General features: G+C 43.1%; 7 protein-coding genes and 1 long non-coding RNA gene across 15 annotated transcripts; 5 read left to right on the top strand and 3 right to left on the bottom strand.

Moving 5' to 3' along the window:
* Positions 1–51,226: 51,226 nt before the first annotated feature.
* Positions 51,227–58,340, bottom strand: PRDM13 (PR/SET domain 13). Its single transcript, XM_075046375.1, has 4 exons — positions 58,200–58,340; positions 56,354–56,485; positions 56,135–56,255; positions 51,227–52,746 (listed from the first exon to the last, which is right to left on the bottom strand). Exons 1-4 carry the CDS (start codon positions 58,338–58,340, stop codon positions 51,227–51,229), a joined length of 1,914 nt encoding a protein of 637 aa, XP_074902476.1.
* Positions 58,341–76,940: 18,600 nt separating this feature from the next.
* On the top strand, positions 76,941–95,316 carry CCNC (cyclin C). The gene is made up of 12 exons (XM_075046669.1): positions 76,941–77,069; positions 77,805–77,911; positions 81,658–81,742; positions 81,986–82,055; positions 83,564–83,615; positions 86,465–86,520; positions 87,813–87,848; positions 89,620–89,711; positions 90,441–90,508; positions 90,784–90,863; positions 92,774–92,892; positions 93,558–95,316. Exons 1-12 carry the CDS (start codon positions 77,038–77,040, stop codon positions 93,610–93,612), a joined length of 852 nt encoding a protein of 283 aa, XP_074902770.1. The 5' UTR covers positions 76,941–77,037; the 3' UTR covers positions 93,613–95,316.
* Positions 95,317–98,340: 3,024 nt separating this feature from the next.
* On the bottom strand, positions 98,341–101,004 carry TSTD1 (thiosulfate sulfurtransferase like domain containing 1). Its single transcript, XM_075046670.1, has 4 exons — positions 100,876–101,004; positions 100,470–100,640; positions 100,090–100,249; positions 98,341–98,767 (listed from the first exon to the last, which is right to left on the bottom strand). The coding sequence occupies exons 1-4, from the start codon at positions 100,949–100,951 to the stop codon at positions 98,704–98,706; spliced, it is 471 nt and encodes a 156-aa protein (XP_074902771.1). The 5' UTR covers positions 100,952–101,004; the 3' UTR covers positions 98,341–98,703.
* A 3,144-nt stretch (positions 101,005–104,148) lies between these two features.
* Positions 104,149–159,583, top strand: USP45 (ubiquitin specific peptidase 45). 3 transcript variants are annotated; one of them, XM_075046660.1, is made up of 18 exons: positions 104,149–104,409; positions 112,890–112,996; positions 115,172–115,341; positions 116,920–117,023; positions 117,517–117,617; positions 125,941–126,086; positions 127,385–127,480; positions 129,606–129,736; positions 142,022–142,109; positions 145,742–145,823; positions 146,824–146,915; positions 148,982–149,038; positions 150,388–150,531; positions 153,317–153,986; positions 155,691–155,788; positions 156,178–156,264; positions 156,740–156,893; positions 158,111–159,583. In XM_075046660.1, the coding sequence occupies exons 2-18, from the start codon at positions 112,897–112,899 to the stop codon at positions 158,242–158,244; spliced, it is 2,454 nt and encodes an 817-aa protein (XP_074902761.1). In that variant the 5' UTR covers positions 104,149–104,409; positions 112,890–112,896; the 3' UTR covers positions 158,245–159,583. The 3 variants fall into 3 exon arrangements, with proteins under 3 accessions (XP_074902761.1, XP_074902762.1, XP_074902763.1); XM_075046661.1 differs by having other exon boundaries at positions 112,887–112,996; XM_075046662.1 differs by lacking the exon at positions 104,149–104,409 and adding an exon at positions 104,901–104,916 and having other exon boundaries at positions 112,887–112,996.
* A 6,570-nt stretch (positions 159,584–166,153) lies between these two features.
* Positions 166,154–194,236, top strand: PNISR (PNN interacting serine and arginine rich protein). Of its 3 annotated transcripts, none has more exons than XM_075046659.1 (12): positions 166,154–166,344; positions 179,168–179,286; positions 180,540–180,725; positions 183,737–183,960; positions 185,641–185,827; positions 186,080–186,270; positions 186,884–187,021; positions 188,085–188,184; positions 188,911–188,964; positions 190,246–190,416; positions 192,546–193,644; positions 193,891–194,236. In XM_075046659.1, the coding sequence occupies exons 2-12, from the start codon at positions 179,199–179,201 to the stop codon at positions 193,919–193,921; spliced, it is 2,469 nt and encodes an 822-aa protein (XP_074902760.1). In that variant the 5' UTR covers positions 166,154–166,344; positions 179,168–179,198; the 3' UTR covers positions 193,922–194,236. The 3 variants fall into 3 exon arrangements, with proteins under 3 accessions (XP_074902760.1, XP_074902757.1, XP_074902759.1); XM_075046656.1 differs by having other exon boundaries at positions 192,543–193,644; XM_075046658.1 differs by lacking the exon at positions 166,154–166,344 and adding an exon at positions 167,098–167,116 and having other exon boundaries at positions 192,543–193,644.
* Positions 194,237–196,598: 2,362 nt separating this feature from the next.
* On the top strand, positions 196,599–206,919 carry COQ3 (coenzyme Q3, methyltransferase). 4 transcript variants are annotated; one of them, XM_075046665.1, is made up of 7 exons: positions 196,599–198,329; positions 200,033–200,156; positions 200,532–200,684; positions 200,846–200,945; positions 202,507–202,749; positions 203,924–204,083; positions 205,537–206,919. In XM_075046665.1, exons 1-7 carry the CDS (start codon positions 198,284–198,286, stop codon positions 205,731–205,733), a joined length of 1,023 nt encoding a protein of 340 aa, XP_074902766.1. In that variant the 5' UTR covers positions 196,599–198,283; the 3' UTR covers positions 205,734–206,919. The 4 variants fall into 4 exon arrangements, with proteins under 4 accessions (XP_074902766.1, XP_074902765.1, XP_074902769.1 ...); XM_075046664.1 differs by lacking the exon at positions 196,599–198,329 and adding an exon at positions 198,667–198,858 and having other exon boundaries at positions 200,063–200,156; XM_075046668.1 differs by lacking the exon at positions 196,599–198,329 and adding an exon at positions 198,678–198,858 and having other exon boundaries at positions 205,537–206,918.
* Positions 206,920–209,951: 3,032 nt separating this feature from the next.
* Positions 209,952–219,323, bottom strand: LOC142039767 (uncharacterized). Its single transcript, XR_012653053.1, has 3 exons — positions 218,984–219,323; positions 212,712–212,976; positions 209,952–210,064 (listed from the first exon to the last, which is right to left on the bottom strand). It is a non-coding gene; the product is annotated as an uncharacterized LOC142039767 (long non-coding RNA).
* Positions 218,517–239,853, top strand: FAXC (failed axon connections homolog, metaxin like GST domain containing). The gene is made up of 6 exons (XM_075046663.1): positions 218,517–218,791; positions 219,315–219,450; positions 224,828–225,024; positions 231,880–232,097; positions 237,025–237,141; positions 238,726–239,853. Exons 1-6 carry the CDS (start codon positions 218,517–218,519, stop codon positions 239,007–239,009), a joined length of 1,227 nt encoding a protein of 408 aa, XP_074902764.1. The 3' UTR covers positions 239,010–239,853.
* The last annotated feature ends 46,625 nt before the right edge of the window (positions 239,854–286,478 follow it).

Genomic DNA, 286,478 nt, shown 5'->3' with positions numbered 1-286,478 from the left:
TAGAATTCTGTTTAGATACAAATGATCAGGGAAGTAGTGCCTGGAAACCCACATTAAAAAAAAAAAAAAAAAAAGAACTGAGAACAATTTTGCGCCCTCTCTGGGAAAGGAAATCAAATCAAGTCTATAAGCCTTTGTGCTACAATTCATCCTGATATAATTTGTAACAGCCAGGAAATTAACACTAAACAATGATGCTCATAATGAAAATATCATGACTGACAACATTAACATAATACAGAGAGAGCCTCACTGCCCGTCTACCAACAGCTAAGGTCTATCCCCCATACACAGCATGCTCAAGTAAGAAAAAAACAGGCCAGGTTTCTAGCTGCTAATCAGTGTTGATAGAAAAGCAGTGTGCAGCAGCAGAAGAAAAAGATGAGATTAAAGTGAATATTGCACTAATGAGCATGTTCTTCCTGATGAAAGATTTTAATGGAGACCGTAAATCCCTTTCTCTCTTTCACATGCTTATCACAAATGTCTCTATTTGGTAAACTTAACAGCAGAATTATATGGGTAGATGCCAATGGACATGTATTTAGGTCTGCACCTAGAAAGGATTGAGGTGTTTTGACTCCAAATCCTGACTCCAACTTCAAAGCACCTGACCCTGGAAGCAAATTCCCACCCCTGTGCTAGGTCTGTGGTCTTCTGTATGATACCAAGGTCTAGTTAGGCTGTGTCTGTGTTAGGAAGTACTGCAGCCCAGCAGGAGCCAACCTGTAGTGCAGAAGAGTTGGTGTTGGGAGCCCAGTCACTGCAGAATACGCATGTGGTGGGTTTATGTCACAGCATCCCAGTCTGGTCCCATGGACCAAATACTCCAGCATGGGAGTGTGCCAGGTGTCCTCCTGGAACACAGTTCCTGATTTCGTTTCTTGGAAGAGAAACCAGATTGAGCGCTGTGAGAGCACTCTGCCATGCAAAGCAAGTGCTGTGAATGGGGATGAGTGGGAGATCCAGTTCAAGAACACACTCCTGATCCAAATGAAAATGTTAATGCACATACTCTTTGCTGCCTCAAACCAAGCCATTCAAACAAGCTGCACCATGAGCAGAAAACTGCCAGGACAAGCTGAAATTATCAGCGTATGCTAAATCCATCCACCTTTGGAGCTGAAGTGTCATATTCATAAACAAGTTAGTGTTCCTCATCCAATTCATAGCCAGGAGCCTCTACAGAGCATGGGGCCTTCATTGTGATGAAGACTGTAGAGAAGCACCTCAACCTTTTTATTCACTTAGCGAATCCTTAAGGCAGAGACTCACAGCCCCTAGATGCCATCAGTGCAGTGACCGCTGCACACCTGTATCATCACACTCTCACTGACAAGCTGAAAAAGCTGCAGGACTTAACAGACCACCTGCAGCCCACTTCCCATGTTCTCTGAACCCACCACTGCCTGACATACTGTCTGAACAGGACCCGTGGAGTTCCCACCTGTACTGGGGGCAGGTCTGTGTTTTATCTCTGTCTGCAAGGAGTCACACTTCTAGGACCCAGCCAGGCAAGGAGGGGGAATGCTTTCTATTCCTCCTATGAAGTTATTCTGTTATACAGAAAAAGAGTTCAAAATTCACTGAGATAATAAAAAAAAAAAACCCATATCAAAGAAAAGTCTGTAGATCAGCAGCCTCTATATACTTTTCAGGAGAAGTGTGGCTAAGCAGGATTAGGCATAGCAGGAACAGACAGGACTGATAGGAAATCTAAGTCCTTGTAGTAGCTCTTCCTTGCCACAGTGAGTAGTCCTGCACTGCCCAGAGTGATCTCTAGACTACTGAATGATCAGCAGAAAAAAAAGAAGACATTGAACCTAGGTCCTCTCCGGTCTGCCTGCGCACTCTGCAGACTGGGCACCTCTGCTTGAGGAAGAACCATGACTTCTCTTTTGCTGTGCTTTAAAGGCAGACACTGCTGGCTTAGCGTAGAGCTCAGTATGTGGGTGGTGATGGCTGTGCCCTGGGAAAGCCCCATGGGCTCTAGATATTCGGGCTGTGGAGGTACTGGAGCATAGGTTTGCAGATCCCAAGAGGGCTTAGGAATAAAGTGAGATCCAAAATATAATCCTCTACAGACTGAAGTTCAATATAGAAAAAAGACCCAAGGAATCAAATAAGCTCCAAGAGACTTTAAGGGCTACTAATATTAGACATGCATATTCAAGAACACAAGACTGCAGCATCACTGAAGAGCTTTTAGAAGTTGATTTAGGTGTTCATTGTTTTTTTAAATTAAAGCACTCAGGTGTACCGTAACTCCAATTATTTGTGTGTTCAGAATGTAGTTTTAATATCTATATCCTGCTTATTTCTACCTTAATTGTGTTTTGCAATGACTTTACAAAGACTACTTGACATTCTGCATGCATGAATCTTATCCACAGCTTGTTGAGCAAACCTGAGATGCTCTTGGGGAGTCTAAGAAGCAAGAAGGGGGGAAAAAGGCACCAAAAAAGGCAGCAGCTATGTTCCTCTGTTTCTTACTACTCACTATGAGGGCAAAAGAAAGCAACTTTGAGCAGCAAGGAAGGTATTTGGTCCCATCACAATTTACAAGGAATGAAAAGTTGCCGTAATTCCCCAACATGGGCTCTGCTGACTAAGTAGCACTGGACTAATATCTCCAAGGAACATTTGCTAACTACCACTGGGGCAACAAAGGCACATAAGTAGTTGTTTCAGCTAGGTAACAACTAAGAACTGACATCCCAATCCCTGTTTGGCTCCAAGGGCCAGTTTTCAGAACTCTTGGACTCTCTTAGTATCAGACGGCATCTAACCCATTGCAGTTTTATCCGAATTAGAATGTATTGATGTAAAATTGGGTGAAACTTCACATTCCAAACTACAGAGCATATAGTAATACAATAGCAGCTGTTATTTTCTGGGTTATTTTATTAACTTTGAAGTAGAAATATTAAGCTCCTTTTCTACTCTATTTTTTACTTGTATAATCAATATTTCATAAAAGAACAACTTTAAACATCCTGTAATCATTTCAACTGCAAAATTATTTTGTTTACAGATCATTCAGTAATAAAGAGTGAGCTTCAGCCATGATAAAAATAGCAATTGATTGACTCTCATTTTGAGTCACATGGTAGCCTACGGATGAAATTATGTGTTTGTGTGACTGAAAATAATGAATAATACACAAAGGAATTCATGCAATTATATGTCTAGTGTCCTGTACAAAGAACCAGTGAAGCCACATCCTTGTGTTAGAAGAGCTACCTAAAATGCCATCTGCAGTTGCCAAATGCTGGGGAAAATACTACTGCAGCCAGAAAGGCCAAGAACAAACCTATTTATCTGAACTAGCCCTGAAGCATGAGTGCAAAAGTGAAACAAAACAGAGAGTCCTTGTTGGAAGCACATGTATTTTGGAGCAAAAAGTGGACCCAAGTGTCCACATTTGGGGAATGAAATTAAGAAAAATATGCTACATAAAGTACAAGGTAGGATAGGATATGTGAAGAAAGACCTTGTTCATCAGCATAAAATAATTCCTCCAGGGAATCAAGAAAATACCATGGAGGAAAAGAAAAATGGGGGTTTTTTTCTGTTTCAAAAGCCTTCAGTAAAATTCAGCAACAAGGGGCTAGTAAGGAACTGACTGTAATTTTAAGTTGCATAGTTTGGAGATTAGAATTAAAAATGACTGGGAGTATGAAAGAACAGCAACAGTGAGTTTTCTGCATAACAGGTGATAAAAAGACATAATTAAAGCAGTATTGCCTAATATAGAGAGGAGCCATGACAGCTGGCAAAGAAAAAAACAAAAACCTGGGGTCATAAAAGATGCAGAATGACATGAAAGCAGTTGGGCTGTGAACTCATGAGCACAGAGGCAAAGTTGAAGGTTTAAACCTTCAGCAAGGAGTGCTATAGCTGCTGTGTGCACATGTGCATGCTGTGCATTTGAAAGCGTGAGAATCCAGCAGGCTGTACCTCGAAAAACAGGCATGAGAAAATTGTCCTCTATTCACCCAGGGAACATTTCCCATGGTTTGGGAAGGGCTAGGCTGCTTTTAGAGTTTGAGCTGTGTCCTTCCATCTTTTTAAAAAGGTGGCTTCACACACCAGGCCCAGTTGATGCAGGTGCAATCGGACCCTGGGCAGCTGCTGAAATCCCTTGCAGAGTTAGCTGGATGCAGCTGGCTCAGGGAACTCACTGTAAGCAAGGACAGGTTGCGGAGCGACACAAAGTATGATTTGTGTGCCCTTCCCAACCACTGTGGTCAACAAACTCGTACAGCTGAGGAATGGCAGAGGTTCTTTCTCAATCCTCACAAAAGCCAGACCATTAAGTTGCGTTTGGAAGAATACAGAGTGTTATGGGTGTCGTGATAGACCACCAGAATGTCCTGAACTTGTGTTCATTGAGTTTAATCAGTTTGTTCCTCCTTCAAAAAATACACACAAAATATGTAACATTCAGGCAAACTGGGTGGTGCCCCCATCCTCCAGGAGCAAGGAGCTCATACGTGATTTCCAGAGCACACTGCGACTGTTCCCTGGTGTCACTGCCCCACAGCTGCAGCCAACCAAGCCCCATAAGCCAATGAGCCCCAAAGCGGGGATCACCAAGTACCAGGGCATGCGGTGGGACCCAGACCTGGATCACACATCGCCCATGTAAAGGGAGACAAAGGCAGGGTGCAGAAAGGTTGTCACAGGAGCATGTCCTGCCTGCTGGACCACTCTTAGGAGATGAGGCAATACCACATTTGCATTTAACACCTGTCTGTTAATGGATCAGCACTTGGATGAAACGACTCTTTCCCAACCCACATAACAAATTGAATATACACCAGCGGAAGAATATGAACTTCAGCTTCCCAGAAGTCGGACGAGCTCTGCTAACTGCTGGTATTAAGAATCGATCAACCTAGATTACTGGCTTTCATCCAACAGATAATTAGTTACAAAAGGAAACAGCTCTACTGGGAAAGACTTAGAGAGTCACCCTTTTCAGAAGGTGCTGTAGCAGAACTGTCAGTGTCCTGTCCTCAGCAGCTGGCCATGTTTACTGAACCTCCTAGTCCTCAACAAAAGTAAAATGTGTGTCTGCATCCAGTTCTGACATGAGGCCTCTTTGCTGTTTTAGTCCCACAGAAGATCCCATGGGAGAGTGTAACTCAAAAGCACATTTAGGGATGCTCCCTGGCATGGTTTAAGTTTCTCTTTTCCAGACCTGAAGAGAGATTTGGAAGATTTGTTTTCTTCAGATCAACCATGGATCCCTTTTTCTACCTAAAAAAATCCAGTTAGACAACTGCTTTTAAATCAGCAAGCAGGAAAACTCAAAGCAAATATTTTTGCTCTGAATCAAGTTTCTAAACAGTTTTCCTAAACCTCTGCCCCATTACCATCCTGTCCCTGCTAATGGCCATGTTAACAGCCCTTCATTTTTTATTTTTTTTCTCTTGGATCCAAACCCCTTCTTCCCATATTCCACCTAACCACACCACCTGCTTTCTATGTGGTAACACTTCCCAGATCTCCAAAAATACGGTTTGTAACAGCGTTCCCAGTTTACTCGCACCAGCAGGAGGTAATCTCAAGAGCCAGGCTCCCCCCCACTGAACGTCCTTCCCCAGCAGACCTCAAGGTGCTCCAGGTCCCTTCTCCCTGGACCTGCTCCTCTCCGGTTCCCCCACCACCACCTCCCCACTTACCACCCTCTCCACCATGTGGACTAAACTGTTTCTGAACTGGATCGGGTACATGATCTAGTCCCAAACAAAACAAAACAAAATCTTCCTCCTCGCGCGAGCGCTGGGAGGTTTTTAAAGAGCTCATTTGGCAGATCCAGCAGAGAGCAGGGCTGCAGAAACAATGGAGGAGCAGGGCTGAGGGGCGGCAGCAACCTCCCACGGAGGAGGGTGAGAACACACAGCTGGGAGAGGCGGAAAAAAGGTGGAAAACTCTTCAGCCCTGCCGAGGAAACGTAAGGGAGAATTGCAGGTGTATCTTACAGGCTGAGTGAAATAAGGTAAATTCTATTAGTGGGTAGGTCAAGTTAAATTAAGAGTGGAGTGCTAAAGAAAACAATGGAACAACAAGCGAATAGGGGCAAGTGTTTTCTTGGAGAAACTGTTCATATGCTACATTATTTTCTGGCAGGAAAACAGGAACGAGTTTTTTATTTCATACGTTTTCTGGTTTTGAGTAGCTGCGTGCCTGATACGGGTAAATAGGAAATAAAATGTATTTTTCTCTCTCTTTTTTGTTCTTTTTTCCAACTTCTTCCAGTAGTCTCTCCATCTTTTTTTAATTCCTATAAAACTAGGAAAAGGACAAAGAGGAAAACACATGTGCCTGTGTAAAAGTGGATGTTGACGATGACTAGCTGAATCTCAATATTTCTCACACAGGAAAAAAAATACAATCCAATTCCAAATTATATCAAAGAAGAATAAAATCTAATGTAATTTTGTATCACAATCTTAGTTTTTCTTTTTTAATTAGCACTTTTTAATTGCTTTGCAAATCCTCAGCACTGTGGTCTGCACTACTCAAGTAAAACAAGCACTGTATTAACAGAAAAGAAATCAACCTACAAAAAAACCCAGATTTTAAGCAAATGTAACACATAAAAATGTGATACATTTGACTGAAACTTCCAGTGAATTGCATGAGTGTAATCAAAGTTTCCTTGTATCAGAGATTCTATTATGCAAGGGCAGGAGAACTGTGCTAGTATTACATGGTTAGTACCCACAATTACTCACAGGCAAAATCAGTGTAAGGCAAAGAATACTTCTAAAAACAGTGAAAACACTATGTAGTGCGGGATTGCAGAGGCCCCTGAGGTTCAAAAGCAAATTGTGAAAGTAACTACAGAAGGTTTAGCCCAAAAACTTTTTCACTTGGCCAGTTAGTCTGTACTACCTATGAGGAAGAAGACTGAAAAACAAGGTGATAAAAGTCACAGCTGTCTGCTACCTGCAGAGTGGCCTGAAAACCCAGAACACACACACCTGTGGGTAACCAGAAGAGCTGCTTCCGACAAAATATTTACTTTGCCATTTGGCCAGAGTAGCTCTGTTGATCAAGCTGCAAAAGGTTTTGCAATGCATGCTATACTGTCTCTCCCAAAGGGAGAGGAGCTTGCTGCTGCTTGCCACTGGCACATAAAAAAGCAGCTCTAGCTCCGCCACTGAGCACAATTGGTCCAATAAACAAGCATTAATCATGCACATTATGCACAACATAATACATGTGAGCTTGTCAGCAGGCAAACAGCTTCATCTCTGAATAAGATCCCTTTCCAAATTAGGAGAACCAAATTACACAATCTGACAGCTGTTTGTTGACCTACCTAAAACAATTTGGTGGTCTCAGTCCAGTTCCTCGCGGGCAGGTGTCTGCTTCACAGAAAACATCAGCACCATTTGCATTAGTGACAGGCTGGCCTCGCCAAGCCATTTTTCCCCTGGCCCCAGGGCTGATCCCCCCAGGCAGGGAGGACAGACTGGGAATGCTTGGAATGGCAGTCAGCCCCCACCCAGAGGCGAAAAGGAGGGCGTGAATTTTCAGTCATCTCAGTCTAGCCCACAAACAGTCTGTTCCACAGAAAGCAACAGAAAGAGCCAGAGCTATGTTGGTTAACAAAATAAAAATCACTAAATATTGATGTATTTTTAGAAAGAAAATCTGGGATGTCACGGCTCTGTTTAGTAGGAACCTTGCTTTTATCCGGCTAGAAATCCCATCTCGGATTCAGCAATAATGGGCTTGATTCTCCACAGCTTATAATTTCCAGTATCTTCAGGCAAAGCATGAGTAAGAAATAAAGATCGTGGGCTTCTAAAAGTTTGCTTTTCACTCTCTGCTTGAGGTTTTCATTACGGTGTAGAGTAATTACCTGCACTGTTCTAGGGAATTAAGTCCACTGCTTTATACCCATTCTGCATACATGAAAACTCATGCAGAAAGAGTTTATGTATTTGGCAGAGACCAACTGCCTATCTCAGGTATAATTAGTCCAGGGACAGAACCAAGATATCCCAAGCGTAGCGCATACATTTAAGCCACCAATGTAAAAACTCAGTCATTTTTCCATACCAAACTTTAAGATGTCAGGCTTCAAAATCATCCAATTCTCCAATCCGTCTGAAAGGGCTTGCGTCGAGCATCTTTTTTTGCAATGAATTTCAGAAGTTTCACTTTTCCTTCCAGCTCAGGAGAGAGCAAACAAAAGAAAGACAACGGATATGTCTGGATTCTCTGCTCTTGGTCTGTTCGCTGCCTGAAAAGAGCATCAGGACCACTGACACTCCAAAATGGTACTTTGTCCTGACATCCAGTAACTAAGGAATCAGCTCTGCAGGCATTAATATAAAACCCAAGTTACTTGTTTGAATGCTGCCATGTGGGGTTAACTGGTGTCACTACCACCTTCACTTGTTCCAGAAACTCTGAATTTGAATGTCAGAAGCTTTTGTTACTCATGCATCTGTAAATAATTAGCATTTCTTTGTTGAACACTAATTGTGTCTGCCATGCAGCTGTGCCAGAGAAAGTCTCAAAATAGATGTCATATTCGGCAAAGGACCAAATTGTCTCCTTACTCCTGGCTGACTCCAGGACATCAGAGTTGTAAGTGAGAGCACGGCACGGCCTCAGGGGCCAAATTCACCTCTGGGTGAATCTCTGCTGTTCAGTTTTATGAGTCATGCATTTATTAATCAGCCTCACACAGTGAGAAGCTGCTGTTTGTCAGGAACAATCGTGATAGCTGGTAAACTCTTTATCTAGCCTTGGGTTTGCCATGTGACTTCCCAAGAAGGGGAGACCAGGGGGTGTGGGGTCATAAGCCACACAGCTTGCACCCACTCAGCAGCAGCATCGTTTTGAGTTTCTCTTCTAAAAAAGAGCACACCTGTGGATACCGCTGCAATGTTCTTTTCATTTGCGACACTCTGGATATTCACGATGCTGTACACGAATAGGTGCCTTCTACACCAGTTTGTAGCTCTTTACGTCTGAGAGAACATATCCCACCACCTGTGAGAGAACACTTGCTACTCCTATAACACCTCCTCTGCAACTATCTTACTCTCTCCACCTGTTTCCAAGATTTTCCAACCCCTCCAGCTGCCCTACCAATATCAGTTCTCAATCTTATTCTTATGCCCTTCTTCCTTCATCTGTCTTGCTATTGTTCCTCAATTATTCTCCAGTTTCCCAAAATATCAACAATATACATCTACGACACCAACATTTCACCTGTATTCCTCCTACATATAGCCACCACACACATAGCTGCACACATATAGCCACTATCTTTCTCCCTTCTCTGATTTCAGCTCCCTCTAATATGAAATCATGCTTTCAGATGAGATGGATTATTTTGGCTTCTGAACTAGGAAAAAAAGAGCAAGATCAACCTCCCCCTTCAGCTTCCTGAGACTATCTTCTTATATTCTTCCTGACAGCTGTCAGAGCATAAAGCATTCAAGAATTTCAAAGCAGTTTTTAATACGTTCTCAATACCTTCTTATGTTTCTTTTGGCAGAAATGACTATAAATTCATGAACATGTTAGTCATCCCATGACTTCATTTTTCAGTGAATAATAATCTGTGAAAGAAAAACATCTCTTTATCATCTAGTGTTCTTTTCTCTGGACACCTACACTCTCTCCTGAATTTACCAGCACTTTCGCATCCTCAACACCAGATTTCCCTCAAACTTTCAAACACATGCTCTCTTACTTCACCACATTACAGAGTAGCTGTTATTGGACCATCTCATCTGCTGGATCCCTTATTTCTCCCTCAATCCATGAGATTCCCCTCCAGGTTTTATTGATTTTTTTCTTTATTGTTTTCCACTTTTCTTCAGGAAATTATCACCATATGCTTGCTCTATTACAATTCTCTTTCCCCAAGTGGCATCTTCTTTTGGCCATTGTTACAGGCAATATACTTGGCTAGGTCTGACTCAGTATGGCCTTTCTTATGTTAATCCTAGTTGAAAGTACAGCCTCAATCTCTGCATCTGTCTTCTTCCAGCCAATACAATACCCTAGCCTGCCACTATGGCATTCTGTCCAAAATATTTAATCTTTGTCCTAAATTTAACAAACCAGAGCTGAATTCTTGGACTCGAGTTCTCAACCACAATATGACAATGCATAGATAAATGGTACTCGGGTTTTAAACCTCATTCAGGCTCTAATGATTTCACAGCACGGTCCTTGCAACTTTCTAATGTCTATACTAAATGACCTCAATTTGTGAAAAACTGCGACCGAGATTACTCCTGAGATTATCATTTTGACTGTCATTCCCATGTGTTAACTTGTTGCTGCTATTCCTTCTGCCACATGAAACTTCATACTTAGCCTTTCATTCTTGATTTCAAGGACCAAGATAATTTTACTTCTCTCAGCTTTGCCTCTTCATGCCTGTTTCCTTAATGACGCTGATGAAGACAGTCTGAGCGCAGTGGCTGTTTTCCCACTCTTTGTCCCATCCTGCTCATTGGTGGCAGAATGGTCCCGTCAATGATGTTGCCTCATTCTAACCCCTGCTCAGACTTAATTTATTTCATGACACTCAACAGTTTATTTTGTTCATATTAGAAGTATTGAAAGGAGAGGAGTGTTAGGAGGGACTCAAACACAATGGAAACATGATTGCAGGAGTGATGTGTTGCCGAACAGTGGATGAAGGTCAGGAAGTTAATATTGTTTAACCAGCGGCCAGGAAGGGGAGGCACCACAAATGAGCCCGTTGATGATTACTGAGCTGAAGCCAGATGTATCCCCTTCCCTCAATTCATATACATTTTTTCAGACTGTGTGCCCTTAAGAAGAGAGAGTGTGCTATACCCACAGGTAACTCCACAGCCATCAACCTGGCTGTAGTATTTATTCAGAAAAGATATACCCACATTGGCACATAAACAAAGAACGCTGTGCCATTAGGACTATCGTTAGGACTTTGTGATAGATACCCTGAAGTGGCCAATCTTCATACGGCCGCAGTAGCTGATTGCTGTCGTCCCTCCACTGCAGTGGACGCTGTGGAGTCTGCGAGCAGGAGCGCCCTGGAGCCCTGGCCTGCCTTTCCACCTCTGGGGTTCGAACCGTGCCCACTTACTGCCATGTGGCAGCTCCTGGAAACAAATCGGAATAAAGGCTCCTCCTGAGGAGAGGTAATGATGCAGCTCGGGAGGAGGCTCTCCATCAGCAGCAATGAGATGCTAACATAAGGCAGAGCAGTTTGCTGGGTTTTAATTCAAAAGGCTGTCTTTCTTTTAGTAGTAAAGTCAGGAGCTGGAGGGGGTAGGGAGCTACAGGAGTGATGAATAATAGTGCAATGCTAGCCAAAACAAAAAATTCTTTGTAGTGGGAACTTGAGGGCAACTAGCCTCTTCAACAGTTCACACAGCGTAGAATGGGCTAAAGAATTTACCAGTTTAGAAAGCAAGTACCACTGGAAAAGTTGATTTGCTGAACAATAGGTTGTATCTTCCACTGAGCCCAGCTGAACTAATTAAGAGGACCACAGTCCAAGAGCATCTTCCTGATCAGAATTAATATTCCCATTTTCTTTAATTTCACAGACCTTAAACAATCAGCAGCTCTTCATTATTTTTATTCCTTTTCCTATCTTTGCTGTCATCTTCAGATCTCTTCTCATTCCTGCAATACTGAACTACAAATTAGGTTGGGGTTTTTTTGAGATAGAAGTGCTCCTAAGCTGACAGTGCAAAAATCTGTGCCACAACATTATACATAAGAAAGGACAAATATCCCATGAAATGACTTAACATTTTGTATATCCAAAGGTAACTATAAATACTAATCCATGCTACTTCCTTTCCTAATCAGATTGTCTGCCAAACTCCTTCTGAATTCTTTGTTATATCCAAGCCAGGAGTCAGATCTTTAAGTGACTTGCACTTCACAACCTGTATCCAAATAACTAATGAATGACAGCATCCCTGAAAAAAATTTAAACCAGAATATTAATGCATGATGTTTCCTCCTTAAACTCTTCCCCTTATTTCCACTCCTGCTTTATCTTCTGCATCCACTATGGTAAGTGTATTTCTCATATTTCTATATTCATTCCTCCAAATAATTTTTTTCTTTCTTTTTTTTTTTTTTCAAATGGAAAGCTACCAGTTCAAACAGTCAGTATTAGCAATTTTTGTGATAAAATGTCTTTCAGCTGGGAACTGTGGGCATTTGAGCTCCTGCTCCCACCAACAAACAATTATTTTTAGAGTTCCAAAGCCTACATTGTGCAGCGACACTACTTTGGAAAATCAGCATATCAGATAAACCCAGCAACCCTGGGTTGGGTGGAAGGGCAAAGAACATCTGAAATGACTGTTCCTTCACTAAATATACATCACTAGATTTTCTTCTTTGGTGATATTTTCTAAATGCATTTATGAATTTCTTCTACACACACCCTTTTCTCAAGCCTCAGAAAAACAATAACCAACCCTAATCTTTCACTTTACTAACATGAGGTCCCAGCCACTATAACTTGCAGTCACAGATGCCTCCCTTCTCAGTTGCTCTGTTTGAGTCTCCTGCAAAGCAATCTTGCCAGAATCACCACTTACTTGAAAATTCTGAAACAAATCCCTAAGAAATACATCTGAACATCCCTAATTGCACATGGATGAGGCTCCAAAAGGAATACTTCAAAGTTGAAAAGTTTACAACCTAACATCAGCACTTTTCCAGCTGCAGCGTTTCAGTGATGTGATTCCCAGCTTTCAGGACTGAAAGCGAAAATGTTAGCAAGAAAAACTGAACAAGCCTGGAGCATATATTTCAGTCAGAAAAACTTCTGATGCATGGGCATGCAATTTCCACCCATTTAGATTTTGGCAAAATCCCATTAAGGCCCAGTGGCCACAGTATTTCAGCTGGACTTTACACATTCCTTCAAATCTTGCTTCTCAGTATTATCCTTGTGATTTTCGTTTAAAGCCATCCACATTGTCCTGAGTAGTTAGACCAGCTTCACACATTTTTGTTCCGCAGTCAAATAAATGTCAGTCTGCTTTACCAGCTGCAACCATATAATTACTTGATTGTGTTGGGTTGGATCTGTAACAATAAGTTAGCGTGTAACAGAACTGAATTTACAGAGCAGCTTTGGCTCCCAGACTTCTGCTGTAGCTGTGCCCACAGCAATCACGGCCCAGTTGCTTCTGTTGTTGCGACTTTTAACTAAGTACACATATCAAGGAGCTATTTTTCACAGCGCTGTCATTCAAAAAGCTGCATCACCAGCACTGTTAGTTCCAAGTCATGGCATTTACACAATGTAGGTACACAGTGCCATGTGGAAACAACACAAATGTACATACAAATGGTTGTTTACAGACATTTGTGCATACAATGCCCCACTTTGCACATATTATCACAGGAACTGTGCTTGCAAATAAGCTTCGTCCCTACTTCCCTGAAACATCAGTCCCTTAACAGGACTGACTACTGTATTTTAAAACCCTATTTAGACTAATAATGCAATCATTTGTGCATACATTTGTGTTGTTTCCACATGGCACTGTGTTTCTCAGTCAAAGGCAAATCTTACCAGCAAAGGCCAAGGCAAAGCAGGCACTGAGTAACTTAGGGACCTTCGCAATGTCCTTTGTCAACAGGTCCCCTGGTCCATTCAGCGGCGAGCCCGAATTTCCCCCAGTCGTCTTTCTGCTGCGATGTACTTGTAGAAGCCCTCCTTGTCCCTTGCCAGATTCAACTCCACATGGACTTGGCTCTCCTAACCTCATCCCTGCACGTTCAGACGGTGTCTGTATACTCCTTCCAAGTCACCTGTCCCTTCTTCCACCTCTTGTATATGTTCTCCTTACATTTAGCTTAGTCAGGAGCTCCTTGTTCATCTATGCAAGCCTCCTTGTTCGCGAAAATGGGGTCAAGCAAAGCATCTCCCTTCATTGGCTCCTTGATCATCTCTGTCAGGAATTTATCGTCCATGCACTCCAGAAACCCGCCGTAATGCTTGTCCCCTGCTGTGCTGTCCCTCCTGCAGGTCTCAGGGTGATTTAAGGCCCATGAGAACAGCAGGGCTTGCGAATGCGAGGCTCTCTGCAGTTGGCTGGAGGAGGCCTCATCTGCCTCTTCCTAATGGGGTGGCCTGCAGCAGCCTCGCACCACAACGTTGCCCACATCGGTATGCCTACACAGAGCAGCAGTCACATCCTCGGGTCACTAAGCCTCCCATAACTTTCTATAGCGGCATATATTTTATAAGGAAAGCTAACAGTAAAACCAGTACATCCGTGAGCGGCCAAAGAGCTAAGGGCAATTGTCTAAAGGTAGGAAGTACAAACAAAATCTTTAAAATCCGCAAAACACCTGTTATTATGAAGAAATTATTTTTTATGTTATTCTTGTATTAAGTAATCTGTGGCTTTTGAAGACTTATTCAGCCTAAGAAAGGAAAAAAAATCATTAGCTTTGCTGGTAAGTAAAGTACATACTCAGGGAAGAAATTTCTGCTAGCAAGTAGCTCCTTCATGGACCAGATCAAGGTGTAGTGGTTAGGAAGTGAAATAACACAACTCCGATCACAAGTAGGGGGGCAAATTTTCAAGAGTGAAAGACACCAAGCCCTGAAACAGCCATGGACATGGTGGCATTTCACCATTTGAAGCCCTCAAATTACAACAGTATTTCTTTTTGAGAAATACAGCATTGCTCAAGCAAGTGTTATAGGCTTAATTACAGATTACTGGATGGGGATCTTTGCATGTGGTACACAAGGTGCAAGACTACACTATCATTAATAGATATTGAGGACCACCAGGAACTCTGATGCTATTCATCTACACAGCTAAAGATGTAGAATGAGGACATTTCCTTGTAGTGGAAATTTCTCAACCATTTATATGTTGTGTATTTATACTTGCGTGTACCATAGAGTTGCTGGAACACCTTGTGATACTGCTGTGAAATCCTGGAGGAAAGGATGGCTGGGTTTGCTTGTTTTTTGAACAGATGGCAGAACACATAACAGAGCCATTGACTGCCACTGGATCATAGAAATGGACTTCCCCAAAAGATTCCAACACTGTCTTTCTCTCATTCTAAATTTAAAAAAAGACTATTATACTACATGCCAAAATGCATTTGTAGATCAGGTCCATACAGTATTGGCACACCTCTGCATACCGAGTAGCAGGAAAAACCACAAGCTGTATAATCAGTATTCTCTCATAGAAAGGGTCCTTAACTTATTTCCTTAACTGATATATTCATTTCTTCTTTCCATATTCATTATTTGAACTTCCCTGAGGAACGCACAGATTGATGTTTTCTATATGTAAATAATTCCATGATCACAGGAAAGTAGCAACTCTTTACTGGCACCAGCGTATAATGATGTTTGCACAAAAGACCAGACTCAACGTCGAGTGCTTCAGTTGCTGGACAAGGTCTCAGATCAATACGTGATATCTGTGGAACACATGCTGCCTTATTAGAGATGCAACTAATTCTTATTCATTCATGGGCATCATAACTCTGGGAACAAAAACAAAAAATAAGTAATGCCACTACGTAACAGATAGGACAAAATCCACCACACAATAAACAAAATAAACTAGAAAAATCCCACTGGATGCCATAAACATGGTCCAGTACGTGAGAACCGATAGCTCGCTGGGAACCCCAAATAGGGGCTGCAGGAGCAGAGGTTGGCTCTGCGCAGACCTCGAAGCAGGCCACTAAATTACAGCCTCTCTCCCACATGGCGCTCTAAATAATCCACGTGTTCACATAAATCCATCAGAACTGTAGCTCAGATAAACAAAAAAAAGTACTTCCTGATTGACCTATCCTGGTCAACATCTTTTTTAAATGCCCCATGTCCAAACAGAGTTATATGAAACTATCTGTGACTGTAACTAGAAGGGACTTATTTCTGGACACGCAGAAACGAATGCAATTTATTCCTCATATTTAAAATCATTTTTTTAAATTTATAAAATATTTCTCCCAAATAATGTTCCAAAGTAGAAGTAAAATAGCATTAAATCTGCTTGATAAGAGTTGATGTTAAGAAGCATTTTTTAAAATGTTTACCTGAGTGTGTACAGTTTTTGTTGGTTTTTCTAGGACTTGATTCTGAGAAACAGCAGCTTTAATCCTTCACAAACAAAACCCGAAAAAACCCTACTGATACCAACCATGGGGACGAATCCTCTATAACAACCTGTGGCTTGTCTGCAGACCTTAATTAGTTAGAGAGATCATGATATAGAGCCTCTTCAAAGAGGGTAAGAGTGGTAGTTCTCTATGGAGAAACAGAACAACCTTTTGTACCTGGTAATTTAAGGAGCAGCAACAGGCTAATCCGCCGCCAACGCGGGGCGTAGCATGTGGTGTGGTTCTCAGCAGAACAGCAGGCCCCTAATGAGGTCTAGGAGTGGATAGCAGCTGGTAAACTCGGTGCTCAAGTAGGAGGCTCAGAGAGCCTTTATTTGCTAACAAAAGGCTGCAAATTGCTCAAAGGCCTGAGTAGGCAATGAGAACATGTTCATATGGTCAGCCAATATATACATTTTCAAAACAAATATTACAATATATACATTTTCGTTGCAGGGGGAAGCGGTGGAGTTGCTGAGGGCTGGACGGTTCAGAAATCACTCCTGCACTGACTTATTGCTAAATTGAGCCCCCCCAGAAATTACACCAGCTCTTCTCTCTGTATTGCAGCAACTGCACTACACATATGCATCTAATGTATTTGCATGTGATTTTCAGGATAAAACAATTTCAGGTGAGCCATGTACAGAGTTAATAAATTAAAAAATATTTTACTCTATTCCACTGCCACTTGAGTCTGAGAACTTTATCGGCTTCTGAAGTGTAACATATGGGGAAAGATGAACTATAAATCAATCAAAGGGCTTTGACAAAGGATATCATAAACCATAAGTTCAAAGATCAAGTGTTTGAACAAGATCAGAAGCTGAGATTTACTCAGATTTTGTTACGCATCTGGCCTTATCCATTGTTTTCTTTATAGTATTAATATAATTCTGCTGGCACAAAATTTTGTTTAATTAGATGTTATAAGCATGTTTCAAAAGTAGTACATGGCTGACAAAAGATCAGTCGTTACTGTTTCCACAAAACTCCACAGGTCTCAGGCCCCACTGGAAGATCAAGATGACTTTCTGTTATCACAGCAAATACTAATGTAATTTGTTCATTTCTTCCTGAAAACTATGTAAACAGGAGATAGGATCAGCTTTTGATTAAAAAAAACCTAACAGTACATGTTCCTTATCATTGTAACAAAAGAATAGCACAATTATAGGCAAGCAACCTTAAAATAATTTCCAGTGAAGCTCTGGTAGTAGCAGAAACCCTACAGATAAATGCACTCGAGGAAATCTGGTCTCCCCATCTGGTTGAGGTTTTGGGTTAGAACCACAAAGGTGCAAAAGATGTCTCCAAGACTTTTTTAAATTAATAAGGATCAATAACATTAATCTGGGACAGAAAATATGGCATGCTTTTACCTAAAATTTGAGCTCATTTTTTTTTCCTGGCCTGTGAGATTGAAAATAACTTCAAATATAGACTCAGAGATTCTCTCGCATTATTCCCGTTAATTAAAATCTAAAAAGCACCATATTTCGCGGAACTTGGAGAATAAGGTGAAATAATTGTCAAGTAATACATCAAACACAATTACAGCAACCTTGTGAAATCGATTTCTCTATTAAATCACCGTACCGACTTTTCCCAGCCACGTGAGTTGGATTAAGAATTCTTTTTATTAACCTGGGGATAAGTAGAATATTCTTCTAAGCCTCCTTCCCGCAAACGATGAAAACGTGGGGTGCAGCACTGCTCATAAATGAGATACTCGAATCCTCGAAACCAGGAGTTCCCTAGCTCTGCTGCAGGTACGAGGACGGTTGAAAGACTGCCACGCAAAAGCAGCCAATAACCTCAGTCCCTGCACCAAACCTGAGCCGGCAGGGTGCTGAGCACCCCTGCCCTGGCCGGCGCTGCTGGGCTGCCCCGTGCCCTTGGCTTTCCGCGGGGATGGGCTCCCACCGGCCTCAGCAGGAGCGAAGGCTGCGAGCGTCCTTCCCTCTCTCTTGCCTCCTGGGAGGAATTCCTGGGAGAAATTCGCTGCAGTGGGGCTCCCGTGCTGGGGAGGGGGTTCCCCAGAGAGAAGGCAGGCTGCTGTCAGTCACTGTCTGGCCCTGCTCCTTTTAGGTCAGGAGATGCCTGCTCTCGACCGGTTTTGGCAGGTGCGATTTAGGAGGAACACATTAAAGGAATCGGTAGACACAAAACAGAAGTAGTTCCTTTCTCTCTAACAAAGATGGCCATTGGGTTGGTTTCTTTTAAGTAGAATCTGCCGGACAGAAATGCGGCATAATAGAGTATTTTACAATCGTACTGGTATAAGAAAAGGAACCCCAAGGCAGAACATAATTTAATTAACTCTATTGCAGGAAATTATGATTATCAGAACTCATTGAAGTTAGACCAGTCTGTAATCATCTACAGCTTTCAGAAAATATATATGCTATTTTAACTTTGATGAACTTGACTCAATAGCACACGGTCTGAATAGGTTCTCATTTTTGAGTATTCATTATGTATTCAAAGAGCTTTTGGTACAAAATAAATTCTAGGGCTGTAGATCCAGACCCCTGCTAGACTTTTAATAATGTTGTCACAAAGACAAGATGTTTGTCACGGTTTCCTCCTTATATCCATATTTTAAAGCACAGACTGGAAAGATTTTATACTGTCTTTAACAACAACAATGCCAAGCAATTGATAAATTGAAAAAACAAATGTTCAAGAATCTATAGATTAAAAAATATGCTCGTTTGGGCTGTGTTTTTTTGACTCAGTGGATTTCTAAGCCTAAGAGTAGGTTTCTAAAAAGGGAAAGAGAAGATTAAATTGCCAGATTACATTAACATCCATTCACAAATATGGGTAGCCCAATTTGAAATGAAAAGCTGACCCACAAAGCCCTTTTGGTAGACTCTTGTAAGGGTGTGTGTAAATATCCATACATGATTCTGCACCATGAGATAAATAAATACAGATTTTGCTGCAGATTACATTGGGGCCAAAATTAAGTCTTTAAAGACTGCATTATGTAGATTAATTGATAGAGATAAAACAGCTTAATTTTGTTTTGGTAAAACACTTATTAGCATCTATCGATTTGGTTACCTGAGATATAAAATGCCAAAAATGTATAGTAATATGGATGTTAATTTTTTTTTTTACAAAAGATCGATAAAAAAGCAGAAGTTAGTTTGAGTTTAATTGCTGAGACAATGGAAGCAGAATTTGACCCAAAAATCTGTGAGGGAAAGATGAGAAGAAAAATCAATTACTTTTTAAATTCATGTATATTTGTGACTGTTCTGTCAGTATGAATATAAAGTTCTGCAATTTCCTTCCTAATTACAACATGTAAGGAAACAAGTATGACAATTGTTATTAAAATACAGTAATTAATCTGGTATGGAAGATTATTGATATAAAAAGGCACTGTTTATGAATAAGTGTAGTGTAATTGCTCTATAGGTAAGAGTAACTCCATAAATGAATCGTGAGGTTTATTTTCATGATGTTGCACGTGAAAATAATTTCAACCACCTCACACTCAAAAGCTACCAAATGGCTACAGAAAATCTTCAAATATTGGGGGGGGGGGGGGGGGGGAGGAAGAAAAGTCCAAGATTATTTTAGTCTTTTAGCAACACATTTATCAACTTCATTGTTTCTTGTCGGTAGTCTGTCTAGTTCTAATAGACAGTCTGTAGCACTGTATGGGGATTGGGATGTAACGCAAAGAGAATGGCTCCCTGGAGGAAAGTTTGAGATGAGGCCAATTGCCAACAAGAGAGTCCAGGTCTGAATAAAAGGGGTGAAATCCTGGCCCTATTGACATTAATGGCATACTCCCAATTATTTTAATATGGTGAGATTTCAGCCCTGGGGAGAGGGAAAAATCACCATCCACGCAGGGAAAGATACACTTTACGGCTTGTTTTATCCCCTCATCATTTTAAAAAGAGAAAATATCATTCATTCCTTGTGAGGTCTCCTCAGCAGTGCTGCTTTTTGCTACAGTCTTGAAAACTAGGAACTCAAAAATAGGAAAAATATTGTGCACTTTCTGCAGTTATTTTCCTTTCCCAAAACCTTCCACCGAAGAGGCTACTGAGCCCCGAAGGACTGCAGCAGGCAACTGATGATCTCATATGCTTTTTTTTGCCTTTTCAATCGATAAACCGGTTTCAGATCATCCGATGTCGACGGTAAGCAGCTTTTTTTGTTTGGTTGGTTGGCTTTGCTGGAGGCTAGTCCTACGGACCTGGCTGTGTAACAGCCTCTCGCGCTCAGAAGGAGCCTCTCAGGCCTGTTGTGGCACCGGCATCTGCTTTGTGTGCGGGGATGTGCAGAGAAGCTTAAGTAAGTGTGGGAAAACAGCAACTGCAGATCAGGATTTGCCATAAGGCAAGACCTAACACATAGCTCTTTCTGGTTCACCACAAACAGATGGAAAAACATAATAGGCTCCAGCTAAAAGTCTTCTGTTCTATTCTCTTTCTTATGAATATACCACTGAGAAATTAGCAAAGTTTTTCAAGAACACAAGGACACTCACAGAGAAAGTAGCTACATCACTGCAAAGCCTTTTTCTATTCATTATTTTCTTACAGATACGGGAGACTTAATGATTAAAGGAGTATGTGTCCGGTGTAGTTCACAATGAACACATTAATTTTTACACACCACTAAATTTGAGCAACACGGTAATCTTTAACAGCACAAAGGAAAATTAGGCTGGTCACATTCACATCCCGAGACCTCATATGCAGAACGGGGGCAGGTCCTTCTGCAGAAAAGATCCCCCCTCTTGACTTTTTTTCCCCATGTGACCTTACAGGGTGGTGGGAAGAGAAACAAGTAGCAGGAAGAGAATATGTCTATAATTGTGGCTGCTCAGTGAGGCTCAGGTAAAACCCCTCCAGATATAGGGAATGATATATAAGCCTCTTCTTACCAGCTGGGGTTTTTCTTTGTGCCAAAATCAGCAGTTTCATTTGCTGAGATTGATAGCAGAAACTCTTGGAGTTAAAATCTCCCATGGATATTGCACACTGACAGGTTTGGGGGTTTTTGGGGGGGGGGGGGGGTAGGGGTGAGAACGAGCAGAGCTGTCCCTACTGTAAGTTGGGCAGGGTGGATAGGTTTGCTGGTTTGTTCCTCGTGTGGTCCCCTAGCACTTCCAGAACCTGAGGGCTGTCAGCTAAGAAATAGGTTCAGAGAGGCTGCAATGTAACTGGTGTACCCCAAAAACACTGATTATGCCTGCTGTATCACTAATATACATTCAAAACTGTGATCAGGTTAAAGCATTTCCCCTCATTTTTTCTTTCCTTGTTTGTCTGGAGAGATCAGACATGTATCAGTGCTTCCATATGGACAGATGAAGAGCCTCAACATCCCTCCTCATGAATCCACCTGCAGCCACAATAACTATTTTATTTCCAGTGGAGTTATTATCACTTCATACGAGTGGGAAAGGGGAGAGAATCCGGCCCATTATCACTTTCTCAGATCATTAGTGAAAAAAATTATCTTTCACAGGCAAGCTAGCCTCCAGTGGCAGTCATAGAGGAGCAGAGAAGATATCTGCCTGCCTGTCCTGCTCTCTAGCAAGAGAATACAGAGAAAAAAGTTAAAATAAAGATTGATGCCAAATGGCAACTGTTCTCTTACTCACGTACGTGCTTATTATACTGCACTGGAAGCTATTAAAGCAAACCTGTCATGGGAGTGCTGCAGTTGTGGCGTAACTCAGTGCCAAGCGGTGAAAGTAATGGTAATGGCTGAGCCATCTACTGCTGAGCTACAGAAAGAGCTGGGTTTGGCACGCTTTTGCCCAAGGAAAGGTCCAACAAGCAGATGGAGAGATGGGCTAAGGGTCTGACATGCTGTTAGGCAGCACGATGGCAGCAGCCTCATTCACTGTGGTGTCTAGCTGCTGGCAAGGGCTTTAGAAGTCACCCTACAGCTCAGCCAACGTTAAACAAGTTACCACCACAGGAGATAAGCTCCTATGGCTCTAGAACGTTAAAGAAGGAGGACAAGAAAGTAAAGCTGGGTATTTAACAGCAGGCAATGCCCAAGCAAAAAGGCCGGGTAGAAGTGAAAATACCAATTTCAAGGGCCTGACCCTAGAGGGGATTGAAAGGAACTCCATAAAACTTAGAGTTAAAAAGAGCCCTCATCCCAGTATCCCAGGGACAGGCAGCCCATGAGGCTAACAGGGGGAAAGAGTTGTGGTTCCAGCCACGTGTTGCCCTAGAGCACAGGCACAGCTGGCGGTATGGCCACAGCTGGCGGCACAGGCACAGCTGGTGGCACTGACACAGCTGGCCTCCCAGCCCAGAACAGCTGGCTGGCGAGTGCCGCCGTCCGGCCGAGTGGGAGGCTCACGCTCTGAGCTCTGGGAGCTGCACCCGCTGCCCTCCCACTAAGATAACCTTTTGTGTAAGCATCGGAGCTGGTGAGTCCCCTGCAGGTCAGTGTCCCATGGTTGGCATCTTTCAAAGATGCCAAGAGAGAAAAAAAAACCTTTCGCAGAAGCAGGCAGTGTGCTTTTTGCTATAGTGAGTTCTTCTTCAGAGGAAACAAAAATCTTGTGCGAGTACCTGCACCGTTTTACTACTTTGATGAAACATACGGCAATAATTCTGGATTCTGGCTGCTACTGGCATTACACCTGAATCCAAAGCCTTAATACATTTTGTTACTGGATGAAGAATATCCACAGACATGTTCTTAGGTATATTAATTTTTTTGTGTAATTGTACATCTCTAAGCAGTTTATCTGGTCTTGATCTTTAGATGTTAATTATATATTAGTGTAAAACAAATTAGCTTTTGGTTATTAATACATTAAATTAATTTGTGGGTTTTCAAATAATTACATGAAAAATATACAAGGCCATCTACAAGAAAAAGCTGTGCTATAGTATTGTGACCCATTTCTCTCTGGACCATGCAAGAGACTCATAATATGTTCTGATTTCTGATATTTCCTCTTAATGTTTTTTAAGATAATTATACGCAGTTACAAAGAGGGCACATAAAGAGAAACTGCTTGAAATAATATAAATTACAAGTCTAAAAATACAAGTCAGAAAAAAAACATTATGGCTGATCCTACAAGTGCTGAATTTCCTTAAACCCTTGTCTCCCAAGAGACTGATAGAGCCTAATGAAAATAAATTATATACTGCAGTGATTAAGCTGCAGTTATTAACTGAAATTCCATTTAGTAGAAAATAACCTAGCTTCTACTAAGCAGTTACACCTGTTTCAGCAGGTGATAAATGGATGGGATTCTAAGACATAACCTTCTTTCTGAGGTATTGCACATCTGTTATAGTAATTTCTAAATACAGCTTAAAGTTTGTATTTGCCCGCATGCTCATTTTGTCTGAATAGAAAATCAGAGAGGGATCTACCCTTCCTATTAATCCTTTTACTTTGGCCTGCACGGCAAATAAATGAAGAAAGGCCCTGAATTTGCCTGGCAAGCTTTCTAATGTGCAAGGTAGACCAAAGACCCATTGGTGCAGAGGTATGCATGGGAAAATTCTGCTCTATAGAGGCTCAAGATAATACTGTAAGTCTTTCATTTTCATTTTCCATTTAAATGTGCTATTAAAATTCATTTGTAAGTATGAGACAAGCCTTTCAGTAAGTATAAGAAGGAAAGTATAACTGAAACAATAAGTAACGTTGGTTGGTGGGCTCATCTCCCCGTTTGTCCCACAAAGTCAAGCACCAGCTTCTTTGAGCAATTTGCAGTTGAGCAGAAAACTGCCAGTGATGGCAAACTTTCCTGCACAAACACAGAGCTGCATGCAGGTCTGTGTAGAGCTACATTGCACAACATAATGTGTTGCAAATCTCTTATGACACAGCAAGAATGTAAATCTGCAGTATCTGGTCACTGAATTTCCAAGAACCAAGAACTCTGTGCTATCAGCAATACCACTTAAAAGTTTTATTTGTGTGACTGTAGAGCTGGTAATGTTTTACATGAGCATCAGACTCAATTCATTTTCAGTAACACCCTGTGACCACTAAAACCACACTAAGAATCAGTTAAGTCTTACTTTAAAACAGGTGAACCAGAAATATCATCCGTGAATTTAAATTCCCTGCAAGACTTTTTGCCTCTCTATGCAAAACTTTTCTAACATCATCTGCTCAGAAATGTCAGATGCTCCTTTGCAATTCATAACCTCTTTACTTATTCTACAACAGTTATTAAAAATCATTCTTCCTTTTGGTTGCATTGTGCCTTTCAGCTCCAGCTTCCACTTAGATTAATAAACTCACATTTTGAGGAAGCACTTTCTCACATTTTGTCATAATTAATCTGCTAGCATAATACTCCAGTGAAAAGGTAAAAAGTAATCTTTTACAGTCGTTTTCGGTTTTGTCGCATTTAGAGGTAGCATCTTGGAGCTACATCTTCACAAATGGTCTTATGAAGAGGGCAATTTGGTTGGAGTTGTATTCTTAAACTTGCAGCTCCCTGGCACAGCCATGGAATGCGTTCATTTTTGCCTATCAATAACGATTTCCCCTATTACAGGAAGACCAATCCAAAGATACAGGTGTGGGAAGATGCTGGCTTTGTGTTCAATGTTTCTGGCAGAAATCAATGGGGCTTTCCTATTTCCCTGTGGTCGTCAGAAAGGTTAGAAAATACCTTCTATTTCATTAGAAAGTAAGTTGGTGGAAATACTAATTTGGGACTTCTGTGCTCTCTGTCATGCTGTGTTTTGACATACGCAGCTGGACAACATTCAGGGTAGCGTTAGTTGTCCTCCTTCATTTCATCATCGTTGGCTTCTCTCACCAGGGCCACCTCTCTCACCGTTCACTGCCCTGGCAAACACTGGTGCCTCACCATCACCGAGAGGAGGTTGGGAGACTGGCCACCACCGACCTCCCCTGCAGAAGTGCACTGACCTCCCATGGTCATCTCAAATGAAGGGGCCGACAATTTCAGCAACTTGACACTACTGCAGCTATTTGCTATTTTCAGCTTAGAACAAAGCTTTTACATCTGTTTTACCTCATCTGCTTACAGACCTTCTGTGAAACACAACCAGTTTTCTCTAGTATTTAGGTACTAACCTTTGCCAATATTCCAGCAGCTGTCAGTATTTGTAACTCCATTACATCATTTTTGCTATTTTTAGAGGAACTAATATTAAATGCAAGTCTGTTGCACTAGAAATTAATGTTAATATTCTTTCCTGTAAAGCAAATATCTTTTTGCAGATCACATACAGGTCATAGCAATTGAAACTGATGCAATATAAAGATGATCCAGTGTGTATTTCTAAGATATATATAATAGAACTAAATAAATAATAGAAAAGCTATTCATTGAGTACTAACAGATGCAGATCTGAATGTGAATATGGACCTCTCTCTCTTGGATTTCCTTTTCAGTTTCATGATAGAAACATGTTTATTCTCACAGTAGTTCACCTGAGAGGTGTATGAGCTTCCCGGCTAGTTCTTTTCACTATTAGTTCATTTAATGTATTTTTATTTTCCTGAAGTACCTACAATAGGGGGGGAGGGGAGAAGAAACAAACAAACAAACAAATATATATATACAGTTACCAAAAGAATTACTTAGATCTGTATACAATGACGCTAAGTAGAAAATTATAATTTATATATAGCATGGCAACAAGAATTCATAGTGCCAAATGAACTTGATCAATATCTAACTTCTGCCTTCACCAAAAGTTTTTATATACAAATACAGCTTCACTGTAGAGTCAAATATATTTTAATCTGAGAAAACGGTAGGTCATGTTAAAATTTTGTTAAAAAGCTCAAAACTCCAGTGTCATAAACAGGTTTTTTAATGCTTCCTACAATGTTATGTTGATATTCTTATCAATACAGAATAGCTGAACATGAGTCCCTGCAAATCTGGCCAACGTTATAGAAATCATTGATGTAGGAATTTCTAAGAAACAGTGAAAGGCAAAATGCTTATTTTCTCTTTCAATAGCTTGTTTTGTCTCTCTAGCACTCCAGGACTCCTTTTAGTGGTTTTAATACAATCATGTTATTTTTCAATATTTATACCTCTTCAGCAAAACTAATTTGTTGAGTGCTTTTCTATCTTCCTTTGGGATGTGATTCTGAGAGCATAACATCGTTTGGAGTTCAGGGTGTGTTAAACCTCAGAAATCACCTTTCAGAGCATACATTTTTATGGGTGGCATCTTCATATGCTACAGCGAGCTGTGTAATAAAATGCCCTGAATACAATCAACAATTTTTAATATATCTTAGCAGCACAAGAACCTTTACTGCAATCTTTGTCTTAAAAAATACTGAGTTTCTCGAAAGCCTATTTTGGTTTTATTTTAGCCTTGCTATATATCAAAGTACAAGGATGAAGCTTTGTTCCTGCTGTCAAGACAACCACTGCCTCTTCAGCAGAAGGGAGAAAAAATCAAAGACTTGTAGAATGCCAGTTGAGTTTGAACCTGAAGGCCACAGTCTCTGAGCACACCTGGTACTCCCCACAAGAGCAGGATACTCAAGAAAATTGAGGCTTCAAATGAGCTTCCATATAACAACCTATAATTTCTTTTCAGGGAGTGGGGAAAATGTTAAAGGAAAATTCAACATGACAGTCCCTTTGCTAAAGCATGAGGAGGAGTTCAAGATGATCTTCACAATGCTGCAAGACAAAAGCCTCATTACACATAATAACTGCTTACCGGTACCCCAGATTCATAACAAGCTTCCTCTGCCAATTTTACTCTATCATTTTACGAAGAGGTGATTAAATTATTTGACAAATCAACTTTCCTGTGTAATATGGAGTTATTGACCTCAGGTGGAACAGAGCAAGGTTAGGTAATGAAGGAGGTTAAGCAGCATGGCAACTTTAAAATGGCAATATTTGTCCAAAACGTAGCTACAATATGCAGGAAATATTCAAGGTAACTAGTGAGTTATGTATTTGAAAATGAACAAACATGTGTTGTGACATTTCAGGGCATGCCAGCCTTCAGGCACCAGCTCGCACGTACTGCCTCCTTCTCCTTTGCAGGTAAAGGAACTCTCCCATACTTGACGGTCCCTGGTCTTCCCTGAGTCTCCACGGTGGCCCGGTGTGGCAGTGGCTGTCGGGGGCTGCTCAGACCGAGCGAGGCTGCTCGGGCAACTCACAGGGCTGCTCAGCATCAAACTTCTTTGCCCCTCTCTGGGTGTCTGGAACAAGAGAGCAGCCGTGCCACGGGACACACAGAAAATACAGCACAAATGGTTGCAACACAGCAGCTGGGCACGTACCCTGGTCCCGTTTGCTTTACTGGTGCAGACATAGCCAATCTTTTCCACTTTATCATTTCAAAAGACATTTCTCCTGTAATCAGGATGTTGTTATTCCCTCTTTGCCCATTTGCAGTCATTCTTTTGAGGGGCAAGAGGTCTATGCCAATTACCATTTTTTTCCTGCTGGAAGCCTGTGCAATCTCAAATCCTGCAACAGCAAAAATGTGACCAAGAGCAAAAGAGGTGTCTTGAGTGACACTAACTGAATTTTCTGTGCTGAAACATTCTTACTCAAGTGAATATGACTAAGGTTTATTCAGAGTTCAGACGCTGTGGAAGTGAAAATAAGGCCCCATGCAAAGGTCACTTCTGATAAGCAGCCCCACTCTTGGGGGAGTCAGCAGGTAGCACCAAACAGCCTGAACGTGAGCCCGCAGCTTAAATTGGATTAAGGTGGGTAAAAGAAAAGGTCAGGCTGATGTAGCAGTGCTCTGACAGTGTCCGGAACTAAGCTGCATAACCCCCTGGTACAGCTATATTCCAAATTAGCAAATAAGAGGTGTGGAAGAAGAATCCTCATCTGGAGACTGAGTGGGGCATTGCTCCCTCCACCTGCAAGTGAACGCACGACCCTGACCGTGACCGGAGCCGTCCTCTCCAGGCTCAGCAGATCGAACTGACCCTTCCTCATTCCCCTATGCAATGCACTCCCAGGCATCCCCAATAGCCTCTCCAAACTCTTCTGCTTCATCCCTCACCTTAGCTGGCGGGCTACCACCATCTCATTGAGCCAGGCTAAATAAAGGGATTCATAAGTTTTCTGACTCATTCGCAGGACCTCTTGGACAGCTGAAACAAAACTGCTATCCAAAGCAGGTGCTGGCAATAATTGGCTCTTTCTAAAAGTATGAGTGTGAAAATGGTACTACATATGCTAATTTCTCACTATAATATGTGCATGAACTATTATCTTCTAAATCCTTTATTTTGCCACATGAGTGCTTTGTTTTGAAAATCCCACACTGTGTGGTTTCACACAGGCTGTGCTGTGCTCTCCTCCATACTGTCATTCAGGGCTGGTGCCCCCCACCGCCCCTTCCGTGCATGGCCACCACCAGTCTATGGCTGTATATGTGCACATCATGAAAGTAGAACCTAGAAAGCCCAGTTCACTAGCAGTTTCTTAAAATATGTAGTTGAAATTGAAGGTCCTGCTTTCCTTATTGGTTTTTATCTCAACTTTTCATCTCTACTACCTAAAATACTAATTATTTTATTTACTTGGTCTAAAACATAGTTCAGCTATTAGGTGGGTTATATGGGATACTTTTTTTGTCTGTTTCCTCTTTCTGTTGTATAGTTATTTAAGAAGATTCCAGGAAAGAGTCGTGTTTTATAGAGCGTTTATAAGCTGCCTGACACTAATCTTTTGCAAGTGGCAAACGATCTACTTCCATGTCCATGAGACTGTCACACAGAGGCTGTCAAGTTCATTTTCTCTCCTCTTGATAACATCCCCACCCTGCTCTACAGGTAACAACTCCCATTGACTGTCTACTTGCCTAACTGGTTAAAAGGATTATGTTAAACTCAGACAAATTGTTCTCAAGCAGTCTTCGCTCTTTGTGTTTCTAGAATTACACGCACACCAACAGTCATCATTCTTTCCAGCTTTTTCATTCTTTCCAACTCTATAAGTTGCAATATAACTCATCCTATAATTCTTGTTTTTATCGTGTCTATGATGTCCAGAATCCAGCAGAAAAAAATACATATATTTTCCAGACTTGTGTTTTGAAGGAGTTGTATAGGTCTTCCTTGAAAAACAGGACTAAAATGTCAAAGATGCAATTGCTGTTTCATGAAAGTGTTCTCTCTGTAACTGGTTGTTTCTCAGCTTTCTGTATTAATTAATTCCTGTTTGTTGTGATCAATTTCTGTAAAAGTATTTGACATATTAGATGGGAATGTTATATGAGCAATACGCTCCTGGATCCTGGTGATTCCCTTGTGCGATACATTTACCATGGTAGTTACAGAAATCTTGTACACTTACTACTCCTTGTTTTGGATTGCATGGTTCTGCCATGGACAGATTCATTCAGTACTCATTCATTTACAAGAAGTTTGTTCCTGATTACAAGTTTGGTGAGATTAGGCGATGTGCCAAAGATGACAGAGGAGGTGATGCAATCAAGGTTTTCTTCTGAATTAAGCATGCCCTGATTCATCCAGAATGCTACACCTCAGGACACTACTAACAAGTATCTTCAAAGGACACTTTGAGCTTTAACCCAAACCATCAAGACTCTTTGGGACATGCTCATGTCTTCATCATTCAGGTGCTCTCAATGCAGTCAATAGTACAGTTCAGAAAAGCTAGCGATTGCTTTTACAGTCTTCTGTTGGAACCAGCCCTAAGCATCCAACCACTTGCAAAAATGACTGTAAAGCTGAGTTTCCTTGTTCTTTTTACCAACCTCTCACTTTATGTACTATTTAGGTTCTTTTGTTGCATTCAAATTTTTAACAAAATGATCCAGAGCCTTACTCTCCCACAGTGATGAGAGCAAACTTTTCCAGGTAAGAGCACAGTAGTTCAATACTGCATTTAGAATATGGGTCACAATTCTTTTTCTGATCTGTGAAAGCAGCATTAATAAGCTCTTGGCATTTAGAGAAACAATCTTTTCTCTTTCTTTCCTTTTCTTTTTTTTTTTTTGAGTGTGTGTGTGTGTTCATTTGAACTTTTTTCCCCCCAGCTTTCAATTTCTGTAAGAAAAAACCTTGGAAGAAAATTAAAACTTCTTTTTTAAACACACCACAATTTGTTGTTATTTTCAAGCTTTTCAGTATAACTGCATTCACAAGTTGAATGTGTGTGCTGTTTAATATCAAACAATTGTTTTAGTGCCATTTCAAGTGTCTGGCTGTGTTCATGCCTGCTAATTAAATGTTTTATAAAAAGAATACAGCCTAAATTGTGCAAAACTTCATCTACATCTGCTTCTCCTATGAAAAGATGTCCTTGGAACAACTCCAGTATATTAAATAGAACGTCATTTATTACAAATAAGATAGTCATTTACCTGTAAGCTTTAGCACGAGTTACTGTGTATTAAATTCACCATTCACTTGCTATTGACAGTCAATAATGCAAGTGTCTCTGTGGGATAAAAAGAAAGTATTATTTTAACCCTATTTAGATGTGTTATGTTCTGGTGTTTTCGGTGTTCGGCGATAACCAAATGTTTCTGTCCCATCTCCAAAGACTTCAGGGTGGAATAAAGAAGTCGTCGTGTTTCCTGCTCATATTCAGCACAGAGGGTCATTACAGGTTTCGGTGGCAACACCTGCAGGTTCCTTTGGGACAGGGCTCTCTCTTTCATCTGCAGCAGCATCGATATGAAGCCTTCGAGGGAGACGGTGAGACAACAGTCTGTTACAGTAGGCAGACAGCACATGCATTTACACATTATTACTTTTATATTGTGTGTTAACCACACCATTCTGCAGCTTTCTCGATACTTTGCAGGTAATTGAAAAGCAAAGTATATAAATATAAGCAAGATAGAGCTGACAGTGCTAAGAACAGAAAAGCATTATGGGGAGCCTGTCTTGTCCATCACAACAGTGTGATGCATCCACTAGGAAACTGGTGGGGTTTTGGACTCCTCAAGGCTATGAAAAACCAAACTGTGGTCAACCATTGCCTCCCAGACTGACCATTGCACGCTTTTAAGAAAGAAAATCTTCCTCATGCTATCCAAGATCCACCATAAGACCAAACCTAGCCTCACACATATAGCTTCTTCCTTCACAAAAAAATTTTTCTGTGTATTTTCTAAATATTTTCTAATATTTTCAGTATTTTCTAAATACTGAAAGCTTCAATTAAGAGCATGAAGCTTGTAGTGCCAGAGAAAGAACTCCTAGAACTCAGCACTGAAAAGACAAGAATAATACTTAAGTTTCTTTGGCTTTCTTCATTAGCTTTCTCTCATTAAGATTCTTCACAAAAATACACACATGTGCTTATTAACAAAAATGACCACAAGTCCTTTAAGGTAAACAAATTTTTCTGCAAAGGTACTGGAGAGAGGCTAAAAGAAAGCAAAAAAGAGTCACATATTTCTATTTTTAAGAAGTAGAGCTTACAGAGTCACTGAATAGATAACATGCTCGGTAATATACATAGAGATGTCATAGAAGTGTCGGATTTATCCAGACTGATTTTCCTGCCCCCGTTTTTACACATGTAATTTCTCAGTGTTGTCATAGCAAAGCATGATTACAGCAGGCATGGAAAAGCTTGTTCCACATATTGCAATATGCTGTAAATCTTCCTATAGATAATAATAAAAAAAAAAAACTTAAAGAAATTGATGCATGTTTCTGTGAGATAAGCTGCCATCAGTCTTATCTAAAGTGGGTGGAAAAAAACGAGATGAAATGCTGTATGTTTTCCCTTGAACACATAAAAGCCTTTGTCCACAGAGTTGGAAGATCACCATAGCACAACACATCTGGCAGTTCTCAGTGAAGAAAGTTCTCAGCTTTTCTCAAAAGAAAGTAAAAAATGTAACTCATCTTGGCATAATTACCCTTTAAGTTTGAACCATTACAACGTGATTGCTTCAAAAGCTTCTAAAACATTGCCAGATCTTTTCAAGAATGGGCTAGACACAATCGGGTTTACACTGAATTTTGAAACCAAGTAAATGAAAATGTTCAGGTTTTCCCAATTGAAGTTAAGTGGCATTTTTGCTGTCACAAGTTCAGTCATAACAAAGTATTGTTGCCTGAAACAATTATCTTTACATATTTATTAAGACAATAAATGTAGTTCATTTGGAAGGAGAAAATTCTGCTACTTGCTAGACAAATATACATTATCACTAGGAATCAGTTACATCTTGTAAATCCCCTGATCATTACATAGTCCACTTTCTTAAGCAATAATGGAATAAAACATGCGGATTGCTGAAAACAAGAGAGATTTTTAATATGAATATTAAATAATAATTTAGATATGAAGTAGGATTGTTAAAGATTTAGTGATTCTTATTATAATATCTGATATGGCAGGGCCATTTGCCCATACATTTTGATGAATAGGCTTTTAGCTCTAACCTGAACAAAGGCGATTTCGTTAGTAGCAGAACAAGCAACCCAGTACCATCAGCTGATGTACTTCCATGCCTTTCAAATTTGATCCTACATAAAATGCCGTTGCCCAGTACATGCCAGGCCCTTGCACTAACTTACGTTTCCTCACTGAACCCATTTCAGAGCTAAACGGAGCTGTCTGAAGGGGGGACTGCTTTCCCAGCAAAACGTAAATGTGGACCCATGGTTACGAGGAACCACCATTCCACTCACATGGTTACTGGCTTAAATTTCCCTCAAATGTTAGCTGGTTTTAGCAGCTGGAAAGACTCAGCTCCAGACTGAGAGACACAGATGGAGGTACGTGCCCATGGGTATGTATTTCTGCCCTGGCTCTCACTACCTTCAGCAGAGTTTTAGGGGACACCAGAGTGCGGCTCTGCTGCCCCGGGACAGGCACCGCTGCGTGGGCACCTTGCCTCTGCTGAAGGAAAGGCTTCGGTGCAAAGGGGCATCATAAAGAACTTTAGGGAATAAGAGTGAAAGTAAAGATACTGCAGGGGAATTGAGAGCACGGGGGTGTTCAGAGAAAGGAAGAGCATACAGACCCATGGGGAAGCAGACTCTTACCCATCATGCTGCTCACAAAACGTTTCATTCCACATTTCGGACCACAGTGTTTCAGATCTGGGGCTGGATTTAATCTTTTGGAAAAATCTATAAGTCCATACCTGTATGAAGACAGTTCAGGACCCAAAATCAGATGTGCAATATTACAACATTCAGAATTTATTGCTGCTTATGCAACTGAAATTCCACTTCCTTGCACCTCCTCATTTCACTTGTCCAGCCAGCCATACCACAAGAAGCCTGTGCTGACGAAGCACAGACCTGTCACTGTCCAGACTGCTTGCTGTTCCAGCAGCACATTGTACAAAACAAAGATTTTGATTCAAAGGGCAATTTTCAGAGCCCAAATCTAGGGAAATTTTCATGAGAGCAGCAGAAAAGCCAAGTCAAATTTCAGAATTATTCACTCACCCATGTTCCTAATTAAAAACATGAGTTATTTAATATTTGGAAAAAATAACACTGCAGCAAGACCTTTTTTTCCTCTTGGCCACCTTCTTGGGAATATTTCTGCCAAAACAGAATCAAACCTGTGATAGACACCGAAGCATAAAAAACATCTGTCCAGTTCCCTATTTTTTGGAGGAGAATACGGGGCATTCTTGACAGCGATGTTTCTTCATCTCCTTGTACTGAATTCTGCAGCCACTTTGTCTCAGTTGTCATTAGTTTCATGACAGGCTGACAGGTGCAGGTGTCTTTTTTGTACCAGTCATTCGCTGTACCTGTAATACCATGTCATCACAGAAGTGATGATAGACTGCTGTTTCTGAGCATTCTCACATGATATGGGTCAAGTATATAAAATTGCTGTAGGCTGTGAAGACTGCTGTTCAGGAACCCTCCTACCTGTCATTCAGGTTTAATCACCTAAGGATCTTCCACCTTGAGACTGTGTATCCAGGCTACTGTCAATCACCGGGTCTCATGTCTCCACAAGATTTACATCCAGCATTTTCTTCTGTCCCAGTAATTACAGTCTTGGTGCAGTCCATAACTGTATCATCTACAGCAACCACCTCTTTTCTACATTCTGCACCTCTAGCAATACTCCTCTAGTCCAAACAAAATACAAAAGCCAAAAGTATCATCCTCCCCTGTCAATTAACTGACTCACTTCTGTCAGAAAGGTGGCTGTGGTGTTACACAGGCAGTAAACTATTTCCTTGTGTCCAAAAAAACAAAAGTATCTTTCATTCTGATTACAAATTCTACCATGGCTAACGGTTAATAATCGTAACAACTGAGACAGCAAGAGTAGTCCTGTGTCTTTTTCTTTTAGAATTTTATATATACTTACACAAAAGGTGGTAGAGCATCAAATCTCCAGTGGAGCCCAAAGTAACTGGAAAAACAACGCATGTTGCTTTATGTTGTCTGCGTGTTTTCTATTGTATTACTCTTAAATCATAGCAGTTACCAGTAATTAATAATTGCTAGTTTCTATTAACATTAAAAAACAACATCAAGAACAGCTCCTTTTTAACAATGGCACATTTCAACTAGCTTGCCCAGGATTCTTGTTTCTATGGCCTGGGCTTGACAGACTAAGAATACACCCAGCTGGTTTTCAAACCAACACTTTCAATAGTCTGGGAAAGGGCTGTGTGACTTGCCATAAAAACAGCTGCCTCTGTCTCCCCAACCAGCCAGGAATAAGCTGAAGAGAACAAAACCTTGAATGAAAACACCTCGACTTTTCATGCAAGGACAAAAGGTGGTCATTATGCATACCAGGAAGGTTCTTTTATAGCTGGTAATTACATATAAATTGGAGAGTTATAATAAAAAAAAATCATTTCTCTCTTCATTTACCTAAAATGTGATTTCTACAGCCATTATATAATTACTGGTATTTTTCAGTAACATTATTAAGAACAAATGAGCTAGTGTTTCTGAAATAATCATAAAGATGCAAATACTGAAATTTCCTTATTAGAACTGGTTGTTCAGCATGAAGCAAGTGGCAGGAAAAAAATCTTTTCTTGAAAACCGCAAACTGAACATTTTTCAGTGTTGAAAAAGAATCAATTTCTATCTTTCTACTATCAAGAAATAAATTATCCTTATTATCTCTGACACATTATTTCAAGCTCTCCATTTTTCTCAGTTTCTCATTTGTTCAGAAAATGTCTACCAACTACTGACCTTCAGCAGCACACCTAAAATAAGATGTAGAAAGATCACAAAAATTCCTAAAAGAACAGGAACAGCTCCCTGCTGTCACTACTCTTCTTTTCCAGAAAATGTCAATCACCATGAAATAAATGTTATTCATGACACTTAGTCAAGCACTCATTCACATGTGCAAGTCTGAAATGTTTGAGTGTAAGCAACAGTAAGCAACATCTTAGTGAAAGAATATAAAAATAGATAACAGTCTCTTAGGAGATATTTATATCTCCATGAACTACAGCCTAGATAGCTTTTAGACAGCTGAGTTAGATGATATACCTCACCACAGGGAGCAATTTCAGATGTCTTGGAGGCTGAAAATCCATACTAAATATTATTAATACAGGGGAACAACAGGAGTGATACAGAGAACAAAGAGGAAGAAAAGACTTATCTGTATTTTGAGCAAGAAGGAGGATTGGAATTGGATGCATGAATATCATCATGTCATCACACAGTCCACCAGAAACTTCATTTGTCTTAAGGCAAATTATTTTTTATTACTGGTAGTATTCCTGTAAACAGATAAAAACAGTCAGACAGCACAAGGAATGCAGAAGTAAATATCCAGTCCTCCAGGACATTTTCTTTTGGCAGAAGGTGAAACAACTCACATCTCTGCAAGAGCCCTGGGGCTCTGATCTCAGCATTCCCAGTGGATTCCTGCTGTCCTGAGCTACCCTGGGCCACAACAGCAGCAGAAGGCTCCAAACAAAAAAATAGCATAACTCAAAATGCAGGCGAGCAGACAGAAACTCATTGCATGGGCCCAATGGCAGTCCATCAAACTCAGGTCTCCTCTCCCCCAGCCCATGCTTTGGCCCAGCAGATGCTTCTGCCTGCTGAGGGCTCCCTCCCAGGGGTGGAAGCCCTTTCTCTTCCAGAATGAAGCTACAGGTTAGGTCTGAGCTGATGATGAGAAATGAAGGCTTCACTACTGGGGTGAGGGGGTGAGTAAGACACCTAATTTTCAAGACAAGGTCTTTTTTACTTTTTTAAAAGAATAGGGGGGGGGGGCAATCATAGAAAATAAACTTTTTTGACATGTTATAATTCATCTGACTCCTTGAAAATGTTACACCTCCCACTTACCCCTCTGATGACGGGAAGCAGCTCTGTCCTTAACTGACTCAGGCTATTGAAGTGGCTTCTTCCTGGCTAATTGTTAAACATCCTGTTTTAGCATGATTTTGTTAACTTGCCCTTTCTCTTGGGATTATATGTAGTGTTTGAACACCTTCTGTGATACTGTCGCTTATTTGTAATGTCACCAAAAAGCTTGGAGTAAAATTATGTGCATCTTAGTGATTTATCAGAACAGTTTTAATCTCATATTTTAAAACTCATAGTAGCAGCTTAAATTTGCCTGTGACTACATCCCCGGTATTTGCTGTAGTGCACAGAAGTCAGTCTTAAGGATTTTCAGTCTGTTAGCAGGAAAAAAAATCACAACTTATTGATCAAATGTGATACACATACTAAATATTACAAATACATGAGTACCTGAAAAAGTATTCACAGGTTTGTATGAACCTCACGGGTTCTTCAGTAAGACCCTTTCACTGGGTTCACATCAAACACAACATTAATTTACAAATGAATGTCTTTTGCCTTGTTTGATCACAAAATGCACCTTATTTACAGATGTGGTTTTGCACTGAATTATTTACCAGTCTTCTTTAGGTGGTATAAGCAATACTTGGTACTTGCTATTTGACACAAAACACTTATCGACGAGTACAGCCAAGAGGGAGAGAGAGGGGGAAGTTTTATGGAAGTGGAGCCTGGGTACAATAAATAAGTCATAGAAAAAATGAAACATGAAAGGTGGCAAATCATAAACAAAATAATGCATATGTGAATATGAAGCATGAGGTTATAGCTGTCTTTGAAAAATGCTAATTCTTGCTCTTGAGCCTAACTGCCAGACTGCATTTTCTGATAAGTGTTCAGAGTGCATCTTTCCATGATGACTCCATTTTCTCATTCAGTTTGTGCCCATTGCTTCTTGTGCTGTCACTGGGCACCAGCGTGAAGAGCCTGACTCTGCCTGCTTTACTTACTCCCATTGGGCATATGTACACATTGATCAGACCCTCCTGAGCCTTTGCTTCTCCAGGCTGAACAACCCCAGCTCTTTTAGCCTCTACTTGTATGCCAGATGTTCCAGTTTCTTAATTGTCTTCATAGCCCTTCACTGGACTCACTCCAGTAAGTGCCTGTCTCTCTTGCACTGGGAGGCCAGACCTGGACCAGCACGCCAGGTGTGTCTCACCAGGGCTGAGTGAAGAGGAAGGATCACCTCCCTGCTGGTGATGCTCTGCCTAATCCAGCCCAGGAGACTGTTGGCCGTCTTTGCTGTGACGGCACGCTGCTGGGTCACATTCAATTTGTTGTCCACCAGGACTCCCAAGTCATTTCCTGTAAAACTGCCTCGGAAACAGCTGGTCCCCAGCAGGTACTGGTGCATGGAGTTATTCCTTCCCAGTGGCGGGACTTGGCATTTCATTTTGTTGAACTTCATGAGACACCTCTCAAGCGGTTTCTTGAGCCTGCCAAGGTCCTTCTGAACTGCAGCACAACCATCTGGTCTATAATCACTCTTCCCAGTTTTGCATCATCTGTAAACTTGCTGAGGGTGCACTCTACCCATCGTCCAGATCATTAATGAAGATGTTATGGATGAACATTATTTGGCCCCTGTATTGACACTGCGGCACACTGCTAGTGCCTCGCCTCCAGCTGGACTTCAAGTTGCTGATCACAACCTTTTGAGACCATCAGTTCAGAACGTTTTCCCTTTATCTAGTTCATTCTTCATCAGTTTGTCAATGAGAGTGTTGTAGGAGATGATGTCAGATGCTTTGCTAATGTCAGGCTAAACAACTGCACAAGATGTTCTGTTCTCATTCTTTTAACTATTATCAGCCACAGCTCCACTCCATTTACCAAGTCTGCCAAGCCCTGAGCAACCTGGCCTGAACAGCCCTGCACTCACCCTGCTGTGCGCAGGAGACTGGGCTGGATGGCCTCCTGAATCATCCCATGATTCGTTATAGCAAAACCAGCTGAATTGCTCCCCGCCAAGAACAGGACCCAGGGCTAGGCTCTTCCTACTGTGCAAAGAGCTGGGATGGGAGAGCCAGTGAACCACCATGAAGGATCAAGCTTGCTTCTCCTGTTGGACAGAAGGAGGACAGGAGCGATGAGCGCAGCGAATGCTGCTGCCAGGAGGGTCAGTTCCTACATTCGGCCCTGAGCTACTGCACCAGCCCACCTTCCCACAGCCCAGCACCCGCTACACCAAGGGTGGGAGCCCCTCATGTCAGCCCCGGCCATCTGCTGCTCTGGGTGAGCCCACCTGATCATTATGGGCTCTGGCCTACAGCACTCCTTTCTGACGAGCAAAGAACATTTCCTGGTTGCAGGAGTGAAGGTAAAGACGGAGGACTAAAGCTAAAAGAAAAAAGGCAGAAAGAGGTGAATAACAAGAAAAGAACAGCTGATCATGCAGACTTAGCAGTGTGCAAAGGGGGGGGTCTAATATATTTCTATTGTTTGCTCAGAGATGCTAGACTTTCAATAGCCTACGGTACACTGGGGAAAGAAAGTAGTTATTAGATTGTGCTAAAGAAACTCAAAGAATATGAGAACCTAGAAAAAAGATACTTCTGAAAGACACAATTTTATTTTTTTAAAAATCTCAAACTGGTGATTCCTTTTTATCATTTAACACGCCTGAGATTGTTGAGTCAGACATGCAGTATTGTGATGCCTGTGGCAACATTAACTCAAAATCCGCTTATAGTAAGGATTGGAAACACAAAATTGAAAAAGTAACTGTTAGATGATTCTCATCTAGATTTCTAAAGGTTGCAGAATCAGATTGTAAGTTTTAAAGGGAATATAAATAATGATACAGGGAATTGAAAGGCAAAGGCAGAGAAAAATTTACCCTGGGAGTCTGTAAATTGCAAAATTAGGTATCTGGTGAACAAATTAAGACAGTACCTGACATTAAGGTGAAAGTCTGTGTAAAGGTGACTAAGTTACATTGAACACAGACAGATAAAACTGAGATAATGGAGAATTCAAGAGATCACTACTTACTGTGGTAAGGTAAAATAAAATCTCAAGAAGATAACATTGGTAAGAGTTTTGGGAAATGCGCTTACTTGCAGGCTGAAAGTATACCAGACGTTAAATCCTGCTGGTCACTTTAATATTGTTATGAGGTTGTTAATTTGAGTTGTCCCTGTGAGCGCATCCAGGACTAAATCATCCTTCTCCATCCACACCGCATGGCACTTTTGGAGGCTCCCGGTCACGTCCATACTGCCCCAAACATGTCTCGCCTGTCCTGTGAGATCTTACTGCACACTTGGCAAGCCTCCTTCTCCTGTGCTCTCCATAGTCTGTGCTGCACCATGTGCATTCTTCACAGCCTTTATAACAGACGTGTCATTACTTTTTATTACAAACCAGGGGCTAGGAAAGAGGACCATTGGAAACAGGAGGGTTCAGTGGGTTATCAGCTTTTCTGTGCTCTTCTCATGCTTTGAATTATTGACAAGACATACAGAGCAGTGAACATCTGCTCTGTAGGACCGGCTCATCCCAATGCAGGAGGCTCCTGCAAGGATGCGGCACACTGTCACATCTCATGGTGTTCATTTGTCATCTCCCCAGCATGTGTCCTCAAGCCTAGGCTCCCTCTCCTCGGAGGCAGCCTGGGAGCCTGGCTCAGCATCAGTAGCGCTCACTGTTACCCAGGGACATGGCCAAGGCTGGTGGGGAATCAGGGGCCTTCTCTGATTAGTGTATGTTTGGTTGAATCCTGAAGCTAAGGTCCTTCCCCAGGGCACCGATTCAAGAGACAAGACACATGTCAACAAATAAGACCTATTTTATTTTTGCCAGAAACCTCCATTGCACTCTGATACCATAATTCCTACTCAAAGAGATCATAGGCAAAGAGCAGGCTCTCTTAACACCCCCTTAACACCCCATGATTATCTAACTAACTCATTTCATAGAGTGATCTGCCTCTTGGTTTCAAACACCCGCAAGTTGGCCACTTACAGACAGAGTCAGGCTTAATCCACTGAGCTGAGGGCAGGAGTCCCAGGGAAAGAGAGCAATCTCCAGAGATGTCTCTCAAAGGAAACAGACCCCTCAAAACCCAGATGTCTCCTTCTGAGCCATTAAAACGGAGGACTAATTGCCTAGGCAGCCAGGAAAAAAATAAAGAATTGGAATATACAAAACAAGTGTTGCACAATGGAATTAGTCACCACCTGCCAACCAATGCCCAATCAGTTCCCGAGCAGCAATCCCCCCCTGGTCAACTCCCCCCAGTTTATATACTGGGCATGACGTCCCATGGTATGGAATATACCCTTTTGGCCAGTTTGGGTCAGCTGCCCTGGCTGTGTCCCCTCCCAACTTCTTGTGCCCCTCCAGCTTTCTTGCTGGCTGGGCATGAGAAGCTGAAAAATCCTTGGCTTAGTCTAAACACTACTGAGCAACCACTGACAACATCAGTGTGTTATCAACATTATTCTCATATTGAACCCATAACACAACACTATACCAGCTACTAGAAAGAAAATTAACTCTATCCCAGCTGAAACCAGGACAAGCAGGAACGGGTGTAAAGCAAAGCTTGGAGCTGCAGAAGGGTGGAACTGAAAGTTAATCATACAAACATAAAATCTTCATTGTTGTGCACACTTAAGACATCTTCCTGAGTAGGCTAATTTTGAAGGCATCTGAGAAAACCAGAATTATGAACAAAAAAGTGGTTATTGCAGTCACATTTGCAGTGGAATTATTGTGGGTATATAACAGTTTTGTAGAAACAGTGTTAAAATTGTTTAAACAATGTTTAGAAAAGCTGGAGAGTCCAATATGGGTTCCTAACTGGTCCTATCCAAGGCCAGAGGAAAATGCTCGATGCTAATGTCATCAGACATTCTGGAATGTTTTGCAATGTAAAATGTAGAAAGAGATCACCTGGCATGAAAAAGCTGGTTTAAAAAGTGGTTTGGAAATAGACAAAAGGGGGCAAGTGCAAGCTGGCTTTGATTAAGAAGGTCTATCTGTGTATTAGCAATACAAAGGACCCAAATTAATATATCCTGCTCCTCAGGACTTAAAACTTGACCCAGTAACTCAAGTAAGGACTACAAACTGGCTTGGCTTCTTCGACAGACCTAACTCTACTAAAGAGCTAACTCAACTTAAACCCTACTAAAGAGCTAAAACTCAAGTTAAACTCTACTAAAGAACTAACTTAAGAAGAGCTAATTCTGCTAAAGAGTACTGAAGTAAGCTATCAGTGATTTCTATTTAAGAAATCTTTCATGTATGACATCCAGGGTCTAATAAAATGGTGCTGTAACTCCTCTACAACATCTCCACCAACTAGCTTTAGCTCAACATCATTACTGCTTACCGTTTTTCTCGTAAATTTTGTTTTCTTCTGCTTGATTCAGTTTCTGTGACACCTTCCCTGTTCCCAAAGGCCAAGCCCCTGACAAGGACTTGGTCTAGCAGCAGGTAAGATGCATTTCCATTATTAACAATATAATATGGTCCAACATGAGTATGTGGCACAATTGAGCATTTTTTATTTTACCAAGTAGAGATTCATTATTTACATACAGTTCATTTGGGCAAGGTCCATACGGAGTACACAGAACTGGCACATTATTTTTGTATGATTTCTTTCTTTTTACACTTTAATCTTCCCCACTAGGGAAACAAGATGCTTGTGATCCCAGAAGGCTTTTAACTAGCAACTTGCAAAATTAAAAGAAAAGAGGTTGCCAGAAAATAAATCAGAGGTAGGGAGTAGGAAAAGGGGAAAAGGGGGCAGCTTGAGCAAGGCAAGGCAGGCAAGAAATGGGCTAGAAGGTGGAAAAAGACAGACAGATGGGAGCTAATTTGCACAAGACTTTGAAGGAAAGAAGAAGGAGTCTGAACTGTGTGGAAAGCAAAAACACAAGAGATTTCTCCATAAACATTCACACTGAGGGAATGATATTTAAAAGCCTTAATACGATATGAATTTGGGTAACACTTTAATTGTCTTTCTGAGAGAATGATTCAGGTGATCCAAGACTCAGGACTGTTCTTCATATTGTTTTCCCCATTTGCAGAGTCATTAAATAATTATGCCATTATTGTGATCAAGGCCTCACTTCTGAGGAATTTCAGCAACACCTGCATATACTGACATTAACAGCGGTTCAGTGATTAAACTTCCTGCAGTTGCTTTAGTAACCACTTCTTTGATAAGATTAAACAATTCTGTCATGCTTTTGGAAACCCCACTAGTCTCCAGTTTACTAATCCACTAATTTAGTTTTTCATAGCTGCCAACACACTGACCACCAGAAAACAGCACTGATCGCCAGACGTGCCTCCTGGGGTGATATTTTAGAACGTCTTTGCAAGTAAATCCTAGTTTTCCTCAGTGTTTGAGCAGGCTTTTTTCTCTGTTGAATATCTAATCAGCACCTGACAAAGGATCCCAAAAGGGTATTTCTCCATTCCAGAAAAAGTTCCTGGAAAGGCTGCAATGACACTGCCTCTTCCATCCTCTAGGTCTTGGATAAGGCAAATGAGCTATAACTTTGCATCTCTCTTGATCTATGCCTTCCTAAAAGCAGAAGTTTCTTTCCAGGATCTAAGCTAACAGAGTCTAACAAAGGTTCTTACCATCAAGGGACAAATTTTTTGCTATTGCACCTGGAATTTTCAAAAGAGCCCCAAAAAGTTACGCACCAAATGTCCCTTGTAAATCCTCAAGAGTCAGACACCGAGCTTCTTGAGTAATGGTTCAGCCAACAAATTCGATTATGCTGAGGTACAGGTGACGTGAGTAGAGCTGACTGTACTCTAACAATGTCTCATGCTGGATGTGGGCAGGAGAGCCCAAGGGCAGGATAACGTTAGAAGCCGTGTGGCATCCTACGCTTCGATAGTTGTGTATGGTCACTTCTGCAGCTCTTTTACCTCCAGCAACTTTAGGTGCCAGGCTGCGAACAGGCACTTTAGGTGAGCCCAAGGACCTACGGAGGGGCAGTCTGAGTGCAAGTCTAAACATGCAGCCTTCTGTGGATGCCTAAATACCTCTTTTTCATGGAAATGCATCATACAGCCAGCGTATGACAGAAAAAACTCCCTCCAGAGTCCACTCTAGAAAGGGTCCTGTCACATGCCAAAAGGGTAGACAGGATTTGTGGGCAGGATTTGGAGTCTGGTTTGTCTTTTTAGTAGCATGGCTGTACCTGCCAACCCTAAGTCCAGCAGTGCTGGATCCACAGGCTTGGATCAGGAAAGTTACTGCTTTTGGGATGCTGTTTCTTATTACCTCTGCCATACATATTCTTTGGATAAAAGGTACCTTTTATAACCAACTGTAATTCTGTCACTCAGTTCCTTGTTAGTTTTGGCATCTTTCATAAGCACGATAGATAGAAGCAATTCTGAAAGTCTTGGAAGGGTGCAGAGGAGACATCAGGAAAAGCACGCACACCACAGAAGACTGTGCCAAAACAAATGAGTTTATAAAGATCACTTTGCTATGTAGTCTATTTGAACATTGTACATGCCATGTCTTTCACCGTATATTCTTCAGACTATAAATAAATCAAATTGACATATATTCACAATCTAGCCCCATCTGCTGCGTAAAAGAGGAAGGCATTTTAAAAGCAAAAAAAGGATCTGTTCCTTTTCTTACATGGTACATCTCAATCAGCGAAATGTATTCCTGTTTTTACAAATGTGTAGTTTGGCTTTAAACATAACGAACATTTGAAAAGAACCATCTGAGGAAACCCTTCTAACTATGGATTCTTGTTTACTATTAGTTTCTGTGCTGCATTAAAATTCATTTATTTCCAAAACACTAAGCTGAGAGCAAGAAGCAGGAAAGTCTTATTTGAAGTGTGGTGAATCAGACCTTTGTGGAAGAGATGCATATAATCAGAGATAAGGGTTGCGTTTTATGTATAAATTCTTCTAACTTAAGATAAACATTGGATTTAATAATTGAGAAAAATAAGTCTCTGCATCATTGTATAGTGTTTTAATTTGCTAATTATATTTTTCACCTGCTTTATATATACCCTTACAACAGGTCTTTTTTTCATTAGCTATGAAAAAAGCATCAGATATTGTTCCCAACAAATTTCATTCAGGAACAAAAATTATACAATTCTTTCCTGTGGGCCACAGGGTGCTGCGAGCCCCAACCAGAATCCTGCTGAACTCAGACCAGAGGCTGAAGATGCTCCCCAGAGTCCTTTGTTTCAATCAAGAAATGTCTACTTTGCTTATTTCTACAAGGAGGGACTCTCTCAACAGATAAAAAGCACAAACTGTAGGCCAACCATCAGTCACATAGCTATTTGGATGCAATTTTAAGTTGCTGCTTAGCTGCAAATGTGCATTCTCAACAGGATGCTTTTGCCCTGTGCTGTGGCTTGCAGGATCTTTGGTGAAGTACCTCTGAAAACTCCAGGGTATCTAGCCTCTTCGATTTTTTTTAAAAATATACTAAAAACAATACAGTGTCTGCTTTTTTGATCATTTCTTTTGGTGAGCTACTGCATAGTTTAGAGTACTGGAAAATGGAAAAGTGGAAGTTCTACTCAGATAAATAGGACTCAGAGCAGAAATGTATTTTTAGTACTCCAATTTTCTAAATAGAGAACTAAAAAAAAAAAAAATTGCTCATGGTATAAGAGCCAGTCATATGCTCTAAAGTTAAAGACAGCCTCCAGCTGCTCTGGCTCACCAGCAGGTTTTACAAACTACAAAGGAGTATAAAGGCTTCACCTCTGCCCATTCTTCCTAATGTTTTCCCCCTGCAACTGTTTATTCATTAGAACGAGGCTAAAGTGATACAAACAGCAAAAAAGCTATGAATTATTCCTTAGTGCTCTGAACCTTAGTTTATTGATGTTGTCTTTCTAAATCACATTTTTGCCATTTCAGATCAGGATTTCAAATTACCTGGTACTAAATCACTCTCCTCAGGAGCAAGCAGTCTACAATTTCTCAAAAAGAATATAAATACAAGCCCTTCCATTACCCTTGAAACAGGATAATTCATTCCAAAGCAGAACAGATAAAAAAATTATGAAACATTAAATATCAAAAAAACACACCCAGCTGCAAGTCTACAGAAAAACCTTGTGAACCTTGTTCATAGTTTTCCATAATATTTCAGAATTTCAGCTCTAAACATCTCTGAATATATACCTCAGACCTAGTGATCCATTTCTTCAGCTACATTTTTTCAGTTGCTAAGAAACTTCTTTCTCCTGTTTCATGTAAAATACAAGTTTATAACATCCCGCATCCTGTAGGGAATCATTCCTCATTGGATTGACTTTGAATATACCTGAAAGCATTTTGTTGCTCCGAGATTTTATCTGCTATGGTCCAATGAACTCCAGTGAGCTTGAACCTGACCTTGACATGTTGCTCTTTACCTCCAGGTGATAACTCAGAAAGTAACTGCTCACAGCCAAGTTTAAAATCATTCTTTTCAGACAGTTTTGAGGAAAACAAAAAAGATCAAAGACAATCCTTGACCTTCACCATTCTCTGACCTGAAGCCAAGTGCAGTTAGATTTTCTCCCATCCTCATGTCTCCTTGTCACTCAGGAAGTCTGAATCCAAGGCTTGCTGCTCACTTCATCAGGTGCAGGTCTGGGGATTTTATTTTTTTTTTATTGAAAATACAGCTTACAAATACAGCAACTATTTCAAAATGTATGTCCAAGCCCATAACTTCTAGTGAAAATAGGAAAACAGTTCCCTGAAAATATTTTCAGCATGAATGCACGCAAACGAATTCATAGGCTTTTCTGAATCAATATATCATTTTTTGCCACATCAAAGTTGTGGCCATAGAAGAGGGACCCTTAAGAACATGCATGTTTTCATACCTGTAGCTGAGCTTTCTGATCAGATCACATCTGTGCATGTATGAATTTAAAATATGAGCTTAATGCAAAAAACTTTGAAACTATATCCCTTTAAGCATATAGAGCCATTGCCTTGCTCAGAAGTGATCAAGTCCTCCCTGAGTATTGTACTAGCAAGCAGTCCAAAATCTAAACTCATTTGCATTTCAGCAGACTACATCTATCTCACCTGTGTGTCAAAGAACCTGGCAAATTTTAAATCAGTCCCACTAGCTTCACTGGGAAGAGCGGGTATTCAACACCTTTGCAAAATCAGGTAATTTGTTGGGTTGTTTAAAGCTGTAAACTCAAGTCTTGTGTTTAAACCCATTCAGCAAGTTTAGAGGAGTAAGACCTAGCCCCCCAGCCTGTAAGACCCTGCCCTACAGCTTGGTCATTCACAGTGCCATTGATCTCCCATGTGCATCCTTGGACTATCGACACAATACTTACTAGCATTAACTAGTAAGATACATGGCAGAGTTTCATACCGAAACCACGATCCATTGGAAATTAAAATTACCCCCAAGATCTGTAAAAGCTGCTGCTTGGCAATGCTCTGCACCTCCTGCCAGATGCACCGAGACTTCTTGATGCTGTTTGTATGAACAGGTTGGTATAGGGCCAGTCAAAAACCATCAAAAAACTGTTTCTCAAATTTAAAAAATGGGAGGTTACTCAAATCAATTGTTTTTACAAGAATACCTGAGGCTGAGCATGAATTTTTGGAAACTGAAAGACCAGTTTCCAGAATTTTTAGACTGGTTTCTAATAACGTCCAAAAGCCACCCCAGCGTACGTATTCTTCTTTGCTCTTGACTTTCAGCAAGCAAATAATGCTCTATTCTTCACTCGCAAACTGCAGCTTTTCATTATTCTGTGTTCAACTTTACTCAGAAGACCCGAGTCCTCCCATAGAAAATAAAATAGGAAAATCTTGTCATTTAAGCTCTATGGCCCTTGAGCAAACGAACCTCTCCATGAGTAATATTTAAAGGAGATAATTTTTCTTCAGCCTCACCACCATTCTTTCTGCCTATGCGTTCCACTTTGCAGGGATCAAAACAGTATGTTGTTCTCATCTAGAAAGCTCTTTTTTCCTGTAAATGGGGTTAGTTATTTCCTCTCTATTATAAAATGCGGAGGCCATACTTTACCACAGCTGCCAATAACGACAAATTCAGAAGCTAAAACCGGTTGTTGCTCTTTTTTATTATTTTTTTTTTAACCTAGTTGCAGATGGTGGTCACTATGGCAGCCAGCCAGCAGCAGTGGCAGACTGAGAGATGCTAAGAACGCACAACCCAGAGCACGCTGGGTGCCAAGGCCGGGTCTGCCAGCAGCTCCGCACCCGACCTCCGACCTGCAGGTGTCCCACCGCCCTTCAGACCCAAACTCGCCTCCGGGGAACCCGCAGGAACCGCCGTGGCCGGCATGTGGCTCGATGACCCCGCGAGCTGCAGCCCGCCAGGCCGCGGGCGAACCCGCCGAGCCCCCCCCGAGGACGCCCCTCGGCCTCCCGCCCGCCGCTGCCCCCGCGCCGCCCCCCGCACCGCCCCGGCCCCGCCGGCCCCTCGGGATCGCGGACTGACCAATAGGGGCGCGGGCCGCCGGCGAGCTCAGCCAATCGGGGCCCGTGCCGCCGGAGGGCGCGGGGGGCGGCCAGCGGCGCCCGGGACCCGCCGCCCGCCCGGGGCCCGCGGCCGGGCGAAGGGCGAGCGCTGAGCTCGCTGACCCGCGTCTGCTCGTCCCCCGAGCTGCTTCCTTCCCCGGCCCCGGCTGCGGCCCGGGCTGCCCAGATCACGGAGGTGTCGGGAGAACCTTCGGCCGTCGCCTCGTCGCCGGCCCGAGCGGGACGACGGAACAAAATGAAACGAAATTGAGCAAAACAAAATGAAGCAGAATGGAACAAAACAAAATAAAGCAGGATTGAACAAAATAAAATAAAATAAAATTGAACAAAACAAAGCAAAATTGAACCAAACAAAACAAAATAAAACAAAATCAATAAAATTTACCAAAATAATCTAAAAATAAAGCAAAATTGAATAAAATAAAATAAGTAAAACAATAAAACGAAAAAATACTTAAAACCAGAAGAAAATTTGAAAATGACAATAGTCAACCAGCTCTTGTGACGGGAGGGCTGTGACAGCGCAGCGCCCAGCCGACAGATCGGAAGCCGCCGCCGAGCGCGGTGGCCCCGCGCCGATCCCCGCCGTGCTCCCGCTGGGCCCCCCGGAGCCGCCCGGGGGGAGCGGCGGCGCGGCCGGCAGCGCTGGGGTGTGTCCCGCCGGGCCGGTGCGCACCCCGGGCGGGGGACCAGCGCTCGCCCCCTGCCCCCGCACACGCACCCGCCGGACTCCGCGCTGGAGCGCTCGAGGGACGTCGCAGGGATGGGGCCCCAAAATTGGAATCTGGTAGAACTTCTCCCTGCGTCCCCCCCCCCGTATTTTGTATTTCCCTGCGGCCGCTGCATAGCAGGTGTTCGGGGTTTTTGTTGGTTTGGGTCTTTTTTTTAAAAGCAAAACATATTTTGTTCTGATGTTTTGGTGGTTTGTTTTGTTCTCGACTTCGGTTGTTTTTACTCCGGCTTACCGTTGCTTCTTAACTCAAGAATACACTAATTTCTAGATATACAGACCGTTAATTGACAGGAATTGACTGTCCGGAGTACCTTTTTTTTGTAAAGGTAGCCCGAGCAGGACGATTCGATGGGACACTTCTATAAAACCCAGAAACTCCAGTGACATGGAAATAATTCCCGGATCACAGGTTTATTATTCCACCCTTCGCGCGACCTCATAGCGTGCATGACGCGTCTCTCCCCGGCAGCAGCTCCGTGGTGGGTGTCTTCCTTTGGGAAGGCGACAGATAAATATTGAAATAAAGAACTGGCCGGCTAAATTCCGGGTCCCGCTGCCGGTGCTGTAAAGGACCAGAGGACTTTCGACTCCACCGGCAGACGGAGAAGATCCCGCTCTCCGCTGCAGAGACCTTTTCCATTTACTTTCATGACAGAAACACAACTTGCGTCCTGGGATAAAAGCGAGTCCAGTAAGTGGGTATTTAGTGCACCAGCCCAGACAAAAAACAATGCTAAATCCTACAGCTTTTGAATCTAAATCAAACCTTTAAAGGAATTCCAAGCCTGGCATTTGAATTCCCCTTTCCTATTACTGTCAAGCGCGTTTAGCCTTAAGTGGGCAAACGGAGGATCGGGTTTGTATCCGAGCTTCTTTCAGCTTTGTAGCTGAGATTCTTTCAGATGCTGGAAGTAATTTGTTTGTATTTTACATTGCGTCACCTACAGCCTGGACTGAAATGGGGCCCGACCCTGGAAACTCACAGCCTTCTAACTCTCCGCATCCGTGGAAGAGACCTACCATCTGCTCCGGAGTTGTGAGCCACGCAAAATCCAAAAGTGGGGCTCCCTCCTGCCTCCTCCGCCTGCCCGAGTGCCACCTCACACGGAAAGCACCAGCTCGGAGCCGAGCGGGGAGACCCGCACAGCCGGCGGGTCGCTATCGGCAGCGTTGCATCGTTTCGCGTGGTGACCTGGAGGATTTTCCAGGGGAAACAGATATTTTTCTGACAGTCTTTTTTAAGTTGAATGCGTTTCAGTTTTTTCATACCAACAGTATAAGGAGATTTTTTTTTTCCCTCGGATAAAAGTAACAATGATTCTAAAGCAGAGTGTTTGCAAAGGGGGCAGATTTGACAGAGCACAAACAGATAAAGCAGACTAATCATGCCCATCCTTTAACATGCCTGCGCTGTCCTCGTGGAAAAAAAAAAAATGTTTTCCAAAAGTCGTAGGCACAGGGAAGAACGGATTGGATTTTATTTGGAGTTTGCTGGTTTGTTGTGCCGAGTGAGAGAAGGAAAACGCTCAGACGAAATATTCAGGGGCAAATTCTTTAGAGCTTGACCCAAAGACGCTGAATACAGCGGGATCTGGGCCGAGCTCCCGATCATCAGAAGCGTTATGGAGAATTCCTGCTGACAGCACTTCAGCGAACAGCTAGACAAACACTAGTTTGTCGGTAACTTTATTTTTTTTTTTTTAAAAATGGCATGACAAACTGGAACCAAGACCAAAATACTGTATCCACTGTACATCATTCATTAGAAAACAAACATACACCACATTTGTATTCTACCAAACAGAGAGTGTATTTCCTTTAAAAGTATATAGTGCGTGCTTTTAGATTCATGCTTTTCAATATTTATTTTACATTTGTTACTGAAATATTATCTGTTATAAATAATTGCAACTTGATCAAATGGTGCACCTGTTATCCTATGCGAACCTCTTCAGTGCTGCAAGTGTGGCTTTTTGCCGCCTTTTTTTTTTTTTTCCTCTCTTTCTTTCCAAAAAGCTGTTGGTATTGCTTTATTAGGACCCGAGAAAGCACATCTGAGGTGTCAAATAAAGTGTACAGATACCAGAGGCGCTTGCAGACCCGGGACTGCTGCTGAGCCCCACGGCTCGGACCGCTGGAACAAGTGACGGGAGAGCACATAGAAAAAAATCGTTTCCAAAAGGCACAATTTCCTCGACACAAAGGTACAATAAAAATATATGGCCACTGAAATACGGGCGCCTACGGGGAAGCGGTGCCTCTCCGCTGGGATCCCGGGCCCGCCAGGGTTTCGCCCCCCTTGTCCCGTTCCCCCCTTGTCCCCGTCCCCCCCCACCACCTTCTCCCGGCCCCGCGGCGGGAACGCGGGGACGCCCGCGACGATCGCGCAGTCCCGGCCGCCGGGTGGGTGCCTGCCAGCCGGCTCTCCCCCGCGACACGGGCTCCCGTGGGACCGCCCCGGGAGGCCGGGAGCTCAGAGTAAGGGGGGGGGGGGAGGCTGCATCGCGCCCCCCGCCGCCGCGCCCGCCTCCTGCATCACTGCTCGCGGGTCCTGCTGCCGCTCTCCGGGTCGCTCTGGTCGTCGGTGAAGCAGACGTCCACGTCGCTCTCGTTGTCAGTCTTTTGCTCCTGCTCGGGGTGCGCGTAGCCAGAGTCACTCTTGTCCTCGGCCGCCTTGCCGAGGCTCTGCCCCGGGTGCCGGGACTTGACGTGCCGCTCCAGGTCGCGGCGCCGCACCAGCACCTTGCCGCAGTACTCGCAGCGGTAGGGCGTGTTGCCCTCGGCGTGCAGGCGGATGTGCTTGTTGAGGTTGCTGGGGTCCCCGAAGGGCCGCAGGCAGACCTTGCACTTGAGCGGCTTGTAGCCCGTGTGAGTCCGCATGTGGATCTTCAGCCCGTACTTGCGGGAGTAGAGCTTCCCGCAGTAGAGGCAGAGGTGCCCGGTCTTGGGCTTCCCGCCGGCCGCCGCCGCCGCCCCCGCCGGCAGCGCCTCCAGCCGCCCGCGGCCCTTCTCGGCCGCCAGCTCGGAGAGCTGCTGCGTGTGCATGGCGATCTCCCGGTCGATGCCGGCCAGCGAGCCCAGCTCGGCGGGGTGCAGCCCGGCCGCCGGCCCCCCGAAGTACGACACCGACTCGGGGTACTTGAGGAGGCCGCCCAGGTGCAGCTTCAGCGGGTAGTAGGGCGCGGCGCCGTAGAGCAGCTCCCCGTTGTAGACGGTGAGCGGCATCACCGGCAGCCCGCACTCGCCCGCGTACGCCTTCAGCCCCTCGAAGGGCGGCAGCGCGAAGCGCTCCAGCGCGCCGCCGGGCAGCGGCGGGTAGCGGCTAGCGGGCGGCAGGGCGGCGGCGGGCAGCCCCCGCTCCACCTGCCGGAAGGCCGAGGCCTCCTCCAGGGGCGAGAGCAGCGGGAAGGCGCGCAGCCCGCCGCCGCACGCCAGCCCCGCCGCCGCCGCCGCCGCCGCCGCCGCCGCCGCAGCCGCCGCCGCCGCCGGAGGGGCGGCCTCGCCCGGCAGCGCCCCGCACTTGGGCGGCGCCTCGGCGGCGGCGCGCCCCGCCTTCAGCCCCCCCAGCAGCTTGGAGAAGCCGAGGGCGGCGGCGGCGCCCCGCGCCTCCTCCCGCAGCGGCCCGGCGGGGCGGAAGGCCGAGCGCGCCCCGGGGCAGAGCGCCAGCCCGTTGCCGCCCGCCGGCCCCAGCAGCGGGCCCGGCCCGCGGGCGGCCCCCACGCTCATGTCCAGGGCGCGCTCCTGCTCCTCCTTGCCCGCCGGCCGCTTGGGCAGCGCCGGCTTGGCGAGCGGCGGGGAGGCGGCGGCGGCGGCGGCGGCGGCCTCCCGCTTGACGGCCTCCCGCGGGCCGCAGCCGGGGGGCGGGTGGCCGCGCAGCGCGGCGGCCGGCGGGTCCTTGGGCGGGAGGCCGAAGGCGGCGGCGGCGGGCCGGCCGTGGTCGTGGTGGAGGAAGGGCCGGCCGTGGCTCAGCGCGCAGTGGAAGTGGACGTGGGCCTTGAGGCTGTTGGGGTACTTGAAGGTCCTCCAGCAGTACCAGCAGATGTACCGCTCCTCCCCTGCGGAGGCAAGCGGAGGGGCCCGTCAGCAGCGGCGGCCGCGCATCCCCGCGCCTCCCCGCGCCGCCACCCCGCGCCCCCGCCGCCCCGGCCCGCCCCCGCCGTGCCGCCGTGCGGTGCGGTGCGGTGCGGTGCGGTGCGCGGTCGGGGCTGCGCTGCCGCGGACGGGGCGCCGGGGGGGAGCAGCTGCCGCCGCGAGTCGTCTGTCGGGGGGCCCATCTGTTGGCGTTTGCAGGGGAGGTAGCGTATGTCAGGGAGTCGGCTGCACCGAACAAAGGCCAATCTAATGATCGTGAGCCCCTCATTACGCGGCGAGACAATATCCGATATGTATGGGCCATATGTAATCGTTCGCTTTCAGAGGACAATGCCCTTTGTGCCCCGTCCCCTAAACATTTCGGCTTCTCTCAAGCGGAACAGACCTCGGTGGCCGCGGCGCCGGAGACTGCCCGGCACCGCAGAGGCACAGCCTTCGCTTTTCCCCTCCTGGCCCTGCTTGCCAGGAGGAGCATCTCCCCAGCCCCGACGGTGAAACGCTGCCTCTGCGGCCAATCTGTCTGTCTGGGTATCTCTGGGTATCTTTTTCTTTATGCTTCTTTCTTTTCCCTTTTCTTTTCCTTTTTCTCTTTCTTTCTTTCTCTTACTCTTTCTCTTCCTCCCTTCCTCCCTTCCTTCTTTCATTCCTTCCTTCCTTCCTCCTTTCCTTCCTTCCTCCTTTCCTTCCTTCCTTCCTTCCTTCCTTCCTTCCTTCCTTTTCTTTCCTTTCTTTCTCTTCCCGCCCTTTCCCTTTCCCTTTCCCCTTTCATTTTCTCTTTCCCTTTCTCCTCTCCTCTCTTCCATCTCTTTTTCTGTCCGTACGTTTCCACCTCTCTCTCTCCCGTTCCTCCCGGTCACTACAACACACCGACAAGAGGTTTCAGAAGCCCCCGGAGTTCCCCCGAGCGGCTGCCCACCCTGCCCGTCCCCAGCCGATCCTCACTCCCGGGTTAATGCACCGAAACGCCGAAGGTGAGGCCAAGTGCCACACGGAAACCAGAGGCCGCTCCAGGCCTGGGGCCAGCTCCTCATGTTTCGGGGGGTCCCTTGGGGGGTGAGGTGGGGCACAAGCGAGCGGGGATGCTCTCCGCGGCAGCCGGGGCACCCGGGGAGGGGGCGGCGGGTCACCGGGGCGGACACGCTGGCCACGACCAGCCTCCCGGCAGGGCTTTTGAGGCAGCATTTGGGCCGGGGATCAGCCGGGTGCGGGTGGAACACGAAGGCTTCGCCCTCCGCGGGAAACTCGGGCGCGAACTCGCGTGCCAGGATCCAGCGCTGTCGCCTGCGTCTCGTCGCCTGTGTCCTCGCCGCGGTGCGCAGCCCTCCCTCCCTCGCAGCCATATGAAGTCGTCGGACGAGGTTTTTCGCCCCGTCGAGGAGGGAGGGAGGCGGGAGGGTGTCTGCCCGGGCGCGGAGTGGGGGGGAACCGCGGCCGCAGTCCCACCGACTTCGTTGGAAAACGGGCGAAGGAGCGGTACGGACCGAGGGGCGTGCGGCCACCCACCCCCGCGGGCTCCCTCCTCTTGCCTTCAGTTGCCTTTGCGGGTCTCTCCAGCGGGGCGGTTTGGCCCTCGTCGTCCTCGGCAAAAGCGTGGCGGGACCGGCGGGACCGGCCTCCTCCCGAGGGTCACCGAGCCCGGCCCGGCGCTTTCCCCGGCTCAGCTCCAGTCCGGCAACCATCGCTCGGGGATAAAAAGGGGGGAAAAAAAAAGGAAAGGAAAAAAAAAAAAGACTAAAACCATCCCTTTCTCATCACGGTAAACCCAAATAAATGGGGTCAAAGACAGATTGCCAAAGTTTTGTTTTGTTTTGCTTTTTAAAAAAAAGCTCTCTGAATTTCTTCCGCTCTGATTGTTTGTTGATTTATTTTTTTTCCAGCGTACTATCCTTTAAAAAGAGCGCTTCAGCATTTTGATACACTTATTCTGACTCCGTATTAATTAGTCTGGAAAGCGTGGGGCCGGAGACGCAGCAGATCGGCAGGGTCAGCCTGCAACTAAGCCTCGCTTCGTTGGGACGAGGAAGATGCCACACGCTGGGTGCCTCTCGCAGACCCGAGCTGCTTTCTTGCCCTTCTTTCCCCTGACCGGCACTGGCACCCGTCGACAGGCAAGGGCTGCTGGGTCGGAGGGGCAGAACCCAGCACCGTGTCCTCCTTCCTGCGGCCGAAACGTCGCCAGAGCCCGGGTTTTTCGAGGGGGTGACCCTCCGGAGTCCCAGTCCCTCACTGCCCTTGGGGGGGGGACAGAGACGTGACCAAGAGTTTCCTTTCCGGGGACAGTTTCAGCACTGGGAGGGATTTGGGCTCCTGCGCCATCGCACGAGTCGGATGGGACGTGAGCAGCCAGCGCCCGGCGTTTCGGCAAGCATCCCTCCGGGCCGGATCCTGATCACCCTGCGGAGTAGCCAGCCTTGAGGGGTGGGGAAGGCTCAGCCCCTCCCCGGATCGTGCCCTTGCTGCCTTCTCAGGGACAGCGCCAGGCTGAAGGGTCTTCTGCCTAGGGCGGGAGCGGGTGGGCTGCCCTCGCCGCCGGCGGAGCGGGCTTAGCCCGAGGGGAGCGAGTGCCCGCGGGTCCCACCGAGCCGCCGCCGCCCCGGGGAGCGCCGGGACCCGGCCGGGACCGGCGGGAGGGTGGGCCCGTCGCCGGAGCAGCCCGACGGGTGAACGCTGAGGGGTTTCGTCTTCTTTTCCCCTGTTTAAGGTGCTGCCACCTTATCATTTTTCTTAACATCGGTGTAATTCCAGCTGAGAATCAGCTTGCGGATTGAAACGAGCGGTCCCAGGCGGGTGTCTTCCCCTTCCTCGGATGTCCTTATCTGAGTGGAATTTGACGCCGACTTAATTTTTTACCTAATGCATCCTAATTTACAGGGACTGCCCAGTACCCGTTTTGACCTGACTACATGAACCTGCCCACAAGACAGCCTGAAGAGAGGCTCTGAAGCCCTAACCGAGGAACACCCAGGGTAACAGCGGTTTTTCGAAAACCTACGAAGCCACATTGCTGTCTCGCATAACCGCACTAGCGTTGTTTCAACAGAAATCCCATTTGCCTATCAAAAGATCATTAAATTGTGCCGATGATGGAACGACTCAAGGCACGGGGGCCTTTCCATACGCTACCGAGTTAATAGATCACCCTTTAAATATAAGCAGATGGAGTCTTAGTTTAAAGGGTGGCAGGTTAAAAGTCACTGCAGCTGTGCGGGCATTAATTTTTCTGAGGGCGCGGATTTGAAGGGCCCAAGTTTGCCTATGGCAGTCTGAGCTCCCAGCAAAGGTGTCAGTTAAAGAGGTTTTGGTTTGTTGCATTTAATTAGGTTGCTCTGAAACGAATGCCCGCGTCTGTACCTTTCTCGTCGTGCGTCGGGGTGGCCGTGACGGGGATGTCAAACCACTGCGCCAAGGGGTTGGAGTACCAGACGGTGAGCTCCTCTCCTGGCTGGACATCTCGCAACGCCCGGTAGAAAATCTGGGAGGGGGAGAAAGGAAACTTCTTCAGGAGGCTTGAGAGGGGAGGCATGTGGCGGAGAGCGGTGCCAGGCCGGCCCGGAGCCGCGAGTGGGGTACCTGTCCTCCTGGCAGATCCGCAATAGCCTCCAGTGTTTGCTCTTGGGAGTTTCGGGCAGCCCGGATTAACCCTATCCACTCCAGAGCTGAGCTCCCGGCTTCATCCACTAACTCCCCTCTCACCATCCGCACCTGGAAGACAGGCGGCACCGCTGTCACCTCCACGCGAGACGAAGCAGAAAGAAAGCAAAAAGCTTACCCGCCTCCCCCCCACCCCCCCCCTCGCCTGCCTGCCCACTCTGCCGTGCCTGCTCTCCCACACCGGGCCGGTGTCTCGCAGCGGCGAGAGCATCCCGTTTTGCCGCCTGTTTGACTCTTCCATCCTCACCCGCCGTTGGGTAGGACCTTCCTCGACTCGCAGGTGCCTCGGGAGAGCTGCGGCTGGCCTGGAGGGGGCTGCTGCTCTGCGGGGGTAAGGATGGAAGAGCCCGGGCCCGGCGGGGACCTGCAGCGTTGCGAGGGGAAATGGGATTTTTTTTTCCTTTGGGGCCGCACTGGCCCAAACGCACCTTGGTCGGTCGCAGCTGCTACGTTCAGCTTAACGCTGTATTAAATGTCCAGGTAAGGCGTTATTTTTTTGGAAGGGTCTGTGCAGCCTCTGAATCGGTGCAAAACAATTGCCACACACACGACTTGTCGGAAGACGGGGAGGGGGAAAGGGGAGAGGATTCCGCTTAGCTACAAAGTCTCTGTAGCCCCATACTTCATAATCTGTTTGCCCATACAAAGAGAAAATGAAGTGCCCGTTCCCTGAATGACCGTGCAATAAAAGTCATCGGAACAAAGCGGTCTAAAGCGAGAAACCAAGGGAGCCAGATGAGAAATAAATTTGAGTGGGCTGGCAGAGCGTTTAAAAACAATTAAAGGGCATTAAAAAACAGAGCGGAACGCGTGAGCCGCGGCTGCCCGGGGGGTGGAAGGAGGGCTCTCCTCCGCAGCCCCCTGAAGAGCCCGATGGACGGGGCGAGCACCCTTCACCGCCTCCTCCTCGCTCCCTCCCAGCTCGGACACCGACTGACCCCGGAGCCGGCAGCCGGCCGGCCGTCACCCCCTCCCGCTCCGGCGGTGAGGGCTGGTTTGCGGCTCCGGGGGTAGGAGCCGGCCCGAGGCTTGGCGAGGAGGCCGAGCTGCGCTGGGCTGCCCCGACACCTGCGACCCGCACCCCGCCGCCGCCCCCGGGGGAACCCCGGCCCGCTCGCCCCGCGCTCCCCTCCGGCCCCAGCCAGCGGATCCGCGGCCGAGGAGAGGGACGGGGGAGGCACGAACCCGAGCCGAAGGCAGAAATAAATCGGTGCGTCTGCCTCTCGCCCCCCTCCTTCCCCGGACGAAACCGGGGGGGGCCGTGAAAGCCGCGCACCCCCGCCTCGCCGGGGCTCCAGGGGCGCGGAGCCAGCCGTGGCACGTCCTGGCCCTGCCGGGGAAGGGGCAATGCCCGAGTGAGCGGAGCCCCGCGGGGCGGGGGGCGGGCGGCGGGACTAGCGCCCTCCGGCACCGGGCACCGGGCACCGGGCACCGGGCGGCGGCGGCGCTTTCGGCACGTCTGTGTCCAAGGCGGGGGCGCGTCCGCTCCTCCGGGAGAGCCCCCGGGTCCCCCGGCCGGGCTAGCGGGGCCCCGGCGCTGGGGAGGAGGGGGAGAGGGCACGGGCGGGCCGGCTTTCCTGGCAAAGCCGCGAGGAGACATCTCGGGACGCTCTGGGAACGCTTCCCTTCCCTTTCCCGGCTCGCTCCAAGAAGGGAGGATGGAGGCGAGAGGGGAGGGAAGAGCAGCCTCTTCTCCCGAGCCGGCTTCCCCCGCGTCAAGGAAAAAGCAAGGTCCAGCGGTGCAGGAGAGACGGTAGGAAAATACCTTTTTTTTGGGTCCTGGCTCCCTGCGGTCTGAGAGGTACTTGCCCAGTTTGAAGATGCCCGGCACAGGACCCAGGCGCAGCCCCGCCGGGATGCAGCTCTCCGCGCTCACGCTGATGGCCGGAGCCCTGCTGCTTTGCATCGCTGCCTCTGGGTGTGAGCGCTCGGGAACCCCAACTACTTAAGGGGGCCGGAGTGACAGCGGCGGGAGGACGAGCACAGGCGTATCTCCGCCCGCAGAGTGACGCGGCGGTGTGTGGACGCCGGCTTTTCAACGGGAGCAGGAGGGGTACCCCTTGGCAGGGGGATGCTCTGGGGCGCAGAGTTTGGTGAGAGAGTTTGGCTCCTCGAGCAGCTGCGGAGTCCCATCCAAGAGGGTCACATGGAGCCTTTCCCTAACCCTCCTGCATAATCAGGCGGAGTGAATGGCTGGCAGACAATGGGCCAGGCGACCTTCCCATTCCTAAAAATCCAATTTGTCAAGGGCAAAGAAAAGGCGCTGGTGAATCAAAGGTCTGGAGGGACCATTAATCCTCAGCATGGGGTATTGTCCCCGAGACAGTTACGATATTTTAAGTGACAAATCCACTGTATAATTTCTCCATAAATTTTACTTCCTTTTATTGTTCCTCGACAAACCAGTTTTGGAAAATAAGTGACTATTTTAAGTCTACTTGGCTGAGCCTTTTGAGGTTTAATATACTTCAAAGATTTTTAATTCTCTTCCCTTGGCTTTATTGTAAAGGAGATTAAACAAAGAGATGGGGAATGTTTTGAGGACTTGTTAACTTCTATTGATTCCCGGCGTGTGCCATACAGAAATTGGGCAGGTACTTGATGGGAAAACACCAGAAAATACCTACACTTTTTTTTTTTTTTTTTTAAAAGAACGACCATATTACCATTTCAGTGGGTTGGTTTCAGGCCAGTAATCTGTTCAGAAGAGCTTTGATCCTTAAGGAGGATGAATAGCACAAAATATGAGCCGCCGTAGCCCCCGTAAAACACAACCCGCTGCATCTGCGAGCGCTAGGGAAGCTGTGTCTGTAGATCGTGCGATTAAGAAATAGAGACAGGAGGAAATAGAGACATACAGCCACCAGGAAACAGAGAGGCACGGCCAGCAGATAACACAGATCTCTAGCGAACAGCGTGCAGCAGGATTCCTCGTTTAATACATCCACAGGTTCCTTTCCCGCACGCAAAATCGCTTGCACCGAGACCGCTTTCGGAGGTGGAACCTACAAAAAGCCACTATAAATAAAGCCAGAACGAAGCGATTGGAACAGACTGCGTCTATGTCCCTCCTCTTCGCATAAATATTTTAATTAAGATACAACGAGGCGCTAGGATTATGTCGGTTTATAAGTCGGGCTGGGTAAATGTCCCAAGATTTTTCCAGGAGGTGAAAAGGAAAGGTGTGCGACTTTTTTCTTATGCATGTGCGACAGTCCGGATGTGCCTGTCAGACCAAAGAGTACAGTTACACATTCGATTTTCCACTTTCGCTTTTATAGTCCTGTCTAATTCGTGCTAGCAGGTTTTCTCTGCTCCATACCTCGCTAACTCTCCAAAAAGAAGATTTCTGAACCTTTCTCCTGCGGAGAAGTTGCACAGGCAGATTTTATCCATTGCTTTCAGAAGCAATTGCAGATATGGGGCGCTTTTTTTCTTTTTTTTTTTTTTTTTCTTTTCCCTGCCCTTTTCCTAAGGGTCAGACCTAACAAATTTCAAAAGAAAACCCGGAAAGCTACGTTTGGAGGTGTATCTGCCGATAGGTGCCAGGTAACGGAGCGGGCTCTTCTCAAGAAGCCCCTCTTTCAGCAAGATAAACCCCGGCACGTCGCTTTCCATGTGACGGCCAGTGTGGGCTTTACTCTGGATTATGTCTGCCGCCGTCACGAGTGGGAGCAAGGGCCGCAGGGACGCGCGGGGCGGGGGCACACGGGAGGGATTTCGAAGCGGCGCGTCTCCCGAGTTGCCCGTCGCAAAGACGCTCGTTCCCCTCTCCCTGCCCGGCCCGGCAATTACGGCCCGGCCTCCCGGCCAGCTCCCGCCGCTGCCGCCATGACATTCGCCCACGCCGGTCGCTCCGGCTCCAGCCCTCCGCACGGCACCGGCCTCCGCCGGCAGGGCCGGGGCGAGCCCCCAAACCTCTGCGTCCCCGCGGAGGCCGGCGGGCAGCCCAGGGCTGGCCGCACCGACCCCTCCGTCCTCGGCGCTGCCCGCGGGCGCTGGGCGGGGAGCGCCCGGCTCCACCGGCCGGGCGGCACCGGCACCGGTACCGGCACCGGCAGGGGGACCGGCAACGGGACCGGGCGCTGCCGCCGCCCGCTCCGGGGACCGCTGGCCGGCACTGAGTCCGGGTGGGCCGCGGACGGATGGATGTATTTTTAGTAATGACACGTATTGGCGCGCACGCGAGATAAATGTCGCTCCTGCCCCCCCGCAGCATCAATGATCATCGATCGCATCTCGCCGGGGTGCAATGGCAGGGACCGTCCCGGGAGCGGGGCGGGGGGGGTTCTTTTTCCCTTCAGGGACGGGAAGGGGGCGGGGGGCCGGGGGGGGGGGGGAAGAGAGGATGTGGGGAACTGAAGATGACCCCTTTGATCAGCGGCCTGAATGGGGCAAAAAGGATAAACAAGAAGTTGAGGGCAATAAATTTAAGCCATGAACATGTCCCTGTAACCTCTGGCCTGGCCGCTTGAGGATGAGACCGGGTTGAAATTCCGAGAGCCGCAGAGGTAGAGAGGGGGCTTTTAAGGCGACCAAGGTACCCTACTGCTCCGCCTCGGGAGCCGCTCCCTCCCAGGCCTTAATGAGTCAAAAAGCGTGAACGACACGCGAACAATTTTATCAATAGGACCATGTAAAGGCCGACTGTGAGGAAAGTTATTTATTAATATAGCCGATTGTGGCTGGTTCCCATCCACTCAGAAAAGAAAAGCCCTTGCTCTGGAAGCATTCACACCAGTTCTCCAATTTTTATTCTGTCCTGTGGCTCAAAGTTGAAGTTCCCCAAGTGAAATAAATTGTCCACAAAAGAGGAAAGGAACCACATTTTCTTTTATTTTTCCTTCCCTAAAAAGGAAGGGTGAAACCGATCTAATGTGCCCACTGGAGCAAGATGCAGCATGAAAGGCCGGGTGTTAAAAGTAAAAGCAGCCTTTGGAGCAAATGGGATGGAAAATTAAATGAAATTAAATAGCTTGAACGACCGTATTGTCCCTTATTAAAAAGACACATTAATTACATGGTTTCAGCTTTATTCAAAGACAATGTTTAGACTCAATCAAAACATTCCACTATCGCTCTTTATATACTTAAACCGGGCTACTAGAGGCACCATTAATGCGAGATCACTTTTGCCCAGAGATGCGATGAAAGTTATTTTCCTCGGCGGCCCTTATTTATGCCCACCGCTGAACTGCCGGTGCCCCTGAGTAACACTTTGGCACACTGTTCTCCCTGATTTAACAGGTTGCCCCATAATGAGGCATGAATGTTAAGGAACAACAGTCATCCAAAGAGGCACAGTTGCAGAGAGCAATGTCCCACCAGGGAGCTCCATTCAAACCATCAAACCGCTCCGGCACAGAGAAGGTTCAACACCACATTCAGACCAGCATGAATGCCTGTATACAGGGCCCGGCTCATTATGCCGCGGAGCACCGCAGCGGAGGCTTGAACAAAATGCTGCAAGTTCATTCAGCAGGCCATACTCTGGCGGGGCAGCCCAGCCGGCGGCTCCCGGGGTGACCTTTTTCGCAAACGGCTTTGCCCCGCCGAGGCTGCCCTTCCACGGGCTGCGGGACGGCCCGGCCCCGGGGCTCCCGGCCCTGCTCTGCCCTGCCCCGGGGCTCCCCGCCCTGCCCGAGCCGGCCCCGGGGCTTCGGCCAGGGGCTCCTCCGCAAGGGGATGGGGACGGAGGGCGGGGGGGAGGCGTGCTGACACCCCGAAACACGGGAATCCCCTTTAAACCGAAGACACCCATACGGTCTGAACGGCTTTTCTCTTTTTCCTTCCTTTTTCCTTCTAATTTTCTTTTTACTTTTCTTCTCTCTTCTCTTCTCTTCTCTTCTCGTCTCTTCTCTTTTCTTTTCTCTCTTCTCTTGTCTTTCTCTTTCTCTCTCCTCTCCTCTCCTCTCCTCTCCTCTCCTCTCCTCTCCTCTCCTCTCCTCTCCTCTCCTCTCCTCTCCTCTCCTCTCCTCTCCTCTCCTCTCCTCTCCTCTCCTCTCCTCTCCTCTCTCCCTGCTTCCCTGCCTCCCTCTCTCTCCCTTTTGCAGTCCCTTTATCTCTCTTCCTCGACTTCGCTCACTTTCGCTCTTTCAGCCACCCTCTCTCAAAACCACTTCCCTGTACCACCTTCCCCTCCTTTCTTTTCTTTCCCACCGCTTTCCTCCCCCGGGACGCCGCCCGCCGCCGCCGCCGCCTCCCCGCCGCGGCGCTGCCGGTGCCCGGTGCTGCGGGCGGGCGGTGCCGATCGGCGGGGCCGGGCGGCTGCGGCCCGGGCCGGCGGCCCCCAACCAGCTGTGCGGTGCAGACGAGATGCGGGTGGGATATTAAAGCAGCTTTTGAATAGTAATTCAGGTTCTATGGGAACCCGGGCAGATGACAGGAGCTCGATTTGGTATTCGTATTGTTAATCGCGAGCGTCAGCCCAGATCGGATTCAAACACGTTTTGTGCTCGTTAAAAATTCCAGTGTAGGGGCCGAGATTTTTTTTTCTTCTTTTAGCCGAGCTTCAATTGGAGGCGAAACTTGCCGCATAAAGTATTCAAAGTCTGTCTAAAGTTGCCTTTTAACCGGATTCTCCCCCTCCCGCAGCCCCCACCGTATCTCTTGGTTCTTTCGGTTGACATGGTGCAAATAAAAGTCAGTAAACTTGTTGCTGAATTGCAATGTTTCGGTGTACCTTATAAATTCATACCTTTTCTCCCTCGATCGCCTCAGAATGAGCCCCTGCCTCAATTCGATTTTCCTTGCTGTTGGGCACATTTAGGAGAGAGTCTATTTGTGAAGTTCATTTCTAGGCAAATGTATTCAAGAGCTGATTGGGATGAATAGGACCGTGTGTCAGCCGCCCCTAATTGGGATTAAAGCACTTCGGACCATATGCAGAGAGTGACAGAAATTCTCAGGTTTCATTGTGCTCAGACTTCCACCCGCCTGGACACTCCTCCTGGAAAAGGGGGATTTATAAAGATTTCAGGGAGAAACTGAGGAAATAAAGGAGACGCAGAAAATGACCGGGCTAATGTCCCTCTGCGAGGCTGCCAGCGTGGCAACTGCCGGGGACAGCGGCGGGCAGCGGCGGGCGAGACCCGGCGAGACCCGGCGAGACCCGGCGAGGCGGCGGGGCCGGGGCTGGGGCCAGGCGCGGCGGGAGCGGACCTGGAGCCGGTTTTCCCTTCGGAGGGAGGGGAAGCAAGCCTCGGCTCTCTCACGCCCGGCTCGTGTTCGGGCTTGGAAACGTAAATGCAAAAACATAACCCCGGGGTTGGGGGTTATATGGGATGGGAATGAAAACCCCCACGCGGAAATTTCCCCGGGTGTTTCTAGCCTAAGGAACAGGCTCCCAGGGGATGAAGAAGGCAGGGAGGCAGGGAGGGAGGCAGGGGAGATGTGAGTCACAGGCAGACGCCACTCCCTGCCCAGCCCAGCACTGGTATCAGGGAAATTAGGGTTTTGGCAATGCGGGCCTGCCTGATGTAGTGAAAGATGCCCACGGCCAGGGGGTTGGACTAGTTGATCTTTAAAGGTCCCTTCCAACCCAAACCACCCTGGGAGTCCGTGAAGCTCTTAACCCAAAGCTGCTCCAAGTGCCTATCCATCCATTGCCCTGTCTGCCCGTCTATCCATCTGCATGCCAGCTGGGCACAAGCGGCCCTGGCAGGGTGAAGCATCATGCCGCCGAAGGCTCTGCCCTTGCTGGAGCCGTAGTGAGAGGCACATTCTAGAGCTCGGGCCTGGCCTTCACACTGCCACTAATCCGGGTGTGGGGTCGTCTGGATGCAGCAACTCAAAACGTACGTGGCAAGAAAAATGTTGCTTGGGTTAGTGATTTTTAAACTCTGTGGCCAGTTGTCAGAAAGGTGGTGTTTAATCCCATCGTAATCAGAGGGAGAAGAGCCCGCGGCGCTATCAGGGCCTTTGTTTGCAGAGGTGACTTTGTCCCAGCGAGGTGACCGAGAGCTGGCGACCGTCTGCTGCTCTCGTCCTCTCTACGCTCCTCTGCAAAGCACCCATCGCCCCGACGGGGCGGGTTTGCGCCGGTGTCCCCTGGCAAGCCCGTGTGCCGCGGGGTGCACAGCCCGTGTCCCGGCGGAGACGCCGTTCCCGGCCCTCGCCCCGCTGCCGTCCGGGACCCACAGCCCCGGCGGGGCCTCCGGGAGGGCACGGCAACCCCGGGGCGATACGGACACGGCTTTGCTCGGTGATACAGAGCCGGGTGTCCCCTCCGCAAGGGAACTGCCCCGGCGCTGCCTGCAGGCTGGTCCGTGGCGGTGGGAAGGGTCCTGCCCGCGCCCCAGAATTAGGCAGTAACGCCACTCGCCTGCGTGGGTCACCTCCCCTTACTCCCGTGGGGGAGAAGCAATGGGGCTGAGCAAAGCCGAGGCGTGCCCAGCGTCCCGGGCAGGGTGCCCTCTCTCCATCGCTGAAGGGGGCTCGGGATGCGCCACGCCAAATCCGGCTGGCCTGGGAAGAAGCAGAGGGACTTTTAACAGCAAATGTTGCTGAAGTCTCAGATCAAGGACTGAAGTCCGTTCTCTGGCGTGGGTTTGCCCCTGCAAGCCGTCCGCGGTAAGCAGAAGGTCTGGTTTAGAGGAGGCTGACAGAGCTGGAGTCCTCCGCCTCTCCTCCCGCACCGCCGGCTGCCCGACGTTCATACTCCCGCAAGACAAAGAGCGGGAGGAGCGGCGGGCACGGCCGTGCGGGGCCGTGTGCGGGGCTCGGCGGTGGCGCCGCTCAGCCCGGGAGAAGCCCCTGACAAAATTTCGCCGCAACCGCGCTGGTCACGGGCCGGGAGGAACGCACAGCCCTGACGTGCCTCCGTGGCCCCCTCGACGGCTGCGTGCCTCCGTCCCCCGTCCGTCCGTCCGTCCCTCCCCGCGACGGCTGCGATATTTAAATAAAAAAAAGGAAAGAGCACCCCCGCGCCAGCCCGGTAGCGCTGCCCCAGCTTTCCGGGGCAGGGCGGGGGGAATGCGGTGGGTTTGCCAGCGCAGCCCGAGCCCAGCCGGGGCGACCAAACCATGTTTCCCCCCCCCCCGCCGGGAGCCAAACCTCTGCCCCCGGCCCAGTCCGAGGGGAGAAGCGCGGCCCCGGGTCAGGGCGAGGGGACAGGCGCCTGGCCCCCGGCTGCCCCTCGCTCCCGGGATGCCCGGGGAAGGGATGCCCGGGAGGCCCCGCTGCCCGGAGGCTGCTCGTCGGGTTAAAGGCAGAGCTGCGCACAGCTGCCTGCAGCTACAGCATCCATACGTATCACGCGTATATCCACGGGCACCTCAGAGGCAGGAGGGACGCGGGTTTGCCTGTGTGTCCGTCCATACGCACCCGGGTATGTCTGGGCGTATACACGCACATACAGATTTATTTCTAAGTCGGTATGCTGGAGTCACTGGTGGTCCTTTTTTTCCATGGCTTTCGTGACTGGAGCACAGGGACGAAGGCCCTTCCTCTCCTTCACGGTCGTCCCTGAGAGACAGGGCAGTGACTTATGGCAAAGCATACTGGGCGTACCGAGCCAAAGGCTACCGAACATGTACCGGACCAACGCGCTAGGAAGCATCTGCAAAGGTCTGCGTGCACTGAGGAACCGATTTGTTCCTGTGCTCCAGAGAGCAGCAGGGTGAAGAAGCAGAGGGTGCTTCCCTCCCTCCCCGTCCTCCAGCGTCAAAAATATCCCCGGGAATCCAATTCATAGAGCTACATTCTGACCTGAGCTCCGTCTGAGTCGGGCTTTGTAAAGACAGCGGTTGTACCGCTTAAATCACATGGTCCTTCCACCTCTAGGCAGGCAAGCTAGCATTGACTTTTTGTTTCAGCTTGGGCTTTAATTGTTTGTTTGGGGTTTGTTTCTGTTTTTAAATACAGTGGGAGTCCCCTTCTGTGAGCATTTCCACAGACTGTCTCTCTCCGTCCTGACAGCTTGATAGATCCGAGCCCGACCCTGAATCTCTTCCAGGGATGAAATTGTGCAGCGACAGAGGAAGCCGAAGCAGGCGGGCAGAGCGCGCATCCTGCAGAGCTCCCCTCCTCCTCCTCCTCCTCCTCCTCCTCCGACCCCTCGGCCGTGCTCAGCTCGGCTCAAGGCGAAAAAAATTCCTTATGCACAGTGTAAATTTGTTGCGTTTTCAAGTGCTCACGGGGGGGGGCTCATCTCTTTTGAAATCAACCCTGCGTTTACAGAAGAGTTGCAGCTCTAAAACGAGGCACTTAATTTCTGTAAATCTTCTCCCCGAGGGGCAGCGTTATAGTACAGTAACAGCAACGACCTAGCTGGAGCTTGTGGAGGGGAGGGGTGGTTCCTAGGTAGATGAGAAGCAAGTGGCCGTTAGTGCCGGGATGGGAGCCGGGAGCCGGGGGCAGGGCGGAGGGAAGGCTGCCGATGCCCTCGGTGCGGGAGTCGGGAGGTGAAAACGATGGTGGTTTTGCCTGTTAGGCTCCCACTGAATCCAGCACTTGATCTGAGGAGAGGCAGGGAAATAAATCATTGGCACGGAAGAGAGAAAGGGATGAAAAAATGGTAGCTGCTGGAAGGAAGACCTCTCTCTGCAGTGGCACCAGAGAGCAGGGGCAGAGCTTTCTGGCTGGCTGGTAATAGTGTAAATGGAGAAAGAGATAGGTTTTGCCAGCAAGGAGAAAGGGCTGTAAGAGAGCTGACTTCCTAATGAGCGCATATAATGTTGTAAAGGGTTTCAGCGTTTTATGCTTTTCAAGATACGACTATCAGCAAGAAAAAAAAAAAGATTTTAGCAAAAATGCAGCCATCAGAAACTGTTCGTTACACTCTGGTAAACATCCCCTCATGGTGAAATTGTTGGTGGGGGCGGAAGGCAGGGCAAGAAAATGCATCTTCTTCTAGTATATGCAGCTCTCTAATTAATGAATCTGACAAACCGAAAGGTCTTCCTCTGGTTCCTGTGACTTGACTTCTTTTTTTTTTTTTTTTTTTTTTTTTTTAACCCAGTAAAGACATTCGAAACAAGAAAGCATTTGGTTTAGATATGCAGAATAACGGAGGTTAAACCCACGTTATCTAGAACTTATCTTAAAGTACACCACGAAGTACAGACCTTTTTCTTCTCTTCATTTCGGCATTGCATATTTTGATGCCGAAATATGCATCATTTTTGACAGCTTCGGAGTTATGAAACAAAAAAAAACTTGTAGGTGTCATCTGTCGGAAACAATTTTTCGTTACAGACTGTAGATTTAATGTTGTTATTTCTATTCATTGTTTGTGCTATTAAAATAAAATCTAAATAAAATTATTCGGTATTTTTGCCCGATCGCTTGTGGACCGCTGCCCTCAGCTTCCCCAGTGTCACCATCTTTCAGTCTAAATATTCAAATATGCGTTTAGAAGAAGAAGAAGACAGATTAACCTCAAAGTTTCTGTCTCACTCTATGTCTCTCACACTGAAAAATAAGGGCACACTTCGGGCACACACATACAGAAGGGTTAGCTCTTCCAAAACTAGGAGGAAAACCCTTATTTTTCTTTGAACATTTCTATCACGGCTTAGTATTCGGAAGGGACACGCCTCGTTAATAAACTGACCCCTTTAAATAATTTGCAGAATGAACCCGCCTTAAAATCGGGGTTGAATTAAGCTGCGCTCAAAATATCAGAGTCAAACTACCTCCTGTTTTTGAGTCACTGGTTTTAAAGTTAAATTATGATGCCCACCGTATAGGTATTTCTGCCCGAGAAAGGTGACTTGCGGCCACTGTGTTTAAACCCGTGTCCCGAGGTATTTGAAGAAAAAAATCAAGTGTGCACATTCAGCTACGGCTGAGAAGAGGTTTTCAACAGCCCCTGTCAGCCAGAGCAGTGCCCCGGGCTTTAGGGCTCACCCCCAGGTACAGAACCTGCTCTCGGGTGGGTGCGGGATCGGACCCTCTACAAACGTAACCCCATGTGGAGGGAATACCTGACTTTCCGACATCCCTCATGAGCCTTCCAGGCAGCATTTCCTCAGGAATTTGAGACCCAGGCCAGTCCCCGAGGTGCCCGCACCCCCCGGTCCTGGGCTCCCAACGCTGCACCAAGCTGCCCGCACCCGCTGCCCCCCGCCCGGCTTGCGGGTTGAGCGCCGCCGCCCTGCCCGCTCCCTAGCAAGACCCCGCAACCCCGGACGTCCCGTGGTCTGTGTGCCGAGATTTCCCACTAGCCTTTTACCTTGAAAAGAAAGAAAAAAAAAATAAATCGACCATGTTTTTGAAATTTCGAGAGATGAAAAACATGCCTGTCCCCTGGGCTGAGTTCCCAGGAGGGGAAACATCCGGATTTTCATCACGGCACACCTGAAGCTGTCACCCCGCCCCGCTGTGCCAGTGGTCACAGCCAGCCCCACTCTCCGTGACCCTCAATTCCTATAAATATCAACCTCACCGGCGCTCCCCCCCCCCCCCCCGCAGCCTGCCCGCTGGAGGAGAAGCCGGCCCAGACCCGCGGGGTCCGCAGCGCGGCCGCGCAGGTTTGCGCGGAGCGGCTGTGTGTGTGTGTGTGTGTGTGTGTGTGCTGTGGGGAGTCGGGTTGTGTTGGAGGCGGTTGAAACCTGGGGCGAGAAGACGGCAGTTTCTCAAACTCCCTTCGGGGAGCCCGCAAAACTGAGTGCAAAAGTACGCGCGTACACACGTGCACGTGTAATGCGCCTATGTGAAACCTGCCCGGGGGGGATAGAGACACGGAAATATATAACGCGGCAGTGATCTATTTTCTCTCCTCGGTTATACAGTTTTTCCTCACTTAGACAGTTTCAGAACCCCCCCTCTGAGCTTCTGGGTTGGAGAGAAACCCTTTGCTACCAGATAGAGCGAGGCAGCGAAGCCTCCCCTTGGAAAAGCGTCTCTCAAGCGTGATCCGGCGAAGATGCGACTAATTAACTCGCTTCTCTGTTTTCCGCTCATTTCTTTCCGGTAATGTCAGGGCCTTGCCGGGGAAGGGGGTGTTTCTCCTCGGGCCAGGCTCCGCCGTGCGTACCGGGGAGCCGCAGCCCCCCTCCCGCCTGCCGGGTTGCTTCAAGGTTACCCGATACCTTCGCGAAGTCGTGCAGAAAACCCGGCTCCCGAGGTCCCACGGGACAGAGTCAAGCAAGAAAATACGTGTTCCTAATTTTATTCGAGTTAATGAAAGCGACACAGCAGGTTTGCAAAGGCGGGCGGCTCGGGCTGAAGACGGAGGAGCTGCTAGGGAAACGCAGGTTTTTGAGTGAAAACCTGGAGGAATAGAGAGAAAGGAAGGAGGGGGCCTGGGGAGGTGGGGAAAGCCCCTGTGCAAAACTGGGGTGGCACCGGAGCGTCCCCAGTGTCCTGCGGGGGGGGGCCGCGGGTCGTTTCCATTTTACGGCAGCATCCTTTTCTCCGGAGGGGCCAAGAGCTCAGCGCAAAAACCTGCACCTTCGGGTCAGACTCGCTTTCTCCAGAAGGTGTTTAGGGTGCGGAGGGGTCCCCCGAGGCACCCAGAGGTGCGGGGCAGGTAGAGAGGGCTCCTGCTCTGGGCTGGGCTGCAGCCTTGGGCCGCCTCCTGACTTCTCAGGACGCCTTTCATCGCCCGCGACGGCTTAGTGTTTGTTTAACTGAACGTTTGCGAAGCCGTAAGAGAAAGGCACACTCTCCCCGCGAGGTGCAGGCTACCCCAGAGCCCTTCGGTCCCCTCCTCGTGTCCCGGCGGAGGTCCCCAGCGCGGCCACCCTCCCTTTGCAGCTCCAGCACAGGGAAAGGACAAGCCGCGACTCCGCTCAGCGCTAGGGTTTGGCGGGAGGGTGGGGGGACAAGGGGAGCAATCCGCAAAATAGCCTTTCAGGGGGGCTCCATTTCACCCCGGGGACTTGGTCTTCCCGGGAGAGAAAGCCCTCCCTGATGGGACACACGCCCCATGTGAGCGAAGGGCCCCCCGGTTGATGTACGCGGCCCCCGCCCGGGGCCCGCAGGGCGGTGTAACCCCCGTCTCGGCCTGGACCGGGAGTGCTGCTCAGGATCTGGCCCCACACACCGGGGCCGGGGCCACCCCTGCACGGAAACCTTGAGCCATCGGGCCGGAGGATGCACTTCCAGCTGACCAGAGGGAAAAAAAAAAAAAAATTAAAACCAACCTAACACTGATTTGATACTCCGTCCTGCATATGTTCCTGCTGTGTATGCGTTACTGAGAGGAGGTGGGGTTAAATGCCAGAGTGTCTGTGACCCAGAAAGGAAAACCCTTTCAAATAACAGGCTACTGTGTGGGAACGCTGGCGATTTTTTAAAATTATTTTAAGTGCAGGTTGGAAGGAGGTGGCTGAGCGCATCTTTCTGAACCAGCTACCCTCGCCAAGGAGTTCTCACAACAGAGCTGATGGTCTCTTGTTATTTATCCTCATGTTGTAAACTGAACTGTCATTATTCTAAACTCTTTCCCTCATCTAATGAAATTCTGAATGTCTCCTATGTAAAATATTAAATGGTTGTCTTTGCAAGAGTCTTTTTGTGTGTGTGTGCATTGGGGGGGGTGAGGGTGCTTCAAATAAAACATTCTGCAATATAAATCATTTGCCCCTAAAATTGTTGATCAAGAACAACAGGATCCTTATGTTCAGATACGTGCTACTGAGCAGATGAATTTTTATTTCATATGTATAAACATTATTTGTGGATACTTCCTACTGGTTTGACATGGGGTCACATCCAGAGTCACCACTCCTCTAATCCACCTCCCTCTTTGCAGAATACAGCCTAAAAGACCACCTTTATTGGGAAAAATATCAGACAACTGTCACATTACCTAACTTAGTGAAATCATAACAAAGGCTTCCATTAGAAGTGACATAACATAAGCTGGAAGGGGTTTTCAATTCCACTTACACTTCTTCTCCCCGTTCCTTCCCTGAAATGTCTCACATTCTCAGCATGTTTTGTGGAAGCTTGATTAAAGTCAGGAAATCTGGTTTTGTACCACTCATTCAGTTCCTGAGGGGATATTAAACAGAAGAGGGCAAACGGGAACGCTTATTGTCAGATTCGTGAGAAGATATGTACTGTTTTCAGTTATTAGATGAATATGTAAACATGTAAAAAACCTGAGACTATTAGTAAAGACTATTTTTTGTGTGCAACTAAAGGAGAGGGCTAAAGGAAATACTGTGTTTGGAACTGTGGAGGAGGACCCATGAACAAAAAAATGAACCCGCATCATTCTTCCATCATGTTAAATGCTATTTATAACATGTGGATTGGAAGAAGCATTTATTTTTTAAAAAAGAAGAATCTATCCAACCATCTTGTGTATATTTATATCTAGCGATAGACTAGTAAGTATATTCAATATGTTTGTGATGGTTTTTTTTAGGGGGGCAGAGGGTGAAGAGATCAGCGAGAGCTGACAGATAATTTCATCTCACAAATAAGACAAAGTATAATTTTACCTGCAGGTTCTTGGCTGCGATTTTTTCATTCTGTATCTGGATGTCCCTCAGAGCAGCAGCCAGGTCTGAGGCTGAGCAGGAGATATCGGCACACACAGCAGCACTGCACATCTGTTTCATGAAATCTTCGTTTGCCTGTTTTGACAGAAACACACAGAGAGGACATGGTAAATAAAGCGATCCTCCGCACAGCTCCTGGAAAAGAAAGGCTGCAAAGCAATGTCAAGGGGAAAAAGCTCTGCCTTGTCTGCCCCCCGCCATGCCCCTGCCCAGGAAAGCACCTCCCAGCTGGGCCTCCAGGGAGATGGAGCCACAGCGGCATCCACGTCCTCCGAGAAACACGGGAAACCGCACATGGCCATCAATCCCCCCTGCACTGTGTAATGTGGCCCCATGGCTCCGCTCCAGCCGCAGGACTCCTGGCCTGGCAACGGGCACCCCCAGCACGCCCCAGTCGAGAGGAGCTTTTGCCCCTTTGCTCAAGGGATGCTGCAGGGCTGGGAAGGGTCCCCCAAAGCACTGGGAGCCCCCGGGTACCACGCCACGGGGAGGATCCATGGCAGGATGTCCCTTTGTAGGGCACCAGGAGGGTTTACTCCTCCACAGCTCTGGTACTGGTGTGGTCTGCTGCTGCGCTGTGAAATGGGGTCATGCAATATGAGGCCTGTCCTGCCGAGAAAAAGACAGACCGGGAACGGGGCTGGCAAGACCCTGCCAGGCGCTCCCATTCCAGCAGCGTTACACAGCCCCTGCAGTGCCAGGTGCAGGGCAAGCAGAGCTGTCCCCTGTGCCCAGTGTGCAGTGGAGCAATGGTATTTATCATAGCTGTGGTAAGTCTGCTGTCCAGTCCCTACTAATTATTGCCTGCCACACTGCAGCATACAGAAACAGAAATCGCCAGCATGAGGTAACAAAACGCAGGTACCAAAGCAGAGCAAGAAAAAGGCAAGGGGGCAGGTAGAGAGGGATGGTGAAACAAAGAGGTGCCTGCTTGATGTGATAAGCAGCGGCATGAGGTCTGCTGCTATTTTGGTTGCTCTAGTATGTTCAGTGAGGCAGTGACAGGCTTCTCTGTTATACAGCAGCTTCTCTCTCTGCTGGCTCCTGGTGCTGTGCTAAGCTGGGTGCGATGCAGTTGTGGGTGGCTGTGATCCAAAGGCATGTGCTGGCAATCTGGTTCCCCTCTTTGTAGCTGTGACATTGAAATAGCGGAATAAGGACTTTCTCCTTTAAGTTTTCACATGCTCAGCAAGTTCTGCAAGGTCTAGATGGCTTTTTGGAGAAAGGTGTCAGGTCACAGAGCCTCCATAGAAATCCCACAGAACTCAACCTGTGGTCTCCATCATGTCTCCTTGCATTGAGAAGGGAGAAGTAAACACAGCCAGGGCATGCAAATTCTTTCTTCCCTACCTCACCCCTTGCTCTCACATTCTTACTTAAAAACAGGGTCTCAAACCTAGACTCCGTCATGTCAGGGAAGGTGTCTCATTCCGCCAGCAAAGCCATTTAGAAACACCACTGTCTCCATCTTATCCCATTGTCGTGGTTTAACCCCAGCCAGTAACTAAGCACTACGCAGCCACTCACTCAGTCCCCGCCCTCCCCCCAGCGGGATGGGGGAGAGAATCAGAAAAAAAAGGTAAAACTCATGGGTTGAGATAAGAACAGTTTAATAGGACAGAAAGGAAGAAACTAATTATGATAACAACAACAATAATAAAATGACAATAATAATAATAATAATAATAAAAGGATTGGAATATACAAAACAAGTGATGCACAATGCAATTGCTCACCACCCACCGACTGATGCCCAGTCAGTTCCCGAGCATCAATCCCTCCCAGCCCCACTCTCCCTAATTTATATACTGGGCATGACGTCCCATGGTATGGAATACCCCTTTGGCCAGTTTGGGTCAGCTGTCCTGGCTGTGTCCCCTCCCAACTTCTTGTTCCCCCCCACTCTTTGTGCTGGCTGGGCATGAGAAGCTGAAAAATCCTTGACTTAGTCTAAACATTACTTAGCAACAACTGAAAACATCAGTGTGTTATCAACATTATTCTCATACTGAACCCAAAACATAACACTATACCAGCTACTAGGAAGAAAATTAACTCTATCCCAACCAGGACACCAGTGCATCTTCGCTCTCTGCTTCATAGTTCCTCATGCATCCTCAGCATCTTGGCTACACCATCAGCAACAGATCACTGCAGACTCCTGTGGGACTGGGTCTGGAATGCCTTTCAGGAGTACTTGGTCAGTCTAAGAGCAACCATCGGGTGCTTCTCACTGCTCCTGCCACCCAGAAATTCTTAGTTTACTGCTTCAAGTCCCCAGCCCCTGCCAGTTTCAAGGCAAAGCCCAAACAAAACACCCCTTGTATGCTGCAGAGACAGGGAGGGACATTCACAGACCATTTCTGTCATGACAAAATCAAGATAGCATTCAGGTTCCTCTACACAAACATGTATATGTATATGTATACACACCTGCATACCTCTAGGCTCATCTTTGCCTAACACAATGCCAAATATATTCATAGATATATGAACATATGTTAAGTTTTGCTAAAGTTTCCTTGCTCGTTGGTGACAATGGTGTTGGCTGCCTTGCAGGATATTTACTTCTGGCTCTGCAGACAGCCTCTCAGTTCAGGCTGGTAAAGCTTAGGGAGGTGTTTGAAGTGGTGGACAGAGATGGAGAGAGTTTGCCTGCTGTGAGGACAACCCCTAGGAAGCAAGCTGGCTGCTCTTTGCACGGTATGCTGCATGCAGACAGACAAGGCATACTTAAATTTCAGAACAAATAGGTTTTGTCAGACCATGCAAAAAATAGTCCTCCTGTGCTCACAGGTCTTGCCAACCATTAGCACCAAGCACAACCTTCCCAGCGGGATAAACCAGGAGTTACTTCACCTCGCTGAGCATCTGTCCTGTGGGAGGAGTGCTTCTTGCTGCCATCACGATTGCTGACAGAAACTCTGCTGACTTTTGTGGGTGCAGGGATGGCTCTGAACCTCAGCCTGGGTTTGTAGTGGAATGGGGAGGCCATGAGGGCTGCAGCTTTCCCATAGCTGCTGCCAGCTGCTGTCTGTCTGGTGTCCAGGCACCATTCGCCTTCCTGCCCACATTCAGCCCTGAAAACTGGGCTTGCAGGAGGGATGAGTACACACACTCATCCAGGTGTAAGACCACACATGTATGTCTCTGGGTGGGGAAGGAAATAACCCCCCAATCTATGTTCTGCCACGGTAGAGTCCTCATTAGAGGTAACCGAGTCAGACTGCTGATCTTGCAGTAGAAGGTGTGGGAATGGGCAATGCACCCGGGACTGACTTACTCATTCCACTAATTTTATATATGGTGCATGTGCAGGATGGGGGAGAGGAAGAGATGAATGTAACTTCTGGCACCAGTGAACACGGGTAGAGCATGCCTTCAAGACCCCAAGAGTTTCACCTTTTTAACATGCTTGGTTAATTAGCAAATTAGGAAACCGTTCTGGAAAGCTGAGGCAGTCAAGTGCAAAACCTAACGATCCGGATAGCAGCTTTAATGCAAGCATGCTTGGGTGAAATATTAAATCTCATGAAACAAAGAGGTCCCTTCTACTGCATCCGTGCTGGCACATCATACACCAGCTCCACGTGCCAGGGCCCCGAAGGCACCCACAGCCCTGACTGTCCCTGCCCACCCCCTGGGGCTCCCCCCACCCTGCCCATGGCCCAGGACCCCACCTCAGCCCCCTTGGGGCTGTCAGGCACTGCTACCTGCTGCCAAACGGCATTAATGAGCCCCCTCTCCAAACGTGGAGCGGGGTTTTAGCCAGCGTGTGACAGGACGGCGGGTGCTTGGCCTGTGACAGCGTCAGTCCCAGCAGCCTTGCTCAGGGCGCCTCGTCGGTGGCCGCGCACTCCCAGCCCTGCCGAATGCCAGCAGGCTTGCTGGCCGGCGAGGTGACGGCTAGTATTCAGCTAGACTCCTGCAGACTTTTTAAAATACGTCCTTTTCTACTGATCTCGCTGCAAAACTGTGGCATACTTCCCGTAGCGACGCTGCTGCTTGAAGGAACGAAGGCACCATCCCTCCCTCCCTCCTGCCACGCTGGCCCTGTCGGGAGCGTCCCCGCAGCAGGGCAGGTATGGGGACCCACAGCTCCGGCCTCGATGCCCCCTTCCCAGCGGGACGTGGATCAATACGTCTCAGATCCCACTCAGAAGTGGAGAGCTGAGCGTTTTGTATGCCACCAGAGGGAAGAGCGGGAAAAGAAAGATGCAGAGGACTTGGGCCCAGGTTCTTCCTGTTAAACTGGAAAAAAAATTACTTCCAGAGGTTCTCTCCAGTGAGGAAAACCCCAGCACGGAGCAAGCTGCGCCCTGAGAATTGGGGAACGGGTGAGGTGAAGGGAAGCTGAGGTGAGGTGGAGATGGCGCAAGACAAGTAACTGGTCTTACTGGGACTGCTAGGCTGTGGCCGACTGGGACCTTACTGGGAGCAGACCGGTACCGAATTTAGACAGCAGTGGTTTTAGACTGAAGGAGGGCAGGTTCAGACTGGACGTGAGGAAGAAGTTCTTCCCTGTGAGGGCAGCGAGGCACTGAACAGGTTGCCCAGAGCGGCTGTGGATGCCCGCGCCCTGTCAGAGTTCGAGGCCAGGCCGGACGGGGCCTTGAGAGACCCGGTCTGGCGGAAGGTGTCCCTGCCCGCGGCGGGGGGTTGGACCGGACGGCCTCCGAAGGCCCCTTCCAGCCCAAACCGCCCCGCGTCCCTCCGAAGCGAGCAGCGCCCGGGGAAGCCCTGCGCGGCCGGCGGCGGGATCCCTCACGGCTCCCGGCAGCGCGGGAGCAGCCGCCCGCGCCCCGCGCTCGCCGTCTGTCGGCGGTGCCTTCGCCCCTCGCCGCCGCCGCGGCCGGCTGCGCGGCGGGAGCCGGCCGAGGGCCGTCGGGACGCGGCAGCCCCGCCGTGCCGGCGGGCGGCCGAGGGCCCTGCCGCGGCTCCGCCGGCGGCGGGCGGAACCCGCGCGCGGGGGAACGGTTGCCAGCGCCGCGTGTTGCCGGCCGGGGCCCCGCCGGCGGCGGGCGCGGGGCGGTGGCGGCCGCCGCCTCCTTCCTGCTGCCGGCGCGGGGGCGGCGGCGCTGGCGCGGCGCGGCCGGGACATCGCGGGCCCGGGCGCCTCCTCCCCTCTCCTCTCCTCTCCTCCCCATGGCCGGGAACTTCTGGCAGAGCTCGCACTAGTGGGTGCCGCGGCCGCGGGGCGGGAGGGGGCCGCGGGCGGCCGCCGCGCTTTGTCCATTCATTTGCCGGGCCGGGGCGGCGGGGCCGGGGGAGCGGGGGCGCGGCTGGGTCGGGAGGCCCGGCGGGGCCGAGGGGAGCGCCGCGGCGCTGGGCTGCGGCTCCCGGCGGCGGCGGGGCCTGGTCGCCGCGGAGCCCTGGCGGGAGCCGGGCTGGAGTACGAGAGAGGCCGGAGCCGCCGCCGGGCTGGCCGGCCTCGCTTCGCCGTGAGCTTCGAAGCGTTGGGGCTCCCCGGGAGAGAGGGGGGCCGCGTCCCCGCCCGCCCGGGCTTGGCCTCAGGCGATGGAGCGCGGGCGGCTGCGGGGCCGGGGCCGCGGTGGGTTTCTCCCCAGCGGTGGGGGCAGCCGGGGCCGAGCTGCCCTGAGACACCCCGTGCTGGGCGCCTGGGGGTTTCAGGGGGTGCCTGTGAGCTGCCGAAGGCCCGTAAACCCTGCTGGCGACGGGCAGTGCCTCGGAGCTGCGCAGCCCGTGTAGCTTGCTGTAGGGAACGCCGGGCTTAGTCCCTGCCAGGGCGTGTTTTTTCGGACGAGGGACTCGGAAGACCCAAGCGAGCCCTCGCTGGGGAAGCCTGCCCGTGGTGGTTAAAGGCCACGAGCCCTGCAGCCCGTGGCCTGCGCAGGAGTCGCTGGCGGTGACGTTGAGAAGCAGTTGCTGAAGTTAATTTTCCCTTCCTTTAGTTTACAATGGATTTTGGATAAACAAGATCTATTGAAGGAACGCCAGAAGGACTTGAAATTTCTGACCGAAGAAGAATATTGGAAACTACAGATATTTTTTACTAATGGTAAAGGTGTTTTATTTTTATTTCTGCCGTGAAAGCTGCACAGTATCTGCCATGTCTAAATGCGAGCTTGAATTGCTGCGAGAATGTAATGTTTTCGTGGCGATACTGCATATACTTCCACCACCTATTTTAACAAAGAACTGCAATCGCAATAACATTGTCATCTGTTAGTTGTATTAACACAATTTTAGGAGAACTTACAGGCAAATTAGCTGGATATATAACATTTTAACCTGCGATGGCACAAAATGTAGCACGTTTTCTTATTTTCAAGAGGTTGTTACCAAAAACGTAAAAGGAGGAGAAGCAAGCAGAAACTGCTGAGCTAGCACATTAAAGGCTCAATGTCAAGCATTAATAGTCAAACTGGGCTTTTGGTGGGCTCTTAGGCTGTGGTAAGTATTTAGCCGACCTGTGCAGTCCTATTAAACAACAAAGCTTGGAAACGTGTTATTTGTGTTCAGTTATGTTTTCTGAAACCTGCACCACAGCATGTGTCTTGCCTTGTGACTGATGCCTCAGCACTGAGTGGCTCTCAAATTGTCTACGGGTTTCTGAGAGCTGTTGGCAGGCAGCCTGTTCTCCCAAAGAGTTTGGGGCTTGTCTGTGAAGTTATCTAGGAGTTACTTGGTCCTGCAAAGTATTTAACCGTATGAACGGCCGCACTTATATGAACGGCCACACTAGAGCATATCAGGTTACACCGGCACTTAAACTCTTTTCTGTGCAATTGTTCAGCATTTAAAAAAAATCTCCCTAAGCAGAGGATATTGCTCAGTAGTAATTTATTTGCAGCTAGCTCTTTAAATATTTTTTCACAGCAGTCCCTTAAAGTACAAAATGCTTATTTTTTCAGCTATCTGGCCAGACTTGAGACAGAGAAGTGAAGTGACTTTCCTAAGGCCACTGGAAGATCTTATGTCAGTGCTGGAATGATATCTGTGAAAGATACTTATCCCAGCTTCTCTCTTAGCTTAGCTATTTTTATAATAATTGCGTATGCTGTGAATCTGATTACTGTGGATACATCTGTGTTGTCACTTAGATGGCACCAGGAAATCGAGCTAGCAATGTTTCACCTATTCGATCAATTCCTGAAATTCCTTGAGCTTAAAACAAAGTGGCATAGCTTCATAGTGCAAAAAGAGAAAACTGAGTACTGATATTTCTAAAACTGTATTTCTATGCTAATTTTCACTAGAATGAATTTGAATTATGAATATGCTTTTTTTCAATGTTTCACTTCAGTATTTTTCTTGAGCAAACAAAGATTTGCAAAGTAGACAGGCTGGTTTCAGTTTGTGGTTCTCAGGCTCCTTTCCCTTGGCACTCCTTGCCTCCTGTGAAGGTACGGTGTGTGACCTGCGGCAGCTGGAGAACAGCTCTGCCAGCATCTCCCTTGTGCATGTACGAACACAACCTACCTTGGAGGAGAGAGCGGTACTGGGCTTTCACCCCTTCTGTAGCAAAGAGAGGCACCTTCATGGGGAGGACAGTTAGGGGCTGCTCTGTACTGGTGGGAGCTCAGGCAGAGCTTGCCGTGTCAAGCCCTTGACGTGTGTTGTATCATCACCTGCCTCTGAATGGGGACCCTGTTTTGGGTTTATAGAGCCTGCCCCTCTTCTCTCCCACCTCCTGCATTACTTGGGTAGGGATTGAGTCTCAGCCACGCCTTGTCATATTCAGCATGTGTCTGCCCAGGAGATGGTTGTTCCCTAAAGCCATGAAAAAATTGCCTGGAGAGAGGCAGTTTCCTGCTGCCTCCTCATTGGAATACAAGTGCAATAGGTCACCAACTGATGTTATGGCCATGCACAGCTACTCAGAATATGAATACTGTAGAGAAGGAGAACTATCATCTTCTAAAATAGTTTTGAAAATGGAAATTGATGTTGATTTCTCTCTTTGGATCACCAAGGCTTAATAGAGTTTTTGGTTGAAAAGCGCATTAATGGATTTCCCTCTCTGGTCTAGAGCAGAAGCTGTAATGTTTGTGTTACAGGCTACTCAAGATATTCAGATTTAAAACAATTTTTATTTAAAAACCCCCACTGAAACTACTTATTTTGTAAACATAGGGGAATAAATAATCCAATAGTTTCTTTTAAAATATTAAAAAAATTAATTACAAGTGTTGGACTTTTTCCCGGCATATACAAGCTTCCATTTCATTAAGTCTCTCTAGGCTCATGTCCATTTTTTTCCCTAAACCACACTTGGTTTTTCTCTGACAGCAGATGGCCTAACCGTTCCTGAAAATCCCATGGGAGTGAGAAACATATTTGGAGAATTCTGTTTAGCTTAATATTTGAATTTTTCTGATGCCCTAGTAGTAGGACAGCTTTGTAGCCCCATGGTCAAATCAAAGGGAGAAATCCTTTCAAGCCTCCCAAGATACACTGATAAATATTTTAATATTTGTACAGACATGGCATGCCGGGTTTAACCTCCTTTCTGGCAGTATTGCTTGTCCTACTGTCACTGGCAAGTTAGTCTCAACTTGGCATTCTTCTCTTTAGGAAAAGAGTAATAGGACACAGACAGGGACTTAATGTTGCTTTGGGTAATCATAGTGACAAATTCGTTACCTTTTCCTGTGTGTGTGTGGGGGGGGAAGTTGCCAATCATCAGTGCTGTTCAGGGTGGTTTTTTCCTTTTCTCCTACGTTCAGCCCTTTTCTAGCCAGCAATGTCCTTGACATTTGTGTGTTTTAAAATGCTGTGATGCTCATTAAAAGCGAGAGTAGGGTATACCCTGACCATTCCCGAGGGATACAGGATAAGAGCATGGGGAAAAAAATCTGGACTTGGGTGCTTAAGTAGAGACTAAGAATTTAGCGATGACTGAGAACAGAATTGTTTGCTTTTCCCATCAGTGGTTGCAGTCTCGATCTTGCTGCACATATTTTAAATATATACTTCAGTATATTTTAAATTATTTTTTTGGACATTTCTGGTGAGGGAAGAAAAAAGGAAGAGGGAGGCTTAACACAGCCAAGCCTTGCTCTGAAGAATGGCTGCAAAGAAGTATGGGAAAAATAACAAGTAACAACCTTATGTTTCACTGTGCCATTCTCTATATCCAACCCCTGCTCTTAATCCCAGCTTGATGCATCTAATTTGCTTGGCACCTTTCCTTTGCCTGGGAGGCCAAACAAGAGCTACCTGCACAGATGACACCAGGGTTGTTTCTTGGCCAACTGGCAGAGGACCACTGTGATGGAGCAGCTGACTGCATCCTCTGGTCTCCCACCCCCTCTCCCTAGACTAAATATGTCATTTTTTTAACACCTGCTGCCTCTGCCAAATTGTTTGTCTTGGCAGCTTTAGTTGTTTGAAAAAAAACCCCATCCATTTTGCATGGCACCAAAATGCCATAGACTTATATTTTATGTGTTTGAATTTGGTTTTGCTCTAAGAAGGGTAAAGCTTGGGTATTCCATTTGAGATTTGTGTTGTCATCTTCTTAAAGGTCTTACTCACTTTGTATGCAATGAAGTCAAGTTACCTTTCCCTTTCTGAAGGTGTCCACAAGCTTCAGGATGCAGTGCTTCTTCTTCACTTGCAGGTCTGTAGGTTTACAGCAACATGTCTCACCAAAGCAACGTATCTGAACTGAGGGAGAAGACTGTGCTGCTGCTCCTTAGAATCCCCAGCACTAGTCATGTTTTGAGATCCTTTGCTATTTGGTGTCAAATTGTTGTAAAAACTCAACTCAAGCTTTTGTTCATTTTTTTTTTTTTTAAGTTATCCAGGCTTTAGGTGAACATCTTAAATTAAGACAACAAGTTATTGCCACTGCTACAGTCTACTTCAAGAGATTCTATGCCAGGTAGGACTGTTTACTATGATGGTACAAGAATAAAACATTTGCTAGGCACATTTTGGTAGCCCTTTTAAAATGCAGTTCTGTATTAAAAACAGTGCCACTTTTGTTTTCTGGATGGTGTAAAGCTTTTATGCTAATAAAGTTAACTTAAGCTTTGCTTTTTCAAAAGGAAGTGTGGTGCTCTTAATAGATTAATCGTTCTACGTGTATGAAACAACATATTATAATTTTGTTATAACATTTCAGATATTCCCTAAAAAGTATAGATCCAGTATTAATGGCTCCTACGTGTGTGTTTTTGGCATCCAAAGTAGAGGTATGAAGTATTACAATTTTTTAATGTAAAATTATGTGATGTATGAGAGAGAGAAAACGTTTAGGACTTTTAAATTTTTTGTCATTCTTCATGCTTTGGGGGTTGAAACCTTCTCTTTTTTTGTATAGATTTCTATAGCATTTAAGAAAAGGAGATGGAGAAGGCCTTCAAACATGTTATTTAGTATTTGATCTTTCACAATTTTGTCTGAATTACTAACCCTGAAGGGCCTCTGAAAATTGAAAAATGGCTGTTTCACTGTGATACAGTGTTTACATATTTACATGCACTATATCTTAAATTGTGCAGTGTCTCCTTTCTAGTGTGTTTTTCCTTATTTATGTTTACTCAAACTTTAAAACATCATTTGAATTTTTTTCCTAATTATCCTTTTCCCTTTCATATAGTGAGGGATCCTCAGAGTTTACCACACTTTCATTACTTGAATTAAAAGTATGTTGTAGCTCATATGCTGTCTTTTGAGAAATTATCATAAGGAACTGACCCATTAGGGATAGTGGTGAGAAGGCTCCATGCCTCCACCATTAGAAGTCCACTTTGAATGTGGCCAAGAGTTAGCATCAGCTGGGCGCTGCTCTTAGTCTTCTGTAATGCAAGAAGTTTTTCAGCTGTTTGAGAAGTGTCTGCGTAATGGAAAAAAAAAAAATCAAATTGGCCAGTCTGTGATATGTCAGTGCTAATGAATTTTACAGGAGGAATTCAAACGCCTAGTGGATGGTAGAAGCAGTCCTACTAAACCAGTGTCTACATGTGATACTGTTGTCTGTACAAGTACTGTGATACCTTTCAGTGTTTGGAAGAGATGAAGGAAAGGAGAAAGATGCAGAGTATTGGAGAGAGTATTTTTTTTATGAGTCTGTTAATTAAGCCTTTAAGAAAGTACAGACATAGAGTCTATATGTACAGATGTACCTTATATTTTAGAACAAATACTAGAAGTCTGTGCGGCCTTCCTTACACTAAGGCTTCTGCAACTTTAGAGGGCAGCTGTAGCAGTAATGATTCAGCTATGCACTTCTCTGAAGGAACACTGTATACAGAAAATTTTCAGATTGCTGACTGTCTCAGCAGAGGAGCTAAGACTTCGTGGAAACATAATAAAAAAAAAGTAGTTAATGACAGGTTTCTAAAGGCAGTTTTCTCTCCAAGTGGGTTAAGGAAAAACAACATACCTTCTTGAAGCCCTCTTGTCTAGTTTATATGTAGAGTGTTAGCCAACTGAGCTTTTGTGGCTTTAGTACCTTTCATAAACGTTTACTATTCCTCGCAACTCAAACAACAAAGTAACTAATCAATGAAAAAACTCTTTACCTAAGAGTTTACCCTGTTCACCTTAAGAAAAAAAAAAAAAAAAAGGGTGGGGGGAAAAAAAAGAAGTACTGCGTAAAGAAGCCCAGTTTAGTAAGAAGCTGTTATTTTAATTTGATAACAGTGTGAGTATATGGTATTTCAGGTGGTTCACTTCATTTACCATTCTTTTTCTTCAGGAATTTGGTGTTGTTTCAAATACAAGGTTGATTTCTGCTGCTACTTCTGTATGTAAGTATTGGTGATTTTCATTATGCTGTAGTTGGGTATCTCTATAGGGAGATCAGATATTTTCTTTGTGGTTTTTTTGTTTGCTTGTTTTTAAAAGGTAGCTTTTTATCAAGTCACGGGGGGGGCTTGCGTGTTGACTGCTAGGAGCCACTTAAAGCCATTTAGAATAAACAACTTCTGTTTCTAAATACAGAAACAGAAGGGTCCTTTCTGTATTAGTTTTGGTTGATTCTGGTTGGAACTTATGCCAAGCATAAATAAAACCAAATTAATAAAATTAAACTGCTGAGGTTTATAAACAGTCTTGAGTAGGAAATTGAATTCTGAACTACTCAAAGATAGAATTGGAAGCTTAGGACTTTACTTGTCTGTTTTATAAAAGGTATGGCTCCATGGAAGTACCTATTTTCAGAATTTTTGGTAGGCTGTATGCCTTCTAATTTTTTTTACCCCCCCCCGCAATAAAATTAGTCTTTGCACATGGTATTTATTTCTAAAAATACATTTTATAACCTGTATATTGTTCACAAACAAATGCAATAAAATCACACTGTAGTTACTTCATTCTCTCTTTCCCACTTGCCTTCTATTTCCCAATTCCTGTAACTTTAATCTCATCCATCAAGGTCTTAAAGTGATGGCTTCTTTAACTGAATGCTATAATTTGACCCAGAAGGTCCAGCTGCTCTCACTAGACAATTCCTGGCTATGCTTTTCAAAATGTAGGTCAGTGCTTTCAAAATCCCTTTTAGCCATTGAGGGAACAGGTGACTGGCTGCATCTGTAGCCTCCACATGCAGTAAGTATATCAGTCCATGGGGCTGGCCGTATGACAGTTCCACCACCAGGAACTGAAATGCATCTTCAGTGCCAGCATGACCAAGACCAGTACTAGATTTAGCAATAAGAGTTGCTATTTTTACATCAGTAGCATCTCAAAGCACAGATCTATGTGGCAGTTTTGATGTGTCAGTGAGAAAGTTAGATGGATTTTGGTAAATCTGCAGTAGTTGGTTTTACTTGGACTCCTAGTCCTGAGCTGTGCTGTTTCTGAAAATCCCAGGTCTCAGAATCCTGCAGAAGATTTGCCCCACAGTTCTTCCTTCAGACCTAGAAGGCCTGCCCGCCCCGATAAGTACTCTGCATTTCATGGAAGTGGGGACAAAAAGCAACAGGCTTTCTCCTAGTGTTTATGTCTTTTATTCTACCTGGTCTTCCTTTATCAGAGTTGCTTCAGTAGCACACAGCAATTTTTTTTAGGTCTTCATACAAAACATGAAAAAAGCTGAGGCAAGACAAGTAAAAGAAAGCTAACAGGAGGTGACTAGCCTAGCAGTGGTTGGTTGAAAAGGTTTGTTTGCTTTTAGTTAGATGGAAACATGAAGTTAGTAACACATGTTTCCTTTGTAAGGAAGATAATCTCAGATTGGTTTCTTCAACCTCTTCAAAAGCTTTTCGCTCTGTTTCCATAGCTTACTGAAAGGGCAGCTCCATATGGTTGTGTCTGCAGTTTGCTTTGTGGGAAAAATATTTTGTTTCCCTATCTTCCCCCTCAAAGTGGTTTATTTTTTTACTATGTATCTATTCGGTTTGCATGCTTCTTGAGAAACCTGTTTTATTCATTCTTACCTTTCTTGAAATAATTAAAATTTCCAACCAGTAGCCTAGTCTTACTGTCCTGCAGCAAATTTTCTAGCAAAGTCCACCATAGGTCTAAATGTTGAAGACTTTAGTCCAGAGGACTGACACTATCTTTTCATCAAAGTGAATGGCATACTGCTTTTCTGGAGGTAGTATCAATTCATAATATACTGTCTGTCATCAATATAAGGAATGTCGTCTACTTACAGGATGTTAAATGTTACCTGTTTTCCTTGGAGGACAGGGACTTTACGTAGATTTTAAGTGTTTCACTTGTACAAATCTCAAATCCACATCCTCAAGTGTACTTAAGTTTTGTTGGTTTTTTTTTTGCGCAGCATTCTCGTATGAGATCACTCTGGTTTTCAACTTATAATTCTTAACAGTGCACTGTTTGTACCTGTTCTCCTTGTAAAATGCATGAGGATAATTAGGTATCTAAATCAGGGATCATCATAAGCTAGAAAACTGAGGATATATTTGAACATTCTTGTGGAGGCAAGTGTCTTGAATCACATCATATGCCTAAGCGGATGCTTAGGTGTCTCTCTCAAGGAGAGAAACACCCTTGAAAAGTCTGATAATCCAGTGCCTAGGACATTTATCTGCAGTGTGGTGAATTGACATCTTGCTTTGAATTTGAGCCTGGTTTTTGCATATCCAAAATCTTTTCTTCATGGACATACAAGATCTCTTGGTTGAGCTCACTCACCCTGCCCTCAGTCTTGCTTTACTAAGACTTCATTACATGGTTTAAAATCTTCTATGTTGAAGGATCAAGCCTATGTAAAAAATCCTACGTGGAAGTTCCATCTGGATTTAGTGTTGGAAGTGAGATCCTGAAAAGATCACCAGATTTGGAGTGACATCAGTAGGTAGATAGCTCTGTGAATGGTAACTTGTGGAAAGTTAGGTGCCCATAAGCTAGTTGGTGGTTAAGCAGAAGATTTAGTAGTGCCCAATGCAGCAGACAAATGTCTGGCTGAGTACCTGTGCAAATCTGGGTTACAAGTCTACTTCTCTTTCCATTTCAGGATCTTAAATCTTCTAACTTAACTTTTCTCTTTCAAATACAAACGTTTTGTACTACAAGCAGTTGTGCTGCCAAATGGATTTGAAGGGCTATATACAGATGAATTAATAGAAAGGTAAAGCAGTAAAAATATTAATTACATAATTTTTAACATACTGATTTCTCTTTACTGTAGTGAAAACTAGGTTTTCGTATGCCTTTCCGAAGGAGTTTCCTTATAGGATGAACCATGTAAGTATGCTGTTTGAAATACAACTTGGTCAAATAAATTAAAAGACAAATAATTGTTAGCAGGAAATCCTGTCTTTCAAATTCTAAGAAAGAAATATTTTCATACTCGTATGTCAGGTTGCTCATAATTAGTTTTGGATAGATTATTGGGAAAGTTACTTTTAAAAGTAATAAATCTTACATAACCTCCTTTCCTTAAATTGTTGACAGGAATGCTATAAAGAGAAGTGATGTGACTCGGTGACTGAAATAGTAATTTTTATATAGTATGATGATAAAAGAGATTTAGGGTTTTTTTTAATGTTCTTGTTTACAAATACATTGCTCCAGGGAAGGTAAATAGCCCTTGCACCTGGGATGCTTCCAAGCTTGCACACAGGAACAGTTGGCTTACAGAAAGCAGTTTTATTTTTACCTGGAAAATGTAATGGCTTTTGAAAAATAATTTTTATTTATTATTTAAAATTTAGATTTGCTAGTAGTTTTCAAGGCATCCTCAGTCACAATACTGAGAAATTTTGTAGTTTTTCTTGAAACCAGTTTTGACCTGTGCTGTGGTATTTTGAAAGTTAAACGGATCTAATTATTTTTAGATCCACTGTGGGAAATGTTACTTTTTTTTGTTGGTTTGCTTTCCACCCAATTTAGAAAGCCATATGATATATCAGAATATAAAATATCTAAGATCTTGCAGTAAATGTGCTCTGCTATTTTACAGATAAAGGCAAATGGAAACATATTTCAGAGTACTGCTTTCCTATAGCCAAAGCAGTCCAATCTTTTGCTTGATATCACTAATAAGTTACTATCTCTATGGAAAATGAGAGCTGATTTAATTGCTACAATCGAACAGAATAATTCATATTAAATTAAATCTGAAAATACTCTAAAAGGCCATTTGGCATGTTAGTGGTCTGATGAAGAGGCTCTAATTCTACAAAAGGACTTCTCTATTGCTGTTAAGTGTTTATACACTGGGAACAATTTGCTGCTGCCAGGTATTGAAACAAATCAGACAAGTACTGTCAATGAAGTAGCTTTTCATAGTAAACTTGATCCAAAATGTTTAAATGCATTGTTATTATGACTGGAGTTAAGTTATGATGGTGGTAAGGCAATGGCTAATACTAGTTTGATTTTTTTTGTTTGGTTTTGTAGTTTCAGGTGAAATGTGTTTAGGACTGTTGGAAATGTGTTGAGAATTCCAGTGATGATTTTAAACTGGATGCCAGTTAATTCTTTCTGCTGTCTGAAACATGCTGCTGTTTAACTGTGATTTTACTTCTTTGCAGATACTAGAATGTGAATTCTATCTCTTAGAATTAATGGTAGGTTTGTTTTTTTTTTTTACTACTGTTGCCTCAGTTTACTTTTTACTGATGAAGACTATTTTGAGTTTTGTGCTATGAAATATGCATTATGCTGTCTTTTTTTTTTTTTTTTTTTCCCCACGCCAATTTTAGAATGATGTCCATGCAGGTCTAACATTTATGTTTTCAGCAGAATACCGTACTTACCGTGCTGTCATCTAGGCTGAGTGAGGGCATTCTCACCTCCTTGTGTTGAAGCTGGACTTCTCAACAGAAAGAGGGCAGATTGTGAGATCGGTGAGGACAGCAGGAGTGTGTATGGCTTTGCATCCTAGTGGTTAGAGCAGTTGGTTAGTGGTGTTGGAAGGCTAAAGCATAAGTTCTGTTTCCAGAACTGCTTGTTTTTAATAGAAAGGTAACTGTATATAAGTCCTGATGCAGAGACTAGGATGTCAGTGTCCTTATTTCCCCAGATGAATGGCCAGTCAGGAGCATAAAGAGTTGTATTCTTTCTACGCCCTCTTCTTGCCTGGAAGAATCTGCAGCTATATATGTATGTTCCAGCTTCAGTAGAAGGTGTGGGTAGTATCCCACTCAGGCTAGTGTATAACCTGATAATTAGAGTAATCTTCTAGGAAGTGAGATACAGGTTTGAATCCTATGAGGAAGAAACTGAATTCAGGGCCTTGCGTTTTCTGAGATAGTGCTGTAACTGTTGGATGAAAGAAGTACGATGTGCCATTTCATTCCAGGCACTTTCAAAGAAAGGATCTGTACCTGCTTTTTGTAAGGTTGCCATCCCATTGCTGTGTTTTCTAGGGCAACTGAAAGGATGCAGCCCAGGCTTCTTAGGGGGCTTAGGTAAAGTGGTGCCTAATTTCTGCATATTGGTTGGACTTGGATGGATTAGGCACCAAGGTCACTGTACTGGAGTGGTTCTGCTCAAGTGCAGAGAAAAGGAGAGAGAAACCAGGGAGGAGCCTAGTGAGTTAGGTAGCAACCGAGAAAATATGTTTTGGGAACAGGACACAGAGGAGGTCAGATCAAAGTTTTTTGTTCATGCCTACAGTTGTTATAACCCCGTTTTAGATAGCCTGTTTAGATTTAGTCCTTGGTACCTCTGCTATACATGGCAGTAACTCTTGAGTTTTGTATACAGGAGTTTTATCATAAGTAACTGCATTTACAAGAAGTTACATCTTAGGGATTGACTTACTTTTCCAGTATGCTATGCAATATATAGTATGTATAATAACTGTCTCATTTCAGTGTTCAGCACGTGTAACTTAATGGAGCTTTTCCCTATAGTATCCATACAGGTGACTGCTTTCAGTGAGAGGGTTATTCCTTCTTGCTTACACCAACCTGGGCCTGAAAAGAGTGGTTTTGAGAGCAGTGGATTTTTTTTCCTTTTCTTTCTTTCTTTCCAGAGCAGTGTCAATTATTTTGGCATGCTGTCCATGTATGGTATTTAGTGACAGACTGTTTTCTGGCAGTGGTTTGTATTTCCAAGTGGGAATTACGGGTTTGTAAGCAAATGAGGTTTCAGTGTGCTGCAGATGTGGCTTTCTCTGTCTCTTAGGGGAATGACATTGACAGACTGGCAACCATGCTATGTAATGGTATTCTAGAGAGAGCACTGCCCTCATTAGAGCAGGGTTAGGTGTCAGAATGCTACGTAAAAAAAAAATAAATCAGTAATTGACTTGTAAACCAAATGTTTTTAATGTGAACTGACAACACATTCTGCATTGTAATTTAACTTCTATCCTGTTGACATTTTTCCTAGGACTGCTGTTTGATAGTGTATCATCCTTATAGACCTTTGCTACAATATGTGCAAGATATGGGCCAAGAAGACATGCTGCTACCTCTTGCATGGTAATGAAGACAATGAGTAACAATAGTGCCTCCTTTCAGCAAGAAAGCATTTAACAGTTATGCTTCAAAGGTGGTTAAGCAAAAGCAGGCTTAGCCATATTTGAATACAAAGGGTGCCCTAGTTAACCTGTGCAGGTACATGTCCCTGATTTAGCTTATTCTGTCTTTAACCCTGTAATGATTTGACTTTGCAGTGGTCTAATTTTTATTTTTAGACTAGCTCTAATAGCACAGTTTTTTACACTACTGAATGGTGACTATGAGTAGAGGTAATCTTTTTCTACCAACTTATGCTTTCTGTTGTATCTTGTCATAGGAGGTATAAGCAGTATGTAGGGTTTTTTAGCTGTGTTAGCAGAACTCTTATTCTTGAACTGTTTCACAAATACAGAAAGGCAGTAAAAATACTACTTTTATGCTTGCCCTTATTTATTTGTGAAACAGGGATAAATATTTTATGGTATACGTCAACACCGTCTGCAGAAGGACTTTTATGGTATTATAATAGTGTTTCCAAATAAACTTCTGCAGTGATTACAAGAAAGAAAATGAAAGGCTTTAAGAGATTTTTACAAGGGGCGAGATTTCTTCCCTCGCTGTTTTGTCCTGCAGCCTCACTGCTTCTACCATCTGGGAAACGGACAAAATATTTATAAACTGACAGCAGTTTTTGAAGTCTTATAGTCTAAAGGTGAATAGGACAATACTTACAAGTTCTTTTTTGCACAGGAGGATAGTGAATGACACATATAGAACTGATCTTTGTCTGCTGTACCCTCCTTTCATGATAGCTCTAGGTAAGTAACACAAGTAATGTCTCTTGTCTTGTTTAAATGGATGTGTTCTGTGTGCTGTCCCATCAACAAGCATTCCTTAGAATAAGGTGCTTCAGTTTGAATTTCATGCAGTAGTGACAGTGTAGCTTTGCAACTTAAAAAGTCTTGGAGAAAAATCAGGTAATTAATCCCGTTTTTTTTCTGTTGACCTGTATAGTGTATATAAAAAATAGAATGTTTCTAACTGTATCAAGAGTGGCTCTTTGTTCAATATGCATGTCACCTGATCTTTGCAGCTTGCCTACACGTGGCCTGTGTTGTCCAGCAGAAGGATGCAAGGCAATGGTTTGCTGAGCTATCTGTTGATATGGAAAAGGTACTCTGTTTTTAATTCCTGCCACCTATTATGGACTGACCAGAAATGGTAGTCATGGTTATAAAACTACCATCTTACATGTCTGCAGTACTGATTTGAACTTCATTCAGTGATCGTATGTTAGGTGCTGTTGAAATTAGGTAGATCTCTCAGGGAGGAAGACAATGTCAGGTCATTCAGTCATCACACTGCTCTGACAGTCAAGACAGAACCATTGCATAATGAGCAAAGTGTTGCTGGTGTTGCCGTTTTTCAGATGGATACATAAAACCAATATACTTCGAATTTTTTGCCAGAAAAAGAATTCCCAGTGTTTTTTGTCATTCAAGATTGCCATCATGAGTTTGACTTTTATTCTAGTGCATGTGATTTTCTGTTCTCATTTTCTCTCTATAAGTGTACGTAATATAGCAGAGTGTAAAATATTCTTAGCACTTTCAGGATGACCAGGACCATGACTTCAGTCAGTGTTAAACAGGGGGATGCCAAGATCATTCAGTTGAGTTCCCTGCTGTTGCAAATTCTGTGTCAAATGTTCCCCTTCATAAATTTATCGGGTTCTGAGGCGCAGTTCTTCTCATACCAGTAACGTGCTTCATCTTCACTAGTTCCTTTTGCTTTTTAGATTGACTTCTTTAACCTTTGTTTAGCTCCAGCAAGCAAGCCAAACTAGTACTCGTACTCCTTATCACACTGTTTCACTCTGCACATATTATCTTTTTTGAAAATGAGCATCTGGAATTAAATAGCATATTATGGATGAGATGTACCATTGCCCTCTCTGCCCTCAGTATTGCCTTTTATCCTGGCATTGTATTTGTATTCCAGGATTTGTCTTCAAATTTAAGCACGGTGTGGATGCTATGCTGCATCAAGAGCCTTCTGAATTGTGCTGTCATGCATGTAAAAGCAGGGTGATAATAAATTGGCAGCAGAGGAGAACCAACCTATATTTGACAGATAAGGTTACCATAAGCTTGATACTGAACATGTTTGAATGTTTACATGTCTTGGTTCTCATGCCAGTGATACAATCTAAGCTTGATTTTTTTTACATTAAGACCATGGACCTCTTAGCTAACTATGACTTTTCTTTCAAGGATATATATTGTTCTAGCATTTTATCAAGGTCCATCTATTAAAAAGAATAAAGAAGTCTACTGTATTAATTTAGAGAATGATGAAACAAATTATGAACCAAACATTATGCACCTTTTATATAGAATATTGCACTAGAAATTTAATAGGAAATTAAGGTAGCTGAGGTGCAGTAGATAGGAAGTGTCCAAACTGATAGAGAATGCTTATGCTTCCAGAAGTGGAATATGAAAGTTCAACGATTCTTATTATATGTATATAAGAATATAGCAAGAATAATAATAAGAAGAATGTAATAAGTATTTAGATACTCCTTGGCTCTTTATTTCTTGGAAGGAAAGAATTCAGACCAATGTTTTGTGGTTTGGGGCTTTTTTTCCTACACTGTGCCTCTGATGTATATGAACATTGATAATCATCGGTTACTGTATTGGTAATCCGTGGTCATCTAGCTGCAGTCATGCTGTCAGGTGTCTGTATTTTCCCAGTAGCATAGTTATAAACTGTGGCAGTAGTTGCAAATAAATAAAAAGCTATTTAGCTTTCAGGGGAGGAGAAGTGGTATATACAGTTGAATGGAAGGGAAAGTATTCTGTTCAGGCTTCCATTCACAATTAAATCAAAAAACTAATTATAGAAATGGTTGATTGCCAGACCAGATTAAATGTGAGATAGCTCTGTTTATAATATGAAAATTGTGCTGCTTAATTTCAGTTTGGGGCATGTTTAATTAATTACACACTTAAACTGACTATGACAAAGATAAAATCACTATTGTGTCTGACCTTAGGATCTCTTTTCTTTCTAATCAGATTTTAGAGATAATCAGGGTTATTCTGAAGCTGTATGAGCAGTGGAAGAACTTTGATGAGAGGAAAGAGATGGCTACTATTCTTAGTAAAATGCCTAAACCAAAACCACCTCCAAACAGGTACTGTACTTCCTTAATACATCTTTCACATGGAAAAACTTGACTGCTATCTTAAGAATGAGTAAATGTTTAATTTGAGGTATAGCGTATATTTTTACAGTCCAGACTTTTCTATTACAAACAGCCAGTCTGATTGTTCAGGAGCTAGCGAGAAGCAGAACATTTATTGTTTTATGGAGAATGTTAATGTGATTAGAATGTGATCAATACAGCTTAGCAAATGTAAGGAACCACGGTGTGAGGCTCTGTGGTTGAGCCAGATTGATGAGAACTGGGCCTGCTTGATGTCATATTTAATTACCGTGATTAAATACCACTGTTGGGAATCTGCACATGCAAATTCCTGTGCACGTGCTTATGTACTATGAACTTTGAAATGTTGACGTCAGAAGTAGATTCAGCAGGCAGCTGCATGGGTATATATTGAAATTATTACTCAAATAAATACACTGAAGTTATTTATGCATGCTGAGATTAACCTTTGCATTTTTAATGAAATTTAGCACAATATCTTAACCTAGTTGTGTATATGTTGAAGTATTTTCCTTCAAAAGGTTTCTACTACTTTCAGAATACCGTATTTTTTTAAATAAATAAAGACAAAAATGTAATACGATGCTTCTTTTTCAAGACATGTGGTTTTGTGTTTTTTTTCTTCCAAACAGTGAAGGAGAACAGGGTCCAAATGGTAGCCAGAACTCTAGTTATAGCCAATCTTAAGACATTCCAAAGAATTTGTTTATGGACCACTTTGACTCAAGACATCCTGGGATCTTTCCTGTGTTCATGAAATGGACAGAAGGTTTTAGTAACATCTTTGACAAAGAACTTGAAGAATAAATAGCTTGTTTGTGTCAAGCATTTTGAAAGCTTTTTCTCTAAAACTGCATCATTTTCTCTGACGCTGGAGCAAATGTACTAAGATTTTTCAATATAAGGAATCAAATGTTAAACCAAGCTGCAAAAGATTAACACTATCCACTCAAAATAAATAGTTCATTATTGGTTTTGTTTGCTTTGAGAAAATTGTAACTTGCCATTGAAGTGAACTATTTTTAAAGCGACAGTAACCTGAAGCCTAAGTGTAACTGTATTAATGACTTGTGTTGTCTTCATTTTGTTTGTGACTGAAGGAAGGTAGCGCACTGTGTGTTAAATCTATTCATTACCTTGAGTTTTGTTGATTTTTTTGAAAATAAATATGGATTCTGTAACAAGTAACGCAGCAATCCTTCAGAAACAAAACCTAGAAGAGCCTGCAAAGAATATTGTTACAGTTTTAATGAAAGCTGCAGGAAAGAAATTCAGTTCCTTTTTTGGATTAGAAAAATGCTGTTTTACTTAGTAGATGTACTTGGATGTTTTTGCCACGAAGTGTAGTAGCCCAGCTTACCAGAGAAGTGCAATATGTATAGTGATTCTGCAGTTTTCTTAAACGTTTCAAGTGTTAGGAATTAAAAAAACCCAACATACTATGATTTTTTTTTGCAAGTAAACGTACTGTATAGTACAATTGGAATATTTCACAGTCAAGTACAAATCTGGATATGATTGCTGTTTTTTATGGTGGATTTTTTTTTTTTGTACAAAAGATATACACTGTTAGTCTGCCTTCACTGTTGGTGTGAATTTGTGTGGTTCATTAGGGAGTTTATTTAAGAGGATCAAGCTTTTGGTGAGTTTCATACTGGCTAATTTTAATTGTGATGTTAGGAGCAACTCTTTAGAATAACTGAAATGGGATTCCTTGGTTAACTATGTGCTGGAGAAAATGAGATTCCTTCAAACAGAAGGCCATATCCTGTGTTCCTTACTCAGGCAGATATCCCACTGAAGTCAGGAATTGGCCTAAATCGAATTTCTTGATTTTTAGATAACTTTGTTTCTAATTAAGTTCTGTACAACTTAATTTTGAATGATAATGCTGACTTGCCCAAGTATAAAAATTGAATGATAAAGTGCAGTAACATTGTTCTCCTTTTTTTTCTTCTGAAGCAACACATTTCCCTGGTCTGAAATATTGGAGGGAAATTCTTGAAAACCCTTGCTCTGTGATGCGTCTTGGTTTAAAAAACTGGCCCCTTAAAAAAACCCTGTTTTTTGCAAATACCTGTCTTTGTAATTGGCTGATCATTCAGTGAAATATAACTGAAGTGTGTTTGTATGTAGCCCATTAGGCTACTAGCATTTATTTCTGTTCAGGTTATTTTTGTAAAACATTAGGTAAACAAGCCCAAACCACTTTGGTGAGATAGAAAATATATACATTTTGGTCTTTGCTACTTTGTTTCCATTTGATCCATACCTTTTATAGACACTTGATTGATGAAGTGGAATTTGGCTGTTTGCCTTTGTTTCTTGAAGTCTAAAATGTGCTATTTGTAATGTGGACTTGGGGAGTAGAAATAAATCAATGCAACTTGACCATTGTGTGGAGTTCTTAAACAGGAACTGTCCTTTAGGTAAACATCAGTCTTCTCACATATACCACATACTCTGCTAAGAAAGCTAATGTTTTGAAATTAGGGGTTTCACACAATTAATGAAGAATTCTGGCTGGAGTGATTAAAAGTTGTCTTGCTGTTCAAGAGCCGTGGCAGACTTGACTTCATACCTAAACTACCTATGTGACCTAAACCTCAGAGCTAAACTATCAGGCACTTCTTGATGGTAAATAGAAGTATCTTAAGTCATTTCTCTACTGGGGAGGTGAGGATAGTTTTACCAGCTCTGGTTCCAGTGTAAACAGTGAAAGGCAATGAAGTCCAGTCAAAGGAACTGGATTCAGTGATGACAGTTATAAAAAGATGTAAATTGGAACAACAGGAAATACAACATAATCTGAATTCAACAGCTTTGCTACCAACCAGACAGAAAAAAAATCACCTTTACTGTGCTTAATTTCAAAGGAGAAAAATGCATAAAAATGAGGTGTATCATTAAAGGAGAGGTAGCTGAAAGTCTTCACAGATTATATGGTTACAGGTGACAGTGGAGTGTCAAAGCAAACACTGGTGATCTGTGCCAAAAAGACTAAAGGAAAAATCTAAAAGGAAGCAAACTGAACTGAATCAGACAACTCAAAAAGCATAATTTGAGAAGTTATATCCACATATGGAAGATACAGAGGAAGACACAGAAAGGATCATCAACTTCGACAAGCTACAAATAGTTTGAGAAACACCTTGCAAAAAACTAGCAAGACTAATAAACACTAGATCTACCAAGACTAATAAAAACTAATGAAAATAAAAAAGAGGTATACAGTGGCTTTCCTATTAAAAAAAAAGAAATCCACTACTCTTCAGCTCAGAAAAGACAGCAGAGGTCTAGAAAAATCATGAGTGGTGTGAAGACTGATGAGGTGACAACTGTTCATCTCTTCTGACAGAAGAAGCAGGAGCATCCGATGAAAACAATACATGGCAAGTTGAGAAGCAACAAAGGAAAAGACCTCTTCTCACAATGCATTGTTAAACCCAGTACAGCCTGCTGTGACTGCTGGGAGTTTGTGTTGAAAATTTACAAATACCCAAATATACCAAGACATTCAAAGCCTGAAGGAAGTATCAAAGCACTCCAAGTTGTAAATGAGAATAATAATAATAATCTGGGGGTTGTATCACTAGATACTTGTCTTGTTTTATGCTCTTCCTCAGATGTTTATTACTGGTTGCTGCCAAACAGAACATAATGGGCTAGACAGATCTTGGTGTGACCCAATATAACTGTTTTTCACTGTTTGTACCTATGTAGTTTTAGATGTTTGCAACAAACTTTAATGTCACTACAAAAGGAAGCATTTGCCACTTATGACTAAATCGTGACTAAGTTTAGTTGATTAGATCTCCTTGCTTTGTTCATCTGTATACTGAAGTTTGGTGGCTTGGTCAGTACAGCTAGGCATGATTAATAACACGTTTAGCTAAATATTTTCAGTGTGTCTCAAATTTTCTATACAATCTGACCTTAATGATCTAGATCAAAAGGCATCATTAGTCCTGGTGAGGCCTGGCACAACGCAACCAACAGTGGGCCTCAGTTGCCCCTTTGACTATGTGCCCACAGCATTGTGAAACTGTCTAGGTCATGTTAAACAGGCAAAATTAATAGATCATAGGATTTGGCTAAATCCAACAAAACTGTTGGCATCTGTTACACCTCCTGATCCAGTCTGAAAAACACCTTTCAAGAGTAAGATAGTGAGAATTGCAGAGTAATTGACCACAACAAGGTAGCACCCATCCTCATTCTGGCATTTTAATTTCATCTTACTCCCATTAATCTATCAGTTGTTAAACTAAACCAGTATTTTGGAAATTAGTCTAAATTCTGGTTCTTGTTTGGTTTTTTTTTTTACGAATTGGTAATAAAGTATAGCACTAAGACCGCTAAAAAGTCAATGATACTTTGAAGAAAAATGCACTCATTACTCACTATTATGACAGCTACACTACAGGGTCTCTAATTATTAGCAAAGACAGGAGAACGGAAACCGCTGTGAGGGCAGCACAGCTAACACAGCTGGCTGTGCTAACTGCAGGAGTTCTCCTCTAGAAACAAATTACTGCAGAGAGACTGTGGGACTTACTAGAAATAAAGTTCTAGTAAGACTAGTGACTTTTTCTTTTCTCTAAACTTGAGACGGTATTTTTTAGGTCCTCTTCTCACCATGCAGACCGGACAGTCAGAATGGAAGAGCTGTAGGGTAGGTGCACATTGCCTGCAATACTCATTAGAGCAGAACCAGAAGTTTTAATTTCTTCTTCCAGACATCCTGCAGAGTCCTGAATTTCTGTGCTACGACTTGAATTTTCTAGACGCCAAAGCAACTCACCTTTGCTGGTTCATCTGAACTGCTAACAGCATTAAAAAACAAAAAAATCCTTAAAATTATGACTATGCAAATTTATAGGTGGGGATGGGATGGATCGGTTTGTTTTTTGAAATTTAAGACACACAAGTTAACATACATAAAAGAAGGAAGGGTGTTTAGTAACTTCCTTCGACACCTCAAATTTTCCAGCCTAAAATGATTACATCTCTGTAATAGTAACTTCAAATATAGGCAAGTTCTCACTCGATACCGAGCTGCTGAGGGAACAGAAGTTGTTGACTGAATGCTATATACCATTTTGTGCTCAGAAGCAGATCTGCATATAAAAATGGATATATTTTTAAAATAAGGAATCACACAGTATTTTGAACAGCAAGTATTCTAGCATCAGGTCAGTTTCCTTTTGTATTTTCTGACCCGTAAAGTTTTGACTTTACAATCACATAGTACAAACCTAAAAATCTGTACTCTACTTGTACTCTTTGATAACACAGTAACTATTTTAAAACTCTAGCTACGCATGAAGTACAATAAATCTGTGCTTAGGGCAGCTACCCCAATTCCATTACAATATCTGCAGTTTAACTATTCTAAACAAACTATCCAACACATTTATTTGGGAAAGGGTCATTTTATTTGTCCCATCATCATCATTAGTTTAAACAGTCGTAAACTACATCATACAAAAATCTTAGTAAACATAATAAGCACTTAGGTTCTCCTCACATACTTGCACCAAAAAACATAGCCCAAAGTAAAGATGGAACAAATTTAATGTCCTCAGTTCATGTCATAGTCTTTAGCTATAATTTGAACCAAGCAGCTGATATGCATGGCTATTTGAAGGTGAATGTTCATTTACACAAGAAAGCAGGAGTGGGCTGTATTCTGGAAGTGGAGTGCACATCATTTGAATGCTAAAACCTACGAACCATCCTGAAGCCTTGACAGGGCAAGGGTTGGGGTAGTCATCTTCATTTTTTCTCTGGAGGTTCATGTTTTACCCAATCCTCAAAGCCACCAGCATATTGCTGAACTCTGAAAATATGCAGAAGATACTATGTTAAGAAGGACTCTTGAAAAAGGTATCTAAAAGAGCATGGCAAAAAAAAAACAACCAAAAGAAAATCAGAGAAAAAAAGCATAACAGAAATTCTCTGCAATCAAATACACTTGTACCTAGCTTCAATGAGCCAGATTGATACTCCCTGTACTCCAATACTGCCTGCTTCCATGCAGTGTGTCCTGTAACCCTTCCAAATGACACAATGCTGGAGGGCAAATATCAAGCAAGTAGTAGCAGCCGCACCAATGAAACAGTTTCCCGCTTCTTTTTTTAAAAAGAGAGAACAGACTTGCTGTGGTGAGAGATTTATTATGTCTAATACTTCAGATGTCATCAAAGAAATGCGGCACACTGATCTTTTACTTCCTTGCAAACCTACATGCTCTGTAGATCTGACATAAGCCTTTACAAAGCTAAACTCTGGAAAACAAAAACCCACCATGCAAAACAATATTGACTCCTTCAATTAGGCAGTATGAAAAACAGGTAACGGAGGATATTTTGCACTTACTAAAACAATATATTTATAAAACAAGAATGTGGTTCCATCTTTTGACTAGAACTAGCAGGGATATTCCAGTTCATGAATTGCAGTTCCATGAAAACACGAGCAAACCACCAATTTTTTAAATCGTATCTGTAGTCTTCAAGCCAGCAAGGCACCTTCTGGCATGGGTATAACAATTCTGCCAACCAAACACTGCTTTTGCTTTCACTTTATCAATCTCATTGTCTTTTTAGCTACTGCCTTCACTGCTTTAGTCCTGGGAAACGATCCAATGCTTTACTGAAAGTGAAGGCCTACTTTGTCAACAGTGAACTGTACAGGTAGAACTGCAATTTAACAAAGGGCGTGGTTTCATAAACTATTTAATCTAATTTAAGATTGTACTTCTACCAAAGTGAGCAGTTCTCCACCTTTCCAATCATCCTGTGGCTCAGGACTAGTGCTTATAAAGCCGTATAAGGAAGCAATGTCTTGGCGAGGGAGCCTTAAGAGGCAGAAGGCTCCTTCAGCGGCAGCACGGTCTTGCAGCAGACTGCATCACCTGCGACACACGCACAGAGCTGCTGAGGGGTTGTTTCACAGGGCGATACACCTTACTTTTCTGGAGCACTCAAGGGTGTCTTTCAAGGTTCAGTGGAGACAAGAGGAGGTGTCTAACTCAAATACCAGTCATTTTGTTCATATTCCACATTTAAATTTTTACCCTTGCCCGCAAGAAGCTGAGTCAGAGTTCTGCTTCATGGGGGTAGGCCACATTAATCCCATCCTTACACACATAAGTCTTACCTGCTGAAACCCAAGGACATGGCAAAACTCAGTGCTTGTTTACTTCTTGTTCCTGCCAAACATGAGAAAACCACAGGGTCCGACTTGGATGGCATCTTTTGATTGTACTGCTCCTTGAACTCCATTGGGTCCATTTGTAGAGCTTCCACTAATTCACCCACTAGGAAATACAGAAAAAAAGTCTCATTTATTCTCCATCCACAGACAGGCTGACACTGTCAGCCTTGTAATTCCTCTGGAGGAAAAGTTCAGCCTCACAACATACTAGCAGCTGTCTAGCACAGCCCCCCTTTGCTCAGTCACTGCCACTTGTCCACAGACTTGACCATCAAGCAAAGGGCAACACCCAATGTCCCCACGTCGCGGTGTCAGTAACTTACGTGGTATGTTGACGGACGCTGGGATTTTTCCGAATCTGTCGATCTCCCACCTCTCCCGCACGTCTATGTGGAGGACGTTGGTCTTCTTCAAGTCTTTGAGCTCTTGGTAGGAAAGGCTGGGTGTCCCACCGGCGCAGAGCCTGCGGCTGGCGGCACCCACCGCCCCGGGACCTGACGGAGAGGTGCCGCCCGTGAGCCCGGAGGAGACCCCCGCCGCCCCGGGACCTGACGGAGAGGTGCCGCCCGTGAGCCCGGAGGAGACCCCCGCCGCCCCGGCCTCCCGGGGAAGGCCATCGCCCCTAATAACGTTGAACCTCCCCACACGGCCCCCCGCCCCGACCAACCTCACCCCGCCGCCCGCCTTCCCACAGCCCCGGCCGCCGCTCCGCTCCGCCCCCCGCCTCACCGGGCGCCGCCGCCCGCCACCAGCCGCCGCTCGCCGCCCGCAGCGCCCGCCGCCAGCCCCAGCCCCCGACCGCCATCGGCCCGCCTCCCAAGATGGCGGCCGCCCGCGCCGCGCCGGCGGGGGAGGAGACGGCTCCCCGGGCCGCACCGCCTTCTCCCCGGGGGCGGCGGGGCAGCCGACACAGCTGGGCGAGGCAGCCGCTGCCTTCGGTTTCGGTACATCCAGCCACTGCCCCTTTGCCTGGACAGGGCAATTTCCACAACTGAGCCGAGCTGTTGAGAAGATCTAAAGTGCCAAAGGCCTGGAGACTGAGCAGGGATGAGGAATTTTGGTGCCAAATCCACTCAAAGCAATTCCGGAACCCCCCCTCGCTGTCACACCTGAGGAGAAAAGGTGATTTTAGCACTGGCCTGCGCCGCTTTCACCCGTGCCACTGCCCCCTTACAGCCACAGCAGCGGTGGTCCAAGGGTAATAACCGACCGCATCCCTAGTTTCGACACGCTTTGGTTTTGAAAGCTGTCAGTCTTCCAGCTCCAAGGACTGATGGCCAAGACACGTTTTAAGTGGAGAAATGAGGGTCCCTCTGTTCAACGCCTTTTAAATCAGTACTCCACATTTACTACATACCTTTGTAAATACCTTACGTACCGGCGGCTCCAGCCTTTAAAGGCAGGTGTGCTGGACCTTTTCATAAAAGACACATTTTGAGGAGCATGTTGTTGAATCTTTACTAATGAGAGTTTTCCTTTTCAAAATGAGAACAAAATATTTCTCGGTACTGTAAAGTGTGACAAATTGAACTTGGCACATATAACTGGTTCACTAGCTGCCCTTCTGCCAGCCTCTCCATATGGCCTCTTTGACAGGCATTTGCAAATTGTCTCTTTGAAGCAGTATATCTACATATGAGTTGAAGTTTTATGTGTTTCTCCTTTTCAACAAGGTATGGGTAGAATCCACTACTTCTAGAAATTCTCCTTTGAAGTATAATTTACTATGTATCTTATCTGTAGTAAAACAACAACCACAGTTACTCTCCATTTATTGCATATATCACTACAAGGACCATAAAGCATGCGATGTGGAGTGTTCAGGATACTTGTTGTATGAAATGCATATTCACATTAAGTTACCTTTTTATAAGTTAATGTATGGTTTTGACCCTGAATCATACATATATACACAGAAAGAGAGATCACACTAGCTTGCTTGCAGAAGTAGGAATGATACACTAGCCATCTTGTGAAAGACTTAAGAGTCTGAAGTCAGAGGAGATCAAGACAGGCAAACTCTGCCAGTTGGTGAAAGGGTGGCAAGCATCACATTCAATTCTCCTCTCGCCTTCATGGCACTGTCATCCAGCACCCACTCAACCCCTCCTCAGCAGCTTTCTTCATTTTGCCTCTTGGGACTCTCTCTCCATTTCTGCACAGCCTCCCACACTCATCCCCAGTGGCATCAGTTCCCAGCTAATTACCCAGCTGCATTTACCCATGCACATTCTTTATCTTCATCTTCTCATCTGACTGAAGCCTTCATTGATTGAAGAAATGGTTCACAGACCTAGGCTTTCATCAAGTCTTACTGCCTGTCTGATTTTTTTTGTTACTGCATCTTCTTTTTCTGACTGTTTTTGTTTTTTTTTCCCCACAAGCTCTTCAGCCTTCCCATAGTATTCTTCACCATGTTTTACTATTTACCTTTGGCCTTCCCTCTCTCCTTTCTCTTCTCTTTCTTTCATGCCTCTGATTGCTGATGCTCTTCATGTTTATTCTTTGCCCTTGACACTTTGTTTTCTCTCATTACCAAACTCCAGACATGATTCAATCTCAACATTGGCTTCCTTTGGCTCTACTTTTGCGTTGTTGAGTGCTTTTGGAGGAAAGCTGGGGACCTGGCTGATTTCTGTGACCAATCTGTCCTCCTAACATGCAACTCTAATTTATATCCCATTTTCCCCAACACAATGGGAACCTATGCATAAAGCCTGCTGCCCTCGCTCTCTGCACAGAATTCAAACCATTTCCTTTGGGAAACATTTTCTCACCTCATCTTCTCCACCCCCTTTGCTTGCCTTCCCCTTCTGCCAGTGCCCTGATGTTCTACCTCTTCCAGACATTTCTGTTCTCCTCTCCTGTGCTAAATGAACATATTCCCCTTCGCATCACACTATCCGCCTTTCACACATGTTCACTTTTCCTTCCTTCTCTTTAACCTTTTAATCTAGTTATTGCTCTTGCAGTGCAATAATTCTCTAATCTCTCCTGTGTGAAGGAGGAAGGACCCACCTCTCGATCCAATTTGTTTTGGATTATTGTACCATATTCTTTCTCCCTTTCACATGTAGACTCCACGAACACGGTGTTCACAACCCATGTCTGGGGCTCCTCCGTTACACAGTCTGCAGTCTGCCTGCAGATCTTTGTGCTCAGTTGTCAGCACTGTCAATGAAGTGCCTAAAGAATTCCTCCTACCTAAATCAAATCCCACTTAATCTGTCAACTTCTTTCAACAATACCCTTCTTGACGTCTTGTCTTTGCTTGGTCCAATGACTGCTACATCCTTCTCTAACCGCTCTTTCAGCCTGCTTGTCAGCAGACCCACTACAGGTTCTCCATTCTTGGTTTTTGAGGGGTGCCACTGCAACTTCACCCTTTCCCCCTTTTTCCTCCGTGCTTTATCACTGGATAGTCTTATTCCAGTAAAACTACTCTTTTTCAGTCTTTAATTCAGATTTGCCTTCTGTCCAAACAAAGTGCCCCTTGCTGTCTGGCCACACGCCGAGTTTAATCTCAATCCCGGTTTCTACTAGCTCCTCCCTCGTGTGCTGGACACCCGTTACCCTGCCTGTCCCTCACCTGGGACACGCACCTTGATTCCCATCTCCCTCCAGTCCCTCCCTCGGTGGCTACCTTGAAAATCTACGCAGGGCCCGGACCCTTCTGCATAACCTCCGGGTACGACGACCCACACCCCTGCTCCCCTGCTCCCCGCACGCACAAATCCAGGGCGGTATCTGCAGGCCTCTCCGCAAGACCCCGCCAAATTCGGACGCGAAGGCAACCCCGCCGCATCTCCCTTCCTTCGCGCCCCCTCCCCTTCTTCGCCTGGGGTTTCCAAGATTCCCGCAGCCAGCACTGCCGCCTCTCCGCGGGCCCAGGTACTCTCCGGCCCCGCCGGCGCCCGCGGGCAGCCCCGCGTCCCCACCGCCCTTCCCACCCGGCAGACGCATTTCGCCCTCCAACCGGCGCCCGCCCTCCACGCTGCCTCGCTCCCGGCCGCCCCCTCCCTGCCAGCTCGTACGGCGCCGGGGGCAGCTCGGCCGCCCCGGGCCCCCGCGGGGAGCCGTCCGGGCTGAGGCTGGGGCGGGGAGCGGCGCGGTGAGGCCGGGGGCGGGCCGCGCCGGGCGGAGCGGAGCGGCGCGGCGCGGAGCGGAGCGGCCTTGGCTGCGGCCCAGCTTCCTCCGACGCTTCCTGCCGCCGCCGCCGCGCTCGCCTGCCTGCCTGCCTGCCGGCCGGCCGGCCGCCGCTCCGTGAGTGCGGGGCGCTCGGGGCGGGGAGGGGGGCAGGCCGCCCGCCCAGCTCGGGGGGCGCCGTGGCCGTGGAAGCCCGGGGGGCCGCGGAGCCTCGGCGGCGGCCGCGGCCGGAGGTCCCGGGCCGGGCCGGGCCGGGCCGGGCCGATCCGCCCCGCCATGGCGGCCGGGCCGGGCCCGCGGCCTGCGGAGCCGCGTCCCCGGGGGTCGCCGCGCAGGTGCAGGCGGGCGGGGCGCGGGGAGGGGGCGCGACACTTGTGGCGGGCTGGCGGCGGCGCAGCCCCGCCGTGGCCCCGGGCCGGGCGGGCCGTCCTCCCCGCTGCCGGGGGCGCCCGGGGCAGCGCTGCCCGGCGCTTCCAGCGCGGTGTTCCGAGCTGGCGGCCGAGCGCGGCTGGCGTGGGCTCGTTCCGGGTGGGTGGCCGACCGTTCGCTGTCGCTGGCGGCCTAAACCAGGTTCACCCTACCGTGACGTGAAGCAGCAGCGCCGGGCCGCCTCCGCGGCCCGCAGTAAGTTTCTCGGTCTGCTAAGTGAGAGAGAGCCGGCAGCGTCGCCTTTGGCCGGGTTTGAGCGTGAGCTCCGTTCGCTTTGCGGGAGGCAGGTTAGCGAGCGCATGCAGTTACAGAACGGTCTGGCGGCCGCGTGTCGTGAGGCCGGCGTGATTCCCTCTGCCCCGCTCTGACAGCCTGGCACATGCCGCCCGGGCCGTGCCGCCGCCGGCCTGCTGCCGCTGCTGCCCGGCCCCGCGAACGCGGGCTGCGGGCTCCCCGCGCCCAGCGCCTCGGCCGGCGGTGCGTGCGGCCCCGGCGCTGCGCTCCGCTGCCCCGAGCCTGGTTTCCAGGGAATGCAGAGCGGGACGTGCCTGGTGATGAGGTGACAGCCTGGTGATGGTCCCCTCGATGGAGCGGAGACGTGGTACTTTAGACCCAGGGCTGCAACTCCCCACGTTGTATTTGAGTTAATGTTTTGATTCTCTCACGCCTGGGTTGGGTTTTAGAATTTCATTCAGTCTTTCGCTGTTGATGTCCTTTACTTTAGGACTTCATCCTGCTCTTGCTATAGATACGTTGCTACTCGCGTGGTTAAACAGGGTACGCATGACGGCATCTTAAACACAGATGCAGAAGAATAAGGTAAGACGTCAAGAGCGCAGCAGCAGATGGCAATAACTCCAGGTGTAGCGCTGTATTCTTGTTGCGTGTCATCTTTAGCTACAGGTATTTCCCAATTTCATTAAATAATCAGTCCTCTCATGCAAGCATAATAAAGCAGAGTTGTGTTTAAAGATTCTTTCCGCTCTTGTTGCCTAGCTTTTTAAATGGAAGCATAGTAGTGGCACGAGCGTGTGCCAGATTTATAGCAGAATATGCCTTTGTGAAATTGGTCTGCCGTTTACTACAGTTGTAAATATTTTGTCAGATCTCTTCATGAAATATTGAAGAACTGGTGCTCTGTAGTTTTGTTTCTGCGAGATTCACAGAAATGCAGCTGGCGTCTCGCAGGTTCTGCTGTGAGCATCAATCGTAGATCAAGGACAAGTTGTTCCACTTTAGACGTGTCATCAAAACAAACTGGGGCAGTTTGTGTGGAGGAAGAAAACGGAATGAATTTTTTGCTCTTGGTGGCAAGACTTTGACTTTCAAAGAGCTCAAACTAGTTTTCCGTAGTCCTTTATGGTTTTATCTGTTTTACCCCCATTAATTAGCTGACTCCCACAACACCTTTCCAGAGTAATTGGGAAGTTATATGCAGCCCTTGTCTTCCTTCATCTGCTCCGACTCAGCCCTTTAGGAAGGGGTACGGTGTGAGTCTCAGCTTAATGTAGTATCTTGGGTGGGCTTCAGCCTGGTATCTCTCACACTGTGCTGTGCTGCAACCACAGTTACTTTTTTTTTTTTTTGAGACTTCACAGAATTAGCATTTCTCTGAAGTTCATCCTTTGCTTGTATTGCCCTTCATGTTCTCTTTTGACATCTTGGACCACTTTTTCCCCAGTTTTTATCCACATGGTTATCCTGCCAAGATACTGTGAGTTCACTGGTTATTCTTCAGCTGTTTCAGTTGTTACACCCTCAGATATTCTGTGGTGATGGCACTGTTACATCAGTGTTCATATCACGTGAGTGCATAGTCTGTCAGTCCTGTCATCTGACTGCCTTTTCAGATACAAAGTTTTCCCTTGCAAGCCAACATCATTAGTTATAAGCCATGGCCCTTTTTATGGTACTTACGTGTTTTGCTTTTTAAAGCATGAATTTGTAGGAAAATTCATGTTAAACCATGAATGCACCTATCCAGATGTTTTTCCCTCTTGGTGTGTTCATATTTTTTTAAAAAATACATTTAAGGTGGGATGGAGAACACAAGCAAAAGTTGTGATTTGCTTTATGAAGTTGGATATTGAAATTCTCCATAAGACCTTTGCTATAAGGTACTGGCAAAAATATGTCATCAAATACTACTCCTTTTACCCATTCAATCCATTACTTTATTCATAAACCCAGTTACAGAGTCTTTTCATTCTTGTCCCTGGACACATCTGGTTTCTGTTCATCCTTAGAAGTATTTTTTCAGTGGCAAGTGGGTTTCAGTAGGAAATCTGAGGGAGATTGTGCAGGATGCAAACACGAACGTTGACAGAACATGTTTAGCATGGGCAGTTGGATAAAAAGGATTAATAAAAGTGAGAAATGACATGGGATTTTTACTGTCACTTGGAAAGTTGTATCTAGTGGTCCAAAGGCTCCGTCGCACTCCTCGCGCAAAAAGTGCATCAGTGTCTCACCCTTTTAGGACTGTAATATAATGTCAGGATTGGCGTTTGAGCTCCAGTGACGGTGTAGGATGTGTGATGTGCCTTTGGGCTAGGAAATCTTGGAGATGACACTTTCAGAATTTCAGATGACATTTTCCAGGGGAAGAAGTGTTGCTGCCACTACCAGTCAGCAGTTCTGGTCCTTTTACTGCTCTAGCAGGCAGCGGGGGCTTGTTTGCCGCAAAGGTTTCGGTGGCTGTCAGGGCGCTGAGCCTCCTGGCCCGCTGATGGGTGACACTGCCCGGTTGCTAACTGTGATGGATGCGGTTCTTGCTCTGATTGGGTGACATTTGATCTAGTGGCGAGCAAGCCAAAATGCCACAGGTAACGCTTGGAACAGATGTCCAAAATATATCAACTTGCAGCTTACATCAAAACATGTAGCAGTTCTGCAGAGGATCTGGCATTACTGACCCGTACAAGGCTCTTCTTTCTGTGCTCTGACAGTTACGTGGAAGCTCATAAAGACCCTTCACAGATGTGCTTCAGAGTATCTTGGCCTTTGGACTTAATCTGCACATCTGTGCTGTTCCTCAGCCCCTTGCTTTGGTGCTAGGCTGCTGTTGACAGCTGGACAGTTCTGTTAAGTTAAATGAAAGTGCGAATTTTTCAGTGTATTCAGTGCGTGCTGTGCCTTTTCAGTGCGATACAGGGTTTTTTTTTGCATTAGCAACATAAAATGCTGTAATTTTAACTTGGAAGTTTGACTACAAGTGGTGAGACAGCTGGAATTTAGGATACCTCAGATGAATTGAGGGAATGAGGTAAATGTATTTGCCCCAGCTTCTTTGAATTCAGGTGCTTACTGATGAAATAATTAACAATACTGGTTCCACGGTTAATAGGCAGTCGAACTGGGAGAGTCTTACCTGTATCCAAAATAGTACCTGGAGACTATCTGTAGACTCACTTGGCTATATTGCATAGGGTAAGTATGTTTAGATGAGCTGGTGGTTATTATACCATTTTAATCTTGTTTGTGTTCTAGTAATGCAACTGTAATCCTCCTGGTTAATCAAGATTCAGGAAAGATGTTGTGATAGGTATTGCACAGATAAGAACGAAAATGTGGCACTTGTCTGAAAGAGCTGGCACCCTAATTATGTGAGGAGGGAAAAAGTGGATCTTGGCAGATGGAATCAGTGATGTGGTAGTAGTCAGCATGGCAGGTTATTTCTCTGACATACTGGTGATCTGGTTTGCATTTCTTATAAGCATCATAGTGAAGGTACTGCATGGGAAAATTCACTAAGGTGGCACATTTAAAAATTTAGCAAATGAGCTGTAGACATTGTAGGAGAAGGCACTCAACCTCTAAGTAAGGAGTGCAAGATGATGAGACAGGAATAGGTTTTGGGGTGTCTAGACAGTGAAGACATAGTTTGCTTCTCCACCTCTCTCGCATAAAGATGCTGTGAAGAGGAATGACCTGTTTGGTTTTGTTTTGGTTTTTTTGTGTTTTTTTTTTTTCTCCCCAAAAGAAAAGTGAATTCTAGTTCACGCTAGCCTTGTATCTTTTATTGGTCCTACCGCTACAGGGTTCCAGTAAAATATAAAATTCTTAACAATAACATTTGTTTTGGGAACTACATCTAGCTCTTTTTGGTTTCTAAATAGATACTTTATGAAGAGGGTGCATTTCTGAATATAGAAATATTAATGCTGTTAAATATAGACTATTTCTGGCATATCTTACATTTAAAATAGTCTAGGCATACCTTAGATTTAACTTAACAAATTTAGCATGTTGATTTCTGGCACTTTGTCAAATCTGAAGCTTTTAAAATTAGGTAGGCAGATCATTCTGCTGCTTTTGAAGTGGTTTGTTCTTTCCAGAGAGGTGGAAACGAGCAGTTGTAGTGAGGAGCTTTTGATCTTAATCAGCTTTTTGTAGGTAGACTGGCATTAAGAGTCTTTTAAGAAATAAAAAGTAAACCGAGAATAGCAAGTGATGATGATTACACTTCAAACTCTTGTATGCTGAGCTCAAAGAATCTGAGCACATTTGGCAAGGACTAGTTCTTAGTTTTGTATGAAATGGTTGTTTAAAAGGAAGAGATTTAGCTGTTTCTATTTTTAGGTTTTTTTCCCCATGAAACTGCATAATTTCTACTTAAGATTTTTACTGTGTGCCAAATAAAGATCAGGGAGGAGCTAACATACCCTCTGAACGCAGCTTTTTCTACCACAAAAATCAGGGTTTTTTTATTTGTCAGATTAATTGGTCAAGTATCATTTGCACTGTGACTTGATTTTGTGTATACAGAATGAAAAACTTACCGTATTTGTTTTTCCATCACAGAAAGAAACTTCCAGGCAAGGATTCATGGAGACTTCTTTCTGTATAGGGAAAGAAGGAGATCTGTCTCCTGTAGGACACTCCACAGTTGACGGCTGTAGCCACAAGTTACTCATTGAACATACTAAAAAAATAGGAGAATGGGTTGGAAAGAGGCAAATCATGGGAATATTGCCACAGTTTTTAATCTTCAGTGTATGAAGTTCTTTTTGTGTAAATTAGTAATTTCTCCTCTGCCTGCTTTTCATGAATGGCTTGTGCCTATGGTCAACAGAAACCTACAGAATGTGTCTCTTGCTTTTTTCGTAACTGTATTTTATGCTTTCTTGGGCCTATGTTTGTTCAGGATTTTCATTCCAATAAAATCTCAACCTTTTATCTCCCATAAACTGAAATATTTCTGAGAAGTAATTTCTGAAGCACCTTTAGGTTTCTTCCTCGTTTATCTCAATTAAATATAATAATCAAATTCCTGGCATAAATGTTTTGATTTTGAAATGTTGATCATGTTTTTAATTATTAAATGAGACCTTTTACTTGTAATGTTTTCTGTCCCCAAATATACTGGAAAAGGGCAGATAGTACTGCATATATACTGTGCTACTTGCATCGTAGATGCATGCTGAGTAGCTGGTTGCTCTTACCCTTTCATCCCACTTACATGCTTTTCAAAATCAGGCACAAACCCTGGCTGACTAGGTCCTTGATATGCTGTGGCTTTTCCGAGAGCTCACAGGTCAGTAAACATTGTCTGATGGATGCCTGTCTATATGTGTGTTCATGAAAACTGATTAATCTAATGGTCCGTGCTATCTTTTGTTCTGCCTGCTCTTACTGAAAGAAGACTGAAAAGTCTCTGGGTTGCTCAGTGGGTTCCCAAACCTGCAGTGTGAATGCCGGTTTCTTATGCCAGTGTTCATTTCTAATGCCATGTTGATTATGTTGGGCTAGGAATGCCATGTTTTCGGTCGTTGTGGGTACCAGCTGACACTTTGTCTTTTCCACGTGTCCTGAAGGACCCTAGAGAGTGGGTTCAGCAGTGGGCTGTGCATGCTCCGATCTGGATCGTATCGCCTGGCCTATAGTCCACGGGATTTCACAGGTGGTAAAGACTTGCTTGTATTTCAGCTGGTTGGGCCCATAATTGTTCTTTCATGAAGTTATCTGAGCTCTCAAAATGTACTGATAGGAACATGACTTTCATTTGGGTGAAATTCTGTGGTTTGGACAGTCTTACATAATCTGTCCAAAGAGATAAAAATTGTTATGCTGAAATGAACTCGTAGATAGTTTATGTCAATGTTGAATAACCTAAACACAACTATGTTCCTTTAGGGAGGACATTTTTCTGCCTTTGCTATTGACTCTTTACATAATTTAGTGTAAAATCATGGGTTTTCTAACAGCAGCTGTATCGGCCTTACCGTTTGATGAATGTCCTGATGAATCTTGTGCTCAGTTAAGCGGCAGTGCGACAAGTGGTGATGGGTAGTTTCACATGAAGCTTGGATATATATGATAAGGTGCCAAGGCAGAAGTACACAGTTGAAGTTGTTTGGGTCTGAAGCACTTTTTCATGTTGTAGGGACACCATGATGCATGGCTGTTGATGTACATTAGGCGTGCTAACATTTGTTGAATATAAATAGTCAAGAGCTGGAATGTTTAGATCTTTCTTACTGTATGAACATGAATTGCGAACCTACAAAATCAGCAACGCTGAGTTCAGTGGCATGGTTCACTTGCATGTCTAAGCATTTGAAGCTTTATACCCTTAAGTACAGGAAATTTTGAAACCTATAATTTAAGAACATCATGATATTTAATATAGTATAAACTGATGACTATGTAAATGTAACATTCTGCAGAAAATGAAGTACATTTTGAAAGGCTGAGGAGACATGAAGCCGTTGATGCAAGGAAGCAGAGAGTAAAGGTTTCTTTCATGCTCTGCAGAAATTCAACTTGTCCAAAGTAAATCTCTAATTGATACGTTCATGCAGAAAACCTCCAGCACTAACAGTATGTGTGGCAGATGCAGAGACATCTGTCCAGATCTGTAGGAACCTGGAACAGGAGCTCCGAGGTACAGATTGCCTGCTTCACTTCAGTGAAGGCTATTCAGATACCAGTGATGGCGGTGCTCTAGTATTGATATTGATGACTGTTCTGCTGATTGCCTTAATGGATAAGAGAGGGAATATTGAGTTCAGTATACAGGTCAATTCCCATGTCTTTCAGAGCTTCAGTAGTACAAAGGTCTAAATGCATCTACAGAGAAGATTTGAAAACTTAGGTAGACAAACTTTTTAAACTTTGGCAAACTTATTTACTTGATCTGTAGCAAGAATATATCTTTTGCTGTTCCCAAATGTAGGGCATTTTAGAGGTTTCCTATATGTACATGAGGTAGCACAGTTGAAAATGTTTGGTACTGGTGGCTCAGGTGACATTATTAACCTGTTTGTGGTACACAACAAGGCATCATTTTTTTTCTGAACAGAATGGCTCACAGGTTTACAATGTATGAATATTTGACTGTCTTATATGCTTTGTATATGAAAACATAAATTTGTTTTTATAAAGCACATTGTTAAAAGACAACCTGTAAACTAAGCCTCAGAAGCTGTTTGTGTGAGGCACAGTATTTGGATTTTGATTAAATGACTTGTGTGCTGAAATCTTTGAGGATTTTTTTTTTTCAAGTTCAGTGGCAAATATTTGTGCTTTAATTCTGTTCCTCATAGGACTCCTTGATTAATGACCCAAATTTCCTATGAGAGACTTCATCTGTATGGATTCTCTGATCTTTAGTGGAAGGGTCAGCTTACACTCCAGTCTGTCCTCACTCATAGGAGAGGACACTTTAATGAGATTTGAAAGACTTTTGTATTTTATTAAAGTGTTTGAAGTTGCTCAAAAGCTTTTAGGGAATGTGCAAGGGTAAATGGTGACCGAAACCTTTCCTAAGGGAGATATGGTAAGGAAGAGAAGCTTTTATTTTGATGAAGTTTTTCTGGTAAGGTATGGCTGGAGCTCTGTAGTAGTTCACTTCACAATAATGAAGATAAAGCGAATTTCGGTATCTCAAATATTTAATACCACTGCCTGGAAGTGTGTGTCCCCTGTAGCTACGCATACAATTTGTAATGTCATGTAGCGTAAGTAACTGATCTTGCGGCATTCCTGAGAGTTCATTCCCGACACCTTCATGCTCCTTGTTACACAATAGCTGACATTAGTCAAAGCCTAAAACTGTTCATGAGGTTTGTATATGTGATTTGATGTCATGCTTTTAGAGTTCAAACTCGCTACATTTGATGAAGCATTTAGACAATACAGCAACCTCTGTTTCCCTTTCCTAGTAGGTAACAGATGCGGGTGAAAGATCCGTCAAGAGCCAACCCCGAGAAACCAAAGAGAAGCAAAAGGCCTAACAGGCCGCAGGATGAGGACTCTTCAGATGATATTTCAGGTAAATACATTAGGTGATGTTTGGCCCTGAGGTTGAGGGCTAGTAACTTCCGTGTTGACTGATGAAAACCACACATCAGTGGTACCATGAAATACTTTTCATGTTTGAATTTGTAACAGAAATATCCTCAGTCAAGTGCTTGTGACATGATTGGGTGTTACACTACATGATTGCCCCGAAGGGCTGGAGAGTTGGTTGATCTTTGATGACAACCTCTTCAAAGCAGGAGAACGGTCCTTTCCCATGCGTGGAAGGTCAAGCACGTGTGGCAGGAGGCTGCTTGGCTGAACGGGGAGCTTCCAGCTGAGCTCAGAGGCAAAAAGGAAGGGCAGACAGGGTTGAAGGCAGGTTTGGGCTGCCCTTGCAGAGGCCCTGAGTATGCAGGGATGGGATTAGGTAAGCCAGCCTCAGTTAGAGTTGAATCTAGTGAGGGGTGTGAAGGGTAAGATGGGCTTGTATGGATACTGTGACTATGAATACTGAAGGCTAAGGCAAGTGCAAACCTGCTGCTTGAAGGGGCAGGGGACCTAGGGACACAGGACATGGGAAAGGGCTGAGGAACTCAGTCCTTCCTTTGCCTCTATGTAAGCTCTGCACTTGGTCCTCCCTGGTCCCTGAGCCTAGTGGCAGACTCTGGGATTTAAGCATTGTCCAGAGTAGAAGACGACTGAGAGTTGTTAAGCAAACTGGACTTGCACAAGTCCGTGGGATCAGATGGGATGCATCTGAAGATGCTGAGAGAACTGCGTGATGTCACTGTGAGACTAAGCTCTGTCATCTTCGTGACAACAAATTGAGGAGAGCAGCTGGTACGCTGGGAGGTAGGTCTCCCATTGAGAGTGACCTAGACTGGCTGGAGAAATGGGTTGGCAGAAACTTCTCGGAGTTCAATAAAGGCAAGTGGAGAGTTCGGCACCTGGGCCAAAATAACTACATGCAATTACAGAGTAGGAATCAATGGCTTCAAAGCAGCTTTGCAGAAAAGGTCCTGGGGGTCCTAGTGCATGCACTGAATAAAAGCAAGGCGGTGTGGCTTGTGCCTGCTGCGTGCTGGACTGTATTAACTAGAGCAGAGGGCAAGGTACGTGATTCTTTCCATCTTTTCAGCACTTGTGAGACTTCATCTGGATTCTTTCCATCTTTTCAGCACTTGTGAGACCTCATCTGGAGTACTGAGTCCAGTCGTGGGCTCCCTGTTACAAGAAAGACATTGACTTGTTGGAGTGAGTCCAGCAGTGGGTCACCCCCTCCATGTTGTTAAGGAGATTGAGAACATGATGTGTGAAGAGGGGCTGAAGGGAAGAGCTTTGTTTAGCCAAAGGAGTGAAAGTATAGTTTCTTTCTTTGCCTGATAGGTGGTTATAGAGAAGGCAGAGCCAGACTCTTCTAGGAGGTCTACAATGAAAGGACTAAAGGCAACAGATAAAAGGTAGGGCAAGGAAAATTTCGCTAGGTATGAGGAAATTTATTTTATTTTCACCCTGAGGATGGTCAGACAGAAAACAGATTTTCTAGTGAGTTGGTGAAACCTCTGTCCTGGAAGATATTCAACACTCAACTGAACAAAGCCATCAGCAGCCAGATCTAAATTTGTATTTGGCCCTGCTTTGAGTAAGGGTTTGGACAAGATGGCCTTCAGAGGTTCCTTCAAACCTAGGTTATTCTGTGATAGTATAGTGGAATTTGTGCAAAAAAATATGACAGAGAAGAATGGTGGTTGATACTTGCATTCAGAACGAGCAGTTGTAGTAGGAATGCATGGGTATTTGAAAATCTTTCTTTATGGATTGAAAAGGAGGTCAACTGCCTGTTGTGTTATATGCAAAAATAGATTTATGTAGTATCTTACTGTTGACAAAAAAACACACCAAAAAGCAGGGAAATGAATTTCGTACAAAAGTACAAGGATTACTTTTGTACAAAGTAGTTTGCCTGTTTTTAAGAGGTGGTGTTTATTGACTTGAAAAGGATTTTCATTATAGAAAGACTGAAATAGATCCTTCAAAAAATTCAGTATATGGGGAGCAGCTGGGTGATTTTTCCTATTTTAGTTCTTTGCTTTTTTTTTTCCTAATGCTGAATTCATTGAAGACTCTGGTCTTTCAGTGTACATGTGCTCCCTTTCATAGCCATTATTTCTAATGGGTGAAAGTGAATATGTATCGTTTTCTCTAGGCTTAACCTGCCAGCACGTGAGCCAAGCAGTGGATGTGCATCATGTGAAGAGAGCAGTAGCTCAGAGCGTCTGGTCAATATGTGCAGAATGTCTGAAGGAAAGGCGGATGAGTGATGGTGAGCCTGTGGCACCTTCAGACATATGGCTGTGTCTCAAATGTGGCTCTCAGGTAAGCATATGTAAATTTATGGAGGTGGATCAGCCCTGATTTTCTAAAGGGTATGACTTCAGTACCTTCAGTGAAACACTGTGACGTAAGTGCTTAGTTGTGAGAGTCCATGCTTCAGCTTCTTCAGTGGAGTGGAATGTGGCCTTACTTTCTTCTTGTCTTGTTTTCAGCAATGTTTTGGGTTAGCTTTATGTGTTATGGTGAGGTTTGGCATCACAAGTAGTAAGTAATGGTCCTACCTTTTCTCTGTTCTTCATCTGCATGCTCTTGCCACTTACAGAGAACTGGCTCCAGGAACTGTGTGGTTGCAAAATGCATCTGTTCAGCTGGTTCATCTGGCAGGAGATCCCACAAATACAAATGAATGAAAAAACAAATATGTATATTGCTGAATCAACTTGTACTGTGGACACTCAATTGCTAGATTTGATTGAAATTAGGGAGGAAGGACTGTGCTGAAATGAGAATGCTGTTTTTTGTGGCAGCTAGCCATTAGATTGGATCAGTTATAATGTCAGATCGTGGCCTCAGAGTTTAAAATGGCAGGTCCTGACCCCATGGGCATGCACAGGTTTCTGCCCTGCGAGTGAAGTAAAGCCTGATACAGAAAAATTCAGTTTACAGGCAATGGCACGCTTGGTTCAGCTAATAGTTGCCTGAACAAAGCATTTCACAATTTTCTTAGACTTTCAGTAGGTCTTAGTATAGTAAGGACAGAAGCCCGCTCCTACCAGCAAAGAAACATGGTATTTGCAGGCTTCAGAAGATAGTTAACTAGATCTGAGGAGGGCTCGACTCATATACCTTGTCTCTGAAAATTTGTAGTTAAGAGGGGCTTCTAAAAGGAGTTAACTGTGTGCTTTTTCATGTATATGCTGTTAATAGCCTCCAAAACTCATGCCTCATTCAGACACCAGTCAGAATCTTCTAAGTCCCACTCTGTAGATACTTGAAAAATTGCAAGTGCTTTCTCTCAAAGTTGCTGTGCATAAATGGTGTGTTCTGAGTAGCTTTTTGGTACAAAACAATTTATGTACCTTTCACATTTGCTGTCTGGAATGTATTTGGCATTCCTGAGCAGTGAGGGTTACCTATGCTGTCTTTTCCTTTGATGTTCTGTGGACCAAATATGCTATATAGTCATTCATTCACATTTTTTTAGAGAATTCTTACTTTTGTGAATGGCATCATTTTCTGTCTAATGGTACTTATTCAATACTTATTAAAAAGCTAGGAATGATTTCTTTTAAGTTAAAACAAACAATATATTTTCTGTACTTTCAACTGATTTTTCCAAGTAGAAAAGATGAGATTTTGGGTTTGTATTGTCATTGATTATCCTTTATTAGTAAAAAGAAAATGTGTTCATTTAAAAAAAAACCCTCAACCGATATCTTTATAATATTGGATTATAAAGAATGTTAAACCCTCTCAGTCCTTGAAAATGCTAAATGAATATTTAGGTCGCTATAGCTTTCTGATTTTGAAAAGTGAAGTTTTTGTAGTTTATTTACTGGTAATATAGTCTTTTCCCACTTCCCTTCTTTCCCCTTACTGTGTTGATGTTTCTGTATTTAGGGATGTAGTAAGAACTCAGAAGGCCAGCATTCTCTGAAACACTTCCAAACAGCACGCACAGAACCTCATTGCATTGTTATCAACCTCAGCACATGGATCATATGGTGAGTATGCAGGTGTTTGTGTATGCTTGTATATAAGGACTACGCATAACTTAAAGCAGTGTCTTCTCATGATAAAGAATGATTCTGACAGATAAAGTGAATATAAACAGGAAAGGCAGGCTTTGTGGAGAGAAAACTAGTTTGTTGTTAGGACTCTCAGAGGTGTCACAAATCAATACTAAGATAGAAGTTTGAGTCCATTGTGTTCTGTACAGAGTTGGTTGGCTATAGAAGTTTGTCCTTCCTGCTTGTTTCTATATGATTATTTGCAGGACTGTAAACTGAGATTATTTAAATCTGTAAGTATCGCACTGAATTGGGACTGATCTATAGAAGAGCATATATGAGAGAATTCAATTTTATTCCTCCTTTTAGTGTGAAAAATTGAAACCTAGAGCTTAAGTAATTTGTGGATGGTTGTTAGAGAGGTTTGTTAGAGCTGGGAGGTGCATCCAGATATCCTGAACTCCAGTTTGTTTCTTCTTCTGTTTAGGTGTTATGAATGTGATGAAGAGCTGTCAACACATTGCAACAAAAAAGTTTTGGCTCAGATAGTTGACTTTCTTCAAAAACATGGTTCCAGGGCTGAACCAAGTAAGTTTACACAAATAGTTTTTATCTGGAGACATCTGTAATGTACTGTCTCTAAAAATGAGCATTTCCGATTTTGAGTCATGTTAAACAAAGAATTGAAAAATTATGTATAATGTGAGTATAATGCAGTTTGTAATTGCACAATTACTTGGGCAAGTAATGCCTGTCAAAATATAATGTAATTTTTTTTTCTTCAGTATGATTACATTTTAAAAATATTTTTGGCACTGTAGGACAGTTTTTCCAAATTTTGTCTTTAATGAAGAAAGTTTATTGTAGAGAAGATGTTACCTTAAATAAGATGCCATATAAATTAATGCAGAAAAACTATATAAAAGCATAAATGAATTGAATTTTCCTAGTGTGGATGTGTCACATCTTATAATTTTTCTGATTTAAATTTGTTTTCCACAGTTAATTAAATTTGTTTAAGTGGATTTTCTAGTAATCTGTTGTTAGATGTAATGCTTTCTGTTCATTTATGTTACTGGGTTTTAACTGATAGAATGCTCATTTCTATTAATAGAAAATAGTATTACATTATTTTCTTACGTTAGGAGCCTACTATATCTTCTAACTATGTGTAATAGTAGATAGAACTTTGTATGTGTGGCCCTCAACTGTCTACTCTTGATAAAGTTGATGGTATTTATCCCTGCTGTAACACGCTCAGTAGCATTTCTGGCTTGTGACTTAGCGAGTGTATCGGATTCCAGATTTTCTTCACAAAAAACAGCTTAAGTAAATTTTTAAAACAATTGGTTGCAGTTTTTAGCAGAGATAATCAACTGGTTAGAAGTAAGAGTGGAAAAGAATTGCCTTACTGAATTAGACTAGGTATTCCTCTAGCTGCATGTGCATAAATCCTCCTGGTTTTAAGAGGTGTTACATGTTTTTTGAGGGGAAAAAAATGAAGGGCCACTCAGAAATACATATTTTATATTTTGATCTAGTCACAAGTTGTATGTTAAATTGTTCAATTGTAATAAATTAATAAATTGCTACTTTTTGCATCTTTTTGCTTGGAGCAATGAAAATACAGTATGTGATTTCACTTTTGTTCACAGCTTCAGTTTCAAGTTTACATGTAATAGATGGGTGTTGCAGCTTGCTTGCAGATGAAAATGCTGTAGTGTTTGTTTCGGTTAATTTAAAGGAAACAATTTCATTCTGGTTTTGTACTGCTGGATAAGACTTTCTGAGTGATACATCTCTGTGCTTCATGGTTTAGATTCTTAATTTGTGAAACTTCAAAATATCCGAAGTCATGTGCCAGCCTTGCGAGACAAGCGCAAGCTGCCTCGGCAGCAAGAGGTCTCAGCATGCGGAGGTTGCTCCTGGAGGGCAGTCGTGTCTCCTGCTCCATGCTGGGAAAGGGCTGAGGCTCAAGTGCGAGCTTGTATTCACGCAAAAAGCATGTGTGTACACTTCCAGGAATGTTGTAAAGGTGGAAGTTTGCGAGCTTCTCCACGTGCCAAAGTATGGCTGTGCTGAGCAGTTTGGATCCTCTTCTTGAGAGCTCTGGGAATGTTGGCCCCAAGATGATTTGTTGGGTTTTCTTGAGTGGCAAGGAAAAGAGGAAAACCCTGTTTGCCTGGCATGGTCTGTTGCTCTGGGCCGTGTTCCTCACTAGAAGAGGCTGGGAAACAGCTGTGTATTGATAAATAAGTGGTATGCGTGAGAGGGAATTCCCAACCGGAGTTGGCATTCTTGTTTCACTTTGATAACTGTGACAGCAATGCCTTTTCTGTTTTATGTCAAATACTTGGGCTGACACAGTTGGTACTTCCCCTAAAGAAATGTAACTTAAGTAAGATTTTTTTCTTTTCTTTAAATTAGACTGCCTTTGAGGATTTTTTAAAAATAAAATCTGAAATTGAAATGTAGTTCATGCTGTTGTCCAGAACAAAAAGGACACCAAGTATAACAGTGAAAATTAACTCTACTATTGATAACTTATCTTTTGGGTTTTTTATGTGTGGCATTTTATTTCATGTTACAGTGGTATTTTCAGTGTAAGTGTCATCCTTTAAATTATTAGTTGGCTTAGTTTTTTAAATGTTGTATATTCAGGCATTAAAAACATAAACTAATCTTAAATAAATGAAAAATAACTCATGAGAAACAAGTTCAAATTTCTCACTTAAAAATCAGTCTTCTGCTTTTTCCCCATTGCTTTTCTGTTTCTTCCTAAAAAAGCAGCCAAAGTGAAGACACTTAAATTTCATATCAGAATGTGGCACTGTAACAACAATTCATCTTATGTCTGGATTTCTTTCTGTTGTAACAACTGGTTGGCATGGTGCATCATTAAAATTCAAATAGCATTGTGTAGAAATTTCTGCAGAAATGCAGTATGAACATGGATATAAGTAACAGATGAGGGCTGCTAGGTTTTTTTTGGTTCTTAAAAGTGCAGGAGTCATTTAAAGATAAAATAATCAGCTTTAACATGTAAGGAAGGGTTATATAGATTTCCTAATTAATGCATCTTGGAAAATAAACAAAAGCAAAATGCTTGTCATTTGGTACTAATGTGGTGGAATAGTGTGGCAGCAGGATCCCTGCTTTTCACTCGGCCTCTCATAAAGATTCAACTTCACTTCAGCTGTAAAAATGTGCAAATTACATTACTACTACATGACTGACTTTTGTAATTACATTAAGCGATTGAGATAAATCCCAGTGCTGGGTTCCCAAAAGAATGCTTGCAGCTGTGTGATTTTCGCATCTGATCCTATGGTTTGTTGTACCCAGCAATGCCTGCTTTTTTTTGTGTTTTGTTTTCTTTTTCCTTTTTTTTTTTTTTAGAGGAGTCTGTTTGGTTAAGAGGTCATGTTGGGCACAAGATGGAAGAATAAAGCAAGATTGCTTTCTAGGGTGTACCACCCAGAAATTTGTTTTGTGGAAAAGGTTAGCAGGCCATGATGATTTTCACAGAAAGGCAGGTGCAGTATTGTCCGTGTGGCACACTTGTGAGCTTCACATGGACATAATGCACATGTAGTACACAGAAACCATGCTGAGACATTGCGATCTGCATGTCTGCTCATTTGCTGGAGAAAATAAATTGTTTTGCAGTCTTAAAAGTGAATATTATGCGTATTTTCCTTTACAAAAGCCAAATTAGACATCGGTGGAGACGTAAGATTGCATACTCAATTTTTTTATAGAGCAGTTAATTAAATTGGTTTCTGTGGCAATAGAATGGGAAGGAAGAATATTTATTCTTAAATTTTTTAGTTAAATTTATTGTTGGGAAGGTCAAGCAGAGGAATGAGATTTTGCTAGTAAGTTCAGCTGCCCAGATTTGCCAATAGGTGAAAGTTAGAAACTTGGTTTCTATTTTAATGGATATAAATGATGTAAAACAAAGATTTAAAAAGATATAATTTTACATTACAGGTAATAGGTGTTAACTTGTTTGGAAAAACAAATAGTACAATGAATAACTTTTCAGATTTGCATTTGTCTGTTGATATTAGCAGTTGTCAAAGGATCGCACTGAAAAAAATAATTGCATTCTTTCATAACTGATTTTCACTACATGTAGTTTGGAGCTCGAAGTCATATAAGTCCAGTCTATCTACTTAAAAATAAAATTAACTAGCAGAATAAAGCAGAATATGTTGATTCCCTAAATCTGAGATACACTTCAGCAAAAAGACATTTCTGTTGTCGGTCATAAATTTTCTTTCAAGTTTACTTACTTGTTAAGGGCTGCTGTTAATTATAAACGTTGCAAAGAAATGAAAACTGAATCATTGGCAAAAAATTTTTTAGATATTCTGTAATTTTTATCCATGGATTCTTCCCTTTCCTGTCCATGTACTTATTTACTTGTGAGGTGTGGCACAAGTCATCTGAGAGTATAGGATCAAAACTGGTGCTTGAACAGTTTGCTCTTTCACACTGTACAGACATGTTTTTTAGTTTATAATGTTCTGGCAGAATCAGAGAAATAAAATTGCAGTTTGTAATCTTTAATTCGGTAGGATTGTAACGCCGCAAGAGAAACTGGGCTTTTGAAATGTAAAGCTAGTGACCATTTCAGAAGAGAACTGTGCTGTTTTTCTAAGGGTTAGATTCTCATTGTTGTACAGTGTTGGAAAAAAAATTTCCAGTTTTTTAAATAAAAAAGGAGTGCCAGACAATTTAGTAGCATTTCATAATACAGTATGATGAGAACTTGGTAAAAAAAAGGCAATCTATTAACATTGCTTTTACTGTGAAGACCTTCAGCTGAAGTACCAGAGTTGTATTCAATAGAAAAGGCTTGACCTTGGAATAAAAGTGCACATTCCTGTAACCCTCATTTTTAATTAAAAAAAAAAAAGTTGCATTGAAAAGATGAGCAAAAATGCTTACTCCCCTTGCTGAAAGAAAAATTGGATGTCATTTATCTTTTTGCTTGCATACCATCTGCAGCCCCAGGCACAGCTCAGTTTCAGCAAGGGCGGCACAGAAGTCCACGTGCGCAGCGAATGTTTGAAATACTGGCAAAACAAATTGATAGGGAACCTGCAATAAGATTTCTGAATGTCTTTTGCAAGTGGATGTGTCAGCGCCGTGTGCCTTTGTACACCCGGTCCGGTGACTTGCTCTGATTCACGGAGTGAATCATTGCCTGTGTTAACGCTGGGTTAGGAATCTCAGCCGCACGCCCATGAGGCCGGTGCTGTGCAGCTGTGGGACAAAACGATGTCCCCTGCCTCCAGAGAGCTTACGAGACAAGGCTACAGGTGAGCAGACGTAGGTAAAAAAGGCTGAAGAAAAGAGTGGCAAGGAAAGTGTGCGCTGCAGGCAAGAGCTGTAGCAGAGGAGCCGTCTCTCACCGCTGTCCTCTTTCCGGTGGGTCTGGTGGGAAGGGGCTTTGCAGGGTGACGTGGGGAAGCTTTGCCGAGCACGAGGTGGTCGGTAGGGTGTGACGGGTCGGACGGAGAGCCGGGCGACGGGTCTCGGCCTCTGGAGCGAGTGCTCCGGCAGGGCGTCCCTGCAGCCAGATGGGCTTTGTCCAGGGAGTCGGGGGGTGGTGATCAAGGCACAACCTGGGTGAGAGTTTTCCCTGTATTAGAAAGGCCACCTCTACAACAAAACTGCGGAAGGAGTCTGACGGAGAGGCGTAGTCTGAATGCGTGAGCCCCGAAACAGTCACCATCGGATCCGCGGTGCCCGCTGTGGAGGGACAGGCCCGCCTGGGGCTGATGTCCGCCGTGCCCGAGAAGGGCAGAGGAGTTGAGGGTCACCATGGGTACCCTTCTAAAAGATGTAATAGTGAACTAAGGACAGAAATCAATCTATGGATTTAATTACTTTTGTGCTTTTCACCCACCTTGCTCTTTTTAACGTTAACGAGGTCCTTCATAACAGGTATTACTGCACGCGGATGATGGCTTGGGCTACTTTTCTCCTGTTTGGCCAGGAGCTGAAGACCCTTGTGGGCAGCAGCAGATGACAGCCATTTCGATGGAATCCTTCCGCTGAGGCCCTTGTTGTGTCTGTGCTGGCTTAAAAGTCACTTTTCATATCCAAAAGCACGCCTGTTAAAACATTACAGGGTTGCAAGATTGAGTTGGCAAGAGTCCATGAAACAGTTCAGTGCAAATTCACTTTAAAAAATTACATATTAGCCTTTTGATTAATAACATGCTTGTAGCCTTGGGTTAATCTTGCAGAAGGACCCTCCAGCCCCAATCTGTAGAAGTATTAGCTATCACAGTCATTACCAGCATCTTCTATTAAGACTGACCAACTCTTCACATGTCAACTAAACATTCAGCTTCAGGCCTGTCTGTCATTTGTCACTGAGCTGGGGACACTGAGCAGAGTTAAATTAAAAACTGCTGTCTGTCCTCTGGCTCTGTACATGTCCTTAAAAATATCTGTTTGGAATGGCAAAGCAACACTTTTCTGTCAAGACTTTTTCAGAGATACGAAAAACCTAGTAGAATGTCACATGGATTTTGTTTGTAAAATTAAAAAATCAAGAGGCGGTAATTAAAACCTTCTGAATGAAAGGAGGTTCCTAGACTTCAGTAACAACATGGAGGCCTTTTCTTAATTTACTGCTGCTTCTTCTGATCCCTATACTAATTATCCAGCTTTGTGGCAATTGGATGTCTGGTTCTCATTTATTGTGTTTTATAATTGCATATTCATCCAGCTCTTATCGCAAAGCTGGATGCTTCGGCTTTGTTTTCCCTTCCTTAAATAATTTATATGTAAGGTTCAGCAAATGGAACCTTGCTACTTGTGTGAAGCTGCCATTTAACCATGAAGTGAAATGCTTTTATCGAGTTTGCCCTGCAGATATGGTCCGCTGTGGCAGTGCTGTCCATATTTGGTGGCTGTGCAAGGAGAGCCAGGTGGTGCTGCAAAGCATAGCACAGTGAAGCGTGGACAGATCTAGGTTTGACATTTGTCATCCTGTACTGCTAAAGGGAAGAGAAAAATCTGCTTTTCCATATGCTTATGCTTTAATTTTTGCCTGCAGTTTTGTCCAGATGGCCTTGTGAACATTGTTTACTTTAAGATGCTGTCCCAGATGTTTTTGAATGCCGATGGATAAATGCAACAACTGTGGTATACTAATACACAAATTATTTACACAATTTTGGCTTTTTTTTTTTCCTCTTTTTTTTTTCTTTTTAACCATCTCTTCTCCCCAGCACTGCTCTGTTTGGCACACTTTTCTGAGGGGAAGAAGTCTCCACTTACATTACTAAATTTCTGAAAGTGAGCAGTGCCTTCCAGTTGCAGACACTTGGAGTTCCCATTCTCCTGCTATAATTCTGTTGGAGCTCTGCGTGGGTGGACGAGTCTCAGACACTGTAGTGTGCCCCTTGTAAGCATGTCAATTAAAAGGTGTTGCTGCATGTAGCCCATAAAACAGTGACTGTTTCAGGGTGTGAGCAGCTCCCAAGCTATTTGTCATTTGTTGCGTTCAAAAACACTTTGTCTGCTTTTTCAAGGAGAACTTGGTCTCTTACTTTGCCCTTGTACTGTCTTAATTTTCCACACGAGTGGAGAGTATTTTAAAGCTGTGTAAGCAGTATTACCAAGAACATTTAAAATGTTTTTAAACAGCAAAGCACCTCTAACTGTGTTTTGACAAACTCCGATATAATTTGGAAAAATAATTATGCCTTGATGGCATTATAGGGTGCAGACAGACTGCGTCACAAGCTTGTTGCCAGATACAATAGATATTTTAATGACTCTTTTTTTATTTAATTATATTTTTTCATCTTCTAAGCAAGAAGCTACCTAGAGTGTACATAAAAGAACCTTTTGGCATGAGCATTTCATTAACGTAAATAGGTCTGTTAGTTATTTCTCAAGAACACTTTAATGAGACTTCAATGTGAAACTCATTAGGACAAATATATGAATTCATATGTCAAGACAGAGATTGCAGCATCACAGTTCTTGGCATCTATTAAGTCCATAACTCGTTTACATTGACATGCATTGTTAATCAATATTTAAGACACTGCAGATGTCAGTAATGTTCATATTTAGTCCTGCAACCATGACAATATGAAAGTTGCTAGTAGAATTCGAGGCTAAATATTGTTATCTCAAGTCTTTCCATTACCTCTAGGCTACAAGTTAATGACTGTCTAACTTTGCTGCCCCTCATCTATTTAAATAACAAGGGAAATAGGGAAATATGTGGATGTTATACTGGTAGCATTTTCCATTGCAGTTTTATCAAATTTTTGTTGTTTGAAATTAAAACACTAGCATTGTATGTATTTGGGTTGTGTTAGCAATTCCTCAGGCTGTGACGAAGGGAGGTGAGTCAAGGAGCAAATGTAGCGTTTGGGGAAACTGATAACTCCGATTTGTCTGTTGACCGAGTTGTACAAGGCAATTCAAACAGACCACCATAACTGATAAAGACTTGCAGCATTCAGGTGGTAACTTTTGGTACCTCTTCAAATGCACCAAAAAGCAGCCTTTGTGTGGTTTTTCTAGTGTGTCTAATGAACGTACATCTTAACTGCCTATTGTTAATAAACTAACAAAGCCTGGTTTACTTTATTTATTGCTTGGGTAATTGAAGAAGTTACAGTCTTATGGGACAGTATGATTATTGTGGAAGGTTTTGTTGGATATATGTAGTTGTTGGGGAGAATTTTTTTTTCCCCCGGGGTTAAACTGCTGATGTCTCTTTTTTTTTAAAAATACATAAAGCAGCTTAGAGTACCATCATGTGTTTTTCTGCATATGTTAAAAATGATAAACGTGAGCCATGGAAGGACTGAATTGATTAAACTATGCAATTACATAGTAATATTAATCTATAATTTAATTATAGGTTCATCAAAAATCATACGACTCCGTGAAGAAAACAGTGAAACAAGTGAAATACCGAAAGGAAAAAGTTCTGGTAATGGTGCATCCGTTCCAGTTAAAGGAATAAATAATTTAGGAAATACGTGCTTTTTTAATGCTGTCATGCAGGTAAGATGGAAAGATCATACAGCTTTCCCTTAATAGCTTTCAGAAATACTTAATCTGTATAAACTGTGGACTTCAGAAAAGGTTATGACTGCTACCAGTCTTCATTCTGCTTTCTGAAGGCCCTTTTCAAATTCTTTTTACTCCTTGCTATCCAAGCAATATTTCCTGTTATAACAAAAAAGAATTCCTGGATCAGTAGCATTTTTCACAGTAATGAGACATATGAAAATGTCAAGTGTTTTACACACTGCATATGTGTGTGGGTTGTACTCTAGCATATGGTTTTATTTGTAGTTCAGCATTAGGCAGTCGTGAGTAATGCACAGCATTTACCGTACTGGTGGGTGTGAAAAGTGGTACTTTATGCATAATGGGAATGTCTGCACTGTGCATTGTGATCATTTTAAACACCTATAATGGATGCAGTTATAAAAGTACTTTTTTGTGATTTATGTTTTTTTTTTCTGACCAGAATAAGAGGAATGAACTATGCTAATACACTTTTATTGATGTTGAGTCTACAACTAAACCAACATCCTCTAAAAAAGCAGCAGCCTTAGCGGGTTTTATATTGGACTGCCCTATTGCTTGTCAGTTGAGCAGAGACATTTTTATGTCTGGAGACAGGAGTGAACAAATGAGAGAAAACTGCTACAAAGATGTTCTGAACTGGCACTCTACCTTGTGTTTATGGTGGTGATTACAAAACTCAGCAAACAAATAGTAAATTTGTAAGGAGTAGAATAACTGCAAATTATTCTCTGTCCATACTTAGGGCATTGTAGAAACCTAAGTGATCTGCAGTCAAAGTTAACCAAAAATAAAAAACAAAGCTGAGATATGTGGAGTTGGTTTCTCTCTTAAATTCAGAGAGAGAATGCTTTTCAGTGTGCCAAAGCCTTTGTGCTTCTTGGGGCACAATGAGGGAGACTGCAGAGTTTAAAAGAAACAAATGATTACTGATACTAATGTCCGCACCATAAAAAAACCAAACCAAAACAAAAAAACCCCACCCCAATCTTGTTATTCAACAAAAATAACAAAGTTATTACTAGGAAACTATTTTGGAATTACAGAAACAGAATTAGATACAATTGTAGAAACAGTCTGAGATCAATGATCTTGGCTCTTGTAAGGGTGATACCTGCTTTTTCCGGTGGTCTGATTTAAACCTCAGTTGTACATTTTGAAATATGTCTCATTTTGTCTCTCCCTAAAGCTAGGATTTGTAACTAAAGGAAAATGTATACTTGAAAGATCAGCGTGTCTTTCTTGGGTTTATTTCTTTTTTCTTTAAGAACTTGGCACAGACTCACGTACTAAATGAACTGGTGTATGAGATGAAGGAGAAAGGAACAAAGTTAAAAATCTGTCATACTTCAGACTCCCAATTGGTAAGTATACAGTGAGAAATACAAATTTGGGGAAATGTGGGAAGAAGCTGGAGGATGGGAAATCGCATCTCCATTAAAGACATACTCTTACTCTCCTGTTTCTTTTGCCTTTTAATTGTTTAGCTGGTTTATGATATCTGTGAACTCACTCCTTTTACGAAACGAATTATTCAGCCCTGGAGGAGGAGGAATAATCACTTCCTTTCAAATTTTGTGTCACTGAAGTAGCAAATGATGCCTGACCTTAAGAAAGTGGCTGGCTTATTTTTGTTTCTCATTTCATTGCTTCAGTATGAATGTATGATACAAGAAATAGTGTATTTGGCTCTAGAAAGTGTTCATGAAGTATTTTATTCCAGTCTGTCCCAGACCTTCATTTATAAGGCTTGTAAAATTTATTATGTGCTTCATGGGCTAGAGGATTAAACTGAGAGAAGCAAAATTTCAGTGAGGACCAAATTTCTTGTCCACAAGCTCATTACAGGCATATGGGAAAGAGACTGCTGTGGTTATTATTAAAAGAATATGCTGCTGTTCCTGGTCATGTCTTAGAGACTTGGGTTTTCATAATATGTTGTTGGCAATGAAGATAATACCCCTTTCTCTCTGCTAGCTAAAGAAAGCAGTTTAGAGATGATTTTTTATTCTTTTTTTTTCTTTTTCTGCTGTTCACTGGGAGCTTTCTGGTGGTAGTGAGGGTTGAGGGGTGGGATTCTGTTTCAGATACCTCTGAAATGATGAAGATTTCTGTACGTTGCTGTCGGTGATGTTCATAGCTTCTCCAGGCAAGAACAGTGTGAAATTTACTGCATTGCTGTCTATATTTCCTCCAGTGGCAGTTCTGGGCAGCAACATGTTTCACTAAGTTATCCTGAGCCACAGCGGAGGTCTGGAGCTTGTTTGTGCCCGGAGGCTTAGAAAGCCAGTGGTACGTTGGCTTATGCTTGATGTGAAACTTGCACAGCCATAAGGTTGAAAGATTGATTTTTTGTTTAATGGCAATGCTTACAATGTAAATAAGATCTTCGGAGCAAAGTCTGTGTTTTCTGGTCTTTGTATGTCAACACAGAATTAGAGGGCAGCAGTAGTCTAACTAATAGTAATGTAGAAACTCCCAGCTTCCTGCTTGGTAAAGGGCATTTTTCCACCTTTTGATGGTGCATTATTCTGATAATGCAAATACTCTATATTTGTGTCTATCCACAGCGCTTATGTTTTCTGTGGATCGGCTTTCTGGGCGAGGCAGCCTCTCTAATTGTTTGTCCAGCAGTTGTGATCTGTTTTTGTGAGAGTCGGGCCAGCGAGTAGGAAGCAGTGTGGTCTTGTATGAACCTGGGAGCGCGTTAGGGAGGGCTGGCGATCTGTGGTCGTTGGGACACACGTGGCATAAGCAGTGCAGGAGCGTTTCCTGCTCTAAGACGGGCTTGGGTGGCTGCTGGCCCGCTCCTTCCAGCCCAGGACCTGCTGGCTGGGGCGAATCTCCTACCAGGAGGGGCTGCATGGGCTGTGCCCGGGGTCTGTCCCCCGCTGCCACGGCGGATCTGCGGGGTCTGCTGTCGGCTCCTGCTGAGAACCACCGCCGGTGCCTTCCCGGCGCCTGGTTCCTGGAGGAACAGGGTACGTTTCTGTGGCTGTCGGACATGTGGAAATTCCGATGTGCGGCGCTCAGGCCAGAGAAGCTGGCCACCCCTTTCGTGAGGTGGAGTAGACAGAGTGCTGCTGAGATCTGTCTTGCGCTGGCCCACGGAGGAGGTCGCCCGCGACGTCTCTCCAGCTGAATTTCAGTGCACATGGGAGTAAGAGTAAAGCAGCCAATACAGGAGGTGGTCTGTTTTGGTGAGAGTCAGACTGGCTCATTGACATGCCTGTTCCCAAAACTACTGGTTACCAACCAATTTGCTCAACAAGAATTGTTTGGTTTTGCAACTATTACTACTTAAATAATAAGCTTTCTCTTCAACTATTCCAGTCATGTCAGTGACATTGACATTTAAAAAAAAACAACCCCAAAACACTCTTAAGACTGAAAGTTACATTGTTCTTTGTCATAAACATACTAACTTCAGGTAAGTCTTGTCTGTCATTAACTTTGAAATCTGATGTGCAGTTTACCTTTGCTTTGAAGGATCCTTTGGTGGTAAACCTCTCCAGCCCGGGACCTTTGACTTCAGCGATGTTCTTGTTCCTTCACAGCATGAGGGAGGCTGGAAAAGGTCCTCTTTCTCCCAAAGTGCTGTTCAGTCAGCTTTGTCAAAAGTACGTATTGTCAGTATCTTTTACTTATTTATTTATTTTTTAATTTCCAGTGATACGTTTCTAAGTGTGCCTTGTCTGTTGTCCTTTCTAAGGTGCCATTAGATTTTTACTGGGCAGTCCAGAAAATGTGCTCTTCATATTTTAAAGTTGCAGGGCTCCTTATTGCGCTCCAGGGTTGTACCTCCTCTTCATGAAATGTATGGCCCAGTCCATAACCACTAGCTTTGAATGGGCTTTGAACTGAGTGCGAGGGGGCAGAAGAGGGCATGGTAAAACTGAAGAAAACAGAATTACTTTTCAGGTTTTGTTGTATATTAGCATAAAGCTGTGCTAACACTGCACAGTGTATGTAGGTATTTTGAAAAAAAGGCTAAGCTTTTAAATGGGAAACCTCTGCTATGATGTCTGACCTTGGCATCAATTCAAAATTAAAAAGGGTCTAACAAGCAAGGACTTGAAGCAGTACTGAAATGGCATATGGCTCCAGATTGCAAAGAGCTTACAAGCCCTGAAGAAACTCCAGTTTCTTGGTGTGGAAAATGTTTACAGTGGTGCTTTGTAGGTGCCTTCAATTATGATGCAAACAATCTTGCTTTTTAAAACACCTGTAGAAGACCTGTTTAAAAGTTGATACAAATATTTAAATATTGACTTTACAAGTACAAGAAGCTGTAGAAGCAGAGTAACTGAAGGATGATATAGCTGAATCTCACATTTGAAAAGGTTAATAATGCATGTTAATTTATTTGCTACAGTATTATTCTATGGAATTGTAAGTGTTCTGCAGCAAGAGAGTTAGAAGAAAGTTGCAGCCTCCTGCTATGGCATTAGAGGGCAACCTCATTGTGCAAGCATGAGTTTAAAATATGGTATAAAGAAACAAAAGCTTTTAGACTAGAGTGGGGACAATTTAATTCTGATAAAGAAATCAGTTATTACTTTTTCTTTATCCTCAAAATTCAACTTCAGATACTTAATATTGTATTTTTTTCTATTGTACTTGACTTCCTTTTGATTCTTTTGAGCTGTAAAAGGAAGTGTGTATAAAGTGTCTTTATAGTGATTTTGAGTCGAACACCAGTGTTCTATCTTTAGCATTATCTACCTGGAACAAAAATATATAGGGAAGAAAAATATGTTTTTTCCCTCACTCTTCCTCCTGTTTTAGGGATGACTCAAAAATGTGATTATAAGAACAAAATTTGGCCGAGAAATGGAAGGGAAATGATTAAATAAGAATAGTAGTTTTTTTCTCTGTAAGTATTAAGGATAGAAGGGAAAAGATGAAGTAAAACATGTTTTGAAGCCCACCTTAGCAAGCTCACTGTAAAATAATCATGATGCAGTGCTCTTCAGATGACATTGTATTTTTGAAGCAATAGCTATTTTGTATCTGCTCTGTCTGTGTGTTTGTGTAGTCATCAAGTGACAGCTGCACAATATATCGGTATTAAATCTCATATCTAGTTGTTCTTTTTTTTTGTTGGGGTTTTTTCATCTTTAAGATAAGCTTATACTTTAACTACCAGCTGCAATTGAAACACATTTTAATGTGGGCAGCAGATTTCATATCTTGCCTTCACCCCTACTTCTTACTTTTGTTAGCCTTGCAGAACACAATTTAGATATAAAACCTTTACTAGCTCTAGTATCAATAATAAAAGTGTCAGCCACATCCTGTTAGCAAGAAATTAGGTGTTCAGGGGCAGTAAGTGGCTGCATGGGTATGACAGAAGGTTTTGGTCTTTTGATTATTTTGTTACTGATGGTGACATGAGCAAGAAAGAAGAAAGGGAGAATTTCAGCAAATTCAGCAGTCTGCAGTGGTGGAAGTAGGAGAATGGGAAATCTTTATCTTTGCAAACTGAATATATTTACTGTACATTAACTTAAACAGTATGAATGCAGTGTTCTGTCATGCCTTTTTTAGAAAGCCTTTTTTAATCTTTTAAAATTGGCTTTCTACTCTTTAGCAAAGCTGAAATGAAAGAGAGAGCACAGCAAGATTCAGGAGTCCCAGCTAGGGAGTAGTCTGTTTTGCTGCAATATTCTCTGTAAACTGCTTTTTGAATCCTGCCCAGAGGTTGTGTTAATAAAGTAATCTTAAAGGCATGCACTACTTGTGGTTTTCACATGCATTAGCAGAAACTCTTTTTACTTAACAAGTAAAGTTCAAACAGCATCTTTCCTAAAGAGATGACAGGATGCATGTGTGAAAGGAAGTACTACACTGAAAAAAAAAAGTTTGTATTTCAGAGAGATAAGTCAGAGAAAGACATTTAACTACTGGGGAGAAGGGCATGGAAAAGGATGTCTAATAATAATGTTTTGGTTTTATATATTTTACATAAAAGTTTCTGACTCCAGGTGCAACCTTGTTTTGTTTTGTTTTTTTAATTTATTCTCTCCCCATCACAGATCTTGCTGTCTCAGTTCCAGTCTACAGTATATGACCATACTTTTCTTCAGTAAAGAATTTATGAACCAGATTGTACAGATAGCGTAGGATGTACTTGTCTGTGATATGAAGAGTTGGACTCAGTGACCCAGGAATTGTCTTCCCAGTCTTTACCATAACATTATTTTGAATAGTTGCCTGTAGCTTGCAAACAGGGACACGCGCACTGAGTGGTCATGGAGAATATAGCCGTTTTACGTAATACTTAGTATAGTCACTTCCAAATCCTACAAGGCTTCTTACAAATGTGAATGGTTGAAATGCTGAAGCTGTCAGCAGGGATGGTATGCTGCTGTTCTTTATGTACTTCGATCTATCTACTTGTCAGGACTGTTATAGTATGCTATCTAGCCAAAAAGTAACACAGCGGTTTCCTAATAACATTTGTCTCGAGTCTAGCAGAAGGCTGATCCTTTAAAAATGGATACTTTTCCCTGATGACACAATTGGATTATATATATAAAAATATATATAGATTTTGATTAAATTGGTATTGATGAGTTTGGGTGTTTTTTTGTTTTTTTATCTCCCAGCTGAATGATGACATATTTTCATGTTGGATCAGTTAATGCAAGATATAGTAAAGGTAGCTGTATAATTTAACACCTGACATTTGCCCTCATTTCAAGTTCAGTGCTGGAATAACACTTCTGAATTTGATGTCCGCAGTTGCTTTTTTGATGTCCCTGTGGGACTTCAGGACTCCACCTGCTTGAGATGTTGCATTATGCAAGAGTTTGAATGCTCACATTTGAACTGGGCATCCTTACTCAGAAATGGAAAAGTGCTCAGTGAAAGAAGACCTAAGAAGGCAGGGAAGGAAGGAAGAGCTAAAAAGGAGCGGGCGAAGGCACATAGGACTGCGGTTAGGTGTGGGCAGAGAGCCTGTAAAGAAAGGGAGCAGGCGCTGCCTTGTTCAGCTGCAGCTCTGTCATGGCACCAGGTGGGATCCCAAAATCTGCAAGTGAGAAACTCTGCAAGTGGATGCGCGTTTGCTGCTCAGAAGGAGTAAGAGAACTGGGACGCAGTCCTTTCAACTGCAGACTGCTTCTTTAAGAGTCTAGGGAGATCACGGCATGAAGTTCATCATCTTGTGTATGAAAGGGTATTTGTGGTGCTTTTTTTTTATTAAATAACAAAAGAAAAAAATGATACTGAGTGTTAATTTTATCAAGTGGTGGGGTAGCCAGGTTGAAGAAGGGGAGAAGAAGAAAAGAAATGGATGAGTCTTTCTATAGCAACTGTTTAGCGTCTGGTACTAATTCATCCACTGTTAATTTTGTTAGTGTTGCAGCTGTCAGATGTTTTGCAAGGACAGATTGTGAGCATAGCTACGGGGCCCTTCTGTTGGTTTTCCACTATGCTGAATATCAGGACTGCAGACTTCTGACTTATCTGGAGACTTAGTGACTAATGCAACACTGATGTATTAAGAGGACATAAATTTTATTTCCTTTATTTGTTATGATTGAATAATTTTATTGGTGGAAGAAAGCTTAGATTTGCATAGCAAGGAAATGTTGCAGGATATAAGCGATGAGCCCAGAAAGTGGTTACAGAATTTAGCTGCTTCAAACCCTCACCAAATAATTATTTATAGGGGTATTATATTGCTACATTAACATGCAGGAAAAAATACTTGCCTAACAAAGATTTTATTGGTAGTCACAAAATATACATAGGTCTTCCCTCCTCAGGGAGTATTCATCCTTCCTTCTCAGGTGCAGAAAGCAGAACTCAAGACAGAGGTGGGACTGACAGAATGGAAGTCATGTGCAGTTAGGAATATTGATTAGTTTTGGAGGGAAACCTAAACAATACTTGGAGCATTCCACATTTATCACTTCTGAGAGGAAACGCCAAGAGAAACTGAGATAATGTTGTACAAGATTTAAGGGGTGAAGGAAACAGGATTTTTCTCATTAATTAGGAGTCTTTTTGAGCCTTTTCTTTTAAAATAATATTGCCGTAGAGAAAAAGCTCTTTTTAGGAAAGATTTCCAACTTTTCCCATTTGACTTTTACCATTTAAAGATAATAGCAGACGAACATACAGTTGAAGTTTCCTTGACTGATTGTGAAGAATTATTTTGGGTCCCTGTCGTGCTTCCACGTGCCTTGCTGATGGTGCTGTTTCATGTTCAGGAGCTCTCTGACAGAGGAGATTGAATCTTCTTCATGCAGCAGCAGTTGAGAGATTGCATGCCTTTATTTCAGTTAACTTTGTCAGAGTTTCTTTAATTTTAGGAACAAGTTAACAAAGCTGGATGGATGAGGTTTATGAGTGCAAAGTAGAGGAATCATCTGCACTTGTTCGAGTTTTGTGTTCACTTCTTCCACTCAGGAGGAAGACTTGTGCAGCATTTTGGACAACACAAGTATTTGCAATGTGTGTGGTATTGGTGAACTACACAAGCAATGCTTGTAGATGCAATGAAGGAGAAAACCAATAATTTCATTAGGTACATTGGAGGTGTATCCTCAGTAGCAATGTTCATGTTAACCAGAATAGAGCATTAGAAGATAAAGCCAGTTTGGAGCTTTAGGGAGAGGTAACAAAAATAGGAAGCCTTCACGTCAAGAGGGACTTGAATTTTGGGAGTTTAGGGAGGAGAGGACATGAAAAGGAGGCATGACAGCAAGAGCAGACAATAAATGATAGAAGATAAATTAGCTCTGCTTATTTAACTGCCCTCCTAAGAGTTCAAGGAGCTGTCTGTGAAACTGAAAGGCAACAGATTTAGAGCCAGGGGAAAAAAGGTTTTTTTTTAACATTTTATAGAGCTAACCTGTGGAACTTGCTGTCACAGAGCACTGTTGAAAATCTTAGTGGGACTTAAAGGAAGAAAGAAGAATTGGATGTCTATACAAAGAGAAAACTTTTTTTATAGGGATGCAAGACCTCATGCATAAAGGTCTTCACTTAGCTACCAGCTGGTAGGAAGAAATTGCACCAGACAGATATTTCCATTACTCAGTAAAAAGAGCCGTATTTTCCCTCTGATGGTCAGGTGGGAAATGGCTCTGTTGTAGCATGTCAGCTATTACGTCCATTCAGAGCTACTTCTAACAAGTGCTTTTTGCGCAGGTACCAGAGATCTGGTGCATCGCAAGAAAGTGATGGTGCCTCATTTTCTCTTTTGGGCAAAGGTGAGACATGGTGCCTTGTTTTCTCTTTTGGGAGAAGGTGAGACAGAAAAAGATGAAAGAAATCAGCCAGCATGTCCAAAGGAGATAGGACAGGCATGTCTTGTGTTGTTAATTACGTGTGGGGGCACGCTCATGTTTGGTTGGGGTTTTTCCTACCAAGCACCTTGTTGTAGCAGAACTCTTAATGTCTGAGGGGCAGGTTTGAGATAAGATTAATCACGGGGATTAATCATGCTGTAGGATTTTGCTCTGTTTTCTGTCATAGTGCTGCATATAACTTGGGATCACTAATGAGAACAATTGGTTTAGGAAGAACAAAACTTTTCAGTCTGGCTATTGTATAATGACAGGGAATAGGTATTTGATAGTGTCACTGGGAAACCTAAGTCCTGTGAATTGTTGTAACTTTTATAAACTGGCCCTTTGCAGGCTTTTTTTGTAACTTTCATTGGTGACTGATCAGTCTTGAGAGATAAACATCTTTATCTGCAGATAAGCAAAATTTCTTCTCTCGGGCTAACATGAAGTAAACATTTTACTTTGCTTCTTTACAGTGTACTGCAGTATTAGAGGGGTTCCTCTGCATTTCGCACTGCTGGAAAAAATCATATTGCATGTTCTATTTTCTGTTTCCAAGCATTGTTATTGTTTCTAAAGTTTTCCAAGGTATTAGGCTATCTTCTGCTCAAAGATAGTAATTATTGAAAGGATGATTTTGGAGAGGATTTTTATTAGCGACATAAAGGTATGGCAGTTCTGTGCAGTATGACTGAATGACTGTAATTGTACCCCAGTTTTGCTTTTGAAGCATATTCATTTCTCAAAGGAATAGGAGTTCAAATGATAGGAATTAAACATATTAATGTTTAGAGAATTGTGTTTTTTTTCCTTTTAAAAATTACGTTATTATGTAGGTTTTGTTATTAAAACATTCTAGAAGTAGATCATCATGAAAAGTGTTTCTTTAACTGACAGTCAAGCAATTATAACTGGTCTCCAGATGAGTAACGAGAGGCTAGATAAGTAGTATGCATGTAGATGTCACAGTTGTCCTTCACCACTTATGGCCATTAGCAGGAGTTCAACCTGTTCTGTCATTATCCTGCTGACACTGTACAACAGGTTGTATCGCATTGGCACTGGCTTCCATATGTCAGCACATCTGTGAGCGGTCAACTCAACCAACCATCTTCAAGTCCCCCACTTTTGCCAAGGATCTTGCTTGAAGCATATTTTCAAGGAGACGAGAGTGCACATCTTTTAGTTGTCAGATTTCTGTGTATCAGCATGGATTAATTCCTTTTTTTTTCCCCAGCACTGGTTTATAAGTGTAGGAAGTTCCCAGTAAATGCATTGTGTGGTGTGAAATTCCCTCCCTTCTTCCTCTTTTTTTATTGTTGTTTTTTTGGTTTTCCTTTGTGGCTTCCCCCCCCAAATAAATGCACTAATCTCAAATGTTTTTCCACAGAACATTGGATATTTAGAATTATATACAGTGTTACATAGCATGCATGTACTTGAATGACAGATTAACTACATGTTAAGCAGTGTAAACAATGACATCATTTGTCAGTCCAAGTAAATGACTCAAATCTTACATAGCATCTTTACAAGTTGCTTTCCCTACCATTTCACTTTTAAAGTGGTAGCTGTTACATTCCCGTCATCCTTGTTGCCATTAAAATTCAAGTGTGTAGATTTATGTGAGGTTGGAAAAGGATTTCGTATAAGCACAGAGAAGCCTAAATAATCTTGTCCTCATCGATGCTCTGTATGCCAGTGAAATGAACGGCTAAGAGAAACAAAAAAATGCCATGGCTGAGTTCATTTTTTCCCCCCTCTCATTTAAGCTGATAAAACTGTGTGGAACATATGGGTGAACTATTTTCCCTTGAAATATCATTTAGTAAATTAATTTTAATCTGAAATGATCATTGTATGTTCATCAGCAGGAGCTTACACTGCAAACCATAAGAAGTAACAAAAGGTATGTGTGGGGCTTTTTTCTGATTTGCATTGATGATCTAGTTCTGTGAGGTGTGCCTACAATGAAAAAAACCCTCCTGTAACAGTGATGGAGCTTTTGCTTGCTTTTTTGTAAAGTAATTCTTAATTTTCTTCCTTTTTACTAGAATGTGTCTTGCAGTGGCCCTGCTTCTGTGGCCAAAAAAAAAAAAAATATTAAAAAAACCACCCCTATTAGTACCAAGATCCAGGTTGTGTAAATGCAAGATTTTGTTTTCTTGCTATATGCTGGAGCTATTAATATGCCTGTACTGGGGAAGACAGGCTGAATATACTCATTGATTCTCACTGTCTCAGGAAAACAAATTTCTCATAAATAAAACTAACTAATGATAATGCTGCAGCTAACTAACTAGGTTTCTCAGAATTTAACTGATTTCAGCATCTGGGTTAAAAAAAAAAAGATTCTTTCAGATTGCTGGCCATTCAATGAAAGAAACTATCAGAAAACTGTTTTAGCAAATAGAAAAGTGAAACTGTGCATGCATGTAAACATGTGCATGCAGGTACATATGTTATTTATCTTTTTAATGTATATTGAGTGTTTTATTGGATCAAAAACAAAGGTTCAGTGCTTTTCAGAATGTATTTGGTTTTTATAATCAAATTATTTGGAAATAGAACATTTGATTTTAATAGAAGCAAAAAATTGCATTTTAATAATATTAAACCAAAATATTTAATTTTTAAGAGGAGTATTTCAAGTTTGAATTAATTGATTTTTTTTTTTTAATTTTAAATTAATTTTTTAGGTTGACCTGCATCTGCAAAAAAAAAATTGACTCTAAAAAGAATGCTTAAACCCCCCCCCACTCAGCTGATTCCAGATTTTATAGGAAGTCTCATAGTAGAGCAGCATCATTAAATCATTTTTATCTAGGGATATTGTTAACTTTGTGTCAAAAAGTAGATACAAAGTACAAATGTGACATTATCATATTTGTAAATGTCAACATGTTGTTTTGCATATGCAGGTCCAGATTTATTCCACTTAATTTTAGGCACTGACCTTAGATGCCTCGTCACCTTAGATCCTTCTCCAGTTACATCCCAAGTGCCTCCAGCGAGCAGTTCAAAACTGAGACCCTTCTATCGCTGTCCTGCCTGTAGCCCAGGGCTGCTGTGCCCTAACTTGGTGTCTTGACATCTTGCCCAGCTTTAAGTTCTACTGTTGTAGGCACGTTGCACGCCTGATGCATTTTCTGATCACCTTTAATTTCTCCTATCCACGAGCACAAACTTCCAAGGCAAACCTGAGCAGCTTTAGTGTGTGAGTGGGAAAGAAACCGCATCTTTGGGAACCCTAGAACAGCTGAAGAGCATGGCTGGGCAAGTAAGATCATTGTGCCTGGAGAAAATACTGATACGTATTTACAGCTCATTGTACTGGTTAGCCAGAGCACGCAATCTGAGGCTGAAAATGAAAACTGGCTCAACATGCGTTTAATAAAATTGAATAACCAAGTAAGCGGTTGGTTTTTCTGGCTGCTCTTCCAGTTTAATAAAATTCCTGTTTGAGCTCTGCTCAGCCAGTTGCCTCCTGTGCTAGATTTTGGGAGGGGTGCACATGGTTACACCTGCATGTGCTCTTCTCAGTCTGCAGCGAATCCGTTTGGTGGCATTACTGGAGATACAAAAAACACCCTTTCCACTCCCATTTTAGATTAATTGGTCCAAGACTGTAATTAAAGATCTAAAGGGTAACTTGCCTGGAAAGACAGGTATGGTTTGACCAGTAAGTTATAGTTAATGTGAGTAGAAATATGTTAATAGTGAATATTTACAGTCTTATTTGGGGTTGCAAGAAGCTGGAGATCCAAATTGTTTATGAGAAGCCTTCTAGCTATGGTTATCTTAGTAAGGATAACAGCTTAAGGATCTATCCACGTATTCATAAGTGTATTTTGCAATTTCTGTGTAATCTATGCCTGCAAAGTATGCTATTTAGAGTGTATTTAGATGCTGTGAGTAGTGAAAAAAGGAATCTAGTTTTTGAATAGCAGTGATTGAGACTACTGAATGGCTGTCTTATGAACAGATGCAACGTTACCGCTGTGCAGTTGGCTAAAACATCACTGGTGTAAATGGTAGTGTCGTCTGAAACAGATGTTTTCCCTCTTTTGGCTTATGAGGGTCATGTGGATGCTGTGGGTGGTCCAAAAAGACTAAAAAAGAATTGCTTTTCCTGTGGAACCTTCATTTTTTGTTTGTCCTGTGTAGTAAAGTGCAAGGGTACCAACTCAGCCAGTGCCAGTGTCCCTTCTGCATCCTTGGTCTGACTCACAAGCTGGCTCGTCTCTGCTGGTGCAGACACCACGGAGGAGGCAGCTCAGAGGACAGTGTAGTCTGAGAGGACCAGGGCAACACCAGATGTGTATTTTCTAAGGCGTGTAGACCCTTTCCTTTAAGACTTAATTTCTAGAGATGAAAATTTGGAAGTATGCTGGGTTTTTTTGTTTGTTTGTTTGTTTTTGAAAGAAGCTGTTGCAGTCCTTGGTGATTTAGATCTCTGTTTAACCTGAGTAGCCAGTATATATTATTCTAGAAGGTGCACTTGTAGTCTGGGAATTTCAGACAGTCATTTGGTATTGCACATCCAAAAAGTAATGACGTTATTATTTATGCAGAAGCAGTACCTTTTTCAGTTGCAGCCCTAGTGCTTTTTAGCTCATGTGGATCTTAAAAACAAAACAAAAAACGCTCCTTCATTCAACTTTATTGTAAAAAGGAGGGCTGTGGCACATGGTTATACAAGAAGTGCTTATCACTCACCTTGCAAACAAAATCACAGCTGGAGAGCTGCAGTCTCGTGGCTTTCTCCTGCAGGCCACTTCACCTGCTCAGCCCGAGATGCTGCTCGCTGCCGTTTTGGGGATGGCCAGGGATATCCCCACAGGGGGCTGGCGTATCTGCCACCCATGCTTATGGATGCAGTATAGAAATGAGACTTTAAAAGATTTTACCAAGCGTTGTAAAGTTCTGATGAGATGGACCACACTATCCCCCATCTTCTAAACTTGGATAGCGTGAGAAAAGAGCATTGTATCAGCATTTCCTTTTTAATTCTGGCTATCTAGATTAGTAAACTAATAGTGATAGGAAATGTAGTGATATTAAATCACAGTAACAGTGTGGATACTTTATGTTCTTCTATGGGTTGTCCAGATTACTTCTTTTGGTGCACTCAGAAATTGCAGAAAAGCTAGAATTTGTAATGGTTTTGTATTCAATATGCAGCAGGAGCAACATACTTGATACACTTGGCTGTTATGATGGGTGAATCAGGAAGGTTCCTTTGATTTGTGCAGCAGACTTGTGAAAATTCAACCTCTGTCTTCTCAGATATTTTTGCTCTCAAAACCAGTTGGGTATACAATTCCCTTAAGTGGCTTTGGGGAATAAAAAATCAGACAATGTATAGCCAATTTATTACCTGCTTTTGCAAACCTGATAGTTTTTGGAATATGGATTAAAATATATTGTCTCGGTCAAAATAACAGTGAAGAGTGTCTCATCGGTTTCAGGCTCTTTCCATTTTAGGTATGAAGCTGTGTTTTGTTTGCTTCTGTAATACTACATGTTTTAATATGAATTTCAGACGTGAAATATTGCAGTTTGTTAGACTGTAGGACAGAAGTTTAGATATGGATATGGTGTGAGTTGATAGTTCATGATGCTAAAAGGTCCTTTTAAAGCTTTTCTGAAGCAAGTATAAAAGTAACTTATCTGATAATGGAAGAGTGATTAACTCTTTCTACCAAGAAAACCTGCCCCAAACCCTGGCTTTTCTCTTAGTGATACTCTTAGAATTGAAATCCTCTGTCATATTATATCTGTAATATTAATTGAAGAAATCTAGCATAAATAAAAACTGTTTGAATACAGTGTAAATTACATATATCAGAATATCCTATTATTACAATTTTCTCTTATATTTCTTTAATAGCATTTGAAATTCTTATGCTCTGTGATGTTACTAATTTCTGGGGCGTTTTCCATCTTACTCATGGACCGTTCACTCAGTTCAGTAAGCTGCAGATTAGTGGATTGATTGACTGTAGAGACATTTGGAAGAGATGGTTATGTATACTTCTGTTTAAGAAGTTAAGAAATTCTCAGTTGGATTCTGACCCGCAGTTCTTGTTTGTTTGATGCACAGCCTTGTGACTTCCCTTGCATTTCAACATCATCTTTTTTCAGTTCAGATTATAGTGCTGTTTCTGGTTTCCGATACACAAACTGTTTTATGCACATTTGAGATTTCTTCTTGGTAGAGAGAAGGATGAGTTAGCAGGAGGGAGGTTAAACGCTTTGAAAATCTTCTTTCCCCCTCCTCCATGACATTGGGACTGTTTGGCAATACAGAAGTACTGGTGTAGTCTGTCAGCAAAATGCTGCTAGCATGGATGAAACTCTACTGGCAAAGCTGTATTTTAGTCAGGCCATACCCCATAGGGTCAAAATGCTACCCAGGTTAAAGTGCAGCCTTGTTGGTGTAATTGCTGCCACACCAGGAGCTTCCTAAAGCCCCATGAGGTCCAGCAGGGATTGTACCTATTTGTACCCCTGGCATCCAACTAGAGTCTGATGTAGATGTTTTCTCATTAAGAACCTCCTAAGGTAAATTTAAATTCCTTACTGCTTCTTTCGTAGGGCTCCTCGATTTAAGGGGTTCCAGCAGCAGGACAGCCAGGAGCTTCTGCACTATCTGTTGGATGCGATGAGGATTGAAGAAACAAAGGTAATGTCTTTGTGCGTGTTTTTAAAGAACTTATTTGACTGTATAGTGAACTACTAGTCATTGCTTCAATGTTCTTCATGTTCCCAATGTTTTAAAGATGTACTTAATGAAGTAAGAGTGGCTATTTTTGTTATCTTGAGAAAAATGACTTTTTTGAAAGACTATTTAATTATGTTCATGTTGATATGTTAAAATTGCTGATTGGAATAAAAGTTTCAGTCAGCAGTAGAAAGAGTATGGTAAGTAGAACGTGATAATTTTAGGAATCTGAATTGTTTGCCTTTATTTAAATAAAATGATCAAAAAAAAGGACTTCAGGGGAATCAAGAAAGTAGAAGTAGGACCTCTGATTTAGCTGACAAAGTGTATTTTAAAGCTTTTGGAAAGAAATTAGAAGCTCCTAGCTGTGGGCCTGCCCACAATTTCCATTGAAATCTAGTTCAATGAAAGAAAAAAATGACAAAAATAAAATCCTGCAATTTCTTGTATCTCTTGAAAGTGTGAAGAACTACTTGTTTTATAAATAAGGTGCTGCTTTTCATTACTTAAAATCTACGTCTAAGTGGGCTATGTATATAAGCAGTTACATTATATTAAAAATTACCCTGTGTGGGTTTTTTTTGTTTCTTTTCCTTCGTTATTTCTGCCTCCTGCATTGTTGAATGCAAGAAAGTGTGTGTTTGCTTGCTTGAACTATTTTGACTGTATCTGATTTCATCTGCCTGACTTAGTCCTGAAACCTTCTTTTCAGATGATATTTTGATAAATAGCCTTCTCTAAGTCTCCTTAAAAGGAGGGCCTTAAATCTCGTACTGACCAGCGTACTTCCTCTTCCCTCTCATTTAGTAACGTGATGAATGTCATGATCCTGAACTGAATTATCTTGCAGACAAGATATAAAGCTGTGTCTGAGCCCAGTCCCTGGCACTAGAGTAGAGCTGAATAAATCTCCATCCTACCAGAATATTAATATATATTGGTCTTGTCAGCAGTATACTTGATCATAAACAGAACTGAACTACAGGGAGAAACAGCTAGACCTTGACACTGTCACACTTACAGAATTACACGTTGAACAGGGCACGCAACAGAAGTAGCTGACTTCAGTTAGAAAACAGTTGTCATGTTTTTGCAATAGAGGGAAATTTTACTGTTTGTTGATTTTCGTGTAATAAAAGGTGGAAACGGTATTTGCTTCACAAATGAGGATTCACTGAAAGCAGGATTATTACAACGACTAAGCTTCTTCTCCAGTGGGTGACTGCTCTTTCCCCTCAAGTCAATCTCCTGTTTCACCAGTGAATGTGCCATCTTTATGATAACCTGCATTTGTATTTGCCTTTTGAATCGTTTATTATTAGAGACCAGTGACAGCTACAGTAGCTACCACAAAAGAATAATGGAAGACAGTAAGAATTTTGAGTGACCTTTCGGGCAGTATTTCTGCTGCCCACATCACCAGGCAGGGAGAGGCTGGTCCCACCCTGCCCTGCAATTACACCACTCTGCTGCCCTAATGGGGCACTGCTGCAGACACGTCTTTTATCACCTCGGGCTGCTCCGCCACGGGCATCTCTCTTCTTTTTTCTTTAATTATCCCGTGTTTCGGGTCTGTAGATGGCGTGACAAAACGGCCAACGTCAGGCCAGGCCACCGTGCCGGCCAGACACAGGCAGGAGCAGCTCTGCCGGCGGCCGGAGGCCGGCAGCACGCGGGCTCCGGCTGGGGACAGCCTGCAGCGACGGCTCTGCCACCAGAATCCTGCAGCAGGGGTTACAGCCACTAACCTTTCTCTTTCGCGCCGCTTTTAAACTTTACTCTCCGAAGAGGGAACAGGCCTGCTGAAAGGGCAGCCTGCTGCTTTGCCATCCACCTGCGAGAGAGCTGAACGCGGCTGTCCCTGCCTCCCTAGCCCTATCGGGATTAATTGTTTTTAAACCCTAAGAGTTTTGATGAGAAATACAGATAATACATAACACGGCACTAGTTACAGGAACTAACAAAAAATCACATTACAATTCTGCCTCTTCTCTGTGGTTTTGTATCTTGTATCCGACACCAGTGTTGGAACTTTTTCCTATCCCTGTTAAAAAAAGTTAGAAAGTGTGTATGTACACAAGTGGGTTTTTTAGATAAAAGCTTGTCGATACTACAATAAAGATGACATAGCGTCTGCCGTTTCAAGCAATGTGGGCCGGAGATGGTTTCACACCGGGGCCTGAAGTGGCTGAACCCTGCTGCTAATTGATTAATGTCTGCTGCCATTGTCCACAGCACCCTGCCCATTCAAAGACTATGTCTTTCTTTGACCTAAATAAATGGTTCAACGAGCTAATCCCAACAAAAGGGTTGCTTATGGCCCTAAACCCATTTATGGTGCTCAACTTCATGAATTACCTATTGATTAGTCCCTCTTAGTATATGGTTGGCTTTAAGATGAACAAAGCTGAGCTGGGGCAGTGGGAGTTAATTCACAGGCCAGGTCACATACTCATAAGGTAGGAGTGTGACTTGGTCTGATGGGTGCCTGAACTGGAAACCAAACCTCCAACGCTGTCTGTCATCCTAACACTTTTGTAATGTATGGCTTGAAAGTGTACTTTGCTGCCTGCAAGCAAGAGCTATTTATTATTCCTTTCCTTTTAGGACATAGGGTTTGAGTTACTTGCAGAAGGTTCGGTATCGCCATTTGTCTCTAGAATGGTACTTTGCTCTAAGTGTGACTTCAGTGACACGTTTAATTACAAATGTCATTCGCACACCGGCACGGGAGGCTCGTACGTGTTACTAGAGTTTGTGGATTAGAAAGCAAGTACATTTGCGGGGGAAAAGGGAAGCGCGGGTCATGCACGCTCCAGTGTTCCCTGTCAGGGGACCTGATTCATCCTGCGGCTTCCCTCTCCTCAGCACGCCGAGGTCGGGCTGAGCCGCCTTTTGTACCAGCCTGTGCAGTTCTGCTGCCAGGGTACAGCCCTCAGGAATACAGCATCTCCTTATCCCAGGGCAACTGAGAAACGGGGGGGAAGCTCTCCCTGTCTTGAGGTGCAGCTACAGCTCACCTGTATGTATGCATTTGCTTCTTTCTGATTCTTCTTTCAAAAATGTGGGTTTAGGATCTTTTGAGCAAATGTTGATGACATTTATATGGTTTCATAAAAAGTTTTGTATCTCTCTGAAGGTTTTCTCTGAAAATAACTCTGAAATGTACGGTGTTAGAAAATAAACAGAAGTAATAGAAATACTGGCCAAACACCATCATTGAAGTCTGGCTATTAAAAGATACTCAGCTGCCTTCAGGTATTTTGTATCCTAGTCAATCAGTAACAGTCCATTCTTCAGGATATTTTTCCCCCACCCCCAACAGTGGAAAAAATGGATAGTGTTTGTTCACTGAAAATCTCAGTTTCTTGATGACCTGTCGAGTGCTCTACAATGGCTCCTTTTTTAAGGGGAGGAAATTTTTGGATGATTTTGACACTGTTAGTGAATAACAACAGTAGTTTTAAAATATTAAATCATGCTTATTTTATGGAAATAAGAGTAGATAAAATCTAATCACATATTAATGGTTTTTAGAATGTTTACCCTTAAAATACTTGCTAAAGATTTGTTTGGGTTTTTTTTAATTATAGCGTATACAAACTGGTATCTTAAAAGCATTTAATAATCCAACTACTAAGACGGCAGATGAAGAAACTAGAAGAAAAGTCAAAGGTATGCAACTCTAGTGAAAACTTTTCAAAACGCACGTTTTTAAATACCGTTTTCTTCAAAACTGACTATTGCAAACAGCAGTCCCGAAGTACTCTAGTTAAAAGCCTTGTAATATGTATTATTCTAGTGCCACCTAGTGTGTATCTAAAGTATGGAGAGCTCAGTATGTGCTGACTTGCATCTTTGTATCCAGGATAAAGGCTTCCACTGTATTAATAATGCCTCTTTTAATGATAGATAGAATTTAATTTTGTTTTCTAAAATAGCCTGCTGCATCTTCAGGTTTGTTATGTAGCCAAAATTATTGTATCACTCAGAGAGGCCACTTTCTGTAAATAAAACTGATTTCTGTTAGTTGACTGATACTGCGAGCACTCTAAATATGATTACAAAGCCAAGACAGGAAGCTGTTTCAAAAGAAGGCATGTTTTTTCAAAACAAGAGGTTTTAAATTAATTTTTTTGGTTCGTGTGTTTAAGCAAAAATTCTAATTTGGGGGATTTTGTTTTAATTAATGTCTTAATAATGATTAAGCTGTTTTGAAAGTCACCCTTCCCAAATCCACAACAGTTAAGGCATAGAGACATATTAGAACACACTTTTGTCTCATTTTTTAGAGTTTTATAGTTTCAAAAACCTTTTATAAAGGGTGACAACCTGTCTGCTACCCCAGTGTCTATATTAAGGCAATACAATATTATGTATTCAAAAGAAAACTGAGATTTTATTTAAAAGGCGGCTTCTTGAGAGATACAATATTATTATCCTGTTACAGTAGGTGGGGAAGGGAAGGATAAAAGGGAACCATCTCACTAAAATATTTTTAAATGTTGAGATAATACAGTATATGATGTATTAGTTATTGTATTGTGTTCAAAACATTTTGAATATGTTTAAAAATTGTGCTTTCATAATATATCTTAGAAAGAATTTCATTGTACTTATAGTGTGGCATTGGATCTGTTATTTTTCACATTTAAAAAAGGCAATGTTTTTTCAGCATATGGAAGAGAGGGTGTGAAGATGAACTTCATAGATAGGATCTTTGTTGGTGAATTGACTAGCACTGTCATGTGTGAGGAATGTGAAAATGTAGGTATTCTGGAACTTGGTATGATGTGGAATAGATCACATACTGGTTTGATTACATTGTCTTGAAAGTATAAAATTGTATTGCCAATTTTATACTTGTTTGTTTGTTTGTCAAAGCAAGACTTTATTGAAAGTCTGTCATTTAAAATGATTTATTCCTTCTTTAAAGCATTATCCTCCCAAACCTAAGAAGAGGGGTCCTTTGAATTCAAAAAGGATTCAAGTACTGGGCCTGATTTTACATCTCACTTAAGGCTGGAGGTTCCAAATTCTGTAATCATCTGTGTTACACCCCAATTTTATTTGATATTTTTAAAACACCTACCTATCTTAAAACATAAATCCTCCTGCCTGCTCTTCTGGGATATACCTGAAAATTGGGAATTACTTACTTTGAATTACTTTGAATTAGTATGAGTGGGGAAATGCTAAAATCACTCTTTTTTTCCTTGAAGTATTTTTGATAATTAACATAATAACGCTAATGAACAGCATATTCCTTTCATAATTAATATTACTGACATTTCATCATAAATGCTTTCCATGATCCTTTTAATTTTCTTTAACTTTGGAAGAGAAAAATCTTATTTGCATGACTTTTCTAATTGAATGTTACGTTTGTGTTTGGTTTAAAAAATTGTATTTCATATTATAAAGTAAAATCAATTAGTCTGAATAATTAAACACAGTCCTGCAGTGCCAGGTAAACTTCCCTGTGTGTGGTGTGTAGATTACACTTCAATGTGCGACTAGTATCAATGAAGAACTTTGACTATATAAAAAATAGAGGTTGTATGTATTTTGCATGTCTCATTTATTTTTGCTGGATTTTTATATTCTGCCTGCACAGGACTCGGGAATTTGCTAGCTGTAGCCCTTTGAGGAAGTTTAGCATTTGCTTTCCTTTGCCTGCATTGGCAAAGATATTTTTGACTAATGTTTGTTCATGCAAACTCACTCTTTAGAGGAATCCCTGTTTGAACATCACTCATCAGGCAGTCAGTCATCATAGTTATAATAGTTTTGATCTCATTTATTGCTTTACTGGAATCTAAACTATGCTGAGACCTTCGTACAACAGGTAAAAATAAACCTACAGTCCATATCAAATGTCGCAGGTGGAAGATAGGGTCGCAACTGTAAGAGAAGGGCAACAATGACAGTAATTGAGGGCATGACTGTATTCAGTAACTTACATGTACAACATGATTTTTTTTTTTTTTTTTTAAGGCCTTGTTTTTCAGCCTTTGCAGAGGTAAGATAAGTCAGTTTTGGAAGGAATTTGAGAACGGCAAGGGAGAGAGCTTAAGGAACAGGCTTGAATGAGATGTTCTAGTCATAAAGGCAGATGGAAAGTGCTGAGAGAGAATGTCTTTAGGTATGCTTTGCCAGATATTTCCAGTTACAGCTTAGATTTTATATGGCTTATAGACAGCAAAATAAAACTTCAGTACAGAAAATAAGGTTGGGTTTTGTTTTTTTTCAATCCCTTTTTCCCCAGTAATTGGATTTATTTCAACAATTACTAATGCATGTTATGGTGTGAAAAATTCTAATAAAGCTTTTGGCTGTAACCAGTAAGCTTGACTTAATCTTTTCTGAGAGCATCAGGTTAGAACCTGTCATCTAACTGTCATTGACCAGTCCTTGCTGCTTAACAGTGTATGAGATCAAATGCCTGTGCAGAAGTGTACAGGATCAGGAAACTCTAAAGTTAGCTTTCTGCAAAACTGAACCATCTAGAAGGCCCACATGACTTGAAAATCTGTCTGGAGTGCAGAGAAACTGAGCACCACACTGCTTCTAGGTCCAGTTCATGCGCAGATGAATGGCCTTGCCCTTTATGTCTGTATGCTGAAATTTTGTGCAGTGTTAGAAAGAAAATCAGAGCTAACTTAAAATAAATTAAAAAATGTTTGTGGGAAGTTCTTCATTGTAGTTTGATACATCTTGTAATTAGCTTTTTGTATAGTTTCTGATAATAATTTGACTAAAAAAAGAGCGCTATGTGCTAAACGCATATAATGTTCTTTGCATTTAATATGCATTTTCTCTTTTTCTTCAAGATTTCAACAGTAAAAGAACCTTTCATTGATCTTTCACTTCCTATAATAGAGGAGAGGGTAAGAAACAGAATACGTGATAAATAACTATTGCTTCCACTGGATTGTTTTTACATACCTTTATGAAGATGTTTATGTGTATACACACAGTTTTAATTTCAAGCCTAAAGATGTATGCTTGTCCATAAATACATGTACTGTCATACGTCTGTTCATTATATGATTTTATTTATATATATAGACATACAATGTCTTAAGTGCATATATTTTTAAATTAGCCAAAACTTGGAACAAATAACCGTAGTAATTTACAGTGTATGTAAGTGTGATGTTAGGTTAATTTAGTAGTAGTTTTTGTATATACTTGCATGAAAAGAATGATTATAAACTTTTTTTTTGAAGGTCCAGAAAGTTAGATTCTAGCCTATTGGTTTGCATCTAGAGAACCTGAGTCCCTTGGGCTGAAGCGCACCTATGGGATGAGACAGTGTAAAAATGGATAGACTTTGAATATATTTATTCTGGTGTTTTCGGCATTTTAGAGAATGCCTCCATTAGCTGCAGAGGAACTGTGTTCCTCTGAAGGCATATATTCTGGTTTTGCGGGACTTGGAGTTTTCATTTGGGGGGGGTTGGGAGTGGTTCTTCCCCCATCCTGCATATATTCATGTATATTTAAGGAAGAGTATTTAGTGTAATATTTAATCCGGTATAAAATGTACTCTTGTCCAAACACCAGTTTTGTTCATAATAAATTCTTCATCTTTGTTGCTGCATAGAGTGCAGGTGTCTGGTGGGAGTTAAAGCTTTAAGAGTGTTTTGAGTATCTGGGCCCCTGTGCTTCCTGGCTCACTTGTGTAACACAGGAACTTCATGGCTCTGTCTGAGAGAGAGATCTGCTGGCTTTTAGCAATCGCTGCACTTACTTGAGGACATGCATTACTTTATGGTCGTCTCTTTCTTTTGTAGTCTAGATACGCTGCTGCCATTAACGTGATGGGGGATGTGCGGCAGCTCCTTCATCACGTCATAAGGTGGTAGGCTGCACCAGAGACTGACTTACAGGGAGCTATGTCCCCTTTGATAAATTCACATCTCATACACCTAAGGATGTGCTTATACAACACTAGAATAGATTATTTGGTATGTATTCTGTACAGGAATTTTGTATCATTCCTATTTCTTGTGGCTCTCGGTTGATCCTTCAGAGATGTCGATTGTGAGTTTATGATAAATAAAATTAGAAAGTAGTCTTATACCACAATTCAGGGGCCAGTTAATTGGATTTATGTAGGCCACTATTTTCTAAAGTAAAGGAAAAAACCCACCTACATCCATCTTTTCTGTAGGTTGCAAAGGAATACAAAATTGGCATATTTCCTTTCCTAATTTCCCGTCTAATTTCTTAGGTTGCAAAACCTGTGCCTTTGGGAAGAACAGGTAAAGGTAAAAGTGTACAAGAGGCAGATCTTGGTCAGTATAACTGTTCTTCTATCACTACACTGAATAATCAACCCAAAATTGTGAAGAAACATGCTTTAACAAAAGATAAGGTAAGAACTTAAATACACTAACCAGTCATCTGGAGTTTATTCTGAGGTTTCTAGGGCTACAGGGGTGGGAATTTTGACACCTATCAATGGGGGGCTTTTTTGTATACATATAGCTGACATAGACTTGTTTTAAAATATTTAGGTCATTATTAGTGTGAGAAAGGACAGTCATAGGGAACCACTTAGTTTTCAGTTACAGTGTTTCATTTGTAAGGAAAAAAAATAATCTGCAAGTTAGTTTCAATTCATGTTGCTCTTGGTTTTGTTGACTGCTTTTCTTTTGGTGTCCACTTTGTTTCTGGTTGCAATCACAAGAACTGCAATGCTGGCTAAGAGAGCAGGCAAGTCTGCCTTAGTGCCGTCCAAGGGATTAGGTGGCAGCAGAGCCTTACCGTCCATATACGGCTATGTGGCCAGTTAGAATCTATACTAGGAGAGACATGGAAAAATAGTGTGAATAATAGCGTTAATACTGATACATGCAAACACAATTACTGAAATGTTTTCAAAATTAAGAAAATAAAGTATGGATTCAGTAAACTAGACTAGATAGACTAATATAAAGGAAGCAACAACTCTGCTTTCAATAGGAATGGACAAAGTGACCTATGAAGTATGTCTGTGTAATTGGTGAGCTTTGTGATTCTCCGCTCCCCCTCCATCTTTTCAGACACGTATTTATCATTATTTTAGTCTTTTTTTTAAAATTATTTTCAGTGTAATATATCTGTTCTGTAGTAAAACTTCTAATTCAAAACAAACAACTGTTGAATTCAGTCAGTGTTTGTTGATATTCTGTGGCTTCAGTTCATCAGTTTGTAAGTTTGCTTGTGAAAATGGAGGTGTCCCATGGGTGGTTTTGTAGGTAACAGAGTACCTGAACACTCCTTGTTAGGCTTTTCTCCTGAAATGGGGAGCTTTACAATTTTAAGAATTTTTTGACTGCTGTTTGCATAATACCCCTAAACACTAACAGGAATTTCAGGCAAGTTCTTCTCACGTTTCTCTATTTACAAGGCAAACAAGCTTAACTGAGACAAAAAACGGTCCTAATGGAAAACAGTGTTTGTGGTTTCTAATGATTTTTATTAGGATTTTTTTTTTTTTGCTAAAATGTTCACTTGCTTATAAGTTTAAGGACTTGAATTCTGAAGTTGTACATTTAATGTAAGTTTAAACCCTGTTTAAGAAAATATTCAGGAATATTTTTTGTCTTTCACATGGACTTCATTTGAACTTAAGTTCTTGCTTAAAGTTTAAAACTGAATATGTGCTTGAGGATTCTTCATTGATTGAGTTTATGGTATATATTTAAGGGATAGACTGAACAAAGTTCAGTGCCTGCAAGTTAGGCAGTTACCTGTAGTGCCTTAGCATACCCATGACCTGGAGTGGGATCCAAAACACAAACAGTCCAGAAACCGTCTCTACCAAATGAGAAGCTACCTAAAGATAGTCATTAGGAAATACTAAACCCAAAGCCCTGTCTCAGGTTACACCCTTGTTGCAGCTTAGGCACATGATCAAGTGTGCAGAAGGGTATTTCCCTCCACTTAGGATCCTGTGAAAGTTAGATTCTGTAGTTCATTCTGTGAAAGCACTGATGTGAGCTTAACTCGTGCTGTGTGTCTGTTTGTTTAAAGGTACTTTATTAATGCCAGGAAGTGGAAGATTCAAGTGCAGGGCTCCTGAAGCTCAGAGGGAATTACGAGCCTTATTTTAGGAACGTGCCTAGACTACAGCTTATGAGGTCATGGCAATTTTAGATTCTTGTACCTGGTATCTGAGTGAGTCCTACTGAAAGGGTCTGTGCCCTGTTGGGGACCATAAAAACTCTCCTGAATCAGGTCCTAACACACCAAATACATGTGAATAAAAAATGTAACTGAATAACCATATAAAAGACTGATAGGAGAAGAGAATGAGATAGAAGTAGAAAAAGGACATGTGGTAGAAAAAATTAAAGGAGAGGAAGAAGGATGTGCAGACACTGTTATAGAAGAAAAGGCCTAAAAACCTCAGACTGTTGAGGTGAATGGAAAGATTCCCACTGGCATCACTGGAATTTTGATCCAACTCAGAAAAAGGAAAAAGCAAAGGGGAAGGAAAGTTGCTCATTTCTTTTGGAAAGCAGCCAAACAAAAGAAAGAAAGAAAAGAATCATGAATGTTTATAAATTACCTAAAATTATGGCAGCTTTGGTTTTTTTTTTAATCTATAGGAGTAGTTTTCTGTGGCAGCAAAGTTTTTTTTTTCTTCTTGCAATCTTGATAAAAATAAAAAAAAAAATCATCTTCAGATAACATACAAATTAGCAAACATACTACTAGGGATGCTTTATTTAATTCTAAGACAACTACCTACAAAGTGAGTTGAATTTTTTCTGGAACTGCTCATCAGCTAAGGCCTCTGATGGGAGGCTAAGGGACTAGCTTAAACTTGAGGACCTCTTAGAAGCCTGTTAGATTAAGTGACTACCACTTCAAATGTGCCATCCACAGCTGTCACAAAGTGAATGTAATTAGTTGTAATTAGTTGTGGGAAGTATTGATCTCATGGTAAGTATAATGCTCTTAGCTGACTGGGGTGTAGGTTTCTAATCCTAAATTGGTTTAAAAAGATCTTAAGGAAATCAGCTAGCTTAAACATGTGAGAGAGAGAGAGAATATAAAATAATAGGTTTAATTTGCTTTGAATTTGTCCTGTTTCAAAAGCTATGCTAGATCAGAGATCTGTTTTCTGTTTCTCCCCTGTATTACTGAAATAATAATGCCATAATTTACAGAATCAATTGAACCAGGAAAGACGGCTTGCCAGAAAAGCTTCCTCTAATGAAGAAGAAAGAAGTCCTGTTATCATGCAGGAAAAAACCAAAAAGCTTGAGCTGGAAGGTAGCTCTGGTGTCCTGTACTCCAAAGACACAGCTGCTGACTCCGCTGTAAATGGAAGTCAGACGGATGGCAGTGAGAAGGAAGCCAGCCGCTCTGAAAGCAGCTTTGATGCAGACAGTGAAGCCTCAGAAAGCGAAAGTGCTTCTAAGCAAAAAGCTTTCAGCCCGTCCAGCAACACGTCTGGTTTGCACGTCAACCACATAAATGTTAAAATGCCGCACAACAAACCGAGTGATAGTAATGAAGAGATGATTTCCAGTGCCATATCCAAACTCAGTTTCTGTGATACTATAAATGAAGATAAAAAATCGAGCCGTGGAGATCCAGCAGTAGGTTTATCGAATAATTCCATGTTCTCAGTAGACAAATCCCCGCTCTCCCAAAACCCTCAAAATGCTTTCCAGACGCTTTCCCAAAGCTACATAACTAGCTCAAAGGAATGTTCTGTTCAGTCCTGCCTTTACCAGTTCACCTCTGTAGAGCTCCTAATGGGGAACAACAAGCTTTTATGTGAGAGCTGCACAGAAAGGAAACAGAAGTATCAGAAGAGAACCAACTCCACAGGTACAGTGCTTGTATATGCCTGGACACTTTACAAAACCGCCTGTCAAAACCTGCGCACTCGCTGCGGTTTCATTGCTCCAGCATGGGCCTCCCCCTTGTGGTTAAGTAGGAAATGTCTCCCCAGGCAGAACTTCCTTGTAACAACTTAAAACTTCATACTGCAAAGGCAACAAGACTAAATTTCATATTAGAACATAATCGTGGATGTAACTTAGAATTTATTTTGCATCTCTTCTGTATTTTATCTAAGATAAGTAATTTAAAGATGACCATAAACTGAATAGGTGCCTCATTGGGTACTAATCTTTGCTGCTGTTTCTGTTCTTTACAATCCTAGAAGCTTTGAAATAAATGCTGTAATATTCAGCTCTAGCAACTTACATACTCAGGGAAGTAATGTAATTAAGTATATAAGAGGGGCAAAAAAAGACACTTGTAATGAAGAGGGGAAAAAAGATTGCAAAGATTTGTAAGAACGGAGATGAGAGAGAACTACCTTCTTGAGACAATGTTTCCCTCAATGCTTGTATAGCCCAAGCAGACCATTAGGGTTCACTGAGTAAGAAAAGCAATTTAAATATAATGAAAAATAAACCTTTAAAAAGGACTGGAGGATTTTCTTTTGATGTATAGTAATTCAGAAGGATAAAAAAATAAAGCTCTTCTGAGTATTTGTAAATAAAATATAAAGGGAAGTCTTACAGTAACAAAAAATTGCCCATTTGCTGTGCATTTATAGATAACTGGAGAGATACAAGTTAAGCATGAGTAAATTCAAAAAAATTAATCTAAAAATAGTATTTTGTAATCATTCATTTATCATTATTGGACTGAGAGTTAAGTGCTATATAAATATTATTTTGGTTCCATGCGCACAGTGAAAAATCAAAAAGGAAAATCAGTTCACAGCTAATCATTATTAATTCCTTCTAGAAAAGATTTAAGAAGTCACCTACTTTTACATGAAATGCTCCATTCTACCTCAAATGAAATATTTTCCTTTGAATATGTGTAAAACCAGTAAATTATTTTTTTCAGAAAAAAAAAATGCTGGTGGCATGTTTCCTTTTACTGTATAGCTAACCACAGAGCTACTTTTGGTAAAAGCCAAGGGTTCAATTCCTGGTTCTGCACCACAGGGGGACTGGAGTCCACATATCCCAATCCTGTGTGCTCAAGCCAGCAGGTTATGAGGCACCCTGAAGTAGATACCCCTCCTCAGACCTTTCTCTTAAATAAGCCCAAAGTATGCAGTCATTCAGAAAGAACTGAAGAATGGAAAATTAATCTCTATCTCACTGGTTAGGACATTAGCATAGATAGATAGAGACCTGCGTCTTCCATTTCTTGTTCCAGTGATCATCCATTTATTCCAGGTGAAATGGCATTCACAGGAAAGTTGGGTGCTATAGTAACAGACGATGTAGGTATCTCAGTGTGCAAGCTGACTTAGATAGTGTACGTGCTTCCAACTTGTGACCTGATTTGCAAAGGACAGGCTAAAATAATGCTCAGATTTGGCAGATTATGTTTATTAAAAATGAGAAAATATTTTTCTGTTACTCCACAAAATTTCTCTTGCATTTTACATAACATGTACAAAATCATTGCAACATAGATCTATTCTGTCAGATGTTTAAAAAATACCTAAATTCTGTGTGGCTGCCTTCACTTTACAAATTATTTTGATATTCATAAATACAGAAAAGAAAACTGAAGGTGTTTACACAAATGCTCGGAAACAGCTGCTGATTTCTTCAGTTCCTGCTATTCTTATTCTCCATCTGAAAAGATTCCACCAGGTAAAAGGCCAAAACCCTCTTGTATATTCCTCTGCCCCATGGGTGGACACACAATTCTTTAAGTGTTATTGTGCATACTGATACTTGCTTTTTATATGGAGAACTGGTAGAACCACTATTTGAAACATGCATATGGGTTTTTTTGACTGTCTACTACCTTCAGAGTGCATTTTGCCGTTCAGATGTATCCAGGGAAACCTCTTACGTGTCCATCATGCTTATGTGTAGTAGGCACTGTATTGAAAACATAACAAAGAATGTTTAAATCAGTTACAATCTTATTCTTTGTTTTGGTTTATTTTAATAGTACAGTAATACACCTTAGCTTTAAAAAGCTTTCTAGTAAAAATACTTATTTTACAGTCTTTTTTTTTCCTTTTCTTTTGAAGGCTGGTTTGAGTCTACGGAAAGTAAATAGGCATGTGGATTTCCCACTGATTTTAGACTTAGCACCATTTTGTGCTGCATCTTGCAAGGTACCCATTCCAAATCTTTATTTTTATTGTACTTCAACAGTTGTTGTCGTGAGCACAAGTTAAACTGGATTGATGCTGCTGCTGCAAGATGATGATGATGTTTATTATTCTTTCCTTTCCTAGAGAAATTATAGAGTGAATGTTTTCAAGTAGTATCCCGAGATCAGAATTGTAACTAATTGAAATTCCATTCATATCAGGAGTATCACGGATGTTAACTAGTATTAGTTAAGATATGGTGCCCTGATGGTGTTAGTCTATCTAACAGCATTAAGGACGAGTATTGCTGCTTCCATGGTAACTAAATTCAATTAATAGACTATTGAGTATTTTTAATAGATGTGTTTCACTATTGGAAATGCTGTAGATGTCTGTTTGCTTCTTTTAAAGTAATACTATTGATAGCTAGTTAAGATATCTGTAAAATTCATCGTGAAATTATTTCTCTTTGTTTTCTGTGTTTCTGGGAATGCAGAATGTGACGGATGGTGCAAGAGTGCTATATAGTCTTTATGGAATAGTGGAGCACAGTGGGTCAATGAGAGGTGGTCATTATGCAGCGTATGTGAAAGTCAGGACACCCTCCAAGAAATTACTAGAGCATATTTCTACCACTAAAAATGTTCTGGGTATGTACAAACAGAGCGTCCTTTCTCTGTAAGTAAAACCAAAAGCAACCACTGGCTACAGCTCCTTATCCTTAAGGGGATTTATAGCAAATAATTGTTTTAGCTCAGAATATTCTTTTATTTTTAGGGCCAGAATATTATGTTATTTTTTGCTGTTACACCCAGTGCATGACCTACTTCTGTATTAACCCCATGTAGAGCTGAGTGACTAATGGAATCTTGGTTCAGTTATTAAACAGAGAATTGATGGAAAACACTCCTCTCTTTCCTAGTCAAAATAATATATCCAGATGAATAGTTGTGCCTGGTAAAATGTAATTATTTGGCGTATTTGGTATTTGAAAATGTTCTAGTACAACAGCTAAATCCATGACAATTAAAATTAAATTTTCTGTGTATTTGAGCATTTTACATATAATAGGATTGGAAATTTTTTAATGCTTAAAAATCTGGATTACTCTGGTTTAATGTGAACAGCAAGAAACTTTTTCATGGAGGACACGAGGTTTGCTGTAGGGTTTCTGTTGGTATCTTGAAAACAGCACACTAGTTCTTATTAATATGTTTTGGATATGCAGAATAAAATAATATTCTAGGATAGAAACTGTTCGTGAATGATTTGTGGAGGCAACAATGTTGAGCTGTCAGAGTAAGGTAAATATATTTACTGTTTCCCTTCAGGGGGGGAGTGAGAACCAAGCACTATCCTGTCTATCCTGTGGAGTGTCACTTTGCATTTGAAGCTCACTTCCCAAAAGGAGAAGTTTTTGTATTATTTTTGAAATTAAAGTCTCCCTCAGTCTTATGCTTCCCTTGCAATGATTATTAGAACAGATTAGATCTTTTTGTGTTCTTAATTTCACACTGGTCCACTGGTTGGCTTTTGAAATATGATTTTTTTTTCTATGTCAAAACTGGTTGTGAGCTAGTATAACTTACTGTTAGAACCCAGCAAGCTGTACTTGAAATGTCTTAGGCTTTTCGAAAAAAATATGAAAAAAGTGATGGCAGTGTACATTTTTAAGCACTGTCTTCCACCAGTTTCTCTTCCAGTACTCTTTGACATGTAAGTTTCAAACTACAAATACTGGACTGCATCTAAGTCATGAGTTATTCTTGTGGCTTAGAAGCTTCTCTTACTTTTTGAAATATCCACTGTATTTGTTTGATGATGATGTGAAGGACAAGAAATAATTTATTTTGCTTTTGCATTTCAGGTTTAAAAGAAGCCATGGGAGCATCAGGAGGACAGTGGGTGTATGTTAGTGATGCCCATGTTCAGATGGTTCCAGAATCAAGAGTACTAAATGCACAAGCATATCTACTTTTTTATGAAAGATTATTATATTAATTCTCAACAACTTAATTTAAAATATGTTAGTGGTTATTTAGTTTATCTTATTTAAAGCTGCAGTGGTAAGAGTACCTGTAAATATTGTGCCTTTATCTCGTAGAGAATTTATCGTATGTTGACTCTGAAGTTCAGTCAAGCTATTACAAATATCTGAATGGTTCTCTTAAAAGTATGCACTTTGCCAAATATTTAAAATTCCTGGATTCATTAAAATACAGTACCATTAGAATGTAAGATGATGTCCTATCCTACTGAGGTCTATGGAAAGTTTGTTTTTTATTTTAATAAAGATAAGCTTTCACCCATAGTTTTACAACAGTTGAGAATAAAAATACTGATAGCGTTAAGTGCCTGGATTTGCTGGTGTACAGTAACAATATAAAGTATTTCAACTTTTTGTGATCTAGTTTAGATCCTTCCCATCACTGGGTTGGATGTCAGCTGTCAAGATTTCTGCAAACAAGAACCTGTCAAATCGTGTCGCTTCCACATGTAGTAATTGGAGAGCACAGTGCTTCCAGAATGGAGTAACAACAGCTGTCTCTGGGTGCTGCTGCAGTGCACTTTCCCAAAAGAGATGGGAATATATTGGGAAAACATGGCTTCCACAAAGTGACAGTGAATCCTCAGATACCTGGCCAGTACCCTTTCAGCTGTCTCCAACTGGCACTGGTATAGCAATGTACTCCTGTTCCAATATAAATATATACTTGTTGTGCATATGTATATCCTTGGATATATATACACACACACATACGTGTGTGTGTGTGTGTGTGGACACCACAAATCCATGAATATATATTATCATTTTACCTACTAGGAAAAAGAATTGCAAATACTTCTGTATTTAGTAAATTTTCAACTTCATAATTATGAGAATGTACAGCATATACAGCATATAAGCTTGGTATGAATACGTATGGAGTTTAAGTGTAACTAGATAATTCTGTTACTTTTGGTTCTAAACATGAATTTGTTTATCTGTTCCTGAATACTTTTCTCACAGGAATAATAAACTATAAATTATTTTTACACTGTGTGTGTGAGTTGGACAGTAAATGATTACTTTTGCCCTCTGATAAAATGTCTGGACTTCCCTTTGCCATCAGTGGAGGACAGCAGGTGTCCCAGTGGTAGAACTTTTTTCTGTACCCTGGTGGCAGAACTTGCTTCTGTATCCTATTTGACTGCCCTGTTTTGAGTTGTTACTTCTTTTGGTAATTTCTCATTTCCATCTTAGTAATAGATACATTTTAAGGTCACTACTTTGAAGCTATGTGGTAATTAATTTATTTAATAAGCAGTTACTTAAATACAGATGACTTCTTTAACAGTTCCATCCTGTCCAGCTTGCTCTTTGGTAGAGAAAAGACTATGTTTATTTCTGCTTACTATTGTCTTTTATGGAAATGGTTTTTGGTGGAAAGAAAATGCTGTCCCTATTACTATCTCTACCATGTATTGTCATACCTACTTGCATGACTTTCCTATTCTCTAGTTCCGTTTCAGAGCTTCATCCCACTTGCATTCATTCTTTTGCATAAGAAAATAGCAAAACCTGCCGTAGTTGCATTTGCTCAAACTGAGGAGGTATATTTTATAGTCATATTACTTGTATGTACTTGTGCAGGCAGTAAGGATTGTTAGGCGATACAACTGATTGTTATAACAGAGTGAGACCCTGGTTGCACAGGATTTTATTTTCCAAAGGAAAACTCCTTTGTTTAGGTCAAAATCAGGCTATGTATTTTGGCCAATGCAATATTTTTTTCCCTCCACAGATTAAAATTGTCTCAGTACTCAAAAGTAGTAAAACTCAGAGAAACCAAGGAGTCAGCTTTAGCCATTTGTATTCTAACTAAATACATCTTAACCTGTGTCTACACTAAGAAAGAAAGAAAGAAAAAAAATGTTTAGACTAGAGTTGGTAAAAATACACTAAGTCTTTTTTACCTCCTTACCTTCCCATACCCTTCATCCAGCTACACACACCTCCCCCCTCTTTGCATATAGCTTATCAAAACTCAGAATTAGTTCTGGGCAAAAGTCACAGCAAATACCAACTAAGTTTCACTTCTGTAACACAGTCGTGCTAGGAGACCACAGATGGAGTGTGTTTCATCCACCTTAAAGCAGACAGACTGGCTAGATGAGGCCTGAAGTTTCTAGTTTTGCTGACTTCTGTAAAACTACTGAAGTACCTATATTAATTTAGCCTAGAACTGCCTCCCTAGAGTACAAAACTAGGACAGAAACAGAACAAGGTTCTGAACCTGTTAATTCTTACTTTAGTGCTATTTTCGGGAAACTCTTGAGGTGGTCTTCACTTCTCTTTAACCAGAGTTCACACTTCACACACTGTTTGGCCACTGAAATCTTCCCAAGTGGACATACTGACTAGGATGCCATGAAAGATGCTGGCAGGATTATTTCCTCATTAACAGCCAGGGAACATTTCCTTGCTATTAAGATATTTTATAGAACATGGAGAGAAAATGGCGTGACAAAAGCCAACATCTTTATCTAAGACAGCCATCATTGTTGCTCCTGGATGAGGCTTTCTGAGTTGAGATAAAAAGTAGTGTTAGCAGCAACTCCAGGAAGTTCAGAGTCAGGAACAGGTATGAAAATATTTTAGCATGAAACATTCTCTAAAAATGAGGGCAACAGGTGAAGTTACACGTTTAGAATGAACAAATGATGACTAACATGAGACGTCATATACAATTTTAGATGCAAGTCACCCTTAATGTGTCCTTTTGATTGTACATAAATATGCATACTGAAGACTTGTTATAGTTTCTTATCAGGAATTGCAAGACGAGGTGAGAGCATTCCAGGAAAATGGGTGTACATCCTATAGTTCCTAAAATGTTAAATGTGACTCTAGAGGCACATTGCAAGACGAATTGCAAGACGAGGTGAGAGCATTCCAGGAAAATGGGTGTACATCCTATAGTTCCTAAAATGTTAAATGTGACTCTAGAGGCTATTTGCCAAGTCTATGAACTTGCAGTTTCCTGCAACTGCCAGAGGCGTGCATGCTATTGAAAAGCTATGTGTTTTTAGAACTTAACTGAAAGGCTCTAAAGTTTAAGACTCTCCTTAAAATATCTTCTGTTTCCAGACAAAAAAAATCTTTTCAGGCTTACAGCATCTACTCTTCATACAGCTACACCATACCTTTGTCGTACCCCCACCACCCTGAGAAAGTGCAGTAGCCTGCTTTTTCATGTGGAATAGCTTAGAAACGGCTTTTTCTTCATCCCACCCTTCTCAAAAGGTGTCATGGTTTAACCCCAGCCAGTACCTAAGTACCACACAGCTGCTCACTCACTCCCCACCCTCCCCCCAGTGGGATGGGGGAGAGAATTGGGGGGGGGGGGGGGGGGGGGGGGAAGGTAAAACTCGTGGGTTGAGATAAGAACAGTTTAATAGAACAGAAAGGAAGAAACTAATAATGATAACAACAATAATAAAATGACAATAATAGTAATAAAAGGATTGGAATATACAAAACAAGCGATGCACAATGCAATTGCTCACCACTCGCCAACGGATGCCCAGTCAGTTCCTGAGCAGCAATCCTCCCCCCCCCCTAGGCCAACTCCCCCCAGTTTATATACTGGGCATGATGTCACAGAGTATGGAATATTCCTTTGGCCAGTTTGGGTCAGCTGCCCTGGCTGTGTCCCCTCCCAACTTCTTGTGCCCCTCCAGCCTTCGTGCTGGCTGGGCATGAGAAGCTGAAAAATCATTGGCTTAGTCTAAACACTACTTAGCAACCACTGAAAACATAAGTGTGTTATCAACATTCTTCTCAAACTGAACCCAAAACATAACACTATACCAGCTACTAGGAAGAAAATCAACTCTCTCCCAGCTGAAACCAGGACACAAGGGCACCACCACTGTTTTCTTCCTCAGCCTTATCTGTTCTTTATGTTTTCGGGATCTCCATAAGCCTCTGTGTCAATGTCTTTTCTTTCATCAATCCTTAACCATAACATGATGTTTCCTAGTCCCATCAACTAGCAAAACCCTTCCCGGAAGAGCTACTGTAACTATAGTCTTGCCTCTCCCTACCACCAAACTGGCTCTACCCTACAGACTGCAATACAGGTATCTGAGAAGAGCTGTGACTCCTGAGCAGCTCTCTGCTGACCAGTCACAAGACAGTGCCTTTAGAACAATGAGAAAGAAAGCAAAGTAAACAGTTCCTCACTCTTCAGTGAGTAAACCTAAATTATGAGAAGTACTTGATTTGCATATGGACAACTGGAAATCCCTACAAAAGTTTCCCCAGAGCAGAGGCATTAACAAAGACAGCTAAGGAGTTAGTCCAGATTATAGAGTCTTTCTCCTCAGAAAGAACTTATGTTATCTTTAGATTTATATACCATTTATGCTAAATATGGCAAAAAGTGATGAGGAGATTTATAATACTAACCTATCTACACCAATACCTGTACAGACATCGTGTTTGTATGTCTGTTCTCCTAAGAGAGGGCTATAAACACTTAATGGTGAAGTAAAACCAAACAAAAAACCAAACCCTCAACTTCTCTGCCAGAAATGTACACACTGTAATCATCTTTGTTTAGCAAATGAAATCCATGCAGTCTGCCAAACCTTCTGCCCCCCATTCCCATCTACATCTACACCCATGTCTGCGTGTATCAATGAACTGCTCTTGCTCATGCATTTCAAGTGGTAGCAGGTAAGAGTGGTTTATAAATTCATTGAAAAAGGCTGAAATGTCTTAACTTTACCGTTTACTTCTCTTTGGACTTTTTTTTTTTTTATACTAACACAAACTGAATCATAAATGGACATGAAATTAATGCATCTGCGTTCTCAACCCATTACTAAAATCTTATTTGAACATATTAGGAACAAACTAAGATTTGGAAAGGAATAATTTCTTGAGGAGAAACTTTAAGATGTATTAAAATGGGAACAAAGCATTTGAATACAAATCTTGTGTTAGCAAAAATTAGCAAATCCAAAAGTGGTAGCATACTTCACAAAACAGCTTCACAGCAGCCCTGCTTTTATATTCCTCAGTTTTCATCAGCTGGAAACTTTTTTGCTGTGCCCTGTATACATCAATGCATTTGTACAAAGATTTATGTATCTATGTGAAAGAGATGCCACAAATTTTCAGAACCATTTCAGTCAAACTGTTTTTAGAATGGATTATTTTTGCTTCTGTATTTACTGTGTCCTAGGATGTCATTTTGCCAGCTGTTTTAGCTGTTTTTACCTCTCCCATGGTGTATAAATAAACTGGAGAAAGAGTGGGAAAGTGATTATTCAAAATGATTAAAAATTTTTTTTTTTTGTAAACTAAGATTATAAAATATATTTTCAGACCAAAGCCTGTTAGAGCAAGTCAAAACATTTCCTTTGCACAACATTAAATAAAATGTCTAAGTGAATTTATTTGTTATAATAAATATATAATTGCAATGCATTGTAACTACTTGGTATATATTCCATTTATATAAAGTTATAAATACTTCTGTCTTCATTGATAGCAGTAGAGAAACTATTTTTTAAGTGTCAAGAATGTTTCTTACATCTACTGCAGCTTCCAATATTTTTCCAGTTCAAAATAAAAAGGTACACTACTGCTTTTAAAAGAAAACAGAAAGGCATTTATTTTGAGTAGGTTTATGACTTCTTAATGCTTACCTCATTGCTTTGCTAGGTTATTTTTTTGTTTTTGAGCTATGTAACCTGGGGATCATTACAGTGAACTCTGTAATGAAACCACCATGTCAATGGCAGCCATTCCCTATTTAGCCATTTCACAACGTTGGGTTCTGATTCTACTGTCATTTATACATGGGGATAATCCCCAATATGTTCATATGTGCTTACACTTATACAAAAGACAATCCAAGTAATCAAAAAAACCCATTGCTAAGTCTAAAATACTTGTGAGCAATAAATCAAGCATGTTAAAAGTTTCATCTTGTTTTAATTTGTTTACTTCTTTCATCTGTTTGAACTAATAGTCTAACTCTACTCTGCAGGTATTTAAATAACAAATAATATTTTTAGAATTTTACTACAGTACTGATACATTGTACACTTTTTTTGTAGATTTCTAATTCCAAATATTACTGAGTAAACAGGGCTTTAAACACAGACTGTGTTTAAAAAAACAAGTCTGATCAGTTTCCCAATCTAAGTCCTTTAAGAAGTTTCTTAGAATAAAGCTGCCATTTGTCTTCTATTCATTTTGTCTTTTCGCCTATGTTATATATTATTTGACAAATGTATAAATAAAACATCCAACCATTTGGAAAACTATATTGTTTAAATATAAGCTGTACGTTGTACAATTGACTTCGCAAAGCTTCCATTTTTTTCCCAACTTAAGAGTGAATATTTTTTTCTTTCGTCTTGCATCACAACTTCACTGCACTTGGAGGAGCTACCCAGAGATGAGCCCATATCCTTGAACACTTACGCTACACCACTTGTTTCCCCCTGCCTTACCATCTGCGGCATAGGTCATAGATCAAGAGACCACTTGTTCCCTTTACAAGAACCGTGTTCTGTAATTCTGTGATAAGACCAGGACCAAGAGTGGGTCCCCCACACATCCCCAGTTTCAGTAGTAGCTTAAAGCTTGCCCATCCAGAAGTACCACTCCAGGGTTCCAGCTGTGTGTCAGTCAGCACTGGACAGACTTAAAACTTCCAGAACACTTCTGTCCATGGAAAGCATTCTTGGTCCAGCCATGCCTTGTGACACAAAGAGGGAAAAGTCTAGAACCCTCCAGTTAATAGTAATATGTAGCGTAAGTGGCACCAACAAATCTTACAACAAAATCATTACATGAAGTAAAGCACAAGTTTCTTGAAGCTTTCAATTTTCTATAGGTTTATAAAAGTTAATTTATTCTGTTACTCCATGTGGGCATTGGTGTTACTTTATCCGACGATCAAAGAGATTACGGATGTTTTGGGCATTTACATCAGGTGACACTAAAAGAAAGAAAGGCAGTGATCACAGCGGCAAGTAACGTGCTAGCTAATGAAAAATCTCTGTTCTGCAAAAAGCGACGCAACCGATAAGCCCTCGCCTACAGAATCAACCCCAACGTCGACACAAGAAGAGCTATTTACCAGGGGTGATTTGCGTTTATCTTCATACACTGGAACACAGTGACAATTTCAAGGTAAATCTCACGATAACTTAAAAGTTGATTTGGGTATTCTGAATAAACCACTGAAGGAACTGTCCTGCTCCAGGAATGCTCCGGACAGGCACAGACTGACCTGACTGACTTAGAACGCCGACAGCCCGCAGCTCTGCGGCGGGTAAGTTACCTGCCCCTACTTCAGGGCAGGACCATCGCCGGGAGCTGCATCCACCTCACGAAGCGGCTCCGGACGCCTCACGTAGGCGCCGCCCTCCGCGCTGGAACCACGGGCCGCGCTCCCTGACTAGCGCTTACCTGTGGAGGCCGCAGGGCTGACGAGCTTCCTTCCCACCGCTCTCCTCGCACCGACGCGAGGAGAATCCCCGTTGCTTCCCACCGCCTCGGGGGCGTCCCGCGCTGATAAGGCGATGCGGGCTGAGGGAGGGAGGGCCCTCCCTCGCCGGTGGCACAGGCCGGCCGGGCCGGGGCCCCGCCGCCCCCTCAGCGGCGGCCGTCGGCGGCGGGGCGGCGTCTCTCTCTCTCTCTCTCTCCCCCCCACACACAGGGGGAGGCGGGCAGGAGCGCGGCCCCGCCTTCCTCCCCCGCCGCGGCTGCCATGGAGAGCGGCGAGCGACAGGAACTTGTGTGGCCGCCCGCAGTAAAGATGGCGGCGGCGCGGCGCTGCCGGCGGCCGGCCGCTTACCCGCCGCGGGAGGGGGAAGGGCGGCGCCGCCCGCTCGCCAGCCCGCAGCAAAGATGGCGGCGAGAGGCGCTCGCGTGTCCCAGGCAAGGGTCAACGCCGTGACGCGTTTTACTTCCGGGTGAGCGCCAGTAGGCGCCATATTGTCTTGTTCGTGAAGACGAGGAGCGAAAGAGGGGAGAAAGCGGCCGCCGAGCGGTAGCAGCGGCAACGCCTGCGGCGGGAGGCGGGGGCGAGTGTAAGTAGCGGGGCAGGCTGCGCTCGCCAGCGCTCCCGGGGGGCCGGCGGGTGTCGAGCTGACCCGATCTTCCCCATCGCTCCTCCTCCTCCTCCCCCAGCCCAGCCGAGCCGAGCCGGGAGGCGTTGGAGGGCGCCGCGCTCCGTGGCGGCAGCCGCTCGCCGGGCGCGAGGAGCCGGCGGCGCCGCCGCCAGCGGGAACCGGCGGCCCGGACGAGAAGGGAAGACTCGAGCTGCTCGGCCTTCCCCCCCCTCCGCCGCCCGGGTGGCCCGCTGCGCATGCGCATGCGCGGCGGGGGCGCGGGGGGACGCGGGGCGGCCGGCGCCGGGGAGAGCCCGCGGGACCCCGTCCCGCCCAGCGCGCATGCGCCGCCGCCCCGCCGGGGGGTCGCCGGTGGCCGCCGGGGCCGGGTCCCGTTAGCCGCCAGTGCGCATGCCCCGCGGAGGGCCCGGGGCCGCGGGGCCCGGCGGGGTGGCCGGAGGAGGACGGCGAGGAGCGCCCGCGAGCAGGCCCTGGACCTGCCGGAGGAAGGCCGCTCGCGGCTGGGAGCGGAACGGGCCGCGGGGGAGAGCGTCTGCTCGGTAGCCTGGTTAGGAGGCGACACGTGCGCCAGGGGTCGGCGGTTGACCGTGCCCACAGCCTGGCTCCCGCAGACGAAATGCGTTTGTGGAATATTTGTGCTGTTTCGTGGCTATTCCCACGAGGTCGTTCCGCTGGAGGGCTCCAGAGAACGAACATTGACAGTATCGTCACACGCAGCAACGTTTGTAAGGTACCCGACCCCGGTTCGGTAGCTTGGCAAATAAATGCAGGGTGTTTCTAAATAGATCCTTGAACAGGCCGCCGGTTTGCAAGCCTTTTTGCATTAAGCATTTATCCACGCAGATTCTCAGTACTTTTTTAGACAATCCCACAAAGTTCGGCGTTGGACTAAACCTGGATGGGATGTGCTAGGCTTTGCAGTTAAGGATGGGGCCACAGAAACGATCAGAGCGGTGGAATGCCTCTCCTATGAAGAAAGGCTGAGAGAGTCGGGGTTGCTCAGCCTGCAGAAGAGAGGACTCTGGGGAGACCTTACTGCAGCCTCACAGTGTTTAGAAGGGGCTCAGAAGAAAGGTGGAGAAAGACTTGTTACCAGGGCCTGTAGGGACAGGACAAGGGGCAACCATTTTAAACTGAAAGAAGGCAGGTTTAGACTGGACATAAGGAAGAAATTTTTTATGATAAGGGTGGTGAGACACTAGGACAGGTTTCCAGAGACATTGTGGATGCCCCGGCCCTGGAAGTGTTCAAGGCCCGGCTGCACAGAGCTTTGAGAGACCTCGTCTAGTGCAAGATGTCCCTGCCCACAGCAGGGGAGTTGGCCTGGATGGTCTCTGAAGGTCCCTTCCAACCCAAACCATTGGACGATTCTATGATGTGCTACCCCAACTGAAATGTACCAATTTTCTGAAACAAATTACTGTAAGAGTATACAGCCACCTTGGTGGTTGTTTATTTCTTCTCTTACAGTCATGCCTATAAATGTATGCAAACAATCTTTACTGAAAGGTGTGGGATACAGGGAGTGAGGGATGCTCTAAAGGATTTGTTCTAAGGCAAAGGGTCAGCCACCTTTTAAAGATGAGGAGTGGTGGTCTTCGAAGTATAAGGCATGTCTACCAGCAGACAATATTCAGGCATCATTTTCCAAGGACAGGGTTACAAATAACAGTCCAGTCCAGCTGAATAGCTGTGTTGTGTAGGAGTCAGAAACCTCTTTTGAATTGTAAAGTCAGGCCATGCGGTGAGAGATGGTGCCTCTGACGGAGATGACAGATGCAGCAGCTCCCCCTGATTGTAGAATGCAGGGGGAATGGGGAGTCTTGGCTTTGTCCTGGGACAAGCTGCTAGCATTACTAAGAATTCAGTGGCAAATCAGATGGCTAGCTACTGATTTTTAATTTGTCTGGGGCAGCAGCAAACCTTGTGTCATCTCTGTTGTTATGCCATTATGAGACTTCCTGTATTGTCTTTGTCACATGTGACATGCAAACTCCTGTCCTTAAAGAGTGGTTTCTCCACTTTTGGCCTCAGAGGTATTGCAGGGCTGAAGAGTCCACAAATTTAGTGCAGTTGCACAATTTTTTAGTGGACAACTCACCATATAACCTGTAGTGGTAAAGAGGAGTCTTAACTGTGTTTGATTTTCAGCTAGGTGCAGGATTATGGAAAGGTATTATGGAGACAGGAGTGTTCAGTCTCCCTTCTTTTCATGACTGAGGTACATGATTATCGTAAGTCTGCCTTTGGCAAAAAATAGTACTGTGGGTAGGTTTTATTAAACATTCTTACTTTCATTACTAGCTGATCTCTCTTCCTTAAGTGATAACTGTATTTATAATTGAGGGTAATATCAGCTCATGAACAGCGAGGAATGGTAGTTTGTTTATTTATTTATTGGTACTATTAATTTTTTGTGCAGAGCATGTTCATGAAGGAGGAAGTTGCAGATGGACAGTCCAGAAAAAAAATAATGCTGCCTTAAATGGCTAATTGAAAATCTATCATCAGGTCTTCTAGTGGAATGATACGTGCAAAAAATAATCAGATCAGACTTTTTTTTTTCTCCCCAAACCCAATAGATTTTTGACGCAAACTATTTAAGTTACTGTGATGTTTCTGTGATAGTTAATGTTTTAGCAGTGGTTTTGGTGCTTTATGATAATCAAAGCATGTGTTTGTCCTTAATGTCTTCAAAATGCAAAAAATAAGTAAGCGACACCTAAGTTGCCAATATCTGGTCCTTTTGTTCTTTTAAAAGGGTTGGCTTCAGCTCAGTGGATATGTGGATTTAAGTTTAAAATAACAGACCTTGGAAGCTACAGTGCTTGAATGACTCACTGAAGAAGTTTTCATAGTACTTTTTTTTTTTTTTTTTTCTATTTGGCCTTTGTTCAGCCTACTTCATCTTGGTAGCACTGTAAATATTAGTCAGACATGCTGACGTGTGAACCAGGTTCTGGATAACTTTGTAGATACTGAACAAGCTGTTTTCTTCAGTTCTTTTTCTGGTTCTGTATTTTGGATCTTGGTTACTCATTTGGAAAGCTTCTGTTCTTCAATCTGAGAAAGAATAGTTCTGATACTAAAAAATGCAGTGGTGTAACTGAAGTTGACTTCCAGCATTCTAGTGATACACAACTGTAAATGGGCTGGAAGAATTTTACACTTCTTTTTTTGACTGGACATCTTGCTAACAGATCCCAGCAATCACATTGGTGTAGCTTCTGGTTCTCAGAAAAGATGTGTAGTATCTGGGCATTAAATACCTGCAACAACTTAGGGTGATGCCCTAGGTGATGTATAGAAGTCTTTGACCAACTGAAAGTGGGATAGGTGAAACAGAGTAGCAGTCAAGACAGTTATTTTAACTTTTTTTTCTGATTTATTGCGAACTTAACTCACTCCACAAATGTTTCATTTTCTGATCAGCAGCTGAGTATAATGTAGTAGTAAATATTCATTTTCCCAAATAAAATGGAAGCTGGTATGTTTTTGTCTGAGTGATGGTATGCATTTGTTCTGACTCTGAGTGAATGTGTGTCTGCAGCCATTCTGTAGTAACTCCTAGAGTTCATTCCTACGCAGGTGCATAGGGTGCAGTGTTTTTCCATACTCCTAGATCTTTGCAGCTGCAGAGGTGTTCTGACTTACCTGGGTCTCCCACATTAAGACCACTAGCTGATGTTTTTTGCCCTACCCTTTCTGCATTAAATTTTTCTTCTTGGTAGAGGGGCTCCTTTGGGTGTGCGAGACCATTTTTCCTTTGCATCTCTCTTTTCAGTCATACCTGTTGTGAACAGATTCTTACAGTAAAGTATTTTTTATTCCAGTGACACAGCCGTGGAAGCTCAGTTTACATTTCCTTCTAGTTTGGAGTACACTGAGAGAGATATTCTTGGAGCTTACACGGTCTGTGTCCTTTAATGACTTTGGACTCCAGCTCGGTTGCATGTTGATAGTACCATGGATCAGCTGCTCTGTGTAATTCCTTGGAAGAAACATGTGAACTGTTGGAGTTGTATCCCTAGAGTATTTATCCACTAGTCCTTTCAGTCTCATCAGTGATGTCTTTGCTATCGTGATCCTGATGAAGCAATAGCATAGTGGGAGGAAGGGGTGTGCAGGGGGCAGAAACAGCTCTCAAGCAACAGTGTTCAGCCTGAACTCTTGTTGGCATTGGTCTGATTCCTGTTTTTCTGCTAATGGCTTTGCTCCAGGTGTTGTGAATGTGTGGTTAGATTTATCCTGTTCGCAACTGAACGCTTCCACAAAATTCATCATGAAAATTCACCATAAACCTTCAGTCACTGTGCTGAAACTTCACAGAGTCAGTATCACTACCTTGAATGAAAGGAAAAGACCTTACATTAGAACAAGGCACTTGCAGAAAAGATCAAGAGATCGGGCTGTTGATTTCAAGGACCTCTGCTTCTGAGATGTCTCCATTTTCCTTTAGGTTCATCCCCAGAGCCTAAGCCTATATGGGACAGGGAAGATCTGCCCACAGAGTATGTGGTGCTTTTAAGATCCTTCTCAAGGTGTGACGTGGATGACTCCCTGCAGCCCAAGAACTCCACAAAGAGTATGTGGTGCTTTTAATATCCTTCTCAAGGTGTGATGTGGATGACTCCCTGCAGCCCAAGAACTCCACAAAGAGCATCAAACAGAGACTTACATACCTTTGCTGCTTGTGTTGTCTTGAGCTCATGCCAAAAGATTACCTGGCTAATGACACTGGTTACTTAATATTAATTTGTTTCAAAAACAGTACTTGTAGTTTATTACAAACCAGGACACCTACCTCTTGGGGTCCTTCCCTTCAGCTACTCTGTAGACCTAAAGATAGTCAAAAAGTCATGGCTGCAATAGCAGGTTATCTTAGAGGAGATGACACATCTGTTTTTTTACCTAGATATCTGACTTAGGAATGGAATATCAAGAAGAGCGTGTTGTCTTTAAACCCTGGGGTCCAAAGACTAACTGTGTAGGGGTTCTCAAAGTATGCATGAAGGCCTGCCATTTCAGCATCTTTATTTAAATAATGGATACTTCTTTGCTAAAATGCAATGCCTATTTGGAAGGCCTGCAAGATAAGATCTTTAGTCACCAGAAGAACTTCTGCAGCTATGTATTAGAGCTCAGATTGCAAGTAAAACTTGTCAGGCCATCTCACGTCACATATGGACCTGCCGTTCAGAGATGATGAGATGCAGAAAGGTGATGCAACAGTATCTCTTGCGCATCATAAAGCACTTGATTATTGGCTCTGGTTCTGTAGGCTCCGGAATCATCTGTCATTAGTCTACCTGTCTACAGAGTTGAATAAACCAGACTGCCAGATTGTGTCCTGGATATCTGGTCAAGTGACGTTGATGTCTGATGTAGGACTTCCTAACCTTGATCTCTTCAGCTCGTGACACAGCAGAAGGTGCCTGCTACTTTCCTCCTAGGGGCAGCCTGAGTCCTAGGCTGTCTCCTGATTTCTTGGAGTTGAGGTAATCTTGCTTCTAACAAATATCCTGTTTAATTTAATCTTCCAAAGAATACTTGGTTTTCACTGCCAAGATATTTCACTTCCATGAATTTCCTGAGACCAGTCACTCAGAATTGCCAGTTCTCTTCTTCTGCAGAAACTGTTGATGTGTAAGGTGTTCTGTGTAGTTCAGCTGCTGTGTTACATTCATGTTGGGGAGAAGCATATTGTCACAATGATGCCAGGTTCTTAGAAGGAGCAAGAAAGAGTCTGCTAGATGTACTCATCTGGCCAACTAGGTATGGTTAGTTATCTTACTGATGCTCTTCTGGAGCTAACTTTGTAAGTCTGTGTTTCTTCTCTTGGACGATCTGCATGATTTGGAGCAATTCAGATTATCCATTAGCTCTATTAAATTTTATTTAGGGGCAGGTCTTTCTTATCTTTCTGGGGGAAATTTCTTGATATTTTTCAGTTCTGCTGCAGCCAGTGTCATAAGACATATAAGGACGATAGCATCTCCAGGATGACAAGTGGGCTTTGTCTTCTGACATTCATAGGACTGAGCCTCACTCCCTAAGACTGCTCCACTCCGTTGCTGAGAGGTCTCAGCATAGTTACCTCTGTACAAGTGCTGTTGAACTGGATAACAGATTTTATGAGCTTAGACTATGAAGCTACCAAGGTAGAGTTGCCCAAGGAATCTGAGTGAGTCTGTTAGAGCTCAAGTTCTGTTGGTGGCCTTGTCTAAAAAATGGGCCCATCTTTGCATCAGTGGGGAATTAGCTACGAGGGCCTTCACCAAGCACTGTGCTGTTGGGAAATCATCAGGAAACCATGCTCTATTTGACAGGGTGTCATTCCCATCAGTGTGAATGTCTATAATTTGCTTCAAGGTAACAGTGTTTTGTGGGGAGTGCTGGGGGGAGTCTCCCAGAGTTAATGGTGAGCTAGAATTATCACTCAAAACTCTGGTTACTGGTAAGTAGCTTCTAATTGTATACTTCTCAGTGTGTGTGGTGTATTTGGACACATCATAAAACCATATCGGACAATATCTTATTTTGCAGACAAATAGGCAGGTTGAGAAGATGCCTTTTTTCCTAAAAGAACAGGTAAACACTGAGGTGTAATCTGTAGCTGAGGTGCACATCACAATTGAGGAGTGGAAAGGTGCCTTTTAAAATATCTGCTCTTTCTCTGTCTTAACCTAGCTTTTTGTTGGGTGAAATACTAAAGTATAGTAGAGAGTTTGACACCAACTTTAAATTTTTCTGGGTGCTGTTGGCTCTCAGATATTGCTATCTGCTGGGGATCAAGGTAAGTCCTATCTATGCCACTATGTCAGCTTTTATCGCCAGCAGGGGAGCTTTCACCAGCAATCCTCTCAAAGGTGGCATGTTTTAGTACCAGTAATTTGCTGTAATAAAACTTCAGCAGATCCTGCCTTTGAATAAAGTTCCAGTAGGTCCAGCCTTTGAATAGGAATCTTTTTTTTATTTTTAACATACAACAGAACATATTTCAGAACATGTCTGCTCTTAAAAACTCTTGGAAAATTTTGAGATACCACATTAACTTTTCATAATCTGTTAAGTACATATAACTGAAATTAAATGTGAGTTGACGGGGTGTTTTTCCCATGTGGTTGTGTTTCTGTGTAAAACAAAAAGAATCCTGAATTGGCTTCTGTTTCTTCATTGGTAAACAGATTTTTAATAGATTCAGGTTCCTGTTCTGTGATCTGACATCAGGGAACAGCTCTTGAAGCACCAATAAATGTTCTTTTGTTTATTTGTGTTTGCTAGAGAGAAAGTAGAAAGGCTATATCTAATTGAATTGGAGGGTAGAACAGCTAAGTAAAAGAACCTTAACCCATCATCCTAAGGGAGGGTAGTATCTGCATTTTCCTTTGCAAGTAGGTACCTGTAAAATGGGTCCATTCTTTGAACCTGTTTGCTTTTCAAAACCTGTTGGATGCACTGGTGACATCAGAACCAGAGTGTCTTAATGACTTCTCAGTTGATGGACCCTCTGTTAGTAAGTAAGTGTCTTGCTAATGTCTGAATTTAGTAGATTTTAGACAGTATTCATCTCCCCCCCCCCCCCCCTTTCAGTGGAAAATAAAGCTTTTTTCACTGCGATTTGGATGCTCTGCTGTGTATTTGGCCCTGTGTCACTAGTGGGAAGTAGGCTTAGAGCTGTCCATTGTGTTAGGTGAAGCCTCTTTCTTTCAGGTGATGCTGATTTGGGAACTTTGTAAGAAATTAAAACTCATTATAATTCATGTGGCAGCATCCTAAGTTGGTTTTGGCAATGCAGATTTTAATTACGTGGGAAAGGACTTTGATTCTCTTTTTTCCATTGTTACTACTTGATGTGTCTCAGAAAAATAATGTTTGCTTCTTGTCACATATATCAGTACAAGATGTTTCAGCTGTTTCAAGCCTTTAAGCTACTGATTTGGTGGGGGAGAGGCATTGTTGGTTTTGGGTTTGGTTCCCCCCCACCCCAGTATTGGGGGTGTATCCCTTGCAGTAAATTTAAAATTACTGAGAACAGGCTGCACTTTCTTCGCTGTGTTTTGTGCTTTCCAGTTTATGGCACTGAGGTTCAAAAGTGTTGTTTTGGTAATTCTCACATCTGTTTTGTTCATTAACATTAAGACTTGCCTCGGTCTGTTTTTATTTTTGACATCTTTAAAATAGCATCACTAGCAGAGGAAAATGTCAGTGACGTCTGATGGGACAATATCAAGATTCTGTTGAAAAGTTCTTACATACTCTTCTCAGTAGAGTTTCACAAGCAATATGCTAAGTTACATTACTTTTATGTAAAAAAGGGTAACATCAAATAGCCTATATGCATGTAATTTAGTATATGTGTCTGTATATAAGATTTATGTAGTTATCTTTTAGAATATGCTAACTTAAAACAAAGAGCTAAAGCCAGTTTGCCTCTGAAACTTAAAAGCAGATGACACCATTAAAAACTGCAGTGCTTAGCAAAACAATTTGTAAGGACAATAAACCACCTTCAAATGCCTGTAGCCTCCCTGTAGTAAGTGAGAAAATTTTACATCCAGTGCCTTTTTCATGTTTACCCTATACCATTTAGTGAAAACTTGGAAAAAGTGCAGGAAACCAAGTGGGGAGCAGAAAAGCAGGGAAGTCTGTTTCTCAGAAAGTGATGATGTCCTGGTGTTTCAGGTCGCCATATAGATAGAGGCCTTAGAACAAACCTTGTATGTTCACTACCCTGAATAGTGCATATTAAAATACATCATTTAGTTTTCAATACTAAAAGAATTTGAATACATGTGGTCTTCTCTTTTAGTGAGTACATCTTAAAGTTAGTTTTGTAAATATTTTAAGATGCTAATTTTGTTCCTTCTATATCCTATTCCTGTTTCTGTCAAACAAATAGCACAACAATGAAGATGAGTTGAAACTAATAGAAAATTAGAAATAGTTTTGGCCAATTTTCACATGATATTTGAAAAAGGGCTTTTGCATATACAGTTGGATGAAGAAAGTGATGTAATTGCTTAAGTATTTGTGTAGTACATACTTCTGATTAGTGAAGTTTTTACATTGAATTCGGTAATAAACCTGCGTACTTGAAAGTCAGCATGTTTTATAGTTGCCACCCTATGAAAATCAACATTTCTCCAGGAAAACAGTGAAAGTACAAATGCAATACAGAATTAAAAGCTTTCAAATACAGTTCACAAACTAAAATTAGCAGTTTCAAATGGCAGTGATTTTAAATCAGTCTGCTCTGGATGGCATAAATTGAATTAACCAAATATTGAAGTTCCTCAAGGTTTTACGCAGTTGTTGCTGTCTTGTTGTACTGTTGTACATCAAAATAGAAATCAACTCCATGTCTTGACCTCTTGCTTTGCAGTTCCCCACCTGATTTCTCTCCCCAAAATAGCAATAATAAGGTGAAATAATCTCTCTGGGGAAAGTTGAAGACTCCAGGCCATATTATATTGCAGAGTGATGGAGAAGGAGCTATGTATGCTAACAACTAAAACCCGACTGGGTTTTTTTACTCCAGCCCTGAAGCCAGCTGGCACTGAATGAAAGTCTCTGACCTTGCAAACCAGAACAGACATGTCCTAACTGCCCGCTGGGTCCCAGGTCTGTGCTGACACCTGAAACATGCTTGAAGCAGCCGGGAGGAGTGCTAGGTGGCCTGGGTCAGTGCTGCTTTCTCGTGGGGAGATGGTGGAGTCCTTCGGCACCGCTTCCCTTAGGAGTGTGGACTTGGCCTTGGTGTCCTAGTGCTTGATAACTTGCTGAGAGGGAAGCCAGGAGGGGAGCGAATGCTGCTGCTGCCCAAAGTCACTGCCTGTCTCCTCTGTTTTCAGATGCCAGTTGATATAGGTGCAGAATAATTTATCTCCCCAATAACAAAAGTTGAATTAATTTCTTTGAACACCTTGTAAAATAGTAAGGTCGTTGCTATCTTGGGGCAGGTTATACAGTGGAGAGGCATTTGTTACCTTAGACCTTCTTACGCTCTAGACTAGTGCTTCAGTTTGTCCGTAGTGAGGATCAAGGCCTGATAATAAAGAAAAAAAGGCTGGAATACTAAATGTCCATGAGAAACAGGTAACTGATGGGCATTTTAACAGGTACAAAAGTTTATTACAAACTAATTGTGTTAGTTGGAACATGTGAAAAAAAAATCCGTAATGTCCAAGATTTTAGGACAGAGATGTGGCCAGTCTGGTAAAAATAAATCTCATCTGATCCAATCAAGTAAAAACTGTGTGTAGGAGCTTCCAGTTCAGTTGAATTTGTAGAGGTGCTCTTAATATTGTTACACTTCCATAAGAGAAATCAGTATTTCTTTAACTGTTTGAAAATTTGATTTTTTGGCATTCAGTTATATGCAAACCTGCTTCTTACATTGTTGCTGAAACAATTTAATCTTCTGAATCTTTTGCTGAGTTTATTTTAGTGAAATTTCACAAACTTTTTCCAAGGTATTATGTATTAAGGTAAAAAAGTGCTACCAGAATTACTGAAATACATTTTTTTTTATTGCTAGTGTGATTTAACAGCTGGAAACAAAGGGAGCAGCACCGTGAGGCTGTACCGTGCTTTCAAGGCTGGTGGTTATCTTGAACCACAATTGTTAGAACTTTATTTTAAGATGTAAACAAGTTTATTTTGACCATTGAAAGAAGTTGGATTCTGGATGGAAAGATGAACTGAGGGGAGGAAGAAACAGTTACCTTTTTCTTACTTTAGGGTGAAAAAAGTATGTGAGGTTACTTCATACTTAGTGTATGAAATACGTATATATGAATACTCAGAGAGCCAGGTATGGCAGGGCCAGCTTAAATGTTGCATTAAGTGCGTTATTAGCCACTCTTACACTCAGCTGGTGCAAGAGAGTTAATTTCCTAGGTACAGATCAAAATGTAAAAAGAAGAAAAAAAAACCAAGAAAAGGATACTGTCTTTACCTACTAAAGGTTTGAATATCATAAAGATATCACTGAAATGGAAAAAAATCCATACTTATTTTGTCAAGAAAAGATAGTGAAAATAGTAAAGTAGTTTTTGCCCAATACTCCCCCCTGTTCCAAAAGTTGGTCTTGTTTAAAGCCCCTCAAAAAAGGCATTTGCAACTCAACTTATCCAAACCATACATGTGTAATTTTTGTACTGGTTTGAATGTAAGTGGTCTCAAAACAAAGGTGATCTACAGTTTTTCAGATTAAAAATAAAATTTGACAGAGGTATGCAAAATATGAGCTTACATTCATCTCTGCATGACCCAACACCCCATGATGTTCTGTACAGCTTTTTTTGTTGTGCATTTTTGTAGCGTGATGCTCTCTTCCTATGCAGTCATGCAATTATTTCTATGAACGTGTAAGTACTAGGCACAAGATCCCTTTGCAAGCAGGATCCACTCTAATTGCTCTTCTTCTGTCTGACGAAAGCAGGCTCTGTCTGTGGACTGCGTGCGTCCTGCTCGGTAAGAACCGTTGGGGTTATGTTCCTGGCTGGGCACCCGAGTGGCCCCGGCTGCTTTGAGCTTGTTTCCTCTGAAGCGACCAGGCTGTATTCATCTATTCTGTATCGCACTTGGTTGTGAGCCACAACTAGGTCTTGTGTGCTGCTCCTGTGACCTCAAGGAATGAATTTTTCTGTTTCTTTTAAGTCTGGAGTGTTTGAAACAGCCTACGTGGGTGATGTTTTTATAGCATGAAATCAAGGATTGCGTGTTGAGTGGCATGAGGATATATTCATTGAGAGTGGAAAGCCTGTTGAGAAGTTGTTAACAGACTGGATAGGACAGAGGGAGTCACACTCGGTGCAGTCTTACCCGTACTGGTGTTTGGGAACAGTTCCTGGAATGAAGTGTTCCCAAAACTGTGCCCAGACTTTGTCTTCAGGAAAGCTGTTTGGAGCAGCATCGGTGGCCGCTCTCTGGTCTTCCACATGGAGCAGGTTAGGTGTACGCAGGAGATACAAATGACCGGAAGGAACTGGTATGCCATTATAGGCATACCTACCTGGTAGACTGCTGTGCCTCATCAAATTCCTGCAAAGCTGGTCCTGGAGCTTTACTTAAAGCAGGTTGTGGAGCTCCCATGTCATCAGGTCCTAGGGCTGCTGCTGCCTGCTGAGTCAGGATACACAACATGGCACCAAAAAATGTTTCTTGTGATTTTAAGGGACCATGTGGTAAATATGCCATTATGCAGTGGTATTTCTTTTTTCTTTCTCAGATTTGAAAGACTATATTATTTAGAAATTACAGTGAGCCTGTACAATGCATAAAACGCATGTGGACACCATCTTGTACCTGTGCAGTTCTCCAGTGCAATCGTTAACAATGTGTTTTACCATTTGGTGACGTTCCTTTGTCTCGCTTAACAGCCTTGCATGACACTCATATAGAAAAATACACATCTTTCCCTAAGAAACAGGCAAGGATATAATTTAAGTAATGTTTTTTATATTTTGACTTACTTTAAATTGCATTTGTTGTCAGATGAGTTCTTGTCTTACAAACTTGTCATATCTCTCCTTGAACGTCATTTTGTAGTTAATTTCTTTGCGAAAATACAGAGAAAGCATACTAGGCTTCTGAAATCTTACAGTAATATTTTCAGATATTACTCTAAAGGATGAACCGTTTCCTCCAGCTTAAAATATTAAGCCAGCATTGCTTCAGCTTGCTTTGCAAGGCTTAACTATATCTACAGTTATGTAAGTTTCAGTTATGTGATATTTCATGGGCATCTATTTAAACATACAACTATTATTTTTAGTTGAAATATAGACTATATAAAGACTTAAAAGATGTGGGATCAAGGTGGACAACCTTGGCAGCAATGGCCTTTGAACCAACAGCAGTGGATGCAGTCATTTCAGCACCAGCAAGATCCAAGTAAGTATATAGAAAGCTTTGTGGATTAATTTTTTTTTTTTTAAATCTGTTGTAATTTGAATTTTTGAATCTTTGTTACAGAGCATGACTGATAGTTGCTTTTTTGTAGCTGCTGTCAAGATAATACATTTATGATGCTTTTCTGAACAACTAGAAAAAATAGAAAACATACATGGATTCCAAATGTTTTGACATAGTTAATATTAATATGCAAAATACGGGCAATCACCCTGAGTTATCCTGGACAAATTACCAACATTTTACCAGTCATACAGATCAACATTTAGACCTCATGTACTTGTACAGAATCTGTATCCCTGTCAGTTCTTTAGCCAAGCTGAACCATTTATTTGAGAAAATCTGCTTTTTATTCAGTGCCTGCATGGCAGAAGTACTAATGCAGATGTATACACAGAAAAACTCTCACTGGAAGATTAGTATATTTGTTTTAGGTTACAGCAGTGATGATCATGATCTTTTGTTTGGATTTTTTTCCCCCACCAAAAAAACCCCCATTTTAAACAATAGAACATAACATGCCTTAAATTGAGAGTGAGGTGACAACAATTTAAAGTATCAAGAGAAATACAGAAATGGATAAAGAGAGTGGAGGTGTGTATTTAATACTTGGGCAGAGTGATCAGGCACACTGGTTTTACATTGCTTTCTGTCACTTCAATTTCTGCTAGAGAGATTTCGTGACTTAATAATGAGCAGAAGACATACTAGTGCCCGCATCTGAGAGTGCAGTTTACTTACTCAGTGGTAGGAAGGTTAGTAAAGAAAAAAAGGGGGGAGAGAACGGTGACATAAAATAGCATTCTAGAAATTGCAGGTTATACAAAGATTATATATTGCAAAATGTAGTTTTCTAACTGTGTATCTTTCTTACACTTGAATCTTCATGAATTTAGAATTTAAAGCTATATATATTTCTTTCTGATACCAAAATTAGTTCATTTATGAAAAAAGTGTATTACTACCACCCATTCAGTGCTAAAGTGAACCTCAATAATCTGCTTTATGGCATTTTGAACATATGCAGAGAAACTACTTCAGCAAGTATGTACACTAACATTTGCTTTCAGTTTGTTTTACTGTACACTGTGAATAAGTTTTAATGGTGCTCGTGGTACTTGCTGAAGGTAAATGTTGCCTGTTTGTCTTGAGCAATGAGACATGTAACTTGAGAAAGAGTGTTAAACTTCAGACATGTGAATACTAACCTTTTAAATTTCCTTTGTTTATTTTAGGCCAGATTGACTGGGCTGCATTAGCTCAAGCATGGATTGCTCAGCGAGAAGCCTCAGGGCAACAGAGTGTAGTGGAACAACAAGGAATGATGCCAAACGGACAGGATATTTCAGGAATAGAGTCTGGTCCAAACAACCATAATAATTTTCAGGGGGATCCCAACTTCAACAGAATGTGGCAGCCAGGTTTGTTTTCCTTCCCATTCATTCCTTTTTTTTCATGTAATGAAATTTTATTTCTGTCAGACATTTATGGGTGTGAATATGCCTTGTCCCTCAGGTTTCAAGGTGCAAAACTACCAGTAGCATCAACTAATTAACTGAGTCTTACAGCTACTACTTTTCAGTCAGGTGTTCCACAAAATGGGTAACAGTAAAGGACACAAAGGTCTGATAACACAACTGAGTAATCTCCATATAAAATAAATAAATTGATTTCATAATACACATATGCAAAAGATTTGTTCTGTCCCTGAATGTTGTAGAAAGATAAAGTGTGAATTGCAGTTATATATTTATTTCCCTGGATCTTATATCTTATGTGTTTTGTTGCTTATCCCACTGCACTAGGAACAGCAGCACCGAAGGCAACAGGATGCCTCAGAATTAGAGAGCATCTGTTGCCCTCTCCTTTAGTGTAATACCTGCTGCTGGCACGATGTTGACATGTATGAGTTCACAATATAACTGGCAGATGCTGGCTTTAGGTGTCTTAAGATCTTGAAAAAGCAGATGAGCAAAATTCTGTATGTAAAGTATGTTCTTATTACATGTTTCATATACTTAGTATTTGCCCTTTTTGACTTATGTATCTGATTGTCACCTGCATTATTTTTCAGTTATTGTAAGTTAAAGTTGTTTGAATGCTTCTGTTACTATCAGTTATTTTCAGTTCTTTATTTCTTCCACAGAACTTCAGTTTTAGCCAAAAAGTCATTTTCTTTTTCAAACTTCATAAAATAATACTGGCAATAAGCATGGGGTAGAGATTGGGTATTTTCCGCTAAGAATTTTTCTGAAGTTGTTTTCTGAAAGGTTTGTTAACATCACCACACCATAATGCAATTTGAAATGTGTGAGCAAGGTAGTTAGTAAGCCTGTGTGCATGCCTTCTGTTGTCTTGGTGAAAACTGCACTTCATGCTTGATTCTGTTAATGATTGAAAGAATAACACCTCCAGTTTTCCCTGTGACTATTCAAATTTGTTTAAGTGCAATGTTTAATAAAAGTAGGCTTAAAATGTCATTGGTGATTCTTACATGTGCATAACAAAGGGAGGTAGCCCTTTCACTTAAGTTTCACCTAACTGCCCTGGGTTATAAGTTATTGTAACCACATGTAAGAATTTTAACTTTACTGTGTGGCAGTACATAGACTGTATTCTAGCTGTATTTCTGTATAATAAGTAGAGGTTTTTACAGAAATATTGTGTCATTATTGGATGACTTTCTTTTTCATATGATCCTGTGGTGGTGAGTTCTTCCTCCTATGCTTTTTCATCTGTGAGGTGAAAGAGAATAATATCTTATGTGGTGGTTTTTGCAAATAGTCACAGAATGGTAAAAGTGAGGAAGACATTTCACTGATAATTATAAATGTTAGGTGCCCAAGCTCACCTGGAAAATGCAGAACAGGAAAACATCATAGACCTAAGAGTGGGAATTATGTAACACCTTTTGTTAATGGGAAACAATGTGCCAATGCATTTTTTTATCATTGGGTATATTATTCAAAGAATATGTTTTTTTCTGACTTTTTTGGGACGCTGATGAAGACCGTGCTGATGCAGATATGACCCAGCTTCCCTTAATTTACGTAATGTCATTCTTAATGTGTAAAAGTAGTCACAGCAGACAAACTAAATCATAGCATGCATGGCTAGCCAAAGTTCTCCTCACGTATTTACTCTGTTTCTACAAAGCTTCATCTTTCTCCAAGTTTCTTTTTGGATCCAAAAGTCCTTTACACACTACTAATAGAAAAGCAAAACGGCAATCTGAAAACCAACTGTGTAACTAGCAGACAATTCATTTTGAAGGGATTCATGTTCCACAAGTGAAAACAGCATCTGTTGTACGTGACTTGAAAGCTTTCAAGTCAGTGGAGTTGAAGTAAACTGGGCGTTTAAATAGTGTCAAATGTTAACACATACATTTATGAACGATAACTCTTGTAAGCTGTACTTAAAGAAAAAGGATTCTGTCCATTAGAATACTTCAGGAGTATTAACTCTGGGAAAAGATTTGATTAATCAGCTAAACGTGACCTACCAGGATGACAGTGAGAGTGAAAGAAATGATACAGTCTTTGAACAGACCAAAAAAAAGACCAACGAAGTAGAAAAACTATGTTAACCCGTTGTAGTTGCTACAGTAATGGATCCAATTATGACGCAGGTGGGAAGGACAGTAAAAATGAGAACAATGGAAAGAATTATTAAAGGACTGTGTGGAAGGTAGGAGTTAACGTGAGAGGCTAGGTATTAATTCTGTTACTGGTGAAAGAAGGGTAGTTCTGTCACAGTCTAAATATCTGTATAGTGGACATAATTTTTAGGCTGATTTCCTAAGACAACAAAGTTTTTGGCCACATGAGCTATTAATTCATTCCTTAAACCCTTTTCATTCTGTTAGCCAGTTGTAACTTATGTTTGAGGCCTTATGACTAGCTTATGCTGGCACCTCTGCTAGATATTGGAGAATCCAGGGAATCATCCATTATAAAGACACAAGACTTTGGAAAGCAGATTTCAGTGGTTCTGCTGCTCACAAACCCATTTGCTTTCCATAATAGATCTTTTAAGTCTATTATGCAAAGGAATAAAATAGCTCATTACTTTGAAACAACATAGAAATAGAGAAATAGGAGCAGTTCTTTAACAGTTTACACAATTTGTAAGTGCTATGGTGGCCTCAATATCACTGGAAATTTATAAAAACAAATTTACAGTGTCTCTGTGTCTGTCCAGTTCTGCCCTCCCCCATGTATTAGTTCAGCTACAGCTATTTGTATTTCCTTCATTTAGTTGAAGAAATTATTGAGACAGTATAATACAGTCTGTAGATTGATGATTCTTTATAACTTTATCATCCATGTTGCTTTGAGGAACCTTGTGATAAATGCAAGAACATTGAATGATTGGTGACTCATATTAATTGTACTAACTTGTACTGAATTGTATTCTAAATCCTAAACAGAATGGGGAATGCCTCACCAACCCCCTCACCCACCTCCAGATCAGCAGTGGATGGCTCCAGCCCCAGGTCAAATGGAAATTGTTCCTCCATCTGAAGACAGCAACAGTCAGGACAGTGGGGAATTTGCTCCTGACAACAGGCATATATTTAACCAGAACAATCACAACTTTGGGGGACCTCCCGATAACTTTGCAATGGGGCCAGTGAACCAGTTTGACTATCAGGTGAAACATATTTGTTGCTTTAATATTGTAGACGCGCAGAGTCCCTTCCGTGGATGTGTTCCTCTAATATCATCTAGCGGCGACTTTCATTCTTCAGTTCTACAAACATCTACAGAATTTGTTATCTGCTAAGTTACATTTTTACCAAATACTTTACAGAAGAGACTTTAGAGTTTTCAGTTCTGTTCTGAGGCGAAAGGGTTTTTTTTCTATACTAGTAATGAGAAATGGCTGTTGTCTTCAATATTAAAATGAATCACTGTGTTCCAGTATATAAATTAACATTATGTAGTTTTGTGTTTAAAAAGAAAAAAAAAGAAAAGGAGGAGGAAAAAAAAAATAAAGTTCAGAAATATATACTTAAATACACTAGATAATGTACCATAGGGGACAGTCCTGTATTTGCAGGGAGATAGACTGGATGATCCATTGATCTTTTCCATATCTATCTACTGTGATTCTTTGAATAAACAATGATATTTCTAAAAAAATCCACATCCACTTTTTTCTTCATTCTGGCATATAAGTTGCATAGCATAATAAATCTGTAGGTGGTTTTAGCACTAATAATAGCAGGGGGCATTGCACAAGTCTTTAAACACAAAGAAGTTTTGGATCTTCCCCCTGTTTTCAGTATTCTTTCAAAACCCTTGATATAAATGACAAACTGTACCTGTTAAAACACCTACGTCCTGTTCATAAACAAACCCAAAGGAAGATGGGCAGAAATGTATATCTGTCTTCTGGCCTACTTTTCTCTATTATTAAATTCTTTTGTTCAGCAGTATTGTTAGGAAGTGAACCAATAATTTTCAAATACACTAATTTATTATAATTTCCTTTGTTTACTATCGTGGGACCAACTCTTAAAATTAATTTCCCTAAATACTACAGAAGACTTGTTTTGCAGTGAATAACAGAGGGATGCTTGACCTGAAATTGTAGTGGAAGAGTGCTTCTAGCACTAGTGACTTAAATAGTCAATAGAATGTAATAAAAAAAAATTTGATGCTGTAACTTTCTTCCTAAACACTCTCCTCTTAAATAGTTTCATTAGGCATTTCTGGGCAGCAAATATTAAAACAAAAACCCCCTCATGTATGCCTCAAGACTTGTGACTTTTGGACTGTGTACAGCTTGCTCAGAACCCAGGGTCTGTACTAAACTTGCATATTTGTGCATTTAATATTTTAATCAGCCATACTAATAACATCCATCAGTGATTACTAGAAAGTGCACAGTGCAAAATCCTTTTGTAATAAAAGCTTGAACTTTTCATTTTTGTCCTCATGTTGTAGTTACAAGGAAAGACTGCTAACGTAGCTAGACTTTTAAACCTTAATTTTGTATACTCTTCACTTAACTGCATGCTCTGTTGATAGGTTGGCAAGGAACTGCTGGAGATAGATGGTGATTATAGGGCTGAATATTTAGCACAATATGAAAGGAGATTGGTTGAAGCCCTTTCAGATTTGTTAGCACCCTTGCTTAAATCTAAGTTTACTCATTAAATATTTAAGGAAAACTTCTTTCTTGGGGACCACAGAAAAAGAGATTGAGAGATCTCGGTAGCCTAGAAATCATGGATTCCTACTTGCATGGATTTCTGTAGACCGACTTGCGCACATGCTGTATGTAGTGTTACCATGTGAAGAAAAATAAACTGCATTACTCTTTCAGCATGGGGCTGCTTTTGGTCCACCTCAAGGTGGATTTCATCCACCTTATTGGCAGCCAGGACCACCAGGGCCGCCAGGTCCACCAGCACCTCCTGCACCTCCTCAAAATCGAAGGGAAAGACCCTCATTCAGAGACCGACAGCGTTCACCTATTGCGATGCCTGTGAAGCAGGAGCCTCCACAGATTGGTACATGTTAACCACTCCTTAATGAAAAAACATAAAAGCTGTATTTTAAAAAGAATTGCAAAATGTGAAAGCTTTTTTTTACATAAAGTAAAAAAGAAGGGAAAGAAAAAGCTATTACAGATGGTTTTTTCCCCCCAGTCAGATGTATGGCTTGTTTGTATTTGGGTGGAGGGTTTGCTGCTTTGGTTTTGTATTTTGGTTTGGCGGAAAGGTTTTTTTCACCTTATGAAATTATAAACCTTGCTTATGTAGATGCTGTGAAGCGTAGAACTCTGCCTGCCTGGATTCGTGAGGGCCTGGAAAAGATGGAAAGAGAAAAACAGAAAAAATTGGAAAAAGAGAGGATGGAGCAGCAACGTTCACAGATGTCTAAAAAAGAAAAAAAGGAAAGTGAGGAAGCTGAAGAAGGGGATGGCCCACGCTTACCTCAGAAAAGTAAATTTGTAAGTAGAAGGGTTTGCTTTTTGCTCAGGTTTGTATTTCCTGAAAGGTATCAACATTTTGGTCTCTTCAAAAGAGAGACTGTGTATTCCTGGTTATCTCTTTATGTTTCTCTTGCTTTAAGTAAAGTTAAGCTACTGTTTTGTTGATATTTACTTGGTGTTTTGAAGTTGTTAATGTTATGTTAATGTCTGAGAGGTAAAAGTGTATTATTTGATCTGTAGTAGCAAAGAAACAATGATGAAATTGGGCTTATTTTCTTTTCTGTATTTTGGGGAACATACATGGTCTTTGAAGATTTGAATTCTTAATCAGTAGCTGAACAAATTCAGATACTTGTATTTGCTAAACTGAGCCCATTTAGGAACCCTTGCATTGCCTTCACTTTCGCAGTTATCCCATTTGTTTGCAGTTCCAAGTACCCGTCTGGCAGTGAACTGACAACTATGTATTTTCTTATCTGCATGTTTATTAGGAGGGGAGAAAAGAAATAGAGTTTTATGATAATTGTAATACAGATTTCAGTACAAAGTAATCAAGGTGACTATCATAAATAGAAGCTAATGAGCTTGACATCTTAAGTTTTTCCTGAACTGTATGGTGCTATTCTTGTAGGACAGTGATGAAGAAGATGAAGATGCTGAAAACACAGAAGCTGTAAGTGTTGGGAAAATCAGCAGGAGTCCATCCCCAGCTCCTCAAGAGGAGCAAAGTGAACCAGAAATGACAGAAGAAGAAAAGGAGTATCAAATGGTATTAATAATGTAGTTCTCACTAAGTATTTCTGTCTATTTGCTCATATTTTTCAGGCGTAGCAAAGTAAAACACTTTTTCTCTGCCTGATACTGTCAATAGAGGTATAGTACACATTGTACAGTAAAGCAGGGTTATATTTGCATGTCTCTTTATAATGCTGTCTTTCTCATATAGGCAAGGCCATAGGTTATATAACTCATATTTAGCACAATAGTGAAAGAATGTAATGACTCTGATCTTTATGTTGATCATTATTAATTCTATGGTTTTGCTTAACCTGTCAAATTTCTGAAAACTTTCAATGATTAAATGTACCCATCTGAAATCTACGCTTCAACCTCACTTCCCGTGAAGGGGAATTTAAGAAATGTATTCTTGCAAGAAAGTGCTAGAAACCTAAGTCCTAGACCAGCAACAATTTCACTGTGTCTGCAGAAACTTTGTACTTTGAAGTCACAGTTGTATGTTAATTGTGGAACTGAAACCTTGTTAATGAAGGCCCTGAATTCTAAAAAGATTGATGAATATATTTTTGTAAAGCACATAGCCAGACTGAGCAGCTTGGAGAACTAGCTGCCAGCATTTCCATTTTTGTAGTAAATATGTAATAATAAAGTTCTATAGAAGTAACCTCTGATGATTTTTGCAGGACCGGGGTCAGTGAGACTGCATACCAGACACAAGTGTGCTCTTTTTTTTTTTTTTTTTTTTTTTTTTAATAAGAATAAATGGGATCAGTCTAAGTACATTTCTCATTTACATATTCGTTTGGTGTATCATCTTTGACATTAGGAATCTGTGCCCTGGATAGCTGTGTGTAATACATGTGGGTGCAGTTCACAGTCAAAATACAAACTGTTCTGAAAGTTTTGAAATCGGGTCAAATTTAAACAGTTCCAGATTTATGTTTTTTAAGTCATGTTTGTTCAAAGAAGTCATTAAAATGTGCAGGAGAGTACTTTCATAGCCATCAAAAGAAGTGAAGCTCCATGGATGTAATTTGAATGCAGCATGTATTCAAGAAGTTTTGGCCTTTAATTGTATATACAATTTTCTTCAGATGATGCTGACAAAAATGCTGCTGACAGAGATTCTCTTAGATGTCACAAATGAGGAAATTTACTATGTGGCCAAAGATGTTCACCGTAAAGCAACTAAAGGTATGCTGGGGGTTTTTCTTTTTGGTTTTTTTTTGTTGTTGTTTTTTTTAAGTTTCTTCTGTGAATATTTATATTTGCATGTCTCTAGAACATTTAACCTCCATAGTTATCCCCCAAAAACAATTCCAGTGTAATGCATCCAACTTGGTAGAGTTCAAATCCAGTAATCATGTACTGTTGTCCTGTGCAGTGTATTGTGAGTTACTTCAGTTATTCCATTTCTTTCATACAATTCATTTTAGTTAAAATGGTACCTGTGTGTCAATGGCTCTTGAGTTGTAGCTGTTTCTTAATGCTATCATCTTTATCTCAAGTTCTTAGCTGTTCAGAAGTGAAAAGAGACAAACTTTGAGTCCTCAATTAGTAATTCATTTGCTTTCAGTATTAACATTTATTGTACTTACATAACAGATTTTAACATAACTGAGTTAATCTAAATATGTAACTACTGAAACTTGAAATTATGTGCAGATGCTGTAACTTGGAAAGTGATTTATGATTATATATTTGTTTTTTTCTGTTCACTATTAATTTGAATTTAAATTCTAAATCTTCGGGGTCAGAAAATCTAGAAGTGGTTTTAAATGGATGATGCGTTTTTAATGTTTCTTCTCTCCCTCCAAAGAACAGCAATAGTAGTAGATTTAACAATACCATAGACTCATGACTATGAAATCGTGGCTATTTGTGTTAACATGTTGTTCCTGTTGTTGATGTGATACAAAGCTCCTGCAAAACAGCTGGCACAGTCCAGTGCACTGGCTTCCCTCACTGGACTCGGTAAGTATGTTCCTTATTTTTGAGAGGGCTTAAAGGGGGAGTTTCACTCTTGCCTTGCGTTTCTAGAAATTGCATTTTGAAATTAGATTTTAATTGCCCAGGAGTATGGGTCACTTTCCGATAACTTTATCATTATCAGCACCTTTGTTCCACAGGTGATCCTACTGATATAAGTGGGATGGTTTTTGGAGTAAAGGACTAGTCAGTGTCAGTTAGTGTATGAAAATCTTGCCCTAATTTTGAAAATACATAAAAAAATTAGATAAATTTACTTTTCAAAGTATGATTGTTTCAGAAGCACACTGCAGTCTTCAGAGAGAGGAATACTGTTTTATATTTTTCTCCTATTTTGATCCATCCAAACAAGAAGGGAAACTTGATAGAAGAGTAAAGTGAAAGTCTATAAACAAAAATACTATGATCTCTGGAATTGTTATTTTATTGAAAAGCTACATAAGCACAGAGGCTCCCATATCATATATTACCAGAAACAATACAGGAAAAAGAGATTGAAATTCCAGCTTGAGACACAAGAGGAAAAGATCTTGCCCAACATGCTTTTTATCACCTAAACCATACTACAGCAGTGTCAGTGATCACTTATGTGTTAGTTACGTGGAATTCCAATGAATTAGATTAAATGTTTTCATCACAAGTATTCACATGTTTTAAAACTAACTCAATAAAGTTCACAAGAACCTCAGACTGAAAGAAAGTAAAATATCTCCATGTCAGATGTTTAAATTGACTTTATCTTTCTTATCAGTCCAGTAGTTATTAATATCTCTAGGGGAGAAGAAAGTCCATTTCTGTTCCATCTCTGTACCTGTCAAAAGTGCAGTGTTTTCTAGATCAATATAGAAAAATTGATATGGCATTCAGAATTTCTGTAGCCTTGGACTACGGAGGCGGCTGAAGTCATTTCAGAGATGTCTTCTGGGAAAGGTCCCAGGCATTTTCTGTCTGGTTGCTGATACAGAGGCAGGCACTGTTACGATCTCTGCAGGCAGCGTTTTTGCCCTTCCATACAATGGAAAAAGTACTGTGATCACAGTGGTTGCTTGCTGAAAATAGACAAGCTGTTCCAGAAGGAGTAGAACCAGACAGTGAGCATCAATGCAGATATGGGGGCCTTGATCACACCAGTCAAACAACATAAAGTGACTTCTTCAGAGAAGAGGAAGTGAAGGAAGGGCAATGTTACGCTCCTCTTTGCCCCACAGAAATATTAAGAACAAAGCTTAATCTTTCCTCGTGATAGACTGGACTTTATGCACGCAGGTGGACTGGGTGGTTATGGATCAGGAGACAGTGAAGATGAGAGGAGTGACAGAGGCTCTGAATCATCTGATACTGATGATGAGGAATTGCGACACAGAATCAGGCAAAAACAGGAGGCATTTTGGAGAAAAGAGAGAGAACAGCAACTACTACTAGAAAAACAGCTAGAAGGTAAATCATATAATGTCTTCTTACTATGCTGCTCTATATGGAGTTTACTGCTTAGTATATGTGAATTGGTAGGAGAGAAAACGCATTTTAGACCAAAAAAATGTTGAAGCCAAATTTAGAAATAATGTTCTTTAATTAAAAAATTTTAATAAAAAAGACATTTGAGCTACTGAATCAAAATGGGGTTTGCTTGTTTTCTTTCTAATAAGAAAAAAATCCATGGAGTGTTTTCCATAAACCATTCTACTTCAGTGTTAAAAGAGCAGGCATGGTGCATATATATCTATATTCTATAGATATTGTACTATATAAATAATAGTATCACTTTATAAAAATGCATGTGGGTGTATAATGTATTTTTGAAAAATTATTAGTATCTCAGTTGTGACTAGGGGATAAATTTCACCTGTCTGCACCGGAAAGCAGTTTATATAAACTTGATTCCTTAAAGTTGTATACTCTAAGTATATGAAGGATGTTTCATGTCATCTGAAAAACTTGCTTTTCTGTTACATAATTTTGAGCAGTGCACCTTTCAGAATGTACAGTGGGAGGCTGCAGTTTCTTTGGACTTGCTGTTTTCAGTTGTAGTTGAGGTTTGTTTCCATATGCTGCATCTTCATAACTGGGTTTTTATACCTAAGACCAGGGAAAGATTATTGAACCCAGTCAGTTCACACTTAGCCTCTGAGAAGGTGGCAGGTTTGATATTAAAAAAAAAATAAAAATCTGGGATTTATTTCTGTTTCTCCATACAAGGTAAGGTTTGTCCTTTTGTACCAATAATGTAGGTCAAAGGGTATCACAGTAGTCACCTTGCACTGCTGAAGAGCAGTCTAGATCAACAGATGAATACAATGGTAAGAAGTCGTGATCTAAGTTCATAAGCTGGACTTAATTTATTGCCAATCAAACCAGAGTAGAGTAATCAGAAATAAAACCAAATCTTAAACACCTTCCCTCCACCCCTTCCTTCTTCCCGGGCACAGCTTCACTTCCAAATTCTCTACCTAGCCCCCACCAGCGGTGCAGGCAGACAGGGAATGGAGGTTACGATCAGTTCAGCACACGTTGTCTCTGCTGCTTCATCCTCTTCAGGAGCAGGACTCCTCACCCTCTTCCCCTGCTCCAGCGTGGGGTTCCTCCCACGGGAGACAGTCCTCCACGAACTTCTCCAACATGGGTCCTTCCCATGGGCTGCAGTTCTTCATGAACTGCTCCAGCGTGGGTCCCTCCCATGGGCTGCAGTCCTTCAGGCCCAGACTGCTCCAGTGTGGGTCCCCCACGGGGTCACAAGTCCTGCCAGAAAACCTGCTCCAGCGTGGGCTCCTCTCTCCACAGGGGTACAGGTCCTGCCAGGAGCCTGCTCCAGTGTGGGCTTTCCCATGGAGTCCTGGCCATCTTTGCGGGTATCCACCTGCTCCGGCGTGGGGTCCTCCCCTGCCTGCAGGTGGAGATCTGCTCCCCTGAGGACCTCCCTGGGCTGCAGGGGGACAGCCTGCCTCACCATGGTCTTCCCCACGGGCTGCAGGGGAATCTCTGCTCCGGTGCCTGGAGCATCTCCTCCCCTCCTTCTGCACTGACCTGGGGGTCTGCAGGGTTCTTCCTCTCACATGTTCTCACTCTTCTCTCCAGCTGCAATTTCTGTGCCCACTGGAACTTTTCCTCCTTCTTAAATCTGCTCTCCCAGAGGCACTACCACCATCGCTGATGGGCTCGGCCTTGGCTAGTGGCAGGTCCATCTTGGAGCCGGCTGGCATTGGCTCTGTCGGACATGGGGGAAGCTTCCAGCAGCTTCTCACAGAAAACACCCCTGTAGCCCCCCCAGATACCAAAACCTTGACACGCAGACCCAATACACACTGAAACATGAAATAACATCAAGGACTTCTAAAAGTGTCTGGGTTGTACACTTTTTCTAAACCAGGAGGACAACTTTTCCAGAATTATAAAAGAAAATAACAAGTTGTTTGGTAGGTGGTTGGTATGATGGCAGATAGTGTATTAATTATAAGTATTATGAAAAGTGCTTGGAAATTTGGTTTTGCCAAAGGTAACAGTATGGAAATTGTTGACATATTACTCCAAATTAATTGCATTTTTCTTTTGTATACTTTTTTTTCCAGAAGAAAAGCTACAAAATGAAAAAGTTTCAAAAGAGATGAATGAATTTATCAGCAAAGAACAAAACAGTAACTCAGCATCACAGGAAGCAAAAGAAATTGAAGCAGATATGGTTCATGAAAAGAAAAGATCTCCAAATGCAATCGCACCTGATATAGAACTCAAAAAAGAGGGTAAAGAGAGGACAGGAAGGAGTGGGTCAAGAAGCTCTAGCAGTGGTAGCACTAGCAGCAATAGCAGAAGCAGTAGCAGTAGCAGCACCGTATCTAGTTCATCCTATAGCACTAGCTCAGGTAGTAGTCGCAGCTCTTCGCGTTCTTCCTCTCCTAAAAGGAAGAAGAGACACAGTCGCAGCAGGACGCCTTCACATAAAGTTAGGCGCAGTAGAAGCAGGAGTTACTCCCACAGAAATAGGAGAGAGAGGAGTAGGAGCAGGGAGAAAATAAGGGAAAGGAGAAGATCTAGTAGGAATCGCAGTGCTGAAAGAGGGGAGAGGCGAAGAAATCGGAGTCCTTCAAGAGAGAGAAGCTGGGATAGACGTAGAAGTAGTAGCCGTTCAAGAGACAGGCGAGCTAACCGTGCAAGCCGCAGCAGAAGCAGGGATAGACGTAAAACTGAAGACCAGCGTAGAAGCCCTACTGGAAATAGGCACAAACATAAAAGTGAGGGTAAAGATCAAGAAAGGAAGAAGGAGCAGGGCGGAGGTGTAGATAAAGACAGAAAAAAGAACAGGGAAAGGGAGAGAGATCAGGAAAAAAGAAAAGATAAGCCCAAAAAAGAGGAAAAAGAAAGTAAGGCTGGCAATCATGACGACAGTAGATTAAAGAGAAAAAGAGACAGCGAAAGAACTTTCTCTCGCAGTGATTCAATATGTGTGAAAATAATAAGACAGGATTCCAGACAAGAAAGCAAAAAAATTTCTACCAAAGATAGCAAAAAACGGTCAGGCTCTGAATCTAGTGCAAGGAGTAGTTCTGAATCACCAGGAAGCAGTAAAGAAAAGAAGGCTAAGAAATCGAAGCATATTCGGTCATGCTCCATGGAGAAATCTCAAAGGTCTGGTAAGAAGGCAAGCCGCAAACACAAGTCTAAGTCACGATCAAGGTAGTATACTTTTTAAGTATCTTGTCTGACTTTTTTTTTTTTAATTTTTTTATATTCGTCTTCATGTGTACGGCATATGAAATTTTTTTTAATAAAGTATGGTATTTATTAAATTTTTTGTCTTAGGCAAAAGTAACTGTGGAAAATCTTTTAAAACTAGTAATTACTAAGCCTAAAGTGTGTGTGGGTTTGGGGGTCTTTTATTTTTTCCAATTAACTTTTTCCCCCTTTTCCTTTATTTTTCAGATCAACGACTCCTCTTCGTCGTAAACGCTGAGGAATTTATGGCACCAGTGCTATGACGTTTAAAAATTCCATGAGTTATAAAAGGCTTGTCTCATTATAGAGGCACATTGTGGCTATGTAGGTGAAACCAGAATCCTTTTTTTATCTGTAAATAGGTGTATTTTTTCCAAATGCTGCTCAGAATTAAATACCTAATAGGATTTCTTTGTATTACATTTTTTCAAGAACGGTAGTGCTTATTAAGAATATAAACCAGGCCATTCTCTTTCAGCTGTAATGTTCTTAAAATTACTATTGAATGTACTGTGATGTCAATAAAGCTCTTTAGTTCATTTTTTGTTTAAAATTCTTGCACCTGCATTTTGTGTTAAATTGTAGAAAGTACTTTTAAAAAAAAGAAAGAAAAAGGCAGCTTTTTTTGGTATAACAAATTTTTAAAGTACTTGAAAAAGATTTTAACGTAAAACACTTGTCAAAATATGTAATCCATGGACATGATGAGATTAATCTATTGGGGGGGTATGGAAGAACAAAGAAAAGACACATTATTTTTTCTTTAGATATGTGTAATAGATTTTTAATAACCTTTTTATTTGGACTAGCAAGTAATATATGCTGTGTGTGTAAAATATGGGTCACTGTAATACAAGCTATACTTAAACAGACTGAACCCCATTAGGAATATGTGCGACTAATTGATCTTGTGTGACAGTGTTGAGCTCTGGAACTATATTCCTCACCCAGTTTTCAGAGAGAACTTTCTGGATATTCAGGGCTATTACAGGAACAAGACTCACTATTTTAACTGTTTTTATGGAATATATTTATAAATGGCACTCAGTACACATTAGAAAACTGACAATAGGTTAACTTTACATTTTGGCACATGCATTAAATCTGTAGTAAACATTAAAGCTGGTTATTTTTGTTAGTGTTATCAGAATTGTGATTCCTGTAAAGCTAATACATTGATCAGGCAGCAATGTAACTAAATTTTTGTTTTTAATATCACCATGAAGTGATAGAGGTCACTGATTACCTCCTCCTTCAGGAACTGAACTATTGCTGTTAGTAAAAAGAGTGTGAAATAATACTAGTTAAAAAAAACAAACAACAATACACAACCCTAGGCCAGCGACTGTTAGAAGAACATTAATTCAGGAAAAGATTGCAGATCTGTGCCTAGAAGGTTTGGTATGATACCAGTTGTGAAAAAGATAAAAGGTTTAACATCAAAGTAAGATCTCTTTGATGGCTGTATCTTCTAAGAAAAAAAAATATACTAGTACAGGCAACTTGCAAAGCATGTCTTCGTGAACCAATTAATCCATTTAACTAAAATTAGAATTCAGCTATGCAGCATTTTTGCCCGTGTAATTTTTTTCATAAATTAGACGCAGAAGTAAACTGCTTCAGTGCAAAGAATCACATTTTAACTATACGTTTATTAAGCAAGCTAATGGCTGGTGAACACATGCATGTTTATCAAAACACTGTTAACAGATAAATAATTAGTTAATCAGTTATAATAACATACCCCCCCAATTAAGTCCTTTTACATAGACTAAGCAGTCATACCTATTAGCAAAATAAGGCATAATTTGCAACACACTACTTTTACTTGCATTGGTGTGGATATAAATAACAATGTATTGATCCAATCTCAGTACACTACTGGCTCTTGGTAAGAAAAGTAGGTAGCATAACAGTTCAGATGTCTTAGAAGGATGTCTTGAGAGAGAGAGAAGGAAACTAGAATTAAGTTTAAGAAAAGCTATTGAGGAATACAGTTTCCATGATGCATTGAATTTGATTTTCAGTTCAGATTTTATATTATCTGTCTAATAATAAAAAAGATTGTGTATGAAAAGCTTTATATACTCTGCCAACAACTGGAATTCTGTCACTTCCTGTAAATATGAAAATTATTTTTTTGACACAAATGCACTTATATGGGTAGTGACTGTATGCCAATAAAAAGAGCATACGATCTCTGTATTTAACTGTTTCAGAAATCTTACTATACAGCATACTCCGCACTCAGTAATTAAAAATACATTGGTACTATGTCAGCTTTGCATACATTAGACTTCTTCTGTGTTTTAGGAACTCCCTTATGAATGTTTTTCAATGGTAGAGGCTAAAATGACATCCAGTCTTTAATTCCTTACATCTGAAGTGATCTTAAATTAAAACATGTGGAAATATATTAAAAAAATGGGAATGTATAATGTTGGAGAAGTCTAAATTGGGTTGTTGCTCTATTCTTTTACATTTTAAAGTGAACACTGCAAAAATATTTCAGTGCACTGCAGGAGAACAAGACATATGATTTTGAATGTCATGCAGCAACATGACATTCAGAGGCAGTTCCCTTGAAATATTTTTTAAATAAGTAAGGGGTGGTGTGGAATCAAGTGAAAAATGGTTTCCATGCAAATTGTTTTGAAGATGAATACAACAAAAACAATGTGATTATGTACCCCAAGGTACCTGTTACGCCGTCTAAGAACAGGAACCGGCTGTGGACATGGATAAGCCAAAACAAAGTAGCTGGGTAAAATAGTCTAAAGATTGAGCAACTACACGCTTTTTGAAATACGGCAAACTGGTTTGGAAAAAAAATCTGTTGTTACTTGTGTCTTTGAGGCCCTGTCTTGTGGGAGAGGTTAGAGTCTACACTGCTGCCTTTAACTGCTGTTACCTTAAGGTCTGTGTTTAATAGAAAAAATGGACTAGCTACCTCTAGTTTAAAACGAGCTTATCCTCTTAAGGAAAATACATGCCAGTGTGTGTGTATTTAATTGCTTGTTACTAAATTTTTTAAAATCGCAAATATAAAAGCAACGGCAATGTAAGGATTGGCTTGCTCTCTCCAGATTATGCATTTGCTTTGCTAAATAAATGAAAACTAATGAATTAATTTCCATAAGTAATATGCAGAAGCAGACTTTGCAGGAAGGCTTAGTTTTCTGTCTTAAGGAGACCGTGTGTCTTAGTATGAAGGATTTCTTTGAGCTCTGTTTTTTCAGTGACTCTGAGGTGTTATTAATAACTCATAAGTCCTCTACACAGTGAGCTTTGCCAGATGGAAAGTAGGTGAGTAGAGAAGTGGTGCACATACACACTAAGGAGGTTTGCCATATGTTTACTTGCTGCCGCAACAACCTTCTTTGAGACCTTTCAGTAGTCCTTGCTTAGCTTTTTTAAAAAAAATAAAATCCAAACTTTAACTACTAGGTGAATTCCACTATATTTACAGGAGACCTGTAAATGGGCAGCTTTAAGCAGTGAGGGTTGTAGCACTGGGCAAGGTCAGTAAATAGAACAGACTGGCATTAGGTAGAGGGAAGAATGAGTCAAACCTGGACTGCTTGCACTACTCCATACCTCCTGCTGCCTGGAGGGTGCTCCTGCCCCTGGCTTTGTGCAGGCCGAGCCTCCCGCCTGCCGATGCCTGCGGATGCTGGTGTCCGCATGGCCGGGCAGGGAACCCGTCCGCTGCGTTCATCTGCCTGGAAAGCACGGCAGTGCTGCCAGCTGTTGCTTTCATGTGCCGCTCCCTTCTGGCCAGCTTTGGTTTTCGTGGGACTTTCTCATGAGACCTGCAGCTCAATAAAGCGGCAGAAAACGATTATTTTTAAAAACTGGCTTAATTCATTACCATTTAAGCGTGTTAAACTACCTTGCCGTGGGGATCAGAAAATGCTGAGGCCTGCCAAGGGGAAAGAGGAGGGGAAGAAGAGCTCGCTGTGTCTGTCAGCTCGAAGCAGTGTATGGACTCGCAGCCCTCAGGCGAACCTCAGTGCGGGGCCCCGGGCAGCCGTGCTGGGGCGAGGGAGCGGGGAAGGCAGCCTTGATCCTCCTGTGCCGCAGCCTGGACTTTGCAAACCGTGACACAGCAGCCTCTGCAACAGCAGCAAAGCAGCTTGGATGGTTCCAAAGAGAAAGTGCTCGGAAGTTTGTCTCAAGCCCTGGCCATCTTGGCGGCCCCAGAGCTCTGCTGTGTGCCACAGCTGTGTAGCGCAGGCTGTTGGGTATGGCTTCTCTCCTCTCCTGTGCCGCCCCTGTCCCAGAAGTGAGGAGTCTCGTCATTTGGGCCCTCCCCTGCAAGTCCAGCGTGTTACTTGGTACTGAAAGAGACTGATGGCTAATCACCGTGTCATCCGAACGAGCCTCTGCTGAAGGAGTGTTTTCTTGTTTGAAGACATGCAAGGATCAGGTCCACGTGCAGGAGTGTGGGGGCATAAGTTGAAATAAAACCACTCGTGTGAATTTTCAGCAGAGCTTCCAGCCACGGCGACACGTGCCACAACGCGCGGGTTGGCATTCCTGCAGGCCGGGTCTTGCGGGCAGAAGGGGCACCAAGCCTGCTGTATCAGCGGTGTTTACAATGCGAAAGGCATCGGGCCGGTGGGGTGCTTTCCTGTTGTGGAGAGGTAAATAAAGAAGTGTTTCTTGCTTCTTGTACCGCAACTTCTTAAGCTGGAATCTTTTTCTTTTGGAAAAAAAAAACCCCAACAAAAACTGTAAGTGCTTGTAATGGTCTGTCCAGCGATTTGTTTTGCTTCCCTTACGTTTTATACAATAAGTATTCGGCCTCGCCCCAGCCGCCGAAGCCTCACACGGCCTAACGCAGCCGCAGCCGCTGCCTCGGCCGGCGGTAGGAGACCCGCACTGCTCCCGCGGTGAAGCCGAGCGCGGCGGGGCTGCCGGGCCCCAGGCGGCGGCTGAGGGCCGAGGGCCGGGCCCCCGCGCCGGGCGGAACCAACCTTCCCGGCGCCCGCCCGCCCCGAGAGGCGGCCGGCACGCTGTCGCCGCCGCACGCCCGGCGCTGCCAGCGGAGCGGAGCGGAGCGGAGCCGGGCGAGCGCGGTGGCCGCGACGATGTGGGGCGGCGGCGGCGGCGGGGCGGCCCGCGCTCTCACCCGCGCCCTGAGGCGGCGGCGGGCGGCGGGGGCTGCGGGCGGTGAGCAGGCGGCCGCGGGAGGGAGGGAGGGAGGGGAGGGCCGCGGGGCCGGCGCGGTGCCCGAGGGCGGCGGGGCCTGGCCGGCCCGCCGCGGCCGAGGTGGCCCAACGGGGCGTGGGTTCACCGGCTCCCTCACGGCAGAGCCCCAGCGAACAACCTCCCGCCGGCGGGTGCTTCTGGCAGTCCCCCGGCGGCGTCCCCCCGGCCTCGCCCCCGGCCCGGCGGGTGCCCGGCAGCCGCGGCGGCAGCGGCCTGGCCACCGGCGGCCTGCCGGGGTTGGAGCGCGGCCGCTCTTCTCCCGCGGCAGAGGCGTGAGGGCGTGCGGCTGCGCGCAGCGGCCTGTCCTCGCCCGCTTGCCCTGCCTTCGCGCTGGGAAGGCCGAGACAGCCCGACCGCAGCCCGTCGGGTCCTGGTGGGCTCGCCACACATCCAACAGCTCTCCCAGGGGAGACGTTTCCCCCGCCACCTCCTTCGCCAGCCCTTCGGCCCAGAGGTCTCTGTAGATCTCTCCGTCGCTCACCGCGGCCTAAAATGGCCCTGGGGGCCGCTACTCTGGGCGCGGTGCGGGGTTGCCGAGGTCCGGGCGCCGTCGGTGGCTGGGCAGCAGGTGGATGGCCAGTGGGTGCGCGTGACGCCTGGGAGAGCCGGGCCGTACGTTGGCAGAGCGGGTGTGGGGAACGGTCTTCAAGACGGTGGCCTTGGCCTGTCTCTGCACCGTCCGCGGGGTTTTCTCACTTGTGTTCCCTTACCAATTCATACAGTACAAAACGAGTGGGCAGCTGTATGTTTCTTATTCCAATATGTAACGAAAAGGGAATAGGAGCCCGCTGTTGACAACTATGAAGTGTGTGCGTGTACGCGCAGCTTGTGGTCAGAGTAAATATTTCAGTGAAATTCTCACCAACTGAAACATTTCAGCTGCGTGAAAAGTTCCTTTTCATTCAGGCTCTGAAAAATGGTGTTGTATGTAATTTGAGAAGTACTGGGGTGATGGACTAGCATGTGCTCTTTTATTTAATCCCCATGCACTCCCTAAGTACGATGGTGAGCAAATGTCTAAAGATTTGCATGGTTAGTATTGTTCTAGAGCAGCATTGTTAAACTGGGTTTGTTGCCTGTGAGCTCTCATAAAGCTGATGTTTTCCATTCGGTTGCCTTTCTTTTATTTATGCAGATGACCATGCTGATCTGTCTTTTCAGACAGGCCTGAGAGGTACCCTTCAGAACTGCAACTGGAAAACACAGCTGAAATCCAGTAGTACTCTGCCCGTCTCTCTGACTGAAATAAAAAGCAGCATGTAAGTATTGTATCTAAAATAATCCTGCGTGACAAGGACTATCATTTTCTATAGCAATTTTAGTTTTACTTTGTGACAGTGTCACATGAAGTCATTTTTAAATCTCACAAATGTTTAAATGTCTGATGTGGCCTATTTTTGTTTTATTAATTACTAACTTAAAAATTACAGGTGTGTAGCCATCTGTTTTGGAAGACACGATACATATACAGTGTATAAAATCTGTTTGTTATTAATCAAGTATAACTAGAGTCTCTAAAGGAACATGAGTTTATTTTTGTTTTTAATTTTCTGATGCAGAATTTGTTTTTCCCATATTTCAGCTGACATGAAATATTGGTATTAGTTTCATGACATTCAGCTTTCATTATTTAGGCTCACTTTGAAGAGACTTTTCAGCACTTCACACCCATCAGTGGATTTAAAGGAAATGAAAAAATTCCAGCGTCTCGCGCATAAGTGGTGGGATGAAGAAGGAGAATATTCAGCCCTTCATTCTATGAATGATATTAGAGTGCCATTTATTAGGTATGGTTTTAAAGACAGATTTTTTTTAATATGTACTATTTCTGCATAATCTCGGAAAACATCATAAAATAAAAACAATTACCAGTGCTTAAGATAACTGTTTATTGCATCTACTAAACCACCTTGTATGTTCACCCTTAATCACATCCCTTTTCTTTCAGAGATACTCTGTTGAACATGAGTAGTAATTATCATCTGGGAAATCCACTTTCTGGAGTAAAGATTCTCGATGTTGGCTGTGGCGGTGGACTGCTAAGTGAGGTAAGAAACAGTGTGCTCTGGTTTCTCTTGTTAAAAAGCATACAAAGTCTTTGAATTGTTTTACACTGCTTAATTTCTAATCCTCTAAGTAGGAGCTTTTCTTTTCTATGATATATTAGTTACTGAATGTTTTGAGTTGCAGTGCGTTCTATAAACCCCATAGAATATTAGCTTAGCATAGTGATGGTTTACAGAAAAGGAGGGAGTTGGTAATGAGAAATTCTAAAATTCTGAGGTTCATCAGAAAAATAAGATTCCAAACACTATAAAGAAAAGGAGAGGGGAAGGATGATGTAAAAGTCTTCAAATATTCCTCTGGGCAGTCACAGTATGACTACTTTTTTTTTTTCTTTTTTTAATTTACAAGCCTTCACAAGAATACTTTAATCATGACAATCCTCATTACCAAAGAAGTATTTTCTATTACAAAACTTGTTGTTACATGTTAATTTCTTTGAAGTGCTTATCTTCAGGTTTTTTTGTATTGGGGGTGGAGATTTTTGCCTTTGCTTTGATCTCATGGGAAAAGCACAGAATAATGTCAAACACCTGCTGATGTTAACAGCTGCTTCCCAAGGAGTCTGCAAACCTTGGGACTAAGAAGTAACTATTTGTGGTGGAACCATTTGGTCACACAGGCTCTGAACAGTGCTGTATCCTATCAACAGACGAGGGATGGCTTGTGAATTTAGGATTACAGATCTGGTTGACTTACTCTGGGAACTTCATCAGCATCTGAAACGAGGTGTTACAAAGGGACCTGAATCTCTCCCTGTGTTTTCTTTTTTTATTTTATTTTTTTATTTCTTTTATTCTGAGCAAAATCCTGTAGCCTTATGAAAGCATGCTCTCCGACAAGGCTGGCAAAACTGGTGTGCTGCATCACCTTCTCAGGCTGAACAACCGGTGAATTTCAGGTTGGAATAACATACATGTGGTCATGTTCTGCAGCCTGTTTCAGTTTCAAAAGAGGTGATGGCTGAGGTGTTAACCTATGAGTAAGAAGACACTGGAGAAACTTGAGTGACAGCCAAGCCTGATGCTATCCTAGTAAACATCAGTGTTTAGTTCTCAGCAGTGAGAAAGTCACGGAGATAATCATATATTAAGTAACCATTAAAAACATATGAGGATTTACCATTACAGGTGGATGTTGAAGAAAGTAATGACAGTAATTAAATACGGCATTGTTTTCCCCCCTTTAAACTACTGTGTTGATTTTCCCCCTTTGTTTTTCCTCTGTCAGAGGGTAATAGTGGAGGAAATCTTTATTTGGTATAACAAAATGGATTCAGAACAATTTATTCTAAAAGACAATTTAAATGTGTATATTCCAGTATATAATTTTCTAAGAAAATTAACACCACCTCCCCCAAATCTAAGGGTTTTCTTGCTTTAATAAACATTTAAAATAAAACTGCCAGATCAGAGCTCATAATTTACTGTTGTCTTGTTCTCTGATGGCTGTTTTCCACATCATATTGTACATTGCAAAGTTGCAGACACAAACTTTAAGTAAATTGTTTTCATGCAGAGAATAAATTATACTCTGTATTATTAGCCTTTAGGTAGACTGGGAGCTTCGGTTACTGGAATTGATCCTCTGGAGGACAACATTAGAACAGCAGATCAGCACAAGTCATTTGATCCAGTCCTGGCCAAGAGAATACAGTACAAGTCCAGTTCACTGGAGGAGATTGTGGAAGAATCTATGGAAACCTTTGATGTAATTGTAGCTTCTGAAGTAGTGGAGCATGTGGCTGACCTTGAAATGTTTATCAAGTGTTGCTCTCAGGTGTTAAAGGTAAGAGAGTTTTTGCTTTCATTATTGGGAATATTTATTCTCTTTTATTATTAAGGCTTTCCTTTGAAGGAATGTGAAAACACCTACACCTGCATTCATTTCTCCACCTTGAAGTCTGAACCATGCTCTAAAGGTGCCTTCCATTCTCCTCCATGATGCAAGTACATCTTCCCAACTTCAATAATTGAAGTTAGAGGAAATTTATTTCCTCAACCCTGCCTTAGAAAAGTGTTAATGGCATTACCTAACATTGCAGTGTTCCTTTGCATCAAGACCTTAAGAAATCTGGTTGCATCTGATTTCACCTAGGTGAGAGAAAACATGGCAGTGCTGCTGTTGTTGGATGGCTATGGCTCAGACTGCACTGAAACTGATTGTAATGATGTTTCTGACTCACAAGATTCTATTCTAGCTCTAGCATCACATCAGATGTGCTCCTGGATTGCTTTTAAAGGGTCACAGTTATGCTTGGAGTTAATTGGGTGGTTTATTCCTCTTGATATTATTTCATTTGTAAAGAGGGTTGGTAGGCTCAGTACACAAGCAGCAGCAGCTTTCCTTTAATCTCTTGATTTATCTTCCTGGTCATCAGAAGGAATATAGATTATTTGAATGGAACGCTTAACTAATTTTCAGCCTGCCGGGGACACAGAAATTATGCTTTATTTCTACCAAAGAGTCTCTTAAGTACTTAGGATTAATTTCTGGCTTGTTTTTTGACCCTGTAATCATTAAAACAAGCACAGCATTCAGCAGTCTCAAAAATTAGGCAGTATTGCATATTTTACTTTGGTTTTAATTTTAAAAAAGTGTTTCTTTTTACAATAGGTATCGTATATACCTTAATACCTTTTATTAATCCATTTCCTGGGCAATGTTATGTTATAAGTGACTTTGTTAGATATTTTGGGGGCAAGGAAATGGTTTTCAGACCACCCAAGACTTTGATTATGTTGACTGTTTGAGGACTACTGAGTCATACTGTTAGAACATTATATTCTTTATTGTATTTAAATGGCATACTTGTAAATACCTGTCCTGGGATGAAATTAGTTCTTACTCTTGCAGCATGTAGACCTGTAGATAGACAAACTATGTGTTTTAATATGATTAAATTTACAATTTTTTTTTAAATTAAATGTTCTTCTAATTGAACACTTAATCTTTTAATTAGCCTGAAGGTTCTTTATTCATTACTACAATCAATAAGACACAGTTGTCCTATGTTCTGGGAATTGTGGTTGCAGAAAAAATAATGGGCATTGTACCAGAAGGAACACATGAGTGGGAGAAGTTTGTTCCCCCAGAAGAGCTGGAGCGCCTCCTGGAATCAAGTAAGTTCCAGACTAGATGAAGGGAATGCAGAGAGATGCCAGAATGATCCCTGTAGAAATGGCAAGGGGATAAGCTAGGTGGGGTCAGTGCTAGGAACAATACACAGCTTTTCCTATGTGAATTACCAGTCATATATTATGAGTATCATTTCTGGTTTAAAGACACTACAGCTTACTGGATTTTGCATAAAATAAATAAACTAAGTGGAGTCCTAAGAATGCAGAGATTACTCAAACAAAATCACTGTTACAGCTGCCCTCTGTTTGATAGCCTAAATTAAAATTCCAAGGTTTTCCATCCTGTTCTGGTGATGGAATGTATGCTCTGAAGTGGTTCATATGCTGTAGGTGAGGTTTGAGAAAATAACTGTATTGGCACTCCAGAGCTGCACTGCTGCCACTGCATTGTTTGTCATCTTTGCCTTGGGAGAAGGTGTTTTATTTTTGGTTGCTGCCCCATGTTCTTTATTCATATTACGTTGCTAAAAGATTTCTTAAAAAATGTGAAGATGAAACCTACCACAAATCCATTAGTCATTTCTTGAGAAACTGTATGATACTGATTTCAAAAAAATAATTAAATTGCCCTGGTTTGATTGCTTTTAAAATGGACAAACCATGGAGCTGGGAAGAGTTCTGCCCATTGCCCTCCTTTTATGCAGATGTTTTAAAAGCCCTGTCACCAAATATTTCACTGTGCTTTAGTTCACTGTAAAGAAGCTGAAGTGTGAGTTGAGCTGTTCTCTTGGCAAGGTCTTTTCCTGGCACTTTGCAGTGATGCCGTAAGGAACATGACTAATACTGGTTCACATGCTGGTGGTTCTTTCTGTTCTGCCTTCAAAAGGAGAAGCAGGTGCAGCGGAGTGATTTGTTTTGATGGAGTGTTTGTTTTCTGCTTTTCCTCATGTACCCTGCTGGGACACAGCATAGCCACACAGTGAACTGAGATCTGCTCAGCAGGGAGTGCTAAATCACTCTCTACTTGCACTGCATCCTTGATGGCATTCTTCTGCCTCTTTCTTGTATTTTCCATTCCTAAGGGAAATCTACAGAATCCTTCCAAAGATATGCTCAGATTTTGATTTTGAAGTGTGTGATGTCAATCTGAAGAATGTCTCCTCCTACAGAAAACATTACCAGTCACCCAAATGTGATGATGTGAAGTTGGGGTTTCTAGCATACCACTTTGCAGTGGCTCACCATATAGCGTGCTAATGGTGTGTGGCCTGGCACAGAGCTAGTTTTGCTGCTGCCAACAGCAGGACCCACTGTCACCAGTGATGCCTGTTGCCACTGCTTGTGGTGGTGTCTGACAAAGGCCAGCTCGTGAAGCACTGATTCCTAGCTCAGAGGAAGAGGTGTGTTTCAGACTTGCTGTTCTGAAGGGTTTGATGTTGCAGTGACTTACCATATTTAAGAAGATGGGTTGCTTTATGGCTTCTTTCTTTCCTAGATGGCTTGTCAGTCAAGACCGTGAATGGGATGTTGTATAATCCCCTCTCGGGGTCGTGGAGCTGGATGGAAAGCACGAGTGTTAACTATGCAATGCACGCTGTGAAGTCTGGGCTTCAGGGACAGTCAAGCCCAACAGACGTCCCGTCAGAGATGGAAAGTGAACAGCCCTCAGCCACAGCTGGTACTACCATGTGACTGTCTGAGATGTGTGGTGACGGACTGTCACCAGAACAGAAAAGAAGGTTTTACCCAGATGGACATAATAAAACCTTTTGTAACAACAAGCTTGCTGTTTGCATTAATAATGCTTATGCTATTTTTGGCGAAATATTTTAGGGCAGTCTCAGAAAAAAACAAGTGCCCATTATCTCAGGAATCTTTTAAGATTGAAATGAGCAAAGCTTTTAAAGAGTATTTTTATAAGAAAGTAGTTTCAAATTGTTGGACAGGGAAATGCAAATTATTCTGTCGGTAGCTTGGAGGAAGCTCTTATATGTGATGGCATTTTCAGTCCTACCAGGAAAACAGATCTCCACAGAATAATTGCTTAAATGTAGAATGAGTTAAAAACCACAATAATGTATGATAAATAAAATACCTTAGGTATTTAAGTTACTCAACTTAGTTAAAATACATTAAACACTTAAAAACACTTGTTTCTAAAAAAGAGCGAGCAGCAAACCTTTTCTGTTGGGTCATGCTATTTCTACAGCTGACGTGAGCTAACTGTGCAGCAGAAGAGTCTCCTAGACCAGAGTGCCTCAGCTGTCAGAAGCCTCTTCACCATAAAGGTACTTGTATCTGTGCCTATTGTTCCATATTTCTCCCTCTGCCCAAATAAAGGGAAGTAAAGTTGCAGGTAAAATTTTACTAAGCGACCAGAGCTTTATGCTAGAAAAAGGATACATTAGCAGACTATCATAGAATTGAAGTGCCATACTTACGCAGTCTTAAAGTCCTAGTGCCAGGGTAATGAAAAGTGTTGATTCACAACAAAACAGAACTTTCTAAATAAAATGTCTTGGATGCGTCCATGGCTGTATCTCTTTCCTTCTCTCTCTTCTTTTTCTTTCAGCTTTCATACAGGTAGAGGCGGTGGCCTGGCTTTGTTTGCAGGGATAAAAATGAAACTTTTTTTCTTTTTTTTTTTCCTTGTTGCTCTTTGCTCTTTTTTGTATTTTTTCTTTTTGTCTTTTTTTTCTTTTTTTTTTTTTCTTTTTTGTTACTTGTGCATTTCTCCTGCTGTAGAGGTTTGGTGGGCTAAATTATTGTTTTACACATTTGCATTCTTGCTACTTTGCTGTATCTGCATGTCACCTTGGGATCCAAGTTTCATGATTTATCTGATGATGCCTGGAAGAATATAGTTAATTTATAATGGAAATAATAGTAATTCATAGGTATTAATACTAAAAAGGATTATCTAGTGTGATGATTTCCATGACAGTAAGTTCTGCTTTATAATATTTCTTTGGGCTATAGCTTGGCTTGAGAAGAAGATTCATGTAAAGAGTTCAGTGATGAAGAAGCCACTCTGTTGGTAAGTAAATTGTTCCAAAAGGTCATCAGTTGAAGTGGTCTAACCTCAGATCACAGCCAGCGATGTCTTTAACATCTTCTTTTTTAGGTTAAGGACCTCTATCACCTGTAGTTTTGAGTCAAGTCACCCCTTAATTTTCTCTTAGATAAACGGACTGAGATTATCTCTACAGCTATTACCACTATGCTGTAAGTTTCTGTCTTCATATAAAATTTTGTGGTAAACATCCTTTCTGAAGCATGACAGTGGAAATGGATGTAGTGTTTCAGCAATGGTCTCGCTAATACTGTCCATAGAAGGAACACCATCATTCTCTTTCTGCCTGACCACTTTCTTCTGCATGGGAGTCTGCTCCATTGGTCATGCATGCAGCGTGGCACATAGTGTTCAGGAGAGGAGTGACACTGGGAAAAATGTGGAGCCAGAGCAGATAACCAGCAGTCTTTGTTCCTAATGGTATATTTAGGCATGTTAAACCATGCAGCTTGAGTGAGTTCCCCATACCAAGTTACCAGCTTCAGTCTAAGTTATTACAACTGTGTGACTGTTTCAAATTTTACCAACAGTGAATTGAAAGAAACAGTATCTGAAAAGCACTGGGACCTGGACAGATTCCTGGGGTAGCCCACTAGAGACATCCCCCGAGGGGGACAGTTCCCCCCTTCACCTATTTGTTTTGAGACCTGTCAAGCAAAATAAAACTAACGTAGCTAAAACTGGAATAGAACAGCTGATTTTTGTTTGCCTTAAAAGCCCTAAATCCAGATGTTTGTGTGACCAGCTGTTATCCTGGCTTTCTCATCCTTTCCTTTCTTCCCAGTTGATTGTTGCTTGCTTGTAGTTTTTCATTAAACTGAGCTGCCTGGGGAACAAATTGTTTTTTTCACTGGTATTTCTATTGCATGTAGCACAAAAAGCCTTTGATGCTGCTTGGGTTCTCTGCCCAGGCTCGCAAGAGGGATCACGTACCTAATTAACAATGGCTGGCATTTAAGGAACAAGCACATGGACCTGGTTGTCCATGGATACATACCCCTGTTCTTGATGAAAACCTTATTGCAAGCACCTGACCTTCTGCTCCTACATGTGTATAGGAGGCCTGTCAATCTGGGAGTGTTTAGCAAATGGTGTGGGCAAAGGAGTGGGGACTGCTTGAACAGGTCCTTGTACCCATGGCGTGTCTCCAGATGTCCCAGTGTGCTCCATCCTTGGTCTCCAGCCCTCAGTTTTCCTCTCCTGGTGGAGTATCCTAACTATTCTGGCTGTATTTCATCCCTCTGGTTAAAACAACCTCTTTTGAAGCTAGAAAGTAAATGATTGAACTAGAGATAATTTTAGTGATAACAAAGTGCAAGAATATCCTACACCTTGCTTTTTAGCTGGTTTTTGTGTTTTGTTTTTTTTTTTTTTTTAAATCTTTGCATTATTCATAAATGTACATCTCTGGCACAGCATAATCAAATTCAGTACTGTGCTCTGAATACATACTACGTATTCATGCTGCAGAAACTTTTTTCTTAAAATCTGTGCATAGGAAACCCATCAAGATTTCATGCTTTTCTTAGCCCAGTTGCTGTGGAAATTTAATAGGTGCTATTGAAATGGACAGAATTTAAGTCAAATAAATTTGCAAATCTTTTGGCTTTCCTTTTGTAAGTTGTTGATGAGTGTGGAGCCTTAGTTTTGACACTTACAGGAATACTGTACTGGTAGGATGCCGCGTTTTCCCGTTGCGATAATCTAGGAGAAACGACGCATCGCCAGGGTCTCGCCCTGGGGAGAAACGGACCAACACAGATACTGTGGATCAAGCGATTTCTCCGTTTAATTGCTGCGTAGCACTTGGTTATATACCATAGCCGTGCACAAGCCATCTACTGATTGGTTAACATGTGCTGTCCACGCGCCTAAAGCAATAGTTCGATTGGATAAGGTCTTCTGATCACGCGAACGATTCCTCCTGTCTTTGTCTTGCCAGGTGTCCTGCCTTCGGTCACGTAGGCCCATCTTGCTTAGCTTTTTGTGCCTGTTTCATCAAACTTTGTAGCAACAGTTAGCCTTCGCTGAGTCCTTGAGGCCTGCTGCTTGCAGGTGCCTCTGGCTCAGATTGAACAGCCCCATTGTGTCTCTCGTTCGCTATGTATCTATTCTTCTAATTATCCCACAGTAGGAGGTAAAAATGTTATAGCACCAGGCATACACCTGGGACTATGGGTGAGGCAAGGGGTGATTCTTGCCTTGAGATTGGGAAAACTTCATATTTGGGGCTTGCTCTTTTTCAGTCTCTGTTTATTTCTGGTTGAAGACCTTTGACTCTCCTATTCCTAGCCATTTGTTTCTGCAACACAACAAATCAGAGCAAGGAGCTGATCTAGCCAAAAAAAATCAACAGAGCAAACAATGGTTCCGGGTGGTCTCAGCTATTCAGCTCTGTTGTGGCTTGTCGTGTTGTCTCATCTCTCCCCTATTGCTCCACACGGTACCAGTCCCAGCCCTTTGCTGAGACTGATGCTTGTCCGAGTTGTAAATTTTTTTTTTCTTTTGATTTTTTTTTTTTTTCCCTTGGGTTGCTGGTGGTGGTTGTGCTGTTCAGCTCCCTCCCTGAATTTTCCCACTGTTGAGGACTAGTGCTAGCCAGGAGGTAAGCAGTGGGAGCACATGGCCATGGAGAAGGTGGGGCAGGACAGCCTCTTGAGGGGCAGTAGGCTTTCAGGTTGGCTCAACCTGTCTTGTGGAACAGCACTTTCAGATAATAATTTAAACATTAATTGCACTCAAGTCCAATTTGAGTAGTATGAGACCCTCAGAGGAGATTTGCATTTAATATCCTGTTTAAATAAAAACAGAACTTGAAGCTTCCATGATGTTCTGTTACGCTATCTCGTTGCCCATTGTTTCTTGGTGGTCCAGTGACATTTCATGGCCATTTTTGCAGGACTTCACAATTTCTTTACATACATTTCCACAAATACCCTGTGTCAGATTTCTAGGGAATGGAAAAAAGGAGGGAGAAAGTAGTAGGAAAGGAAACATGTAGTGGCTGTGAGTAGAGATAAGAATAAAGGCTATCTTGTAGAAATTTTTTCTGAAAATGGCTTCTCAAGTTCTTTCATTATGTTGAAATCTCAGCTTTAATTAAAAAAAAAAAAGCTTATTTTCCACACACTTCTAAGAAATACTTGAAAGGAATAATTGCATGCAGTCTAGAGGCCTGGAAGTCAAAAGGCTCAGCTTCTGTAATTAGCCAGCCTGATGAAGCATACTGGAGGAGAAAAAGTGAGGCAGAACATGAATCATCACATGAATGTTGATACTGTAGTTGCAGGGATTTGAGAGGCAGCCAGGAGTACCTGGAATGGGGGACAGCATTGAAAAGCCAGAAATTGTAGAAGGAAGAAGGGCGATGCCAGGAAGATAAATATAATTCCAATGGAGACAAGAAATGTGAAGCAAAGGTATAGAGGGCAGTCAGGTTCGAGTGTGCCTTCGAAGAGGAACAGAACTACTGATGGTTGGGAGAGTGGCTCTGTGTAAGACTGAAGCATAATGGTTCAGGTATTCACAGCCTCCCACTTGTTTTTGCATGTTAACCTCCAGTGCCTCATTCCAAGTGCCTACCCCCTTGCTGAGCCCCTGGGAAGGAAAGGTGGGCTCCTCTCACTTCAGACTGAATATTGGTCACTTAGCAATCATGAGCAGCTGCCAGCTCCCTCAGTCATGGTGCTCCCCATGTTTGTGTAGAGGACCTCTTACCCTGCCACATGCAGATGTATTCCCACTGTACTTCTTTGCATTTAATTCCCTTTTATCAGGAGCATAAACTAGAGCAGAACTTCTCCACTATGTATCAGAAGATGCCCACAGGTAGGAACAACTGGTATCCTAAAACTGCAACGCTGTTGACTTAAGTCAGCATTTATTTAATAAAATTACTAACATTATCTTGTTAAAGGGGAAAAACGCAGAAGCCCAAATGCGTAACTTCTCTTTCCCATCACCTCCCCTTTCAAGTTCTCTAACTGCTCCACGGCACTGCTTCTCCCTTACTGCCTCTGCTGGGCTTTGCTGAGCCTGCGAGGGAGTAGTAACACTTAGTGTAAAATCAGTACCTCTAAAGCAGAGTTTGGGGTTTATTTGGTTCTGTGCTGTTGCAGAATAACTTTCTATTTTTCTGACTTGGGGTGAATTTTGTTGCATTGTCTCCTACTTCATGATGAGTGACCAAAAAATAGTTATTTTTATGTAATGCACTGTCTTGCCATCATAACCATGTATTTTCCCCAGCCCCTTCTCCAACAGAAAGTAGAAGTCTGCTTTTATAACCATTTCAAAATCATTTGGTTCTGCTTAGACTGAACAGTACTATAAATTTGAATAAAAATAACTATTTTCAGATTATGTTTTCGTGATAAAAATGATCCTGTATTTCCCCTGGTTCCTCCAGGTTATAGGACAAAATGCTAATCATTGAAAGTTTGTGCTAACAGTAGACTTTATTTGTATTGACAGATGTCCCATTTTCTTGAAGCAATATAAAACGATGTCATGTTTTATTCTAGCCAGAAGGGCTGGGATTTCACCTAGGCTGTAAAATCACCTGACCTGTCTTGACTTACACATGCATTAATTGCACAGCCACCTCACAGTGCATTAGGAATTCAGGATATATACACTTTGATCTGCATTTTATTGTGCTTTTATTCCCCCATGGAGTCACGCCAGTAATATAATCAATACTCACTTTTTCTAAAATATAATACTTTTTTTTTTTTTGCTTAAAAGGATTGTGAAGACCATTAGTGTTCCATTAATAAATCTGAAACCGCTGTTGCGTCCTCATGAGATGTGTTAACTTAAAAAAAAATCAGCCCTCAAACAACTTGGAGATTGAACTGCTAATATTGCCTTGTACAGTAGATGTATTCTAAAAACTTGCAATAATAGAACATACAGAAAAAGATGTGTTTATTTTCCTGAATTAGAATAAGCACATACAACCTGAAGACATATAAAAATGAAAGTAAACAAAATACATAATAAAAAGGAGACCTCAGAAGAATTTATCCAACTCGCATAAATAACTGTCAAAGTTAGCAGATTTACCCTGAATGCCCTCTGATGAAGCATAGCCCCAGCATTGAAACTTGGGGTTTAATTCCCAGCTTTGCCTTCCAGCTGTTGGAGAAACAGCAGCTCAGTGCCTTGCCTCTCTTGATCCACTGTGAAGATACGCTTTACAAAACTCACGGGATCTGGCTACCCCCGAGCCCTGGGGGATTTGCCCCGCTCCCCAGCTGTAACTGAGGAGGTTCTGACCCAGAGGGGCACGTCCACAGCCACCGAGTGCCTGCCACGGCCGCAGGAACACTGAGCGTTGCATCTCTGCCACACTGGGGAATGTTAAAACCCAGTAAACCCCAATGTTGTTCTTTCTAAACAAAGCAGCACCAGATTTCCTTTCAACATCCAAGAGAGGTGCCTCTGTGTTCCTTACATCCCTCCTTACCCCTCCCAATCCTAATAACGAGACCATCTGACAAAGCTTTTGAACAGTGGGGTGGTTCCCTGAGCGTGGGCTTGCCAAAAGGTGCCCGCTAAGGAGAAATGCGTGTGGAGGACGAGATCTGGCTTACCCTGCTATGGCTGCTGACTGTGTCTGGAGATGCCTTGTTTTTTCCTTCTCCAGAGGAAGTGTGAGTCCCCAGATGAACCTCGATGCCAAAGTTTCTGAAGCTGTAGGCAGGTGAGATGATGTCCCAGGGCAGGACGAGAAAGGGAGGATGCTACGTGGGCTGAAATACTTCACGGCGGGTAATGGAAGAAACTTCAAATGGCCTGTCTAGGCAGGACAGCGTTCCCATGTGGGTTGTGCAGCGTCTCTCCCTCATTGAATCCTATCTGTAGGTAAGAAAAAAGCTTCTGTCTACATGACTATTTGACAAGCACCTTCTTCCAGAATCAAATTCACATTTAACCAAAATCCTGCTACGGTGCTCATCAGTTTGCCTTCTCAGAGGATGCGGACAGCAGGCTGTCAGCTCTGCCACTGTCTCTCCCATCCCTCTTTATTTCCAGACCTTTTGGGAGATGAAAGCACAGCCTTGGCCTCAGGGACACAGCCTCTGGAAGGGGCTCTCCTCCTCCCTGTTTGCATCCCTTCTTGTTCTCCTCTCACTGCCTTCAGCTGGGAGTTGATTTGCAAACAAATGTGTCATGCTGGAATGATCACCTCTTCACATTTTGTGGTCCTGTTGCCCTGGATTGACAGGGTTTGTGCTCACTAATGGCACATCGCTGTTTTGCAGGTCTGCAGCAGCTAGTGCTTTTATCTCTGTCATTACCAGCTTAGGCTAGTTGCTAGCTAATCTAAGGCAGATGCAATAAACAACTAATTTTCCCACAAAACCACCACTTCTTACTTAACAGGGTAAATTCTGAAGACCACATACATCTTTTGAAAAGAGTAAGTATGGTAAAGAAAGGAAGTCTGTGTGAGGAAATCTGCAAAAACTTCATACATCTCTATTATTAATCAAATACGAACTGAGACGCCAACCAGGTAACGGCAGTATGTACTGCAAATCTTACTTCTTCTGATCAGAGGGTGCTGTAAATGGGAGAGCACTTAAATGGGCAAAGACTGGGAGCGACTGCACTGGGCTATGGCAAGCAATCTGTAGCTGGTTCCCAACCCTGTTGTGCTACTGAGAGTTTTACATGAAAGATCTGACTATAAAGGTGTGTAACCCCCCCCCATGACATAAGGGTTGTCAGTTGTCCAAAAAGCTTGTAAAACAGTGTAATAAAATTAAAAACAACTAAAGAATTGTGAGACTGTAGGTCTGTCAACTGAGTAGGAGACAGCTATACTCAGGTGCCAGCCTGAGTATTTCTACCTGCAGAAAGCAGGAGGTTTCACGCAAAACAATATTATTTTTTTTTTTGTGAAAGCAAGGAACCCAGAGTTATTTACATCATTCGGGGCAGTCTCAGGGTATGCGTCACCTCTGAAAGTGGCTTTGTTTACCAGAAAGTGCAAGGTAAATTCTGGGGAACTGCTGGAATTGCACTTAATGGGGACTTAGATATAGGTATTTCTGTATAGCACAGTGGTAGTAGTAGTTCAGATTCTGGATGTTTTGCATTTCCTCTGTATTTGTACCTTTGTATGTCATTAAAGTTATCATTATCCCCTTTTCTAAATCCAAACCGAAACACAGCATAAGTGTTTTGCAGCTATACCTTGGCTATTTTATCTGAATAATTAAAAAGACATGTATATGAAACTCAAGCTGCCCAGAGAGATCATTAATATTACAACAAAAACAATCCTGGCAGCAGTCAGCGATTATTTCAGAAGGATCTTGGAGAGCCAGCTGGCAATGAAAAAGACCTTAACTCCCTCCCCAAACTCAGCCCTCACCACAAAACCCTATTAAATTATGTCTTCTGCAGACAAGAGCTCAGGAAGTTTGGGCTGTTTCAAAGAGAAGGAAAGCATTTCTGTACCACCGGCAGACACCCTGCCAGCACACGAAGCCAGAGCCCAACCCGAGCAGGGGTGTCACTTTGGCTGGGGACAGCTGGTCACCGGGCACAGTGAGGTGCTTTTGCTTCAGGCAGAGCAACCTGTGAAAACAACCTGTACCGATTAATGGAGCTCTTAAAAGCTCTGTGCTGCCCAAACTCTGGCTGCTTGGAAAAGAAAGAGGCAGTGACTAGGAGCCACGGGTGATACCAGTGCGGGAAATGAGCGGAAAAATGGGTGGCTCTATTTCCTGAGGCCCCAGGGGAGATTTGGTGAGTGAAGCTCTGCTGTTCAAACCCAGTTGACAGCAGTATGGGAAAGCAAAAGTCAGGGTGGGGCATTTGGCGTGAGTCCTGGTTTTTAAAACATTTAGTTTTCAGCCAAAATACAGATGGGACAACTTCTGTGGGGGAGACTCTGTAAAGACCCATTGCAACCACTGGGCTCAGACTGTGGTTTCAACACCCACTGCCAGCCTGCCGTGCTCACCGCAGGCTTAGCTCAAAGAGGTGCAATGAACCCAAAGACATCACAGAAAAAGGAAATAGGTTAATGTAGAACATCACGAGTCTTTATACCAACATACAGAATCTAGTAATACTAATGAGTTTATTAGTGCCTCCCTGCCCCCAAATCAAACTGCAGACTTCAGAAGAAGAATTTGACTTGTTATATAATGAAGTAGGCTTAGATTTATGTTAACTAGAAACATCTACTTATTTTATTCTGTTATTCTCTCTTCCTTTAGGCAACTGCACTAGAACAGATTACAGATAAAAGTGTACTTCAACGTATTAGCTCTTGGTTTGCTCTGCACAATATATCTAAGGGATCACTGTTCCCAACTGCCACACTTGGTGTGCGTTTGCAGCCAGACAAGCATGTGGGTGTATCACTGTTAGCTGTTATTTTCCCCACTACAAAAGATGAAAAGTGGTAATTTAGCAAAGATGCAGAGCTGGATTCCCACTCTCCCTGAGCGAGAGAGCAAGGTGGCTGTTCAGTCCGGCAGGCATCACCTTGTGAGCTTCTTTGAGGCAAAGGTGGGAAAACGAGACCATATGTCAGGAAGCAGTCCGAGACTACAGCACCTGCGATGCACAGGAGCAGAAAGCAATATCCTCTGCTGGACAGAGTGCTGCGGCTTGGGTTCCTGGGCACTACTGCCATCTAATAAGCCTCCCTAATACAAGTCACTGGTCATAGGCAACAGTGCCGCCTTGCGAGGCTGTGCCCCTTCCCCAGAGGAATGGACACTGCCTTCTTCCACAGTCAGGGAAAAGGTGGGCTGAGAACGCGCTCTTTGCTGTTTTGCCCGTAGATGAACTTGACTACCAGACTGCGAGGCCAAACGGATTGAGTACCTGCTGGCAGGAGACTTTGAAAGTGTGAGGAAGAGAGGCTGACAGAGCACTGCTAGCGAGTCAAGTGTGTGGGACAGGTACAAGGGTACAGAACTTGTGTTTTATTTATTTGCCAGTGTTAAACTCTGGCTACCAGGATGTGACATTCTGACCTGTATCTTTTAAATGCTCAAGTCCAGTCAGTGCCATGCAGGTCATAACCAACCTCTTAAAATCTGGTTGATGAGCAGGACAGCAAGGCTGCCGGTGTGCCTGTGGGGATCTGCATCCAACATATGACGAGGCACACGTGCTCTACTGCTGAGGCTTCTTGTGCTGCATCTGGGAGGCATTACTGTGCGCTGGACCCTTGCAGCCTTCAGGCAATGCTGCACCCAGAACAGGAGTAACAGCGTAAGGTTCTTCTCCAAAAGGAGAGTGGCAGTCTCCTTGTCGAACAAATGTTAAACATCTGACTAGAGTACTGCTCTAATAATCCTGTCTTACAGTCTCCCTTCTATCTGTACAGCATCTTAATGCCAGCAAAGGCACAAGCCAGACTACCAAAACACAGTATTGACTTTTGGAGCATAAATTGCAGTAATGCTTCCTTCAAAACACCATGTTTACTTACCTCATCTGGGGCAGCACTGGGAGGTGAATGATTTACTCCCTCCTTCCCTCTTTCCTCTCCTTCACAGGTCTTCCCTGCCCGTGCTGGCCAGTGATTCAAAACACAGGTTTTAGGATAGCTCATTTGCCTCTGAAAGTCAAGCAGTGGCAGCAGCTGGGATGTGGATGCTCAGGACCTTTCTCTGCCCTCACACAAGCTTAGATCCCATCTGTAATGGGATCCCTCTTATCTGTAACACAGCAAGCAATTCCCTTGCAGTAGCAAAAGCTGAGATCAGCTACCAGGCTGTGACCGTCCAGATTTATTAGGCTGTCTGCCACTTGAAACAAATCTTCAGCCTGAGATTTACAGGTGCTGTGGCAGAGAAAAAGCACTTTTCTTTGTCTCTTCACTGCCCTGTCATAAGAATTTAACAAAACCTCATGCTGCAAATGATCAGCTGTGACACGAAGCGGCTGCTGCTCTCACCTTCCACTCTTACTTCATTACCTGTGCCTCATCTGTAGCGTGGAGCGGCCCAAAAGCTGTGAAGAAGGTGCTCAGCCAGCACCTTGCTAAGGATGAGGGCAAAGGAGCACAGCAGGTTTTGGAGGGAGCAACCTGTTTTCAGAACGAGATTTGCCCGGTCCCTGGGACCTCTCTGATCCCATTAATTCCTGAGAGCAGGGTGTCAGCACAGTATCGGACAGATGCTATGTATCAAACATGGGGCTCTTGCGCTGTAGCCTGTGGTTACTGAACATCCATAAACAACAAGTTAAAAGTGAGGAATAAACCAAAATGGTGCAAGAAGCTACCGTAGGAAAGTGTCAGAGCACAGCAGCCTTCCTGGTGAGTGCAGGCAGAGACCATTGCTCTCGCCGATGTTGCACAGCAAAACTAAATGCAAAACTGGCCACCGCTGGCACTTGGAGAAGTCAGCACACGGATCTGAACCACACAGCTTCGCCCAGGGCTCTCCTCTTCCTCACCTTCCTCCTTTGTCTACTGTGTCCCATACCCTGAGATAAAGCGTCTACAAAGCCCTGGTCCCAGACCCCATCCATCCCCTACCGGACACTGGAAGTGGCTCCATCTGTGCGAAGAATCGGGTCACTTCTATTGCCCCCTTGATGGTGTAATAAAATACCGAACTTGTGGGAGCAGCTGTGCAGGTACCACGGCACTTGATGAAGGACTAGGTATTTGGGCAGCGGTATTAATCAGAAAACGAAGGTCACTGTTAGTGTTTTAGGGTCAGTGTGACGTGCAGAGCTGCGGATATTTGCAGAATATAAGGCAAATTCCTGCTCATACCATCACGGGGCACCCAAGGCTCCCGCCGCGGCAGGCAGGATGCAGGTGAGGGACCGCCGGGACCCTCAGTGCCAGTAAAATCTCGCTACCTCGTGGGCTGAGGGGTTCGCTTCGAAGTGACTTTGCCGCCCTTCCTGCCCGTGCAGGTGTTCTCCTCAGCACCTCACCGAGCACCAGCACGGCAGACCCACAACCGCCGCGGGAGGCCAGGCGTTTGGAGACACGTTCGCGGCGGCGGCCCGCCGTCCCACGCACGGGACGCAGCACGAGGCCTCTCCCTCCGTGAGGGAGCAGCGTGCCACGGGTGTTTTAACACGACCGGCCGGCCGACGCGCCAGGCCCCGGGCCTGAAGCGGGCTCAGCGGCGCGGCTTTTCGGGCGGCGGCGCGGCCCCCGGCCCCGCAGCCCTCCCGCCCGGGGGGGGGGGGACGCGGGGGCCTCCGCAGGGCCAGGCCCGGCCCACCCCCTCCCTTCCCTTCCCTCCCTCCCTCCCTCCCCGCCGCCTTGCGCAGCCGCGGCCGAGGCAGCCGCCGGAGCCGCCCAGCGCGGCGCGGCCGGGCGGGCCGGGGCCGGGGCCGGTGTCGGGCAGGTGGGGGGGCTGCGCGGTGCGGCGGGGGATGCGGGCCCCGGGCGCAGCATGCTGTGGGGGGTGGGCCTGGCGGCGCCCCGCTCCTGCGTGGCGGACCTGAGCCGCAACCGCAGCCTGTCGCTGGGGTGGTGCGCGGGGCCCGAGGAGCCGCCGCCCGCCCTCTATGGGGGCGAGATCGTCGCCTTCCCGCTGGCGGGCGGGGGCGCGGGCGGCACCATGGCGGCGCTGGGCTCCGACTCCTGGTGGAAGAAGACGCTGTACCTGACGGGCGGCGCCCTGCTGGCCGCCGCCGCCTACCTGCTCCACGAGCTGCTGGCCATACGGTGAGGCTGCGGGGGGGGGGGGAGCGGCGGCGAGGGGGCCGCAGCGGCGGGGCCGAGGCGGCGCTGGGAGGCCCTCACCTGAGGGGAGAGGGCGTTGCGGCCTGGCGGGTGGTTCCTCTGCTTCGCCGCCGTTTTGACACTCGCCCCCCCCCACCCTCCCCTTTTATTTCTCGCCCTTTTCCCCCCGCTTACCCTTCGGAGCCCTGCGGGAGGCGGCTCTGAAGAGGTGCCCCGCGCTCGCCTCCACAGGTGGCCCCGGGGGCCGTCAGCCCCCGTGCGGGGCGGTGCGGGGCTCCGCTGGTCTCGGCTCTCTGGCGCAGGGTGAGCCGAGGCTGCCGCCTGCCACGGCGGCCCCGGTGCTTCTGGCTGGCTCCGGATCCGGTGAATCAAAAACCTGCAGCCGCCCGATAAGGGAGGACGCGCGTGTTGCCTCGGCCAGGATTTCTCCTTTGTGCATTCAACGTACTGACGTATCGTGCACCTGTGCTTTTTTTTTTTTTAAATTCTGTTTTCTCTTTGACAGGAAAGAGCAAGAGCTTGATTCGAAAGATGCTATCATCCTGCATCAGTTTTCAAGGCCTAACAATGGTGTTCCAAGTTTATCTCCATTCTGTCTGAAAATGGAAACTTACTTGAGGATGGCTGATCTACCCTACCAGGTACATTGTGCAGTTTTCCTTTACATTGCGGCTCGCTATAATTGCATGAAATGGCAAATAGGCATCCTGTCTCTCCTCCCCCCCCCCGATCTGTTTCACCCAGGGAGATGTAAACATACGCCTACAACTAGGTGGGTACATCGACACTTTGATGTCTCCGGTTAAATTTGGTGTATAACCTTTAAAGATATGACTTGAATAACGTTGGTCTGGAACAGCTCGAGATTTAACTGGCAAAGCTGAATGTTAGAAGCTAACTTGGCTGGAAATGCTGAAGTGGGAGAGTAGCCTGGAGTTTATATAATGCTACATAACACCCCAAAGCTAAAGTGTAACATTATTTGGTCTTTGAATTTCACTATGCTAAAAGAGATCAAGATTCGGCAGCTGCAGCTGCTCATTTTCCTGGAGGGTTTCTCTCTGGAGCTCTCTTGGGAAGGCGTTCTTGCCTTTTGCTTCACCTCCCATCGCTGGTGCTTCCCCTCCAGTGAAGGAGGACAGGATTGCTTTCAGAGGTCATGAATACTGCTCCTTAATTGTGGCTGGGTGCATCCAGTGCCATCTTCCCACAGGGGATGAAGCCCAAGCTACTGTGGTGAATGAAAACCAGGAGAGCAGAAATTTGAATCTAGCAGTCTTGCCTGTTAGCGTCAGGGTTTAGTTGTGATGCTGCGAGTCTGGCGCGTGCCTCGTTGTGGTGTCGGCAAGCTGTACAGCATGCAAGGTCTTTGAAACATGGGACGGATTTTTTTCTGTTTATGTGAAGCATTGAGTGCATTTAAGATGATACAGCAGTGGTGATAAATATAACGATCTCGGGTAGAAGAAATGTCTGTCTCTTTTTCTTTCTCCCCCCCCCCCCCCCCCCCCCAAGAGATGTAAATTGGCATCTTTCTTCACCTCAAAGAGGCTGAGCTGTGGGTAGGTTGCGTGCTCACACCACATGGGTTCAAGTCACTTTTTACTCCTGCATACCAAGATGTTAGGAAGAATATTTCATTTATGTCCAGTGTTTTACAGAGGAAAACCAACCATATTACAATGTTTTTTTTTTACACATTTGTGGTTGATATTCATTCAGCTTTGTATGTGATTAAACTCCTTTACATTGGAAGTGAAAGAAGCTCTAGTTAGTAACGTTTTGCTTAAGTCTTTAAAAGACTGAGTTTAATGTTCATTGTCTTGAGATTTAATGGTACTTGAATCAGATGCTTCAGAGCATTAAATAGGGAGATTTCTGTCCTGTGGGATATATTTTCCTCACTTGGGCATACAGAACCTGCAAGATACCGAAGCTTGAACATGTCATTGGAGCAGGACTTTGCACATGTTGCTTCTCCACCCAGGGTAATTTGGGTAGTAATTGCACGTTTGAAGGGAAAACTATTTTGAGATCTGTTTTCTTTCTAATGGCAGTTGATGCAGTTCAGAGGTCTGTGATGATCAGAGTGGAGAGTAGTTAAAGAAAGCTGCAGTATAAAAGATGGTTGTCACAGGATATGGTCACTTCTAAAAGATAGCACTGTGCATTTGTGCGGTTCAGGATGGAGTCGTTTAGACAGCTAATGCTGTGTAGAACTGAGTCACCTCCCTTTTCGGAGAGAGAGGGATTTCCAGATGGTTATCTTCTTTATTTTCTGTACTGAAGGTCAGCATTGCTTTTTCGTGTTGCATCTCTCTCTATCCCTACTTGCTAGCTGTGAGCACACTAAGCTGGCGTAGGTCAGGAGGACCACCAAAAGCAACAGCCCTACCTTCAGCGGCTCCCTCTTGTCCCTTTCTGCATTTCCTTTTCTGTGCCAGATCAGGCTGGGCCAGAGGTGGCCCAGTGGGAGCCATGAAGATTTAGTTTGGTTTTAACCCAGCTCGGTTATCCACATGTTCCATGGGGGCAACACTGCAGGAGCTGGAATGGGTCCTGTGGGTGCTGGGAATGCCACGTCGCTGCTTTTAGCTGTGCCAGATTATACGGGCTTAAGGTGTTTGTGGGGTTACTGACTCTATGTAGGGCTTTAGAGATCAGTTTGGTGGAGCTGAGCTTACGAGCTGAGGATGCAGCTTTTTTTTCCAGAAGAGGCAGATGTGTTTCTGTCCTTGTGTTAGGAGTATGGTGCTGCGTTTGGCTCTGGCACGTGGAGAAAGGCATGCATGCTGCCGTGGGATTAAGTGGTAGGGGAGCAGGAGGTAGCAGGAGGGGAGCCAGCAGGCAGCACCGTTCTCAGCTGGAGTTATGAAGTTTCCTGTGCTTGGACTACCTGGAGACTTTTCTTTTGTTCCCTCGTGGCTGTGTTACCTATAGGACGCTGTAGGTGACAGAGACAACCGATGGCCCTCCCAGTGGGCAGTGGGGTGGGTGTGTAGGGGGGGTACGGCTGGACACAGAAGGAAACACCTCGCTTCCCTGCATGCTGGTGGGGGCCGTGATAGAGAAGCGATGGCACTCCGGGTGGCAGCTGGTGCTGGGGGCCTGCCTCTGGAGACTAGCTGTGGTCATTGCCTTCCCGGGGAGGGGATGCTTTGAAGGGAAGGTTGTGAAACAGTGAAGAAGAGGCAGAGGGGTGGTCAGACTGCTTTTACTCTCTCAATTCCTTGTGTTTATACTTTATTATAGTGCATCAGACTATTGAATAACGTGCTGCGTGTTACACAACATGCTTTAATGGCATGTGAGAAGTGGAATTGGGTGATGCATTCCTACCTTACTACTATCTGAATTTCTCCCAACAGATGCACTCTTGTAATGTGCTTATGTTTTCTTGAAACTGCCTTTCTAGGTGCAAGTTCTCCATCCAAAAATAATTCGGGCAGCCCCACCCCAGCTGGGCTGTCAATAGTACCTAGCTGTTCTTTCAAAATGTTTGATGCTTTTCTTGATAAAGCTTGCTTTGAAAGAGCCCATTCTGGGTGCTTCTGGAGATCGTTTGGGTGTTCCTTGATTCCTTCAGGAACATGAAGACCTGAGCGTTTATGTAATCTGATAAGTAATTGGCACAGCAGAAACATGCTGTTTTTATGCCAGGTCTGTGAAGATGGTAGCCTCCTTGGGAAGAGACGTGAATAAAAGTAAAAGCATAAGCAGCAGTAATTGAAAATGTGGAACCTAATTTCTTTTGGATAGTGCTATAAAATTACCCCAGAAGTGCCCTATGCCATTCTGTTTATAAATTCCTCTGTAAATGAGGTTCTGGGGAGCTCTTGTTATTGTTGGTTTGCAGGCTGCAGTTCAGTTAAATGTACTGTGAGGTATGAGGGGATATTTTGTTGGGTTGTTTTTGTTTTTTTAATGATAATATCACAGCTTTTCCCTGCTTTGCAGGGATAAATATTGATAAATATTTGATGGCAATTAGTAGCAGCCATAAGGATACTGAGGTTTCAAGCCTAAAAGTACCCATTTGAGAACAGTGGCTAGAAGAACAGTGTGACAGATTTGTCAAGAGACCAAGGTTTTCTCAGGTCATTGAAAGATGTTTCCTATTTTGTTTGATAAACTGTACGTATTGAAACGTGAAGATCCTGAGAAGGTTTTTTTTAAGTTTAGGTAAACCAACTTTCCTATAAGAACTTTAGCTCTTATTTTTTTCTGGGTTGCAAATGATATGGACTACAGTAATTGCAATATGTGATAAACACATCTTCAAGTCTAGTAGCTTCAGCAAAACATCAGTGTTTGTACACAAGAATGGAAATCTCATATTGAAAGGGCTTAACAAAGATTAAGCCAGCAATGCTCGGTGCCATATAGACACACTATTTATGTAGTTCCAGGAAAAGCTTATGATTCTGTATTAAATTCATAATGAAAAATTATGGAAACCTATCAAGTCAGTCTGAGTGCTGAAAGAGCCTTTTTGATGAAGGAAAAGTCTGGAATGTGGAAGGATGGGGTAGTGCTCTCCTTTGTTTCAGGTGTTCAGCAGTTTCAGAGTTTCTTCCATGGACTGGGCTAATAACTCCCACGTCACCCACATGTGCAAGCGAGGTAGATTCAGTTGCTTTATTCACCCATGCAGGGATGCAGGAGATGAGGCATTATATAATCTGGTGTCCCTACCATGCTATTTGTTTGGGCAGAAGTCCCAGAAAAGGCTACAGCCAGAAGGCATTGTTTTCCCAGCAGTGCTACCCGTGTTGTGTGTTTTCATCCACAAGGGAAGAGCCTCCGGGAATGGCCGTGTGTTAGTAGTGCATTGCACATCTGTGTTTTGAGCAGTAGCCAGGATGTTGTGCTCTCAGACTGAGCTGGAGGCACATTCTGGTGTATGCTCCTTGCTGCGAGAGGACCTTAATCCATCTTTAGTGGATTCAGGAAGGAAAAATACTTGAGACCCAAACAGGTCAGTCCAGAACTGCTAACCCTAAACCTCCAGCAATTAGGAGCTGGATCCCAAAATGCTTAGTGTGACTGCCAGAGACTGAGTGCTGAGCCTTTATTATGAGCCTTTATGGTTTGGCCTTCTGAGCTAGGTTTTTTCATTCACTAAATAACTGGATGTGAGAGTGGGAATCGCAAGAAAGGAAGAAAGCTCTGACTTCAGGGGTAAGAGAGAATTGAAGTAAAATGTCTGATCACGTTTTGGAAGCCAGCAATTCTTCTTGTGTTTGTCAGAGGAGACATAAAATCTCTAATCTCTGTGTTTCACCTTCTCTAACTGTAAAATGGGGAAAATACATTGCTACTTCTCTGTGAGTGTTATGCTGAGCAGATGTACCAGTATTCAGCAATGTTTGCTTTGTGATGCGCTAGTACTGTGCTGGGCTTTCAGAGACCCAATTGTAACAAGTGTGTCTGTAAAGGTATGAGATTTCTAAGTTATGAAGTTGCAGAAGCATATGTAAAGGCACGTTTCCCTCCTGCTCAGTGAGGGAATAATATGTCTTTCTTTATATGGTTGTGATTGTGTGTGTTTTATCCTTGGAGGTAATGCAGCTATCTGAGATAGGTAGTGAATTAATCTTTATAAAATACTTTTAACATGAAAAGTGCTGTTCTGTGCAAGAGCCAAATTTAGTTGTGAGTCCTGTGATTAAAAACTTGTTTAGAATAACTGACTCAGTGTTTGGGAGATTTGAGCATTTCCAACCCTTAAATAACCTGGATACTTAAGTAATATTATATCACATGGGATCCAACATAAAAGCATATACCTTGCAAGACCTGGAAATAATTTTATCTGAATTGTCATATAGGGTAAAGCTGTTACTCTGATTGAACAGCTACCACTAGTCTAAAGTATTAATTAAAAAAAAGTTTGTTGGATAATGTTGCCTTTAAAAAACACAGAAAAATATTTAAAAAGCTTTATTCTCATTGAAACAGAACCTGAAGGGCCTTTTTTGTCTGTATGTTTGTTTGTTTACTTGCTTTTTTTCTTAGAACTATTTTGATGGAAAACTTTCCCCTCAAGGGAAAATGCCTTGGATTGAATACAATCACAAGAAAGTGTCTGGCACTGAGTTCATTATTGACTTTTTGGAAGAGAAACTTGGAGTGAATTTAAATAAACACCTTGGTCCGCATGAAAGAGCTGTTTCCAGAGCTGTGACAAAAATGGTGGAGGAGCACTTCTACTGGTAAGCTTGCATGGCGAAGCTGGCTGTGTTCTTGTGCTCTCAGATCTGCCCCTTTGCTTGTGCCTGGATGTGAATACTTATTTTCTCTTGCAGAAAGCTTGGGTACCCAATTATTAATTTCACAACTCTCTTCACCCTAGAAAACTGCTGCTTTCTGTGTACGCTAGTATGAGCTGGGGGTAACTCCCCTGAGATTTGTGCTGTGCAGGCAAGGTAAGGGGACAGGCTCTTTGCCTGCAGCTTTGCAGAACGGAGCAGCAGTGGGCTGTTCCTCTGTCCTGTTTCATGTGACCTCTGTATAGAAACAGCCTCGTTAATAAAGAGCAAAAAATCAAGATGGCTGAATACATTTGTGGTTTGGGGGGGGAGGGGAACTAATCCAGCATTCAGCGTGAATCCAGAATATTGTGTTCTTACAGTTACTGATTTTAATTATCTGTGTGTGTGATTATAATATGGATTGTTTCCTTTTCGGTAACACAGGATACTCCTGTTAATATGTATTGTTGGCAACACTGACAGTAGATAGGATACAGCATTAGTCACAGTATCCTGAGAAGCTGAAGTATGTATATGAATGGAAAACATAAATATAACCTTGCTGGTACTTTGTGTTTTACTGACACCTTTGAAAATAATACTCCCCACTTTACATTTCAGTCCTTTTTAAGTGCCCTTTCCAGTCTGGATTCATAGAAGTAGCAGGTGGACATGTATCTTGGATGCTGCATTGGCTGCCTCAGCAGGCACAAGGCTTTTTCCCAGTAGTTTGCTTTCTAGCATGCATTTAAGTCCTTGCTGTATTAAGTCTTGCATTTATGTTGCACTTTTTTTCTTCAAAACAATGTGTGATTTTAAGTTGAATGCATTTATGTGCTTTTTCTTTCACCTTGTGATCGAAGATGAGCAGCAACATGTGTACATATAGTTCTTCAAATAACTTTTAGTGTTTCCTGGGAGCAATTTTAGCATTCAGGAGGCAGATTTAAATGATATGGTTTAGAAATGTAATCCCTGCCTTCCAGGAAGCGTGACCTTCACCAATTCTACCCATCTGCAGTGCCGTAGCCTCAAAAATATGACTCAAGTAGCCTGCAAATATAACTTTTTTTGTTCATTTTTCCCTCCTCAATGATTATAGCCGCCAAAGGGAAGATGAGGCCTTTTAATCCCCTAACGCTCCATCTCCTTGCCTTAGTGTTGGTTGTTTTGCGGTCCATAGACTTAACTGCTTTAAATGTAACATTACTGATGACAGACTTACACTGCTGTTGTGTCTCAATTACAAATTGCGCTTTCCTCTGTGAAGCTGTTGTCTGTCCATCCAGGCTCCCTCTGAGCTGACTCAGCGCTGCTGGGCATGACATAGGGGAGCATGGGGGACAGGTACTGCAAATTCAGGTGCTGACCCGGGGAGATGACATTGAAATGGGTCGACAAAGCTAGACCAAGTAAGAATAGAGATGTGCATGCCTGGATGTATATCCCTGTTGCCTTTCCTGTTTAGTCACACGGTTGAGTTTCCCTAAGGCATGTATTTTTGCTGCAGTGTAGTAAAACATCCAACTGTAAGTCTTACTGTATGTCCCTGCTGTGTGGCTGTACCAGAGGCTTGCTATATTGGTGAGGTTACACCATGCTGGTTCTCTGTACTAGGCAAAGCCTGAGCTATGAGGCATCACAGTTGGACCGCTGTAATTCCTGGATAATAACTTTAACCATTCTGTAGTTACACCAAAATAAAATCAGGCTTTAGCTGTGTAGGGCCGCATTTCTCCCTGACAGCATTGCATCTGTGGTTGTGGGATCCCTTCACATTGGTCCTTGAACCTGCCCACTTCCCACCAGACGCTTAGCGTTTGTTCATGGTGTCCTCAGGTCCCATGGTGAGGAATTTGTAACAGTGATTGCCTTTCTGCAGAATAAGATCTATAAAATCAAGCTTCCAAAGCAAGTGATATAAAATGTGATTCATACTGTTTCATTGCCAGCAGCATGCAAAGTAGCTTCATGATAAATAAGTAATACTGTAGTACATTTATCGAACAAAGAAGCAGAGTACATCCTGTGGTGTGCTGTCTCTGGATGGAACTAATCCTAGTGGGTGCTCATCTTCACCAATTAGTGCCTCTTACAGGTAGAAATGGCTGCTCTGGATGGAGTTGAGAGCAATGCAGGGCAGTTGTGAACCTCAGCCTCTAGACACCCTGCCTCCACCCCAGGCTGCTGTGCCTGGCAGGGGTCAGGCAAACAGCCAGCAAGTGAGTGTGCCTATTTTTGTGCAGGGATTAGAGCATATCTCCGAGATGCACGAGATGCAGGGAAGAGGTGGGAGTGGACCAATTTGTTGCTCTCGTCCTGGGTCCTGGGTCTGGTACAGACTTTTGTCATGTGCTGAAGGGTTGCCCTGGGTCGCCTCCACTGCCTGCAGCAACCCGTGGGCCCTCAGAAACCAGCGGGGCGCCCACAGCCGAATTAAGGACGTGTTGAGTTTTTGGTGTATCTGCAGCACGTTTGTGGGATTGGACCTCTGTGTAAGATGGGTCGAGGACACCTGATTCTCATGTCCTTCTGCTGCTGGCATGGTGGGCTCGGTGGCACTGCCGGCATTCAAGCCAGGCAGGTCCTGGTGCCTGGAGGGCTAGCAGTCCCTGCAAGGTGCTTTCTGGCACTTTAATCTCAGGAGACGAGTCTGAGATCAGTGACACTAATGTGCTTAGTGAGAACCTAAAGCCTTGAATATGCAGCTTAACAAATTAACCTGTTAGATTGGTTTAGCTGTATTGTCAAACACAACCTTTGTGATTTCTAAGTGTATGTGCATATATACACGTATATATTTAACTCATTTCTTGCTTTGTCTTTCAAGAAGACCGTGTAAATATCACATATGTGATGAGTGCTTGAAGTACAGGAAAAGCATGGTATGAGAATACAAATGAATCTGACTTTGGTAGGTATTCAGACTTGCCATATATTAAACATAAAATATGTTTATAATATAAATATGTTTAAATACATCAAGCCACTTGGAAGAGCAATGTCTCTCCTGCTATTAAAAATGATGAGGCTTGAATGCCACTGGTGGCTTAAAAGCCAGTTGCTCTGGGAAATCACACAGCAGGTGGGGTTTCTACAGCTGATTGTGGAATGAATTTGTTATAATCCTTTTGTATATCTAGAAATTCCAGTCTGCACAGGTTCAGATAGGAAAAATAACCCCCAGTTTACATCCTTGTGAACACCTCCCCCTCGCCTTGATGTTCAGACAGTTTGGGGATAATCAGGCAAGCCGCTGATGGTGAGTCACTTTCTCCATCTCCTCTCCTGATTTATGTATTGAGGCCAAAGCTGCTGTTACATTTAGACTTCAGATTTGCTTCACCCCTGCAGCATTGCTCTTTAATGTGTTATTGTTTTATTTATACTCTAAAATTTTTACAGATGTGCTGGCACAAATGGGAACGTTAATGTTTCCCAAAACGCTCAGTTCAGGCCAATATTTAAAATAATTGTCATCCTATAAATGCTAACTGTAGTTTAAAATGTATAGTTATGCTGAAGTATGTTATGTAGACTACCTGATTTCTGGCATTTCCTAACCTTTTGTAATGTTGGTGATACTCTAGTAATGTAGTCTGAGCAGGGGGGTGATGGGTGGGATTAAATGCAGAAGAGCATGTTTTGGTAGGAAGCACAGATTAATGAACCTTTGAATAGAGTTATTTTAACAAAGTGCTTGTAAAGCCAGCTTTAAAAGTGCTTTAAACTGTCTCTTTGAATCTGAGCCTACTTTTTTCTTTGCTTTTGTGTGCTCAGAAACATAAAATTTTAGAAGTAGACTCTGTGGTTGTCTATTTAGCTGCCTTCATTGCCCGTGTAAATTTGAGATTTTGGACATGTGACAACTTTACTCATTCAAAGTGACAAGCAGATGTCTAAGATTGGGCTTGACAGTTTAGCCTAAGCAGGATTACCTAAATCCTGTGCAGTTCTGCTCTTCCTGCATTGCTGTCCTGATCATTAAACACTTGTTTGATTTCTGCCTCTTCCAGACCCAAAGACCTTCTCCCCCAGAGCAAATGAGTGCGAGGGAAATGTATTTGTACTTTAAAGTATAGGCTAATTGGCTTTGTGGGAAACCTTGTTCATCCCATCTCATGAAATTAAAACCATCCTGGATGTGGCTGCTCATTCTTGGTGCGGTGCCAGGTTGTTGGTGGGGTTGGAGTGAACAATAGTGATGGCAAGTCCATAGGGCCAAGTTAGTTTTGTGTGACTGGGGTGACTTTTAAAAAATGCTGCAGCAGAGTCTCCTCTCTTCTTTTTCCATTTTTTTTTGGCTTCTTTTTTCTTGTTGTCCCTCTCTGTGGCCAGGCCTGTTGTCCTAAAGCAACTAAGTTGTGTTGCAGAGTTGCTGGGTGAAACCTGTCAGGTCCATGCTGGGGAAGGAGGGTCTTTGCAGCGAGACACACAGCAGTGCTCTCGGAGAGCAAGTTTTTCTTAGCTTATTCAAGTAATAAATAATAATTTACAGATATAGATAGTATTTGTAATTATTTCCCAGTGTTTGCATCGAGACCAGAGCTTTATTTCCTATTCAGAGCTGTACCTGCACAAAGGACCTTGTCCTTTCCCAGACTTGTGAAACATGACTACTGAAACGTTGTGCTCTGTGGAGCGCCCTTATGCTTTCAGCCCAGTCTTCTTTCCATCCTTCTTAAATTCTGTTTTACCTTTGTTCTGGGAGTGAGGCAGTCTTGCACCACATCTTCTAGCCAAAGTTAATACTTCTGGAGTTTCAGTAGCTGTTTACTCCTGTGCTTGCTGGCTTCACATTACCTCTTTTGAGCTGGTGCCTCTCACTAAATCTGGCTGTGTTTCAAACTCTGCTGTGCTGAAACCAGCCCGATGACTTGAGTTGATCCATCCATTTTGAAAAAAAATGGTTGTGCGGAACACCCCCATTCAAAGAGTGGTACTGAAGCGTGTGAAACGTCAGCGGGATGCTTTTGTCATATTAATACAGTGCAAGAGGTTGTGGAGAAGACTGTTGGGGATAAAAGCCATCAGAAACATAGCAGGTGCATTTTTGTTCTTGCATTTACTGTTCATGCATTTGCAATAAAACCTGCACTTGCCTCACTGTTACTGACTTTAGTGAAATCAATTTGAGCAGAAGGCATTGTCCTGCAGTAGACAATTTTTAATAGAATTAAAAAATCTTTTACCCACTCTGTTGGGAGCATTCTAAATTTGAGCTATAAGTGGATTATTTTTTTTTCAGCTGTTATGCCAAATATTTTCCTTTTACCTCATGATATTAGTAATTCAAGTGAAGAATCTGTGAAAACTTGAAGCTTAGAACATTTTCATGGTGTAAACGTAATTGTTCCCTGATGGTAGTGCTGAATTCAGCTTCTGTTAGTGACATACAGGAGTTTGATAAAACATACATTTAAAAAAAAAATTCACAGGAGTTCTCCAGGACATACTGCCTTTTTTTTTTTTTTCTTTTTCTTGAATTAGGCAATCCATATCAGCACTAAGGAAATCGGGTGCAGTTAGAAATATGTACAATGATAAAACTGAAGTCATATTCCAAACTAAAACAATGGAGCTCCTATCATATTGGAAATGAAAACATTTGATTATTAAGTTAATATAATTGTGTACATGAACTTGCAACTTTTGGTATTTTAACTTTTCAATCTAGCTTCACTAGTTTATCATGTCTCCATGAGCCTGTTTTCATATGATCTCAAATATGTAAATCCACTTTCAGATTTTTCAGTTTGGAAATTGCTACAAACATAATGGAATGTGGGTATCAACTCCTAGTGTTTCTGAGATCCTGTTGCCTTCATAGGTTTGTCATGTTTACTTTGAAATGTCTTTGGCCCTTTTTCCAACATCGCTTGAACTTGGTGACAAAAGTGATATGGTCTTTTTGATTTCTTGGTTATGTCAGGAGATACTAGATGTTAAAAAAGTTAATGTTTCTTTTTTCATAAACTTCTTGAGTAGTGACAGCAACAAATCAATTTTTTGTTTGCCTACAATATTAGCAAAGAACAAAAATTCATGTAGGAAACAAATTTCATCTGGTAAGACAAATTTTTATAAAAAGACCTTTCAAAATAATATATTTGCCATTCAATAAAGCTGAAATACAGCCTGAAATACAACAGTCCTTCAGAAATATCTCTCTCATAAAATCAATGTTTTGGAGAGGAAAAAATACAGTGGAAAACCAACCCAATAACAACCATCCCTTCATTTCTGTTATTTTATTTTTAAAAGATTGTGTCATTATTAGTTTCTGAGGAGAGCAGAGATCTTCTGAAAAATGACTGCTACAATATTTATGTTGGGGCAGAGTTACTGCTTGGCTAAGTTTCAGCAGTATAGAAAGCAAGGAGAACAGGTTGGTGGGAAAGATTGGTTTCTTTGTGGGCTGTTTTGTTGTTGTTTTCCCCAGGCCTGTGCAGTCAATCACCTTGAGCTAATAAATCCTTTTGGCACTGCATTTTGTTATGTGAGTTTAGCAGAATTCTGCAGCTTTTATTTTATATTTCAATGCAAATCTCATTTTCTCTTGAAGTGAGTCATGACTTACTGAGAGAATAAGCACTGGGCAGTCTGCGTAAGTATTGCAAAGTCAGTTTTCTCTGCTGTCACTCTCTGAGTTGCATCAGGGTCTACTCTTTACTGGAAACTACCTCTCCATCAGGGCAGTGAGCACTCAGCCTTAAGAAAGCTCGCCGCCTAACCTTTGTGTGAGCCTTTGCAGGGTGGTGATGGGCTGCTGACAGAAGTATTGCACTGCTATAACTTATTTTCACATCCTTCTAGGACTTTAGCTTATTGCCAGTGGGTGGAAAATCTTCATGAGACGCAAAAGATGGTTTCACTTTTTGGCCCCTTCAGTGACTTGCTGAAGTGGATCCTCTGCCATCTGACCAAAGGGATTGTGAAGCGGGAAATGTACGGCCATGGCATTGGCCGCTTCTCGGAGGAGGAGATGTACACGCTGATGGAGAAGGACATGCGGACTCTAGCAGGCCTCCTGGGTAACGTACAGCCGAGTTACATGTGTTCTGTTTGTTCACAACCTGCTGTCCACAGGATGAAATTGACTGCGAGTGCTTTCTGGCAGCTTGGTCACATACACAAATAATCTCATTTGCCAGTACGTAGAGTCCACACTGCTGCTGTCATTCAGTGCCACCCTTGCTCTGGCAGGGACAGTGTTCCTTTCCCCACTGTTGGCTACCTAATTGTGTCTCCAGAGGGGTAAATGGCTTTCTTCTGTGAGCACCCAGTATGTGTATCTAGAGGACCAGAATGTGGCCTGTGATTTTGGAAGAGCATTTTGCTATGTGAATTTAGGAAAACGTAGTGTTTAGTTCTTCAGATGAAACCTCTTATTTATATATTGGGGGGAGGGGGTCTTTGTTGTATTTGGTTGGTGTTAGCAGCTTTATTCAAAACTTCATTCAAAACTGCTAGTAGGAGATGGGTCCTGTGCCAGAACAGGTGGTTTTAGGCTGCTTGGTTGTCATGGGTGGATCTCATAGGGTTAGTCTTAAGGTTGACCTCCGTTAGAACCACATGAGCCTCATTTCTGTTTTGTAACTCAGGCTGAAATCTGCACTGGAGCTGTTTATGCTGTGCTTCTTGCCTTGCAGTCTGCTTAAAGCTAACCATATTGTGCTTCTGTGTAAAGTTTGCATTTTGAGGAATTGTTTGGGGCAGATGGTCACTTCCCTTGAGCTTGTGTCTCTTTTGCAGAAGGAACCAAGAGAGACAGTACCTGTGTGGCTGCTTTGTTCCCTGTTATGATTGCTTTAAAGAGGTGGCTGAGTGGAGGGTAGGAGGGATGCCTCCTTGCCCTGCACTCCTGAGGGAGGATATATTATAGTGCACATGCTCGAAGTAGGTAAGTGTGGAGTGGATGGAGGGCGCAAGGTGAGGAGAGCCCAGCAGAAGGCAGAAACTAAGTGCTTGCTGAGACAGGGAAGGAAGAGATACTTCTGCACTTCCAAGGTGTTTTGGAAACAAAGATGTTTGCAGAGGACCTAGGTTGGGCTGTATAGAGTTTTCTATAACTTTTTTCTGAAGCAAACCTGCTGTATTGCTGGATTGGGAGCAAGGTGGAAAAAAGACATGTGATGCATGGGCACATTGGGCAAGGGGGAGGTTTGTTGACAGCTCCTCTTGGGTCAACACTTTCTCATGCTGCATTTTGTTAACAGAAAAAGTTACCGATTCTAGTGCCTCTCCGAAGAAAACCTGGTTTTGGAGCTTAAGAGGTCCTTTATCTTTCTGGGGGAGGGAGGGAGCAGGTCATTTTAGAAGAGGTCTGGGCACATCTGCTGCAGAGCTGTGGCCAGCTCAAGTGCCCTCAACTGTGGGACTACTGTTGCTGTAGCTTCAAAGTTGGCACTGTGTGGCTCCATGCATGTTGCAGAGAGGAATAGGGTTGGAACAGGAGCTGGAGCCAGTTCAACATATGACTTGGGAGCAGGGGTTTTATTTTTACTTCCAGATTACTGATGAGAATGTTGTGCCTTGTGTACTTCAAAACACCTTGATGGGCATCTGCTGTATTCCTGTTATTTTACTACATTACCACCTGAATATTGTACAATTTTTTTTCATCTTCCCCTCTGAAACAGATGTCAGATTAATCACTGTACAGTTATGTGAATCATTATATTTGCCCTTTTATTGGTGCATTTGTCTGCTTTTCTACAATTGCCTTGATTTTCCATTAACACCAGCATGTTCAGCTTTTCTCCAGCCAGCTGTTTATGGTTGGGTCTAGTAACTGTGGCCTCTGGGTAGTAGCCTGGGATGGGGACAGGAGGTGGGATGAGGACTTCTAGCCTGACTGGAGACTCTCCTGTTTCACAGGGTGGAGGAGAAGGCGGTCAGTCAGCCTATTGCCTGCACAAAAATCTTTGTGAGATTCCTTTCCACATATATGTGCCCTTGTATTTTCCCAGAAGAGGAAGCAGTTGGGATTTTGGCTGTGAGAGGGCTATCTTAAGAGCTTAAAAAGGATGCCTATCATGCAGAATAGCTGCACATACCAAACTGTAGCTGTCAGTCATCAGGCATATCAGATTAATGTTCCCCATTTTTTAACAGAGACCATTCCCACAGGAACAAGAATAATTTTTAAATTCCAAGAGCTGCTTCCAGAGGATGATAACTTGGCAGCTGCCAGGTCTTGTGACACTCGTTTTGACATTCCCAGTCACATCTTGGATGCTTTTTTCTTTCTTTTTCATTTCTGAGAATCATTTTTCCTTCTCCCATGTACCTCTTTCCCTAACAGACTCTACCAGATCTCTTATAAAAGAAACTGGAACTAATCCTCCTGTGATGGATCAGTCTGCCCTGTTGGTATCATCTTGCTCTCTGTCCTGCAGTCTTTAAAGCACAAATGGGATTTCCTTGTGTTGTAGTAGTTTCCTACTGCTTGGTAGTAGTGTAAGGAAGTGGGGGGAACTGGGCATATGAACTAGCAATAATGAAAAATATACATTTTGATAATTATTTAAAAGATGCAAGTGAGTGAGTGGTGCCCGTAAATCTGTTGGTGCCTTCTCAGCTGTCTGCCTCCCTCAGGCTTTTGGGTAAATGGGGATTTTGAGCAGGGAGTTGCAGGGCAGCAGCTGCCTGAACTGGCTTTTGAAAAGCATTTGATGTTTTGTGGAGGGCAGGGGTGCTCAGAGCACAGAGGTGGGACTAACCTGAATGCAGGCCCCTAATGCTAGTTGAAATGCCCTGCAGCAGCCTGTACATGCTGCTGTGGAAGGATGTAGGTCTCCTGCTGGCCCATCTCATAGATCTGTCTTTTGCCAGGGTTACTTGAAGTAGTGCTGAAGTAGCTGCTTTTTAATCCTCTGGTGCATGCATTCTTAAATAGCAGGGCTGTGTGCTGTCAAATCCCTGGGCAGTACAAATTTGATCCAAGTCCAGTGTGACCAGGTGATTGCATTTCTGTTGGATTAGCTAGGGGATGCAGCGAGGTGTTTGAGATTAGCACTGTGGCAGCCTTGATGTGACAGGCGCTGTGTAATCTGGCATAAAACTATATGCTGAGAGAAGGTGTCTGGTCTGTCAGAAAGTCTTCTGGAAAAAAGTTGTACTGGAAGTTTTGGGAACAGATCGGAACTGGTAGAAAGAAATGTGCTTGGAGGCTGTGTGATGCAGTGCAGGGTGACCTAAACCCATATTTACAGTTTTACGGAACCACAGCTCTATTTCCTCCTCTTCCCCTTTGTTGCCACGCACCTGAAGGTGCAGGTGTTGTGCCTGGGGAACCATTGTGTTTGCAAGAGTGAGATGGTTCAGTCCTCACTCACTGCCTGCCTTAGTTGTAGTGAGATGGAAATGGCAGTATTATTTCCCAGCACAACATTATTATGGATTGAGTCTCAGAACCAGTTGTGTGGTGCTAAATTCCTAGTGTTGGCCTATAACTGTGGTTTGGGGACCAATTTTTGAGCTGTGTTTGAGGTCAATGAATGCTAGGCATCAGATAAATACTGCAGAGACACAACATTTACCTTGTACATGGTTTTCAAACAGTAGATTGATGCAACTGGGGAGATGTGAAGGAGCTGGGGAGAGTTAACTCCATGTTAAAATTACATCTGACAGGCTAGAGGAGGTTATTGTTACTGGTTATTCCTGAGCTTTGCTATGCTACAGTACAGGGAGATGACAGTATTCCTTGTACTATACTCTGGAATTGGATGCATTTTACTGCTGGACAGTTTTTCTAAACTCACTCAACTCTAACATTTAATAACTTGCTGAATTACAGGCAGCTTATATTGGGCAGGGGAATAATGTCCTGGGGAGATGGGATAACTGGATTTGGAGAATTCAGTTATGTACCACATTTCACAGAGTTTTTAGCACTTTGGGCCAAGGCAGGGACAGTGCAACCATCTAACCTGCCCTCTGCAATACTGCATGTTTCACCTGTGTGCCACGTGCAGTCTTTGCTCCAGGTCTTGTGCCTGTGATGAGGAAATGAGTTTATACTGGATGTTTCTTTGCAAGCGGTGGCTTTGAAACGTGATTTTCTTCCCTGTCTTAAGTAGTTATCCATCTGTTTGTGCTGTGGTGGCCACTTAGGACCATCATGGCATTGGGGTGCCCAGAGGGGTAAGCAGAATAGCAGTGTGGAGCAGACATGCCATTCCTCTGGACCAGGCCAGTCCCAAGCGGCTGCTGTTTCACTTGCCTGCCGGCATGCCTGATGTGCCTCTGGTCCCTGCAAGGTAGAAACCAGTGTTTGGGGGTGGGGACACCACACTGGTGGTGGGTGAGAGGAGCTGTTCACTCCTGCCTGCAGCTGTGTCCTCCTGGAGATGCAGGTCATTTTGGAGCAGTCACTGCCAGCCTGACTGGTGCATTGGTTTCAGCCTGAACAAATGGTGGGAGAGGAGAGCTTTGGGTACAACTTTGGTTTTTTTTGTGTGATCAGATGAGTTACCTGAAACTGAATCTGCACACATGAGAGATACAGGGTGGCCAGCTTCTTTCAGCAAGTGCATTCATGATTTTTAACCATGGCTGGATGATTTTGAGTTTGCACCAAAGGAGAAAATCATGCTTTTGGGCACCTGCTGGCTGCAGAGGAGATTTTAAATGTAGCAGAACTAGTGCAGTGTGTATGCACTGCTAGCTGTGATGAGTGGAGGTTACTTGGCCAGTGGTGGCTCTGTTAATGGCCTAGTTCGAGAAGCGGTGAACACAGGGGAAGCTGTAGTAATGGATTTCACCTCCTGAACCCTAGCAGCAGCTTTTGAACTGTATTCAACATTGAATCCCTGTCTTTGAACCAGTGAACCTTTTCAGCTAAATGATTTCAGTAAAAAAAAAAAAAAGCTAAAGATTTAACCAGGGTAAATTTTTTTTTTAAGTGGGGAGAAGGGACATCCAGTTGAGAAATGTTTGCTGTTGTATTCACAGGTGACAAGAAGTATATTATGGGACCAAACGTTTCCACCGTTGATGCCACTGTCTTCGGGCATCTGGCACAGGCAATGTGGACACTACCAGGGACTCGACCAGAGAGACTAATCAAAGGTAAGGAAGCTTAAGTGATCTCTGATGAAAAACTCTTGGTGGCATTTGCCACATTTAAACTTGGAGCACCTTGTAAAGACAGTTGAAGACTGCAGCAGCACTTCAACTGCATCGCAGGCTGTTCTTGCCTTTGATGTAGCATTTGTATCCTGTAATGTTGTTTTCTCTTAAAATTCTTGTTTGTTTTCTCTTTAATGTTTTACACGATAATTGTTTCTATTCCTGTACTCGATCTTTTCCCTGTTTAACATAGCAAAGACTGAATGCCTCTAAGGAGTGAATGCTGGGTAAAGTATGAGAAGACAGAAGCATAACCATGAGCCAAATTCTGCTGAACTGAGTAGTTTCATTGACAGTAGAACTGCAACTGCTATTGTCCCACTGAAATTACAGCCTTTGCTGTTACTGAAGATGCTGGGCAAGGAAAAAGTCCAGCCTGACTTTGGAGTCCCTGTGTTTTTGCATGAATTGGAAACCACCATACCCCTTCCCTCCACACATTTTTTTTTTCTTTTTTTCTTGTGGGATGGCATAGGCATGTGAAAGTAGCCTTGCATCTCTTTTCAGAATAGATCCATGTGGTATGAAAAATGGAAAGAGCTAAGGAGGAAAAGGATGGGAAATAGGTGTAAAAGGAATGAATGTGACCTGTAGATCTACTTTGCGCAAGAGAGCTACTAAAGCAATAGTTAGGAGGCATAGACTTGCTCATTATTAAAACTGAGGAAGAAAACACTTGACATAAGGACATAAGTATTGTCTATACAGTTCTTCCCCTTGATGTCTGGGGAATCACAGGTAAAATTCTGAAGGGTCCATGGCTTTCAAGGAATACTGTGTTGTTTGAACTAGTTTGTCTCTAATGAAAATAAATAGATGGTAATACATGCAAATACCCAAGGAGTATGGATGATTCTCTGTACCCATCCACCTACTCATGCTATTGTGAGTGCAGGTTTCACATACACATTCCCTTTAATATACTATTATTTCTTTGTTCTTTGAAGTTTTTTGTAACTTCTTCTTTAAGCACACTCTAAGTGTACATGTATGTGTAAACATAAGGGGTAAGGTACTAAGGCTAGGAACGTGAGGGGTGAGCCAGTGACATATAAAAACTTAGATGTGAATTTATCTTGCAGACAACGCTGCCATCTGGTGGTGGAAAATCCAAATTAACTATGTTTTACACTGTATTGTGTATATAGGATCGAATTCTGTCGTTAGAAACCAAGTTTCTGCAACATAAGCAAGAATATTACTGTGCAAAACTTACAGTATTAGTATCTTGTCTTGATTTATTTCTGCAGAGGTTGAATTGGGGATAGTTATTTTGCTACATGCATTTATGATCATTCCAGTGTAACCCTTCTTGTATGTTTGTTAATAATACGTGTTTTAAGTTACATGAAAGTTACAAACAGAGCTGCTAAGAGGATTGATGGGATCTTGGTATTTTGAAATCTTTTTGGAAGGAGTCTGCACAATTAGTTTCCAAACAGCGCTAATGTTTCTGCATCAGCAGGTGAGTTAGAGCATTATTGACTGGATGTATTTACTGGAGTCTGTTGTGCTGTGTTGCAGGTGAACTGATTAACCTTGCTATGTATTGTGAAAGAATAAGGAGGAAATTTTGGCCAGAATGGCACCATGATGATGATAACACTCTGTATGAATCTGAGGAAAGCAGCGAAGCAAGCAAGACTTACTCCCCTTTGCAGGACTTCAGTTTTTATTCAAGGACAGAAACATTTGATGAGGAAGGGAACAGTATTTCTCAAACCCCTGACACAGATTACACTGGACACTCCCTCTTTGATTCGGATGTGGACATGGATGAGTACAGAGATCATGAACAATGCAAGTGATGCGTACAAGCATCTCCCATTTTGAAGACAAGCTGTTTCTTGGGATTAGTCTGATTTATTTTCTCCTTCAGGTCAGGAAGAGGTTTATACCGCTTTGGAAGAGACTGTTGTGCTTTGACTCAGCTGTCACATGTTACCTGGACTATTTCAACCTTATTTCATTTTGTGTAACTGTTCAGGTGGAACCAAGGTAAACAGTTATTTAAAACACACATGGGCAAACTGGAGGTCCAGAGGGCAACAGGACTGTTCAATCTATGTTTTTGTTCATGTTCAAAACCAGATCCTGTAACCAGGTGGGACAGATCTCTGGGAAGTGGAGCATTTGTCAGAGCTGGTTTGTGTTGATATCTTATCTTTTTAGGAATGAGTTGAGGACAAAAATGGAAGAGGCATGACTGGCACACCTTTCTCCCATGGAAGAAAATGATTGATGCTGTATTGATTTCATGGAGTTTTGGGAGGGGATTTTATTTGATAGCTACCTGTACTCTGGGTGCATATGTTATTACAGTGTCTGTAGGAAACAGCTGCTCCCGGTTCTTTTGGAGACGGTTGAGGAAGACAGGAAGAAAACGTATTCCTACAGAAAGGAGCTTTTTAGTGTTTCTTGTTCTTTGCAGAAGATTGAAATCGCTACTCGAGAATATTTTTATTCAGAAGGGAGATGTCAGTTTTAATGTATAATCTTCCAAACACTCATCTGAAATGCGTGTTGGCCAAATTTCTTCTGTGTTTCAAATTATTATTATTATGTTTTTACTTCCTGCCACTGGCTGTTGTCTGCTATTGCTAGGCAAGGCTAAAGAATTGGGATTTGTTAGTAAAAATCTGGTGCATCTCAGTAGTGGGTGCTTTGTGTTCTTTACCAACAGACATGTCAAACCTGTGATGCTTGTGAAGCGATTTGGAGTACTTCTAGGCATGGGATGCTGTATAAATGCAAGATGTTGGCCCAGGCAATCAAATGCTTTAGAGCTGCCTAGGAAGGTGCTTCAGTGGATGCTGGGCGCTGTGCTGGTTTACAGTGCACAATACCTAAAGCTGATGCACGGGAGGCAGTTGAGATAGGACACCTGTGTTATCACTGCTGTCTTTGGGGATTTCCAGGTGCTGAAAGTGTGACCAGAATTGATTTTAAGGTGCCTTTGCTAGCACATCAGTGAATCTGGAACCCCAAATCCAGACTGATTGCACAGGTGCTGACATGCTTTGTGTTTGTGTCTCCCTAAATGCAGGTTAGAGGTGAGAATGAATCCACCGGATTTACTCACCACTTTGAAGGTAAGCATGTACATCAGTGTTGCTTGGCCATGATTAGTTGGTTTTAAGTAGAGATAAAGCATATAGAATATATAGACAACTGTGGTATTTGTAAACATGCATATAAAATCAGGTATTTGCCTGCAGCCTTTGGTGGTGGCCCATTTAAAAATATTTTAATTATGACTTTTTCAATGAGTTACAGTTAGATTAATTGGGATCCCTCAGCAAAATTTTTATAATGTGATGGTTGTGCCATACGTTCTGGGAGCAGATAGGGCAGACAACTGCTTTAGGATGTTAATTGTTGGCAGTACTAATAGTCTGGAGCTTGAAATAATTCCAGCTTTCAAAGAATACTTCTCTTTCTTGGATCGTGGAGTGTCTCCTGCAGAGGAAAGTGCTTGCTCTCGGGAAACACTGAGCTAGCTGTGGCTCTGAAAGCAGAGACACATGTCTGCAGTGAGTTCCCAGGTCTGTTCATGCATGGGAGCTGCCGCAGCGAGAGCTGACAGGTTTGGTGTGGTCTGAGACGGGTGTGAATTTGCACCTGTTTCCTCAATTCCCCAGGTATGTCCTTGGAGCCATGTTCCAGTCAATGGTCTCCATTGTTGTGGGCAAGTATCACTTGCGAAGTGGACCAAAATCGAGAAGGAGGAAGGTATCATCCAGTTACTTGGGACCTTTCTTGGTAAACTAAGCACAGGAATAGGGCACAGGAAGATAAGTCTTGGGCTTGAAAGCACAGAGGTGGTGGCCTGAAATGCTTGTGAAACTTCATAGCCAAGTCAGGGCAGATTCCACCTGCAAAATGTAGGTATTGGTGTTCTGGATAAAAGGCATCCATGTCAAAAAGCTCTTTAGAAATTCTGATAGAGATGTTCTCATTCATTACCCATGCATATTTGAAGGCTGTGCTTTCTCCATCTTTTCAGTGCTGGGAGGGTGTGCTTGCAGCAGATGAGTCCCAGCTGTGAGTCACAGTTATTAAAAGACCAGCCTTAGTTCAGTGGACTGTATCACCTTTATAGTTTTGGTAGGCTGACAGATCTGTCCGTGGCAGTGGCCCTTGCAACATCCCAAAAAGCGGGTTAACCGGGTCAGTGATGTCATTTTACCCTCCTGTGTGCAGGCAGCCGGATCTGTATTTCATGTGGCCGCATACAGCAGTGGGCGCAGAGATGGGAGATGCCAGCGCAGTGCACAGCACAGCCTCATTTGTCTGCCAGCACTTGGAGCTGCCACACCGCAGCCTGGAGACCTGCACCGAGGATGTAGGTGCTTCGCAGGGCTGTGGTTATGTTTGCACCTGATGTTTTTTGCTTTTGTTTCAAATAACTGGTGTGCATCAGCAGAGGCTGAACCTCACCCTGACTGGCCAGGTAATGGGCTTGCCCCTGGGGAGGTTGAAGAGAGGATTGGAAGGGGTTGCAGAAGGTGAAGCAGCTTTTTGCTGTCAGCTGAGTGTTTCAGGGTGTTAATCGTTGAGGTGAATATATTTTGTGGCTCATCATGTGCCCTCCCTTTCTGAGGGACTACTCAGGTTACTTCAGAGGAGAAGTCAGTTGGCTTTCTCCTCATGACAGCTACTCTTGATAAAGTCTGTGTTTTTGGGTTGGCTGTGTTTCAAACTAGAGGTGAAATTAGGAAACAGTATCTCTTTAGGAATTTATAGGTGTAGTATTTTGTCCATGTTTGTTAGGAAAGCCTTGGGTTTGTTTATCCCTTCAGAAACAAATACTGACTGTTAGACCTCTTTAAAAGGATTTAATCCAAGCTTTTTTTCTTTTGGAAGCTGGTCTTGGTGAAGTGTTCTGGGGTGGGGGGGGACATCTAAAAAAAAAAAAAAAAAAAAAAAAAAGGCTTTTTTTAACATCTGTGAAAAAAGTGGTAGTTCATTTGGGTTTGCATGGGGAAAGAGAAGGTGAGTCGTCTTCAAAAAAAAAACCAGAACAGATTTTTCTGACTTTCCAGAATTCTACTAGAAGAGCAATGTTTTCTTAGTCCTGCAGTGTGTGGTTTTTTTGTACACTGCCCCCCCCTCGCCTCCCCACCCCCCAATCACCTCTATTTTTTATCTTAGTCCTGAGGGGCTATGCAGAACTAAAAATAGTTGGAGAGCATCTTTATTTCCTTTTGGTGTGTGTGGTCTGTGGATTTTTTTTTTTTTTCTTTTCCCTTCCCACACCCTCACTGATCAAAATTGCAAGCAAGTCCATTGTAGGGATGCGGGAGGTCCCGGTTGTGCTGCTGATGGGGGTCAGGGACATCGGGTGTCTCGGCAGCTGTGAAACCTGGGACAGCCGCAGGGTGCCAACCGCCCAGCAGGTGAGCTGGGATGGCCGTTTCAAGCTGGAGGTGGAGGACGATGGATGCCATGATGTCATGTCTGAGGTGACATGGACCACAAAAGGTTTTCCCCTGGCTGGGAGTGCCTCCACCGTGGCCAGAAACTCATTGTGGGGCAATGTTAGGAAGGGTTCAGGGACCCTTGTCACGAGAGTCAAATGTCCGTGATGTCTCCGAGAGCATCACAGCTGCCAGCGCCAAACCTGGTTGTGGTCCCAGCTGCAGCCCCAGGCTGGTTTTGGGTAGATGGTGGTACGTGGTCCTGGCAGGAGGAAAGCTAGCTTGGGGCTCCTCCACGCTATCCAGCCCCTACCAAAATAGGGCAGGCAGCCCTTGGATGGTCAGGGGAGGAGGCAGCAGGTAGGAGGGGAGACGGTGGGATGCAGGGAGGGTGCCGAGGGGTGGGTCACCACAGGAGGACTTGGGCTGAACCTGCAGCCTGGCTAATGCCCCTGCTCTGGCCTGGGTGGGAGCCCTGCCCTGCTCACGAGCTGGTGAGGAGACAGTGCCATTCCTCCCAGTTACTTTGCCTTAAATGCCACCGAAGGCCGTGTACTACCTTTGTTTCCGTAGTGCTGCTGTAAGAGAATGGATAATTGGTCTGCTCCTTGTTTGGCAAACAGGAGTTTAAAGCAAGCCCTCTGTTTCCAGTAGAGTTAGATTTGAAGCAGTCTGTTGTTTTTTTTCATGTGAATTGCAGTGTTTGACTGTGTAACACTCTTGTCATGTCAGAAGGGATTCGTTTACCCCTGTTGGACTCATTGGCTCTGTCAGCAAAGCTCACTGTTACCGAGTAGGGGAAACAGATGCTGGGATGTATAGGTCCTACAGAAATCCTACAAATGTGGTGCTTGATATAGAAACCAAACCGAACCCGATGTTTCAGAACTGGAGGACTGTTTCCATCCAATTATAACACTGCAAGTCACACATTTTGATCTTTAAAACCTTGGCAATGTCCCTCCAGATCTATATTCTCTTTGAAAAAATATTGCCTGAAATATTTCTGCAGCAACAGTTCAGGCACGAATTTCCTTTTGTCAGTGATGTCTGCTCAAGTAATCATGACAGTTTCATACTGTTTTCATTGAAAGGGCTGTATCTGTCAGATACTAAGCCTTACAAAATATTGCCTGCTGGAAAAGTGTGTTATGTGCAGATTTATGCAGGGCAGCTCACCAAGTGAAATTTCTGTGGCAGGGGATGAATTCAAGTGGGTCTTGTCATTAGATGTTTGAATAAGAATTTGAATCTGTTTTCTGACAAGTAGCTATTTAGCCCCTCCCATCCCCAAATACTGCAAAGTTATGAATTAGGCATGTGATCGAAATAAAGCAAATTATGCTCTCTAAATGCAGAATTACATTGGATGTCCCCGTAGCTGGCATATGGAAATGGATATACATAGTGTAGGTGTGAGTCGTGCCCATACTTGTCAGTGGCTGTGAACTGGAGGAGTACCCAAGTAGTAGTGTTTAATTCTGTGGACCAAGAGGATGAGAGGTACCTTTAAATGACTGCAGTGGTTTTCAGCAGTTGATGAGTGCTACAGGTATTCATGTATGCAGCGCTATGCTTTGGGTATTAGTGCTACGTAGACAGCACAGGGACTCATTTCGGTAGCTGTGGCTCCAGTGAGGCTGTCAGCATGCTGTCATCCCGTGCCCGCGCTGCAGAGTTGTCTGCATCTTGGTGATGAAGGGCAAGGACAAGGATCTGCTCGGGTTTGACCCCTTTCCAGAGCATTGCAGCGACCACAGCTTTGAGCTTAATGGTGATGAATGTGGGCCGTCGTGTTCAGCTGGTGCCCTGTTGAGGGAAGGTGTTCCCCTGTACCGCGCGGGTTGCTGGTGGGATTTAATTTTCAGGCCAGTGACCCTAGTCTTCACAGCTTTGCCTCAGTGGAGAAAAGTGTTGCAACATGAATCAGCTCTGTCTTGGTGGTTTGGGGCAATTCTCTCTTCGATGGCCATCGGCAAGGGCTTCTTTTGCACTCCTTCCCTATGGAAGTACCCTAATGTGAAGTACTTCTCAGCAGATGTTTGTGTAGCTCCCTGAGGAGTTTGGAAAAGAAAAGGAATGTCTATGTACAGTCAATGAAAACACGCAGTGTGTCACTACAGTGCTGAACTGTTAGTACCACGTCCTGGTTGCCCCACTTCCAGATTTTTTAGGCCAGAGGAGATAGTTATGGGCATTTAGTCTGACTCGTGCATAAAAAGGATTGTAGGATTTCATCTAATGACTTCCATATTCAGCTCAACAAACTAAAGCTGGAATGGAGCATATGCTTCCAAAATGCATTCAACTTTTGCAGAACAAATAAAATCCTGTCCTCTTTGAAGCCGCTGATAAGTGCCGTTAGCTTCAGCGGGGCCAGAGTTTCTGACCGAGCTTCCAAGTGACCCAGAATTTACCACTTCTCTTATTCCTCTGTCTAATTATCCTTACCTAAAAATTTGCCTTATTTGGAGCAGTAAGGCAAACAAGATGTGACCGTTGTTTTTTTTAAGCTCTCTAAACAAAGGACTGCTTTTTTAAGCTTCACTGATCGTGTTGATATTCTTACTGGGCACTATGTTTGTGCGTGTTCTTCCCTCACTTCTTTGTTTGTTCTGACAACTATCTTTCCTGGAATGTACAGGTTTTTATTTTTCAGGATACTTGAAGAATGCAAGTCCCAAAGTTTTAATCACTGGGGTGTGCAATCCAGCAAGAATACAGTATATGTAGATGGGTATGGGGGGAGGGATATATCCAGCTAGCTGCAGTGTACGAGGTTTAACTAACAAAATGAAGCAACACATTGCTAAATGAGGACTCTAATACTGTAGCTGCATTATGTTGTTTGTATGAACTTACATGAGACATACATTATTTTAGCACTGTTATTACTACTAGTTTATAAAGCCATATTTAAAATTGTACACTTAATTGTAACATAACTTGAAATTGTGCACTGTGTTGATCCATGTATATATATATGAGAAAATCTGTATATTTTGTCTTTATGCCATATGTAACTGGTGTGTAAATTATAACTAATGGATCTAAAATACCTTTCTGCTTCATGTCCTTATTCTGAACACGTCTGTGCTTTCTGTAGAGCTGTGAACTAATGGTGTTCTCTTAAGTGCGAGAATGGGGAGCGCATGAAACTTTAATGGCTAGTGAGTTAAACCTTCATCTCCCCAGGCAAATACTTTAGCCACCAGCATTATTTGGATGGGGTCACTCCGTCACGGCTCGTCTCTCCCCTTGACGCTGCAGAAAGGATTTCAGGGGGCAGTAGAAGAGGAAGGGCTGCACTTAAACTTGGGCACAAGGAGGGGTCCCTGCTCCTCTCTGTTTCGTGGCTACTGCTACCATTGTGAAAATAAATAATCCTGAAAATGGAACTATCAGGAGTGTATAAGCTTTAAGGTCTTTGCCTAAAGCACTGTCCTGGCTAGTTTAATTGTACGATAATATTTTGGAAATCTTTCAGCAAGTGCAAGTCCTTAGCCAGACCTGGCATGCTGCCCTGAATGCAGCATAGGGACTGCGTGACAGGAGACGTGGCCTTGCTGGAAGAAACACGGGGCAACAGCATGCAGGTGATAACGGTGCAAGAATATACACAGGTGCCTTCAGACCTCACAGAGGATCGACATCAAATCCCACTTCGTAAGTGATGATGTCAGTGTTGTAGGTGCACTTCACATACCTGAACGTGGAAAAAAAGACAAGTCAGGCCCAACCCAGTAGTACCATTTTGAATAGATTTTTTAGCTCCTCTCATTGCCTTACAGTTTTATGGCCAGTGAGGTTCATGTTTATAGACTTTTTCTCCATGAAGGTTAGAAATGTTAATGTATTTAATAAACATGGAGGTCAGAAAAATGTACCTAGGTTGAGATACAGGACTTAAAACATTAAATACTGCAAGTTCAGAAGAGCTGGCAGCCAGAGCTGAGAACCCTGTCAAGGTCAGGTCTCTCTGTTCCAGTGAACTGTCTTGGTGAAATACTCACAGATTATGTTTATCCCCCAGTCCCCAAAACTTCAAATGACAGCATGTGAGAATATTCTGGATGTTACACGGTAGTTTTGGGCCATGCAGGCACATGTACTGCTTACCGCAGCCTTGCCGGCAGGAATTTGGTCAATCGTAGTAACTGGTGGTAAGCCTGATCCTTACTTCAGACAGCGGTGCTGAAAAAGTTGAGGGTGCCCGTGCTTCCCTGTGAGGGGATAGAGGCAAGTGGTCCAAGAGTGCCCCAGGACAGCACCCTTAAGGGAACTGCACAAATATGTTCCCTGAGAAGCTGTTTAGCCATCGGCCAGATCCTGGCTGGAAATACTGTCCCTGCTCATTGCAGTAGGGTTGGACCAGATGACCTTTAAAAACCCCTTCAAACCAAAACCATTCTATGATTCTAATATTCCTCATTTTCCAGTGAAATTGTTAATAGCAGCTGATTAGAAGCCTCTATGCCAGTTCTGTCCCCGCGCTGGTGTTTGTTGTGAGGCTGGGGTTCAGTTGCCCGAGGTGGGTGCCCAGTACCTCCTGAGATGTCCTGGGAGACCTGGGGCATCTGTCCAGGGCTGGCTGGCAGGACTCGGGGGAGACCTGAGACCGGGAGTGGCAGCCCGAGGCTGGGCAGGCGACTGTCTTACAGCATCTGAAATGATGGCGTGAACACCTGTGTTCAGGCAACTGAATCCCACCCTGGATAACCCCTTTACAGGGAAAATGAAAGAAAGTGATGGTGGTGGCGTTGCAACTAATATTATTGAATGTTCATGTCATGGTAGGGCCCAAATAATCTGACCAGCGTGAGTTCTTGAGGGCAATGTTCTTCACAGGCTCAGGCTGCCTGACATGAGGTTTACAGTAGCAGAAAAAAAGTGATGCAACGAGCGTGAGAAGAAAAAAACAGTCTATTGTTCCAGTTTTTGGCTCTGGATTTGGCCCTGTACATTTGATTTTAAGTTAAGACTCCACTAGGCATCTCCAGGTGTCCGTGTCGTCGTAATCCACGAAGATCTGCTCCGAGTGGTCCAAGCAGCCTCGGGGCTCCTCGGGGGAGGAGAAGTGTCTGCTCTCAGGTGAGCTGACCTGCTCCCGCTGTGCTGACTATGGCCAGGTCTCTGTGGGTGACAGTGGAAGCTGAACATATAGCTCAGGAGTGTACCCTACAGCCAGACATCAACATTAACACCCCTTAATCCCAGGCTGAATCCTACCCTAAAACGGCCGTGTCTTTACCTTGAAGCCCAGCCATCACCTCTATTTGGATACTTTTTTTGGGAAATGACGTACTGTTGCAGACAGGAGAAGTTGTTCAAGGAAAGTTGAGGCTGTAATGTTGAGCACTTCACAGTTATGAAATACCAGTTCGATTGCCCATATAGTTCTAATGCTACCTCTTTTTGTATAAGTATCGAGTTGCAGATTTCAGTTCTTTCACTCTCACTATTTTTTTTTTCCTGAAGACCTTTGCCTCATCTGGTGCAGAGGGTGGAGACCAGTGAATTAATGATGAGCTGGTGGTGATTTCGTTTGAAGTCTGAGCACCAAGCCTTATTTACTGTGCAGAATTCAAGCCCTACAATGGAAACAGAATGATTAATTTCCTCATGAGCTTCTCTGTGGCAGTCATTACCATGGTTTCTGGGTGCTTCAAAAATACTAACAAGTTTATTTTCACAACATCCCTGTTGAGATGCAGTAATAGGCAAGACTAGAAAGATAGAGTTGTCAAGAGCCTTGGAACTAAGTGCAAGAAACTGGAATTTGATATAGGAAGAGCCAGTGGATGGACTCAAAGAAAGGAAAGATGTAAACAAACAATAGGCATCAAAGATATTCTTAGCAGATGCACTTTATGTGGGTTAGAGGGTCTTAGAAAAGCGCTGATTACTCTAGGATGGAAGTTGAGGGTCTAAAATCGAGCCCTGTTCATCAAAACAGGAAGGAAATCATTTAAAGGAGAAATGTGACACAGAAATAATAAGATTTGGAGAGAGGAGGCATGGGCTGTCCCCTTTTTCTGTCCTTCACAGCAAATTCTGCAGTGGCTGGGGGTGTGCTGCCCTTACAGACAGTAGCAAAAGGAGCTGAATTTTCCCTGCCCAGGCACTAAGGCTTTTAGGTTGGGCCACGCTTTGCCATTGTTTCGAAGGCAGCATTTGTTTGGGAGCCACCTGACATACAGTTATTATCTAGTAAGAAGCTTTGACTTATTGACTACATCTACACGCAGAGAAATTGCCACAATTTCACATACAGTGATTCACTGTGACAAAGAAAACCATAATTATTCACTGTACAAACTTCACCTCATGCTAACATGGCTCTTGTCGGCGTGGCTTTTTGGCACCCCTTTTAATCTGCGAATACAACATCACAGAAATAGCCAGTGGAGCAGGCAAAGGTGATTGCTCCCGGGAGGATCCGAAGTGCTTGGAGGTGGAGCAACGTGCTGGCTGTTGCTTGGGAGACCCTGGGCTGAGCATAGGAGAGGTTGCCCCTGCCCCAGCCTTTCTCGGCGCTCAGCCCTATTTTTGGTCCCGCAGCTGAAGATCATCAGTGATTCATTGTCACACAACGATTCAGAAAGGGAAAATGCGAAGGTTTGCTGATGAAGAGAGCATCACCATGAAAGCAGTTGGCTCCCAAATGCGTGCATCTTTTACCCCTGAGAAAGCAGGGGGTGAAGTTTGTGCCTCCTTTCTCCTGAGTTGTTGTGCAAGTTGTGAACAGCCCATGCTTTCCCTCTTACAGCTCCAGAAAACTTTCCTGTAATATTTCAGCTGTAAAGTACTGTTACACATTTTAAAGGTGGGACTGTAGCTATCCTGCCTTCTCAGGCTTAGTGCCATCTGAATTGTAAATATTCTCCCAGCTATCTTCTGAAAGCCAATGCCAGCCCTGGTATTCCCATTAAAATAATTCAAAGGTTTACATTTACTTTAATGTACATGTCCAAATGTAAGTTGGGAAATGCCTGGATTTCATTGTAGCTCATAGCCAGCTACCAAAACCCTGCAGAATACCAAGGGGTTGTAAAAGTTTGAGGATGATATAAAGGATTTCTAGCTGTTATAACTATTGTTAATTAATTTATTTCCTTTCTGCTGTGAGCCCAAAACCAAACCTTAACCAAAGAGGGGAAAAAAGTAACCAAATATGAAACGCTATTTATATAGCTATGGATAAATCTGGAACACACTTGGGGAATCAGAGCGAATAGCAATCTTTTTAAAGCCTGCTTAATGAAGTGGTTCACAATATCAAGTCCCTTATCTAAGTTGTTAAAGAAGTCTTCAGTCTTTTATTGGAAGCCATGAAAATATTAGTACTTTTACAATGAGCCTAAAAATATGACAAACAAGAATGAATGGTATGATTGCTAACTAATTTCTCTGTGGTTTTGGAGCTGGCTAACAAGACAGATAAAAGCCAAGTACTTAGTAATGATTTGCCATGTCTATTATTATTTTTATTTTTAATCCATAGATAGATTTCGGAGAACTTTGGAAACATGCACGCCTGAGTCAGCATCAGGAAATGTCAGAAAGGACCATGTATGTGGTACATGCTGGCAAATAGCTGTGGCTGGTGGGGAAGAGAAAGCAATCATTTAAATAAATGGGGTAAACCAGAAGTTTTTGATAGGAGGATAATACAGAAGACGAGCAATCATTTTACACATGCAAACCTAATGGTTGTTACGTGAAGCTTTAAAATTATACTATGTAGAATTTTAAAATTTCATGGGGAGGAAAAGGGATGAGATCCACAGGAGAGCGTCTCCATCATATTTAACACTACAATACCCAACAATAGAGATGGAATGGCTGCAGTGGGCAGGTTCCCATTCACAAAGTCCGTATGAAACAGCTTGCTTTATTGCAATGATGGGTCAATCTGTCTCAAAGTAGCTGATGCTGGCAAAGATGCCAGGTAGATTTTGTGATAAACTTTTACCAGCCTAAAACCAGGCTTCTAGGCTTGGTGGCATCTTGAAGGTTTCAGAATGGCTTCTAACAGATTATCTTAAAATTGAACAATTTCCATGCTAATAAGGTGAGAAAATTCTGGATTTACTGCTGTTTTCTGAGGTTTCTTTTTAGTACAAGGAGTAAACAGTAGATTCTGTGACCACTTTTACTTGCACAAATGTAAGTGCATGCTTTTCTCATTGAATTGTAAGTCAGGAAGAGGTTAATTCATCATCTAAATTAGACAGTTTCTCAGCTCTACAGACAATCTTGTATTCTACTGTGTTTTGGTGGCTGAGGAGATGGGAAGAGGGAGAGGAAACTGGGGTGAGGAAGGAAATGATAAATAAAATACTTAATATTCAGGTAAACGTGTTTATAAAATCATAATTTGTACAGCCCTGATTACTAACATCAATGATTAAATTTCACTGATACCAAAACACGGCTGGAAGAACTCCGAGGAGACACAAGTCGTTTATTTTGGCTTGAGTACTTCCCTGCAGCCTGCTAGATGCTGCTCTCTGGGGCAGCCTTTCCGTATGCACCGTGCCACTCAGCAAGGCAAAAAATGTTGAAGCAGAACGAGTCGTCCTGCAGCATTTCTGCTTACAAATCTTACTAAACTTCCCTGTTTCTATCCAGATTCAAGAGAGACGGATGCTTCAAAGTAAAAATATTTTTAGGGAAACGAGTTTGAGGCAGCCCTGGCCTGAGCAGCAGCCTCACACCGTGCCCCTTATCTGATTGCCTGCTGCTGGGAGGTGCCAGGGCCAGTTATTAATTGCACATCCCCAAACTTATGTGCTGGGGTTAAAATGACAACTTAGGTGTCAATCACCCTGATTTTGATCTGGTATAACAACGCCCCAAATAAGGAAAGGCCCAACAAAGTCCCCGTTTAGCTGGTTTTTCATTCTCGCTCTGTGTGTAATCTCTGTCAAACAGAAGTGCCTTTTTTAACTGTAATCTAAGTCTATTTGCCTCCGTACTGGAGTTGAGGGTAGCTCATGTCATCAGGCCACTGCAAACATAAGCAAACGAAGCTTTGTTAGGTAAGTAAATATTTTTTCTCTTTGACATGTGAATGAAATGAAATAGATATGAGTGATTGACTGACACCAGAGATGTCAGACCCCTCGGATGCCCCCCCTCTGGCCTCGTTTAGTCAGCATTTTGTTCCATATGTATTCAAAATATCATTAGTTTTTGTTTATCCAGAACTCTAAATGAGAGAACGATGTTTGTAATTTAAAGTGCTGATCCTTCCGCTCCCTTAACCTCCCCATCCTAAGCAGGGTGTAGTCAGCCAGTTTAACGTTCAAGCCAAGTGAATCATGCCACGAGCTTTCAGTGACACAATTACGTCATCTAACGCAGATATACCATGTTTCTAAAACATCTAGTGCTCCCTACTTGGTACTTCATCTCTTAGCAGCCATATAGGAGGAAGCAGAAGTAAATCATCCACTTTGCATTCAGCAAAACATCTTTGCGGAGGACTGAAGTTGAGCTCCTACCTTATTTGCCTTTGGTTTGCTTCTGCAGTTCAACCTCCTCCTGGTGGTTCTGATGAATCTCCAGCAGAGCCGGCTGCTCCCGCACGCCATGATGTGCACCCTCCTGTTCGTGCAGTCTGCCATCTCACTAGGAGAGGATCCAGCAATGAACGTTTCGACCATAAATATTCCTGTTTTTTTTTTCCTGGGGAAAAATGAAAGAGACTCTGAAGAGATCTTCTGGAAGAAGCTGCAAAAAAAGACCCTGACATCTTTCTTCAAGGGGTTGCCCATGTGGCACTGTTGTTGATTTTAGTTATGTATTGTTACTAGAAGAGAGACGTGAGATGTCCCATCCAGTCTTGCTGTATTTATACATCAGGGAAACGTACATAATTCTGTTGTTTGTGCCCCTTTCTTCTCCTTTTGCAGAGTCCTCGTTGATGATCAATTGCTCTCAGCTACAGGGAAGGTCCCCGTTGCGTCCTGAATCGTTCCTCTGCAGACACTTCTGTGCTTGCCGTGATGGATACGTGGTGGTAGTGCAGTACTGCCGGCACGCTCGGATGACTCCTGGATCCCCCCGTGGTCACAAATCTGCCTCCTTAGTTTCTCTAGTTTCCAGTTCCTGGCCACCCACTCTTCCTTTTTGTGGTGTCCGGACGCAGCTGTCCAAGCGTACGTGCTTTCTGGAGATGCTCTGTTGTGCTGAAACAGACGCCTCCCAGCTTCGCTGTGTGTCACCAACGCAGCCATCTCTCTCTGTTCTGGCGGAGAGGAAACCCCGACCCTTCTTTCTTCCTCCGTGTTGGCTGCTTACTGTGGAGCCCTATTTAAATAGAAAGACTTGCACGTTCTTCAGAATTCCCTCTCCATCCCCTTGCTTAGAGGTTTCCTCACAACCACGGGGTGGCTGTGGTGGGGTTGGGCACCACGGGACATCCCTCCACCGGATTCCCCTGCCGCTGCATGGGGCAGCTGCCTGCCGCTCTGCCCCGGCAGGGCACCCACAGCGGAGAACCTGTCCCTTAATTATCACATCTGCACTGACAACCCCTGTCCTTCATCTGACCTTCGGCACTCGCCTCTGTGGTGACAGCACATCTTCCCATTGTTTTCGTAGAAACACGACGCACCTGCGCAGTGTCGGCAGCGTGGCAGTAATTTAGCAATTTGTAGGTGACTGATTGGCTAAAGTGGGAAACAGCTCATGCAAACAGCAGAAATTCTGAAAAATGTAGTCAATTTTTGATTTAGGATCGCTGAACAGCTCTTAAACCTCAATCGTATACGCGTTGACAACAAATATGCCACACGCCAAAAATGCTGCTGGATCAAAAGCCACAAAATAATGATTCCAATGTACTCGACAATCCCAATCCTGCCCCTTTGGCAACAGCACGGGAAAATGAGTAAGTTTGTAATCCTATCTGCACCTGATCCAGGAATTTTTCAGGGACTCTTGTGTTGTATTAAGAAAAAATACAGGGTTAATCTCAGAGATTAATACTATTATAGCAAGAGTTTTTATTGAATTTGTCACAAGAACGCACTGTTAAATTTTTCTAAAAATTATAGACAACTATTAATACATTATGCTTTCCCATGGTTTTAAAATTGTACACGTAACATACCGTCTGTTCTTTTTTGTTTAATATTCTACCACTATTTAAGTTAAAAACGATCTTTCAGCCACCCACCAAGCATTAAGTGCTGGGGAAAGACAACATAAAGACAATCTACTAATTTGGCAAATGTATTTGAATGGACTTGAAGATGAGGCCCTCCTCTGCTGCCAAGTGCTTTGGAGGTGCTTTACACACAGCCACGGGAGGGCAGTGGATGACTTGTATATGTGGTTTCTTTCTAGTTTTTATCTGTTTTTTAATCGTTTCGTTTCCCTTCCACCAAGCTCCTATCTTGTCAAGAAATAAAAATTTGACGCTGATGCGAGAAAGGGGATTTGATTTTCATTTCCCTCTGCGGGTTTGGCACATTTTCTTCACATTCTTGTTAGTTCAGCTTATCATCAGTGTGTGGAGAGCATGTGATACCGTCCCTGGTACTGCACGCAGGGCAAGAGGGGAGCGGGGGAAACGTGTTTGTACAAGTCCTGTGTTTACACAACTTCCAAGGTCAGGACTTCCTTCCAAGAAAAAAATGACAGGGAGCCCACAAACAGTTGAATGGCTATCTGCGGTGCTCACAAGTTGTCCTAGATGCACTCCGAATTATTCCTTCTTCATTGAAAGACCTGACCCACGTTCAGCACAGGTTTCAGTCAACAAGCAGTTTAATAACAAAATTATAGCTCTAGACCCTCCTGTGGTTTGCTAATGGGCTGGCGTATCTTCTTGCCTTAAGTTTTTGCTAAGCTAGCAAAGGATAAAAGTTGTAATTATAGTCAGAATAAAACATTTTTGGTAAAAAAAAAAAAGAAAACAGGTCTCATCGTGATCAGTGTTAGTGGCCAGAGGGTCTCTGTGATGGACAAAAGACAACTAAAAATGTCAGGACAAGCTCTCCAGACAGACCCTGTACCCCGATCAAAGGTATAGGAGTTGGCAAATACTCAGGATCAGAGGAAGTCCGGCCTAGCAGCAAGCAGAAACAGCCACACACCGTCTTGACAAATGCTCCATAGAGACTGAATAACAGTTTTACAGTTCACAGCAGAAGTGATGTTTGAAACATTTGGAGGCAAGTTAGGGAGAACAAAGGCTGTTTCTGTGGCACACTGAGTGCGGGGAGGAGAGGAGAGCATCCGCAGCCTGCCAAGGCGGTATGAAATATATGCCTGTGTCTCAATATGCCAGAAGCTTCTGGGCTTTATTCCCAGAACTCCCACTGGCGTGTATGACCTTGTGCTAGTCACCCACGCTTGCCGTGCCTCAGTTTCCCTATTGCAAAGTGGGGACAAAAGTACCTCCGAACGGCTGTCAAAGAGCTGATTTTGTAACTTTTTGATGGCAGGGAGAGGGTGCCTATTTGTATTTGAGTAGTACCACCTCTCAAGCATTTTGGAGCTTTTTGATATTTGCAGTAGAGTAGCCAGTCTTTGTGTTGAGGCATTGCAGAAAAAGAAAGTCGCAGCAGAGGCAAACCTCACATTTCCCCAAGCACGAGCTCCATCAGCTAATTATAGAAGAACATCCCCTAGTAGCTGACCAGGTAGGAGCTATGCGACTTGTGCCAAAGTAGTTTTGACTCCATGTAACAGACAGTGTATAGATATACGGGCCAGATGCATACCAGTAGGTTATTGACCCATCATTTCAGCTGCCAGGTTGGCTGGTCACCAGTTCCTGATGCAAGGTTCAGCGTGCCCACGCTGACAGGAGAGGACGCTCAGGTGGCACCGGAAAAGCAAAAGGAGCCTGACCCTTAACCGTGAAGGCCAGATGAGAAACCACAGGGTGACTGATGAAAATCTCTATTTGGCCAGCCTGATGCTTGCTGGGTCAGACTCCACATGCCCACTGTGAATGGATTGGACTCGCTGTGTAGGTACATATGTGATTTATCTCTCAGTGGTTTTACATGGATTTACAAATCTGGCTTATTTTGCATGGGACTACATGATCTGCCTTGGGTTGCAACACATTTCTTTCAGCTGAAGGCTTGGATTACACTACATCCAAAATTGCATGTAAACTTCAAGAAACAGGATTTCTTCATACTTGCTTTCACTATTTCTCCATTGCTTTCACTATTCACTTATATCAAATGGAACCGCCAGGCTCGTACCCAGCAGTGGTCTGTGTGCGCAAACCCACGCACAGCCCACCAGTAACTGATTTTTGGGGGATGCAGGAAGAGCATTTCTGTTAGTAGATTCTGTTCCCTTTTCTGATTGGTTTCCTCAATAGTCAGGGCAATAAGTTTGTTGACAGAAACAGCTCCTGATAAAGTAGGTTCTAAATGACTTTTGTATCACAACAGGAAGGAATTCAGAAACCGTATCTGCAGAGATGCTTGTTCATGTTACCTCCTCTGAACAGTCAGTGCAGCATGGGGGTGGTGACCATTTCAACTGTTTCAAATACTGAATATCGCATACTGTCAGCTGGCTCCTTGAGACCTACCTACTACTAAGTAGACATCTCCTTTTTTTTTTTTTTTTTTATTTTTTAACATACATTTACTCTCTGGAGCTTTCCCCAGCATCTCAACAACCAGTTTTAAAAACTCAGCTCCTTGCTGTGAGGTCTTGGCAGCCCACTTGGCCTCCAATTTCTCTATTTATAATGTAGGAACAATACTGTTTCATTTTTTTCCTCTTCTGAGGAAAAGTACACTGGAAACTGTGGGTTTCCCATGTCCTGAGATAAAGAGAGACATATGAATGCCTACGGTAGATATTGTTTACTTTTTCATACTGAGTGCTTTTATCTTGGGAGCAATGTGTAAGCACATAGAGAAATGGTGCTGTGTAGAAGGCTGGAAACCTGCTGTGGTGCGTAAAGGTCCTACCTGGAACATACCTGCAGAGTACCCACCGAGGGAGTACTGAAGTTTCTCCTGTAAGAAACAGTTCTTGCTGCATGGAAAGGGAATTATTGCCTATGGCTGGTAGGCCTGTGTCAAGTGAAGGTGGAGGGAAGTAGTACATAGAAATGACAAGTTGTTTCCAGAGCAGAATGTTAATTTTGACTTGCTGTCCCAATTCATAATGACTTTTAACCTTTTTCTATTTGAGCATTACCTGTAAATTATTCAATTACACACCAAATCTTCTCAACTGAGTTAGGACGGTCACTTGGATTGTGGGAGACGATACTTCACATTTCTTCTCTAATTCAAACCTGATCCAAACTCAAGTGTTTTCCACTGGACTGCTGTGTGGTCTGTAGTGACGTGTTCCCAGTTTCTTCTGCTGAAGCTGTTCTGCTTTGCAGAAGTGCTCTGTGGGTCCATAAACACGTTTGAGGCAGGGATGTGCTCTCCACAGTCCCCAGTACAACAGCTGTAGGTTTAGGAAGAGGACAAAGAAAATGGATTGCATGTTCACGTTCAGCCTCATCTGCCCTCCCGAAACAGCATCCCCTCACTGCCATTCTCCGAGAGACAAGGAGGGCCCAGACGGACCACCGGGGCTTTAGGGCACTGCTCTGAACAGTGGAGGGTTTCGGTTCAGCTCTGCGCTCTCACAGAAGCACAGCCATCCCCATATCAAAACACCCAACCTTCACCAGTGCCTTCAGCACCAGGGCACAAAGTCCTCCCTATCACGACCTGCCCCTTCGCGGGAGATATTTTTTGACGATGACTTCCCCCCAGTGATCTAGTCGTTACCAAAAATGACCCCAACTGCAGCCTAATTCACTGGAAATGCTGAAAAAATGTTAATCTGAGTTGACATGAAGGAACATTTTGGTTCTGAGAGCTGTTCCTGTTGCCTGTGGAGATGAAAGCCAAATGCTTCTTGCAGACTATGCAGTGGAAGTGAGTGGTGGAAGGGGAGAGAGGGACGTGAGGTTACCAAGATCAGCTAGTCCACACTAAAAAAGTTTTGAGACAAGTCTGATTTTGTTGCTGTTGTTATTTTTAAGCTACTAAATAAACAAGAAATATTAATGACAACATCAATCCCTCCTGGACATATGCCTGGTCATTAACTTCTCTTATTTTCCTAAGCAAAGGCAACAGCATCACATTGTGTTGATCTTTTTTCAAGAAAATATCACTAGCAAATAATCCTCTTAAGGAAGTGCAAGTGGCTGGAGGCAATGCTTGGGGCTAAAAAACACAAAGTGGACTCAAACCAAAACAACTGCTACCCTCCATGCTACTCTGCTGCTGGGCCACCGTCAGAATACTAATACAAAGAGGTCTGGTTAGCCAGGCACTGGTTCACAAAACAAAAGGTTTTGACCCCTTTTGATTGAAAAGAGCTCTGTTTGATCAGTGAACACTGTCATATCTTATAAAGGGTAGGGGATAAATCAGGTGCCAGGTAATTATAGTGTCAAAACAGTAGTTCAAGTCCATCCCTGCTGCATGCCAATGGAATTCTGATACATTTGACCAAATTTATTCAGTATTTTACCTGCTACGTCAGCCCCGGTTCAACTTCCAACAAAAGTGGTGTTAGCTGGTTTCCAGTGGTTCTTCAAAAGTTTTTTTGAGGTGTTCCCAAACTTGACTGCTCTACATAAGCCCAATTTTAATGGACCAAATTTATAAGGCCAATGAAAGCTACGTGCTTAGCTGCTTTGCAGTCTCTTTGTCTTCACATCTGAAGAGGGTTCTGAGGACAATCCTTGTGCAGAAATAGGCCTTGCTGACTATTACGACTTTCTGAACAGTCACAGATGTATCTCAAGAGCCTGATGATAAGCTTTACAGGTGAAAACTGCAAAGGAAGAGTAGAAGGAATAAGGTTTTCTATTACCTTGAATTGATAGTCATCACCAAGTCCATTTCAAGTGAAGACTGCACTTAACCTTCTTGTTTTTAAACAGTTTTGTTTATGCTCCCTGGTACTTAAGCACTGCTGTTTGCTGGAGACAGGTCAGAGCTCCAGGCAAAGTTCTTCAATTCTGGTACTGGGGGCTCTCTTAAATTTTCATTTAGATTATTTGGGCAGTCTCAGGCTCCTCTGGGCTGTTTGCTCAGATGTGGTATCTAAAAGCTACCCTCATTACCTGGTTTTTTTCCTCCTCTTTGTAACATTCCCTTTGATTCTAAATTGAAAACCATCCTCATCCTCTAGAACATCTGATTCTGCTCTGTCAGATTCATTTCTTACTACGTAGTCAGTCCTGGGGCTTCTTCACAGCATCCATTAATTTTGATTCAAAAGAATGAAACCTTGGTGAGCTCCATGTTTGTGCTGTCTAGCCTGAAAAAGCTGCCTCACCTTTACGTTTTTTTGTCTTTGCTTATTGTGGTGAGTTGACCCTGGCTGGATGCCAGGTGCCCACCAAAGCCACTCTATCACTCCCCTCCTCAGCTGGGCAGGGGAGACAAAAATATCACAAAATGCTCGTGGGTTGAGATAAGGACAGGGAGAGATCACTCACCAATTATGGTCACGGGCAAAACAGATTTGACTTGGGGAAAAATTAGTTTAATTTATTACCAATCAGATCAGAGTAGGGTGATGAGAAATAAAACCAAATCTGAAAACACCTTACCCCCACCCCTCCCTTCTTCTCGGGCACAGCTTCCCTCCCAAATTCTCTATCTCCTCCCCTGGGGAATGGGCGTTACAATCAGTTCATCACACCTTGTCTCTGCCGCTGCTTCCTCCTCAGGGGGAGGACTCCTCACACTCTTACCCTGCTCCAGCGTGGGGTCCCTCCCATGGGAGACAGTCCTCCATGAACTTCTCCAGCATGGGTCCCTTCCCCGGGCTGCAGTCCTTCAGGCACAGACTGCTCCAGCGTGGGTCCCCCGCGGGGTCACAAGTCCTGCCAGCAAACCTGCTCCAGCGTGGGCTCCTCTCTCCACAGATCCACAGGTCCTGCCAGGAGCCTGCTCCAGCGCGGGCTTCCCACGGGGTCACAGCCTCCTTCGGGCATCCCCCTGCTCCGGCGTGGGGTCCTCTCTCCCTGGGCTGCAGGTGGAGATCTGCTCCCCCGTGGACCTCCCTGGGCTGCAGGGGGACAGCCTGCCTCACCATGGTCTTCATCACCACGGGCTGCAGGGGAATCTCTGCTCCGGCGCCTGGAGCACCTCCTGCCCTCCTTCTGCACTGACCTGGGGGGCTGCAGGGTTCTTTCTCTCACATGTTCTCACTCTTCTCTCCAGCTGCAATTTCTGTGCCCACTGGAACTTTTCCCCTTTCTTAAACCTGTTCTCCCAGAGGCACTACCACCATCGCTGATGGGCTCAGCCTTGGCCAGCGGTGGGTCTGTCTTGGAGCCGGCTGGCATTGGCTCTGTCAGACGTGTTGGACATGTTGTCATGTTGGCCATCTTCTAGCAGCTTCTCACAGAAGCCACCCCTGCAGCCCTCCTGCTACCAAAACCTTGCCACACTGCCCAATACACTTCTCAAACTGCACCCTTCCTAAAAAGCTCTCCACTCCTCAGGAAGATGGGCATGTGACACATGTAATTCTAGGAAAGGGGACAAAGACTTCTGTAAGTGTAGTTTAAGAGCACTTAAATTTTTTCTAGTGATCTTTATGAGCCTGTTTGCCATTGTTTTCACGGTAATGGAATTCAGTGAACCTTTTTTCCACTTTTTCCAGTGCAGGAGAACTAAATTCTCTAGGAAGTTTGTAAACTTATTTGTTCAGTTAGCCCTTCCTCAAACCAGGGGGGTATCGGGGCCAGGTGAGCTGCTGGGAGCCTAGAGCACAGCCACCACAATGTGCAGGAGATGCAGCAGGAGTGGGTGGTGGAAGACACTACTGCCTGCAGGGCCTCTATGATGTGTCTTTTGCAGAAGTTGGGGAGTGAGTAGTGAACAAAACAGAAAACTGCAGTAAGAAAAAGGGCGGCACCCCTGGAGAATTAGATTTCACCATAGACAGTTTCTTGATGGTCATAGAATCACAGAATGGTTTGGGTTGGAAGGGACCTCAAAGTTCATCTAGTTCAACCCCCTGCCATGGGCAGGGACACCTTCCACTGGACCAGGTTGCTCAAAGCCCCATCCAACCTGGCCTTGGACACTGCCAGGGATGGGGCAGCCACAGCCTCTCTGGGCAACCTGTTCCAGTGCCTCATCACCCTCACAGGGAAGAAATGCTACTAACCAAGTAATGTAAATGACCGTGTATTCATAAGTAGCCACACCCGTGTGGTCCCTTCTTAAGGCTGTCCAGCTTGAGTCACTCAGCCCCTGGTTCTTACAGCAGCAAAACGCACAGAAATAAAAGGAGTACATGGAGATTGACCCCAAGCACTGCTGTGTGGCTACTACAAAAATGCTGGCTATCCAACAAAATACCCCACTGAAGACATGATACTGCACACGCAGACACTCCCAGAAGTATCAGTTTTATGGAGTATGCTCAAAAAAAGTATTGTGTGGACTATTTGATTGTGTGCAAGTGCATTAAATCCAGCTGTCAAACCAGCTGATGGGATACCTTGCCTACCTACAGTTAACCTTGTGCTCTGGGAAGTGTCAGCTCTAGTATATAAGTGTGGGACTGTCACTGGGGGGGGTGTGTAGCTATATTGATGTAGGTGGCTGACAGAAAAGGTTGGGTGCTACAATAGTAAATTATAAGCAGAAAACAGCAATTCCTGTACCTAGTACCTTGGGTACTGAAAGGAAGATAAAAACCAATGGTAATGTAATTAAGGACTGTACTGTAAAACATATGTACAAGACAGCTTTAGGGTCACATTTGTTTTGTCATTTCCCAACTCCTGAACACTTATATTACTTTCCTATTTATTAATATAATAATTATATAAATGGCATGATCTTAGATGCTTAGGTGCTGGTGGATGTCTTCTGCTCTTTTTCTATACCACTGAGGCAACGGCTTTTGGCATTTGCTAAGAGTCATGATAACATTTTAGAAAGTGTTTTCTGGGCTAGGCTGTGTGCTGACGCTGGAGCAGATGTTCTGCTGGACCTTCTGGACTAAATACCTCTTTCCTGGCCAGTTGTGACTGTGGGCCTGCTGGTCGTGTGCAGGGGCAACGCAGCTGCTGGTACACAGCATTGGTTTGGCTGAAGAAGTCTGACTGCAAGTGAAGCCCAGTGGCAACAAACTGATGCGGTTGTGTTGTTGTATTTTTAGGGTAGGAGTGGATTTCTTTCTTTATTTTGTTTCCTGTTTTTTTCTCATTTCCTGTCATTATCGCTGGAGTTAACATTGTACCCAACTCTTTTGCCTGTGCTAGGTCAATATAGAATTTCCACCAAAGCAGAACTTGAGCTGGACTCTTCAGCCCATGCATGGCCAATGGTAAAACAGGTGGCACTGGCTATGAGAATTATGAGCTTATTTCCCTGGTCTGATCACAGAGAGATAAACCAGTCCTTATATATTATGAGGCAATTATATGAGCTAATGATCAAGTTTTCCTACTCAAATTGTAATAGCTATGCTTTTTATTTCCAGCCAGAACAAATCTGACACAGACTCTGGCCAGGCCAATAATGATTGCCAGTTCCCGTTATACCTTTAAAAGTTGAATAATATATGTAGCACTTGCAGTGTTTTAGTGGCACTTAATGTAGTCAAAGAGCTGAACAAGCAGTATTGCATTTCACACTCATTTCTGTCAAGCAGGTGTTCACAACTGCCATTCCCATCAGCGTTCCTGCAATGAAACTAAGGTCTGAGGGGAGATAGGGGTGAGTTTTTAGCTCAAGTACATCTATGCAGTAATGCAGCTCTCTGGTTTTCATACTGGAGTGAGGTTTCATCTGTCTGCACCCAGTCATATAAGTGTGCCTCTCATGGCTGCTCATGTTTCCCTTTCTCCTCTTCAGTGTGGGTTTAATGGGATAATGGGGAAGATATTGCAGTTCTGGGGTATTTTTTTACTGCCTGCATGCAATTTTGATTCTTTGCAGTGAATGCAGGTACATGAGCTGTTAGCCTGAGTCTTCCTGCAGTTTACAGCAGAAGGCAGAACTATGTATATGTTGGAGTGTGGTGGGTTGACCCTGGTTGGACACCATGTGCCCACCAAAGCCACTCTACCACTCCCCTCCTCAGCTGGACAGGGGAAAGAAATATAACAAAAGGCTCCTGGGTCAAGATAAGGACAGGGAGAGATCACTCACCAATTACTGTCACAGGCAAAACAGACTCGACTTGGGGAAAATGAATTTAATTTATTACCAATCAAATCAGAGCAGGGTAATGAGAATAAAACCAAACCTTAAAACACCTTACCCCCACCCCTCCCTTTCTCCCGGGCTTAACTTCACTCCTGATTTTCTCTCCCTCTTCCCCCCCAACAGCACAGGGGGACAGGGAATGGGGGTTATGGTCAGTTCATCACACGTTGTCTCTGCCGCTCCTTCCTCCTCAGAGGAGGACTCCTCACACTCTTCCCCTGCTCCAGCGTGGGGTCCCTCCCATGGGACACAGTCCTCCGCAAAATTCTCCAGCGTGAGTCCTTCCCACAGGCTGCAGTTCTTCACAAACTGCTCCAGCATGGGTCCCTTCCATGGACTGCAGTCCTTCAGGCCCAGACTGCTCCAGCATGGGTCCCCCACGGGGTCACAAGTCCTGCCAGAAAACCTGCTCCAGCCTGGGCTCCTCTCTCCACGGGGCCACAGGTCCTGCCAGGAGCCTGCTCCAGCACCAGCTTCCCACGGGGTCACAGCCTCCTTCGGGCATCCCCCCAGTCCTCCCCGGGCTGCAGGTGGAGATCTGCTCCCCCATGGACCCCCCTGGGCTGCAGGGGGACAGCCTGCCTCACCATGGTCTTCATCACCACGGGCTGCAGGGGAATCTCTGCTCCGGCGCCTGGAGCACCTCCTGCCCTCCTTCTGCACTGACCTGGGGGGCTGCAGGGCTGGTGCTCTCACATGTTCTCACTCCTCTCTTCGGCTGCAGTTTCTGTGCCCACTGGAACTTTTCCCCCTTCTTAAACCTGTTCTCCCAGAGGCACTACCACCATCGCTGATGGGCTCAGCCTTGGCCAGCGGTGGGTCTGTCTTGGAGCCGGCTGGCATTGGCTCTGTCGGACATGGGGGAAGCTTCTAGCAGCCTCTCACAGAAGCCACTCCTGTAGCCTCCCCAGCTACCAAAACCTTGCCATGCAGACCCAATACATGGACTGTTCCTAGCTAAAAAGGCAGATGGCCGAGCTCTGGAGAAGCTGCTGCTGGGGTTGGGAGCACTGCAATGCCAGCTGCTGCAGGGTCCTGCTGTGCTCAGCATCTCTTTGCGTCCATTGAGCACCAACCTCCTGGGATCACTATGTTCTGGGATCACAATCTTTTCCTTCTCTGTCTTCTGGAAGAGGAAGATGGCATTAAACAATAGGAAGACTGGGTGAAGTACATCCAACCTAATTCAGCTTTCTTAAAGTTAGATGTCTAAATCAAAGCTAGTTCCATTATGGCTCTTGGATGTCTACACTGCATCATGAATGTTCCCTTTGGAGTCTGATATATGGAACGGGTATCTCCAGAGAGCATTGCACAGCATCCTCAGATAGACACCTACAACAGGTGGCAATGAATCACCTCTGGAGAATTCTGTTTCCTCCCATTGATAATTAAAAAACCATGAATCAACAAGGTCAAGCTTTGCCATCTTTTCAGTCCTGAAAGTTAGGCCACATGGATCATTTTGTCAGTGTGCTAGGTTCCCATGTTTCATTCCCTCTTTCAAAATCTTGGTCTTTCCTTGTTTCATAATTATATGCTGTCTCCTGACACTGTCCAGGCTGTACTTTTTCTGTCATGCAGGTGGGTCAGTGATATTATTTTATTCTTAAGATCTTTGGGGCCAAGCATAATTGCACGTTTTTCTCTTGTATGTCTGTAGTTATAACCAATTTACACTCTGGAAGAGCCAGGCTTAAGATATGTCATTATGAATAGCTTAATGCATTCACTGACTGTGGTGTCTACAGTTATAAAAACCAAAAGAGAAATTCTTCCACCTACTGCAGAGGATTTGCCGTATTCAGTCCTACTTATATCAGCAGGTCATGCTTCTCTCTCTCCCCCTTTCTCCTCTGGTGGTAATGCTAGATTTTGTTCTGTATCACTTTAGCCTTAAAGCAGAAGAAACCAGACTTAAAATGTATTTTGGGACCTTGTGTTTACAGAAAACAAAATGAGTGACATAATGAACTACTAGTTTTAAGTACGTCATACTGGGAGAAGGATGGCAAAAATAGCTCCTCAGCAGCCCAAGGCCCAAGTACCAGGAATTGTATACACAATCACATGTAACTGACCCAGGGTGTAAACTTTTCCTTGTTTGGATGTAAATTTTCATGATATACAGGGAGAGAAATCAGCTACTCTATTTTATGCCAAGAAACAATGGAGGAGGGTGGACGTGTTGACTCAGGCATAGAGCAGAGCTCACGTAGGAAGTACAGAGAGCCCACTGAAAGCTAAGACCAGTGGGGAAAAGTTCAATGACCTCAGAGAAGAGATTATGCCAAAAACTACGGTGTTGACAGTCAGGTTTTGAAAAGAGGATTTATAAAAGAAAATAAACTACTTAATAGATTGTGACATGGAAAGTGACGATTTGTTCTTAGTGGATACAAGGTAGCTTAAATTATTCCATCTAATAGAGTTCATTGGAAGGAATAATTTAAGCTACTCATAAACATTGTTGGGATATCAGTTCAGTGCAACTAAGAAAATAATTGGGATAGCCTAAGAGCTCAGTGGAAGTGGCTGATCAATATGCAGCTATAGGTGAAAGGTTGGCCATGCAAAGAATGGGGCTGAATACTGAACATGCTATAGTCATATCTGACATGTCATGAAGACACAAATCATAAAATACGACATCATCCAGAATTCTAGTCTAAGTTCTGCTTCCTTTGTCTCAAAGAGAAGTGTGAAGCAGAAGCTGCCACCTCGGTAGCAGAGGTGGTTGTAAAAATAGAAGATGCTTCCATCTGAGTTATGGTTGAAGTGACTAAGACTGCTTAGTCTGGAAAGAAGATAAGGAAGTGGGAACATATTGGCAGAATATATAATACCGAAAATGGAGACAGTAAATAGATTGTATATTCTTTCTGGTAATGCCAGTGAAATGAATATCTGAACTAAAAAGCGCTATTATTACTTAAAATCCAGAGAAAAATCTTTTTTAACACAATGCAAAATAAACTTGTGAAGCTCATGGTAGCTAGATATCATAGAGCTCCAAGGGGTTAGCAGGATTAAAAGCAGATTAGACATTTATTATTAGGGCAATTACAGATAACTAAGAAGTCTACAGTCACGTTAGATAGGATGAAAAATGCAGAAGGGATATAAACCTTTTTGCCTCAGTGAATACAGAAGCCATTCAAGAGACAGAGGTTAAGCAGACACTTTCTCCAAGAGCGGGTTTCTCCTTAATTATCTGTATGAAGACTTCTTGCCTCTTCCTGCAAGCCATCTGTCACTGGACATTACCAAACTTTGGTTATTTGGCTATTCTATTTTTATGATGGAGATTAGGGGAAACCTGATCAAAACTGGTGAATGTGCCAACTGTACAGCATTCAGGATCAAAATAGATACAACAGTTGCATAAAATGTAGATTGTTTGTAAGCCTGGTTAGAAACTAACTTATTTAGGGAAGGGAGAGGAAGAATTTGATGAACTACACAGCCAAGAAAATCTAAGAGATGGAAAGAAAAAGACTGGAAACATGATGCTGAAAAAAACAAAAAGAAAGAGAACTCATTTTCTTTACCTCTGACAGAGGGTGGGCTGGAAGAGGTATAGAGCTGGGACTGAGGAAATTTTCCTCTTGATTTCTGCCCTGCTCAGGAAACAGGCGTTGTATACATAAAAAATAAAAAGGATTCAAATAGCTGACTGCATCATCAATTTTAACTACTCCTAATTGCCAGAATATAGGCTAATTGATCTGGAGAAAGAAGTAACTTCTGGTCTGTTCTGCTCTATCCTCTTCTCACTATTCTATTACAATAACACCAACTTCAGTGTGTCTATACTGAGCTTCTCCTAAGCTACATTAAACAATACCTATTTTAATTTTCATTTTCTTTTTTTTTTTTTTTTAAATTTTGTATTCTTCCCAGGGCAGAGAACTGTGGAGGCATCTGTTGTAGGGTCTTTCAGATTTTTTAAAAGGTACCTTGCTGATAGTGTTAAAGATGACGAGGATGGTGAAACGTGCTCTGCATGTGGATCAGGGGAGAATTAGCAATGGTTCATCACTCCTGTGAGAGTTCATTCAGCTGCCACAGACTGGCCCATGAGAATATTTCTGGAGAGATGAACTTTATCTAATAATAAAAAGTCCACTGACCTGCTCTCATGTCGCAATTCCTATAGCATGAATAATTGCACCCTCTTGTATAATTGGCAACATTAAGAGTGCTAAGTGAAATAATTAGGAAAGAATCAGATTTCAAGAGCACACCATGCTCTTACTTTGAGGATTTTATTCGTACCTCTTCCCCTCTCCTGGATAGTCACCATTCGGCTGCGCTTCTGCTGGGAGACGTGGGCAAGCATCTGCCTCGGCAGCTCCTGCCAGCCTGACTCTGGCAGGGTGTCAGCAGAGCCCCCAGGATAACGCATGGCATCTTCAGCGTATCCGGCCTTCAGCGTTCCAGCAAATGTGTGGCGAGATGCGAGTCCGTGGCACCGAGTTCTGCACCAGGTGCCTCTGGTGCCTGGAACCGGGGTTTTCCAGGGCTGGAGGTAGCAGCGCGCTCCCAGGCATGGAGGAAACGAATCATTCGGTAACGGCAAGGTCCCTGTTCCACAAATTAATGAAGATTGATCCTCCCCCCCCAGATCTCTTAAAAAAGTGACAGTAACACATTTACGGGAGAGCAGCCATTCGAAGCTGCCTGAGCGTAAGGACATGGTTTTGCGGTGGGTCACGTAGAGTTGGTGGGAGCGTGCCATCTCTGCTGGGTCAGTAGGAAACCGAAAGAGAAAAATCCCTGACCATCTGGCAGGATGCAGCTGGCACCTGGGGTAGTTTAAGATCTTTCTGCTGGTTGCAGGGCAAGGAAGAACTCGCCACAGAGCAGCGCGCACGGTTCCCAGACAACCCCAGGGAAAAACTCCAGCGATGTGTTCCAGCTTCGACTGGGACTGATACGTGCAGATAACATGTTTGACAACCATCCGCTGCCTTAAAAAAAAAAAGGAAGAAAAAAAGAAAAAGAGGAGAAGAAAACCCACAGGCAGACAGGAAATAGGAACTGCTGAGATGTAACTTGGAATCAGGCGAGTGTGAAATGCAGTGTGACACTGCTTAAGTCACATGTTGGGGTGGAAATCCGGCATAACGAATCGTATGACGGTTGCGGTCACGTGCCCGGGATCATGCAAGAGCCGTGTCCCGAAACACGCCGGGTCCCAGGCCGGGGGAGCGGGAGGCCGCGGGGGGCACGCTGCCCAGCACGTCTGCCCAGCAGCCGCGTGTGGGTGGCAGCGAGGGGCGTCACGCCACGCAGACCGGGGAGCGGCAGAGGTGGTGGCGCAGCACCGGCACCGCCGCCTGCGAGGCGTTGCAGCGAAGCGGGGGCAAGGGGACACCAGCTGACGAGGTCTTACGGGAAATATCCGGCACCCCCTCCACTAGGAAACATACTGTGAGAAAAGCTTGAAATCGGTACAATCCAATCGTCATCTTGGGAGACACAAGGGGGCAAAAGGAAATGCTGGGTAATTTCTGGAGAAATACCAGAACCGGTACTCGAACCAACCCCTTGTGAACACGGACGATAAGGAGATGGGAAGGTGGCCGAAGAACAGGCGACCTTCTCAAGGTCCTGCATCCCATGGGTTTGTGATCTTTACTGTTCTACAGCTGACCTCTGACTGTCTGACGCCATTTGGGAGACGCCAGCGGAATGAATGACAGCAGACAGTTGTCATCGGGTCCAGTTCTGGTGTATCTTCTCTAGCATATTGTCCCCGTGACTTTTCTTTTAGGTGGATTTCCAAAACACATGTACACCTCTCACACATAGCATCCATTTCTCCCGCACCCCTTTCCTGATTCACTAGATAACCCCCACAGCTCCATTTCTCAGCACAGCCCCCACGTTATACTGGAGTTTACCTCCCCGACTCATTCAACCTTAAATGTTGATGTGTGCCAGTTGTTCTGCTGGTGCCTCATCGTGTGTCAGCATTAGCCTGGGATTTGCTTTCACAGGCTTTGGGGAAGAGGTTTGGAAACAGGGTGGGCAGTGAGAATGGACAAACAAATGTGGCAGAACAGGTCTGAAACGGGGAGTAACATCGTGGGTCTTTGCAGACTGTTAAGCTGCAGCTATCACTAGTCCATACCCCTCTTCAGAGCATCTCCTGGGAAAATACTGCAAACTAGGTCCCAGCCGCTCTTCGTTATGCCAACTATTCCTGCAATACAGTCCAAATACAGATATCTTTTTCCCTTATGATCATTAATTTCCATGCATCAACATAAACAATAATAAAGATTAAGGGGGAAAAAAATTTCTAGTCAGCTAAAATATAAGGGGAGGGGGAATTAATATAAAGAGGGGATTCCAAGGCATGAAGGCATCAGGCTGCCTACTGGGAATGGAGGAAATAAACACCGCTACAGATGAAGGTTTATAGGGAGATTTCTAAATGTGCTCAGCTGAAGCCGTTTCAGAAAGACAACGGATCCAGTCTCTTAAGCTAGGCTTTAAGCTGGAATCTCCCTGGCTTAACACTCTTTTATTTTGGCAATTATAACATTTGTGTTTATCCGCACTTCTCAAACTTCATGTAATCTGAAGAGTTTGCAGTATCACGTAGTATGGCTGACTCAGATGCTAGAAACAGCTTATGTAGTGAGATTATGTAGAGAGATATTTAGCATTTTTGTCACATTCTTTTCAAAATGTCACATAAACAAATAATTTCTGTGTTATTATGGTTTCTACCAGCAGTAGTTGATGCAATATCATTGTGCTCTACATCTTTTTTAATTTTGCCATTCTTACATGGCATAGAGAGACCGGAATGGCGGGAGCCATGTAATACTAAATGATGACGTACCACATATTTAAACCAGTCCTCTGCTTTTCACACAGTAATAATATAGACTAATTGTTATTTCTAGTAGTAGCAGAAAATTGTGATTAATACACAGTGAGCTCATGATCAATTAATTTTGATTTTGTTTTACTGATGATAAACTGAAGTGTACCTCGTCATTAAAAATTAGAGGCATGCTGGACACACAAACCATCATAACTTTGGCAATATTTGGAGCATATGGCTGGGGCTACCTTGCCTTATGACCTAATGGAGGTGCAAACCATGTCTGCATAGCCTGCTCTGACTGTGCAGAGAAAGTCACTGTGCCTGGTGCTGTTAGGTAGCCTGGAAGAGTTGAGCTCAATGGTGCACAAAGGACTCATAAAGTAGGACTGCAGAATGAAGAAGCTGATGCTTGGTGGCTGGGACTGGCCAAAAACTTTCCTTCCGACCTGTTTTCTTCAAATGGGAAATTGGCAATTTGATGGAAAAAAAGTAGTTTTCCTTAAAACTGTTGCTTGTAAAATAAAAACTATAAACTGCTTTTCTTTTGGCAGACAATTGGAAAAAAAAGGTTTCTAGATTCTCAGCAAAATTTCAAAATTCTGGAACAAAAGCTCCCACTGTCTAATCAGCTCCCCATGTGCCTGTCCCTCCTGACTCCTGGAACTGCTCCACAGTAGGTCAAGCAGGACAGCTTAGGAAAGGTCATGTTTTGCACATACCCTCTTTCATCTGGATGTAGGATGCAAAGTCTGACAAGTTGTGCTTCCATATCACTTTTTTTGCCATGTCACGCTTACGCCTCGGTCAAATGCTGCCTGCTTAAGTTATTAGCATTGTAAACTCTTATTATGTTCGGCATGCACTTCATGTGTCATTGGCCTCCAGCTGTTGGTGCTAGCGTAGGAGAAGACGACTTGACCCTAGGTGGAGAGGAGGAGCATTACAGGAGACCCTTGGAGTGAGACAGCCTGGGAAGCTGTCCAAGGGCATGCATGTGTAAAGAGCAGCTGGGAAAGGTAGGAGTTGCACACAGAGCCATGCCCCACCACTCAGATTAGCAATTTCCTTATCGTTTCACACTTTTCTACAATATCAGCCGAGACCACAGTTGACGTGGTAGTATAAGCTAGCCATTAATGCATTAGCTGCTGTGTGATACCAGCACTTTCCGAGCAAAATCAGAGCGCGTGGTGGGTGAAGAGCTAACAGACAGCCCAACCAGTGCGCCTCATGTTGATAATTCAAGGGAGGGACGCATTTCACTTTAGAAAAATAGTACTGAGGACAGGCCATTTCTCCAAAAGGAAAGGAGTTTGGCCGCCTCAGTGGTAGCAGAACGGCCAAGACTTTTTAGTGTGAAAGAGATCTTCCTTTGACTCAGCTGGAAGTCATTAAGGACTATGGAAAAGGAAATTTTCATGGAGGGAATCTATATGGAAAGACCAGGAAAACACAGCTCCAAAGGGTACCTTGACAGACAGAAAACAAAGGCATCCCAGGAGGCAGGAGGTAATGAGAGAAGGAAGTTGGGAGCAGCAGAAGAGCCAGGAGATGCGAAAAGGCTTTGGTCAAGGCATGGTGACAAATCTGTGTTTGTAACAGAGGAAAAAAAGGGCAGGGCAGGGTAAGGCAGGGCAAGCAAGTAGGACAATAGTAAGGCAATACAAGGCCCTTCCACTCCAAGTTTTCCCTGAGCACTGAGCTGGAGAATTTGTTCTTTTCTGTTGCCATTAGCACTGTTGCACAGTTTTCAGGAGCAAAATGACTGCTAGAGGTCTCCCCGGAGTGGGCCTCCTCGCAGTAGAGGATGGCCCTTTGTATGGAGTTCAGCTGCTCGGTAAGGTACTCTGTGGGATTTTCAGGAGCACAGCCCAGAGCATATAGGGAACAGAGAGGGGAAGCATTTCTGCCACTAGTAAGACACCATGACTTTGCAGCTATGGGACCTATGGCAGTCGGGGAAAGAGACAGGTCTTGTGTTCTTCCTAACACTGAATCAGACCCTTAGGTGACATGCTAAGGATGCTTTAGCACTAGTTTCTTTTCCATCTCTTTCAGTTTGGCAGGCTGTATGTTTCAGAGTATTTTTATAGCTTTGGTAGTAACAGCATAGTCATGAAGTAGTAACCAGGAAGCAGAAAGTAGCTATTATAGGGAAACTTTAAGATCATTCCTTTCCAAAGAAAATAATTCTATGATTCTGTGATTGTATGAAAACATTTCCAAAGTGGGAGAACAGAAAGCCAGTGAATGCATGCTGTGTGTCACACGAATTTGGGTAAAAGGCTTGCACCTGAAAGACTCAGATAGCATTTCTTATATTGCACATATACACATGTCCAATTATTTATATGCATATGCATTTATGGCTCACATACATGCACATGCTTAAGTATATGGAATTTCTTTTTAGGATTATTATTTCTAGGAAAAAACCTAACCATGCTGACAGCATCCTGTAAATGAATCTGTTAAAACTAGAGGTGGATGAAGATCTGAAATGCCCAAATGCCAGAATGACGCGGGAACGTTGCCGCTGCCTGCAATCCGCACTGGACCTTGCTTTCTGGGGAAGAGGCTGTTCCCAGTCTCCAGAAGAGGCTGAAGGAGGACCGCACTGCTCGCAGGCCCTGGGGAGGGGGGACAGGGCAGTATCTAGTTTTGGGCCCCCCTTTCGTTGCTAATCGTGTGAACCGCAGAGTTTTGAACCCAACTGAGTGCCACTGTGTTTCAGGTTACACAATCCAGCAGAATGGGATGCGATTGAAAAGACTACAGATAAAATCAAATGCGAGGGAAGGATGAGAACGCGTCCTTTCTTCTTGCCATGACTATTTTGTTGTGTCTGTTATCTAACCCTGTAATTAGGACGGCATTCAGAAAATGCGAACAAAGTTGGTATTCTTTTCATAACCCCCAAATCTTTGCGTTGCTGCATGAAACTTTTGGCTTCAGCTTTTCCCTGTTCATTAACCATGCCAAAATTTTTAATCTAACACCACTGTTAAAGAGTGGCAGGCTTCCAGGGAAATATATCAGCCAGGCTTATTAATTTCATGCCAAGTGCTGGAGGCGTGAATGTAGAGAACGCTGTTTGAGTTTGGATAATAGGAATCAGGCAGCTTAAAGGCAGGGGATAAAGATCAGGAGCCCTGTGTCTCAAGAGGAGGAGCAGGTGCAGGCTGCAAGCAAGGCCTTCAGGCCCAAAGGGGCAGCCAATGCTTAAAACAATCTGCGGTGCCTTTTTTTTTTTTTCCCTTTTTTTTTTTTTTTTTTAATTTGGCATGTGCCTCTCACAGCTTAACAGACCGCAGCTCCACAAAGAGTGGTAAACAGAGAAAGGGAAATTAAAAAGGGAAGTCCCATGATAGACAAAAACAAATTAGGGCAAACAAATTACACAGAGTCAACAAATAAACAAGGGAACATCTGTGAATATATTTCTTGGATTTTCTGATTCTGAAAGCAACCTGAGAAACAGTGGAGGGATGTATAAAATTTAATCGGGGGACCAAGCCTCTCCTCCTCTCCCCCTGCCCGTCCTTCCCTGGGAAGGTTGAGTTGCAGCAGGGGGTACCTGCGGCATCGCTGGGGACCCCGCCAGCGGGGCACATCTCGTAGCCTCCCCCATCCCCATCCCAGTCCTGGTCCTGCTGCTCCCACCGGTGCCGGCCCCGCAGGCCCCCCCGGGAGTGCCGGTGGCGGCCGAGGCCCCCTCCGCTGGCGGTGGGACGGGACGGGACGGGACGAGGCTGCGGCCGCATCAGGGCAGGAGGGGTTGGAGGGGTTTCCCCTTCCCTGCTGCATTCCCCGGACACTGAGGCTGGGACCACGTTGCACAGGGGAGTCAATATTTTGTCCTCCAGCTCTTTGACATAGCACTTGTTATCTCCATATATATATATATGAATACATCTAAAGAGAAATACAAATGTAAGTATATATATAGTACATACATATATGCCTTTATATGGACATACATAGAGAGATTCATGGATACAGAGACATAGACACAGATCCTAAATATTTTGGGCTTTCTCTTCGGGGAGGTTTTGCTGGGGTGCCTCAGGATCTGAGATCATATAATTATAAATGTGTACTCGGGTAGAAATTCTGAGACAAGCTCTTCAGAAATGAATCCGGTGAATCAAAAAAAAAAAAAGCCTCCAAACAGCTGTATTTACCTTTAGTGCATACACTATCAGAAAAAGACATTTATTTACCATTGGTTGTGGGGATGTATAAAAAGGAAATGGAAGAAAATTGAATTTAGCAAACCAACTGTTTGTTTTGGCTTCTAGAAATTTACGGATTTTTTTCTTTAAGAAAGTTCACAGAAAGGGTCTGAAATCAGAGAAATTGATGCAAGGGGCACTCATCTAAGAGTCCACCCAAGAGCACAAAACAAGTATTTCTCTCTGGACCTTCATGTGGCTCTGAATAATTTTGTTTCCCTCTCTTATATTTATTACACTAGAGGAGGCTTTCAAAGGAAATTATTAAGTGGACAAGCACTCAGAAGAGATATGTCAATAGTGTTCAAGTTTTCTCTGCAGCCCTTAATTTACCCCCTGCATAACAAGCTTTAGTCATAGCGTTGCATAATATTTTTCCCATGCGGCTGTGGCCATATTCTGTACATGGAAGGGGCAATACTTAGTTAACAGGCAGCCGTTCAGCACTTCATTTTTTACTTATTCTGTGCGTGGACTCTGTGTGTTGTTCACACTCAGCTCTGCAGACAGAATTTGTTAATTTTCTTAGGGTTTTGCTGTATTGTCCACCGTTGGTGTTTTGCAGTGCTTCAGAAACCTTGTTTTGTTTTCATGGCCCTCCAGTGAGGGTGGTGATGGTGACAGTGCTGTTGCTGTCTTACAGATGAGGAGTAGAGGCAAGGAGCAGCTGCAAATAGACTTCTTTCAGGTGGTCAGTTTGAAATGCATGGGACCTGGGCTTTATTTTCCCAAACTGCTTGTATTTACATTTAAGCATATAGCTGTAATGTTATGCGCAGTTACTGTTGACACATATTTTCTTGCAAATCTCTCCCCACCACTCTGCTAGTTTCTGATCCCCAGCTCCTTGCCCTGTCCCAGCTTTGTTTCAGCTCATTTTCCCATCTTTGTCTTGGCACACTGCAGTGTGGCTATTGGTCTAGCCTTATTTTCCTCCCTAACTCTTGGTTCCTCTTTGATTCCCTGACACCATTCACTCTCTCCATGTTTTTTGTTATACTCATTTTTTTCTCCTTTGCCCTTGAAGTATTACACAAGGACGTCACAGAAAGCACAGGAAAAACAAGTCTCATCTTCCTATAGACCCCAGTTACAATATTGAAGAGAGCCCCCATGGAGCCTTATGCAGCATCATGTCCTACATATGGGAAATTAATCCAGAGGCAGCAATCTTTTCAGGTGAGTAAGCCATAGCAGCAGCTTTGGGCAGTGACAGCTGGGTGGGCATCTCCCAATCACCAGTTTCACTTTTGATGCAACTAACATCAATTAAAGAGGTCCAGCTAGGTAACAACAAGTAACTTCAGTGAAAATGAAGAACTTCCCTATTTCTGGTAATTTTAGGGATGGATCTACAATTATATTAATTGATCAGCAGTCCTCTGAATATTTGAAGGCATCCAAAACTGACCTGGCTAAAACAATAATAAAAAAATAAATTTAAGACTAGTCAAAGCTGAAGCAGAAAGCACAGGGTATGGATAGGGGATAGTTCCTGCCTTACACACTGACGCTGGATCTTTCCTCGTAGATTTGGACGCTTAGCTGCTCAACTTTCAAGAGCAATTTTTAAATGCAAAATCTGGGAGAGAAGTTAGAATTCAGCTTGCTCTGAGTAAAATGCATTTATCTGAAAGGAAAATCACATTTTTGAAATGCACTTTCTGCCTCACAGCTTTCATGTGGCTCGGTATGCAGATCAAACTGAGTAGGTGCTGGATAAACATGATCAGTAAAGGTTCATATCAGACCGATGCACACCAGACTGGTGGCTTCCAGTGTTATCCAGGCTGGTTATACCATGCAGAGAGAGGAAAGGAGATGAGGCAGTGAACACTGTCACTGCCTTTCTCTGTGATCAGGCTGGCTTGGCCAGGCGCTGTAAGAGAAATGCTGAAAAAGTTGAAGAAACTTTTCTTGTCTGAGACTTGCTAAGGAAGGGAGCTGTAGGAGGAGGAAAAGTTACAGGAGAGTCTGTGCATACCAACATACTCCAGGCACTTATGTTCCTGCACAGTCCTGAACACAAGAATGAGCAGTTTCATTAGGAAAAATAAGAGTTATCCAGAAGCTTAGTGTAGACTTCCAAGTGAAAGTTTTAAATGGCAGGGTTTTGTACTAACAGTGTTATTAAAAAGCTTGGCTAGGCTCCCTTCATTTTTCTTGTCATCTTTCCATTTGATTGCAGATAAACATAGCCCAGAAGCTTAATGAGTTTCACTGGTTGGCCTACCCAAGTCCAAGTGGAAGACAGGAATCCAGGGTGTATTTGTCTTTGAGGCGTTTTATAACTTGCCCAAATGGTGTCTACGTCCTTGGGAACATCGCAAAATCCTGCTCCATCTCGGAGGGGCATGATAAGATGTTTAATGCCATCGTGCAGTTGCAAGGCCCCTTCTGTCCCCCCCAGACAAGGCATGTTCCCTGTGCCTGGTGCATACTGGGACATTGTTTAATGCAAGCTGACTGAGGGTTCATCCTCATGGATGGGCTTTGGGAAACATGGGCAGTCCTTTGGTATGGAGAGCACATATCCGGTCTCTGCCAAGAAGGCTCTTCATCAAACAATGAAGACACATTTTGCAATTTCCATTTTGCTCCCAGTTACTGGAGGCAACTATAACGCCCATCTGTATCTCCTTATGTAGATATGACATTTTGTCTTCAAAATAGGTCTTGTCTCATTCATCCATATATTTGTGGTCTACTGGTTATGGTTTTCTTTACCTAGACTTCATCAACACAGAACATAAATTCTCTCTTCTGTCTGCTATAGGAAACACATTTCCATTGCAAGGGCTGCTCCAACTCTAATTTAGATGAACCACCACAGTATCACTTGATAAGAGAGAATTCTGTGGTTAATACCTGTTTTCTGTTAACTTCGTTTGCAGCACCTTTAAAATTCAGATGTGGGCCCTGCTTATTTTCTTCTGAGGACCACAGGATACACCTGAGGCATCTCTGCAAACTGATTTAAGACATGAATGATTAAGCAGGAGGTACTGTGTCTCTCTTACAGCTACAGAAGCCTACTAGAGTCTGTAAGTACTGGGCACACACATTCACCCGATTTCAGGAGATATCTAACAACTATGGTTTTGGCTTCCAAAGAAAAGGGTTAATCGCACTAAGTCCATATTTAAGGCACATTACCTAGCTCCTAAGACTGAAAATTTGACCATAACCAGCTAATCTGAAGCTTCAAATGTTGAAATTTAAATACCTTAGCATTATCTGCATGACACTGGTTTCAGTATCTTTCCCTTCTGTCCACCCCCAAAAGCATTTGAACATATTTTGTTCAAATTTCTTCTCTTTCCCTTAACTTCTGGGCAATTTCAGGAACTTCAAAAGCTAACTAACGCCTGTTACAAGCAAGTCCCATATTCCCTAGGGATGACATTAACTGAGTCACCTATGGTTTTACAAGTCTATCAAGCACTGCAGTGCCTGCTGCAGTGGAGGGAGGTGGAGGTGTTACCTGCTCGAAGGGACCATAAAGCCTCCAGTGGTATTAAGGGAGATGGCAAAAAGTCACGAGTCTTTCTCTCCTGATGCGTATGAAAACTCTCCTGCTAGCACATAGCAGCGTGCCGGGAGACAGACAAGTAACTTCACACATCAGACAGCTCCAAAATCTGCCTTTCCGACACACAGCTGTGAAAAGAATGCCACCTGCACCGGCCCATGTCTCCTCACGGTCATACCTCAGCTGTCTCCATGGCACTACTCAGCTCTCTAGCTTTTCTTGTCTTCTCCAGGCACCAGTGGCAGGAGGCTGTGGAAGGGAATGGAGGGATAGCAACAGAGATCCTGGGCATGAGGCCTTTGGGAAGGAGGTAAATCCCATTGCAGGAGAGGGACTCAGCCTCGGGATGGAGCCGGATGGCTGTCAGGATCCAGGGGAGAGTTTCGTGTTGTAGCTAGTGGCTTGTGGAGGGTGTGAGGTTGGCTCACTGGATGTAGAGACAGCTGTAGCTCTGCACAGAGGTGTCATGATGCATTTTAAGAGGACTTCAGGCTGAGGAAGAGAGATGCTTTGTAGCAGATCGTGACTTGTTCTGTCTCTCTCTTTTCTTAATCTCACTGCTGAATCTCGCTGGTGTAGGACATTTTTTGATGGCCATTTGCAAAAATTCTTGCTTGATATTTATCATCCCATCGAACCAGTGGGATTTGATAAGAGTGTAAGCGCCACATATATGTATATATACTATATATGTAGGTAGACAGGCATGTATATCAGCTCACGTGTGTATACAATGATTGCAATGGACTTGCCACCTTGCTTAGTTATTTGAACTGTGGAGGCTCACAAGCTCCTTAGGTTGCTGTACAACCAAAGGTTTCCCACACTTCCTTACCTCTCCATCAGCAAGACTACTCGGGGAGTAAGGAGTTACTCTCAGTGAGGAAAGGTATGGGATCTGGCTCTTAGCCACTCACGTTGACAGCAAACACGGCTTCAGAGGTTGATTCCCAGAGCGGGTCACAAAGGGAGGCAAGGATTCGGTGTTTCTGTACAACTTGGTGTAATTGTACTCCCCCACTCCTCTGCCTTCACCTTTATTTTTCAGCAACACATGCCTGCAAGGACTAGTACTTATGAGTTCAGCAGACTCTCTGTAAATGAGCGTTACTCTGACATATGTGCATGTGCTTCAAATAACTTTTCTAAAAAGAGAACTTTCTTTGTTTAACAAATGTAGTGCTTGTCTACAGGACTGCAGCACTGACCTGAAATGCAGCAAGGGTGGTGATGGCGTCTACCTCTTTGCATTGCTAAAGACAAATTAGCTTCTTGCTTGTTCACAGTATAATGCAATTGAAACAGAACACTCGGTATTTTAGATACCTTGAATGTGTCAGAGAGCAGATGAGCCTTTGCTGGCATTCAAAAATCCCATGACTGGCAAACGTTGGTCAACCCAACCCCATGTTTGGAAACCTTAAAGGCAGAAGGCCAATGAGAGGCAACTGCTACTTCCCAGCTCAATAGTCAACCCACAGGTTGGAATTTCTCCATCTAACACATCTGCTGTTCAATTAAACAGGAGGCCAAACCCTCTACGAGATCCACAAAGAGCAGAAACTTACTCCTTCAAAAAAAAAAAAGCACCTTTTATGAGCTGCTTTCAGAAAGACTAGAAAGCATCTTGACAATTCATTAAAGAAGAAAAAATTGTATCTGAAAGTGGCCTGGATGGCAGTCCACCTGACTCTTAAGTGTTAAAAAAATAACTGTGACAAAAGATTATTCTTAAATTAAATGGGTGGGGAAAATGATTGTATAAGATGAAATGACACATTACTGGGGCTAATAAGGCCTGAATCATTCTGGTTTGATTCATTAAGCCCCTGCACTGAATGTCAGTGTGTTTTTTTCTATACTTAGTGTTAAATTCCAATGTGAAGTATGGTCTTTTCAAGAAAGGTGTTTTACTGGGAAATTAATGTACAAATCTAGACTGGCGGGTGGATGTTTTTATGAATCAGTCCTTGAGCTAAATATCAGACTTCGGTAAAACTTAAGCCATATGGACACAGACATTTTCTTTGATTCATAGTTTGATTAGTTTAAGAAGAAAGATTAAAGCAGGGATGAATGGCTGTGTTAATGAAAGCTGATAGGTCTTGGAACGGGCTCAGTTACAATGTTGATCTCAGTGTCTCAAAAATGTAATGTCATTATCCAGGATTAGAGATTATAAGTGAGAAAAAGTTTTTTCGTGTACATGAATTTGTTCCCAAGCCCTCTTGATTATTACATTACACTAAAGACTTCAACACCACTCTGTATAAAGTAGTATGAGACAGACAGATGAAGAAAACAAGCAAGCAAACCTTTTTTGAATTAATTGCAGTATTTCTTACCTCCTTCAGCCTTTTCTCACCCCATAAAGTGTGGGCTAATTTCAAAGATTTTATCAGAAATTATGCTGGGCCCAAGTAAGGGTTCATAGGCTCTAGGTAATTTCTCTCTGCCTGCAAGCTTCATAACTTGAAACTATTTTCTTGCTGTCTCTGACTGTTTCCACAGGACCACAGGGCCAGAGGAACCTCAATGACCATCTTGTGTGACCTCCCTCAGGACACAAGCCAGGGTCCCCCCCATGTCGCTACACCCAGGCAGCTCCTACTTCTTTAGAAACCTATCCAATCCTGAAATGCAACCTTTGAGGGATCCACAAAACTTCACCCCATGATTCTTTTAGGTGTTAATAATGCTGCTTTAAAAAATCCTGTTTCTACTTTTTTCTAGCTTTGCCTTCTATCTCCTGGATGTCTTTTTCTACTGAATCAAAAAACCATGCAGCATCAGAGATCACTTCCTCATGAAGATGCCTGCTTACAATAGTCAATCACTTCTTAAGTCTTTTTCTGGTTAAAATAATATAAGATTCTGGAGTCTTCTACTATGAGACAAATTTTCTGAGCATTTACTAGGACTTGAGATTTTTTCCCAGTCTTTCCACCTTCCACTTGCTCACGGCCTCGGCATTCACCCCCCCATCTTCCTGGCTTTTCAGCTTCACAACGCAATGCTTCCAGGGGCTTCGTAGTTCAAGGCAGGTGAGCAGCTGAACACCGCTGATCTAACTATAACTGATTTTCTTCCAAGAGAAGCTAGGCAACACACTAATGAAAGAGACAAAAATCAGGATGCACTATATACTTCATTCACTGCACAGGTGTTCCAGCTGTTGAGGTGGCAATGGACAGTCTGCCAAACTGGCCACACCTGGTTGGCAACAGGCAGCATTCGGAAAGCTCAAGCTGGGTTAAAAAAAAGTGGGGAGAATACCTAGAGGTATTTCAGGTTTCTCATTAAGTTAGTCCTATGATAGTTTCTTTAGATGTATCACCACTCAAGAGTTTAATACCTGAAGTGGAATCCTGCTGCATTTGAGGAAGCTTTATTTTGTATTATATTACCTGTTCCTGCAAGGGTTATGCAATATGAGTGCCATTAAAACATCAAAGACAGAGTTGTCTTCCTTTTGAGAATTTTCCCCTTCTGTTTCTTCTGTTCTCCTTGTTGCTTCAAGGATCGCTACAGTTAAAAAATTAAAGTCTGGATCTCTTTTCATTACAGGAGAGTTTGTAAATTCCAGCTAGGCATTTCTCAATTTGCATTTGTCATCCTTTAAGCTAATTTTCAGTGCTGCAAAGCAACTTTAAATATTGTTTGAAGCCCTTCACGGAACTCTTCTTAATATGACTAACGTAACCTTCCTGTACTCTTTTATTTTGGTCTGACCAGTGTTTGTTAACAGCACAGAAGGCCAAAAAGCGGGGGGAAACTGTAATTTTGTTTCTATGCACAAAAATATCTTGAAACTCCTTAAGTGATACGACTTGGAAATATTTTCAAGCCTACCAAATTTTAGATTATTAAAAAAAAAAAAAAAGGTGAGCTAAACAAACAAAAGTTGGAAGGAGTGAGATGAAAGAGGGTAAATCCACAAATTTCCCTCTCTTCCATACCTCTGCAGCGATTAAACAGAAAACCCTTTAGCAACCAAGTTACATTTTCACTTTAAAAAATCTTCAGCAAAATATAACCTTGCAGCTGTAAACATATGTCTGAATAATTATTCTGGCTTTATATCAAAAAACCCACCTCTGCCAGAGCAGACAGATTTTAATTTAGCATTCCCCCCAGAGCTCTGGAGGGCAAGGTGGATGATTGAGAGGGCAAGGTGACTTGGCTTCAAGGGCTATCTTTATTTGCATGAATGAGTAACCGTAAAGCACAGAAAATATCTTTAAGTAAATTCCGCCTGTCACTGACAGTGATCTAAATGGAATTATAGTTGCATGAAGCTCTCTTTTGCTAATATATATATTTTTTTTCTGAGAAGTATCTCCCCCCACCCATTTTAAAATCATGCAAAAAAAGATGTGAGAACAAAACAAGCATTATCAAAGAGCAACCAAGGAGCATGATTAAATACAGTGACAAACCTTTCAAACAAATGGAATTTTACCACTTCTAAAGCATGCTGGATGGAAGATGTTGCACCTACAAGGGTCTCATTTAAATCCCCAACAGCTACTGCAGAGCCCATGGCAGCCAAGTCTTCTCTGTAGTGGTCTGCTGATGTAGCTCAAAGGCATCCTGCAGAGGCCCCATCCCAGGTGAGTGCCTAGTTAAGCCTATTTTTAAGACTGTGATTTTAAATTGATGAGCTTTCTATATAGAGCAGTTAGAGCTGAGACTGTTCAGCCTGCATAAGAGGGAGGGTGTGAAGAAGCCAGGGTCTCTTCAGTAGTTCCCAGTGGCAGGACCAGAGGCGATGGGCACAAACTGAAACACAGGAAGGTCCCTCTGAACATCAGGAAACACTGTTTTACCATGAGAGTGACCAAGCACTGGCACAGGTTGCCCAGAGAGGTGGTGGAGTCTCCATCCTTGGAGATGCTCAAAAGCTGTCTGGACATGGCCCTGGGCAACCAGCTCTGGGTGGTCCTGCTTGAGCCGGGGCTTGGACCAGATGAGCTCCTGAGGTCCCTTCCAATCTCAACCAGCCTGTGATTCTGTGAATATTCACTCATTCAGGCTATTTCTCTATTTCAATGAAGGTTATAAGCATTTCCGATAATTATACCCTACCAGTCATGCAAGTTAGGCAATGGAAATTAGTATTTCTGGCAAAAAAAAATCTGTAAATCTGGCTTACTCAAAGACAGAGTGCATGAGAGTGCTTATTACAGGAAGAAAACCCAAATCCTATTGACTCAATGAACTGTCCCCATGTCATACCTCCTAGGCTATCAGGCTGGCTGGGGTATTGCAAAACAAGTTGAGCTGCGTTGTTCTGAAATAGATTGCTATACACTTCTGCAACTTCTGTGAGTGGCTATCCCACTACAGCTCCATAGCTATTCTTCTAAGTTCTCTCTCGGTCAGAAAAATCCATGTGTAACAAGTATGGCGCTATCACACTGATTAATTACTATTTGTTTATCACCTACCTCTATGGGTTTCAGTTTTTTGGGGAGAAACTCTTGCACTGGAAAGTTTTGCCAGTGAGCAGATCCCCAAGATGTGACATCCTTTGATGCACGATTAATTTATGATTGAGATGTTCCTCTCTCTCTCTGCACCATTTTCTGAGAACTTACTGAATAGGGTGTGACAGTTTGGCCATTTTGTGTCTGAAAGTTACAGGAGGGAGTTTTTGTTGTAATCCTGAATATGACTGACGCGTGGGAGCTGAAGCAATCTACCTTACTGCAGCTGAGGGGGAGCTACTATAGGACCCCCAACGCAAAGGCACCCTCACCTTGACTTGCTGCCTCCTCAGAGAAGTTTACTGGCTTCCTGCAATTGCTTTTGGAGGAGGAGGAAAAAGCCTGATGGTTGGAGATGTTCTCAGAGCCCTTCCCAGCTTCCCGGGTGAAGCTGTCAAGCACAGTTTGACACCCACGGTGCCACTGCTTTTCGCAGGAAACACAGAAGTCAGACAGAAGAATGACAGGCTAGCGAGAGTGGAGAAACTACCCAGTATTTAGAGCCAGCTATGATTATGATAATTATTAAAGGCCAATTCCCAGAAAAAATATGCATAGTTAGCATTTATCACCACATGGAATAGTAAGACTAGGGTCTAGGTGTACAAATAGCTGTAACCTTGTAGGTATTTTGCAGTGAGATTTGTTAGCCTGGTGGTCTCACTTTGACTGGAATCATTTTTTTGTGTGACAGTTCCTGGCTTCTTTTTGTTTGGTCTGCTGTATTTAATAGCTCCCTAATTCCACTAGATTAATAAAAGAAAGATGTATTGAAAATTTAAAATAATTCATATTCAAAGCCCCTGCATTTTCACAATTTTGCCACGGTCTATCACGGTTTAGGGTCATTTCAATGTTATTCTTCTCAGCTCTATGAAATGTCACTCACAATGGGAGAACACTGGGAATACTGCTAAGGACTTGTCTACATGGGGAAATTTACTGGCAGAATGATGCTGGTATAATATGAAAGTTGTATTTCATTGGCATTCACCATGTCACTACTGATCCGGGATATTTAAATGACATGGTAACTTTGAAAAACCTCTATTTGATTATGTTACGGAAAGCAATTGCATTTTTCTTTTGTGTGCACCTCTTAAAATAAAAATGATTTTTACAAGGTGTTTACTGAGTTAAGTGGAAGTGCAGCAAGCAAAGTTAATTATAAAAGATACAAGATTCTGAAAATATACTACTGGTAAGAGGAAGACCAGAAAAAGCATCAGTCCAGTCCTCAACAGTGAGGAAAATCTAGCAAGGAGAAAGCTAAGAAAGGCAAAGTTTTTGCAATTTTTTGTATTTCATGAAGGATTAAGTGAGATGGCTAAGACAATTAATACTAGTAACTAATGCCGTAAGACTGGCTAGAATAAGAAAGAAATTTATATGAAAATTGAGACATTTCAAATCAGCTGGACACATCAGGACTGAATGTGGATTGCTTGGGAGCTGCCTGAAGGAGTTGGAGAATTCGCAGAGCTTTGGGAAGGGTGCATGCAGCTTCAGAAGCATGGGTGATGGCAGCTTGGGTGTCTATCTTCTCTTAAATAGAGAAGAAGGGGGGATCCCAGGAATTAGACTAATTTTAACTTAATTCTTGGACACACATGCCAATGGATCAGCAATTTGTAACCATCTGGATGAAAACAAAAAAAAATGCCCAACAGCCAGTAATGGCCTCATCAAGAATAAAATAAGTCAAGCCAAGGTAACTCACTTATGGGCAACGGGCTTTATGGATAAAGGAAGAATGATATATAGGATAGATCTTGATTCCTAAATCTTATGTCTCACATGACAGTCTTATAAGCAAATTTGGAAAACATGATCTATGGACAGATGGGTGGATGGCTAGCTGGAAAACTGGCCACAGAATAGCAGGCAACCCTTCACTGCCAGACTGCAAGGCTGCACTGAGTGCCCCTCCTCTGTGGTTTGGATGCTCTCAGACAGATTTAGAGAAGTACCAAACTGGGAAACACCTCAAGTACATTGGTGGGCAGGGCTAGAATTCAGAATGATGTTGAAAATTTGAGGAATTTATCTGCAAAAATGGGGTAAATTTTGATAAATGCAAGCTCCTACGCTTCAGTAGCATAACTGACAGCAGAAATGCAAGAAAGGGAATAAGTATCTAGGGAACGGTTTGGCAGCAGAAGAGCTGGAGGTTGTAATGATGAATGTACATCCACAGCATTACATAAGCGTAATTAAAGCTATGTAGTAGATGTTAGTATGCAGATATTCAAACAACATGGTGCTCGGCGCTGGAGACCAGTGCTAGGTACCGTATATTCAACAAAGAGGAGGGGTCAGGGAAGGGCAGCGGGAACCGTCACCAGCAAACACGGCCTTTGGAGGAAAAATTTCAGGGTTAGCTTTGTTTCACCTGAGGAAGAAAAAAAGTAAGGACATAGGCCAATTTTAACACACAGTGACCGTAAATGGAAGGTATTCAAGTGCTCCGGGTGTTCTTTTGAGATCAGATGAGCAGTCATGGAGATGCAGGTTAGATACTGGGAAGAAGAGTTTTTGCCTGCAAGAGTGGCTGAGCACTGGGGCAGGGTCCATGAGAAGGAATCAGGGGGTGAGCTCTGAGACCTCCAGAGAGATTTTCTTCCATTCACAATACATCAATATGCTGAGGGTCATAAACCATCACTGCCTTGCCTTCCTTGTAATCATGTCAAACTTCTTCAATTTCTCCATGAAAGAGGAATTACCTCAAGTGTCTTTTGCAAATTTTGGGCACTTCCACTCTGAAAATTAAATTCCTGAATTTTGTTTGTATATTTTTAAAATTTTTATACTCTTTACCTAAATGAGTAGCATACCAAAACATGTATTGAGTGAAGTTGTAAAGTTTTAATAGAAATCATTAGTTTTTGCCACTTAGCTGGGATTGAAACTTCTTTTTCTAGATCAAACTCTCTTCTGTGTGTGTATTTTAATAAACTGGTTTGAAACTGTTTATTAATCCCCAAAATAGCTTAATTAAGTATTTCTAGGCTAACAGAAGAAAATGGAAAGTACCTGTTCTCAGTCACACATCATGTTTATTGTATTAAGCTAACCTCTTTAATTTGTGCTTTTATGTGACATTTTAAAATGTCAATTTGCCATTAAGATAATATAATAATTAAAATATGCATTCATGCTCTGACCATGTAAATATGTAATACAGTAAGTAAATATTTGCATTTAAATGAAATTCAAATAAACGCAAAGCAAAATTTTTATATTCCAAATTACATTCTTACATCAAAATGCTGATTTTTTTTTTTTAAAGAAAATTTCACTGAACTGGCTATGATTTCACCTGCAGTTATTTGCAGTCAAAACAACCTTTTCCTAAGCCATAAATTCTCTGACCATTTCTGCTTCTAGTGGAGGTGAGTCATATGTATTGAGAGTCAGCCTTTTGTACCTTTTAATAACAAAACCTGCATTTTAATCATATCCTTTGTATTCTTGCATTGATTAACTGGATATATACTGT

Source organism: Buteo buteo, chromosome 15 (genome assembly GCF_964188355.1).
Source record: "Buteo buteo chromosome 15, bButBut1.hap1.1, whole genome shotgun sequence".
In the NCBI taxonomy this organism is placed as follows: domain Eukaryota; kingdom Metazoa; phylum Chordata; class Aves; order Accipitriformes; family Accipitridae; genus Buteo; species Buteo buteo.
Note: the sequence above shows the minus strand (reverse complement) of the source record. Positions and strands in the feature narration are given on the sequence as shown.

What these genes read in the sequence shown, in the direction of transcription:
- COQ3 (XM_075046668.1), top strand. Translation starts at nt 198,777, where the DNA reads ATGTGGGGCGGCGGCGGCGGCGGGGCGGCCCGCGCTCTCACCCGCGCC. An exon ending in ATTAGAGTGCCATTTATTAG is followed by an intron (nt 200,685 to 200,845) that starts GTATGGTTTTAA and finishes CTTTTCTTTCAG; the next exon opens with AGATACTCTGTTGAACATGA. An exon ending in GCGGTGGACTGCTAAGTGAG is followed by an intron (nt 200,946 to 202,506) that starts GTAAGAAACAGT and finishes CTGTATTATTAG; the next exon opens with CCTTTAGGTAGACTGGGAGC.
- CCNC (XM_075046669.1), top strand. Translation starts at nt 77,038, where the DNA reads ATGGCCGGGAACTTCTGGCAGAGCTCGCACTA. An exon ending in TTCTGCTGCTACTTCTGTAT is followed by an intron (nt 83,616 to 86,464) that starts GTAAGTATTGGT and finishes TCTTTACTGTAG; the next exon opens with TGAAAACTAGGTTTTCGTAT. An exon ending in TCTATCTCTTAGAATTAATG is followed by an intron (nt 87,849 to 89,619) that starts GTAGGTTTGTTT and finishes CATTTTTCCTAG; the next exon opens with GACTGCTGTTTGATAGTGTA.
- USP45 (XM_075046660.1), top strand. Translation starts at nt 112,897, where the DNA reads ATGCGGGTGAAAGATCCGTCAAGAGCCAACCCCGAGAAACCAAAGAGA. An exon ending in CTCAGCACATGGATCATATG is followed by an intron (nt 117,024 to 117,516) that starts GTGAGTATGCAG and finishes TCTTCTGTTTAG; the next exon opens with GTGTTATGAATGTGATGAAG. An exon ending in TTTGTGCTGCATCTTGCAAG is followed by an intron (nt 156,265 to 156,739) that starts GTACCCATTCCA and finishes CTGGGAATGCAG; the next exon opens with AATGTGACGGATGGTGCAAG.
- TSTD1 (XM_075046670.1), bottom strand. Translation starts at nt 100,951, where the DNA reads ATGGCGGTCGGGGGCTGGGGCTGGCGGCGGGCGCTGCGGGCGGCGAGC. An exon ending in AGCGTCCGTCAACATACCAC is followed by an intron (nt 100,250 to 100,469) that starts GTAAGTTACTGA and finishes TGTATTTCCTAG; the next exon opens with TGGGTGAATTAGTGGAAGCT. An exon ending in ATGTCCTTGGGTTTCAGCAG is followed by an intron (nt 98,768 to 100,089) that starts GTAAGACTTATG and finishes GCATATTTTCAG; the next exon opens with AGTTCAGCAATATGCTGGTG.
- PNISR (XM_075046656.1), top strand. Translation starts at nt 179,199, where the DNA reads ATGTGGGATCAAGGTGGACAACCTTGGCAGCAATGGCCTTTGAACCAA. An exon ending in TGAACCAGTTTGACTATCAG is followed by an intron (nt 183,961 to 185,640) that starts GTGAAACATATT and finishes TTACTCTTTCAG; the next exon opens with CATGGGGCTGCTTTTGGTCC. An exon ending in TACCTCAGAAAAGTAAATTT is followed by an intron (nt 186,271 to 186,883) that starts GTAAGTAGAAGG and finishes CTATTCTTGTAG; the next exon opens with GACAGTGATGAAGAAGATGA.
- FAXC (XM_075046663.1), top strand. Translation starts at nt 218,517, where the DNA reads ATGCTGTGGGGGGTGGGCCTGGCGGCGCCCCGCTCCTGCGTGGCGGAC. An exon ending in CACGAGCTGCTGGCCATACG is followed by an intron (nt 218,792 to 219,314) that starts GTGAGGCTGCGG and finishes TCTCTTTGACAG; the next exon opens with GAAAGAGCAAGAGCTTGATT. An exon ending in ACCAGAGAGACTAATCAAAG is followed by an intron (nt 237,142 to 238,725) that starts GTAAGGAAGCTT and finishes GCTGTGTTGCAG; the next exon opens with GTGAACTGATTAACCTTGCT.
- PRDM13 (XM_075046375.1), bottom strand. Translation starts at nt 58,340, where the DNA reads ATGCAAAGCAGCAGGGCTCCGGCCATCAGCGTGAGCGCGGAGAGCTGC. An exon ending in AGCCAGGACCCAAAAAAAAG is followed by an intron (nt 56,486 to 58,199) that starts GTATTTTCCTAC and finishes CCTGTCTTCCAG; the next exon opens with GTGCGGATGGTGAGAGGGGA. An exon ending in CCCGACGCACGACGAGAAAG is followed by an intron (nt 52,747 to 56,134) that starts GTACAGACGCGG and finishes TTGCCTCCGCAG; the next exon opens with GGGAGGAGCGGTACATCTGC.